Here is a 272500-nt window from a genome sequence, read left to right as displayed (position 1 = left end):
CTCCCTCACCCATTCCTTCCAATCTCTCTCTCTCCTCTCACCCATTCCTTCCAATCTCTCTCTCCTCTATCCCTCACCCATTCCTTCCAATCTCTCTCTCTCCTCTCTCCCTCACCCATTCCTTCCAATCTCTCTCTCCTCTCTCCCTCACCCATTCCTTCCAACCTCTCTCTCCTCTCTCCCTCGCCCATTCCTTCCAACCTCTCTCTCCTCTCTCCCTCGCCCATTCCTTCCAACCTCTCTCTCCTCTCTCCCTCGCCCATTCCTTCCAACCTCTCTCTCCTCTCTCCCTCGCCCATTCCTTCCAACCTCTCTCTCCTCTCTCCCTCGCCCATTCCTTCCAACCTCTCTCTCCTCTCTCCCTCGCCCATTCCTTCCAACCTCTCTCTCCTCTCTCCCTCGCCCATTCCTTCCAACCTCTCTCTCCTCTCTCCCTCACCCTCACCCATTCCTTCCAATCTCTCTCTCCTCTCTCCCTCGCCCTTTGATTTTCTTTCCACATTAACACCCAAACTGAACATTGCTAATACATTTTTGACGTACAGTATATGTGAATATGTTATCATTACTTAGCTTCATCCATCCCGTGTTAACAGAATAAAAGAGACAATACACTTCCTGTAATGATCTTCTAACTCCAAACCACAACAGAGTGGAATAACACTTCAAATATTCATACCCTGTCTGGGAGGGTAATCTAGAACATTCTAGTATTCTTCAATCTGCAACCTAGTGTCCTTCAATCTTGAACGTTCTAGGACATTCTATTAGGTTTTTCAATCTTGGGTCTGGAGTGATACACGATGGCCAGGCTTTTGTTCTTGTCCAGTACTAACACACCTAATTCAACTAATCTAATCCTCCTTTCCCCCACTCCCCCCACCCCTAACCCCTCAGATTTAACCAAATCCTAAATCCTGTGGATTCGTGCTGAGGTGGGTCCTAGGGTACACTCTGTTCGAGTGTGAAATGAATGGAAGTTGAGTCATTAATTAAATGTAATTACTGATGGATTAAAAAGGATTAAGACGACAAATAATGTGTTTAGGGAGAGGGCCAGGGATCTTGGGAGTTTGGATAAATGGAAAAATAACAAATGACACCCCAATGTAATGTGTGCACCTGTGTGAATGTTTGTACTCACCACTACAATGTAGCGTGGTCGGTACTGTATAGTGCCGAAGAAGCCGAGGATGACAATGATGATGTGGAAGAAGTTGGCCAGAATGGGCGCCCATTGGTATCCCAGGAAGTCAAAAACCTGCCTCTCCAACGCCACCATCTGCAGGGGGGGAGGGGGGAGGGTTAGGAAGACTGCATTTGGGGGATGAAGGTCAAGAACATCCTTTTTGGTCGCATTTGAACGTGCAAGGAAACTCAAAGGTACAGTATAGGCTAAGTGTATTACACAACCAACCACAATGTACAACAAGAGTATAAACCAAGGTGACACATCCATCCACATCTTAATGAAAGCATAAAGCAGTGTCATGGTCCATTCTGCATTTGATTAGTCTCCTTAACACACACAGACGCTTACATCTTCTTAACGAGGATTTTCTCATTAGCACACACAGATACTGACATCTTAACGAGGATTCTCTCATTACCACACACAGACACTGACATCTTAACGAGGATTCTCTCATTACCACACACAGACACTGACATCTTAACGAGGATTCTCTCATTACCACACACAGACACTGACATCTTAACGAGGATTCTCTCATTACCACACACAGACACTGACAACTTAAAGAGGATTCTCTCATTACCACACAAAGACACTGACATCTTAACGAGGATTCTCTCATTACCACACACAGACACTGACATCTTAACGAGGATTCTCTCATTACCACACACAGACACTGACATCTTAACGATGATTCTCTCATTAACACACAGACACTGACATCTTAACGAGGATTCTCTCATTACCACACACAGACACTGACATCTTAACGAGGATTCTCTCATTACCAGACACTGACATCTTAACGAGGATTCTCTCATTACCACGCACAGACACTGACATCTTCTTAACGAGGATTCTCTCATTACCACACACAGACACTGACATCTTCTTAACGAGGATTCTCTCATTACCACACACAGACACTGACATCTTCTTAACGAGGATTCTCTCATTACCACACACAGACACTGACATCTTAACGAGGATTCTCTCATTACCACACACAGACACTGACATCTTCTTAACGAGGATTCTCTCATTACCACACACAGACACTGACATCTTCTTAACGAGGATTCTCTCATTACCACACACAGACACTGACATCTTAACGAGGATTCTCTCATTACCACACACAGACACTTACATCTTCTTAATGAGGATTCTCTCATTACCACACACAGACATCTTCTTAACTAGGATTCTCTCATTACCATTACATTTACATTTAAGTCATTTAGCAGACGCTCTTATCCAGAGCGACTTACAAATTGGATTACCACACACAGACATCTTCTTAACGAGGATTCTCTCATTACCACACAGACACTTACATCTTAACGAGGATTCTCGCATTACCACACACAGACACTGACATCTTTTTAATGAGGATTCTCTCATTAACACAGACACTGACATCTTCTTAACGAGGCTTCTCTCATTACCACACACAGACACTTACATCTTAACGAGGATTCTCTCATTACCACACACAGACATCTTCTTAACAAGGATTCTCTCATTACCACACACTTACATCTTCTTAACGAGGATTCTCTCATTACCACACACAGACACGGACATCTTCTTAAAGAGGATTCTCTCATTAGCACAGACACTTACATCTTAACGAGGATTCTCTTATTACCACACACAGACACTGATATCTTCTTAATGAGGATTCTCTCATTACCACACACAGACACTGACATCTTAACGAGGATTCTCTCATTACCACACAGACACTGACATCTTCTTAACGAGGATTCTCTCATTACCACACACAGACACTGACATCTTAATGAGAATTCTCTCATTAACACAGCCACTGACATCTTCTTAACGAGGATTCTCTCATTACCACACACAGACACTGACATCTTAACGAGGATTCTCTCATTACCACACAGACACTGACATCTTAACGAGGATTCTCTCATTACCACACACAGACACTGACATCTTAACGATGATTCTCTCATTACCACACACAGACACTGACATCTTCTTAACGAGGATTCTCTCATTACCACACACAGACACTGACATCTTCTTAACGAGGATTCTCTCATTACCACACACAGACACTGACATCTTAACGAGGATTCTCTCATTACCACACACAGACACTTACATCTTCTTAATGAGGATTCTCTCATTACCACACACAGACATCTTCTTAACTAGGATTCTCTCATTACCATTACATTTACATTTAAGTCATTTAGCAGACGCTCTTATCCAGAGCGACTTACAAATTGGATTACCACACACAGACATCTTCTTAACGAGGATTCTCTCATTACCACACAGACACTTACATCTTAAGGAGGATTCTCGCATTACCACACACAGACACTGACATCTTTTTAATGAGGATTCTCTCATTAACACAGACACTGACATCTTAACGAGGCTTCTCTCATTACCACACAGACACTGACATCTTCTTAACGAGGATTCTCTCATTACCACACAGACACTGACATCTTCTTAACGAGGATTCTCTCATTACCACACACAGACACTTACATCCTAACGAGGATTCTCTCATTACCACACACAGACATCTTCTTAACAAGGATTCTCTCATTACCATACACAGACATCTTTTTAATGAGGATTCTCTCATTAACAACCACAGACACTTACATCTTCTTAACGAGGATTCTCTCATTACCACACACAGACACTGACATCTTAATGAGAATTCTCTCATTAACACAGACACTGACATCTTAACGAGGATTCTCTCATTACCACACACAGACACGGACATCTTCTTAAAGAGGATTCTCTCATTAGCACAGACACTTACATCTTAACGAGGATTCTCTTATTACCACACACAGACACTGATATCTTCTTAATGAGGATTCTCTCATTACCACACACAGACACTGACATCTTAACGAGGATTCTCTCATTACCACACAGACACTGACATCTTCTTAACGAGGATTCTCTCATTACCACACACAGACACTGACATCTTAATGAGAATTCTCTCATTAACACAGCCACTGACATCTTCTTAACGAGGATTCTCTCATTACCACACACAGACACTGACATCTTAACGAGGATTCTCTCATTACCACACAGACACTGACATCTTAACGAGGATTCTCTCATTACCACACACAGACACTGACATCTTAACGATGATTCTCTCATTACCACACACAGACACTGACATCTTAACGATGATTCTCTCATTACCACACACAGACACTGACATCTTAACGAGGATTCTCTCATTACCACACACAGACACTGACATCTTAACGAGGATTCTCTCATTACCACACACAGACACTGACATCTTCTTAACGAGGATTCTCTCATTACCACACACAGACACTGACATCTTCTTAACGAGGATTCTCTCATTACCACACACAGACACTGACATCTTAACGAGGATTCTCTCATTACCACACACAGACACTGACATCTTCTTAACGAGGATTCTCTCATTACCACACACAGACACTGACATCTTAACGAGGATTCTCTCATTACCACACACAGACACTTACATCTTCTTAATGAGGATTCTCTCATTACCACACACAGACATCTTCTTAACTAGGATTCTCTCATTACCATTACATTTACATTTAAGTCATTTAGCAGACGCTCTTATCCAGAGCGACTTACAAATTGGATTACCACACACAGACATCTTCTTAACGAGGATTCTCTCATTACCACACAGACACTTACATCTTAACGAGGATTCTCGCATTACCACACACAGACACTGACATCTTTTTAATGAGGATTCTCTCATTAACACAGACACTGACATCTTCTTAACGAGGCTTCTCTCATTACCACACACAGACACTTACATCTTAACGAGGATTCTCTCATTACCACACACAGACATCTTCTTAACAAGGATTCTCTCATTACCACACACTTACATCTTCTTAACGAGGATTCTCTCATTACCACACACAGACACCTTCTTAAAGAGGATTCTCTCATTAGCACAGACACTTACATCTTAACGAGGATTCTCTTATTACCACACACAGACACTGATATCTTCTTAATGAGGATTCTCTCATTACCACACACAGACACTGACATCTTAACGAGGATTCTCTCATTACCACACAGACACTGACATCTTCTTAACGAGGATTCTCTCATTACCACACACAGACACTGACATCTTAATGAGAATTCTCTCATTAACACAGCCACTGACATCTTCTTAACGAGGATTCTCTCATTACCACACACAGACACTGACATCTTAACGATGATTCTCTCATTACCACACACAGACACTGACATCTTCTTAACGAGGATTCTCTCATTACCACACACAGACACTGACATCTTCTTAACGAGGATTCTCTCATTACCACACACAGACACTGACATCTTAACGAGGATTCTCTCATTACCACACACAGACACTTACATCTTCTTAATGAGGATTCTCTCATTACCACACACAGACATCTTCTTAACTAGGATTCTCTCATTACCATTACATTTACATTTAAGTCATTTAGCAGACGCTCTTATCCAGAGCGACTTACAAATTGGATTACCACACACAGACATCTTCTTAACGAGGATTCTCTCATTACCACACAGACACTTACATCTTAACGAGGATTCTCGCATTACCACACACAGACACTGACATCTTTTTAATGAGGATTCTCTCATTAACACAGACACTGACATCTTAACGAGGCAGCTCTCATTACCACACAGACACTGACATCTTCTTAACGAGGATTCTCTCATTACCACACAGACACTTACATCTTAACGAGGATTCTCTCATTACCACACACAGACATCTTCTTAACAAGGATTCTCTCATTACCATACACAGACATCTTTTTAATGAGGATTCTCTCATTAACACACACAGACACTTACATCTTCTTAACGAGGATTCTCTCATTACCACACACAGACACTGACATCTTAATGAGAATTCTCTCATTAACACAGACACTGACATCTTAACGAGGATTCTCTCATTACCACACACAGACACGGACATCTTCTTAAAGAGGATTCTCTCATTAGCACAGACACTTACATCTTAACGAGGATTCTCTTATTACCACACACAGACACTGATATCTTCTTAATGAGGATTCTCTCATTACCACACACAGACACTGACATCTTAACGAGGATTCTCTCATTACCACACAGACACTGACATCTTCTTAACGAGGATTCTCTCATTACCACACACAGACACTGACATCTTAATGAGAATTCTCTCATTAACACAGCCACTGACATCTTCTTAACGAGGATTCTCTCATTACCACACACAGACACTGACATCTTAACGAGGATTCTCTCATTACCACACAGACACTGACATCTTAACGAGGATTCTCTCATTACCACACACAGACACTGACATCTTAACGATGATTCTCTCATTACCACACACAGACACTGACATCTTAACGATGATTCTCTCATTACCACACACAGACACTGACATCTTAACGAGGATTCTCTCATTACCACACACAGACACTGACATCTTAACGAGGATTCTCTCATTACCACACACAGACACTGACATCTTCTTAACGAGGATTCTCTCATTACCACACACAGACACTGACATCTTCTTAACGAGGATTCTCTCATTACCACACACAGACACTGACATCTTAACGAGGATTCTCTCATTACCACACACAGACACTTACATCTTCTTAATGAGGATTCTCTCATTACCACACACAGACACTTACATCTTCTTAATGAGGATTCTCTCATTACCACACACAGACATCTTCTTAACTAGGATTCTCTCATTACCATTACATTTACATTTAAGTCATTTAGCAGACGCTCTTATCCAGAGCGACTTACAAATTGGATTACCACACACAGACATCTTTTTAATGAGGATTCTCTCATTAACACAGACACTGACATCTTCTTAACGAGGCTTCTCTCATTACCACACAGACACTGACATCTTAACGAGGATTCTCTCATTACCACACAGACACTGACATCTTCTTAACGAGGATTCTCTCATTACCACACACAGACACTTACATCTTAACGAGGATTCTCTCATTACCACACACAGACATCTTCTTAACGAGGATTCTCTCATTACCATACACAGACATCTTTTTAATGAGGATTCTCTCATTAACACGCACAGACACTTACATCTTCTTAACGAGGATTCTCACATTACCACACACAGACATCTTAACGAGGATTCTCTCATTACCACACACAGACACTGACATCTTCTTAACGAGGATTCTCTCATTACCACACACAGACACTGACATCTTCTTAACGAGGATTCTCTCATTACCACACACAGACACTGACATCTTAACGAGGATTCTCTCATTACCACACACAGACACTTACATCTTCTTAATGAGGATTCTCTCATTACCACACACAGACATCTTCTTAACTAGGATTCTCTCATTACCATTACATTTACATTTAAGTCATTTAGCAGGCGCTCTTATCCAGAGCGACTTACAAATTGGATTACCACACACAGACATCTTCTTAACGAGGATTCTCTCATTACCACACAGACACTTACATCTTAACGAGGATTCTCGCATTACCACACACAGACACTGACATCTTTTTAATGAGGATTCTCTCATTAACACAGACACTGACATCTTCTTAACGAGGCTTCTCTCATTACCACACAGACACTGACATCTTCTTAACGAGGATTCTCTCATTACCACACAGACACTGACATCTTCTTAACGAGGATTCTCTCATTACCACACACAGACACTGACATCTTCTTAACGAGGATTCTCTCATTACCACACACAGACATCTTCTTAACAAGGATTCTCTCATTACCATACACAGACATCTTTTTAATGAGGATTCTCTCATTAACACACACAGACACTTACATCTTCTTAACAAGTATTCTCTCATTACCACACACAGACACTGACATCTTAATGAGAATTCTCTCATTAACACAGACACTGACATCTTAACGAGGATTCTCTCATTACCACACACAGACACGGACATCTTCTTAAAGAGGATTCTCTCATTAGCACAGACACTTACATCTTAACGAGGATTCTCTTATTACCACACACAGACACTGATATCTTCTTAATGAGGATTCTCTCATTACCACACACAGACACTGACATCTTAACGAGGATTCTCTCATTACCACACAGACACTGACATCTTCTTAACGAGGATTCTCTCATTACCACACACAGACACTGACATCTTAATGAGAATTCTCTCATTAACACAGCCACTGACATCTTCTTAACGAGGATTCTCTCATTACCACACACAGACACTGACATCTTAACGAGGATTCTATCATTACCACACAGACACTGACATCTTAACGAGGATTCTCTCATTACCACACACAGACACTGACATCTTAACGATGATTCTCTCATTACCACACACAGACACTGACATCTTAACGATGATTCTCTCATTACCACACACAGACACTGACATCTTAACGAGGATTCTCTCATTACCACACACAGACACTGACATCTTAACGAGGATTCTCTCATTACCACACACAGACACTGACATCTTCTTAACGAGGATTCTCTCATTACCACACACAGACACTGACATCTTCTTAACGAGGATTCTCTCATTACCACACACAGACACTGACATCTTAACGAGGATTCTCTCATTACCACACACAGACACTTACATCTTCTTAATGAGGATTCTCTCATTACCACACACAGACATCTTCTTAACTAGGATTCTCTCATTAACACAGACACTGACATCTTCTTAACGAGGCTTCTCTCATTACCACACAGACACTGACATCTTAACGAGGATTCTCTCATTACCACACAGACACTGACATCTTCTTAACGAGGATTCTCTCATTACCACACACAGACACTTACATCTTAACGAGGATTCTCTCATTACCACACACAGACATCTTCTTAACGAGGATTCTCTCATTACCATACACAGACATCTTTTTAATGAGGATTCTCTCATTAACACACACAGACATCTTCTTAACGAGGATTCTCTCATTACCACACACAGACACTGACATCTTAATGAGAATTCTCTCATTACCACACACAGACACGGACATCTTCTTAAAGAGGATTCTCTCATTAGCACAGACACTTACATCTTTTTAATGAGGATTCTCTCATTAACACACACAGACACTTACATCTTCTTAATGAGGATTCTCTCATTACCACACACAGACATCTTCTTAACTAGGATTCTCTCATTACCATTACATTTACATTTAAGTCATTTAGCAGACGCTCTTATCCAGAGCGACTTACAAATTGGATTACCACACACAGACATCTTTTTAATGAGGATTCTCTCATTAACACAGACACTGACATCTTCTTAACGAGGCTTCTCTCATTACCACACAGACACTGACATCTTAACGAGGATTCTCTCATTACCACACAGACACTGACATCTTCTTAACGAGGATTCTCTCATTACCACACACAGACACTTACATCTTAACGAGGATTCTCTCATTACCACACACAGACATCTTCTTAACGAGGATTCTCTCATTACCATACACAGACATCTTTTTAATGAGGATTCTCTCATTAACACACACAGACACTTACATCTTCTTAACGAGGATTCTCTCATTACCACACACAGACACTGACATCTTAATGAGAATTCTCTCATTACCACACACAGACACGGACATCTTCTTAAAGAGGATTCTCTCATTAGCACAGACACTTACATCTTAACGAGGATTCTCTTATTACCACACACAGACACGGACATCTTCTTAAAGAGGATTCTCTCATTAGCACAGACACTTACATCTTAACGAGGATTCTCTTATTACCACACACAGACACTGATATCTTCTTAATGAGGATTCTCTCATTACCACACACAGACACTGACATCTTAACGAGGATTCTCTCATTACCACACAGACACTGACATCTTCTTAACGAGGATTCTCTCATTACCACACACAGACACTGACATCTTAATGAGAATTCTCTCATTAACACAGCCACTGACATCTTAACGAGGATTCTCTCATTACCACACACAGACACTGACATCTTAACGAGGATTCTCTCATTACCACACAGACATCTTAACGAGGATTCTCTCATTACCACACACAGACACTGACATCTTAACGATGATTCTCTCATTACCACACACAGACACTGACATCTTAACGAGGATTCTCTCATTACCACACACAGACACTGACATCTTAACGAGGATTCTCTCATTACCACACACAGACACTGACATCTTCTTAACGAGGATTCTCTCATTAACACACAGACACTGACATCTTAATGAGGATTCTCTCATTACCACACACAGACACTGACATCTTCTTAACGAGGATTCTCTCATTACCACACACAGACACTGACATCTTCTTAACGAGGATTCTCTCATTACCACACACAGACACTGACATCTTCTTAACGAGGATTCTCTCATTAACACACAGACACTGACATCTTAACGAGGATTCTCTCATTACCACACACAGACACTGACATCTTCTTAACGAGGATTCTCTCATTACCACACACAGACACTGACATCTTAACGAGGATTCTCTCATTACCACACACAGACACTGACATCTTAACGAGGATTCTCTCATTACCACACAAAGACACTGACATCTTAACGAGGATTCTCTCATTACCACACACAGACACTGACATCTTAACGAGGATTCTCTCATTACCACACAAAGACACTGACATCTTAACGAGGATTCTCTCATTACCACACACAGACACTGACATCTTAACGAGGATTCTCTCATTACCACACACAGACACTGACATCTTAACGATGTTTCTCTCATTACCACACACAGACACTGACATCTTAACGATGATTCTCTCATTACCACACAGACACTGACATCTTAACGAGGATTCTCTCATTACCACACAAAGACACTGACATCTTAACGAGGATTCTCTCATTACCACACACAGACACTGACATGTTCTTAACGAGGATTCTCTCATTACCACACACAGACACTGACATGTTCTTAACGAGGATTCTCTCATTACCACACACAGACACTGACATGTTCTTAACGAGGATTCTCTCATTACCACACACAGACACTGACATCTTAACGAGGATTCTCTCATTACCACACACAGACACTGACATCTTAACGAGGATTCTCTCATTACCACACACAGACACTGACATCTTCTTAACGAGGATTCTCTCATTACCACACACACATCTTCTTAACGAGGATTCTCTCATTACCACGCACAGACACTGACATCTTCTTAACGAGGATTCTCTCATTACCACACACAGACACTGACATCTTAACGAGGATTCTCTCATTACCACACACAGACACTGACATCTTAACGAGGATTCTCTCATTACCACACACAGACACTGACATCTTAACGAGGATTATCTCATTACCACACACAGACACTGACATCTTAACGAGGATTCTCTCATTACCACACACAGACACTGACATCTTAACGAGGATTCTCTCATTACCAGACACTGACATCTTAACGAGGATTCTCTCATTACCACACACAGACACTGACATCTTAACGAGGATTCTCTCATTATCGCACACAGACACTGACATCTTAACGAGGATTCTCTCATTACCACACACAGACATCTTCTTAACTAGGATTCTCTCATTACCACACAGACACTGACATCTTCTTAACGAGGATTCTCTCATTACCACACACAGACACTGACATCTTCTTAACGAGGATTCTCTCATTACCACACACAGACACTGACATCTTAACGAGGATTCTCTCATTACCAGACACTGACATCTTAACGAGGATTCTCTCATTACCACACACAGACACTGACATCTTAACGAGGATTCTCTCATTATCGCACACAGACACTGACATCTTAACGAGGATTCTCTCATTACCATACACAGACACATCTTAACGAGGATTCTCTCATTACCATACACAGACATCTTTTTAATGAGGATTCTCTCATTACCACACAGACATCTTAACGAGGATTCTCTCATTACCACACACAGACACTTACATCTTCTTAACGAGGATTCTCTCATTACCACACACAGACACTGACATCTTAATGAGAATTCTCTCATTACCACACACAGACACGGACATCTTCTTAAAGAGGATTCTCTCATTAGCACAGACACTTACATCTTAACGAGGATTCTCTTATTACCACACACAGACACGGACATCTTCTTAAAGAGGATTCTCTCATTAGCACAGACACTTACATCTTAACGAGGATTCTCTTATTACCACACACAGACACTGATATCTTCTTAATGAGGATTCTCTCATTACCACACACAGACACTGACATCTTAACGAGGATTCTCTCATTACCACACAGACACTGACATCTTCTTAACGAGGATTCTCTCATTACCACACACAGACACTGACATCTTAATGAGAATTCTCTCATTAACACAGCCACTGACATCTTAACGAGGATTCTCTCATTACCACACACAGACACTGACATCTTAACGAGGATTCTCTCATTACCACACAGACACTGACATCTTAACGAGGATTCTCTCATTACCACACACAGACACTGACATCTTAACGATGATTCTCTCATTACCACACACAGACACTGACATCTTAACGAGGATTCTCTCATTACCACACACAGACACTGACATCTTAACGAGGATTCTCTCATTACCACACACAGACACTGACATCTTCTTAACGAGGATTCTCTCATTAACACACAGACACTGACATCTTAATGAGGATTCTCTCATTACCACACACAGACACTGACATCTTCTTAACGAGGATTCTCTCATTACCACACACAGACACTGACATCTTCTTAACGAGGATTCTCTCATTACCACACACAGACACTGACATCTTCTTAACGAGGATTCTCTCATTAACACACAGACACTGACATCTTAACGAGGATTCTCTCATTACCACACACAGACACTGACATCTTCTTAACGAGGATTCTCTCATTACCACACACAGACACTGACATCTTAACGAGGATTCTCTCATTACCACACACAGACACTGACATCTTAACGAGGATTCTCTCATTACCACACAAAGACACTGACATCTTAACGAGGATTCTCTCATTACCACACACAGACACTGACATCTTAACGAGGATTCTCTCATTACCACACAAAGACACTGACATCTTAACGAGGATTCTCTCATTACCACACACAGACACTGACATCTTAACGAGGATTCTCTCATTACCACACACAGACACTGACATCTTAACGATGTTTCTCTCATTACCACACACAGACACTGACATCTTAACGATGATTCTCTCATTACCACACAGACACTGACATCTTAACGAGGATTCTCTCATTACCACACAAAGACACTGACATCTTAACGAGGATTCTCTCATTACCACACACAGACACTGACATGTTCTTAACGAGGATTCTCTCATTACCACACACAGACACTGACATGTTCTTAACGAGGATTCTCTCATTACCACACACAGACACTGACATGTTCTTAACGAGGATTCTCTCATTACCACACACAGACACTGACATCTTAACGAGGATTCTCTCATTACCACACACAGACACTGACATCTTAACGAGGATTCTCTCATTACCACACACAGACACTGACATCTTCTTAACGAGGATTCTCTCATTACCACACACACATCTTCTTAACGAGGATTCTCTCATTACCACGCACAGACACTGACATCTTCTTAACGAGGATTCTCTCATTACCACACACAGACACTGACATCTTAACGAGGATTCTCTCATTACCACACACAGACACTGACATCTTAACGAGGATTCTCTCATTACCACACACAGACACTGACATCTTAACGAGGATTATCTCATTACCACACACAGACACTGACATCTTAACGAGGATTCTCTCATTACCACACACAGACACTGACATCTTAACGAGGATTCTCTCATTACCAGACACTGACATCTTAACGAGGATTCTCTCATTACCACACACAGACACTGACATCTTAACGAGGATTCTCTCATTATCGCACACAGACACTGACATCTTAACGAGGATTCTCTCATTACCACACACAGACATCTTCTTAACTAGGATTCTCTCATTACCACACAGACACTGACATCTTCTTAACGAGGATTCTCTCATTACCACACACAGACACTGACATCTTCTTAACGAGGATTCTCTCATTACCACACACAGACACTGACATCTTAACGAGGATTCTCTCATTACCAGACACTGACATCTTAACGAGGATTCTCTCATTACCACACACAGACACTGACATCTTAACGAGGATTCTCTCATTATCGCACACAGACACTGACATCTTAACGAGGATTCTCTCATTACCATACACAGACACATCTTAACGAGGATTCTCTCATTACCATACACAGACATCTTTTTAATGAGGATTCTCTCATTACCACACAGACATCTTAACGAGGATTCTCTCATTACCACACACAGACACTTACATCTTCTTAACGAGGATTCTCTCATTACCACACACAGACACTGACATCTTTTTAATGAGGATTCTCTCATTACCACACACAGACACTGACATCTTAACGAGGATTCTCTCATTACCACACAGACACTGACATCTTAACGAGGATTATTTCATTACCACACACAGACACTGACATCTTTTTCATGAGGATTCTCTCATTACCACACACAGACACTGACATCTTTTTCATGAGGATTCTCTCTTTACCACACACAGACACTGACATCTTAACGAGGATTGTCTCATTACCACAGAGACACTGACATCTTAACGAGGATTCTCTGATTACCACACACAGACACTTACATCTTCTTAACGAGGATTCTCTCATTACCACACACAGACACTGACATCTTTTTAATGAGGATTCTCTCATTACCACACACAGACACTGACATCTTAACGAGGATTCTCTCATTACCACACAGACACTGACATCTTAACGAGGATTATTTCATTACCACACAGACATCTTAATGAGGTGGAAATGTTTCGATGGGCCTCGTGAAGCAGGTGTGGGTTTGACAACAGGGATAGAGACAGAGAGAAGGATAGCTTTTTACATGGATGAATAACACTAACAGGGAGATAAACACTAAAAAAGGAGGGGAATAACAGACTGGGCTCAACATTATGTTAGAACCACAGACCAACACACAGGACCATAGAGGGAAAGGGGGGGTTCTCACAGACTACACTCTCTGCATCATGATGCATCAACACTCACCACCTTCCACCCTCATCCCTGGAGCTGGGTCTGCTTCTATCTGATCTGTCCCTCTCAGCATGGCACTGTAAGCTTCAGCCAGAGATACATCCAGCCTCACACACAAACACACACACAGCATGACACTGTAAGCTTCAGCCAGAGATACATCCAGCCTCACACACACACACACACACACACACAGAGCTGCGTCTAGGCATTAGCGACATAAGCAAGCACTTACAGGACAGAATTAAAAATACATTTTGGACTGACAAATGCAGATATTTTCAAATACATGGAACTTAAAGGTTTCATAGAATGAAATTTAGATTTTAAATCTTTTGGACATCAGAGCGAATTTGAGGGAATCTGATTTGAGTCAGAAAAGGATGTTCATATTGTCACGTTCTGACCTTAGTTATTTTGTTATGTCTTTGTTTTAGTATGGTCAAGGCGTGAGTTGGGTGGGTTGTCTATGTTCTTTTTCTATAATTTGGGATTTTCTGTGTTCGGCCTGGTATGGTGGTTCTCAATCAGAGGCAGCTGTCAATCGTTGTCCCTGATTGAGAATCATATTTAGGTAGCCTGGTTTCACTATTAGTTGTGGGTGTTTATTTTCTGTTTAGTGTGTGTTGCACCTGACGGAGGTGTTTCGTTTGTTCTCTTTTGTTACTTCGTACTTAGTGTTCAGTTCAGTTTAATAAAAGGATGAACACTTACCACGCTGCGCATTGGTCTGACATTTCTTACTCCTCATCAGAGGAGGACGAAGACAACCGTTACACATATGATAGGTAAAATATACAAAACCTTGCAGAGAGCCAATCCAACTGACAATCTCTTAGAGAAAAATATAAACTTAAAGACTTAAAAAGAACTGATATTGGCACAAGATGAAGGGCATGTTGGAACATAACTAACAAAATTATAGTTAAGGAAAATGTAATCCAGTAAAAACTCATGTTTATAATTTATTATACAAGAGAACATTTTTACAAATTCATGTCATGTCATAAATCCTCTTAGGGAAGCTGCGAAAATTTGCAGCTTTTTGTTAAAAATCGCGCAACATTTCAGCGCCCTGCTATTCATGCCAGGAATATAGTATATGCATATGATTAGTATGTGTGGATAGAAAACACTCAGACGTTTCTAAAACTGGTTAAATCACGGCTGTGACTATAACAGAACGTGCGTTTCATCGAAAAGTGCAGGAAAATCTGATCACTGAAAATGGAAAAAAATATCCATGCGCAACTTCCAAGGTTTGTTAAAGGTGAACCGGATTAAATGAGGTCGAGGTTGCAATACCTACAGCTTCCACACGATGTCAACAGTCTTGTCATTTGCCTACGATTTGTTTCTTGGTCAAACAAAGAAGAGACAAGACATTTCTTCAGGTATCCGACCTGATATTTTGGTTGAGATTTATCCGGACAGCATTTCCAGACGGACACCTATAGGATTGACATCGCCTCGTGATCAATTTTATCGCTTATTAACGTGTACTAATACCTAAAGTTGCATGAAAGTTTATCGTCGACTTTTTTAATTTAAAAAAATGATGTTACGTTATAAAACGCTATTTTTTTCCGTTGTTCACACAGTGTTCATAGATCGATATCTAGGCTATATATGGACCGATTTAATCGAAAAAAGACCCAAAATGATGTTTATGGGACATCTAGGAGTGCCAAGAAAGAAGCTCGTCAAAGGTAATGAATGTTTTATATTTTATTTCTGCGTTTTGAGTAGCCCCCGGCTATCGCAAAATCTGTCGTTAGGTGACGTTGAAGTATTTTGGGGGATACATGCTATCAGATAATAGCTTCTCATGCTTTCGCCGAAAAGCATTTTACAAATCTGACTTGGTGGATAGATTCACAACGAGTGTAGCTTTAATTCAGTACATTGTATGTGCATTTTAATGAAAGTTTGAGTTTTATCAAAAACTATACGTGGCGCACTTGAAATTTCCGCTGATTTATGTTCCCACCTCGGAACCACGGGCCTAACAAGTTTTAAGTGTAAAACTAACAATGACTCAATAACCCATGCCTTCTGGGAATGTTATGACGTCATAAAGTTATGGCCGGAATTATAAAGTTAACTGTCAGAAGTATTACAATGTAAAATGACTGCATATTTCGAGAAGTCATATGAGGGTGCAGTGAAATACCTGATGGGTTGGACGAACCCCGTTCGCCAATTACTTTGAGAAAAACGGATACTTAAATCAACCAATCCTCCATTGTTAAGACAATGGAAAAATCATATGCTTCATTATGTAAATGTTGAAAGACTGTGGGAGATGGAGAGGAACAAAATGGTGCAAACTAAAGACATGGAGGAGAGTAATGCCCTAGAGATAGGGGTGAGAGCAGGTGTGATGTCGTTGATGTTTTAAAGACATGGTGGAGAGTAATGCCCTAGAGATAGGGGTGAGAGCAGGTGTGATGTCGTTGATGTTTTAAAGACATGGTGGAGAGTAATGCCCTAGAGATAGGGGTGGGAGCAGGTGTGATGTCGTTGATGTTTTAAAGACATGGTGGAGAGTAATGCCCTAGAGATAGGGGTGAGAGCAGGGGTGATGTCGTTGATGTTTTAAAGACATGGCGGAGAGTAATGCCCTAGAGATAGGGGTGAGAGCAGGTGTGATGTCGTTGATGTTTTAAAGACAAGACATGGGGTGAGAGCAGGTGTGATGTCGTTGATGTTTTAAAGACATGGCGGAAATGCCCTAGAGATAGGGGTGAGAGCAGGTGTGATGTCATCGTTGATGTTTTAAAGACATGGCGGAGAGTAATGCCCTAGAGATAGGGGTGAGAGCAGGTGTGATGTCGTTGATGTTTTAAAGACATGGCGGAGAGTAATGCCCTAGAGATAGGGGTGAGAGCAGGTGTGATGTCGTTGATGTTTTAAAGACATGGCGGAGAGTAATGCCCTAGAGATAGGGGTGAGAGCAGGTGTGATGTCGTTGATGTTTTAAAGACATGGCGGAGAGTAATGCCCTAGAGATAGGGGTGAGAGCAGGTGTGATGTCGTTGATGTTTTAAAGACATGGCAGAGAGTAATGCCCTAGAGATAGGGGTGAGAGCAGGTGTGATGTCGTTGATGTTTTAAAGACATGGCGGAGAGTAATGCCCTAGAGATAGGGGTGAGAGCAGGTGTGATGTCGTTGATGTTTTAAAGACATGGCAGAGAGTAATGCCCTAGAGATAGGGGTGAGAGCAGGTGTGATGTCGTTGATGTTTTAAAGACATGGCGGAGAGTAATGCCCTAGAGATAGGGGTGAGAGCAGGTGTGATGTCGTTGATGTTTTAAAGACATGGCGGAGAGTAATGCCCTAGAGATAGGGGTGAGAGCAGGTGTGATGTCGTTGATGTTTTAAAGACATGGCAGAGAGTAATGCCCTAGAGATAGGGGTGAGAGCAGGTGTGATGTCGTTGATGTTTTAAAGACATGGCGGAGAGTAATGCCCTAGAGATAGGGGTGAGAGCAGGTGTGATGTCGTTGATGTTCTAAAGACATGGCAGAGAGTAATGCCCTAGAGATAGGGGTGAGAGCAGGTGTGATGTCGTTGATGTTTTAAAGACATGGCGGAGAGTAATGCCCTAGAGATAGGGGTGAGAGCAGGTGTGATGTCGTTGATGTTTTAAAGACATGGCGGAGAGTAATGCCCTAGAGATAGGGGTGAGAGCAGGTGTGATGTCGTTGATGTTTTAAAGACATGGTGGAGAGTAATGCCCTAGAGATAGGGGTGAGAGCAGGGGTGATGTCGTTGATGTTTTAAAGACATGGTGGAGAGTAATGCCCTAGAGATAGGGGTGAGAGCAGGTGTGATGTCGTTGATGTTTTAAAGACATGGTGGAGAGTAATGCCCTAGACATAGGGGTGAGAGCAGGTGTGATGTCGTTGATGTTTTAAAGACATGGCGGAGAGTAATGCCCTAGAGATAGGGGTGAGAGCAGGTGTGATGTCGTTGATGTTTTAAAGATATGGTGGAGAGTAATGCCCTAGAGATAGGGGTGAGAGCAGGTGTGATGTCGTTGATGTTCTAAAGATATGGTGGAGAGTAATGCAGGCCCTAGAGATAGGGGTGAGAGCAGGGGTGATGTCGTTGATGTTTTAAAGACCTGGTGGAGAGTAATGCCCTAGAGATAGGGGTGAGAGCAGGTGTGATGTCGTTGATGTTTTAAAGACATGGCGGAGAGTAATGCCCTAGAGATAGGGGTGAGAGCAGGTGTGATGTCGTTGATGTTTTAAAGACATGGTGGAGAGTAATGCCCTAGAGATAGGGGTGAGAGCAGGTGTGATGTCGTTGATGTTTTAAAGACATGGCGGAGAGTAATGCCCTAGAGATAGGGGTGAGAGCAGGTGTGATGTCGTTGATGTTCTAAAGATATGGTGGAGAGTAATGCAGGCCCTAGAGATAGGGGTGAGAGCAGGTGTGATGTCGTTGATGTTTTAAAGACATGGCGGAGAGTAATGCCCTAGAGATAGGGGTGAGAGCAGGTGTGATGTCGTTGATGTTTTAAAGACATGGCAGAGAGTAATGCCCTAGAGATAGGGGTGAGAGCAGGTGTGATGTCGTTGATGTTTTAAAGACATGGCGGAGAGTAATGCCCTAGAGATAGGGGTGAGAGCAGGTGTGATGTCGTTGATGTTCTAAAGACATGGCAGAGAGTAATGCCCTAGAGATAGGGGTGAGAGCAGGTGTGATGTCGTTGATGTTCTAAAGACATGGCAGAGAGTAATGCCCTAGAGATAGGGGTGAGAGCAGGTGTGATGTCGTTGATGTTTTAAAGACATGGTGGAGAGTAATGCCCTAGAGATAGGGGTGAGAGCAGGTGTGATGTCGTTGATGTTTTAAAGACATGGCGGAGAGTAATGCCCTAGAGATAGGGGTGAGAGCAGGTGTGATGTCGTTGATGTTTTAAAGACATGGCGGAGAGTAATGCCCTAGAGATAGGGGTGAGAGCAGGTGTGATGTCGTTTATGTTTTAAAGACATGGCGGAGAGTAATGCCCTAGAGATAGGGGTGAGAGCAGGTGTGATGTCGTTGATGTTTTAAAGACATGGTGGAGAGTAATGCCCTAGAGATAGGGGTGAGAGCAGGTGTGATGTCGTTGATGTTTTAAAGACATGGCGGAGAGTAATGCCCTAGAGATAGGGGTGAGAGCAGGTGTGATGTCGTTGATGTTCTAAAGATATGGTGGAGAGTAATGCAGGCCCTAGAGATAGGGGTGAGAGCAGGTGTGATGTCGTTGATGTTTTAAAGACATGGCGGAGAGTAATGCCCTAGAGATAGGGGTGAGAGCAGGTGTGATGTCGTTGATGTTTTAAAGACATGGCAGAGAGTAATGCCCTAGAGATAGGGGTGAGAGCAGGTGTGATGTCGTTGATGTCCTAAAGATATGGTGGAGAGTAATGCAGGCCCTAGAGATAGGGGTGAGAGCAGGGGTGATGTCGTTGATGTTTTAAAGACCTGGTGGAGAGTAATGCCCTAGAGATAGGGGTGAGAGCAGGTGTGATGTCGTTGATGTTTTAAAGACATGGCGGAGAGTAATGCCCTAGAGATAGGGGTGAGAGCAGGTGTGATGTCGTTGATGTTTTAAAGACATGGTGGAGAGTAATGCCCTAGAGATAGGGGTGAGAGCAGGTGTGATGTCGTTGATGTTTTAAAGACATGGCGGAGAGTAATGCCCTAGAGATAGGGGTGAGAGCAGGTGTGATGTCGTTGATGTTCTAAAGATATGGTGGAGAGTAATGCAGGCCCTAGAGATAGGGGTGAGAGCAGGTGTGATGTCGTTGATGTTTTAAAGACATGGCGGAGAGTAATGCCCTAGAGATAGGGGTGAGAGCAGGTGTGATGTCGTTGATGTTTTAAAGACATGGCGGAGAGTAATGCCCTAGAGATAGGGGTGAGAGCAGGTGTGATGTCGTTGATGTTTTAAAGACATGGCGGAGAGTAATGCCCTAGAGATAGGGGTGAGAGCAGGTGTGATGTCGTTGATGTTTTAAAGACATGGCGGAGAGTAATGCCCTAGAGATAGGGGTGAGAGCAGGTGTGATGTCGTTGATGTTTTAAAGACATGGCGGAGAGTAATGCCCTAGAGATAGGGGTGAGAGCAGGTGTGATGTCGTTGATGTTTTAAAGACATGGCAGAGAGTAATGCCCTAGAGATAGGGGTGAGAGCAGGTGTGATGTCGTTGATGTTTTAAAGACATGGCGGAGAGTAATGCCCTAGAGATAGGGGTGAGAGCAGGTGTGATGTCGTTGATATTCTAAAGACATGGCGGAGAGTAATGCCCTAGAGATAGGGGTGAGAGCAGGTGTGATGTCGTTGATGTTTTAAAGACATGGTGGAGAGTAATGCCCTAGAGATAGGGGTGAGAGCAGGGGTGATGTCGTTGATGTTTTAAAGACATGGTGGAGAGTAATGCCCTAGAGATAGGGGTGAGAGCAGGTGTGATGTCGTTGATGTTTTAAAGACATGGTGGAGAGTAATGCCCTAGAGATAGGGGTGAGAGCAGGGGTGATGTCGTTGATGTTTTAAAGACATGGTGGAGAGTAATGCCCTAGAGATAGGGGTGAGAGCAGGTGTGATGTCGTTGATGTTTTAAAGACATGGTGGAGAGTAATGCCCTAGAGATAGGGGTGAGAGCAGGGGTGATGTCGTTGATGTTTTAAAGACATGGTGGAGAGTAATGCCCTAGAGATAGGGGTGAGAGCAGGTGTGATGTCGTTGATGTTTTAAAGACATGGTGGAGAGTAATGCCCTAGAGATAGGGGTGAGAGCAGGTGTGATGTCATTGATGTTTTAAAGACATGGCGGAGAGTAATGCCCTAGAGATAGGGGTGAGAGCAGGTGTGATGTCGTTGATGTTTTAAAGATATGGTGGAGAGTAATGCCCTAGAGATAGGGGTGAGAGCAGGTGTGATGTCGTTGATGTTCTAAAGATATGGTGGAGAGTAATGCAGGCCCTAGAGATAGGGGTGAGAGCAGGGGTGATGTCGTTGATGTTTTAAAGAGCTGGTGGAGAGTAATGCCCTAGAGATAGGGGTGAGAGCAGGTGTGATGTCGTTGATGTTTTAAAGACATGGCGGAGAGTAATGCCCTAGAGATAGGGGTGAGAGCAGGTGTGATGTCGTTGATGTTTTAAAGACATGGTGGAGAGTAATGCCCTAGAGATAGGGGTGAGAGCAGGTGTGATGTCGTTGATGTTTTAAAGACATGGCGGAGAGTAATGCCCTAGAGATAGGGGTGAGAGCAGGTGTGATGTCGTTGATGTTCTAAAGATATGGTGGAGAGTAATGCAGGCCCTAGAGATAGGGGTGAGAGCAGGTGTGATGTCGTTGATGTTTTAAAGACATGGCGGAGAGTAATGCCCTAGAGATAGGGGTGAGAGCAGGTGTGATGTCGTTGATGTTTTAAAGACATGGAGGAGAGTAATGCCCTAGAGATAGGGGTGAGAGCAGGTGTGATGTCGTTGATGTTTTAAAGACATGGTGGAGAGTAATGCCCTAGAGATAGGGGTGAGAGCAGGTGTGATGTCATTGATGTTTTAAAGACATGGCGGAGAGTAATGCCCTAGAGATAGGGGTGAGAGCAGGTGTGATGTCGTTGATGTTTTAAAGATATGGTGGAGAGTAATGCCCTAGAGATAGGGGTGAGAGCAGGTGTGATGTCGTTGATGTTCTAAAGATATGGTGGAGAGTAATGCAGGCCCTAGAGATAGGGGTGAGAGCAGGTGTGATGTCGTTGATGTTTTAAAGACATGGCGAAGAGTAATGCCCTAGAGATAGGGGTGAGAGCAGGTGTGATGTTGTTGATGTTCTAAAGATATGGTGGAGAGTAATGCAGGCCCTAGAGATAGGGGTGAGAGCAGGTGTGATGTCGTTGATGTTTTAAAGACATGGCGAAGAGTAATGCCCTAGAGATAGGGGTGAGAGCAGGTGTGATGTCGTTGATGTTTTAAAGACATGGCGAAGAGTAATGCCCTAGAGATAGGGGTGAGAGCAGGTGTGATGTCGTTGATGTTTTAAAGACATGGCAGAGAGTAATGCCCTAGAGATAGGGGTGAGAGCAGGTGTGATGTCGTTGATGTTTTAAAGACATGGCGGAGAGTAATGCCCTAGAGATAGGGGTGAGAGCAGGTGTGATGTCGTTGATGTTTTAAAGACATGGAGGAGAGTAATGCCCTAGAGATAGGGGTGAGAGCAGGTGTGATGTCGTTGATGTTTTAAAGACATGGCGGAGAGTAATGCCCTAGAGATAGGGGTGAGAGCAGGTGTGATGTCGTTGATGTTTTAAAGACATGGTGGAGAGTAATGCCCTAGAGATAGGGGTGAGAGCAGGTGTGATGTCGTTGATGTTCTAAAGATATGGTGGAGAGTAATGCAGGCCCTAGAGATAGGGGTGAGAGCAGGTGTGATGTCGTTGATGTTTTAAAGACATGGCGAAGAGTAATGCCCTAGAGATAGGGGTGAGAGCAGGTGTGATGTCGTTGATGTTTTAAAGACATGGTGGAGAGTAATGCCCTAGAGATAGGGGTGAGAGCAGGTGTGATGTCGTTGATGTTTTAAAGACATGGTGGAGAGTAATGCAGGCCCTAGAGATAGGGGTGAGAGCAGGTGTGATGTCGTTGATGTTTTAAAGACATGGTGGAGAGTAATGCCCTAGAGATAGGGGTGAGAGCAAGTTTGATGTCGCTGATGTTCTAAAGAGTAGATCTGCTGTAAAGGAGCGGGACTCTAACCTGGAAGCTTAAAACAAATCCTGCTATGCCCTCTGACGAACCATGAAACAAGCAAATCGTCAATACAGGACTAAGATTGAATCATACTTCACCGGCTCCGACGCTCATCGGATGTGGCAGGGCTTGCAAACTATCACAGACTACAAAAGGGAAGCACAATCGTGAGCTGCCCAGTAACACGAGCCTACCAGATGAGCTAAATTAATAATGATAATAATGTAAACTTTCACTGCTATGCGGATGACACACAGCTGTACATTTCAATGAAACATGGTGAAGCCCCAAAATTGCCCTCGCTAGAAGCATGTGTTTCAGACATAAGGAAGTGGATGGCTGCAAACTTTCTACTATTAAACTCGGACAAAACAGAGATGCTTGTTCTAGGTCCCAAGAAACAAAGAGATCTTCTGTTGAATCTGACAATTAATCTTAATGGTTGTACAGTCGTCTCAAATAAAACTGTGAAGGACCTCGGCGTTACTCTGGACCCTGATCTCTCTTTTGAAGAACATATCAAGACCATTTCGAGGACAGCTTTTTTCCATCTACGTAACATTGCAAAAATCAGAAACTTTCTGTCCAAAAATGATGCAGAAAAATTAATCCATGCTTTTGTCACTTCTAGGTTAGACTACTGCAATGCTCTATTTTCCGGCTACCCGGATAAAGCACTAAATAAACTTCAGTTAGTGCTAAATACGGCTGCTAGAATCCTGACTAGAACCAAAAAATTTGATCATATTACTCCAGTGCTAGCCTCTCTACACTGGCTTCCTGTCAAAGCAAGGGCTGATTTCAAGGTTTTACTGCTAACCTACAAAGCATTACATGGGCTTGCTCCTACCTACCTCTCTGATTTGGTCCTGCCGTACATACCTACACGTACGCTACGGTCACAAGACGCAGGCCTCCTAATTGTCCCTAGAATTTCTAAGCAAACAGCTGGAGGCAGGGCTTTCTCCTATAGAGCTCCATTTTTATGGAACGGTCTGCCTACCCATGTCAGAGACGCAAACTCGGTCTCAACCTTTAAGTCTTTACTGAAGACTCATCTCTTCAGTGGGTCATATGATTGAGTGTAGTCTGGCCCAGGAGTGGGAAGGTGAACGGAAAGGCTCTGGAGCAACGAACCGCCCTTGCTGTCTCTGCCTGGCCGGTTCCCCTCTTTCCACTGGGATTCTCTGCCTCTAACCCTGTTACGGGGCTGAGTCACTGGCTTGCTGGGGCTCTCTCGTGCCGTCCCTGGGGGGTGCGTCACCTGGGTGGGTTGATTCACTGTTGTGGTCGGCCTGTCTGGGTTGCCCCCCCTTGGGTTGTACCGTGGCGGAGATCTTTGTGGGCTATACTCGGCCTTGTCTCAGGATGGTAAGTTGGTGGTTGAAGATATCCCTCTAGTGGTGTGGGGGATGTGCTTTGGCAAAGTGGGTGGGGTTATATCCTTCCTGTTTGGCCCTGTCCGGGGGTGTCCTCGGATGGGGCCACAGTGTCTCCTGACCCCTCCTGTCTCAGCCTCCAGTATTTATGCTGCAGTAGTTTATGTGTCGGGGGGCTAGGGTCAGTTTGTTATATCTGGAGTACTTCTCCTGTCCTATTCTGTGTCCTGTGTGAATCTAAGTGTGCGTTCTCTAATTCTCTCCTTCTCTCTTTCTTTCTCTCTCTCGGAGGACCTGAGCCCTAGGACCATGTCCCAGGACTACCTGACATGAGGACTCCTTGCTGTCCCCAGTCCACCTGGCCATGCTCCTGCTCCAGTTTCAACTGACCTGAGCCCTAGGACCGTGCCCCAGGACTACCTGACATGAAGGCTCCTTGCTGTCCCCAGTCCACCTGACTGTGCTGCTGCTCCAGTTTCAACTGTTCTGCCTTATTATTATTCGACCATGCTGGTCATTTATGAACATTTGAACATCTTGGTCATGTTCTGTTATAATCTCTACCCGGCACAGCCAGAAGAGGACTGGCCACCCCACATAGCCCGGTTCCTCTCTAGGTTTCTTCCTAGGTTTTGGCCTTTCTAGGGAGTTTTTCCTAGCCACCGTGCTTTTACACCTGCATTGTTTGCTGTTTGGGGTTTTAGGCTGGGTTTCTGTACAGCACTTTGAGATATCAGCTGATGTACGAAGGGCTATATAAATAAATTTGATTTGATTTGATTTAAATTACTTCCATGCTCACTTCGAGGCAAGTAAGACTGCAACATGCATGAGAGCTTCAGCTGTTCCGGACGACTGTGTGATCACGCTCTCTGTAGCCGATGTGAGTAAGACCTTTAAACAGGTCAACATTCACAAGGCTGCAGGGCCAGACGGATTACCAGGACGTGTACTCTGAGCATGCACTGACCGACTGGCAAGTGTCTTCACTGACATGTTCAACCTGTACCTGCCCGAGTCTGTAATACAAACATGTATCAAGCAGACCACCATAGTGCCTCTGGCCAAGAACACTAAGATAACCTGCCTAAATAATTACCGACCCGTTACACTCACTTCTGTAGCCATGAAGTGCTTTGAAAGGCTGGTCATGGCTCACATCAACACCATCTTCCCAGAAACCTTAGACCCACTCCAATTTGCATACCACCCCAACAGATCCACAGACGATGCAATCTCTATTGTACTCCACACGGCCTTTTCCTACCTGGACAAAAGGAACACCTATGTGATGCATGACTCCAACACCATCATTAAGTTGTCCGATGACACAACAGTGGTAGGCCTGATACAACGATGAGACAGCCTATAGGGAGGAGGTCAGAGACCTGGTAGTGTGGTGCCAGGACAACAACCTCTCCCTCAACGCGAACAAGACAAAGGAGATGATTGTGGACTACTACAGGAAAAGTAGAACCATGCACGCCCCCATTCTTATCGACGGGGCTGTAGTGGAGCATGTTGAGAAATTCAAGTTCCTTGGTGTCCACATTACCAACCAACTATCATGGTCAAGCACACCAATACAGTCATGAAGACTGTCGACAAAACCTATTCCCCCTCAGGAGACTGAAAAGAGTTGGCATGGATCATCAGATCCTCAAAAGGTTCTACAGCTACACCATTGAGAGCATCCTGACCGGTTGCATCACCGCCTGGTACGGTAACTGCATCTGACCGTAAGGCACTACAGAGGGTAGTGCGTACGGCCCAGTAAATCAGTGGGGCCAAGCTTCTTGCCATCCATGACCTCTACACCAGGCGGTGTCAGAGGATGGCCCTAAACACTGTCAAAGAATGTTCTCTCTGCTACCGCACGGCAAGCAGTACCGGAGTGCCAAGTCTAGGTCCAAAAGACTTCTTAACAGCTTCTACCCCCAAGCCATAAGACTCCTGAACAGCTAATCAAATGGCTACCCAGACTATTTGCATTGTGTCCCCCCCCACCCTCTTTTACGCTGCTGCTACTCTCTGGTTAGTATCTATGCATGATCACTTTAAATCTACCTACATGTACATATTACCTCAATTAGCCTCGACTAACCGGTGCCCCGCACATTGACTCAGTACCAGTACCCCCTGTATATAGCCTCCACACTGACTCTGTATTGGTACACCCTGTATATAGCCTCCATATTGACTCTGTATCGGTATCCCATGTATATAGCCTCCACATTGACTCTGTACCGGTACCCCCTGTATATAACCTCCACATTGACTCTGTACCGGTACCCCCTGTATATAGCCTCCACATTGACTCTGTACCAGTACCCCCTGTATATAGCCTCCACATTGACTCTGTACCGGTACCCCATGTATATAGCCTCCACATTGACTCTATACCGGTTGGTACTCCCTGTATATAGCCTCCACATTGACTCTGTACCGGTACTCCCTGTATTTAACCTCCACATTGACTCTGTACCGGTACTCCCTGTATATAACCTCCACATTGACTCTCTTTCTCCCATTCTTCTCTGCAGATCCTCTCAAGTTCTGTCTGGCTGGGCCACTCAAAGACATTCAGAGACTTGTCCCAAAGCCACTCCTGTGTTGTCTTGGTGGTGTACTTAGGGTCATTTTCCTATTGGAAGGTGAACCTTCATACCATTCTGAGGTCCTGAGCGCTCTGGAGTAGGTTTTCATCAAGGAACTCTCTGCACTTTGCTCTGTTCATCTTTGCCTCTATCCTGACTAGTCTCCCAGTCCCTGCCGCTGAAAAATACCACCACCAGCTTCGCCATAGGGATAGTGCCAGGTTTCCTCCAAACGTGGCACTTGGTATTCAGGCCAAAGAGTTCAAACTTAGTTTCATCAGACCAGATAATCTTGTTCTCATGGTCTGAGTGTCCTTTAGGTGCCTTTTGGCAAACTCCAAGAAGGCTGTCATGTGCCTTTTACCGAGGAGTGGTTTCGGTCTGGCCACACTACCATAAAGACCTGATTGGTGGAGTGCTTTTCATTTTTTATAACCCAACACTAATCTGTACTTCTCCACAACTTTTTCCCTGACCAGTTTGGAGAGCTCCTTGGTCTTTATGGTGCCCCTTGCTTAGTGGTGTTGCAGACTCTGGGGCCTTTCAGAACAAGTGTATATCTACTGAAATCATGTAACAGATTGTGACATTTAAATGAAGTCCACCGGTGTGCAATCTAACTAATTGTGTCTCCTGAAGGTATTTGGTTGCGCCAGATCTTATTCAGGGGCTTCATAGCAAAGGGGTGAATACATATGCACTCTCCACTTTTCCGTGTTTAGTTTATAAAAATTTAAAAAATGAAACAAGTCATTTTTTTTCATTTCACTTCTCCAATTTGGATGATTTTGTGTTTGTCCATTACATGAAATGCAAATAAAAATCTATTTCAATTACAAGTTGTAATGCAACAAAATAGGAAAATGCGAAGGGGGTGAATACGTTGACAAGACACTATATAGAGAGATGTTAGGATCCTCCTCATTTTAATAGAGGCCATCACTCCCAGCGTTGTTTGGTTCTGGAAGGTTCTCCCATCTCCACAGAGGGACTCTACAGCTCTGTCAAAGTGACCATCGGGTTCTTGGTCACCTCCCTGACCCAGGCCCTTCTCCCCCTATTGCTCAGTTTGGCCGGGCGGCCAGCTCTAAGAAGAGTCTTGGTGGTTCCAAACTTCTTCCATTTAAGAATGATGGAGGCCACTGTGTTCTTGGGGACCTTCAAAGCTGCAGACATTTTTGGTACGTTTCCCCAGATCTGTGCCTCGACACAATCCTGACTCTGAGCTCCACGGACTATTTTTTCGACCTCATGGCTTGATTTTGTTCTGACATGCACTGTCAACTGTGGGACCTTATATAGAAGTATTCCTGTTTTTACATTTTAATAAATCTGCAAATATTTCTAAAAACCTGTTTCCGCTTGGTCATTATGGGGTATTTTGTGTAGATCGCTGCAGATTATTATTTTTTTAATCAATTTTAGAATAAGGCTGTAATGTAACAAAATGTGGGTAAAGCCAAGTGGCCTGAATAGTTTCCAAAGGCACTGTACCTGTCTGATTATTGAAAACCTGTTGGGTAAAGAGGGGCAGCAGTGTGTGTGTAGGGGGTGACCTTTTTTATCTCTAGATAGTTTTATTGAGGTCAACGTTTGTAGAACCTGGTGTCCCAGGTATAAATCACCTGTTAGTATCAACAGAGGATACATGGGGACAGAGAGAGATCTTGGATTAATTCGACGGGTCATTCCTACAATGCGGTGCCTTTTCTGTCCCCAGGAAGTATCACTTCTTATTTAGTGTAAAATGAGGATACCAAAAGACTTTAAATGTCAGGTGTCCTTTACCTTTAAAAAAAAAGCATCTTGAAAAGGAACTTTGTGCATTTTCAACACTTTTCATCAGTGGATGTAGGCATTTTTGCCATGTCCCTTGGTGTTATTCATCAACTTCCACAAGAAAAATAATCCATAAATTAGTCAAATATTATGAACATTTATTTTAGGGTGTCTCTCATCAATAATGTTTTTTTATTAAACTCAACAGACCGAAGTCCAAACACACTATCATTTATCATTGCCAAAAGCGGCAAGCCAGTTTTAACAAACCTGATTCAGTTTATCAACCAGCTAATTATTGAATCAGATGTGCTAGATCAGGGTTGGAGTGAAAACCTAGCAGACGGTAGCTCTCCACGAAAAGGGTTGGACAGGCCCTGTCCTAGGCAATAGATGGCAAAGCAGGGCATCCCAGCTAAACTTTTGGAAATGGCAAGTTCACTTTCTCATCCATAAACACATCTCAAGTGCAAATATGGTTCAGCAGCTCAAATCAGCAGGATGGGGGTATTGATATTAATATCACACTTCATCAATTAAAATATGAATGGGGACACATACATCCAAGTGGCTACTTCTGGCTAACGTCTCTGTCCCAAAGCAAGCACCAGTTAGCCTGGAGCTAACCTCATGCAAGGCCCATCTCCCAGCTAGCTGAAGAGGTCCATCAGCCTCTCCTTGGGCTACAATACATATTTTGCCAATTGGCCTGGATCCTTTTACTGCCAACACGGAGCTTCACCAATCCATCACGACTGGTCTACTGACGTAATCCGCCCGAAAGGGTTTCAACAGGCACCTCCGTTGCGACGTCCCCTGAAGGCCCATCTGCTAGCCTGCTAGCCACTGCCTGCTATCTGTCTACAGCATATCGGACTGCTTTTTTTCTACCACTTCTCCAAATCTCCTCTGAACCTTTACACCGGATCATCGCAGCTAGCTAGCTGCTATCCGAGTGGCTACTCCTGGCTGAAGTCTCTGTCCCGAAGCAAGCACCAGTTAGCCTGTAGCTAGCCCCGAACTAGGCCCACCTGCCGGCTAGCTGTAGAGGTCCATCAGCCAATTTCTTTGGCAACAATACCTATTTTGCCAATTGATCTGAACCCTTTTTCTGCCGATATGATGCCCTGCCGATCCATCATGACTAGTCTGTCGACTTAACTATCTTAGGGGGCTTTAACAGACTCTTCCTTCGCGACATCTCCCTAAGGCCCTTCTGCTAGCCTGCTAGCCCCGGCCCGCTAGCTGTCTGAATCCCCGTGTCTCCAGCTACTCACTGGACCCTATATCACTCGGCTACACATGCTTCTCACTAATGTCAATATGCCTTGTCCATTGCTGTTTTGGTTCAAACCAGTTAAGGATAGGCAGAATACTGCCCCCTTTGGAGGAATTGCGTGCCCATAGTAAACTGAACAAAAATCTGTCCAAAATTGCTAATATATGGATATAATAATTATTATTGGATAGAAAACACTCTAAAGCTTCTAAAACCGTTTGAATTATGTCTGTAAGTATAGCTGAACTCACAGGGCAGGCAATCTCCCAAACTATTTTTGGAAGCCTCACACTTGGGGCAACTTTGACGTCATCGACCCCACCCTTCCCAACCAGCTATGGATCTGGAGACACTTTCTATGTCTTCCACTAGATGTGCTCAGTCAGTACAGCGTTTAATTGTGCAAATCCCACGTGGTTTGAGCCTTTAGTCGGGAAAAGACTGAGTGTCACGAGAAAATTCAAGGTTACGGGAGCGCGCTTCTTGAAGACACGTTCCTTTGTTCCAGATCGCCTGCGAATGAGCACGTTCGTCTGAGAGATTAGATAATAGTTTTGCACGTTTAGAACATCCTAAAGCTTGATTCTGCACTTAGTTTGACCAGTTTAGTCGACATATAATATGTAATTTTGAAGTTTTGATGCGCAACTGTTTGAGACCAGAGTTAATTTTGGTTGCATTTCAGCCGGAATTTGTCGCGTTCGCTAACACAAACACACACGACTTGAAACCAAACGCTGTTTTGGGTAAGTATGAGTCCTTCCACTACATTCTGATTGAAGACAATCAAAGGTAAGGGAATATTTATGTTGTAATTTTGTGTTTCTGTTGACTCCAACATTGCGGAGAAATATTGCTTACGTCTGAGCGCCGTCTCAGATGATTGAATAGTGAGCGATTTCTGTAACGTGAAAAATAAATGTGACAAAGCGATTGCATTAAGAAGCAGTGTATCTTTCTAACTATATGTAGAACATGTATATTTAGTCAAAGTTTATGATGTGTATTGCTGTTATCTGGCGTTATCTGGTGGAGTTATATATAATTTCTCCGTATATTTTTAAGCATTTTCTGAACATTGCGTCAATGTAAACGGTGATTTATGGATATAAATGGCATATTATTGAAAAAAACATAAATATACTGTGTAACATGTCCTATTACTGTCATCTGATGATGATTTTCAAAAGGTTAGTGAATTATTTTTCTTTTCATACTGCGTTTGTGATTGCATCTGTTGTTCCACAAAATGGCTGTATATCGGCTGTGTCTTTGGTGGTGGTTTGACATAAATATGTGCTATGTTTTCGCCGTAAAACATTTTAGAAATCTGAAACGCTGGCTAGATGAACAAGGTGTTTATCTTTCATTTTAGCTATTGGACTTGTTAATGTGTGGAGGTTAAATATTTCTAAGAATATTTTTGCATTCTGTGCACCATCTTTTGAGTTGAGCGTGGGGGGGTGCCCTTGGGGAACCTGGTAGCGTGATGTCGTTAATGATTGTCTTATTTCACAGTATTATCTCCAGCCCTGCTCAATATGCCTTAGCTAGCCCTGTTATTCCACCTCCCACACATGTGGTGACCTCACCTGGCTTAAATGGTGTCTATAGAGACAAAACCTCTTTCAACGTCACTCAATGCCTAGGTTCACCTCCACTGTATTCATATCCTACCATACCTTGTCTGTACAATATGCCTTGAATCTATTCTTCCACGCCCAGAAACCTGCTCCTTTTACTCTCTGTTCCTAACGTACTAGACGACTAGTTCTGTTAGCCTTTAGCTGTACCCTTATCCTACTCCTCCTCTGTTCCTCTAGCTATGTAGAGGTTAACCCAGGCCCTGCAGCACCAAGCTCCACTCCCATTCCCCAGGCACTCTCATTTGTTGACTTCTGTAACCGTAAAAGCCTTGGTTTCATGCATGTTAACATTAGAAGCCTCCCTAAGTTTGTTTTCTTCAAGTCTTTAGCACAGTCCGCATGTCCTAGCCATGTCTGAATCCTGGCTTGGGAAGGCCAGCAAAAATCCTGAAATTTCAATCTCTAACTAAAACACTTTCCGACAAGATAGAACTGCCAAAGTGGGCGAAGTTGCAATCTACTGCAGAGAGATAGCCTGCAGAATTCAGTCATAATATCCAGGTCTGTGCCCAAAAAATTCAAGCCTCTACTTTTAAAAATCCACCTTTCCAGAAACAAGTCTCTCACTGTTGCCGCTTGTTAAAGACCACCTTCAGCCCCCAGCTGTGCCCTGGACACCATATGTGAATTGATTGCCACCCAATCCATCTTCAGAGCTCGAACTGTTAGGTGACCTAAACTGGGACATGAACAACACACCGGCCGTCCTACAATCTAAGCTTTATGCCCTGAATCTCACACAAATTATTAAGGAACCTACCAGGTACAACTCTAAAAATGTAACCATGGACACCCTCTTAGATATCATCCTGACCAACTTGCCCTCTAAATACACATTTGCTGTCTTCAACCAGGATCTCAGTGATCATTGCCTCATTACGCAATGAGCTCAAACGGTCAAACGATCACCCCTCATCAATGACAATTGCTCCCTAAAACACTTCAGCGAGCAGGCCTTTCTAACCGACCTGGAAGGATATTGACCTCATTGACCTCATTCCGTCAGTAGAGGATGCCTGGTTGCTCTTCTAAAGTGCTTTCCTCTCCATCTTAAATAAGCATGCCCCGTTCAAAAAATGTAGAACTAAGAACAGATATAGCCCTTGGTTCACCCCAGTCTTGACTGCCATTGACCAGCAAAAAAATATCCTGTGACATTCTGCATTAGCATCGAATAGCACCCGCGATATGCAACTTTTCAGGGAAGTCAGGAACCAATATACTCAGTCAGTTAGGAAAGATAAGGCAAGCTTTTTAAAACAGAAATGTGCATTCTGTGGCAGTAATTCCAAAAAGTTTTGGGACACTGTAAAGTTCATGGAAAATAAGAGCACCTACTCCCAGCTGCCCACTGCACTGAGGATAGGAAACATTGTCACCACCGATAAATCTACGATAATTAATCATTTCAAAAAGCATTTTTCTACGGCTGGCCATGCTTTCCATCTGGCTACCCCTACCCCGGCTAACATCTCAGCATCCCCTGCAGAAACCTGCCCAAGCCCCCCCGCTTGTCCTTCACCCAAATCCAGACAGCTGATGTTCTGAAATAGCTAAAAAAATCTGGATCCCTACAGAACAGCTGGGCTAGACAATCTAGACCCTCTCTTTCTAAAATTATCCGCCGAAAATGTTGCAACCCCTTTTACTAGCCTATTCAACCTCTTTCGTATCATGTGAGATCCCCAAAGATTGGAAAGCTGCCATGGTCATCCCCCTCTTCAAAGTGGGAGACACTCTAGACCCAAACAGTTATAGACCTATATCCATCCTGCCCTGCCTTTCTAAAATCTTCGAAAGTCAAGTAAACAAACAGATCCCCGACCATTTTGAATCCCACCGTACTCCACCATGCAATCTGGTTTCCGAGCTGGCGAGGTGCACCTCAGCCACGCTCAAGATCCTAAACGATATCATAACCGCCATCGATAAAAGACAGTAATGTGCAGCCGTCTTCATTGATCTGGCCAAGGCTTGACTTTGTCAATCACTGCATTCTTATCGGCAGACTCAATAGCCGTGGCTACTCAAATGACTGTCTCGCCGAGCCTGGAGTTGTAGCGATGAGACAAGATAGTAATTACTAACAATTGGATACCACGAAGAGGGGGTCAATACTTCTCAGATAGAGTTCAGTGTGTCAAATCAGAGGGCCTGTTGTCCGGACCTCTGGCAGCCTCTATGGGCGTGCCACAGGGTTCGCTTCTCAGTCCGACACTTTTCTCTGGATGTATCAACGACATCGCTCTTGCTGCTGGTGATTCTCTGATCCACCTCTATGCAGACGACACCATTCTGTATACATCTGGCCCTTCTTTGGACACTGTGCTAACAAACCTCCAAACAAGCTTCTATGCCATACAACACTCCTTCCGAGGCCTCTAAATGCTTTTAAATGCAAGTAAAACTAAGTGCATGCTCTTCAACCGATTTCTGCCCACACCCTCCTGCCCGACTAGCATCACCACTCTGGACGGTTCTGACCTAGAATATGTGGACAACTACAAATACCTAGGTGTCTGGTTAGACTGTAAACTCTCCTTCCAGACTCACATTAAGCATCTAGAATCCAAAATTAAATCTAGAATTGGCTTCCTACTTCGCAACAAAGCCTCCTCCACTCATGCTGCCAATTATACCCTCATAAAATGTACTATCCTACCGATCCTTGACTTTGGCGATGTCATTTACAAAATAGCCTCCAACACTCTACTCAGCAAACTGGATGTAGTCTATTACAGTGCCACCCATTTTGTCACTAAAGCTCCATATACTACCCACCACTGTGACCTGTATGCTCTCGTTTGTCTGGCCCTCACTACATAGTCGTCGCCAAACCCACTGGCTCCAGGTCATCTATAAGTCTATGCTAAGTAAAGCCCCGCCTTATCTCAGCTCACTGGTCACCATAGCAACACCCACCTGTAGCACGTGCTCCAACAGGTATATTTCACTGGTTATCCCCAAAGCCAACACTTCCTTTGGCAGCAGAGAACTGGAAGGAAAGGCGGCCAATGACTGGAACAAATTTCAAAAATCACTAAAGCTGGAGTCACTGTACCTGTACACAGACAATCTGTAAATAGCACACCCAACTACCTCATCCCCATATTTTTTTATCCTCTTGCTCTTTTGCACCCCAGTATCTCTACTTGCACATCATCATCTGCGCATCCATCACTCCAGTGGCCAGGTGGTGCCAGAATTAGCTTACCGATCGCTGCAGTTGTACACATCCCATCTGTAAATAGCCCATCCAATCTACCTACCTCATCCCCATATTGTTTTTATTAACTTTTTTGCACCCCAGTATTCTCTACTTGCACATCATCTGCACATCTATCACTCCAGTGTTAATTCTAAATTGTAGATTTTTCATCATGGCCTATTTATTGCCTACCTCCGTAATCTTCTACATTCGCACACACTATGCATATATTTTTTCTGTTGTGTTTTTGACTGTACATGTGTTTATATGTAACTCTGTGTTGTTGTTTGTGTCGCACTGCTTTGCTTCATCTTGGCCAGGTCACAGTTGTAAATGAGAACTTATTCTCAACTAGCCTACCTGGTTAAATAAAGGTGGTTTTTTATATATATATATATATATATATATAAATATACACATACATACACATTTGGCAGCCAAGCATCAGTTATCAATGTAGCCTATTATCGTGTAGACATGATGTTAAAATATCTTCACCTGTCACGCCTTGGTCTTAGTAATTTGTGTTTTCTTTAATTATTTGTTCAGGCCAGGGTGTGACATGGGGTTATTGTATTGTTTATTGGGGTTTTTGTAGGCATTGTGTAGGCATTGTGGTTGATTAGGGGTGTGTGTTGTATGGGCTTGGCTGCCTGAGGCGGTTCTCAATCAGAGTCAGGTGATTATCGTTGTCTCTGATTGGGAACCGTATTTAGGTAGCCTGGGTTTCGCTTTGTATTTCGTGGGTGATTGTTCCTGTCTCTGTGTAGTTTCACCAGATAGGCTGTAATTAGATTTCACGTTCCGTTTGTTGTTTTGTATTTTGTAATAGTTATTTCATGTATCGCGATCCTTCATTAAAGATCATGAGTAACCACCACGCTGCATTTCGGTCCGACTCTCTTTTGACAAACGAAGAACGACGTTCCATCACCCTGAGAATAAAAACCCCCATCATCAAATAGACATCAAACAGCTTCCATCCTCAAATAGAGAAATACGGAGCAGTTTGGAAAAACAAATCCTGTTTGAATTGTCCTCTGGAATAACACACATGCTTGGATAATAATTACATTACCAACGTCTCTAGTAATACGCCTCTGAGTAGGTCTATAACATGGCAAAGAATAGGCTTATCAGCGTAGAGTGCATCCCTTACAACATGTTTTGGGAGTCTGGCAAGAGTCGACTCCTTCCACTCCAACCACAGAAGTCGGAGTCGACCAAGACTCCAAAAATCCTTGAGTCGTGCACCACTATCTCACCATCCAGTATCCGAACAACACATAGACTTCTGTTAACCTGTACTGTTGCAACCTCGGAAGCCCAATTCCCTATTCAACCACTGGCGAAATCACCTCACAATGATCTCAAACTGTGTTTTTAATACACAATTAAATTAAACACAGACTACCCGTTTCTAATCAGTAAACACTTGGGTATGTTGTAGTGGACTGTCAGTACAATTGCTTCCCAGGAACCTGGTAAAACTATCTTTGTAGTGTAGCTAGCCACTGAATTTCTGACTGAATTTACTGTCAGCGGGCCTCACGGGTGACACTGCATCGCAGCGCTAGCTGTGCTACCAGAGACTCTGGGTTCGCGCTCAGGTCCGTGGGCGACGCACAATTAGCATCGTCCGGGTTAGGGAGTGTTTGGCCGGTAGGGATATCTACCGTGTCTCATCGCGCACCAGCGACCCCTGTGGCGGGCCAGGCGCAGTGCACGCTAACCAAGGTAGCCAGGTGCACGGTGCTTCCTCCGACACATTGGTGAGGCTGGCTTCCGGGTTGGATGCTCGCTGTGTTAAGAAGCAGTGCGGCTTGGTTGGGTTGTGTTTCGGAGGACGCATGGCTTTCGACCATCATCTCTCCCGAGCCTGTAGTTGTAGCGATGAGACAAGATAGTAATTACTAACAATTATTAAAAATAATAATAATTTAATAAATAATTTACTGTCAGCATGCAGACAAAGCTATATCCACCTTTGGAGCTAACTAGTTCTTTCAAATCATATCATGCTTTAAGGAGCTGCTGTAGTGGGTTCTCAGTATTGGTATCCATTTGATCAAATTCCACCCCACTTCCAAATTAGCAATTTCCCAAGGACTAGCTTAGACCTACTCTGAGGTGTGTAATAATAATTTAGCAATTTCCCAAGGATTAGCTTAGACCTGTGTAATAATAATTTGGTGGGTGCTTACATTTTTCCTATTTCACACGTATGTATTATATGCATTTGTGGATTGGAAATTCGATTTTTGCAACTCCCCCGAGACAACCTCGGAGAGTATGATCACGGCCAAGTTCTGCCATTATCAAAAGCAACCATGGAGCAATTAGTTAAAGGCACATAAACAAATGTTTCCCCTTGTCGGCTTAGGATTCAAACTAGCAACCTTCCGGTTACTGGCTCAATGCTCTAAACGCTAGGCTACCTGCCGCCCTGTGTGTGTGTGTGTGTGTGTGTGTGTGTGTGTGTGTGTGTGTGTGTGTGTGCACTTTCAGATTGATTGCTGTCATCGGTGTGTGTGATTGACAGCTCCTTTTTCCTGCCCGTACTCTACACCACAGAGAGAGAGAGAGAACTGCACTGACAGGAAAACATTAGGGTATGTAGATCACATACATGTACGCACAAACACGGCTATGTATAAAACAGCAGTATTTACCCCCCATACATTGGAAGGGGCTGTCAGGCAAAAACTAGGGTGTTAAAACAAAGTGTTTGTAGTTGAGTTAGTCATGAGTCATGATGGCAGTCAAATTCCACATGACCGCTTAGTCACAGTAATTAGGCATCTCCAAGCTCTGATGCTGCTGATTGTCATTACAAGCCTACCAAGCATGATAACTGCCTGGTACTCAGCTCCTCTATTGTTCCGCTAATCACTGACATCAATGCAAATGTGAAAATCTTATCAAACATTTCATGAGAGCTCACGAGTTTGTTGCGCAACATTTCTATAGGCTATGCAATTGCGTGAGAAAAAAAGAGTGATGGCCTCTATAAAATGAGGAGGATCCTATCATCTCTCTATACAGTGGCTTGTGAACGTATTCACCCCCTTGGCATTTTCCTATTTTGTTGCATTAACTTGTAATTTCAATGGATTTTTTGTATTTCATGTAATGGACATACACAAAATCGTCCAAATAGGAGACTCTGCAACACCACTAAGGAAGGGGCACCAGTAAGCAAGTGGCACCATGAAGACCAAGGAGCTCTCCAAACTGGTCAGGGAAAAAGTTGTGGAGAAGTACAGATCAGGGTTGGGTTATGAAAAATATCAGAAACTTTGAACATCCCACAGAGCACCATTAAATCCATTTTTAAAAAATGGAAAGAATATGACACCACAACAAACCTGCCAAGAAAGGGCCGCCCACCAAAACTCACAGACCAGACAAGGAGAGCAAAGCGAGCAAAGATAACCCTGAAGGAGCTGCAAAGCTCCACAGCGGAGATTGGAGTATCTGTCCATTGGACCACTTTAAGCCGTACACTCTACAGAGCTGGGCTTTATGGAAGAGTGGCCAGAAAAAAAGACATTGCTTAAATAAAAAAAGAAGCAAATACGTTTAGTGTTCGCTAAAAGACATGTGGGAGACTCCCCAAACATATGGAAGAAGGTGCTCTGGTCAGATAAGACTAAAATGTAGCTTTTTGGCCACCAAGAAAAACGCTATGTCTGGCGCAAACCCAAAACGTCTCATCACCCCAAGAACACCACAATGTTTTTTATCGGCAGGAACTGGAAAACTAGTCAGAATTGAAGTAATGATGTACGGAGCTAAATACAGGGAAATTCTTGAGGGAAACCTGTTTCAGTCTTCCAGAGATTTGAGACTGGGACAGAGGTTCACCTTCCAGCAGGACAATGACCCTAAGCATACTGCTAATGCATGGCCTTGAATGGAACCCATCCAACTTTAAGGAGCTAGAGCAGTTTTTCCTTGAAGAATGGGCAAAAAATCAGTGGCTAGATGTGCCAAGCGTATAGAGACATACCACAAGAGATTTGCAGCTGTAATTGTTTCACAATAAAAAACATTTTGCCTATACAAAGATGTACAAATGTTATGTAAGTCAAATGACACAACCCAAACCCCAAACATCCATTTAAATTCCAGGTTGTAAGGCAACAAAATAGAAAAATGCCAAGGGAGGTTGTCAGGATGTGTATGAAGGCGAAGTCAGGTGCAGGAGAGTAGAGTATGAAAAATAAAGCACACTTTATTATAGTTCCAAACCCGGAGCACAACAAAACAAACACGCTCAAAAAACGGAACAATAAAGTAAAGCGCTTAACTAACATCGCTAGATATGAAAACAATTACACACAAAACATGATGGGAAACAGAGGGTTAAATACAAGTAGATTGATTGGGGAAATACAAGATGGATCGGCAATGGCTAGAAAGCAGGTGACGTCGATCGCCGAACGCCGCCCGAACAAGGAGAGAAGCCGACTTCGGCTTTTTGTGACTTCTTCTAATCATAGTCGCACACCTCTAGTCTAGCCCATAGTCCTATAAGTTTTGATAACAGGTGTATCACAACTAAAGTTGCCAAATAATGTAAAGCGTCTAGGTATAGCAGGTAAGGCGGAGTCAGGTGCAGGACACAGAGATGAGTAATTCACATAACTTTACTCAGAACAACAAATATTCCAAGAAGAAGGAAAATAATCAAGCTCACAAATACAAACCACCTTACAATCAACAAACACGCACAAAACCATGGGGGAACCAGAGGGTTAAATAAGGAACATATAATTATGGTAATGGCAACTAGGTGTGTACAATGAAGACAAAACAAATGGAAAATGTACAGTGGATCGGTCGTGGCTAGAAAACCGTTGAGGTCGACCGCCGAACGCCGCACGAACAAGGAGAGGGACCAACTTTGGCGGAAGTCGTGACAAATAACTTAAAATTAAGCACATTAATCCGCTTTACGATGGGTGTAGAGCCTAACTGGAATACATACTGTATGCAGCGTGTGAGTTTCAAGTTTGGAGAAGAAAATTTTCACCATAAAAATGCCCCTTTATAATAAAAGAATTACATGCATAATAGGCCATCATTGTAATTAAGAAATTGTTCTTAACTGACTTGCCTAGTTAAGTAAAGGATAAATAAAAAATCTAATTTATGGTCACTTTAGAGAATGGTGTTTTCCCGCTAGTGGAACATTCGTGCTTATAGCCTACTGCCATGTGCGCATTGATGCGCTTATAATGTGAATAAATAGCCTCATAGTTTATCAACATTTTAAGATAAACGGTCTGATCTGTTGTGTCAGCCTCATTGCTTAAAAAAAATGTTTTTGATGCTAGTGGTTGTATTAATTTGGGATCTATCGCATCCCACAACTGACTATGTTTCAAATATTTATTTCTCGCACAGAATAGGTCAACTTTTGTACTATGGTGATAGTAGATTGACGTATCCTATTGCTTTTGCTGTTCGTTAGGCCTACTCAACTTGTTGGCTGACAAAGTAAATGTGGACAGTTCTTCCAATATCTTCAAAATACACCTTGGAACTGGATAAGGAAGTGCGCAGTTGCGTCCCAGATGTGTCTGTCTTCACTTGTAGCCTGTGAGAAAGACCGGAAAAGACTGAGTGAGAGGTGCTTTGGAGCACTCAGGGAATAGGGGCCACTGGCCGCAAAAGGCATGTATTTTTTTTAGGGGGCATTACGGCCACACAAAGGGGATGCCACCGGGAAATTCAAGGCATTATTAAGTGTTTTTGAAATTGTGACTGAGAGACTGATGAGGTGTGTGCAGCCTGCACAAAACCAAAGCAGAGCTCATGCCTTTCATGCAACTTTTTTCAAATTATCATTAGAGTTACATCATGCAGCCAACGTTTGTAACTAAAGTTACATAAATAACTCTAAATTGAAGCACATAGGAGTTCCTGTTTCTTTGTTAACCTATCAACACAGAATGGACACCTCCTTCAAATCGTTTTATTCAGCTATTTTCAATTGTATTCTTCATACTATAAAATACTACAAAACAATGCCACGTAATTACAAGCAAATCTTGTCTGCTAAATGAACTACTGTAGACCCCAGCCATTTGGCATAGCCAGATCAGGCTGTAACAAGGACAACTCAGAGTATGCTATTATTTTCTTCTGAAATAGACTACATTTTCTTCATATCATGTTTCTTTAGACCTGTCTAAAATAAATAATGGATTAATTGTGATGGTGTCGGCTATATTACATGAATTTGTTAGACTTTTAAAATGTAGATGTTCCAAAGTTCTGCATCAGTGGCTTGTAGGCTGTGTGTGGAAACCAGTATAAGCTGAATGTGTTTGTTAATTAACAGTCAATTAACGTGAGACTGGACAATTAACGGACAATCACCGGCTGACAGAATGTCATGACCGCCACAGCCCTAGGTGGGAACACAGTAAAAGCTTGTCAATCTACTGTGTTATGGGTCCCTTATCTTGTTGTACTGATGCGTTAACCTGGGGAATGCTGCAGCCTCAAGGCCATTTCAACACTGTGTAGCTTCCTCTTGTTCCTGTCTCTTGACAGCCAACAGCCACTCACAGTAAATTACTTACAGTACAAGCAAGCTTTCAACAATGTGCATTTAAAATCTGTGTATAAAGTAAGTTACCCCTGAACCCGTGGCAAAATGTGTGTGTCCTCCCCTCCAATGTCAGAGATGCACTTACACCAGAACCAAATCTTCTCAATTTTTATGTTAAGGCTGTCACGAGATTACTTAACAAGCCATTCTAGCATTAAAATGATTTGCCTATTAATGCATGTGTGTATGGGTGCAGTGTGTGTGTGAGCGTCATTCCATCTCTCGACCACCCTTAATGGTGTTCCCTCTAGGACTATGTGTAATTTGCAGCGCTGGCTTAGCTCAGAGAATGGATGAATTCCATTAAAGAACCATATAACATGTTTATTACCAAAGGACCACCATTACTCCTACAGGCAGTAATTGTAGCTGAGAGTGTGAATGTTTCTTCACAATAATATATTTTACTCTCTAAGAACAGTTGGTGGTGAACTTCCAAGCACCCCCTAAATATTCTTTGAGGGAGTAGGCATAAATTATACTGCACACATGTATACACCTGTATACCTACCGTGCGCATGCCGGCAGTAACATGTGGTAGCAGGGGTGTGCAGATGTGGGTAGACATTTATTTTGATAAATCCATTGAGAATATACACCATCAAAACAACATCAAATATTAATTTGTTTAGGCAGGTCCCTAGAAAATAATAGCCTATTCTGAGTTTAATTAGGCCTATGTTACGGGTCTGTGCACCAATGACTGTGCAATACAAATTAAATCAATAGGTCGTTATTTTGTTCACACCTATCCGATCACAGTCAACACACAACACACAACACAGTAAAATACAAATCATATTTTTCCCACAAAACTTGTCAAGGGAATGTGTGGAACTGCTGACATAAGAAAGTGATATTTTTGTTCTCCATGTTTCAGCTCTTTCCTACACTCACTCCACTTTGTTAGGGAGCAGCCGTAGGGTCGTATCTTCATCATGATACCCATAGAAATAATAGCAATCCTATTTTCAAAAGCATGTGTGTCTCGTGTTCATGTTTCGCAACCTCCGCTGACTTTTGGAGTTGCCTATACGAGATCGGGGAACATAATAGGCCTACTCCTGATTTATGCTACATTATAGCATGCTAGATGTTTCTGATCAGTGATTTATGATACATTACAGCATGCTAGATGTTTCTGATCAGTGATTTATGCTACATTACAGCATGCTAGATGTTTCTGATCAGTGATTTATGCTACATTACAGCATGCTAGATGTTTCTGATCAGTGATTTATGCTACATTACAGCATGCTAGATGTTTCTGATCAGTGATTTATGCTACATTACAGCATGCTAGATGTTTCTGATCAGTGATTTATGCTACATTACAGCATGCTAGATGTTTCTGATCAGTGATTTATGCTACATTACAGCATGCTAGATGTTTCTGATCAGTGATTTATGCTACATTACAGCATGCTAGATGTTTCTGATCAGTGATTTATGCTACATTACAGCATGCTAGATGTTTCTGATCAGTGATTTATGCTACATTATAGCATGCTATATGTTTCTGACCAGTGATTTATGCTACATTACAGCATGCTAGATGTTTCTGATCAGTGATTTATGCTACATTACAGCATACTAAATGTTTCTCATCAGTGATTTATGCTACATTATAGAATGCTAGATGTTTCTGATCAGGGATAGATGAGCAAACTAACAGATGAGATATACCCCCTCCACTGATTGGCCCAGCCAGAAACCCTTAACCAAATAGCCTATACTGTACAGACTGAGATTCCATGAAACAAAATCACTGATTAATTATCAGGGAAGTCAGGGAAGTCACAGGCTTTTGGTTGGGAGTAGGTCTAGGCTACTAAGTGACTGGTAGGGAGTAGGCCTAGGCTACTAAGTGACTAGCAGGGAGTAGGCCTAGGCTACTAAGTGACTGGCAGGGAGTAGGCCTAGGCTACTAAGTGACTGGTAGGGAGTAGGCCTAGGCTGCTAAGTGACTGGTAGGGAGTAGGCCTAGACTAGTAAGTGACTGGTAGGGAGTAGGCCTAGGCTACTAAGTGACTGGTAGGGAGTAGGCCTAGGCTACTAAGTGACTGGTAGGGAGTAGGCCTAGGATACTAAGTGACTGATAGGGAGTAGGCCAAAGATACTATGTGACAGATAGGGAGTAGGCCTAGGATACTAAGTGACTGGTAGAGAGTAGGCCTAGGATACTAAGTGACTGATAGGGAGTAGGCCTAGGATACTAAGTGACTGGTAGAGAGTAGGCCTAGGATACTAAGTGACTGGTAGAGAGTAGGCCTAGGATACTAAGTGACTGATAGGGAGTAGGCCTAGGATACTAAGTGACTGGTAGAGAGTAGGCCTAGGATACTAAGTGACTGATAGGGAGTAGGCCTAGGATACTAAGTGACTGGTAGAGAGTAGGCCTAGGATACTAAGTGACTGGTAGAGAGTAGGCCTAGGATACTAAGTGACTGATAGGGAGTAGGCCTAGGATACTAAGTGACTGGTAGAGAGTAGGCCTAGGATACTAAGTGACTGATAGGGAGTAGGCCTAGGATACTAAGTGACTGGTAGAGAGTAGGCCTAGGATACTAAGTGACTGATAGGGAGTAGGCCTAGGATACTAAGTGACTGGTAGGGAGTAGGCCTAGGATACTAAGTGACTGATAGAGAGTAGGCCTAGGATACTAAGTGACTGATAGGGAGTAGGCATAGGATACTAAGCGACTGCGAGTGAAGAGTAAAGTGATCCACTTGTTAAACTACATAACATGCTGGCAAAATGTTGTAATAAATGAACCAACTAGACAAGATGATCATGAGCAGCACTCACCTCAACTTAGCTAACCTTTCCCCTGTCTAAGTGTAGCCAAAACAATATCTAAATGGAGATTCAGTGAGACCCCACGCTTGTGTAAGGGGTGCGTACTGGCGGCAGAGAAGTCAGGCGCAGGAGAGCAAAAACTGTTACAACGGCGCTGTTTAAAAAAGTTAATCAATACAATGCACTTACAATAAACACTTTCGGACAAGGACATGGGGGGACAGAGGGTTAAATACACAACATGTAATGATGGTATTGAAACCAGGTGTGTGGGAAGACAAGACAAAACAAATGGAAAATGAAAAGTGGATAAATGATGGCGAGAAGACCGGTGACGCCGACCGCCGAACGCCGCCCGAACAAGGAGAGGAACCAACTTCGGAGGATGTCGTGACAGCTTGTCTCAAAGCAGCACGATGACAATGTCCGAATTATCACCTAGTTGACCACACTATGCGTGGATTGGATGACTTTGGTAGTTTCACTACCAACAATTTGATACATGCCTTCAATTGAATTAGCCTACTTTATTCAAATATTTTGGTCATTCAGTGCTATTTATTCCCACAGGAATTCTTTATGAATCCATCCAGTTGTGGTTAAGAAAACAGTGCACACTTAGTTGTGGGCTATGTGAAGTGACATGCCTTGTAAAGTTTAGAACTGCCAAGGATGGTAAAACCTGCGGTGCCTAGCAACCATCAAGAGTAAGCGCGTAATGCTTGCCATTGCTAACTCAGCATTGCAGCTACGTTTGACACTAAGCCATAGGCAGAACTTTACCGAAATGATTACTAGGTTGTTTGGTGGAAATACAAGTTCAAATCAAATCACATTTTATTTGTCACATACACATGGTTAGCAGATGTTAATGCGAGTGTAGCGAAATGCTTGTGCTTCTAGTTCCGACAATGCAGTAATAACCAACAAGTAATCTAACCTAACAATTCCACAAATACTAACTTATACACACAAGTGTAAAGGAATGAAGAATATGTACATAAAAATATATGAATGAGTGATGGTTACATGCTTTTGGGGTTTTACATGCTATCAGATAATAGCTACTCATGCTTTCGCCGAAAAGCATTTTAAAAATCTGACTTGTTGCCTGGATTCACAACGAGTGTAGCTTTAATTCAGTACCCTGCATGTGTATTTTAATGAACGTTTGAGTTTTAACGAGTGCTATTAGCATTTAGCGTAGTGCATTTGCATTTCCAGATGTCTAGATGGGACGCCTGCGTGTCGGGTAGGAGCAAGAGGTTAAAGTGGCTAGTGATACATTTTTAACGTAAATTTCCATTATTAAAGTGAGCTGGAGCTGAGTCAGTATGGTGGCAGCAGCCACTTAATGTTAGTGGTGGCTGTTTAACAGTCTGATGTCCTTGATATAAGTGCTTTTTTTTTTATAGGTGCTTTTACACCTGCATTGTTTGCTGTTTGGGGTTTTAGGCTGGGTTTCTGTACAGCACTTTGAGATATCAGCTGATGTACGAAGGGCTATATAAATAAATTTGATTTGATTTTGATTTGATATAGCAGCTGTTTTTCAGTCTCTCGGTCCCTACTTTGATGCGCCTGTACTGACCTCGCCTTCTGGATGATAGCGGGTGAACATGTTTATTCCATGTGTAACTCTGTGTTGTTTTATGTGTCGAATTGCAACACTTTATCTTGGCCAGGTCACAGTTGCAAATGAGAACTTGTTCTCAACTAGCCTACCTGGTTAAATAATGGTGAAATCTATATTTTTTTAAATAAACAGGCAGTGGCTCGAGTGATTGTTGTCCTTGATGATCTTTATGACCTTCCTGTGACATCGGGTGGTGTAGGGGTCCTGGAGGGCAGGTAGTTTGCCCCCGGTGATGCGTTGTGCAGACCTCACAACCCTCTGGAGAGCCTTACGGTTGTGGGTGGGGCAGTTGCCGTACCAGGCGGGGATACAGCCCGACAGGATGCTCTTGATTGTGCATCTGTAGAAGTTTGTGAGTGCTTTTGGTGACAAGCCTAATTTCTTCAGCCTCCTGAAGTTGAAGAGGTGCTGCTGCTCCAACCAAATGGAGTCGTGGTCAGCTTTTCCAAAATGAGGGCGGGGGATGGCCTTATTTAAGTCGCGGAAGTTAGAATAACAATGATCCAGGGATTTACCAGCCCTTCGATATGCTGATAGAATTTAGGGAGTCTTGTTTTCAGATTAGCCTCGTTTCCAGTTTACATAGTCAAATAAAGTCCGTTAAGGGCCGTCGATGTGTCTGCTTGGGGGGGGGGGAATATATACGGCTGTGATTATAATCAAAGAGAATTCCCTTGGTAGATAATGCGGTCGACATTTGATTGTGAGGAATTCTAAGTCAGGTGAACAGAAGGACTTGAGTTCCTGTATGTTGTTACGATCACACCTGTCACGACTTCTACCGAAGGTAACTCCTCTCCCTGCTCGGGCGGTGCTCGGCGGTCAGCGTCACCGGGTTACTAGCCGCCACCGATCCTGGTTTCGGGGCGGCAGGGTAGCCTAGTGGTTAGAGCTTTGGACTAGTAACCGGAAGGTTACAAGTTCAAACCCCTGAGCTGACAAGGTACAAATCTGTTGTTCTGGCTCTGAACGGGCAGTTAACCCACTGTTCCTAGGCCATCATTGAAAATAAGAATTTGTTCTTAAATGACTTGCCTAGTTAAATAACGGTAAAGGTAAAATGTAAAAAATTGTGTTTATTTCTGTGTGTATATAGGGTACCTGTTGCCTGCCTTAGTTTGTGTGGGATTAGACTTGTGTGTGTATTGGGCTCGGTTGTATTTGATGTTTGTTGTTTTCTGTGATTATGCACATGTATGTAAAGTGTCGGAACTGTGTTTGTACAGTGCATTTGCACAAGTTTCTGAGTATCGAGAGCGTAGTTTTTTGTATTTCCGTCTCTGCAATTTTTGTAGTGGTGGACTATATGATTAAACACCCTTCTCAGACATCCCTGCTCTCCTGCGCCTGACTCCTACATCTCTCACCGAGACGCGCGTTATCACAACACCACGTCTTGTTAATCATAAGGCTTACCCACCCCCCGCCCCTCTTCTTACCAGAAATATGCTTGTCTCCGTCGGCGCGATGCGTGAAGAAACCAGCTGGCTGCACCGACTCCGATAGCATCTCTCGAGTGAGCCACGTTTCCGTGAAGCAAAGAACGTTACAGTTTCTGATGTCGCTCTGGAAAGCTACCCTTGCTCGGATTTCATCAATCTTGTTGTCAAGAGACTGGACATTGGCGAGTAGTATGCTAGGGAGTGGTGCGCGATGTGCCCGTCTCCGGAGCCTGACCAGAAGACCGATTCGTTTGCCCTTTTATTGTGACATTGTTTAGGTTCGCTGGCTGGGATCCGATCCATTGTCCTGGTTGGAAGGCAAAACACAGGATCCGCTTCGGGAAAGTCATATTCCTGGTAGTAAAGATGGTGAGTTGATGTTGCTCTTATATTCAGTAGTTCCTCCCGACTGTATGTAATCAAACCTAAGATTACCTGGGGTACCAAAGTAAGAAATAACACATAAAAAAACAGTAGGACAGTATGTTTGTCTTGTCCCGTCCCAAGTATATATATTTTTCTTTGAATATATTTCGCATATATTTTTAATATCCTTTTTCATCTCAATTTCCATCTACGGACTGAACATACTCTCCTGCAACCCGCCTCACCCAATGTGGTACGGATCTGTTATTTTTTAGACTTTAGAACAAGAACCCCCATCAGAAGCTAGCCAGCTAACTAGCTACTAGTCAGTTAGCCCCTGCAAGCAGTCATCACTGTTAACTCGGACATCAGCCTGGCTCAGCCTGGTCTATTCCTGCCAGTCTGCACAGCGCGATATCAACCCAGAGCATATTGGACTGCTTTTTCTCTACCACATCTCTGTATTCCTACCGCAAGCTCTGATACTCATTGCAGCTAGCTAGCTGCTATCCGAGTGGCTAGTCCTGGCTAACGTCTCTGTCCCGAAGCAAGCACCAGTTAGCCTGGAGCTAACCTGGAGCTAGGCCCATCTCCAGGCTAGCTGAAGACTCTTTTACTGCCGACACGTAGCCCTGCCGATCCATCATGACTTGTCTGCCGACGTAACCATCCGAGGGGGTTTCAACAGGCTCTTCCTTTGTGACGTCCCCCGAAAGCCCATACGCTAGCCTGCTAGCCCCGGCACGCTAGATATCTGAATCGCTGTATCTCCAGCTCGCCTAGCTACTCACTGGACCCTATGATCACTAAACTACACATGCATCTCCCTAGTGTAAATATGCCTTGTCTATTGCTGTTTTGGTTAGTGATTGTCTTGTGTCACTTTAGAACCTTCCAGCCCTGCTCAATATGCCTAAGTTAGCCCCTTTGTTCCAACCCCCACACATGCAGTGACCTCATCTGGCGTAAATGGTGCCTCCAGAGACAAAACCTCTCTCATCATCACTCAATGCCTAGGTTTACCTCCACCCTATTCACATCCTACCACACCCTTGTCTGTCTGTACATTATGCCTTGAATCTATTCTTCTGCGCCCAGAAATCTGCTACTTTTACTCTTTGTTCTGAATGCACTAGACGACCAGTTCTTATAGCCTTTAGCCGTACCCTTATTCTACTCCTCCTCTGCTCCTCTGGTGATGTAGAGGTCAGGCCCTGTAGCCCCTAGCTCCACCCTCATTCCCCAGGCGCTCTCATTTGTTGACTTCTGTAACCGTAAAAGCCTTGGTTTCATGCATGTTAACATTAGAAGCCTCCACCCTAAGTTTGATTCACTGCTTTAGCACATTCCGCCAACCCAGACCAGTGTCTGAATCCTGGCTTAGGATAATCCTAAAATTTCCATCCCTAACTATAACATTTTCCAACAAGATAGAACTGCCAAAGGGGGCGGAGTTGCAATCTACTGCAGAGATTGACAGAACTTTGCAGACTTACTTTCCAGGTCTATGCCAAAACAATTCCAGAATTTACTTGTTTCAGAACCAAGTCTCTCACCATTGCCTCTTGTTATAGACCCCTTTCAGGCCCCAGCTGTGCCCTGGACACCATATGTGAATCGATTGCCCCCCATCTATCTTCATAGTTCATACTGTTAGACAACCTAAACTGGGACACGTTAACACCACGGCAGTCCTACTAATCTTATCAAGTAACCTACCAGGTACAACCCTAAATCCGGAACCATGGTCAAACCTTTTAGATATCATCCGGACCAACTTGTACCCTCTAAATACACCTTTGCTGTCTTCAACCAGGATCTCAGTGAACATTGCCTCATTGTCTGTGTGCGTAATGGGTCCGCGGTCAAACGACCACCCTTCATCACTGTCAAACGCTCCCTAAAACACTTCAGCGAGCAGGCCTTTCTAATCGACCTGGTCCGGGTATCCTGGAAGGATATTGACCTCATCCTGTCAGTAGAGGATGCCTGGTTGCTCTTCAAAAGTGCTTTCCTCTCCATCTTAAATAAACATGCCCCTTGAGATATTGCCCTTGGTTCATCCCAGACTTGACTGCCCTTGACCAGCACAAAAACATTCTGTGGTGTTCTGCATTAGCATCGAATAGCCCCCACAATATCAACTTTTGAGGGAAGTCAGGAACCAATATACTCAGTCAGTTAGGAAAGATAAGGCAAGCTTTTTAAAACAGAAATGTGCATCCTGTGGCAGTAATTCCCCAAAGTTTTGGGACACTGTAAAGTCCACGGAGAATAAGAGCACCTCCTCCCAGCTCAGTCACTTTAACTATACATTCATGTACATACTATCTCAATTGGTCTGACCAACCAATGCTCCCACATATTGGCCTAACCGGGCAATCTGCATTGTGTCCCACCCACCACCTGTCAACCCCTATTTTACGCTTCTGCTACTCTCTGTTCATCATATATGCATAGTCACTTTAACCATGTCTACATACTACCTCAATCAGCCTGACTAAATGGTGTCTGTATGTAACCTCGCTACTTTTATAGCCTCGCTACAATATATATATGTTTTATTTCTTTATTTACCTATTGTTCACCTAATACATTTTTTGCACTATTGGTAAGAGCCTGTAAGTAAGCATTTCACTGTAAGGTCTACAGCGCACGTGATAAATAAACTTTGATTTGATTTGAGTGTTAATGCTAAATTGTAATTATTTCTCCTCCGTGGCCAATTTATTGCCTTACTCCCTACTCTTCACATTTACACACACTGTACATAGATTTTTTCTATTGTGTTATTGACTGTACGTTTGTTCATGTTTAACTCTGTGTTGTTGTTTTTGTCGCACTGCTTTGCTTTATCTTGGCCAGGTCGCAGTTGTAAATGAGAACTTGTGCTCAACTAGCCTGTCTGGTTAAATAAAGTGAAATAAAGTGAATAAAGGTGAAATAAAAATGTTTGTTTTTTTAAAGATCCCATGGTACTTATCGTAAGAGTAGGTGTGTTAACCCTGGTGTCCTGGCTAAATTCCCACTCTGGCCCCCATACCATCATGGCCACCTAATCATCCCCAGCTTCCAATTGGCTCCTTTCCCCTGTAACTATTCCACAGGTCTCCATATCTCTCCCTCCTCTCTCACGAACCCTCAGGTTCACCCTTTCCCTCCCCCTCTCCCCCAGTACGCCCAGTGACTGAGCCATGACTATGTTTTTCCCAATGATAGCAGATGACTGACTGGACCTCCCATCCCATGGCAGACACACTGGTGCCCAGCCACAGACCCATTACAATAACAACGAGCCTACATCAGAACCTTACACACACAGATACAGCCCAACATCACAAGCCAAAATAAATTCCAAAGATGACCCACATAGTCAGAGACAAGCAACTTCCTTCCTCTGACTTCCTATTCTGGATATTGGCATATTTTTCTCGTCTCTTCTTCTCTCTCTCTTCTCTCTCCTTTCCCAAATCCGAGTATCCTGGTCCATCATGGTCATCCTCATTATAAAGTTTGTCTAGAGTTGTGTTATTAGAGACCATTTCAGATTCTAACTCAACTGCATGGCTAAGATGGGAAGAATAGACTAGGTTTTCAAAGAGATTTCAAGACTAACAAGAGTAGAGGATTACGTTTCATCTTCTCTGGCACTTGTAGGCTTCTTCCCTGGTTCTATTGGAATCACACTCACAATTTAATCAGCTTCTCTGACATGGGAATGAGAAAATGCGCTCGAACACACACACACACACACACACACACACACACACACACACACACACACACACACACACACACACACACACACACACACACACACACACACACACACACACACACACACACACACACACACACACACACACACTGATTAATCAGAGAAGATGACAGAACAAAACCAGGCCGGCCAAGGAGAATGAGAGACAGGGGTTGCAATCCCTTTAAGTGAAAAAAGAACGACAGAAGGATGATGAAAGTGACAAAACAAGAGCAGCTTAAAATAACTCCTTCCTCCTTAAACAGTTTGGGTTTAACCCTAATTAGCGAGATGGTAATTCAGCAACTTCAGATGTAGCAAGAAGGAACACGTAAGCAGGAAGTAAGCCCTCCCCAAAAACTGTCAGCAGTTTTATATAACCCAATTCTCTTCTCCATAATTGACTCAGTACTCAGTACTCTTTTCCTCTCCATACTAGGGTTTACCAAGAAATTACTTCCCAGTATTCCCGCTCAAACCGGAAGCATATAATACCATGCTTAACATTGACAACATGGTCAGACTAGCCACATTATCCATATTGAGAATGTTGTCAGTGGTGGAACGTCACAACTCGGCAACTCGGGTAACAACTTTTTCTCCGTTTCCCACTTGTAAATCTGACTTGGAGGGTCATTCAATTGACATTTTCAACTGGGAATAAGGAACGTCCGATAACTCAAAACGTGAACACGGCAGTAACCTAGGTCATTTTAACAGGCCAATGAAGCACTGTTGGCCGACTGGTAAAATATAGTGAAAATGACAGTTGTTTTAACTTTGACTGAAATATGCAGCTTGGTCTTTTTCTCTTCCCTTGCACCTGGCTATTAGGGGAATTTGGGAAGGTTGTGGATTTTTGGCATATTGTGGTGATTTTGTCAAAGCGAACTTATCTGATTCTCAGCTACTCAAAGAGATAAGCTGTAGCAGAGATTCAGCACCATGAAAAGTGCTGTGGTTGATTTGCCTGCAAATCTAAAGATATATTGTTGAAGTCGGAAGTTTACATACACTTAGGTTGGAGTCATTAAAACTTGTTTTTCAACCACTCCACACATTTCTTATAATGATCTCAATTAGCTTATCAGAAGCTTCTAAAACCATTCAATCATTTTCTGGAATTTTCCAAGCTGGTCAAAGGCACAGTCAACTTAGTGTATGTAAACTTCTGACCCACTGGAATTGTGATACAGTGAATTATAAGTGAAATAACCTGTCTGTAAACTATTGTTGAAAACATTTATTGTGTCATGCGGAAAGTAGATGTCCGAGCCTACTTGCCAAAACTGTAGTTTGTTAACAAGAAACTTGTGGTTGAAAAACGAGTTTTAATGACTCCAACCTAAGTGTATGTAAACTTCCGACTTGAACTGTGTGTGTTTATATATACTGAGCAAAAATATAAACGTAACATGCAAAGTGTTGGTCCCATGTTTCATGAGCTGAAATAAAAGATCCCAGAAATGTTCCATGCACAAAAGGCGTATTTCTCTCAAATTTTGAGCACAAATTTGTTTATATCCCTGTTAGTGATTTCTCATTTGCCAAGATAATCCACCCACCCGACAAGTGTGGCATATCAAGAAGCTGATGAAACAGCATGATCATTCCACAGGTGCACCTTGTGCTGGGTCAATAAAAGGCCACCTTAAAATGTGCAGTTTTGTAATACAAAACAATGCCACAGATGTCTCAAGTTTTGAGGGAGCGTGCAATTGGCATGCTGCCCGCTGGAATGTCCACCAGAGCTGTTGCTAAAGAATTGAATTTTAATTTCTCTACCATAAGCCGCCTCCAACGTTGTTTTAGAGAAGTTAGCAATACGTCCAATTGGCCTCCCAACCGCAGACCACGTGTAACCATGCCAGCCCAGGACCTCCACATCTGGCTTCATACCTGCGGATCATCTGAGACCAGGCAGCTGATGAAACCGAGGAGTATTTCTGTCTGTAATAAAGCCCTTTTGTGGGAAAAAAAATATGTTGATTGGCTTGGCCTGGCCTGGCTTCCCAGTAGATAGGCCTGGCTCCCAGGCCCACCCGTGGCTGCGCCCCTGCCCAGTCATGTGAAATCCATAGATTAGGACCTAATGAATGTATTTCAATTGACTGATTTCCTATTATGAACTGTAACTCCGTTAAACTGTTGAAATTGTTGCATATTCCATTTATATTTTTGTTCAGTACACTGTTACATCTGCTCCTGCCATGCCTTCTACTGCTCATCCTGTGTCTCCTTGTCCTGCCGCCACTCCACCAGTGCTCTCTCCCTCTCCCCGCGTGTGTGATTCTGTGGGAGGAGACAGGTGTGCTGGACTCTAAGCAGATCCCCACCAGCTGCAACCTGTTCCATAATCAAGACCTCTACAAATACTCAGTCCTGCCACTTCCACACTGCCAGATCATAATCTCTGCTCAGTCAGTCCATGTTTCTAGCCATTTGGTAATATTTAGATCCTGTTATCTGGTTATTCCTGTTTTCCTTGCCTGACGCTGTTTTCCTCTCAGCTACAGTTCTGCCCGCTCTGACTCTGGTCCCTGCCTCCTGTCCCACGTCTGCTCATCCTGCTACTCTGTCCTGGATTCCCCTTGGACCTGCTTACCCTGTCCCAACACCTCTCGCCTCAGCCTCTGCACCTGGTTTCCTGCAACCCACCCAAGCTTCCCTGGCCTGCACTCCATCTTCCACCTGTGTTTCAATAAATACCTTGGTTACTTCATCCCAGTTTTCTCGTCTGAGTCTGCTCTTGGGTTTCCCTGTTCCACTCCGGGTAACATACAATATACTTGAAGTTCAATCCCCTTTTCCTAAATTAATGTGTGAAGACAAGTATGACGCAAAACGTTTATGGTTATTGTCCATAATTGTCAGTTACAAGATTATAAGATCATTGTGCCAGTCATACTATCTGCTATCCCCTACCCCTCCACACCATCCACTCTGTCCCCCCCCCCCCTGCACCCTTTCCCTGATGTCAGGTTATTGTTTTCTCCCTGCACTAAATCTTCTTTCTGTATATCTTAGAGTTGCCCAGGTAATGCCTGGCTAAACCAGGAGTGTCAGGGAGAGAGATTGGGGGGTAGGATAGAGAGGTTAGTTGGTTATTACCCTCTCCCTGACCTCTAACCTTGGACCAATTATGACTGTGACCGCATAGACCTGAGGTCTATATCTTCTCTAAAACATGCCCCACTTTCCTCTCTCTCTCTCTGTCATTTTCTTACACTCTCTCTCTTCAACTCTAATTCGCTCTCACTGTATAGCTCTCCCTCTATCTCTTTCTGCCTCTCTTCATCACCCCCCCCTCTCTCTATATATATCACTCTCTCGAGGCTTTGGCCCAAATGATAAATCAAGCGGTGATCAATAATTCAAACACTTTCAAGCTTTGTCTCCTCTACCTCTCACAGCGTAAAGGAGAGGGGGAAGGAATGAACGTTAGACTAGAGAGCGAGAGGGAGAGAGGCTCTGTTAAACCAGGCAGCTATCAATAATTCAAACACTTTCAAGCTTTGTCTCCTCTACCTCTCACAGCGTAAACGAGAGGGAGAGGGGGAAGGAATGATAGACTAGACAGAAACAACGAGAGAGAGAGAGGCTCTGTTAAACCAGGGATCTAACACAGAACAGCTAAACGAGACTTGAGTCCTCCTAAACAATGTAAGCAATGCTCTTCAACCATGAATACACTGGAAGCTCATCAGGTGAGAGAGAATGACACCATTATTTTCAGGTATGAAGATTCTGGCCTGCTCTTGTGGACTCGTAGGTTTCCTAGCTTCCTGAGACTGTTGGTCATTAAGGGTGGAAAGTCACCTTTCACCAGACCCCCTGAGTTAACATACACTGCTAGATTTCCCTCTCCTTTCATGTCCTGGGTCAGACAGAATCTTTCCCTTAAAATCATACAGCAGTGGGAACCATGACTTTAGTTTAAGATTTAAGTTGTTTCTGGTGATGAGAGGTAGGAGGGGTGCTGTACAAAACAAAGTAATCAGTGATTAGACCGTCTTGAACCAATCAGAGTATCAAAGCCAAAGTGTGATCTGGCAACCCATCGGTTTCTGGACCAATCACTGTGTTGGCATTCGGTGAAGGGTCAGGGAGGTACTCAGATCGACTCATTGTGGAGAAGAAACTAACGTCCGTGGGCAATGCATTTGGCCAGAGCAAGAAGTCTGGGTTACCAGGCAAACCACGGTCCTCCTGATGACCAAATATAGACCACTCTGTTGTGGCTGTTGACTGTTCCAGCATCTTCTCCCTTACCCTTCTATCTCCCCCTTTCACCGTTCTCTCTCTCTCAATGGGAGGTTATTTCCCTCTCTCTTTACACACACACACACACACACACACACACACACACACACACACACACACACACACACACACACACACTTTAAAACTCAAGGTACAAATTCACCTGATTTACCCAGCTGAAGGCATGACACTGTTATTAACCTAAACAAACACACACACACACAGGTCTGTAGGCAGGCTGTGCTGTGTTTTACCGCTGTGGCGTTCGCTCCAGCTGCAGTAATTATACCTAACGAGGCATTAATAATAAAGCTATGCCGAGGCACAGGACAGATTGTGTGTGTATGCGTGCGCGTGTGAATATGGGGGAGGGGTAGCCTGCAAATTGGGGCGACATTCAGCAACAAATAGCTCATGATTATTCATGATCAAATTTGAATGTTTAATACTCTGGCATGCACCAAATGAACCGGCAAGGTTCCGACACATCATTACTAAAAACCAGCCTTAAATCCTTTGTAATGTGTTGAAATAATGTGATACACGCCAAATACAGAAGTCCGTGTTTTGAGGATAAAAGAAGCAAGTCTTTAGTCCAAATATTCTAACAACCATAAAGCCTAGAAATTCTCTACAATATTTCACTCAGTTCTCAGGGGAACTTTACTGGAAATCTGTCATAAGGCCTATACATGAAAACACTGTGGTAACACTTATGTCAGGCTATATTCCTTAGAAACAATGCACTTGAGCACCAGTTTCTTTATGCGTTTTCATAATGCACTCATTCGACACACACCGACGCCAACACAGAGACACCTTTTCTAGAGGATGGGAATGAGATAATCACAGAACCATGACTCCTCCTCCTCTTCTCCTCCTTCCCTCTCTCTTTTCTTTCATAACAACAACTCACAGACACAGATGAATTAGAATTGCAGATAGTCTCCACTATCTCTGACTGTATCAGGGCTCTCGATCTGGCTGGTTGTTCTCCACCTCAGAGCTGGCTAGCCAACTCTCCTCCAAGCCAAGTACATTATTGCTGAGTAGGGTGTTGTGCTTTTGTTTTTCAAGGGTCATAGTTGAAGGGACTGATTTCCATCTGTGACCTCATACACTATGCAAGTGATGAGGCAAGTAGGTTTGTAGTTTTTAATGTTGTAGTCTTTTTCAATGAAAACCTAATGAAAGGCATCTGGCAGTGATAGGATTCAGAAAATATTCAATTAATATAGTACCCAACATCCAATTTGTACCAAACTTCTTCCTACCAGTGCCAATGAGTAAGACATGAGTAATAATTGTTTTGGGTGAAAAGTCACCCACAAGCCCTCCACACCCCAATCCCACCCTAACAACGAGAATACAGTATCAGTGTTCTACGATTTTAAAACAATCTTGAGATGGTGGATGTCTAGATTCTCCTTCTTGTGCTTTTTGACGTGGAACGACCATTATTTCTGGATGACTCTGTAATTATTATATTGTATTGATGAATGTGCTGTATTGTTGAGGGAGCATAAGCATTTCGCTGCACCTTTCAAACCCGCTGTAAACTATGTATGTGATTTTGTGCGCCTGTCTGCCTATGTGTCTGTTTCTCACGCTGGTGTGGCCTCATTTCACCACTTAAGACTCCACACAACAGGTCATCTTGAGAACAACAGACACTAAAAAACAAAACCGTAACTAAATGTTAGGTAAAACAACAATCGCAAAAACGTTTGATGACCAAACAAGTACAGCAGATGGAAGACTGGCAAACCAGCCATTACTCTGAGGCAGTGCTATACAGAGAGACATCCCATCTGTCCTGAAAGGTCAGTCAGTGTAGAGGAACAAGAGGATTCCCAATCAATAGAAACTCATTATCCGCCTTCAGAGGGAAATCACCATGCGCAACTCCCTGCCTGGCCACGATGCAGCGAACCACAAGTTAATTAGGGATGACAATGATGCCATTGTGGTTTGATCCAGAAAGACATTACAAAGCTACTTATTATCATCACATAGTCTGTGCCTATATCTGTTCTATTTTTAGCACAAATAACTGTTTATGGTGTGCTATTGATGGTGATTTACATAATGTTTGCTAATTTATTGAAACTGAAACTGAAACTGAAATATCACATTTACATAAGTATTCAGACCATTTACTCAGTACTTTTTTGAAGCACCTTTGGCAGCGATTACAGCCTCGAGTCTTCTTGGGTATGATGCTACAAGCTTGGCACATCTGTATTTGGGGAGTTTCTCCCATTCTTCTCTGCAGATCCTCTCAAGCTCTGTAAGGTTGGATGGGGAGTGTCGCTGCACAGATATTTTCAGGTCTCTCCAGAGATGTTTGATCGGGTTCAAGTCCGGGCTCTGGCTGGGCCACTCACGGACATTCAGACACTTGTCCTGAAGCCACTCCTGCGTTGTCTTGGTTGTGTGCTGTCATGACTGTCCTGATCAGGTCAGGTTACAGGAGACCACAACCCTACAGATTATCTCTCAACCCCAACAGAGGAGGAGAGATCTAGTGGTCTGAAGTTGTCGGGGTTTAATGACCCCTCACGCCCCTGGTAAATCTCAGGCCACAGACAAATTCCTTTGTCCTGTTACTATGGAGAACCAGCCTCAGAACATTAAACATTAAATAAAGGGACTTTGGAACAATGGTTTCCGTCAGCCACAATGGTGGTCATGACGATAGATGCTGTTACTGGATTCTTCTGTCGAAAGACAGGCGGACCAAAACGCAGCGTGGTTGAAGTTCATGGTTTTTTTAATAAGAAAAACTATACATGAACAAACTACAAAAACAAGAAACGTGTAAACTCGAAACAGTCCTAACTGGTGCAAAACACAGAGACAGGAGACAATCGCCCATGAAATACCCAAAGAATATGGCTGCCTAAATATGGTTCCCAATCAGAGACAACGATAAACACCTGCCTCTGATTGAGAACCACTCTAGGAAACCATGGACTTTCCTAGACAACTCTACTAAACACAACCCCATAAATCTAATAAACCCCTAGACAAGACAAGACACATAAATCACGCATGTCACACCCTGGCCTGACCAAAATAATAAAGAAAACACAAAATACTTAGGCCAGGGCGTGACAGATGGAATATGAAAATGTATGTCATTTTGTTATTGAAGGTTAATAGATGACGTTATTACGAAAACATTGTAACGTGAAGAGTTTTCATAGTATATGTTTGATGTTTATACATTGTACGTTGTGTGGAAAATGTCCAAATCAAAGGGAATGTTTTGGTAAAGATGATATGTGAAGTTAGTTGTCTAAAATTGGATTTGAGAAAACCTAGACCTTGCTCTTAACTTGGTACACCCAGAGAATTTCCCTAAAGGTGGTTACACCCACTTCTGACCCAAGGGTATAAAACCTGTGAGTAAAGAATTTACAGATAAGACTACGTGACCCAAGCTGCAGCCAAGGTCTAAAAAGTAAACGAACCCAGAACGCAACACAAGTTTGAAGTCTTTTTCTACCCAAGCTACGGATGAGTAGCTGTGTCTAAGCGGGTGAATTCAAGCCGGACCACCTAGCATCCAAACCCAGGGAATCGTGGTATCTAAACGGTTTCATTCCTATGCTGTGAGCTCTGAGCTACAGAGTTGTCTGTCCTCAGAAGACCCCTTCCAGAGCAAGGGTGAGGGAACAGACTCCTAAGCCAAAAGGACGCTGACATCGTGAGGAGGACCAGAAAGGTGCACCGGGCAAGTGCGTCATTGAGCAGCCTGAACGGTCCCCGCAGAGAATCCTCGGAGATCTTCCCCACATAATTACATCATTATATTCTGACCCATAAGAGCGGTAGTTTGGGGCAAGGCTAGGGTTAGAATAGCATAGCTGACAAATTCACCCAAATGTATATTTATCTTGTGTACTTTCTTTTTTCTCTTTCTTTGAAATCCCCATTTTGGGTAACACGCACCATAGCGTGTTGGCCCGTTATACTAAGTTCTAATCAATAGCCTAATGTGTTCTTTTTTATGTGTATCTTTTATCATCAATTTAGCTTTCTAGTGAATAAATATTCAACTAAGATTGGTGTGGTATGAACTCATTGGTGAGACCCGGGTCCGTGCAGATTCACGGACTATACGACGTTCAGAACGAGATTGTAGAGGTAACTGGTTAATTAGCGGCTGTTGTAAAATCGATATTCTGATATTGTTGGAGTTAATTTGGGAAATAGAAACTAGTTTTCCCATGGTGCCCCAGGTTAATGAGTTAATAATTGCTTGATACAGTTATTCACACAATTAGAAACTTTTAATCATTCGATGAACAACAGTCATCACATTAACTAATACAACGTCACGACAGTGCTTCGGGTTGTTGTCTTGTTGGAAGGTGAACCTTTGCCCCAGTCTGATGTCCTGAGCGCTCTGGAGCAGGTTTTCATCAAGGATCTCTCTGTACTTTGCTCCGTTCATCAATGCCTTGTTCCTGACAAGTCTCCCAATACCTGCCGATGAAAAACATCCACACAGCATGATGATGCCACCACCATGCTTTACTGTAGTGATGGTGCCAGGTTTCCTCCAGACTTGACACTTGGCATTCAGGCCAAAGAGTTCATTCCTGGTTTTATCAGACCAGAGAATCTTGTTTCTCATGGTCTGAGAGTCTTTAGGTGACTTTTGGCGGGCTGTCATGTGCCTTTTACTGAGGAGTGGCTTCTGTCTGGTCACTCTACCATAAAGGTCTGATTGTGGGGTGCTGCAGAGATGGTTGTCCTTCTGGAAGGCTCTCCTTTCTCCACAGAGGAACTCTAGAGATCTGCCAAGAGTGACCATCGGGTTCTTGGTCACCTCCCTGACCAAGACCCTTCTCCTCTGATTGCTCTGTTTGGCCAGGTGGCCATCTCTAGGAAGAGTCTTGATGGTTCCAAACTTCTTCCACTTAAGAATGATGGAGGCCACTGCGTTCTTGGGGACCTTCAATGCTGCAGACATTTTATATACCCTTCCCCAGATCTGTGCCTCGACACATTCCTGTCTCTGAAAAAACCTAAGTTACTGTGAGGGCCTGTATGGTCAGTGGTTTTTCCTGACCACACATGACCTAGCCTAAGCAGGAAAATCTCTGGGCCTTTACAGAGAGAACCCTTATAGTTGTGCCTTGGTTTTCATAGATCACTCCACTCCAAACCCTGAGCACTCCTCGTCCCTCCCTTTTCTACGGGCCAGATCAAACTAATCAAAACAGAGCGAGGAGGTGTGCCTGACCTAACCCAACACAGGAAGTGTTTGGGGCATTCAGAAATAGTGCTGGGTAGAATAAGGCTGTTCCAGTGGTCTTCAGGGACTCTTTAGGAAGGCTGTTGACAGCTTTATACACGTCTTAACAAATTCCTTTACCACTTATCTCTAATGAGGAAAAAAGGTCAGGGCAGGGGGGTGGAGAGAAACAGGTGTGTTACTCTGAGCAGGGGCGCGGGAGTGTGTGAGTGTGTTGTGTGTGTACATTTCTGTCTATGTGCATACGGGGAGGAAAGTACGTGTTGTCATAGCATTTCATAAATGTGTGATTAGTGTGTTGTATGTATGGAAGTAGGGGAGAGTATAGGGATATTGTTATCCACGTCGGCACCAACAATGTTAGGATGAACAAGTCAGACGTCACCAAGAGCAACATAGCTTCAGCGTGTAAATCGGCTAGAAAGATGTGTCGGCATCGAGTAATTGTCTCTGGCCCCCTCCCAGTTTAGGGGGAGTGATGAGCTCTACAGCTTGTTTGATACCCGTTTTCTGCCCCTCCCAAAATATATAATTTTTTGATAATTGGCCTTCTTTCTGGGACTCACCCACAAACAGGACCAAGCCTGGCCTGTTGAGGAGTGACGGACTCCATCCTAGCTGGAGGGGTGCTCTCATCTTATCTACCAACATAGACAATGAGATAGGGTGCAGGCCAGGAACCAGGCTTTTAGCCAGCCTGCCAGCTTAGTGGAGTCTGCCACTAGCACAGTCAGTGGAGTCAGCTCAGCTATCCCCATTGAGACCGTGTCTGTGCCTCGATCGAGGCTGGGCAAAACTAAACATGGCGGTGTTCGCCTTAGCAATCTCACTAGAATAAAGACCTCCTCCATTCCTGTCATTATTGAAAGAGATTGTGATATGTCACATCTCAAAATAGGGCTACTTAATGTTAGATCCCTCACTTCCAAGGCAATTATAGTCAATGAACTAATCACTGATCATAATCTTGATGTGATTGGCCTGACTGAACATGGCTTAAACCTGATGAATTTACTGTGTTAAATGAGACCTCTCCTCCTGGTTACACTAGTGACCATATCCCCCGCACATCCCGCAAAGGCATAGGTGGTGCTAACATTTCTGATAGCAAATTTCAATTTACAAAAAAAAATGACTGCGTTTTCGTCTTTTGAGCTTCTAGTCATGAAATGTATGCAGCCTACTCAATCAGTTTTTATAGCTACTGTTTACAGGTCTCCTGGGCCATATACAGCGTTCCTCAGTTCCCTGAATTCCTATCGGACCTTGTAGTCATTGCAGATAATATTAACATTTTTGGTGACATTAATATTCACATGGAAAAGTCCACAGACCCACTCCAAAAGGCTTTTGGATCCATCATCGACTCAGTGGGTTTTGTCCAACATGTCTCTGGACCTACTCACTGCCACAGTCATACTCTGGGCCTAGTTTTGCCCCATGGAATAAATGTTGTGGATGGTTTTTCCTCATAATCCTGGACTATCAGACCACCATTTTGTTACATTTGCAATCGCAACAAATCATTTGCTCAGACCCCAATCAAGGATCATCGAAAGCTGTGCTATAAATTCTCGGACAACCCAAAGATTCCTAGATGCCCTTCCAGACTCCCTCCACCTACCCAAGGACGTCAGAGTACAAAAATCAGTTAACCACCTAACTGAGTAACTACATTTAATCCTCAAGAGAGGATGGCTTTCACTTCAGCAGTGATAAATTCATGAACTTCTTTGACGAAAAGATCATGATCATTTGAAAGCAAATTACGATCTCCTCTTTAAATCTGTGTATTTCTCCAAAGCTCAGTAGTCCTGAGTCTGCACAACTCTGCCAGGACCTAGGATCAAGGAAGACACTAAGTTTCTTAATACTATATCTCTTGACATATTGATGAAAATAATCATGGCCTCTAAACCTTCAAGCTGCATACTGGACACTATTCCAACTAAACTACTGAAAGAGCTGCTTCGTGTGCTTGGCCCTCCTATGTTGAACATAATAAACGGCTCCCTATCTACAGGATGTGTACCAAACTCACTAAAAGTGGCAGTAATAAAGCCTCTTTTGAAAAAGCCAAACCTTGACCCAGAAAAGATTTTTATAACTATAAAAATTGTAGAAAAAACTGTTGCGCTGCAACTTACTGCCTTCCTGAAGACAATGTATACGAAATGCTTCAGTCTGGTTTTAGAACCCATCATAGCACTGAGACTGCACTCGTGAAGGTGGTTAATTACCTTTTAACGGCGTCAGAACAAGGCTCTGCATCTGTCCTCGTGCTCCTAGACCTTAGTGCTGCTTTTGATACCATCGATCACCACATTCTTTTGGGAAACCCAAATTGGTATACACGGACAGGTTCTAGCCTGGTTAAGATCTTAGCTGTCGGAAAGATATCAGTTTGTCTCTGTGGATGGTTTGTCCTCTGACAAATAAACTGTACATTTCGGTGTTCCTCAGTGTTCCGTTTTAAGACCACTTGTTTTCACTCTATATTTTACCTCTTGGCAATATCATTCAGAAACATGTCACTGCTATTAGGACGATACACAGTTGTACATTTCGATGAAACATGGTGAAGCCCCAAAACTCCCTGGAAGCCTGTGTTTAAGACATAAGGAAGATGGCGGCAAATGTTTTACTTTTAAACTTGAACAAAACAGAGATCCTTGTTCTAGGTCCCAAAAAACAGAGGCCTTCTTTTGGCTCTGAAAATTAATCTTGAAGGTTGTACAGTCATCTTGAATAAAACTGAAGGACCTCGGCGTTACTCTGGACCCTGATCTCACTTTTGATGAACATATCAAGAATATTTCATGGACAGCTTTTTCCATCTTCGTAACCTAGCAAAAATCTGAAACTTTCTGTCCAAAAATGATGCAAAAGTGTATCCATACGTTTGTCACTTCTAGACTAGACTACTGCAATGCTCTACTTTCCCGCTACCCAGATAAAGCATAAATAAACTTCAGTTAGTGCTAAACACGGCTGCTCACCTACAAAGCATTACATGGGCTTGCTCCTGCCCATCTTCCCGATTTGGTCCTGCCATACATACCCACACGTACGCAATGGTCACAAGACACAGGCCTCCTTACTGTCCCTAGAATTCTAAGCAAAGAGCTGGAGGCAGGGCTTTCTCCTATAGAGCAACATTTTTATGGAATGGTCTGCCTACCCACGCAGACTCGGTTTCGACCTTTAAGTCTTTATTGAATAATCATCACTTCAGTAGGTCTTATGGTTGGCCCAGGGGTGTGAAGGTGAACGGAAAGGCACTGGAGCGACAAACTACCCTTGCTGTCTCAGCCTGGCCGGATCCCCTCTCTCCACTGGGATTCTCTGCCTCTAACCTTATTACGGGGGCTGAGTCACTGGCTTACTGGTGCTCTTCCATGCCGTCCCTAGGACAGGTGCGTCACTTGAGTGGATTGAGTCACTGACATGATCGTCCTGTCCGGGTTGGCGCCCCCCTCGGGTTGGTGCTGTGGGGGAGAACTTTGTGGGCTATACTCGGCCTTATCTCAGGGTAGTAGGTTGTTGGTTTGAAGATATCCCTCTAGTGGTGTGGGGGCTGTGCTTTGACAAAGTGGGTGGGGTTATATCCTGCCTGTTTGGCCCTGTCCGGGGGTATCGTTGGACGGGGCCACAATGTCTCCGGACCCCTCCTGTCTCAGCCTCCAGTATTTATTTTGCAGTAGTTTATGTGTTGGAGGGGCTATGGTCAGTCTGTCATATCTGGAGCCCTGTGTGAATTTAAGTATGCTCCCTCTAATTCTCTCTCTTTTTTCTCTCTTACTCCCTCTCTCTCCTTCTCTCTCTCTCTCTCTTCTCTCAGAGGACCTGAGCCCTAGGAACATGCCTCAGGACTACCTGGCCTGATGACTCCCTGCTGTCCCCAGTCCACCTGGCCATGCTGCTGCTCCAGTTTCAACTGTTCTGCCTGCGGCCCTGACCTGTTCACTGGACGTGCTACCTTGTCCCAGACCTGCTGTTTTGGACTCTCTTTCTACCTCACCTGCTGTCTCTAACTCTGAATGATCGGCTATGAAAAGCCAACTGTCATTTACTCCTGAGGTTGTTGCACCCTCTACAACCACTGTGATTATTATTATCTGACCCTGCTGGTCATCTATGAACGTTTGAACATCTTGGCCATGTACTGTTATAATCTCCACCCAGCACAGCCAGAAGAGGACTGGCCACTCCTCAGCCTGGTTCCTCTCTAGGTTTCTTCCTAGGTTCTGGCCTTTCTAGGGAGTTTTTTCTATCCACCGTGCTTCTACACCTGCATTGCTTGCTGTTTGGGGTTTTAGGCTGGGTTTCTGTACAGCACTTTGGGGGCTATATAAATAAATGTGATTGATTTCTAACCCTCTCTCTCTCTGTCTCTTTCTCTCTGTCTCTTTCTAACCCTCTCTCTCGCTGTGTCTCTCTCTCCTCTCACGCTGTCTCTCTCTGTCTCTCTCTCTCTCTTTCTAACACCCCTCTCTCTCTCTCTCCCCCTCTCTCTCTCTCTTTCTAACCCTGAAATGTAGCTACATTTGAAGCACATGTTATGCTCTAGAAAGTAATATGTAACACTGTAAATACATTAGTTCATTATAAAAGTAGTGCTGGGAGATGTGTGTGTGTGTGTGTGTGTGTGTGTGTAGTGCTTTTTGAGGTCAGGTTTGGTTCAATTATAAAAAAAGGATCACCATTTTTTGATAACGGTTTAGATCATTTGTTAAGACAGTTAAATGCACTATGCATTATGTGGTTGAATGCTTTAACAACACAGAATAAAACAATTAATAAAAGTCCCATGATGGTAGGGACTGCCCATTACTGCTTATCACTAAATAACCATCATTTATTTACATTACTTTACTATAATAAAATATTTGATGACTTAATTATTTCATTTCAAGTCATCAGCTATTTTTGTAGTTCTTCAAAGTAAATAAGGCATACTTTTATGACTGCTGAATACCAACTATCAATCACTAAGTTAATGTATTTTCCCAGTAGAGTGTAAACAAATGGTTAAGGAAGCGCAAGTATTTTTTAGAATGGTCCACGACATGGTTTATGTGGTCCCAGCGATCCGCGGCTATAGGAAGATCAAAATGTTGCTCCGGTAATATGGGTCTTTTGTCCTGGTCTAGAACCAAGCCTCACTCGCCGTAGTGCAACCATGACGCTAATGGATCTGCACTCACTTGTTTCACTGAGGCACCCACCGTAGTAATGGTGCAACCATGACGCTAATGGATCTGCACTCACTTGTTTCACTGAGGCACCCACCGTAGTAATGGTGCAACCATGACGCTAATGGATCTGCACTCACTTGTTTCACTGAGGCACTCAGAAACAAGCCATATCATTATAGCAACAAACAAAAAATCTCACAGTCACACAGTGCTCCCAAAATAAAACTTCTGGTCACACAGCAAAATATTTCATTGCACTTTAGAGCCCTGCTTCCAGCTCTTCAGAAGAGGAGGAAGGAAGAGGGTGAGGGGGAGAGGAAGAGGGGTGGGACAGGTAGCTAGTTGTGAATGGCCAGAGGTGTCTTCTTGACGTAGAGAAAACCTCTTCTATCCTTTCCAATCCAGTGAGGTGTTAGCTTTCAACAGGATCAACGAGGATCAAGTCTTGCTGAGGAGAAATGAAAAGCCTCAGAAGTCTTCAATGTCACACAAACACACACACAAACCAGCCTAGCTCATATGAAAGACATTGATCTAATAATGTACATATAGACATTGGTGAGTCATTCATGAGGTAAATAGAAACAAGTAGAAGTTCTCAGGTGAAAAGGGCCCTAAAAACGGACCACATCATGTCTCTCTGTCTGCGTGCATGAGTTTGTGTGTATACATGTGCACACATGTATGTGTGTCACATTCCTGCCCTGGGGTGACAGTTACCAACAGCCCTGAAGCGCCCCTGTCACGTCGGAAGCAGAGAGCATTCTGGGAGGAGAGAGACAGATCTTCAGGAATCTCACAGCCAGCCAAGTAGATACCCCTGGGACATCGGGGGACAGATAGCAATGAGAGGAGTGAAGCACTCTGGGAGAGTGTAGAGAGTGCTGCTGGATGATGGGTGATGATAATATTATATTTCCATCATTCACACTCTGAGAGGAACTCTTTCCCACACAGCAATGGAGCTTTCTGGACTCCTGCTTAACTCAACAGTCTTGAGATTAGGCAATATATGAGAGAAGAAATGGAGAAGCATATTGTTTGGGACAAAGACATGGGTATGGGTCCCATTGTAACTGTACTACAACAGTTATCTATTTATACTGCACATGGATTGAGGTTGTGAATTGAAGGTTTTACATCACAATTACTTGAACCGCGTTGTCATCTACATTTTACACAACAGTGTCATCAACGCTAGTATAGTAGAAAGTCAAGTAGCAATCGTTGCTACAAAACTGTGTGACAAAAGTGCTCGGTTGCTCACAGCGATTGAGCAACCAGTTAATGGGAATAGGCAAGAGCCCAAGCACGATGACACATAGGATAACCAATCAATCTCAAGTGCCGAGAGGTAACTGTGACCTGATAGGACCTGGATGACATCACCATGGCCCCCGTGTGAGCTCTGACCACTATTCTGACCACGTCAATAGTCTAGAAATGGAATCATAGTTCTAACCACGGAATGGAAATTTATTCCACAAATTCTATGGTTCTCACAGACAACCCAGCATAATGTTGCAGGATCATCACACACTACCAACACAGTATTGTCTGTGTGAAAGAATGGTCTGGGCTGGACTGGCTGGCTGAGTAGACAAATGAGTTCAGGAAAGAAATCCCACGTGGTAATCTAGCTGGTCATTAGGAGAGGAAGAGACCCAATCATGATAAGGTCTCAATGGGTCAAAAGACCAATTAGTGGAACACATTTCCGAATATACACTACCGGTCAAAAGTTTTAGAACACCTACTCATTCAAGGGTTTTTCCTTTATTTTTACTATTTTTTACATTGTAGAATAATAGTGAAGACATCCAAACTATGAAATAACACCTATGGAATCATGTAGTAACCAAAACAGTGTTAAAAAAATATTCCTCAGCTAGCCACACTTTGCCTTGATGACAGCTTTGAACACTCTTGGCATTCTCTCAACCAGCTTCACCTGGAATGCTTTTCCAACAGTCTATAAGGAGTTCCCACGTATGCTGAACACTTGTTGGCTGCTTTTCCTTCACTCTGCGGTCCGACTCATCCCAAAACATCTCAATTTGGTTGAGGTCGGTTGATTGTGGAGGCCAGGTCATCTGATGCAGCAGTCCATCACCCTCCTTCTTGGTAAAAATAGATCTTACACAGCCTGGAGGTGTGTTGGGTCATTGTCCTGCTGAAAACAAATGATAGTCCACAAAAAGCCCAAACCAGATGAGATGGTGTATCGCTGCAGAATGCTGTGGTAGCCATGCTGGTTAAATGTGCATTGAATTCTAAATAAATCAAAGACAGTGACACCAGCAATGCACCCCCACACCACCACCACCACCTCCTCCATGCGTTACAGTGGAAAATACACATGCAGAGATCATCTGTTCACCCACACCGATATGGCGGTTGGAACCAAACATCTCGAATTTGGACTCAATATGACCAAAGGAAATATTTCTAATGTCCATTGCTTGTGTTTCTTGGCCCAAGCAAGTCTCTTCTTCTTATTGGTGTTCTTTAGTAGTGGTTTCTTTGCAGCAATTCAACCATGAAGGCCTGATTCACACAGTCTGCTCTGAACAGTTGATGTTGAGATGTGTCTGTTACTTGAACAGCAATTTCTGAGGCTGGTAACTCTAATGAACTTATCCTCTGCAGCAGAGGTAACTCTAGGTCTACCATTCCTGTGGTGGTCTTCATGAGAGCCAGTTTCATCATAGCACTTGATTGTTTTTCCGACTGCCCTTGAAGAAACTTTAAAAGTTATTGAGATGTTCCATATTTGACAGAGCATGTCTTAAAGTAATGATGGACTTTCATTTCTCTTTGCTTATTTGAGCTCTTCTTGCCATAATATGAATTTGGTCATTTACCAAATAGGGCTATTTAAGTGTTCTTCATTAAATATAAAAAGTATGTATTCTAATCACGCTGCGCTTTGGTCTCCTCCGTACGACGAACGTGACATTATTATAATAAGTAATATCATTAGTAGGCTTATTATAGCAGTCTTGTTTAACCACCATTGAGCTGTAGAGCGCATCCAGTTTAGTCTTAATACTGTATCTTATGTCTATATTTCAAAACTTAGAGTATATGCTACTGTATCAATCAATTATTTATACGTTAATGTCATCACACAGCATACGAGTCATTCATGATGCAATCAAGCATGTTCCTTTTAAAATAAAATAACAAAGCGATCACTGATAATTAGCGTAAACAATTTACCAGGCCTAAACCGTTCCATTTCGGGAAATTGCATTTTAGTCTTTGCTTTAATAAAGGCTTTACAAAAAAAAATCCAAAAATGTTACAACAGACTCTCTGGCACACTTATAATTTATCTAGTGTTGTTTACATTCTTCCAAATGGAATATTATATTTATATTGTATGATGTCATATTGGCATATTTTGCGTGTTTGGCACGCATAATATGCACACAGTGCTTGCTCCATAGCATATTTTTCTTGATCTCCAGTATTTTCCACAACTAGTCACATTTATTCGACACATCTGACTTCCCCTTTATTTCCTGAGCAACCAGTAAACATTCCCCCATTTTGAGTTTATTGTCATGTCTTCTGCATAGACACACTGTTGTTCTGTGGTGGTTGATGCAGCACAAAATCACTCGCTGTCTTTTTTTTAACAGAGCACAGCAACTCAGAGGCAGGCCCGGCACAATCAAAATCAATTACATGACACATGTATGCATTGAGTCATTTGTGTATCTTAATTATTTCATCAAATAGTTCGCTTTAAAAAAAAAATCAGACAAGCTCAGTGCATATACAGTGGGGCAAAAAAGTATTTAGTCAGCCACCAATTGTGCAAGTTCTCCCACTTAAAAAGATGAGAGAGGCCTGTAATTTTCATCATAGGTACACTTCAACTATGACGGCTGGTGTGTTTACTGGTGTGTTTACAGACATATTCAATCAATCCATATCCCAGTCTGCAGTTCCCAGATGTTTCTAGAGGGCCACCATTGTTCTTGTTCCCAAGAAAGCTAAGGTAACTGAGCTAAACGACTACCGCCCCATAGCACTCACTTCCGTCATCGTGAAGTGCTTTGAGAGACTAGTCAAGGACCATATCACCTCCACCCTACCTGACACCCTAGACCCACTCCAATTTGCTTACCGCCCAAATAGGTCCACAGACGATGCAATCTCAACCACACTGCCCTAACCCATCTGGACAAGAGGAATACCTATGTGAGAATGCTGTTCATCGACTAAAGCTCAGCATTTAACACCATAGTGCCCTCCAAGCTCGTCATCAAGCTCGAGACCCTGGGTCTCGACCCCGCCCTGTGCAACTGGGTACTGGACTTCCTGACGGGCCGCCCCCAGGTGGTGAGGGTAGGTAACAACAACTCCACCCCGCTGATCCTCAACACTGGGGCCCCACAAGGATGCGTTCTGAGCCCTCTCCTGTACTCCCTGTTCACCCACGACTGCGTAGCCACGCACGCCTCCAACTCAATCATCAAGTTTGCGGACGACACAACAGTGGTAGGCTTGATTACCAACAACGACGAGACGGCCTACAGGGAGGAGGTGATGGCCCTCGGAGTGTGGTGTCAGGAAAATAACCTCACACTCAACGTCAACAAAACTAAGGAGATGATTGTGGACTTCAGGAAACAGCAGAGGGAACACCCCCTATCCACATTGATGGAACAGTAGTGGACAGGGTAGTAAGTTTTAAGTTCCTCGGCGTACACATCACAGACAAACTGAATTGATCCACCCACACAGACAGCATCGTGAAGAAGGCGCAGCAGCGCCTCTTCAACCTCAGGAGGCTGAAGAAATTTGGCTTGTCACCAAAAGCACTCAAACTTCTACAGATGCACAATGGAGAGCATCCTGTCGGGCTGTATCACCGCCTGGTACGGCAACTGCTCCACCACAACCGTAAGGCTCTCCAGGACACCTACACCACCCGATGTCACAGGAAGGCCATAAAGATCATCAAGGACAACAACCACCCGAGCCACACCCGAGCCACTGTTCACCCCGCTATCATCCAGAAGGCGATCAGAAGGCGGTCAGTACAGGTGCATCAAAGCTGGGACCGAGAGACTGAAAAACAGCTTCTATCTCAAGGCCATCAGACTGTTAAACAGCCACCACTAACATTGAGTGGCTGCTGCCAACACACTGACTCAACTCCAGCCACTTTAATAATGGGAATTTATGTCAAATATATCACTAGCCACTTTAAACAATGCTACTTAATATAATGTTTACATACGTATATACTGTACTCTATATCATCTACCGCATCTTTATGTAATACATGTATCACTAGCCACTTTAAACTATGCCACTTTGTTTACATACTCATCTCATATGTATATACTGTACTCGATACCATCTACTGCATCTTGCCTATGCCGCTCTGTACCATCACTCATTCATATATCTTTATGTACATATTCTTTATCCCTTTACACTTGTGTGTATATCACATATCTATTGGGTGAAATACCACACTGTGCCATCACAGCAGCAAGACCTGTTGCCACAAGAAAAGGGAAACCAGTGAATTGCACATTGTTATAACACTATACATAGCCATAATATGACATTTGAAATGTATCTATTCTTTTGAAACTTTTGTGAGTGTAATGTTTACTGTTCATTTCTGATTGTTTGTTTATTTAACTTTTGTTTATAATCTATTTCACTTGCTTTGGTAATGTAAACATGTGTCCCATGCCAATAACGCCCTTTGAATTGATTTGAGATTGACAGCGAGAGAGAGAGAGAGAGAGAGAGAGAGAGAGAGAGAGAGAGAGAGAGAGAGAGAACAACATTCAGAATGGGGGGGGGGCACTAACAACAAGTTCACAGCTACTCTGTGTAAAATGTCACGTCTCACACTCCACTGATCACAACCAGGTAACAACCTCTTTCCAGCAGCTTTCAACTTGCTGATGCCCTTTTGCATTGTGGATCACAGGTTCCCATGGTGCTTCTGGGACAGATGGAAGCTTGCCTACAAAACTATCATGTTTATTTATTTTCACTGAGGTAGGATCACACACACTAACTCACTGTGTGAAAGTGGTTTGATGGATGTTCTCTGATCTGCCACACATGAATGACTTTAGCTGAGAAGACACAATGGTGCTGGTGTTGCACAAAACACCAATAGGCCACTGTGTCAATGGTCACCGCACAAATATTGGATCGCAGTACACACCTGTAGGCTCCAGTAAAATAAGCAGAGGTGTGTGAACATGTCTTTGTAAAAGTGCCTGGTGGCTGCCCACTATAGGACTAGGAGAACCACATACTGTAGCTTCTGGTTCAGGGCGTGCAGTGCGGAATGCTCGCACCACTCTTCCGTCTTACCATATGTCCCTCATAAATCGCAGAGGAGCCTATCCTCGTGTAACGGACAGGGTGAACGAACAAAACAGCGTGCTACAGGTGTAGGTTAGTTTGGGCACATAACACTTGACGCAAATAGTTACGTATATCCTCTATAAGTTAGCATTATAACTAGACTGATACATTCACACACGAAAGCACCGGTAGTAAAATTGGCCAGTGTTCCAAGAAAAATGACAAAAATGATTTCAAAGAAATGTGTGTTTCACCCAAAACCGATTTCCAATTTCTAAACAAACATAAGAAACAGGGCAAATGACACTTCTCGTATTAGGCTACAGAGGGAACGGGCCACCACTCACCAGCTGAATCGAGCAGAGAAAGATGAGCGTGCATCGGCCGCTGCAGCACCCCATTGTGCCAAAAACAAAAATCACTCGAGAAACAGCAAGGAAATGTCCGTAGAACGGTCTACACTGGGTCACTGGATATCCGGATACCTTTAAATACAAGGAATGGCTTCAAGCTCGGTCCACTTTGAAAACTGCGTAGGTACGCTGCAGGCTCCGGCACCCCATGCCTGTTATGTCCCCCAATAATTGCTTTGTGTATGAAAGGGTGGCTTGGGTTGATTCTACCGCTAGCTTCCGAGTTGAGTAGTTGGATTTCACGCCGGTGTGTGTGTGTGTGTGTGTAGAGTATAAAAAGGGGGAGGTGGAAGGGGCTAGTCAAGGGCGTCAACAAACTAACGGTGCCCTGTGGCACTAATCTGTGTTCTCACCTGGTCCCTTTTCCAGAGTTTAAAACACAATTTTCAATCATTGGAACTATTTTCATAACCTGTTGAACTGAGTACACAATTATGCCAAATATTTAGGATATTTTTTAAATAGAACCTACTACTTAACATTTGAAGAGCGGGATATTTTGCTTGAACCTTTTAAGGATTTATTTACCAAAATAATTATAAATTCTGGTATGGGTCAAACCTAAAAGTACAGTATTAGCAGTGTCAGCTACTGAATTGCACCTCTCTCGTGAGAGCAACTGGGAGATGAGACCAAAACCTTGATGACGGAACTTAGGCGCCACATGCTGGTCATTTGACACAATTACACACTCAGCAACAGCGCTGTGAACGCCTTCCATCATCTTCTTGTATTTCTTCTGATGAGCGCTAAGAAAATATTGTGCCTTGAATTATTCATCTTATTCTGTATTGTAAAGAAACTGCTGACTATTTACCAAATGTGTATAGGGTTAAACTCATGTGGGTTGATAAACAACTGACAAGTCACCCCACCCGAAAGGTAAATGCAATCAAATGCATCATAAAATATTCAGTGATGAATGAAGCTATATACATCCACTAGTAGAAGACTAAGTGGTAATAGACTGTATGACAATAGGCTCCATAGACTGTAAGACTCCATCATTGGTGTAAAGTACTTAAGAAAAATACTTTAAAGTAGTTTTGAGGGGTAGCTGTCCTTTACTTTACTATTTATATTGTTGACAACTTTTAGTTTTACTTCACTACATTCCTAAAGAAAATTATTTACGTTTTGCTCCATACATTTTCCTTGACACCCAAAAGTACTCATTACATTTATAATTCTTAGCAAAGACATTTCCGGAGACCTTCTCCCTTACCTCACCTCGCTCATCAACTCATCCCTGACCGCTGGCTACGTCCCTTCCGTCTTCAAGAGAGCGAGAGTTGCACCCCTTCTGAAAAAACCTACACTCGATCCCTCCGATGTCAACAACTACAGACCAGTATCCCTTCTTTCTTTTCTCTCCAAAACTCTTGAACGTGCCGTCCTTGGCCAGCTCTCCCGCTATCTCTCTCAGAATGACCTTCTTGATCCAAATCAGTCAGGTTTCAAGACTAGTCATTCAACTGAGACTGCTCTTCTCTGTATCACGGAGGCGCTCCGCACCGCTAAAGCTAACTCTCTCTCCTCTGCTCTCATCCTTCTAGACCTATCAGCTGCCTTCGATACTGTGAACCATCAGATCCTCCTCTCCACCCTCTCCGAGTTGGGCATCTCCGGCGCGGCCTACGCTTGGATTGCGTCCTACCTGACAGGTCGCTCCTACCAGGTGGCGTGGCGAGAATCTGTCTCCTCACCACGCGCTCTCACCACTGGTGTCCCCCAGGGCTCTGTTCTAGGCCCTCTCCTATTCTCGCTATACACCAAGTCACTTGGCTCTGTCATAACCTCACATGGTCTCTCCTATCATTGCTATGCAGACGACACACAACTAATCTTCTCCTTTCCCCCTTCTGATGACCAGGTGGCGAATCGCATCTCTGCATGTCTGGCAGACATATCAGTGTGGATGACGGATCACCACCTCAAGCTGGTGGTGGTCCTTCTGTAGCTCAGTTGGTAGAGCATGGCGCTTGTAACGCCAGGGTAGTGGGTTCGATCCCGGGACCACCCATACGTAGAATGTATGCACACATGACTGTAAGTCGCTTTGGATAAAAGCGTCTGCTAAATGGCATATTATTATTATATTATAAGCTGAACCTCGGCAAGACGGAGCTGCTCTTCCTCCCGGGGAAGGACTGCCCGTTCCATGATCTCGCCATCACGGTTGACAACTCCATTGTGTCCTCCTCCCAGAGCGCTAAGAACCTTGGCGTGATCCTGGACAACACCCTGTCGTTCTCAACTAACATCAAGGCGGTGGCCCGTTCCTGTAGGTTCATGCTCTACAACATCCGCAGAGTACGACCCTGCCTCACACAGGAAGCGGCGCAGGTCCTAATCCAGGCACTTGTCATCTCCCGTCTGGATTACTGCAACTCGCTGTTGGCTGGGCTCCCTGCCTGTGCCATTAAACCCCTACAACTCATCCAGAACGCCGCAGCCCGTCTGGTGTTCAACCTTCCCAAGTTCTCTCACGTCACCCCGCTCCTCCGCTCTCTCCACTGGCTTCCAGTTGAAGCTCGCATCCGCTACAAGACCATGGTGCTTGCCTACGGAGCTGTGAGGGGAATGGCACCTCAGTACCTCCAGGCTCTGATCAGGCCCTACACCCAAACAAGGGCACTGCGTTCATCCACCTCTGGCCTGCTCGCCTCCCTACCACTGAGGAAGTACAGTTCCCGCTCAGCCCAGTCAAAACTGTTCGCTGCTCTGGCTCCCCAATGGTGGAACACACTCCCTCACGACGCCAGGACAGCAGAGTCAATCACCACCTTCCGGAGACACCTGAAACCCCACCTCTTTAAGGAATACCTAGGATAGGATAAAGTAATCCTTCTCACCCACCCCCCTTAAAATATTTAGATGCACTATTGTAAAGTGGCTGTTCCACTGGATGTCATAAGGTGAATGCACCAATTTGTAAGTCGCTGTCTGCTAAATGACTTAAATGTAATGTAAACACATTCACATAGGCAATCAATTGGTGTACAGATCATATTAATCAACTCAACAACCATGTGTCTGCCACTGACAAACACAGTCATGGGTGGGTTTCTCTCACATTCACTTGAAAGGAATGCTGGGAAATATGCAAATACCGCTTTACAACCCACGATGTTACCCCCACCCCCCAAAAAATACCTTCACACTAAATTATTCCTTAATGTAAAAAAGTGGAATTTGCAACACCCATGGTGTTAGGGACCAACACTTTAGGGTTGTTAGTTTAGTGTTAGTTTAATACTGATTGTGGGTGACAAATCATTTTCATTTAACACTGTTGATGTGAAAATTCTGATCTCAAATTTGCTGTAATCATAGGGGAAATTGTGACTGACTGATTGATCAACAAATTAAATTGAGTAGTTATTTAAGATGCAAAGTGATTTTTAGATCAGTCAGTCTTGACTCGCCTTTAAAGTCGGCTGCAATTTTGAAAAACCCCAATGATAGCAGGTGTTACAGAATCCCCCTGCCAGGGCACGTTAGGACTAATTCAGCCAATCAGACTGTCCCCATGCACCCCACACTCTGCCGATGCACTGAGCATGCATCCTGTGATTGGTCAGACGCTCCTAGCTAGCCCAGCCCTGGCCAGTCAGGTCCATTGCATGCTCTCTCAAGCTGTAAGTATTAGCCTGGCCCGAAAAGTGTTTTTCCATTCTGAGAAAGTGGGTGGGATGCGTAAATAAAGTCTTATCATTGCAATATGTTATAGAATGGCAGTATTCTATGTAGTTCTCATTCCTGTTATTATTATGTTACTACTGATGTTGTCTGCAATGATTAGTCACTGTTTACTACTTCCTATGTCCTATATATTTAAATACAGTCCTTGCTCTTGTGAGTTGCTGTGCAATAGCCTACTATTTATATATACAGTCCTTGCCATTACTCATTATTCTGTGGCCGCAGCTACACTTGCAGGTGCATGTCCTTGTTCAACCCCACCAGCCTGTGAGAGGAAGCCCTGGAAACCTGGGAAGATAGGACAGCAGGGTATATAATACGAAGATATTTAATACGAAGATATTTAATTGAATGCTCCTGACCCTCCTCGCTGTCAGCAGCTGCCCGTCCTCCATCTGTTGGACAATAACAGGGGGCATAATCCGTGTGGGGAGGTGTCCTCAGTGCCAAAGAAACATAATCTAAAGGGTAATACTGCATAAAGGCTGAGATTAGTCTCCTGCTCTGGACCGCAGAAGGGCAAAAAGGCAAGCTCTGTGTGTACTCTCCAGAGGTTGCCATCACAGTGTCGGTAAACCACAAATCTGGCTCGAAGGACCACTTTGTGAGGGAATATCCTCCTATGTGACTGGTCTGTGACTCACTGAAAACCTTTGTCGGACAAAGAAATAAGAAATAACAACCTCACAGAGAGTTAACACTCAGAGCAAACTTCATTGCATAGCAGGGGTATGAACATGGAAATGGTGTGAAAGTACAGAAAAAGATAAATAATGAATAAATTATACATTAAATAACAGTAACTGTATAGAAAAGAACTGTCTAAATATAAAGAAAAATGTTACCTGAACATGTAATATAACCCAGTAATAACATACAGAGAGTACTAAGAGAAACTGCTACTAACAGTAATAGTAAACACATCTCAGCCATAACAGGAATAACCACTACTCACTTAGACCCACACACTCCATGAATGCACTGCTGTAAATCCACCTCTTATCTGCATTGAAGGCAACGGCCATCAGGAGTCCTGCTGTCCTCCTCCTCCTCCTCCTCCTCCTCCTCCTCCTCCTCCTCCTCCTCCTCCACCACCTTAACCCTGACCATTCTCCTTCCATTCTCAATCTATACCCTGCTGTCCTCCTCCTCCTCCTCCTCCTCCTCCTCCTCCTCCTCCTCCTCCTCCTCCTCCTCCTCCTCCTCCTCCTCCAACACCTTAACCCTGACCCTTCTCCTTCCATTCTCAATCTATACCCTGCTGTCCTCCTCCTCCTCCTCCTCCTCCTCCTCCTCCTCCTCCAACACCTTAACCCTGACCCTTCTCCTTCCATTCTCAATCTATACCCTGCTGTCATCCTCCTCCTCCTCCATCAGAACCCTGACCATCATCCTTCCATTCTCAATCTACAACCCTGCTGTCCTCCCCCTGCTCCTCCTCCTCCTCCTCCTCCTCCTCCTCCACCTTAACCCTGACCATCATCCTTCCATTCTCAATCTACAACCCTGCTGTCCTCCTCCTCCTCCTCCTCTTCCTCCTCCTCCTCCTCCTCCACCTTAACCCTGACCCTTCTCCTCCCATTCTCAATCTATACCCTGCTGTCCTCCTCCTCCTCCTTCTCCATCTTAACCCTGACCATCATCCTTCCATTCTCAATCTATACCCTACTGTCCTCCTCCTATTCCTCCTCCTCCTCCTCCTCCTCTTCCACCTTAACCCTGACCCTTATCCTTCCATTCTCAATCTATACCTTGCTGTCCTCTTCCTCCTCCTCCACCTTAACCCTGACCCTTATCCTTCCATTCTCAATCTATACCTGTCACGAGTCCGACCGAGGGTGTTTCCCCTTCCCGGGCGGGCGGCGCTCGGCGGTCGTCGTCACCGGCCTATTAGCTGCCACTGATTGTTTTTCCTCCCCCTCCTTGTATGTTTAGTGGTAGCACCTGTTCATGTTTAATTAGTTTGTCTTTATTAGACAGCCGGCCTGCCTGGTTGTTGTGCGGGATTATTTCAATGTAACCTTCGGCTCTGTTGTTGAGGTACGTGTTAGTGCCTGGTCGTGATTTTTTCCATTGTACCTTTTGATTCCCTGTGGTTGGGAACGTAACTTTTGTGAGCACCCTGTGGTGCGTTGGTGCTATTAAAAGACGCACAGCATTGAACTCTGTCTCCTGCATTTGACTCCACACCCACGACACCCGGACCATTACAGAATCCCGCACCCATCAAATTGAATGGAGTCAGCAGGAGCAGCAGCCAACCCTCTCCCATCGATGGAGGAACGGGTTCTCCACCACACCACCGTCCTCCATCGGATCGGATCTGTGATGGATCAAGTGATGGAGAGAATGGACAGATGGGAGAGGAGTGGTCTCCTCTCTCCACCTTCGGCACCCACGGTTCCGGACTCCCCATCTCCCGACTCCAGCACCCTCCGTCTGACGCTACCGAGGTCTTATGATGGAGCGGCGGCGGGTTGCCAGGGGTTTCTGCTTCAGCTGGAGATATACCTGGCCACCATCAGACCCACTCCCTCAGGAGCAGAGAGGGTGAGTGTCCTCATCTCCTGCCTCACGGGTCGTGCTCTGGAGTGGGCAAACGCAGTCTGGAATTGCCCAGACTCAGCTCGGGAGCACTACACAGAGTTTTCCTGCCGCTTCCGTGCCGTGTTTGATCACCTTCTAGACGGACGAGCGGTGGGAGAACGACTATTTCATCTCAGGCAGGAGAGGAGGAGCGCCCAGGATTACGCGCTGGAGTTCCGGACCTTGGCAGCCGGATCTGGGTGGAACGACAGGGCCCTTATGGACCACTACAGGTGTAGTCTCCGAGAGGACGTCCGCCGGGAGTTAGCGTGTCGGGACACCACTCTGTCACTGGATCAGCTGATTGACATGTCCATTCGACTGGATAATCTGCTGGCTGCCCGCGGGCGTTCAGAGAGGGTTCTGTGCGTTCCACCACCCAGCCCCTCCGCTCCCATTCCAATGGAGTTGGGAGGGGCTGCACCGAGGGGTACCGGAGGAGGAGGCCTTCCCTGCACCAACTGTGGTCGGAGCAGGATTACTATTGCAGCAACACATCATCAATAGGGTAAAACTAACCTGTCTCACGACGGTCTAAACCCAGCTCACGTTCCCTATTAGTGGGTGAACAATCCAACGCTTGGTGAATTCTGCTTCACAAAGATAGGAAGAGCCGACATCGAAGGATCAAAAAGCGACGTCGCTACCCGCTGTCCCAGGAGGAGACGTTGGCAATGGAGACATATGTCACAGAGTCGCTGGGACAGGGGTACATACGGCCCTCCATTTCACCCGTCTCCTCAAGTTTCTTTTTTGTGAGGAAAAAGGAGGGAGGTTTGCGTCCGTGTATCGATTATAGAGGTCTAAACGCCATCACAGTGGGGTATAGTTACCCTCCACCTCTCATCGCTACGGCGGTGGAATCGTTCCACGGAGCGCAGTTCTTCACAAAACTGGATCTCAGGAGCGCGTATAGTCTGGTGCGTATTCGGAAGGGAGACGAGTGGAAGACCGCATTTAGTACTACATCCAGTACTCCTCATGCTGTATGGGTTTAAAAAATGCTCCAGACGTTTTTCAATCTATTGTAGACGAGATTCTCAGGGACCTGTGCGGGCAGGGAGTGGTTGTTTATATCGATGACATTCTGATCTACTCGGCCACTTACACCGCGCATGTGTCTCTGGTGCGCAAGGTGCTTGGTAGACTGCTGGAGCATGACCTATACGTCAAGGCTGAGAAATGCGTGTTCTCTAAATGAGCCCTGTCTTTTCTGGGATATCGCATTTCCACCTCGGGGTAGTCGGAGGTTTATCCGGGGTTTTGGCCAGATAGCGGCTCCCATTACCTCACTGCTGAAGGGGGGGCCGGTGCGTTTGCAGTGGTCAGCAGAGGCGGACGGAGCATTCAACAAGTTGAAGGCGTTGTTCACTGATGCGCCCGTGTTGGCGCATCCGGACCCCTCTCTAGCATTCAAAGTGGAGGTGTACGCGTCCGAGGCTGGGGTGGGTGCCGTGCTATCACAGCGCTCGGGTACGCCACCGAAACTCCGCCCCTGCACTTTCTTCTCAAGGAAGCTCAGCCCAGCGGAGCGTAACTATGATGTGGGGGACCGGGAGTTGCTAGCGGTGGTTAGAGCTCTGAAGGTGTGGAGACACTGGCTTGAGGGGGCTAAGCACCCTTTTCTCATCTGGACTGACCACCAGAATCTGGAGTATATTCGGGCAGCTAGGAGACTTAACCCACGTCAGGCAAGGTGGGCCATGTTCTTCACCCGTTTCCGGTTTACTTGGTCTTATAGACCGGGCTCCCAGAACGTGAAGGCTGACGCACTGTCCCGCCTTTACGACACGAAGGATGGGTCCACCGAACCTACTCCTATCCTTCCCAGCTCAAAGCTGGTAGCCCCAGTGGTATGGGAGATGGACTCGGACATCGAGCGGGCGTTACGGGCTGAACCCGCGCCTCCTCAGTGTCCAGCGGGGCGAAGGTACGTGCCGCTTGGTGTTCGGGACAAACTGATTCGGTGGGCTCACGTCCTACCCTTCTCGGGTCACCCTGGGGTGACGAGGACAGTGGGGAGCCTTCAGGGGAGGTATTGGTGGCCTACGTTGGCTAAGGACGTTAAGGGTTATGTTTCCTCCTGTTCAGTGTGCGCTCAGAGTAAGGCTCCTAGGCACCTTCCTAGAGGGAAGCAACAACATTTACATTTACATTTAAGTCATTTAGCAGACGCTCTTATCCAGAGCGACTTACAAATTGGTGCATTCACCTTATGACATCCAGTGGAACAGCCACTTTACAATAGTGCATCTAAATCTTTTAAGGGGGGTGAGAAGGATTACTTTATCCTATCCTAGGTATTCCTTAAAGAGGTGGGGTTTCAGGTGTCTCCGGAAGGTGGTGATTGACTCCGCTGTCCTGGCGTCGTGAGGGAGTGTGTTCCACCATTGGGGAGCCAGAGCAGCGAACAGTTTTGACTGGGCTGAGCGGGAACTGTACTTCCTCAGTGGTAGGGAGGCGAGCAGGCCAGAGGTGGATGAACGCAGTGCCCTTGTTTGGGTGTAGGGACTGATCAGAGCCTGGAGGTACTGAGGTGCCGTTCCCCTCACAGCTCCGTAGGCAAGCACCATGGTCTTGTAGCGGATGCGAGCTTCAACTGGAAGCCAGTGGAGAGAGCGGAGGAGCGGGGTGACGTGAGAGAACTTGGGAAGGTTGAACACCAGACGGGCTGCGGCGTTCTGGATGAGTTGTAGGGGTTTAATGGCACAGGCAGGGAGCCCAGCCAACAGCGAGTTGCAGTAATCCAGACGGGAGATGACAAGTGCCTGGATTAGGACCTGCGCCGCTTCCTGTGTGAGGCAGGGTCGTACTCCCCGTTCCACAGCGGCCATGGTCACATCTGTCCATAGATTTCCTGACCGATCTTCCGCCGTCTCAGAGGAACACCACGGTTCTAGTGATTGTGGATCGGTTCTCTAACTCCTGCCGTCTCCTCCCGTTGCCCGGTATCCCTACAGCCCTACAGACTGCGGAGGCATTATTCACCCATGTCTTTCGGCACTACGGGTTGCCGGAGGACATCGTTTCTGATCGGGGCCCCCAATTCACGTCTCGGGTATGGAGAGCGTTCATGGAATGCTTGGGGGTCTCTGTCAGCCTGACCTCCGGTTATCACCCCGAGAGTAATGGGCAGGTGGAGAGAATGAACCAGGAGGTGGGTAGGTTTCTGCGGTCGTATTGCCAGGATCGGCCAGGGGAGTGGGCACGATACATTCCCTGGGCTGAAATGGCTCAGAACTCACTACTCCACTCCTCTACTAACGTGTCCCCTTTTCAGTGTGTGTTGGGGTACCAGCCGGTCCTGCCACCATGGCATCCGAGCCAGACCGAGGCTCCTGCGGTGGAGGAATGGGTACAGCGCTGTCCTCTTCCTCCTCTTCCTCCTCCTGCTCCATCTTAACTCTGATCATTATCCTTCCATTCTCAGTCTATACCCTGCTGTCCTCTTCCTCCTCCTCTTCCTCCTCCTCCTCCTCCTCCCTTATCCTTCCATTCTCAATAGAAAACCCTGCTGTCCTCTTCCTCCTCCTCTTCCTCCTCCTCCTCCCTTATCCTTCCATTCTCAATAGAAAACCCTGCTGTCCTCTTCCTCCTCCTCCTCCTCTTCCTCCTCCTCCTCCCTTATCCTTCCATCCTCAATAGAAAACCCTGCTGTCCTCTTCCTCCTCCTCTTCCTCCTCCTCCTCCTCCTCCTCCCTTATCCTTCCATTCTCAATAGAAAACCCTGCTGTCCTCTTCCTCCTTCTCCTCCACCTTGACATTCTGTCCTGCTCTGTCTGGTTGTGGTCTGACCCATAATAGAACATCTTTTAAGAGCAGTCTCTTTCAGAGGCCCTGCTGGCTGGTTCTGTTTGCCATGGCAGGTTCCCACCTTGCCTCTGCACAAGAGTGATAAATATTTTACACCTCTGCCCACTGAGCAAAGGAATATTTCACTTCTCATTTCATCACACACTCATTCCCTCAAAAGCTCTCTCTCTCTCTCTCTCTCTCTCTCTCTCTCTCTCTCTCTCTCTCTCTATCCCTTCGTCACTTGGCCCAGTAGCCTGCCTGTCTCTACAACTAATATATATGGTTGGTATTTTGGGGGCAGTGGGTGTTTTGTCAGTGTTTTCAGAATACTGAACAATCAACACAATGAGTCAATACAATGACTACAAACATACATCACAATCCAGAACTCTGCTCATGTGCTTTTGTAGTGTAACAATAACCGAATGCACAGTAATGTGTTTTTAGAACACATGTTAAGTTAAAAACAAGGATGTGAAGCGTGTGATTCTTTAAAAAGTGTTTCTTTAAAAGAAGGCCTGTTGCGTGTGTGGTACTGGCTGCTGAGCCCAGCCTAGCATGGGTAGCGTCAGGAAATTAAAGGGGCAGTGCAGTTAAAAATGGGATTTCCTGTTGTTTTTTTCATGATACTTCCACAACATGAAGTCAAAATAACACTGAAATTGTGAAAATGAGAATAATGCCCTTTTCGAGTAAGAGCTGTTTGAAAGAAATGCCTGGAATTTCAGCCTATTCAGGTGGGATGGAACTTTTGGCCCACATCTGATTATAATAGACCAATAACGGTTCATCTGTGTGTGGGTGTGGGCTCTACACCATCCTATCAGTCAATCTGGCTTTAAGACAACTAATAGAGCCTCTCTTCCTATTATTCCTTTCAACATCTCACTCTAGGATTTATCAGGATATCTAAGTAGCTCGAAGGACCAATCATACTCGTCTGTCTGAGACAGACAGGTCGAGTGGTGAATGATGAAGCCCCTCCCCTCATACCAAAGAGCCATTCACCTGCCCTCTGATCATTCTCCTTCTCTTCCTCACAGTTCTACTCAGCTCTCCTCAGCAACTTCATCTGTTTTCCTGTTTACCTGTTCGTATCACAGATGTGCTGTTGAGGTTACGACGCTGAGCGCAGGGTTATCAGCTCTTGTCTGTGTTGGGTGACTTTACCGAAAGGAAAATGTTTTGCTTCGGGTAAGAATTTGCTTCACACTTTTCTTGATTCATCTCCTGTTGTAGCTAGCTGCAGAGACTTGCCTATCTTGGCTGCGCGGCTTAGCTAACCTGGCTAGTTCGCCGCAAGGCTAGCTATCCTACTGACTACTTTTACTACCTGGAAGGTTAGAATTACTAGTTTGTGCTCCCGTTTAGTTCAACCCTGTACAGGCTTGACTAGACTGACCGGCCCCTGGTCATGCATACATTGTGTTGTTTTTTGCTGCTAACACCATCCACTAGAGAGTGCACAGAGCATCCCAAAGTGGTTTGTCTCCCATTCTTAACTCATGGGCTAACATCATGGATGGCTACCCGAGGACCTTCACTCACTTTTCCAGGGCTTGGCCCCGGAGAAGGGGGAAAGGGAAGGGGACCTCGTCATTGACGAGGACGATGCAATGGTTTGAACGACCTCATCCAGGCAGCGGAGAAGGAAGATGACAAGGAAGTGCAAGCCCCTTGGCCCTCTTCAGCCCTTAGCGGGGCATCAATGGCAGATCACAGATATTCGATCATTAATGTCTGCAACTCCTCCCAGCTGTTCCAGCTTGCGTGGCGGAAGCCAGACGCAATTGGGATAAACCTTTGACTGGCAAGGTCCAAACCAGACTTTTTGTCAACACGAATTCCAAGGACACGGAGGGCCTCGACAAGCCACCAGTGGTCGAGCTGTTACTGGCCAACCATCTCAACATCAAAGTCTTGTCATGTCAGGGAGAGGGCAATTCACTGGCACCAGGGCTTTCCACTTGAAGCCCCCAGCGACACTGCAGGCATCGAAATCACAGAGCCCTAATAAGGGCTGACAGTGGAGGAAACGGTCCTAGATCTAGGACATGGTCATCATAGGTCATCTAGATCTAGGTCATGGTCATCATAGGTCATCTAGATCTAGGTCATGGTCATCTAGATCTAGGTCATGGTCATCTTAGGTCATCTAGATCTAGGTCATGGTCATCATAGGTCATCTAGATCTAGGTCATGGTCATCATAGGTCATCTAGATCTAGGTCATGGTCATCATAGGTCATCTAGATCTAGATCATGGTCATCTAGATCTAGATCATGGTCATCTAGATCTAGTTCATGGTCATCATAGGTCATCTAGATCTAGGTCATGGTCATCATAGGTCATCTAGATCTAGGACATGGTCATCATAGGTCATCTAGATCTAGGTCATGGTCATCATAGGTCATCTAGATCTAGGTCATGGTCATCATAGGTCATCTAGATCTAGGCCCGTTTGATTCCCCTGCAAGGAAGAAGGGGTGACCGACCTAGGGGCCCACTGCGGCAGGGAGGGGCAGTCAACAGTTCACCACGTGTTCTGGCCTGCCTCCCTTGGGTAGAGCACAACCCCCCACAACTGTCGGGGAGAGGCACATCTGTTCTCCAAAAAACCTTCCCTTTGTGCAGCAACCCACTTTCATGCGTTCGCTCTTATGGAAAACAGAGGGAATCCACTCTACCGTCGAGGGTCATGGCTCTCCCCCCAGTTCTAGTTCAAGCAGCCGGACGGGCAGGAAGACTAATTGTCAGTCACCATGAAGCAATGTCCCCATGTTCCAGTGGTGCAACACTGCCCTTTTCAATAAAAAAGCCCCATGCTAAGGACTGAGAGTAAAAATACAATTAAAAGGAGACTCGCTCCATCACCACCAGACGGCGCTATGGTGCCTCTAGTGAGCAAGAGTCTATCAATCTGCGACTCTATCGACTCGCCAGCAGAGTAGGGAACAGGCGCGCATCCACAGTATCGAAGGGGTACAGACTGAAGATCGCTCTAAAATCACCCGTTTTAAACTGAACTTTGGAATCATTAGCAACTGGCAACTTGATATGCATACTAGAGCAGGAAATTTCCTCTCTGTTAAGCAAAGGGGTTATCAGGGTGATACCAGCGGCAGAGGCACCTCGGCTTCTACTCCCGGTATTTCCTGGTTCCCCAAAAAAGGGGGAGAGGTTCGCTCCATTCTGGCCCTATTGGTCCTCACCTTCACAAAGTTCACGTTCATATGCTTACATTCAACAGGCTGTCTCGCTCTCTTCGTCAAGGCCACTGGTTCACCTCAATCAACCTGCAGGATGCTTATTTTCACATAAGCATCCTGCCGCCACACAGGAGGTTTCTGAGGTTTGCTTTTCAAGGCACAGCCTATGAATACCTCGCTGTCTCATTTGGGCTTCAGCTGCCCGAACCTCCAGCAAGTGTGTAGTGCCAGCTCTAACACCACTGAGAAACTACGAGCTGAGAGTCTCTGCCCACATAGACAATTACCTGCTTTGCTCTCCATCCCAGTAGCAAGCGGTAGGAGACACAACTTCCCTTGTAACCCACCTCTCCGAGCTAGGGTTCAATCTCAATCAGAAAAAGAGCTGTTTGGTGCCCAACAGGGAAAATAGAATACCTAGAGGTGTAATGCTGGATTTTCTCTCTCTAATCAAGCAACCCTTTTGGGAAGACTGTGCCTCTCCCTGTTCCACAGGGCACGCTCGGTCAATTTCAAGACGTGCCTCCGAGTGCGGGGGTTGATGGCGTCCACCATCTCAGTACCTCTCAGCCTACTGAGGATGAGAGACTTCCAGCATGTCACGGCGTGTGTATAGGTGGCAGGGAAGTCGGGCGCAGGAGAATCGAACTTGGTAAGAATGGAGTAGTTTAATAACTTAACTAAACACTACTCGTAAACCATCTTACATAAATAAGAGCAAAGTGGGTACGAGGACCCGTCTCGCACCAATACAAATAACACGAGCATGAAAACAAACAATCTCTGACAAGGACATGAGGGGAAACAGAGGGTTAAATACACAACAGGAAATCGATGGGATTGGAACCAGGTGTGTAGGGAAGACAAGACAAAACCAATGTAAAATGAAAAATGGATCAATGATGGCTAGAAGACCGGTGAGGTCGACCGCCGAGCACCGCCCGAACAAGGAGAGGCATCGACTTCGGCAGAAGTCGTGACACAGAACTGGATTTTTTTGCACAACGTCTGTGTAAACGGCATCACCTTAATTGCCAGATAATTGCCTAAATTGCCGCTTTCAATCGGGTCTCCATCACTGGAAGATCCCCTCTATCTTTATTTCTGGCTCTAGTGACCAAGGAAAGATGGGCCACTCACAGGCTGGGGCGCAGTTCACGAGGGAGATGCAATAAACGGCTCTAGTGGCGTACATCAACCGACCAGGGTGGCACTCGCTTCCTGCTCTTACACCGATTATCTGTCAGGATTATTCTGTGGAGCAGAGAAAACCTACTGACCCGGGGCGTATTGAATGTAGGAGCTGGCTTATGGTTCAGAGGGAATCCCCATCAAGGGGACAGGAGACTCCTTCCCCAGGTGACGGAACAGAACTGGGAGAGATACGGTCATTGCAAGAAAACACGTACTGTCTGTTGTTCTTCATGCTAGCAGGAGAAGCACCACTGAAGGTTGACTCCCTGGCCGAGGGTGTTGCTTTACGTTTTTCCTTCCCTCAGCCTCATACTCTCCACCCTGGCCTCATCTTGGTAGCCCGTCCATGGCAAGGCAAGCTCTGGATATTGGAGATCTTTCTTGCAATGTGATGTGTTGGCTTGCAAAATGATGTGTAATTCTTATTGGAATCCAGCCAGAGTTAGGATATCAAAGAGTTGACATTTTCGTTCACCTGCAACCTGCATTCATAGTGATTGCCAGGGTTAGTAACAGTGTGAGGAGACGACCTAAGCCATTTAAACTGGAACAACCACTTCAATAATGGGTGCAAAAAAATCGAACTAAATGATTTGATTCGTTTAGAAAAATGTATGTTCTTTATCTTTGTGTAGCATAAAATTTATCAATCAATCAATCACTCAATGTACATGCAAAAATACAGATATGAAAAACAATTAATTTGTTAGCATAACTTAAAACAATAGAGTTGGTGACATCTCATTTAGTTTTGAGTCAGTACCACAAACATTTGAAGTTATAATGACTTTTCATTGACTTACTTCAACTTACTAGAAGTATTTGAAATGGCTTGGGGTTTACGGTACTGTCCTCAGTGTCAGGGCTTCTGAGGGTTGATTTGAGACTGCTTGGCTTCAGAGAGCATGTGCGTTATGGGAGATGTGAGATGTCTAAACAAATAAGTGAAAGACAACTGAATGTAACTTGTGTAACCCCAGTTCTCTAACACCACAGAGTGTGAGGAAGTTTGGCATGAGAATGATCAGAGGGCAGGTGAGTCAATCTTTTTTAGTATGATGGGAGGGCCTCCCTCATTCACCACTCGACCTGTCTGTCTCCTTCAAGCTACTTTGAGATTCTGGTGAATTCCGCTGTGAGATATCTCACTCACAATATCAGAGAACCGGGGTCACAGCTCTATCGGTTGACACCTTCTAGTAGCCACAGTATACTTGTGTGACTGGCTGTTGTGTGTCCAGTCTGGCCCTATAGGCCCTGGGGGACTGTCGCTCCCACATCTCCACAGACACTAACAAAAAGTGACAGGCCAGTCAGGACCATGGTGCTCTGAGGAGACCTGCATTGTAGCAGAAACCCAAGAGTTCGCAGCCAAAAACAACACAAAGAGCTCTGAAAAGCAGAATGGGATGAGGCTTTTCTCTCCTTAAGAGTCTCTCTTTCTCGTTCTTTCTTTCTTTCTTCCGCGCGCTGTCGCTTTCTCTCGCACGCACGCAATCACGCACGCACGCACACACACACACACACACACACACACACACACACACACACACACACACACACACACACACACACACACACACACACACACACACACACACAGGCACATTTACCTAAACACAAACACATACTCATACATGCATGCACGGATCACTGACAACCAATTCATCATGTGACTGTGAGGCCATACAAGCTTCAAGAGCAGCATATATTTCATGTGTTAACAGTCTTCATGCACCAGGGTTTTTCCAACTGTCCTCTACATCACTGTTTTGCCGATCAACAGTTATATTGAGCTATATTGTGTGCATGTTTGTCCTTGTTGATGCATGCTTCAATTTATTTATTTTATTTTATTCACCTTTATTTAACCAGGTAGGCCAGTTGAGAACAAGTTCTCATTTACAACAGCGACCTGGCCAAGATAAAGCAAAGCAGTGTGACACAAACAACAACACAGAGTTACACAATGACTGAACTGAGCCTTCAGATGAATTATTTGTTTTCCATATAGGACAGCATGCAATACTCTGTCCCTCCTCTCTTATGTTAGATATCTGGTTTAACAGAGATAGGCACAAGCTCTCTCTCTTCCTCTCTGTCCCTTCATCTATATCTCTACCGCTCTCGCTATCTATCTTTCTCTCTCTTTCTCTCACTGCACATCCCCCATAAAGGCCCAGTATAAAGGGAAAGGGAAACTACCAGTAACTTGCTGAGGGCTACAAGCAATGTGAATGGTTTCCTTATATAGACCTACGCTCATAAATGTTTCACATCATGCACTTTTATGTATTATGTAGCCCAGGCAGCAGTGCCTCTCTTATGGCTATTACTCCAATGTTTTACAATTATAATATTCTAGACTAAATAGAGGCTATTATGGTGAGTATATTCATCAAGAAATACGTGTCCCCATATCCTCGATATGATTTATTTAGATCTCTTCTTGTTATTTCTTAGGCTGTCCGTTGGTGGGCGCTAAGTGGAGGAGGCCGTTGGAGCGAATGGATAGGACGCCTGCCTCCATCACATGGTCCAGCGTAACCGAGAAACCTCGAGCACAGATGGAGCAGGACGGGAAACCGAGAGACGAGCCCCAGTGGAAGCGGCGAGAAGCATCCTCTGAAATAGAAACATAAGCTGCCCCCTTCTGCAGCAGAAACGGAAAAACGGACGCAAGAAAAAAAGCAACAACAAAACCGACAGTTTTGCACAGTGTCATGCTGCTTTCGCGTTTAATAAAATCACGGAAGAGTCAGGGAAGGTTGTGAGTGAGTGGGGGGGTGGATCTTTGCAGATAATGAAATCCAAGGCGCTTGTTGTCCCAAGTGAATTGATTTGAAGAGCTTGCAGAGACACAGAGCGACCGGGATGCCGCCCAACATCGCTCCTCCTATTCATCCGCGAGGTTAAGTGAGTATAATTGTTGGGGGGGGTATACTTTTATACCGTTTGACACCTCTTCCATTTGTGGTCTACTTTTGATCAACATTGTTTGTGTTCCGTCAGTGATGTGACGGGCCACTATGAGAGCGGTCAGAGTATTCTAGGCGATTCCACCTGTCTGATCAATGATTCATACTCAGCAAAGTGCTCTAGACAATCAGTCAGTGATGTGAGGAACTTGTTTCTTTCCTTTGGGAATTGCGCGCGTCCCCGATAATGGTCGAAATGTAATGTGTTAACACTTCATTAATTCATACACAGTGCACAATAATTCTGATTTAGAGGTCAGGCCAGTGCAGTTTGAACTTTTGAACATGTGTCGTAGGCTACTTAACAATTACAATCAGAAAGATGAATGAATAGATGCCCACGGTTAGTGGAGCGTCATCATCAGTTCTGAAGCACACAATTAATGGTCTGACAGACAGCAGGGGAGAGAGGTGCAGATCAAGATGTTATTCATTAATGGTCTGAAAGACAGCAGGGGAGAGAGGTGCAGATCAAGATGTTATTAATTAATGGTCTGAAAGACAGCAGGGGAGAGAGGTGCAGATCAAGATGTTATTAATTAATGGTCTGAAAGACAGCAGGGGAGAGAGGTGCAGATCAAGATGTTATTAATTAATGGTCTGAAAGACAGCAGGGGAGAGAGGTGCAGATCAAGATGTTATTAATTAATGGTCTGAAAGACAGCAGGGGAGAGAGGTGCAGATCAAGATGTTATTAATTAATGGTCTGAAAGACAGCAGGGAGAGAGGTGCAGATCAAGATGTTATTAATTAATGGTCTGAAAGACAGCAGGGGAGAGAGGTGCAGATCAAGATGTTATTAATTAATGGTCTGAAAGACAGCAGGGAGAGAGGTGCAGATCAAGATGTTATTAATTAATGGTCTGAAAGACAGTTCAGGGGAGAGGTGCAGAAGACCTGTGGTCAGACAGCAGGGAGGGACTGGGTCTCCCTCAAGATGTTATTAATTAATGGGAGAGAGGTGCAGATCAAGATGTTATTAATTAATGGTCTGAAAGACAGCAGGGGAGAGAGGTGCAGATCAATATGTTTTTATTTAAGTCATGACCTCATTATCCTGTCCAGGCTTGATGCAGCCTGTCTGTTCTAGATGTAGATGAAGACCTGTGTTTAGTAGATTGGCTTGAAGAGGGTGTGAAGGGACTGGGTCTCCCTTTTAAAACATAATGGACAAATTATGCATATTTATAGTCATCAACGGGAGAGAATTGATTCCCAGCTATTCTCAGAGTAATGTTGTGTGTGTGTGTGTGTGTGTGTGTGTGTGTGTGTGTGTGTGTGTGTGTGTGTGTGTGTGTGTGTGTGTGTGTGTGTGTGTGTGTGTGTGTGTGTGTGTGTGTGTGTGTGTGTGTGTGTGTGTGTGTGTGTGTGGGAGGGAGGGAGGGAGGGATGCACAGCGGGTTTCACGGTGCATATAGATGAATGGATTCCTCTTACTATGCAGCAGGGGTTCCCAGCTTGTCGTGTGTGTGTGTGTGTGTGTGTGTGTGTGTGTGTGTGTGTGTGTGTGTGTGTGTGTGTGTGCTTCACCCCATTACACTCATTGTGTTGATTTAAGCAGGAGAGTCACCCCAGAGAGCTGTGCTCCTGTTTCTCTCATTATGAAGTGATGCCCAGAATCACTTTTACACTGACAATCACACCAGGAGGAAGTTGGTTGAGAGCAGAGCTATACTCAGCAACATTACCAACTGAAACAAATGCAGTCTTCTTTCCAGACAGGAGGTTGTTTGGGGCGGGGGGTCAAATAATTAGTTACCTTGTCTGATGCATGAGGAGTCACAGAGACACTTAGACTTTATTTCAAAGTCCTAATTTGGTCTTAAATCCTGCATACAACACAGGTTCTATCTCCAGGCTATTATCTCCACCCACGTAATGTCATGCACCGACACACACACACACACACACACACACACACACACACACACACACACACACACACACACACACACACACACACACACACACACACACACACACACACACACACACACACACACACACACACACACACACACACACACACACACTAAGATGTACTGATCTACTGCATACTTACACTGTAGAATTTCTAAGAACTGACAAACCTCTCTTGGTTCCATAGCATGTCTCTCCAGAGCCCTTCTCCAGGCATGATATCTTAAAGATTAAGCCTTTCTCTCCTGCAGGCGGAACGAGGGTCCTCTCTACGGGGTGACAGAACAGTCAGCCAGACCCAGCTGGGCCTGGGGACAATTTCAGAGACCGCAGAACATCTCTCTGTCTCTCTTTTTTTAGATTGGATTGGCACCCTGGCAAATTAAAGTGTGTGTGTGTGTGACAGGACTCCAGACTAACATTTTCCCCTGGTGGCCCTAGTGACAGAAACTTTTTCAGTTGGTGGCACCAGCCCATGATTTGTTCGCACAATCATTTTATAAAGTCATTCACAGTGCTTTATTAGGAGGTGTAACTGAGATGGTATTCAATAAATACGTTGTTTCATCTAACATGTCCATGCAGGAATGGACGATTCAAGATATTTTGATGGGCAACCTAATCCAGTGATCGCCACAAACTTTGGCCAGACATTAGGCTATTGTTTTCATATTTTACTGTTTAAATAGGGCTCCAGAATTTTCTGAATTTTCTTTTGTTCAATAGAGATGAATTTGTCCATTTATTTGGGAAAGATTCACTACCTGAGTAAGTGGAAACTCTAAAGACAGCTACATCGCTAACTCAAAACATAATACCCACTGCTGGTAGCCATGTACAATATTCATCTAATAGTAAGTTCAATGTCCTAAAAAAAAACGTTGCAGTTGTAGCCTAGGCTACTACCCATTGAAGCCTGCACTCACAATGGCTGATGCAAATTTTGCTTCGTATCTCAAAGCCAGGAGTTGTTGTTTCCAAAGCACCTTTTTTTCTTCCCGCAATTAGATTCTGAAATATTACAGCCTACAATCAGATGTAAAAAATAATGATCCCGGAGGGGAGGAGTGAGTGGCTCGCTCATCACAGGGCCCAGCGAAACAGGCACAGGGACAGGGCAGAAACTTTAATAACCTGAATCATGAGGATAATGAACATTACTGTTTCACAAAATCATGGTTTTAGTAGGCAACAAAAAAAAACCCTCTTGTTCGGAGTGAGGTGAGCATGTTGAATGTGTTGCTCATACCGATGTGACCAATTAAAAGTGTAACTCACAGATCCAAGGCAAAAGGATCGCAAAATGTGACTAAAAGTGACTCGTTTCAGGAAACTAGGCATATGTTACGCGTCACTACTTCACAGGAGAGGCATTTGTAAAGATGTATTTTTTTATCAAAATGCGTTTTTGGGCAGAAATGCCTTCTGGAACATGTGAATTTTCATGTGCCTTAATAACAAACTTGTAAATACACATACAATTGTCTAGTTGGTTTAGCCATGGAAAAAGTCAGGAACCTTCCCGCTAGCCATGATTGGCTGACATAGGTGGGCTGGACATGCCAAGAGATGAGTTTGGATTGGTCTGCCGTGTAGCATGCTTCTGTCTATAATATGAGCTGGTCAGTATGTGTAGGTAATCCTTTCTATAGTGGCTTTTTTGAAAGATGATCCACTTTCTGGAGGACCGAGTTTTGACATCAATGGAATGTCCAGTGGAAGCAGAGTATGATAGCTAAGGAGATGGAGAAAATTCTGCCGCTTGATTGCAAATATGTGGAGGGTGTCACGGCTTTCGTCGGAAGAAGAAGAGGAGTCGTTGGACCAAAATGCAGCGGGGTATGTGTTCATCTTTATTAGCTTCACTGACTGAACACTGAATACAAAATAACAAAAAGAATAGCCGAAACAGTTCTGCAAGGTGCAAACAAACACTAAACAGAAAATAACCACCCACAACTAACAGTGGGAAAACAGGCTACCTAAGTATGGTTCTCAATCAGAGACAACGAAAGACAGCTGCCCCTGATTGAGAACCATACCTGTCCAAAACATAGAAATATAAGACCTAGACATACAAAGATAGACATACAAACATTCTAATGCCAAAAAATAGAAACATACAAAGCAATCTACGGTCAGGGCGTGACAGAGGGAGTCAAAAAGAGAACACACAACGCTGCTTTATAAAATATCTGTCTCCGGATTATATCTTCAAACTAAGGGCAACCATGGCATCTGTAACAGAGAGGGGAATGGTCCATCCATGTATTCGCGTAAGAGAGTCTAGCTAGCTACATTTTCAGGAATTATACGTTCATACTTTTGTCAGAAAGTCGTTTTCATTGCAAATGACTGTGTACTTTTAGCTAGCTAGCTAACGTTAACTGGCTGTCTCACTAGCTAAGTGTATGATCTGTTTAATAATATTATTCGTATCTCAGAGCCATTTGCATTGCTAGTTATAGCTTAATGATAGCTAGCTAACATTGAACCTAGTTGGTTAGTTTCAGCTACCAGCAGATTCATGCAGGGTAGTAATTTAGGAGTTGGGATTATGTTTAGTGATTGCTAGCTAGCTTACAGGTCTAAACAAAAGACTCCACTATGCAAGTAACCATTTCACTGTAGCATTTTTATTTAACTAGGCACGTCAGTTCAGAAGAAATTCTTATTTACAATAACGGCATAGGAAGAGTGAGTTAACTGCCTTGTTCAGGAGTAGAAGGACAGATTTCTACCTTGTCAGCTCGGGGATTTGATCTAGCAACCTTTTGGTTACTGGCCCAACACTCTAACCACTAGGCTACCTGCAGCCCCATTTAGACCTTCTGTATCCTGTGCATATGACAAATAAACGTTGATTGTATTGAATGTTGTGTGTGAGGAACAACATGACCTGCACCAAAGTCAAATTAGGATATAACGTGACAGTGTCTAAGTTCTAAAATTCTCCAATAGAATGTCCTGTTTTATTTTGTCACACCCACAACCGTACACTATTTTCTGCTTGCCATTAATTTGACTTATTTTCCTGTAATAATGAATACAAATGAGCTAAAGTTAAGACATTGTCAGCTATATGATATGGCCATCATTTGTACTGGCTAGCCTGCTAACTTAACTTCTTAAGGATAGGGGGCAGTATTTCCCCTTTGGATGAATTGCGTGCCCATGGTGAACTGCATCAAAATCTGTCCTAAATTGCTAATATATGCATATTATTATTATTATTGGATAGAAAACACTCTGAAGCTTCTAAAACCGTTTGAATTATGTCTGTGAGTATAACAGAACTCACAGGGCAGGCAATCTTCAAAACTAGTTTTGGAATCCTGAAAGTTGGGGCAACTTTGGCACAAAAAAACAGTGTTTATTGGTGTTAAAATACACCAGTTATGTTATTTTGGATCTGCTGATGTCATGCAGCCTGTCGTTTTTGTGTTTATACTTTTCCATAATGACAACAACAAGTTTGATGCCGGACAACAATAGAATGTCTACAGAAATAGTATAAACCAGCCTTTAGTTTTGACATTTTTGGTTGTTTAGTACACCACCGTATTCACTCTGTTTAGCACATGGTCTCACATGATTCCTTAAAGAGATGGGTGGGGCTAAGGCTTAAGAGGGTGTGAACGATGCTGAATGGTTGTAGACAAAGAAGTGCTCTTCAGTAGGTGTACCAAAACATTCTAGGGCCATTTTCTCAAAAATGGGGTTACAAGTTTATCAACTTTCAAAGCATAATTACTTTCCCATTGTTCCTCAACTGTAGTGTATGATATAACATTTTCTAGCTCTGAGTCTCTACTTTTATCCAATGTAAAAAACACAATTTCACATTTTGCTACATAAGACCGAATGGAGCCAGGCCGTCACAAATGATTGGAGTCTGGAGCCCTGGACTGTGGTGTGTGTGTATGTGTGTGTGTCTGTCTATTTGCACATGCATGCATGCTTGTGTGTGTGTGTGTGTCTGTCTATTTGCACATGCGTGTGTGTGTGTGTGTGTGTGTGTGTGTGTGTGTGTGTGTGTGTGTGTGTGTGTGTGTGTGTGTGTGTGTGTGTGTGTGTGTGTGTGTGTGTGTGTGTGTGTGTGTGTGTGTGTGTGTGTGTGTGTGTGTGTGTGTGTGTGTGTGTGTGTGTGTGTGTGTGTGTGTGCGTGCGGATGGATGGATGGATGGATGGTCGGTGGGCGTAGATTGGCCAGTTATCCAGACAAATTAGTCCTGGCCTGGGCAGAGAGACCAGGACCTCAGCCTGCCATCCGTCATTAGTACCACAGATCCATGACTGGGAGGTTCAGGGCACCAAAACCCACTGACTGTATAAATCCTCTTAAATTATGAATTCTTTGCATAGGGCAAGACAAGGTTCACAGGCCGAGTGGAGTAGGGGAGGAAAGGAAGAGAGAAGAAGGATGGAGAGTAGGGGAGATGACAGTTTGACTTATACCCTGGGGCTGGATGGAGAGTAGGGGAGATGACAGTTTGACTTATCCCCTGGGGCTGGATGGAGAGTAGGGGAGATGACAGTTTGACTTATCCCCTGGGGCTGGATGGAGAGTAGGGGAGATGACAGTTTGACTTATCCCCTGGGGCTGGATGGAGAGTAGGGGAGATGACAGATTGACCTATCCCCTGGGGCTGGATGGAGAGTAGGGGAGATGACAGATTGACTTATCCCCTGGGGCTGGATGGAGAGTAGGGGAGATGACAGATTGACTTATCCCCTGGGGCTGGATGGAGAGTAGGGGAGATGACAGTTTGACTTATCCCCTGGGGCTGGATGGAGAGTAGGGGAGATGACAGTTTGACTTATCCCCTGGGGCTGGATGGAGAGTAGGGGAGATGACAGATTGACCTATCCCCTGGGGCTGGATGGAGAGTAGGGGAGATGACAGATTGACTTATCCCCTGGGGCTGGGTGGAGAGTAGGGGAGATGACAGATTGACTTATCCCCTGGGGCTGGGTGGAGAGTAGGGGAGATGACAGTTTGACTTATCCCCTGGGGCTGGATGGAGAGTAGGGGAGATGACAGTTTGACTTATCCCCTGGGGCTGGATGGAGAGTAGGGGAGATGACAGATTGACTTATCCCCTGGGGCTGGATGGAGAGTAGGGGAGATGACAGATTGACTTATCCCCTGGGGCTGGATGGAGAGTAGGGGAGATGATATGATGAGATAAGAGGGGAGGAGAAGAAGGATGGAGAGTAGGGGAGATGACAGTTTGACTTATCCCCTGGGGCTGGATGGAGAGTAGGGGAGATGACAGTTTGACTTATCCCCTGGGGCTGGATGGAGAGTAGGGGAGATGACAGTTTGATTTATCCCCTGGGGCTGGATGGAGAGTAGGGGAGATGAAATGATGAGATAAGAGGGAAGGAGAATAAGGATGGAGAATAGGGGAGATGACAGATTGACTTCTCCCCTGGGGCTGGATGGAGAGTAGGGGAGATGACAGATTGACTTATCCCCTGGGGCTGGATGGAGAGTAGGGGAGATGATATGATGAGATAAGAGGGAAGGAGAATAAGGATGGAGAATAGGGGAGATGACAGATTGACTTATCCCCTGGGGCTGGATGGAGAGTAGGGGAGATGATAGTTTGACTTATCCCCTGGGGCTGGATTGGAGAGTAGGGGAGATGACAGTTTGATTTATCCCCTGGGGCTATACACTGTAGCAAAATTAAGATTAAGGGATTGAAAATTATCTTTTAACTCCTGGAGACACATCTCTAAAGAAGCCTTGCAACTGAAACATCGTTTGACAATGTAGCATCTCCCTTCTACTGTATCCCTATGCCTATCCCTATCTATGTAACAGCACAGTGGGCGACACAGAGTGCGATTCACATTGGTTCTCACCTATAATTTAGCGGTAGGTCACGTGCACACTCTGTCTTTTCAAGCATTTATCATCATCATCACATGCTCTGGAGAAGATTAGAGCATGGTGCACTTAGGGGTGTTCCCCTGCTGCTTATCATATGATATGATATCCTATGCATCAGAAGAACGAGGAGAACTAATCCATAACACTGTAATGATTCATGTCCAACATGGGAGACTCAGATCCTGACACTGGCATGGTAATGTCGGCCTCTTTATGATAGTGTAGTTGAGTAAAAGAGGAGAGGAACCCACAACTCATTAAGCACGTCTTTTAGATAGAAATGGAAATGTGATGGTTTTCTATTCGACACGATAGACCTAGTTGTGTCCATTCTTTCATAACATTTCTATAAGTGACGCTGTGAATATTTTCCAAAAAGGCGAAACAGACTAGCATCCATGCTTGTGCACGTCGTGCCTCGTTGAACATTATCATCCTGAGAGATTGACACACATTTCAGCAAGCAAGTAAAAATGTAAAGAGTATTTAGTTGTTTATTACAGTGCTAATTATCCTGAAGGGCAAAAGGTTGAATTATTAGGTGTTAGTAAATTGTGTGGAAGGGAATATCCCTTTACTGGCCTATTTTGTGACACCCGTAATCTGGATATAATCAATGTTTTCATCTGTTGAGATTGGGTTAATTTGGTAATAGGTTCAGAGATCCAGAGAGTGACATATTTACAGGTCTGGTGTCAGTCCCGTGGCAGTCATAGGATTAGAAAATATTTAATTATGTGATTCAATGCTGTATGGAAACAATCTGACTTTGTTTGTGCATGTGTATCAGGTGGCAGGTAGCCTAGTGGTTAGAGTGTTGGGCCAGTAATCAAAAGGTTGCTGGATCGAATCCCCGAGCTGACAAGGTACAAATCTGTCGTTCTTCCCCTGAACAACCCACTGTTCCTGGGCTATCATTGTAAATATGAATGTGTTCTTAACTGACTTGCCTGGATGAATAAATATGGTTATGGATGTTTTAAATTGTATCATAATGTGTAAATACGAAGTCCCACGTTGTTTCCACGTCATCTCAATGAAAGTATGTTGAATTGATGTCGGTGCCCAGTGGGCTATCACTATAACATAAACCTCCCCCCCCCCCCACACACACACAGACAGAGCGAGATGATAGTGAGTTATTCAGAGTGTGTGGATGTTTATTTATTTATGAAAATGTTACTGTTCTCCCGTCTTTTCTAGTTGCTGGATATCATAAGGTTTGGGACAAAAAAGTAATTGAGTATTGAAAGACATTAGTCTTTAGTTCCCTTTCCCTTTAGAATGGACCATTCTCCTCAGTAAATTTCATCAAAATAAAAATGGTAAAACATTTAAAAAAAGTGTTACTTTTATTAGAAAACTATACTAAATATAATCATGTCAACAAATTATTGATTAAAACACTATTTTGCATTGACGGTCTACAGTAGCCTCCACTGCACTCTGTAAGGTAGCACCATGGTGTAGCCTGAAGACAGCTAGCATCTGTCATCCTGCATTCTCTTTAACTGATCGCTGCCCGCACCTGCCCGCCCTTCTAGCATCACTACTCTGGACAGTTCTGACTTAGAATATGTGGACAACTACAAATACCTAGGTGTCTGGTTAGACTGTAAACTCTCCTTCCAGACTCACATTAAGCATCTCCAATCCAAAATTAAATCTAGAATCGGCTTCCTATTTCGCAAACAAAGCCCCCTTCATTCATGCTGCCAAACATACCCTCGTAAAACTGACTATCCTACCGATCCTTAACTTCAGTGATGTAATTTACAAAATAGCCTCCAACACTCTACTCAGCAAATTGGATGCAGTCTATCACAGTGCCATCCATTTTGTCACCAAAGCCCCATATACTACCCATCACTGCGACCTGTATGCTCTTGTTGGCCCTCGCTTCATATTCATCGCCAGACCCACTGGCTCCAGGTCATCTATAAGTATCTGCTAGGTAAAGTACCCCCTTATCTCAGTTCACTGGTCATCATAGCAGCACCCACCCATAGCACATGCTCCAGAAGGTATATTTCACTGGTCACCCACAAAGCCAACTCCTCCATTTGGACACCTCTCCTTCCAGTTCTCTGCTAATGACTGGAATGAATATTAAAAAATTACTGAAGCTGGAGACTCATATTTCCCTCAGTAACTTTAAGCATCAGCTGTCAGAGTAGCTCACAGATCATTGCACCTGTACATAGCCCATCTGTAAATAGCTCACCCAACTACCTCATCCCCATAATGTTTTTTTTGCTCCTTTGCACCCCAGTATCTCTACTTGCACATTCATCTTCTGCACATCTATTCACTCCAGTGTTTAATTACTAAATTGTAACTACTTTGCCACTGTGGCCTATTTATTGCCTTACCTCCTTAATCTTACTTCATTTGCATACACTGTACATAGACTTTTTCTATTGACTGTACATTTGTTTATTCCATGAGTAACTCCGTGTTGTTTGTGTCGCACTGCATTGCTTAATTTTGGCCAGGTCCCAGTTGTAAATGGTCCCCACCTTCTTCCATAGACTTACACAGTAATTATGACAACTTCCGAAGAATGTCCTCCAACCTATCAGAGCTCTTGCAGCATGAACTGACATATTGTTCACCCAATCAAAGGATCAGAGAATTAATCTAGTACTGAAAGCATAAGCTTCAGCTAGCTATCACTGCACTGTAGACAGGTTTTATTCCAAAAGAAGGAGAAGCAAGAGAGAGATTTCATATTCAGTTTCACTTACTTATTAGCTAGCAAATGCAGAATACTAGTTTAGCCTACTAAAACAACCTGTTCAAACAGATCAATGCTATGTTAGCTAGCTGGCTATGACTATCCAACACAACACTGGAACTCTTCCAAGTCAAGGTCAACTATGGGTTTTACTAATTTATTGCCACCGGGGCCTGCTGGTGTAAGTGATAAATTACTTACTGACTGCACACTAGGGCTGTCCACGACTAAAAAAAATCTTGGTCGACCAAAAGTCGTCTTTTCTGACCAATCAAAATGTTTCAACGTGTATTTTTCCATATGTAGACACACCCCATGTGTTTTAATAAAGTCAACTATGTACATTGAGCTTACGGTTTTATGAAATAAGACAAATGCCTCCAGAAAAAAAACATAACCCGACCCAAGTATTCTCCTCCCGCTCTTGCTGGCTTTGGCAGATTCTGCCGTTACTCTTCTGAAGTTGCCGGTGATAGGCTACATTAGGAGTCTACAACCATTCTCATGTGAATGCCAATTTATCTGACCATTTCTACTGATCTGCGTGCCAGTTGTGGTTTTCATATGCACATTTTCGCAAACAGTTTAATTGAATTTATAATGAAGTCTTCATATCTCAAAATCATCGTCAGGTGGATAATGAAAAGTCTATCCAAATCAATATTAAAATGATTCAAACCTAAAAAGCAACTTCTATTGCCAACCATGTAAAAATAACCTACATAAGGCCAACAAATAAACATTGCAGCCTGTAGGAAGAAAATATCCTGATAAAAATAAATATCCTATAAATCACATAGGCATGGCCTGTCTGCCACGAACTTGAAACATTGTATCAACTATTAACTTGGCTCTGCCTGAAGCTTGCTCTAGCGAACTTTGTATAAAACTTGGGTCCGCCTGAAGCTTGCTCTAGCGATCTTTGTATAAAACATGGTCCGCCTGAAGCTTGCTCTGGCGAACTTTGTATAAAACTTGGGTCTGCCTGAAGCTTGCTCTCGAGGACTTTGCATAAAACTTGGGTCCGCCTGAAGCTTGCTCTAGCAAACTTTGTATAAAACTTGGGTCTGCCTGAAGCTTGCTCTAGCAAACTTTGTATAAAACTTGGGTCTGCCTGAAGCTTGCTCTAGCAAACTTTGTATAAAACTTGGGTCCGCCTGAAGCTTGCTCTAGCAAACTTTGTATAAAACTTGGGTCTGCCTGAAGCTTGCTCTCGAGGACTTTGTATAAAACTTGGGTCCGCCTGAAGCTTGCTCTAGCAAACTTTGTATAAAACTTGGGTCTGCCTGAAGCTTGCTCTAGCGAACTTGGTTTAAAACTTGGGTCCGCCTGAAGCTTGCTCTAGCGAACTTTGTATAAAACTTGGGTCTGCCTGAAGCTTGCTCTCGAGGACTTTGTATAAAACTTGGGTCCGCCTGAAGCTTGCTCTAGCAAACTTTGTATAAAACTTGGGTCTGCCTGAAGCTTGCTCTAGCGAACTTGGTTTAAAACTTGGGTCCGCCTGAAGCTTGCTCTGGCGAACTTTGTATAAAACTTGGGTCCGCCTGAAGCTTGCTCTAGCGAACTTTGTATAAAACTTGGGTCTGCCTGAAGCTTGCTCTAGCGAACTTTGTATAAAACTTGGGCCGCCTGAAGCTTGCTTTAGCGAACTTTGCAACATTGTATAAAATATACTGGGAACTCAGTTTCCCTTTCCAGTGAGCTTGGGACACACACAGCTGTAGGCTATTTGCGCAAGGGATAAGAAGCAGTGCTTGACTTGGGCTGGAGCTCACCGGAGCTGAGTACCGGCACCTCCATGTTTCTACTGCTTGAGCTCCTGTTCCTCTTATAGAATATAGAGGAGCTCCTGCACCTAACAGTACCGGAACCTATTTCAGTCCAAGTCAAGCACTGATAAAATGTAATCAGGTAGGCCTACGTGTGCTCCCTCTCCGGCCTCTAGATCATCAGGCTGCTCATTATGGAGCACACCTATCAACATCGTTATGTGCACCTGTGCATTATCAGACTCACCTGGACTCCATCACTTCCCTGATTACCTTCCCTATATATGTCATTTGGTTCCTTCCCCAGTCATTATTGTTTCTGTTTCAGTTTCCTGTCTGTGTGCTGTTCGTGTTTCTTATTTTGTTATTTTTTTTAAATTAAATTGCCTCCCAGCACAATCGTTACACCTATTTTATGACGTTTCCACGAGATGAGCGCATAACATTTTTCCCTTTCACGCTGAGTGGTTATCGAAAGGGAGAGAGCTAGAAAGATTTGTCAAATACATTGAGGAACTATTGTAATTATCAATGGATGTGAAAAAAACAGACTTTGTTTACTTCCTGTTTGAGGTGAAGAAAACATTACTATGAGAAGCTCACCAGGTCATTAGTGGTGGTGCGTTAAGCCAATCAGAAATACTTTCAGATCCCCAAATGGGCACATGTATATGCCTACATTTACACTACGGGTCAAAAGTTTTAGAACACCTACTCATTCATGGGTTTTTCTTTATTTTACTATTTTCTACATTGTAGAGTGATAGTGAAGACATCAAAACTAGGAAATATCACATTTTGAACCCTGTAGTAACCAAAAAAGTGTTAAACAAATCAAAATGTATTTTTTATAGCCACCCTTTGCTTTGATGACAGCTTTGCACACTCTTGGCATTCTCTCAACCAGCTTCACCTAGACTGCTTTTCCAACAGTATTGCAGGAGTTCCCACATATGCTGAGCACTTGTTGGCTGCTTTTCTTTCACTCTGTGGTCCGACTCATCCCAAACCATCTCAATTTGGTTGAGGTTGGGGGATTGTGGAGGCCAGGTCATCCGATGCAGCACTCCATCACTCTCCTTCTTGGTAAAAATAGATCTTACACAGCCTGGAGGTGTGTTGTGTCATTGTCCTGCTGAAAACAAATGATAGTCCCACTAAGCATAAACCAGGTGGGATGGCAGATCGCTGCAGAATGCTGTAGTAGCCATGCTGGTTAAGGTGTGCCTTGAATTCTAAATAAATGACTGACAGTGTCACCAGCAATGTACCATCACACCTCCTCCTCCATGCTTCACGGTGGGAAATACACATGCAGAGATCATCCGTTCAGCAACAAAGATATGGCGGTTGGAACCAAAAATTTCCAATTTGGACTCATCTGACCAAAGGACACATATCCACCGGTCTAATGTCCATTGCTTGTGTTTCTTGGCCCAAGCAACTCTCTTCTTCTTATTGATGTCCTTTAGTAGTGGTTTCTTTGCAGCATTTCGACCATGAAGACCTTATTCACACAGTCTCCTCTGAACAGTTGATGTTGAAATGTGTCTATTACTTGAATTTTCTGGAGCATCTATTTGGGCAGCAATTTCTGAGGCTGGTAACTAATGAACTTATCCTCTTCAGCAGAGGTAACTCTTGGTCTTCCATTCCTGTGGCGGTCCTCTTGGGAGCCAGTTTCATCATAGTGCTTGATAGTTTCTACGTCTGCACTTGAATAACATTTTCAGTATTGACTGACCTTCATTGATTAAAGTAATGATGGACTGTTGTTTCTCTTTTCTTATTTGAGCTTTTCTTGCTATAATATGGACTTGGTCTTTTACCAAACATGGCTATCTTCTGTGTAAACCCCCTTCCTTGTTACAACACAACTGATTGGATCAAACGCATTAAGAAGGAAATAAATTCCACAAATGAACTTTTAAGAAGGCACACCGATTAATTTAAATGTGTTCCAGGTGACTTCTTCATGAAGCTGGTTGAGAGAATGCCACGACTGTGCAAGCTGTCATCAAGGCAAAAGGTGTCTACTTGAAGACTCTCAAATATAAAATATATTGTTTAACACTTTTTTGGTTCTACATGATTCCATATGTGTCATTTCATAGTTTGATGTCTTCACTATTATTCTACAATGTAGAAAATAGTAAAATAAAGAAAAACCCTTGAATGAGTGGGTGTTCTAAAACTTTTGACCGGTAGTGTATGGGCAGGCCAGCGAGCCTATTGGCTTACTTCTAGTAGTGTATGGGCAGGCCAGCTAGCCTACTGGTTACTTCTAGTAGTGTATGGGCAGGCCAGCTAGCCTATTGGCTTACTTCTAGTAGTGTATGGGCAGGCCAGCTAGCCTATTGGCTTACTTCTAGTAGTGTATGGGCAGGCCAGCTAGCCTATTGGCTTACTTCTAGTAGTGTATGGGCAGGCCAGCTAGCCTATTGGTTACTTCTAGTAGTGTATGGGCAGGCCAGCTAGCCCATTGGCTTACTTCTAGTAGTGTATGGGCAGGCCAGCTAGCCTATTGGCTTACTTATAGTAGTGTATGGGCAGGCCAGCTAGCCCATTGGCTTACTTCTAGTAGTGTATGTGCAGGCCAGCTAGCCTATTGGTTACTTCTAGTAGTGTATGGGCAGGCCAGCTAGCCTATTGGCTTACTTCTAGTAGTGTATGGGCAGGCCAGCTAGCCTATTGGCTTACTTCTAGTAGTGTATGGGCAGGCCAGCTAGCCTATTGGCTTACTTCTAGTAGTGTATGGGCAGGCCAGCTAGCCTATTGGTTACTTCTAGTAGTGTATGGGCAGGCCAGCTAGCCTATTGGCATACTTCTAGTAGTGTATGGGCAGGCCAGCTAGCCTATTGGCTTACTTCTAGTAGTGTATGGGCAGGCCAGCTAGCCTATTGGCTTACTTCTAGTAGTGTATGGGCAGGCCAGCTAGCCTATTGGCTTACTTATAGTAGTGTATGGGCAGGCCAGCTAGCCCATTGGCTTACTTCTAGTAGTGTATGTGCAGGCCAGCTAGCCCATTGGCTTACTTCTAGTAGTGTATGGGCAGGCCAGCTAGCCTATTGGCTTACTTATAGTAGTGTATGGGCAGGCCAGCTAGCCCATTGGCTTACTTCTAGTAGTGTATGTGCAGGCCAGCTAGCCTATTGGTTACTTCTAGTAGTGTATGGGCAGGCCAGCTAGCCTATTGGTTACTTCTAGTAGTGTATGGGCAGGCCAGCTAGCCCATTGGCTTACTTCTAGTAGTGTATGGGCAGGCCAGCTAGCCTATTGGCTTACTTCTAGTAGTGTATGGGCAGGCCAGCTAGCCTATTGGTTACTTCTAGTAGTGTATGGGCAGGCCAGCTAGCCTATTGGCTTACTTCTAGTAGTGTATGGGCAGGCCAGCTAGCCTATTGGCTTACTTCTAGTAGTGTATGGGCAGGCCAGCTAGCCTATTGGCTTACTTCTAGTAGTGTATGGGCAGGCCAGCTAGCCTATTGGTTACTTCTAGTAGTGTATGGGCAGGCCAGCTAGCCCATTGGCTTACTTCTAGTAGTGTATGGGCAGGCCAGCTAGCCTATTGGCTTACTTATAGTAGTGTATGGGCAGGCCAGCTAGCCCATTGGCTTACTTCTAGTAGTGTATGTGCAGGCCAGCTAGCCTATTGGTTACTTCTAGTAGTGTATGGGCAGGCCAGCTAGCCTATTGGCTTACTTCTAGTAGTGTATGGGCAGGCCAGCTAGCCTATTGGCTTACTTCTAGTAGTGTATGGGCAGGCCAGCTAGCCTATTGGCTTACTTCTAGTAGTGTATGGGCAGGCCAGCTAGCCTATTGGTTACTTCTAGTAGTGTATGGGCAGGCCAGCTAGCCTATTGGCATACTTCTAGTAGTTTATGGGCAGGCCAGCTAGCCTATTGGCTTACTTCTAGTAGTGTATGGGCAGGCCAGCTAGCCTATTGGCTTACTTATAGTAGTGTATGGGCAGGCCAGCTAGCCCATTGGCTTACTTCTAGTAGTGTATGTGCAGGCCAGCTAGCCCATTGGCTTACTTCTAGTAGTGTATGGGCAGGCCAGCTAGCCTATTGGCTTACTTATAGTAGTGTATGGGCAGGCCAGCTAGCCCATTGGCTTACTTCTAGTAGTGTATGTGCAGGCCAGCTAGCCTATTGGTTACTTCTAGTAGTGTATGGGCAGGCCAGCTAGCCTATTGGCTTACTTCTAGTAGTGTATGGGCAGGCCAGCTAGCCTATTGGCATACTTCTAGTAGTGTATGGGCAGGCCAGCTAGCCTATTGGCTTACTTCTAGTAGTGTATGGGCAGGCCAGCTAGCCTATTGGTTACTTCTAGTAGTGTATGGGCAGGCCAGCTAGCCTATTGGCATACTTCTAGTAGTGTATGGGCAGGCCAGCTAGCCTATTGGCTTACTTCTAGTAGTGTATGGGCAGGCCAGCTAGCCTATTGGCTTACTTCTAGTAGTGTATGGGCAGGCCAGCTAGCCTATTGGTTACTTCTAGTAGTGTATGGGCAGGCCAGCTAGCCCATTGGCTTACTTCTAGTAGTGTATGGGCAGGCCAGCTAGCCTATTGGCTTACTTCTAGTAGTGTATGGGCAGGCCAGCTAGCCCATTGGCTTACTTCTAGTAGTGTATGTGCAGGCCAGCTAGCCTATTGGTTACTTCTAGTAGTGTATGGGCAGGCCAGCTAGCCTATTGGCTTACTTCTAGTAGTGTATGGGCAGGCCAGCTAGCCTATTGGCATACTTCTAGTAGTGTATGGGCAGGCCAGCTAGCCTATTGGCATACTTCTAGTAGTGTATGGGCAGGCCAGCTAGCCTATTGGCTTACTTCTATGCGTGCGAATCCTTACTTAACATTGACAGGAGCGCTCCAAACAAAAGACGATGACTGAATTGACAAAACTCGTAAATGGAATGAAATAAACAAAATCTTGTTTCTAGTGTAGCATAGGTTGTGCACTTTGCAAACAATGTGTCCACTCCGACAATGATAATGGGAAGACAGCAATAATAATATTGAATGCATTAACAGAAATTACAGTAACCAAAGTAACACACATTGAAGATGAACTGCTTTGCTTTATCTTGGCCAGGTCGCAGTTGTAAATGAGAACTTGTTCTCAACTAGCCTACCTGGTTAAATTTAAGGTCAAATTAAAATAAAATTAAAATAAATAAAAAATAATTGCCCCCAGTTAAATAATTGAAACACAGAGAGGCAGAACTCAGACTGAATTTAAAGACAAGGAGAGGGGGAAAGAGAGAGAAAGACAGACAGTGAGAGAGTGGTATACTCTGAGGGTTAGTGGGAGTCAGATGTAGTGTTGGTTGGTTGTATAAGTGAATCCATTGTTTTTGCGTAAGTATTCTGCTCCCCGAGTCAATACATGTTAGAAACTCCTTTGACAGTGATTAAAGTGATTTTTTATTTTTTATTTTTTATGTATATTTTTTTCCTACTGTGTTATTGACTTGTTAATTGTTTACTCCATGTGTAACTCTGTGTTGTCTGCTCACACTGCTATGCTTTATCTTGGCCAGGTCGCAGTTGCAAATGAGAACTTGTTCTCAACTAGCCTACCTGGTTAAATAAAGGTGAAATAAAAAAATTAAAAAGCTGTGATTCTTCTTGGGTAAGTCTCTATGAGCTTTACACACCTGGATCGTTATTATTTTCAGAATTATTCTCTGTCAAGATGTTGGGGATCATGGCTTGACTGCAATTTTCATGTCTCGCCATAGTTTTTCAAGCAGATTTAAGTCAAAACTTTAACTTGTCCACTCAGGAACATTCACGGTCTTCTCGGTAAGCAACTCCAGTGTAGATTTGGCCTTGTGTTTTAGGTTATTGTCCTGCTGAAAGGTGAATTCCTCTCAATGTCTGGTGTAAAGCAGACTGAATCAGATTTCCCTCTAGGATTTTGCCTGTGCTTAGCTCCATCCCGTTTCTTTTTATCCGGGAAGATTGAGGAGAGTATATTTATAGTATACTTAAGATATACTAGAAAAGTACATCTTGTGTTTGAAGTATTGTATATTATGTATTTTTTGTATATTTAAGTATACTTAGGATTTTTGTGCTGGATGATAACCTTTCAGTTTCTAACATTTAAAGTCGAAGTAACGCCAACACATTCTAAATCCCGGAGATGTGGGAGAAGTAACGCCAAAACATTCTGAATCCGGGAGATGTGGGAGAAGTAATGCCAACACATTCTGAATCCCGGAGATGTGGGAGAAGTAACGCCAAAACATTCTGAATCCGGGAGATGTGGGAGAAGTAACGGCAACACATTCTGAAACCAGGAGATGTGGGAGAAGTAACGCCAACACATTCTGAATCTGGGAGAAGTAACGGCAACACATTCTGAATCCGGGAGATGTGGGAGAAGTAACACCAACACATTCTGAATCCAGGAGATGTGGGAGAAGTAACACCAACACATTCTGAATCCAGGAGATGTGGGAGAAGTAACACCAACACATTCTGAATCCAGGAGATGTGGGAGAAGTAACACCAACACATTCTGAATCCAGGATATGTGGGAGAAGTAACACCAACACATTCTGAATCCAGGAGATGTGGGAGAAGTAACGGCAACACATTCTGAATCCAGGAGATGTGGGAGAAGTAACACCAACACATTCTGAATCCAGGAGATGTGGGAGAAGTAACGGCAACACATTCTGAATCCAGGAGATGTGGGAGAAGTAACACCAACACATTCTGAATCCAGGAGATGTGGGAGAAGTAATGCCAACACATTCTGAATATGGGAGATGTGGGAGAAGTAACACCAACACATTCTGAATCCGGGAGATGTGGGAGAAGTAACGCCAACACATTCTGAATCTGAGAGATGTGGGAGAAGTAACGCGAACACATTCTGAATCTGGGAGAAGTAACGCCAACACATTCTGAATCCGGGAGATGTGGGAGAAGTAACGCCAACACATTCTGAATCCAGGAGATGTGGGAGAAGTAATGCCAACACATTCTGAATCCAGGAGATGTGGGAGAAGTAACACCAACACATTCTGAATCCAGGAGATGTGGGAGAAGTAACACCAACACATTCTGAATCCAGGAGATGTGGGAGAAGTAACACCAACACATTCTGAATCCAGGAGATGTGGGAGAAGTAATGGCAACACATTCTGAATCCAGGAGATGTGGGAGAAGTAACACCAACACATTCTGAATCCAGGAGATGTGGGAGAAGTAACGGCAACACATTCTGAATCCAGGAGATGTGGGAGAAGTAACACCAACACATTCTGAATCCAGGAGATGTGGGAGAAGTAACGCCAACACATTCTGAATATGGGAGATGTGGGAGAAGTAACACCAACACATTCTGAATCCGGGAGATGTGGGAGAAGTAACGCCAACACATTCTGAATCCAGGAGATGTGGGAGAAGTAACGCCAACACATTCTGAATATGGGAGATGTGGGAGAAGTAACACCAACACATTCTGAATATGGGAGATGTGGGAGAAGTAACACCAACACATTCTGAATCCGGGAGATGTGGGAGAAGTAACGCCAACACATTCTGAATATGGGAGATGTGGGAGAAGTAACACCAACACATTCTGAATCCGGGAGAAGTAACACCAACACATTCTGAATCCAGGAGATGTGGGAGAAGTAACGCCAACACATTCTGAATATGGGAGATGTGGGAGAAGTAACACCAACACATTCTGAATATGGGAGATGTGGGAGAAGTAACGCCAACACATTCTGAATCTGGGAGAAGTAACGCCAACACATTCTGAATATGGGAGATGTGGGAGAAGTAACGCCAACACATTCTGAATCCGGGAGATGTGGGAGAAGTAACGCCAACACATTCTGAATCTGGGAGATGTGGGAGAAGTAACGCCAACACATTCTGAATCTGGGAGATGTGGGAGAAGTAACGCCAACACATTCTGAATCCAGGAGATGTGGGAGAAGTAACGCCAACACATTCTGAATCTGGGAGAAGTAACGCCAACACATTCTGAATATGGGAGATGTGGGAGAAGTAACGCCAACACATTCTGAATCCGGGAGATGTGGGAGAAGTAACGCCAACACATTCTGAATCTGGGAGATGTGGGAGAAGTAACGCCAACACATTCTGAATCCGGGAGATGTGGGAGAAGTAACGCCAACACATTCTGAATCTGGGAGAAGTAACGCCAACACATTCTGAATATGGGAGATGTGGGAGAAGTAACGCCAACACATTCTGAATCCGGGAGATGTGGGAGAAGTAACGCCAACACATTCTGAATCTGGGAGATGTGGGAGAAGTAACGCCAACACATTCTGAATCCGGGAGATGTGGGAGAAGTAACGCCAACACATTCTGAATCTGGGAGAAGTAACGCCAACACATTCTGAATCTGGGAGAAGTAACGCCAACACATTCTGAATCCAGGAGATGTGGGAGACGAGGTTGTTTATTTTGCTTCATAGCTTCTTTTCAATTTCCATTTTGCTTCATCTCATTCCACTTTGTGTTTGTGCTTGCGTGCATGTGTGTGTGTGTGTGTGTGTTTGTGTGATGCAGAGTTTTTTTTAGTTTTTTACTGACGTGTGTGCTCCTTGTAGCGAGTACCTGTCTATCTGGGTCTTGATCAATTCAAGAGCAGCAACTCTGAGAAACAGCTATTTCTGGAGCCAGGGTGTGAAATGCAGAGTAAAGAGGTGACATAACCACATGTTACGGTTTTCTAATGGTGAAGGAGAGTCGGACCAAACTGCAGCGTGTCGATTGCGATCCATGTTTATTTAAACAAACGTAAAACACGACTAAACACGAACACTACAAAACAATAAACGAAACGAAAACCAAAACAGCCTATACATGTGTCAACTGTCAACTAACATCTACCAAGGACATCAAGACACTCAGGACAATCACCCACAATACAACCAAAGAATATGGCTGCCTAAATATGGTTCCCAATCAGAGACAATGATAAACACCTGCCTCTGATTGAGAACCACTTCAGACAGCCATAGACTTTCCTAGAACACCCCACTAAGCTACAACCCCACTAAGCTATACACCACATACAAAAACCCATGTCACACCCTGGCCTGACCAAATACATGAAGAAAAACACAAAATACTTCGACCAGGGCGTGACACCACAGTTGTGATTTAGCAGCATGGAAACACGACAGGACATCATATTCAGTTGGGCTCTTGTCAAGTTTATCCTCTGGAAATGTGTGTTATTACCAGTAGTCAGGGTTGTAAAAAGCTCTAGAGTTGATGTCTGTCCCCCTGGTGAGCTGATGTTGTGTTGGGTATCAGAAACCTGGGTGGAAGTGCGTATAGTATGGAGGGATGGAAAAAGAGTTTATTGTCCTTTCCCCCTGGTGTGCTGATGCTGTGTTGGGTATCAGAAACCTGGGTGGAAGTGCTTATAGTATGGGGGGATGGAAAAATAGTTTATTGTCCTTTCCCCCTGGTGTGCTGATGCTGTGTTGGGTATCAGAAACCTGGGTGGAAGTGCGTATAGTATGGAGGGATGGAAAAAGTACCCTGGTGTGCTGATGTTGTGTTGGGTATCAGAAACCTGGGTATCAGTGCGTATAGTATGGGGGATGGAAAAAGTACCCTGGTGTGCTGATGTTGTGTTGGGTATCAGAAACCTGGGTATCAGTGCTTATAGTATGGGGGGATGGAAAAAGTACCCTGGTGTGCTGATGTTGTGTTGGGTATCAGAAACCTGGGTGTAAGTGCGTATAGTATGGGGGGTGGAAAAAGTACCCTGGTGTGCTGATGTTGTGTTGGGTATCAGAAACCTGGGTGGAAGTGCGTATAGTATGGGGGGATGGAAAAAGTACCCTGGTGTGCTGATGTTGTGTTGGGTATCAGAAACCTGGGTGGAAGTGCGTATAGTATGGGGGGGGTGGAAAAAGTACCTGGTGTGCTGATGTTGTGTTGGGTATCAGAAACCTGGGTGGAAGTGCGTATGGTATGGGGGGATGGAAAAAGTACCTTGGTGTGCTGATGTTGTGTTGGGTATCAGAAACCTGGGTGGAAGTGCGTATAGTATGGGGGGATGGAAAAAGTACCCTTGTGTGCTGGTGTTGGGTATCAGAAACCTGGGTGGAAGTGTGTATAGTATGGGGGATGGAAAATGTACCCTGGTGTGGTGATGTTGTGTTGGGTATCAGAAACCTGGGTGGAAGTGTGTATAGAATGGGGGATGGAAAATGTACCCTGGTGTGGTGATGTTGTGTTGGGTATCAGAAACCTGGGTGGAAGTGCGTATAGTATGGGGGATGGAAAAAGAGTTGATTGTCATTTCCCCCTGGTGTGGTGATGTTGTGTTGGGTATCAGAAACCTGGGTGTAAGTGCGAATAGTATGGGGGATGGGAAAAGTACCCTGGTGTGGTGATGTTGTGTTGGGTATCAGAAACCTGGGTGGAAGTGCGTATAGTATGGGGGATGGAAAAAGTACCCTGGTGTGCTGATGTTGTGTTGGGTATCAGAAACCTGGGTGGAAGTGCGTATAGTATGGGGGATGGAAAAATAGTTTATTGTCCTTTCCCCCTGGTGTGGTGATGTTGTGTTGGGTATCAGAAACCTGGGTATCAGTGCGTATAGTATGGGGGATGGAAAAAGTACCCTGGTGTGCTGATGTTGTGTTGGGTATCAGAAACCTGGGTGTAAGTGCATATAGTATGGAGGGATGGATGGAAAAAGTACCCTGGTGTGCTGATGTTGTGTTGGGTATCAGAAACCTGGGTGGAAGTGCGTATAGTATGGGGGAATGGAAAAAGTACCCTGGTGTGCTGATGTTGTGTTGGGTATCAGAAACCTGGGTGGAAGTGCGTATAGTAAGGGGGATGGAAAAGTACCCTGGTGTGCTGATGTTGTGTTGGGTATCAGAAACCTGGGTGGAAGTGCGTATAGTATGGGGGGATGGAAAAAGTACCTGGTGTGCTGATGTTGTGTTGGGTATCAGAAACCTGGGTGGAAGTGCGTATAGTATGGGGGATGGAAAAAGTACCTGGTGTGCTGATGTTGTGTTGGGTATCAGAAACCTGGGTGGAAGTGCGTATAGTATGGGGGATGGAAAAAGTACCCTAGTGTGCTGATGTTGTGTTGGGTATCAGAAACCTGGGTGGAAGTGTGTATAGTATGGGGGATGGAAAATGTACCCTGGTGTGGTGATGTTGTGTTGGGTATCAGAAACCTGGGTGGAAGTGCGTATAGTATGGGGGATGGAAAAAGTACCCTGGTGTGCTGATGTTGTGTTGGGTATCAGAAACCTGGGTGGAAGTGCGTATAGTATGGGGGATGGAAAAATAGTTTATTGTCCTTTCCCCTGGTGTGGTGATGTTGTGTTGGGTATCAGAAACCTGGGTATCAGTGCTTATAGTATGGGGGATGGAAAAAGTACCCTGGTGTGCTGATGTTGTGTTGGGTATCAGAAACCTGGGTGTAAGTGCATATAGTATGGAGGGATGGATGGAAAAAGTACCCTGGTGTGCTGATGTTGGGTATCAGAATCCTGGGTGTAAGTGCATATAGTATGGAGGGATGGAAATAGTACCCTGGTGTGGTGATGTTGTGTTGGGTTTCAGAAACCTGGATGGAAGTGCATATAGTATGGGGGATGGAAAAAGTACCTGGTGTGGTGATTTTGTGTTGGGTATCAGTGCGTATAGTATGGGGGAATGGAAAAAGTACCCTGGTGTGGTGATGTTGTGTTGGGTATCAGAAACCTGGGTGGAAGTGCGTATTGTGTGGAGGGATGGAAAAAGTACCCTGGTGTGCTGATGTTGTGTTGGGTATCAGAAACCTGGGTGTAAGTGCGTATTGTATGGAGGGATGGAAAAAGTACCCTGGTGTGCTGATGTTGTGTTGGGTATCAGAAACCTGGGTATCAGTGCGTATAGTATGGGGGATGGAAAAAGTACCCTGGTGTGCTGATGTTGTGTTTGCTATCAGAAACCTGGGTGTAAGTGCGTATTGTATGGAGGGATGGAAAAAGTACCTGGTGTGCTGATGTTGTGTTGGGTATCAGAAACCTGGGTGTAAGTGCGTATAGTATGGAGGGGATGGAAAAAGTACCCTGGTGTGCTGATGTTGTGTTGGGTATCAGAAACCTGGGTGGAAGTGCGTATGGTATGGGGGGATGGAAAAAGTACCTTGGTGTGCTGATGTTGTGTTGGGTATCAGAAACCTGGGTGGAAGTGCGTATAGTATGGGGGGATGGAAAAAGTACCCTTGTGTGCTGGTGTTGGGTATCAGAAACCTGGGTGGAAGTGTGTATAGTATGGGGGGATGGAAAATGTACCCTGGTGTGGTGATGTTGTGTTGGGTATCAGAAACCTGGGTGGAAGTGCGTATAGTATGGGGGGATGGAAAAAGAGTTGATTGTCATTTCCCCCTGGTGTGGTGATGTTGTGTTGGGTATCAGAAACCTGGGTGTAAGTGCGAATAGTATGGGGGGATGGGAAAAGTACCCTGGTGTGGTGATGTTGTGTTGGGTATCAGAAACCTGGGTGGAAGTGCGTATAGTATGGGGGGATGGGAAAAGTACCCTGGTGTGGTGATGTTGTGTTGGGTATCAGAAACCTGGGTGGAAGTGCGTATAGTATGGGGGGATGGAAAAAGTACCCTGGTGTGCTGATGTTGTGTTGGGTATCAGAAACCTGGGTGGAAGTGCGTATAGTATGGGGGAATGGAAAAAGTACCCTGGTGTGCTGATGTTGTGTTGGGTATCAGAAACCTGGGTGGAAGTGCGTATAGTAAGGGGGATGGAAAAAGTACCCTGGTGTGCTGATGTTGTGTTGGGTATCAGAAACCTGGGTGGAAGTGCGTATAGTATGGGGGATGGAAAAAGTACCCTGGTGTGCTGATGTTGTGTTGGGTATCAGAAACCTGGGTGGAAGTGCGTATAGTATGGGGGGATGGAAAAAAACCTGTACCCTGGTGTGCTGATGTTGTGTTGGGTATCAGAAACCTGGGTGGAAGTGCGTATAGTATGGGGGGATGGAAAAAGTACCCTAGTGTGCTGATGTTGTGTTGGGTATCAGAAACCTGGGTGGAAGTGTGTATAGTATGGGGGGATGGAAAATGTACCCTGGTGTGGTGATGTTGTGTTGGGTATCAGAAACCTGGGTGGAAGTGCGTATAGTATGGGGGGATGGAAAAAGTACCCTGGTGTGCTGATGTTGTGTTGGGTATCAGAAACCTGGGTGGAAGTGCGTATAGTATGGGGGGATGGAAAAATAGTTTATTGTCCTTTCCCCCTGGTGTGGTGATGTTGTGTTGGGTATCAGAAACCTGGGTATCAGTGCGTATAGTATGGGGGGATGGAAAAAGTACCCTGGTGTGCTGATGTTGTGTTGGGTATCAGAAACCTGGGTGTAAGTGCATATAGTATGGAGGGATGGATGGAAAAAGTACCCTGGTGTGCTGATGTTGGGTATCAGAATCCTGGGTGTAAGTGCATATAGTATGGAGGGATGGAAATAGTACCCTGGTGTGGTGATGTTGTGTTGGGTTTCAGAAACCTGGATGGAAGTGCATATAGTATGGGGGGATAGAAAAAGTACCCCGGTGTGGTGATGTTGTGTTGGGTATCAGAAACCTGGGTGGAAGTGCGTATAGTATGGGGGGATGGAAAAAGTACCCTGGTGTGGTGATTTTGTGTTGGGTATCAGAAACCTGGGTGGAAGTGCGTATTGTGTGGAGGGATGGAAAAAGTACCCTGGTGTGCTGATGTTGTGTTGGGTATCAGAAACCTGGGTGTAAGTGCGTATTGTATGGAGGGATGGAAAAAGTACCCTGGTGTGCTGATGTTGTGTTGGGTATCAGAAACCTGGGTATCAGTGCGTATAGTATGGGGGATGGAAAAAGTACCCTGGTGTGCTGATGTTGTGTTTGCTATCAGAAACCTGGGTGTAAGTGCGTATTGTATGGAGGGATGGAAAAGTACCCTGGTGTGCTGATGTTGTGTTGGGTATCAGAAACCTGGGTGTAAGTGCGTATAGTATGGAGGGATGGAAAAAGTACCCTGGTGTGCTGATGTTGTGTTGGGTATCAGAAACCTGGGTGGAAGTGCGTATGGTATGGGGGATGGAAAAAGTACCTTGGTGTGCTGATGTTGTGTTGGGTATCAGAAACCTGGGTGGAAGTGCGTATAGTATGGGGGATGGAAAAAGTACCCTTGTGTGCTGGTGTTGGGTATCAGAAACCTGGGTGGAAGTGTGTATAGTATGGGGGATGGAAAATGTACCCTGGTGTGGTGATGTTGTGTTGGGTATCAGAAACCTGGGTGGAAGTGCGTATAGTATGGGGGATGGAAAAAGAGTTGATTGTCATTTCCCCTGGTGTGGTGATGTTGTGTTGGGTATCAGAAACCTGGGTGTAAGTGCGAATAGTATGGGGGGATGGGAAAAGTACCCTGGTGTGGTGATGTTGTGTTGGGTATCAGAAACCTGGGTGGAAGTGCGTATAGTATGGGGGATGGGAAAAGTACCCTGGTGTGGTGATGTTGTGTTGGGTATCAGAAACCTGGGTGGAAGTGCGTATAGTATGGGGGGATGGAAAAAGTACCCTGGTGTGCTGATGTTGTGTTGGGTATCAGAAACCTGGGTGGAAGTGCGTATAGTATGGGGGGATGGAAAAATAGTTTATTGTCCTTTCCCCCTGGTGTGGTGATGTTGTGTTGGGTATCAGAAACCTGGGTATCAGTGCGTATAGTATGGGGGGATGGAAAAAGTACCCTGGTGTGCTGATGTTGTGTTGGGTATCAGAAACCTGGGTGTAAGTGCGTATAGTATGGAGGGATGGAAAAAGTACCCTGGCGTGGTGATGTTGTGTTGGGTATCAGAAACCTGGGTATCAGTGCGTATAGTATGGGGGATGGGAAAAGTACCCTATTGTGGTGATGTTGTGTTGGGTATTAGAAACCTGGGTGGAAGTGCGTATAGTATGGGGGGATGGAAAAAGTACCCTGGTGTGCTGATGTTGTGTTGGGTATCAGAAACCTGGGTGGAAGTGCGTATAGTATGGGGGATGGAAAAATAGTTTATTGTCCTTTCCCCCTGGTGTGGTGATGTTGTGTTGGGTATCAGAAACCTGGGTATCAGTGCGTATAGTATCGGGGGATGGAAAAAGTACCCTGGTGTGCTGATGTTGTGTTGGGTATCAGAAACCTGGGTGTAAGTGCGTATAGTATGGAGGGATGGAAAAAGTACCCTGGCGTGGTGATGTTGTGTTGGGTATCAGAAACCTGGGTATCAGTGCGTATAGTATGGGGGATGGAAAAAGTACCCTGGTGTGCTGATGTTGTGTTGGGTATCAGAAACCTGGGTGTAAGTGCATATAGTATGGAGGGATGGATGGAAAAAGTACCCTGGTGTGCTGATGTTGTGTTGGGTATCAGAAACCTGGGTGGAAGTGCGTATAGTATGGGGGGATGGAAAAAGTACCCTGGTGTGCTGATGTTGTGTTGGGTATCAGAAACCTGGGTGGAAGTGCGTATAGTAAGGGGGGATGGAAAAAGTACCCTGGTGTGCTGATGTTGTGTTGGGTATCAGAAACCTGGGTGGAAGTGCGTATAGTATGGGGGGATGGAAAAAGTACCCTGGTGTGCTGATGTTGTGTTGGGTATCAGAAACCTGGGTGGAAGTGCGTATAGTATGGGGGGATGGAAAAAGTACCCTGGTGTGCTGATGTTGTGTTGGGTATCAGAAACCTGGGTGGAAGTGCGTATAGTATGGGGGATGGAAAAAGTACCTAGTGTGCTGATGTTGTGTTGGGTATCAGAAACCTGGGTGGAAGTGTGTATAGTATGGGGGATGGAAAATGTACCCTGGTGTGGTGATGTTGTGTTGGGTATCAGAAACCTGGGTGGAAGTGCGTATAGTATGGGGGATGGAAAAAGTACCTGGTGTGCTGATGTTGTGTTGGGTATCAGAAACCTGGGTGGAAGTGCGTATAGTATGGGGGATGGAAAAATAGTTTATTGTCCTTTCCCCCTGGTGTGGTGATGTTGTGTTGGGTATCAGAAACCTGGGTATCAGTGCGTATAGTATGGGGGATGGAAAAAGTACCCTGGTGTGCTGATGTTGTGTTGGGTATCAGAAACCTGGGTGTAAGTGCATATAGTATGGAGGGATGGATGGAAAAAGTACCCTGGTGTGCTGATGTTGGGTATCAGAATCCTGGGTGTAAGTGCATATAGTATGGAGGGATGGAAATAGTACCCTGGTGTGGTGATGTTGTGTTGGGTTTCAGAAACCTGGATGGAAGTGCATATAGTATGGGGGGATAGAAAAAGTACCCCGGTGTGGTGATGTTGTGTTGGGTATCAGAAACCTGGGTGGAAGTGCGTATAGTATGGGGGGATGGAAAAAGTACCCTGGTGTGGTGATTTTGTGTTGGGTATCAGAAACCTGGGTGGAAGTGCGTATTGTGTGGAGGGATGGAAAAAGTACCCTGGTGTGCTGATGTTGTGTTGGGTATCAGAAACCTGGGTGTAAGTGCGTATTGTATGGAGGGATGGAAAAAGTACCCTGGTGTGCTGATGTTGTGTTGGGTATCAGAAACCTGGGTATCAGTGCGTATAGTATGGGGGGATGGAAAAAGTACCCTGGTGTGCTGATGTTGTGTTTGCTATCAGAAACCTGGGTGTAAGTGCGTATTGTATGGAGGGATGGAAAAAGTACCCTGGTGTGCTGATGTTGTGTTGGGTATCAGAAACCTGGGTGTAAGTGCGTATAGTATGGAGGGATGGAAAAAGTACCCTGGTGTGCTGATGTTCTGTTGGGTATCAGAAACCTGGGTGTAAGTGCGTATAGTATGGAGGGATGGAAAAAGTACCCTGGTGAGCTGATGTTCTGTTGGGTATCAGAAACCTGGGTGGAAGTGCGTATAGTATGGAGGGATGGAAAAAGTACCCAATTGTCATACCTGGGTAAAAGTAAAGATACATTCAGAGAAAATGACTCAAGCAAAAGTTAACATTACCCAGTATAATATTACTTGAGTAAAAGTCTCAACGTTTTTGGTTTTGAATGTACTTAAGTATCAAAAGTAAATGGAATTGCTAAATGCTAAAGTAGAAATCATTTCAAATTCCTTATATTCAACAAACCAAACGACACCATTTTCTTTATTTTTCCTTATGGATAGCCAGGGGCACCTTCCAACACTCAGGCATAATTTACAAACGAAGCATGTGTGTTTACTAGTGAGTCCTCCAGATCAGAGGCAGTAGGGATGACCAGGGATGTTCACTGTTTAGTGAGTCCTCCAGATCAGAAGCAGTAGGGATGACCAGGGATGTTCTCTGTTTAGTGAGTCCTCCAGATCAGAGGCAGTAGGGATGACCAGGGATGTTCTCTGTTTAGTGAGTCCTCCAGATCAGAGGCAGTAGGGATGACCAGGGATGTTCTCTGTTTAGTGAGTCCTCCAGATCAGAGGCAGTAGGGATGACCAGGGATGTTCTCTGTTTAGTGAGTCCAGATCAGAGGCAGTAGGGATGACCAGAGATGTTCTCTGTTTAGTGAGTCCAGATCAGAGGCAGTAGGGATGACCAGGGATGTTCTCTGTTTAGTGAGTCCTCCAGATCAGAGGCAGTAGGGATGACCAGGGATGTTCTCTGTTTAGTGAGTCCTCTAGATCAGAGGCAGTAGGGATGACCAGGGATGTTCTCTGTTTAGTGAGTCCACCAGATCAGAGGCAGTAGGGATGACCAGTGATGTTCTCTGTTTAGTGAGTCCTCCAGATCAGAGGCAGTAGGGATGACCAGGGATGTTATCTGTTTAGTGAGTCCTCCAGATCAGAGGCAGTAGGGATGACCAGGGATGTTCTCTGTTTAGTGAGTCCTCCAGATCAGAGGCAGTATGATGATCAGAGATGTTCTCTGTTTAGTGAGTCCTCCAGATCAGAGGCAGTAGGGATGACCAGGGATGTTCTCTGTTTAGTGAGTCCTCTAGATCAGAGGCAGTAGGGATGACCAGGGATGTTCTCTGTTTAGTGAGTCCACCAGATCAGAGGCAGTAGGGATGACCAGTGATGTTCTCTGTTTAGTGAGTCCTCCAGATCAGAGGCAGTAGGGATGACCAGGGATGTTATCTGTTTAGTGAGTCCTCCAGATCAGAGGCAGTAGGGATGACCAGGGATGTTCTCTGTTTAGTGAGTCCTCCAGATCAGAGGCAGTATGATGATCAGAGATGTTCTCTGTTTAGTGAGTCCTCCAGATCAGAGGCAGTCGGGATGACCAGGGATGTTCTCTGTTTAGTGAGTCCTATAGATCAGAGGCAGTCGGGATGACCAGTGATGTTCTCTTGATAAGTGTTTGAATTAGACCATTTTCTTGTCCTGCTAACCATTCAAAATATAACGAGTACTTTTGGGTGTCAGGGAAAATGTATGGAGTTAAAATTATTATTTTCTTCAGGAATGTAGTGAAGTAAAAGTGAAAGTTGTCAAAACTATAAATAGTAAAGTACAGATACCTAAAAAAAAACTACTTAAGTAGTACTTTAAAGGATTTTTACTTCAATACTTTACACCATCGATACTATATAGGGATGGGCTGGGACTATTTTGGTCTCTTTTGGAGCAATTGATGCAGTTATTTATTTATACCTCCACATGAAAGAAAGACTGGGTCCCATGCGGTGTTCTCATAGCAAAGAGAGATGGAAAACACAACTCTTCCTCTTTCTCCCTCCCTTCCTCTCGCCTCTCTCTCTTTTACTGCCATCTCCGATGCCTTCCTCGTCTACTTTCTCTCTCTCCTCCTTTCACTTATCTCCTGTCGTTTTCTCTTTTCCATCACTCTTAATTATTCCTTATTACTCTGCTGTCGCTCCCCCCACTCTCTCTCCCTCTCTCTCTCTTTTACTGCCATCTTCGATGCCTTCCTCGTCTACTTTCTCTCTCTCCTCCTTTCACTTATCTCCTGTCGTTTTCTCTTTCCCCATCACTCTTAATGATTCCCTATTGCTCCACTCTCTCGCCCGCTGTCCCTTCCCCCTCTCTTCCCCTCTCTGATGTGCTAGTTCCTGTGTAATCCGTGTGTGTGTGTGTGTGTGTGTGTGTGTGTGTGTGTGTGTGTGTGTGTGTGTGTGTGTGTGTGTGTGTGTGTGTGTGTGTGTGTGTGTGTGTGTGTGTGTGTGTGTGTGTGTGTGTGTGTGTGTGTGTGTGTGTGTGTGTTTAATGAAAGTACCTGCTGTGTGCCCTCCATACATCCGTCTGGTCGATAGAGCCAGAGTGTAGGAATCCACATGGTCACGGAATCTCTGATAACACAATGTCAGGCCAGATCACACAACCCTACAATGATTCATCTGGCCTACAGTGAAAACAAACACTTTAGTTTGCCCTTCACCAACATAGACAACAGGTCATTTGCATGCATTTGCGGTTTACATCATGTACAGGATGTGATTTGCATGATCTCGTCAAGCTCCTCAATGTGGGGCGGCAGCGTAGCCTAGTGGTTAGAGCGTTGGACTAGTAACCGGAAGGTTGTGAGTTCAAAACCCCGACCTGACAAGGTACAAATCTGTCGTTCTGCCCCTGAACAGGCAGTTCACCCACTGTTCCCAGGCCGTCATTGACGTGCCTGGTTAAATAAAGGTAAAATTAAAAAATAAAAAATGTCAGGGGCTATGTCAATAGTCTATGACCAGGCATAACAAGGCCTAACAGCTTATTACCCCTGTCTAATAAGTGTGTAGGTGTGTTGGAGAGAGCAGAGCAACCCCAGAGGAATGGTCTAAATCAAACCGACTGTCCTGCATAGTATACTGTACTGACCCATAGACTGGTCCGATTGAGTAGCAGCCCAATCCAGTGGAACCCCAGAGGAATGGTCTAAATCACACCAACACAAACCGACTGTCCTGCATAGTATACTGTACTGACCCATAGACTGGTCCGATTGAGTAGCAGCCCAATCCAGTGGAACCCCAGAGGAATGGTCTAAATCACACCAACACAAACCGACTGTCCTGCATAGTATACTGTACTGACCCATAGACTGGTCCGATTGAGTAGCAGCCCAATCCAGTGGAACCCCAGAGGAATGGTCTAAATCACACCAACACAAACCGACTGTCCTGCATAGTATACTGTACTGACCCATAGACTGGTCCGATTGAGTAGCTGCCCAATCCAGTGGAACCCCAGAGGAATGGTCTAAATCACACCAACACACACCGACTGTCCTGCATAGTATACTGTACTGACCCATAGACTGGTCCGATTGAGTAGCTGCCCAATCCAGTGGAACCCCAGAGGAATGGTCTAAATCACACCAACACACACCGACTGTCCTGCATAGTATACTGTACTGACCCATAGACTGGTCCGATTGAGTAGCTGCCCAATCCAGTGGAACCCCAGAGGAATGGTCTAAATCACACCAACACACACCGACTGTCCTGCGTAGTATACTGTACTGACCCATAGACTGGTCCGATTGAGTAGCTGCCCAATCCAGTGGAACCCCAGAGGAATGGTCTAAATCACACCAACACACACCGACTGTCCTGCAGATTAACATGGAAGCCCAAGTAGCACATAGTGTTCTGAGAACCATATGAGAGGTTGTTCTATGGTTATTATGCATACAACCTTCCATCAATGTTCTGGTGCAGGACACCCAGATAACACATGTTCTCAGAACATTAAAAACACTTTCCATAAAAACCACAAGGAAACTTGAGTAACATTCAAAGAATGTTGTAAGAATGTTATTTAAAACCAAATACGTTCTTTTCTCAACATCAATAAAACTCTCTCTGTCCTCTGTCTTTTTGAGTGTGTTCAGGTGTGTTGGCCACACCTGATCTTAATGAGTGCTTGTTTGCTTTGCAGCGGGGTCTGTTTGGCTATAGACTAAAATGAACAACTTGTATTAAAAACTTTGAGTTAAAAAGCATAACTTCATCCTGGTGGTGCAGTGGACTAATTCCATGGATAGAAAGCAACATATCAGCAGACCAGGGCAGAGCATGCGCAGACCAGCTGGCCGGTGTGTTTACGGACATATTCAATCAATCCCTATACCAGTCTGCTGTTCCCACATGCTTCAAGAGGGCCACCATTGTTCCTGTTCCCAAGAAAGCTAAGGTAACTGAGCTAAACGACTACCGCCCCGTAGCACTCACTTCCGTCATCATGAAGTGCTTTGAGAGACTAGTCAAGGACCATATCACCTCCACCCTACCTGACACCCTAGACCCACTCCAATTTGCTTACCGCCCAAATAGGTCCACAGACGACGCAATCTCAACCACACTGCACACTGCCCTAACCCACCTGGACAAGAGGAATACCTATGTGAGAATGCTGTTCATCGACTACAGCTAGGCATTCAACAAGATAGTACCCTCCAAGCTCATCATCAAGCTCTGGGTCTCGACCCCGTCCTGTGCAACTGGGTACTGGACTTCCTGACGGGCCGCCCCCAGGTGGTGAGGGTAGGCAACAACATCTCCTCCCCGCTGATCCTCAACACGGGGGCCCCACAAGGGTGCGTTCTGAGCCCTCTCCTGTACTCCCTGTTCAACCACGACTGCGTGGCCACGCACGCCTCCAACTCAATCATCAAGTTTGCGGACGACACAACAGTGGTAGGCTTGATTACCAACAACGACGAGACGGCCTACAGGGAGGAGGTGAGGGCCCTCGGAGTGTGGTGTCAGGAAAATAACCTCACACTCGACGTCAACAAAACTAAGGAGATGATTGTGGACTTCAGGAAACAGCAGAGGGAACACCCCCCTATCCACATCGATGGAACAGTAGTGGAGAGGGTAGCAAGTTTTAAGTTCCTCGGCATACACATCACAGACAAACTGAATTGGTCCACTCACACTGACAGAGTCGTGAAGAAGGCGCAGCAGCGCCTCTTCAACCTCAGGAGGCTGAAGAAATTTGGCTTGTCACCAAAAGCACTCACAAACTTCTACAGATGCACAATCGAGAGCATCCTGGCGGGCTGTATCACCGCCTGGTACGGCAACTGCTCCGCCCTCAACCGTAAGGCTCTCCAGAGGGTAGTGAGGTCTGCACAACGCATCACCGGGGGCAAACTACCTGCCCTCCAGGACACCTACACCACCCGATGTTACAGGAAGGCCATAAAGATCATCAAGGACATCAACCACCCGAGCCACTGCCTGTTCAGGTGCATCAAAGCTGGGACCGAGAGACTGAAAAACAGCTTCTATCTCAAGGCCATCAGACTGTTAAACAGCCACCACTAACATTGAGTGGCTGCTGCCAACACACTGTCATTGACACTGACCCAACTCCAGCCACTTTAATAATGGGAATTGATGGGAAATGATGTAAATATATCACTAGCCACTTTAAACAATGCTACCTTATATAATGTTACTTACCCTACATTATTCATCTCATATGCATACGTATATACTGTACTCTATATCATCGACTGCATCCTTATGTAATACATGTATCACTAGCCACTTTAACTATGCCACTTTGTTTACTTTGTCTACATACTCATCTCATATGTATATACTGTACTCGATACCATCTACTGTATGCTGCCCTGTACCATCACTCATTCATATATCCTTGAAGGCAGTACATAATGGCATTATGATATAAATGTCTTGTTGCTGCCTGGAGGTGAGGGCAGACTTGAAGGCAGTACATAATGGCATTATGATATAAATGTCTTGTTGCTGCTTGGAGGTGAGGGCAGACTTGAAGGCAGTACATAATGGCATTATGATATAAATGTCTTGTTGCTGCTTGGAGGTGAGGGCAGACTTGAAGGCAGTACATAATGGCATTATGATATAAATGTCTTGTTGCTGCCTGGAGGTGAGGGCAGACTTGAAGGCAGTACATAATGGCATTATGATATAAATGTCTTGTTGCTGCCTGGAGGTGAGGGCAGACTTGAAGGCAGTACATAATGGCATTATGATATAAATGTCTTGTTGCTGCTTGGAGGTGAGGGCAGACTTGAAGGCAGTACATAATGGCATTATGATATAAATGTCTTGTTGCTGCTTGGAGGTGAGGGCAGACTTGAAGGCAGTACATAATGGCATTATGATATAAATGTCTTGTTGCTGCTTGGAGGTGAGGGCAGACTTGAAGGCAGTACATAATGGCATTATGATGTAAATGTCTTGTTGCTGCTTGGAGGTGAGGGCAGACTTGAAGGCAGTACATAATGGCATTATGATGTAAATGTCTTGTTGCTGCTTGGAGGTGAGAGCAGACTTGAAGGCAGTACATAATGGCATTATGATATAAATGTCTTGTTGCTGCCTGGAGGTGAGGGCAGACTTGAAGGCAGTACATAATGGCATTATGATATAAATGTCTTGTTGCTGCCTGGAGGTGAGGGCAGACTTGAAGGCAGTACATAATGGCATTATGATATAAATGTCTTGTTGCTGCTTGGAGGTGAGGGCAGACTTGAAGGCAGTACATAATGGCATTATGATATAAATGTCTTGTTGCTGCTTGGAGGTGAGGGCAGACTTGAAGGCAGTACATAATGGCATTATGATATAAATGTCTTGTTGCTGCTTGGAGGTGAGGGCAGACTTGAAGGCAGTACATAATGGCATTATGATGTAAATGTCTTGTTGCTGCTTGGAGGTGAGGGCAGACTTGAAGGCAGTACATAATGGCATTATGATATAAATGTCTTGTTGCTGCTTGGAGGTGAGGGCAAACTTGAAGGCAGTACATAATGGCATTATGATATAAATGTCTTGTTGCTGCTTGGAGGTGAGGGCAGACTTGAAGGCAGTACATAATGGCATTATGATATAAATGTCTTGTTGCTGCTTGGAGGTGAGGGCAGACTTGAAGGCAGTACATAATGGCATTATGATATAAATGTCTTGTTGCTGCCTGGAGGTGAGGGCAGACTTGAAGGCAGTACATAATGGCATTATGATGTAAATGTCTTGTTGCTGCTTGGAGGTGAGGGCAGACTTGAAGGCAGTACATAATGGCATTATGATATAAATGTCTTGTTGCTGCCTGGAGGTGAGGGCAGACTTGAAGGCAGTACATAATGGCATTATGATATAAATGTCTTGTTGCTGCCTGGAGGTGAGGGCAGACTTGAAGGCAGTACATAATGGCATTATGATGTAAATGTCTTGTTGCTGCTTGGAGGTGAGGGCAGACTTGAAGGCAGTACATAATGGCATTATGATATAAATGTCTTGTTGCTGCTTGGAGGTGAGGGCAGACTTGAAGGCAGTACATAATGGCATTATGATGTAAATGTCTTGTTGTTGCTTGGAGGTGAGGGCAGACTTGAAGGCAGTACATAATGGCATTATGATATAAATGTCTTGTTGCTGCCTGGAGGTGAGGGCAGACTTGAAGGCAGTACATAATGGCATTATGATATAAATGTCTTGTTGCTGCCTGGAGGTGAGGGCAGACTTGAAGGCAGTACATAATGGCATTATGATATAAATGTCTTGTTGCTGCCTGGAGGTGAGGGCAGACTTGAAGGCAGTACATAATGGCATTATGATATAAATGTCTTGTTGCTGCCTGGAGGTGAGGGCAGACTTGAAGGCAGTACATAATGGCATTATGATGTAAATGTCTTGTTGCTGCCTGGAGGTGAGGGCAGACTTGAAGGCAGTACATAATGGCATTATGATATAAATGTCTTGTTGCTGCCTGGAGGTGAGGGCAGACTTGAAGGCAGTACATAATGGCATTATGATATAAATGTCTTGTTGCTGCTTGGAGGTGAGGGCAGACTTGAAGGCAGTACATAATGGCATTATGATATAAATGTCTTGTTGCTGCTTGGAGGTGAGGGCAGACTTGAAGGCAGTACATAATGGCATTATGATATAAATGTCTTGTTGCTGCCTGGCGGTGAGGGCAGACTTGAAGGCAGTACATAATGGCATTATGATATAAATGTCTTGTTGCTGCTTGGAGGTGAGGGCAGACTTGAAGGCAGTACATAATGGCATTATGATATAAATGTCTTGTTGCTGCTTGGAGGTGAGGGCAGACTTGAAGGCAGTACATAATGGCATTATGATATAAATGTCTTGTTGCTGCCTGGAGGTGAGGGCAGACTTGAAGGCAGTACATAATGGCATTATGATATAAATGTCTTGTTGCTGCTTGGAGGTGAGGGCAGACTTGAAGGCAGTACATAATGGCATTATGATATAAATGTCTTGTTGCTGCCTGGAGGTGAGGGCAGACTTGAAGGCAGTACATAATGGCATTATGATATAAATGTCTTGTTGCTGCTTGGAGGTGAGGGCAGACTTGAAGGCAGTACATAATGGCATTATGATATAAATGTCTTGTTGCTGCCTGGAGGTGAGGGCAGACTTGAAGGCAGTACATAATGGCATTATGATGTAAATGTCTTGTTGCTGCCTGGAGGTGAGGGCAGACTTGAAGGCAGTACATAATGGCATTATGATGTAAATGTCTTGTTGCTGCTTGGAGGTGAGGGCAGACTTGAAGGCAGTACATAATGGCATTATGATATAAATGTCTTGTTGCTGCTTGGAGGTGAGGGCAGACTTGAAGGCAGTACATAATGGCATTATGATGTAAATGTCTTGTTGTTGCTTGGAGGTGAGGGCAGACTTGAAGGCAGTACATAATGGCATTATGATATAAATGTCTTGTTGCTGCTTGGAGGTGAGGGCAGACTTGAAGGCAGTACATAATGGCATTATGATGTAAATGTCTTGTTGCTGCTTGGAGGTGAGGGCAGACTTGAAGGCAGTACATAATGGCATTATGATATAAATGTCTTGTTGCTGCTTGGAGGTGAGGGCAGACTTGAAGGCAGTACATAATGGCATTATGATATAAATGTCTTGTTGCTGCTTGGAGGTGAGGGCAGACTTGAAGGCAGTACATAATGGCATTATGATGTAAATGTCTTGTTGCTGCTTGGAGGTGAGAGCAGACTTGAAGGCAGTACATAATGGCATTATGATGTAAATGTCTTGTTGCTGCTTGGAGGTGAGAGCAGACTTGAAGGCAGTACATAATGGCATTATGATGTAAATGTCTTGTTGCTCTCTCACATACAGTGATTACTTACTACAAGTACATTTGTATATGGCCCATAAGACCAACTGTGTCAGACATTCAAATAAATATACCATCAAAGGATCAGCAGAACCAAAGTAGATCTTTGCTCCCAATGACAGAAGGGGATCGAAAAGATGGAGGAAGCTATACGTGCATCCTCTCCATCCTCTCGTCTCCGGTGCATCCTCTCCTCCCTCCACATATAGTCATGTGCCAGCAGCTCTCTCCTGTTCTCCTTTAAGCCTCCTCTCCATCCTCTCCTCCCTCCACGTATAGTCATGTGCCAGCAGCTCTCTCCTGTTCTCCTTTATGCCTCCTCTCCTTCCCTCCACGTATAGTCATGTGCCAGCAGCTCTCTCCTGTTCTCCTTTAAGCCTCCTCTCCTTCCCTCCTTCCCTCCACGTATAGTCACGTGCCAGCAGCTCTCTCCTGATCTCCTTTATGCCTCCTCTCCTTCCCTCCTTCCCTCCACATATAGTCACGTGCCAGCAGCTCTCTCCTGATCTCCTTTATGCCTCCTCTCCTCCTCTCCTTCCCTCCACGTATAGTCACGTGCCAGCAGCTCTCTCCTGATCTCCTTTATGCCTCCTCTCCTCCTCTCCTTCCCTCCACGTATAGTCACGTGCCAGCAGCTCTCTCCTGTTCTCCGTTATGCCTCCTCTCCTTTTCTCCTCCTCTCCTCCTCTCCACATATAGTCACGTGCCAGCAGCTCTCTCCTGTTCTCCTTTATGCCTCCTCTCCTTCCCTCCTTCCCTCGACGTATAGTCATGTGCCAGCAGCTCTCTCTTGATCTCCTTTATGCCTCCTCTCCTTTTCTCCTCCTCTCCTCCTCACCACGTATAGTCATGTGCCAGAAGCTCTCTCCTGTTCTCCGTTATGCCTCCTCTCCTTTTCTCCTCCTCTCCTCCTCTCCACGTATAGTCATGTGCCAGAAGCTCTCTCCTGTTCTCCGTTATGCCTCCTCTCCTTTTCTCCTCCTCTCCTCCTCTCCACATATAGTCACGAGCCAGCAGCTCTCTCCTGTTCTCCTTTATGCCTCCTCTCCTTCCCTCCTTCCCTCCACGTATAGTCACGTGCCAGCAGCTCTCTCCTGATCTCCTTTATGCCTCCTCTCCTCCTCTCCTCCTCTCCACATATAGTCACGTGCCAGCAGCTCTCTCCTGATCTCCTTTATGCCTCCTCTCCTCCTCTCCTTCCCTCCACGTATAGTCACGTGCCAGCAGCTCTCTCCTGATCTCCTTTATGCCTCCTCTCCTCCTCTCCTCCTCTCCACATATAGTCACGTGCCAGCAGCTCTCTCCTGATCTCCTTTATGCCTCCTCTCCTCCTCTCCTTCCCTCCACGTATAGTCACGTGCCAGCAGCTCTCTCCTGTTCTCCGTTATGCCTCCTCTCCTTTTCTCCTCCTCTCCTCCTCTCCACATATAGTCACGAGCCAGCAGCTCTCTCCTGTTCTCCTTTATGCCTCCTCTCCTTCCCTCCTTCCCTCTCACGTATAGTCACGTGCCAGCAGCTCTCTCCTGATCTCCTTTTCTCCTCCTCTCCTCCTCTCCACATATAGTCACGAGCCAGCAGCTCTCTCCTGTTCTCCTTTATGCCTCCTCTCCTTCCCTCCACGTATAGTCATGTGCCAGCAGCTCTCTCCTGTTCTCCTTTAAGCCTCCTCTCCTTCCCTCCTTCCCTCCACGTATAGTCACGTGCCAGCAGCTCTCTCCTGATCTCCTTTATGCCTCCTCTCCTTCCCTCCTTCCCTCCACGTATAGTCATGTGCCAGCAGCTCTCTCCTGATCTCCTTTATGCCTCCTCTCCTTCCCTCCTTCCCTCCACATATAGTCACGTGCCAGCAGCTCTCTCCTGTTCTCCTTTATGCCTCCTCTCCTTCCCTCCACGTATAGTCACGTGCCAGCAGCTCTCTCCTGATCTCCTTTATGCCTCCTCTCCTCCTCTCCACGTATAGTCACGTGCCAGCAGCTCTCTCCTGATCTCCTTTATGCCTCCTCTCCTCCTCTCCTTCCCTCCACGTATAGTCACGTGCCAGCAGCTCTCTCCTGTTCTCCGTTATGCCTCCTCTCCTTTTCTCCTCCTCTCCTCCTCTCCACATATAGTCACGAGCCAGCAGCTCTCTCCTGTTCTCCTTTATGCCTCCTCTCCTTCCCTCCTTCCCTCGACGTATAGTCATGTGCCAGCAGCTCTCTCCTGATCTCCTTTATGCCTCCTCTCCTCCTCTCCTTCCCTCCACGTATAGTCACGTGCCAGAAGCTCTCTCCTGTTCTCCGTTATGCCTCCTCTCCTTTTCTCCTCCTCTCCTCCTCTCCACATATAGTCACGAGCCAGCAGCTCTCTCCTGTTCTCCTTTATGCCTCCTCTCCTTCCCTCCTTCCCTCCACGTATAGTCACGTGCCAGCAGCTCTCTCCTGATCTCCTTTATGCCTCCTCTCCTCCTCTCCTCCTCTCCACATATAGTCACGTGCCAGCAGCTCTCTCCTGATCTCCTTTATGCCTCCTCTCCTCCTCTCCTTCCCTCCACGTATAGTCACGTGCCAGCAGCTCTCTCCTGTTCTCCTTTATGCCTCCTCTCCTCCTCTCCTTCCCTCCACGTATAGTCACGTGCCAGCAGCTCTCTCCTGATCTCCTTTATGCCTCCTCTCCTCCTCTCCTTCCCTCCACGTATAGTCACGTGCCAGCAGCTCTCTCCTGTTCTCCGTTATGCCTCCTCTCCTTTTCTCCTCCTCTCCTCCTCTCCACATATAGTCACGAGCCAGCAGCTCTCTCCTGTTCTCCTTTATGCCTCCTCTCCTCCTATCCCTCCCTCCACATATATTTACGTGCCAGCAGCTCTCTCCTGATCTCATTTATGCCTCCTCTCCTCCTCTCCTTCCCTCCACGTATAGTCACGTGCCAGCAGCTCTCTCCTGTTCTCCGTTATGCCTCCTCTCCTTTTCTCCTCCTCTCCTCCTCTCCACATATAGTCACGAGCCAGCAGCTCTCTCCTGTTCTCCTTTATGCCTCCTCTCCTCCTCTCCTTCCCTCCACGTATAGTCATGTGCCAGCAGCTCTCTCCTGATCTCCTTTATGCCTCCTCTCCTTCCCTCCTTCCCTCCACGTATAGTCACGTGCCAGCAGCTCTCTCCTGATCTCCTTTATGCCTCCTCTCCTTCCCTCCTTCCCTCCACGTATAGTCATGTGCCAGCAGCTCTCTCCTGATCTCCTTTATGCCTCCTCTCCTTCCCTCCTTCCCTCCACGTATAGTCACGTGCCAGCAGCTCTCTCCTGTTCTCCTTTATGCCTCCTCTCCTTCCCTCCACGTATAGTCACGTGCCAGCAGCTCTCTCCTGATCTCCTTTATGCCTCCTCTCCTCCTCTCCACGTATAGTCACGTGCCAGCAGCTCTCTCCTGATCTCCTTTATGCCTCCTCTCCTCCTCTCCTTCCCTCCACGTATAGTCACGTGCCAGCAGCTCTCTCCTGTTCTCCGTTATGCCTCCTCTCCTTTTCTCCTCCTCTCCTCCTCTCCACATATAGTCACGAGCCAGCAGCTCTCTCCTGTTCTCCTTTATGCCTCCTCTCCTTCCCTCCACATATAGTCACGTGCCAGCAGCTCTCTCCTGATCTCCTTTATGCCTCCTCTCCTCCTCTCCTTCCCTCCACGTATAGTCACGTGCCAGAAGCTCTCTCCTGTTCTCCGTTATGCCTCCTCTCCTTTTCTCCTCCTCTCCTCCTCTCCACATATAGTCACGTGCCAGAAGCTCTCTCCTGTTCTCCGTTATGCCTCCTCTCCTTTTCTCCTCCTCTCCTCCTCTCCACATATAGTCACGTGCCAGCAGCTCTCTCCTGTTCTCCTTTATGCCTCCTCTCCTTCTCTCCTTCCCTCCACGTATAGTCACGTGCCAGCAGCTCTCTCCTGTTCTCCTTTATGCCTCCTCTCCTTCCCTCCTTCCCTCCACATATAGTCACGTGCCAGCAGCTCTCTCCTGTTCTCCGTTATGCCTCCTCTCCTTTTCTCCTCCTCTCCACATATAGTCACGTGCCAGCAGCTCTCTCCTGTTCTCCGTTATGCCTCCTCTCCTTTTCTCCTCCTCTCCTCCTCTCCACATATAGTCACGTGCCAGCAGCTCTCTCCTGATCTCCTTTATGCCTCCTCTCCTCCTCTCCTTCCCTCCACATATAGTCACGTGCCAGCAGCTCTCTCCTGATCTCCTTTATGCCTCCTCTCCTCCTCTCCTTCCCTCCACATATAGTCACGTGCCAGCAGCTCTCTCCTGATCTCCTTTATGCCTCCTCTCCTTCCCTCCTTCCCTCCACATATAGTCACGTGCCAGCAGCTCTCTCCTGATCTCCTTTATGCCTCCTCTCCTTCCCTCTACGTATAGTCACGTGCCAGCAGCTCTCTCCTGTTCTCCTTTATGCCTCCTTTTCTCCTTTATGTCTCCTCTCCTTCTCTCCACGTATAGTCACGTGCCAGCAGCTCTCTCCTGATCTCCTTTATGCCTCCTCTCCTCCTCTCCACGTATAGTCACGTGCCAGCAGCTCTCTCTTGATCTCCTTTATGCCTCCTCTCCTCCTCTCCTTCCCTCCACATATAGTCACGTGCCAGCAGCTCTCTCCTGATCTCCTTTAGGCTGGGTTTCTGTACAGCACTTTGAGATATCAGCTGATGTACGAAGGGCTATATAAATAAATTTGATTTGACTTTATGCCTCCTCTCCTCCTCTCCATGTATAGTCACGTGCCAGCAGCTCTCTCCTGATCTCCTTTAGGCTGGGTTTCTGTACAGCACTTTGAGATATCAGCTGATGTACGAAGGGCTATATAAATAAATTTGATTTGACTTTATGCCTCCTCTCCTCCTCTCCTCCTCTCCACATATAGTCACGTGCCAGCAGCTCTCTCCTGTTCTCCGTTATGCCTCCTCTCCTTTTCTCCTCCTCTCCTCCTCTCCACATATAGTCACGTGCCAGAAGCTCTCTCCTGTTCTCCTTTATGCCTCCTCTCCTCATATAGTCACGTGCCAGCAGCTCTCTCCTGATCTCCTTTATGCCTCCTCTCCTCCTCTCCTTCCCTCCATGTATAGTCACGTGCCAGAAGCTCTCTCCTGTTCTCCGTTATGCCTCCTCTCCTTTTCTCCTCCTCTCCTCCTCTCCACATATAGTCACGTGCCAGAAGCTCTCTCCTGTTCTCCTTTATGCCTCCTCTCCTCATATAGTCACGTGCCAGAAGCTCTCTCCTGTTCTCCTTTATGCCTCCTCTCCTCATATAGTCACGTGCCAGCAGCTCTCTCCTGATCTCCTTTATGCCTCCTCTCCTTCCCTCCACATATAGTCACGTGCCAGCAGCTCTCTCCTGATCTCCTTTATGCCTCCTCTCCTCTCCTCCACGTATAGTCATGTGCCAGCAGCTCTCTCCTGTTCTTAGAGGTCCATGCCCATACACACTGTCTCTCTCTCACACACACACACAGCTCTTAGCGATCCTGTGAGTGTAGCAGGCACAGGCAGCCATTATGAATTATTGAGTCATCTGGCTTTAAGCAGAAATAGACATCTCCCTGCATAAGTGTGAAAACATCACTCACCACCTGAGACCTGGGATATGGCACCACCATGCATGTCTGTGTGTGTGTGTGTGTGTGTATACCACATGACTGTGTTTGTCATTGTGTTCTATAGTTTATCCCAGATCCTTTCAGAACACCTGTCACGGGATACTAGGAGTGGTGGGTGGAATCAGGCGCAGAGAGCAGGGTTCAGTAGATCATCAATTTATTCTCCGACGCACAAAACGGTCACGCCAACACACAGGGCGCATACAATTGACCAGCCCAAACACAGGACCAAATAGTCCGGAGAATACACATACGAAAACCACCATACGACAGAGTAACAAAAAACAATCCCGCACAAAACAAGGGCGGGACAACCTACTATATATATAAGGACACTAATTAAACTAAAATACACACAGGTGAAACTAATAAGACAAAACCAACAGACAAATGAAAAAGGGATCGGTAGTGGCTAGTAGGACGGTGACGACGACCGCCGAGCACCGCCCGAACAGGCAGGGGAGCCAACTTCGGTTGAAGTCGTGACAACACCTGACTCGGTCAACTTGCCCATAGTGAAAGCTGACAGGATCATGTGGACCTGCAGGATCTACCACCCAGTTCATATTAGTGATACATCCCCCAACTAACTGACTAAGGTCAAACCTGACAGCTGATTGCTTTGAGCAACTTCACAGTTGGATATAGAGAGAACTTAATGGCTGTTCTTTTCACAACATGCTCATTCAGGGGACATTGTTTACATTTTACAGTGCAACTTTTTAAAAAATGTCGTTAATTCTGGTGCAGTGTGTGCCATTCATCATTATCATACAGTTTGTGTCATTGGTGGTATTGTACAATGTGTGTGATTGGGATTGGGCAGTGTCAGTAAAATAGAGTACAGTGCTCTGTGTTTATTGGGATTGGGTCAATGTTAGTACAGTACAGTGCGTTACTCTGTGTGTTTCTAGGTCAGAATTATAATGTACAGTCGAGCGCTGTGTGTGTGTGATTGGCATTAGCTCATCCAGCCGTTGAATGAGTCTGGAGCAGGACAGCGCAGGACAGCGCAGGGCAGAGGCTCTCAGCTGTACGGGACACACACAGATTAACCAGAAATCCCACTGATCGCAGCCTACGCCCTGCCCCCTCACACACACCAGGACAAGAGGCTCTGACCACTAGTCTATCACAGCCTGTGGTTAAAATGCCTTGGTCGAACCAAGCTGTCAGAAGAGGTGAGAAGGAATGAGGAGGCTAGTGTGTGTGTACGTGTGTGCGTGTGAATGACAAGCTTTAACTAAGAGTGTAAATCTGGTTCAGGTTATAGCAACATGTTAAATAGTGTGTGTTGGATTGGTATATTGTGTGTGATGATGAAATCATGGATTTTGGCAGTGCAGTGTGTGTTTAGCTGTGTGTGAGACCTAGTAGAAAGTTGTTAGTTGGCTAGTTGAAGTAGACAGAGTCATCAGATGAGACACTGTGAGGTGTGATTCTATAATGTATGTAACAGAGGAAGCCGAGGGGTTGAGTTGGGTCTGGGTCAGCTCTGCCCGCTCCTCATTGTCCCTTTCCTGTGTCCTCTCCGTGAGTTAAGGCTCTTTATCAGACAATAAGCAGTCAAACCATCATTCATCTGCTCACAGCCCACCCAGTGTTAGCTAGCTGTGGAGGGGAAGAGAGGAATCTCCCTGGATCGCTCTGTAATCCTGTTTGGATGTTTCAGTACATTGCAGCCGGAGTATTGCAGATAGCTGGGCTGAGCCTTTCTCTGTCTCCCCAATTGGGAGGGCTTTTCAAATCTGCACAGGAATGAATTATGCATTTAAAGCAGGGCTGAACTTCCTGATTTGGCTTTGTTTTTTAGCTGGTTTATTAAGAAACGCTCGCGGCCCTGACTGAAGCCAAAACGAGAGCTGTCTTGGGGGTGGGGTGTTGGTAGTTCTTGGATGTGTCTTTCAATCACAACAAACAAGGTTAGTAGTGGGAATACAGCGAGGTAAAGTTAAAGTAAACTCGCTTTGTTATTGAGAGAACAATGTTTTGAAGTTCAGGACTTCTCCTTTCACGACTGACTCGCCTCAAGATGGTCAGCTAATTCAGATCTATGTTTAGGCTGAAGCACTGCCCTTGTGGCCGAGCTGAGCAGCTAGCGAGCGTAACTTGGTGATAGCTGCATCTGGCTAATGGCTTGCCTATCTATCACCTATTTCTCTGTGAACTCACAGTTAGGCAAAGACAGCAATATCCAGTGTCTGGAATGTGTTTCATGAAACACTCGTTCTTCAACACCTTGCTCCAAAAGTAGCGTGCACCTTACATGCTGACCACCCCGCTCATGTCTCATGCGCGAGCATTGCACAATAAATGTACACATACATGTTATTCAATCATTGTTATTCAATCACTGCTCACACGCGTCAAGAGCATCTGCGTAGCCAGTCGCTAAAATAGAATTTGGTTCTGTTTGTGACCCTTGACGTGTCCCGCCTCTCCCATGTCCTCATTGGTTGTTAGGAGCATATACGCACATGGGTGATTGAAAGATGGCTGAGGTCCACACTCCAGTCCAGTTGGTGGTGGTAATAACACCTTAAAGTTGGTGGCCAACCGCCACATAAAGTCCAAAGAAGAAGAAGCCTGAAGGAGGAGAGATCACTGGAAACAAACGTTTACCCTCTTATCCTTTTATCTATTAACCCAATGTTTATATCCCAGGAGGAATTAGCTAGCAGCAGCAAGCAAGCTAGCTAAATTGCCATAAATGTTTAATGCTTTCGACCTGTCCCCAAATGAATATAATTGGTTCAGAGTTCGTTCTGATATTTCAACCTGCGTATCCTGATCGCATCTTGTGTGGGTGGATAAAATCAACATGTGCGCAATGGCGCATGCGGACGCATGAGCGATCTGATCAGCATAGTTAGTTTCAAAGTTTCATAATGTCATGTAAAGACATGTTACCGTGGAAAGGGTATTAACCTGCGAGTTGAATGTCTGGTCTTCAGTCAGCTGTCCGACAACACAATATTCTATAGCTAACAGTAGCAGTGTGGGGGTAAAATCACTGGGCAAGCCAAGCCAGAAAAAACTCATTAATTCCTACCCACCGTGATAGGCAGAGACAACAGGAAGACAACAGTCACGAAGTGTCAGAATACATTTTCAGACTGCCAGTGGCGTGTCCAGAGCTTTTTTTCCCCCTGAGGTCTTGGCTGATTTATCTTGATTTTCCCATGATGTCAAGCAAAGAGGCACTGAGTTTGAAGGTAGGCCTTGAAATGCATCCACAGGTACACCTCCAATTGACTCAAATGATGTCAATTTGCCTATCAGAAGCTTCTAAAGCCATGACATCATTTTCTGGAATTTTCCAAGCTGTTTAAAGGCACAGTCAACTTGGTGTATGTAAACATCTGACCCACTGGAAATGTGATACAGTAAATTATAAGTTAAGTAATCTGTCTGTAAACAATTTTTGGAAAAATTACTTGTGTCATACACAAAGTCAATGTCCTAACCGACTTGCCAAAACGATAGTTTGTTAACAAGACATTTGTAGAGTGGTTGAAAAACAAGTTTTAATGACTCCAACCTAAGTGTATGTAAACTTCCGACTTCAACTGTATGTAGAGAGACTGGAAAAACACCCCAAATAGTGTCTAGCAGTGAAGTTTCCCATTAGCCTACGAGATCTAGCTGCATATTGAACTTCTATCTTCTCAGGTCAATTCATGGTTGGATCAGAATTGTCATTATAATCGTTGGCCAGCACTGGGAATTAAAGATGCACTTTGCAGAACCTTCTCCGCCATTTCCTGGTTGATAAAATTTGAAAAGTTTGCCTAAATTCACTTTATGTGACAAAACAATGAAGTATAGTTTAGAGAAACATTGTACCATCTAAATCGCTGTGAAATATAATTACCAAAAGTATTGCCTTTTCAGATGTATGAAGCCGATGTTTATTTATTATTTGACCTTTATTTAACCAGGCAAGTCAGTTAAGAACAAATTCTTATTTTCAATGACGGCCTAGGAACAGTTAACTGCCTGTTCAGGGGCAGAACAGATTTGTACCTTGTCAGCTCGGGGATTTGAACTTGCAACCTTTCGGTTACTAGTACAACACTCTAACCACTAGGCTACCCTGCCGGTGTACAAAAGCTAAAGTAAAAGACAAAAAAAATGAAACTTTAAAACACACGTAGAACAGATCTACCACTTCTTAGACTTGCTTTCAATGAGAATGACAGATCTATAACTCATATTTCTTTGGGAATTTGGTCGGGTCACAAAGCACAATCCAAATCCCCATGGCTAATCTCCATCCATGGCTAATTTAGGAAAGGGACAGTTTCAGCTAGCCACCAGAGGACAATGGCACAACGAGTTGCAACAATTCACCTCTATTTCTGTCAATTGTGGTCAGGTGCCACAAAAAAGGACTTAGGAAAATTGTAATTGATTCATAACAGAGCAGCACGGCTGGCCCTTCGATGTACATGAGAGCCCATGTGTTTTCTTTGTATTATCTTTCACCAGATCTAATGTGTTATAAACTCAGCAGAAAAAGATACGTCCTCTCACTGTCAACTGTGTTTATTTTCAACGAACTTAACATGTGTAAATATTTGTATAACAAGATTCAACAACTGAGAAATGAGCTGAACAAATTCCACAGACATGTGACTAACAGAAATATAATAGTGTGTCCCTGAACAAAGGGGGGTCAAAATCAAAAGTAACAGTCAGTATCTGGTGTGGCCACCAGCTGCATTTAGTACTGCAGTGCATCTCCTCATGGACTGCACCTGATTTGCCTGTGAGATGTTACCCCACTCTTCCACCAAGGCACCTGCCAGTTCCCAGACGTTTCTGGGAGGAATGGTCCTAGCCCTCACCCTCCGATCTAACAGGTCCCAGACGTGCTCAATGGGATTGAGATCCTGGCTCTTCGCTGGTCATGGCAGAACACTGACATTTCTGTCTTGCAGGAAATCATGCACAGAATGAGCAGTATGGCTGGTGGCATTGTCATGCTGGAGGGTCATGTCAGGATGAGCCTGCAGGAAGGGTACCACATGACGGAGGAGGATGTCTTCCCTGTAATGCACAGCGTTGAGGTTGCCTGCAATGACGACAAGCTAATTCCGATGATGCTGTGACACACCTCCCCAGATCATGACAGACCCTCCACCTCCAAATCAATCCCGCTCCAGAGTACAGGCCTCGGTGTAACACTCATTCCTTTGACGATAAACGTGAATCTGACCATCACCCCTGGTGAGACAAAACCGCAACTCGTCAGTTACAGTCCTGCTGTAACTCAGGCAGTTGTTGTTGCATCCTGTACCTGTCCAGCAGGTGTGATGTTCAGATGTACCGATCCTGTGCAGGTGCTGTTACACGTGGTCTGCCACTGCGAGGACGATCAGCTGTCCGTCCTGTCTCCCTGTTGCGTTGTCTTAGGCATCTCACAGTACGGACATAGCAATTTGTTGCCCTGGCCACATCTTCAGTCCTTAGGCCTCCTTGCAGCATGCCAAAAGCACGTTCACGCAGATGAGCAGGGACCCTGGGCATCTTTCTTTTGGTGTTTTTCAGAGTCAGTAGAAAGGCCTCTTTAGTGTCCTAAGTTTTCATAACTGTGACCTTACTTGGCTACCGTCTGTAAGCTGTTGGTGTCTTAACCTCCCTGCGCACGGAACCCGCTAGCTAGCGGGCTGAAATTCCACAACATACGGTGATCGCTACATAAATAGTCATATTAAACATTCATGAAAATACAAGTGTCTCACATGTATCAAAAGCCTAGAATCTTGCTAATCCAACTGCGTTGTCAGATTTAAAAAAGGATTTACTGCGAAAGAATACGATGTGATTATCTGAGCATAGAGCCCCATAAAAAACAACCATTTTAACCAGCACAGGCGTAACATAATCACAAACTGCATTAAAATAAAGCGTTTACCTTTGACGATCTTCGCCTGTTTGCAATTCCAATGCTCATTGTTACACAATGAATGATCTTTTGTTTGATAAAATCCGTTTTCATAGCTAACGACCGTTCCACAGGTGCATGTTCATTAATTGTTTATGGTTCATTGAACCAAGCATGGGAAACAGTGTTTAAACCCTTTACAATGAAGATCTGTGAAGTTATTTGGATTTTTATTAATTATCTTTGAAAGACAGGGTTTTGAAAAAGGGACTTTTCTTTTTTTGCTGACTTTATTCTCCGACATTAATTGCACATTTCCGCAAACGCCAAAGTGTTTCCTTTCAAATGGTATCAAGAATATGCATATCCTTGCATTAGGTCCTGAGCAACAGGCAGTTAGATTTGGGTATGTAATTTTAGGGTCAATCTCTCCTGGCTCAAAGTGGAGGAGAGATTGACTTCATCACAACTTGTATTTATGAGAGGTATTGACATATTGAATGCACTGAGCTGTCTGTTTGAACTACTGGCACACAGCTCAGACACCCTGACTACCCCACAAGACATGCTACCGGAGGTCTCTTCACAGTCCCCAAGTCCAGAACAGACAATGGGAGGCGCACAGTACTATATAGAGCCACGACAACATGGAACTCTATTCCACATCAGGTAACTGATGCAGCAGTACAATTTGATTAAAAAAGCAGATAAAAACACCTTATGGAACAGCGGGGACTGTGAAGCAACACAAGCATAGGCACAGACACATGCACATACACACCCACACGATAACATACGCACTATACATACACAAACACATGGATTTAGTACTGCATATATGTGGTAGTGGTGGAGTAGGGGCCTGAGAATGTGAATGTATTGTAATGTTTCTAAATGTTTCTAAATATTTATTATGGGGATCCATAATAAATACACATACAGATACTGAGACAGGAGGGCGCTGTTTCACTCAGACCCTTTCTCTGGTCATATACATTCAGCCACTCAGAGTGCTTTCTCTGGTCATATACATTCAGCCACTCAGACCCTTTCTCTGGTCATATACATTCAGCCACTCAGAGTACTTTCTCTGGTCATATACATTCAGCCACTCAAACCCTTTCTCTGGTCATATACATTCAGCCACTCAAACCCTTTCTCTGGTCATATACATTCAGCCACTCAGACCCTTTCTCTGGTCATATACATTCAGCCACTCAGAGTACTTTCTCTGGTCATATACATTCAGCCACTCAGAGTACTTTCTCTGGTCATATACATTCAGCCACTCAAACCCTTTCTCTGGTCATATACATTCAGCCACTCAAACCCTTTCTCTGGTCATATACATTCAGCCACTCAAACCCTTTCTCTGGTCATATACATTCAGCCACTCAAACCCTTTCTCTGGTCATATACATTCAGCCACTCAAACCCTTTCTCTGGTCATATACATTCAGCCACTCAAACCCTTTCTCTGGTCATATACATTCAGCCACTCAAACCCTTTCTCTGGTCATATACATTCAGCCACTCAGAGTACTTTCTCTGGTCATATACATTCAGCCACTCAGAGTGCTTTCTCTGGTCATATACATTCAGCCACTCAAACCCTTTCTCTGGTCATATACATTCAGCCACTCAAACCCTTTCTCTGGTCATATACATTCAGCCACTCAGAGTACTTTCTCTGGTCATATACATTCAGCCACTCAAACCCTTTCTCTGGTCATATACATTCAGCCACTCAAACCCTTTCTCTGGTCATATACATTCAGCCACTCAGAGTACTTTCTCTGGTCATATACATTCAGCCACTCAGAGTACTTTCTCTGGTCATATACATTCAGCCACTCAAACCCTTTCTCTGGTCATATACATTTAACCAATCAGAGTGCTTTCTCTGGTCATATACATTCACCCACTCAGAGCCTTTCTCTGGTCATATACATTCAGCCACTCAGACCCTTTCTCTGGTCATATACATTCAGCCACTCAGAGTGCTTTCTCTGGTCATATACATTCAGCCACTCAGAGTGCTTTCTCTGGTCATATACATTCAGCAACTCAAACCCTTTCTCTGGTCATATACATTCAGCCACTCAGAGTGCTTTCTCTGGTCATATACATTCAGCAACTCAAACCCTTTCTCTGGTCATATACATTCAGCCACTCAAACCCGTTCTCTGGTCATATACATTCAGCCACTCAGAGTGCTTTCTCTGGTCATATACATTCAGCCACTCAGAGTGCTTTCTCTGGTCATATACATTTAGCCACTCAAACCCTTTCTCTGGTCATATACATTCAGCCCCTCAGAGTGCTTTCTCTGGTCATATACATTCAGCCACTCAGAGTGCTTTCTCTGGTCATATACATTCAGCCACTCAGAGTGCTTTCTCTGGTCATATACATTTAGCCACTCAAACCCTTTCTCTGGTCATATACATTCAGCCACTCAGACCCTTTCTCTGGTCATATACATTCAGCCACTCAGAGTGCTTTCTCTGGTCATATACATTCAGCCACTCAGAGTGCTTTCTCTGGTCATATACATTTAGCCACTCAAACCCTTTCTCTGGTCATATACATTCAGCCACTCAGACCCTTTCTCTGGTCATATACATTCAGCCACTCAGAGTGCTTTCTCTGGTCATATACATTCAGCCACTCAAACCCTTTCTCTGGTCATATACATTCAGCCACTCAACCCCTTTCTCTGGTCATATACATTCAGCCACTCAGAGTGCTTTCTCTGGTCATATACATTCAGCCACTCAAACCCTTTCTCTGGTCATATACATTCAGCCACTCAACCCCTTTCTCTGGTCATATACATTCAGCCACTCAAACCCTTTCTCTGGTCATATACATTCAGCCACTCAAACCCTTTCTCTGGTCATATACATTCAGCCACTCAAACCCTTTCTCTGGTCATATACATTCAGCCACTCAAACCCTTTCTCTGGTCATATACATTCAGCCACTCAACCCCTTTCTCTGGTCATATACATTCAGCCACTCAAACCCTTTCTCTGGTCATATACATTCAGCCACTCAAACCCTTTCTCTGGTCATATACATTCAGCCACTCAGACCCTTTCTCTGGTCATATACATTCAGCCACTCAAACCCTTTCTCTGGTCATATACATTCAGCCACTCAAACCCTTTCTCTGGTCATGTACATTCAGCCACTCAGACCCTTTCTCTGGTCATATACATTCAGCCACTCAGACCCTTTCTCTGGTCATATACATTCAGCCACTCGGAGTGCTTTCTCTGGTCATATACATTCAGCCACTCAGACCCTTTCTCTGGTCATATACATTCAGCCACTCAGAGTGCTTTCTCATTTACACTTACATTTAAGTCATTTAGCAGACGCTCTTATCCAGAGCGACTTACAAATTGGTGCATACACCTTATGACATCCAGTGGAGCAGCCACTTACAATAGTGCATCTAAATCTTTTTAGGGGGGTGAGAAGGATTACTTACCCTATCCTAGGTATTCCTTGAAGAGGTGGGGTTTCAGGTGTCTCCGGAAGGTGGTGATTGACTCCGCTGTCCTGGCGTCGTGAGGGAGTTTGTTCCACCATTGGGGGCCAGAGCAGCGAACAGTTTTGACTGGGCTGAGCGGGAACTGTACTTCCTCAGTGGTAGGGAGGCGAGCAGGCCAGAGGTGGATGAACGCAGTGCCCTTGTTTGGGTGTAGGGCTTGATCAGAGCCTGGAGGTACTGAGGTGCCATTCCCCTCACAGCTCCTTTCTCTGGTCATATACATTCAGCCACTCAGACCCTTTCTCTGGTCATATACATTCAGCCACTCAAACCCTTTCTCTGGTCATATACATTCAGCCACTCAGAGTGCTTTCTCTGGTCATATACATTCAGCCACTCAAACCCTTTCTCTTGTCATATACATTCAGCCACTCAGAGTGCTTTCTCTGGTCATATACATTCAGCCACTCAAACCCGTTCTCTGGTCATATACATTCAGCCACTCAGACCCTTTCTCTGGTCATATACATTCAGCCACTCAGAGTGCTTTCTCTGGTCATATACATTCAGCCACTCAGACCCTTTCTCTGGTCATATACATTCAGCCACTCGGAGTGCTTTCTCTGGTCATATACATTCAGCCACTCAGACCCTTTCTCTGGTCATATACATTCAGCAACTCAGAGTGCTTTCTCTGGTCATATACATTCAGCCACTCAAACCCTTTCTCTGGTCATATACATTCAGCCACTCAGACCCTTTCTCTGGTCATATACATTCAGCCACTCAAACCGTTTCTCTGGTCATATACATTCAGCCACTCAAACCCTTTCTCTGGTCATATACATTCAGCCAATCAGAGTGCTTTCTCTGGTCATATACATTCAGCCACTCAGACCCTTTCTCTGGTCATATACATTCAGCCTCTCAGAGTGCTTTCTCTGGTCATATACATTCAGCCACTCAGACCCTTTCTCTGGTCATATACATTCAGCCACTCAAACCCTTTCTCTGGTCATATACATTCAGCCCCTCAAACCCTTTCTCTGGTCATATATTGTAAGTCGCTCTGGATAAGAGCGTCTGCTAAATGACTTAAATGTAAATGTATATACATTCAGCCACTCAGAGTGCTTTCTCTGGTCATATACATTCAGCCACTCAAACCCGTTCTCTGGTCATATACATTCAGCCACTCAGAGTGCTTTCTCTGGTCATATACATTCAGCCACTCAGAGTGCTTTCTCTGGTCATATACATTCAGCCACTCAAACCCTTTCTCTGGTCATATACATTCAGCCACTCAGAGTGCTTTCTCTGGTCATATACATTCAGCCACTCAGACCCTTTCTCTGGTCATATACATTCAGCCATTCAAACCCGTTCTCTGGTCATATACATTCAGCCACTCAGACCCTTTCTCTGGTCATATACATTCAGCCACTCAGAGTGCTTTCTCTGGTCATATACATTCAGCAACTCAAACCCTTTCTCTGGTCATATACATTCAGCCACTCAGAGTGCTTTCTCTGGTCATATACATTCAGCCACTCAGACCCTTTCTCTGGTCATATACATTCAGCCACTCAAACCCTTTCTCTGGTCATATACATTCAGCCACTCAAACCCTTTCTCTGGTCATATACATTCAGCCACTCAAACCCTTTCTCTGGTCATATACATTCAGCCACTCAGACCCTTTCTCTGGTCATATACATTCAGCCACTCAGACCCTTTCTCTGGTCATATACATTCAGCCACTCAGAGTGCTTTCTCTGGTCATATACATTCAGCCACTCAGACCCTTTCTCTGGTCATATACATTCAGCCACTCAGACCCTTTCTCTGGTCATATACATTCAGCCACTCAAACCCTTTCTCTGATCATATATATTCAGCCACTCAGAGTGCTTTCTCTGGTCATATACATTCAGCCACTCAGACCCTTTCTCTGGTCATATACATTCAGCCACTCAAACCCTTTCTCTGGTCATATACATTCAGCCACTCAGAGTGCTTTCTCTGGTCATATACATTCAGCCCCTCAAACCCTTTCTCTGGTCATATACATTCAGCCACTCAGAGTGCTTTCTCTGGTCATATACATTCAGCCACTCAGACCCTTTCTCTGGTCATATACATTCAGCCACTCAAACCCGTTCTCTGGTCATATACATTCAGCCACTCAGAGTGCTTTCTCTGGTCATATACATTCAGCCACTCAGACCCTTTCTCTGGTCATATACATTCAGCCACTCAAACCCGTTCTCTGGTCATATACATTCAGCCACTCAGAGTGCTTTCTCTGGTCATATACATTCAACCACTCAGACCCTTTCTCTGGTCATATACATTCAGCCACTCAAACCCTTTCTCTGGTCATATACATTCAGCCACTCAGACCCTTTCTCTGGTCATATACATTCAGCCACTCAAACCCTTTCTCTGGTCATATACATTCAGCCACTCAAACCCTTTCTCTGGTCATATACATTCAGCCACTCAGACCCTTTCTCTGGTCATATACATTCAGCCACTCAGAGTGCTTTCTCTGGTCATATACATTCAGCCACTCAGACCCTTTCTCTGGTCATATACATTCAGCCACTCAGACCCTTTCTCTGGTCATATACATTCAGCCACTCAGAGTGCTTTCTCTGGTCATATACATTCAGCCACTCAGACCCTTTCTCTGGTCATATATATTCAGCCACTCAAACCCTTTCTCTGGTCATATACATTCAGCCACTCAGAGTGCTTTCTCTGGTCATATACATTCAGCCACTCAGACCCTTTCTCTGGTCATATACATTCAGCCACTCAAACCCTTTCTCTGGTCATATACATTCAGCCACTCAAACCCTTTCTCTGGTCATATACATTCAGCCACTCAAACCCTTTTTCTGTTCATATACATTCAGCCACTCAGACCCTTTCTCTGGTCATATACATTCAGCCTCTCAGAGTGCTTTCTCTGGTCATATACATTCAGCCACTCAGACCCTTTCTCTGGTCATATACATTCAGCCACTCAGACCCTTTCTCTGGTCATATACATTCAGCCACTCAGACCCTTTCTCTGGTCATATACATTCAGCCACTCAAACCCTTTCTCTGATCATATACATTCAGCCACTCAGACCCTTTCTCTGGTCATATACATTCAGCCACTCAAACCCTTTCTCTGGTCATATACATTCAGCCACTCAAACCCTTTTTCTGTTCATATACATTCAGCCACTCAAACCCTTTCTCTGGTCATATACATTCAGCCACTCAGACCCTTTCTCTGGTCATATACATTCAGCCTCTCAGAGTGCTTTCTCTGGTCATATACATTCAGCCACTCAGACCCTTTCTCTGGTCATATACATTCAGCCACTCAAACCGTTTCTCTGGTCATATACATTCAGCCACTCAAACCCTTTCTCTGGTCATATACATTCAGCCACTCAGAGTGCTTTCTCTGGTCATATACATTCAGCCACTCAGAGTGCTTTCTCTGGTCATATACATTCAGCCACTCAAACCCTTTCTCTGGTCATATACATTCAGCCACTCAGAGTGCTTTCTCTGGTCATATACATTCAGCCACTCAGACCCTTTCTCTGGTCATATACATTCAGCCATTCAAACCCGTTCTCTGGTCATATACATTCAGCCACTCAGACCCTTTCTCTGGTCATATACATTCAGCCACTCAGAGTGCTTTCTCTGGTCATATACATTCAGCCCCTCAAACCCTTTCTCTGGTCATATACATTCAGCCACTCAGAGTGCTTTCTCTGGTCATATACATTCAGCCACTCAGACCCTTTCTCTGGTCATATACATTCAGCCACTCAAACCCGTTCTCTGGTCATATACATTCAGCCACTCAGAGTGCTTTCTCTGGTCATATACATTCAACCACTCAGACCCTTTCTCTGGTCATATACATTCAGCCACTCAGAGTGCTTTCTCTGGTCATATACATTCAGCCACTCAGACCCTTTCTCTGGTCATATACATTCAGCCACTCAAACCCTTTCTCTGGTCATATACATTCAGCCACTCAGACCCTTTCTCTGGTCATATACATTCAGCCACTCAAACCCTTTCTCTGGTCATATACATTCAGCCACTCAAACCCTTTCTCTGGTCATATACATTCAGCCACTCAGACCCTTTCTCTGGTCATATACATTCAGCCACTCAGAGTGCTTTCTCTGGTCATATACATTCAGCCACTCAGACCCTTTCTCTGGTCATATACATTCAGCCACTCAGAGTGCTTTCTCTGGTCATATACATTCAGCTACTCAGACCCTTTCTCTGGTCATATATATTCAGCCACTCAAACCCTTTCTCTGGTCATATACATTCAGCCACTCAGAGTGCTTTCTCTGGTCATATACATTCAGCCACTCAGACCCTTTCTCTGGTCATATACATTCAGCCACTCAAACCCTTTCTCTGGTCATATACATTCAGCCACTCAAACCCTTTTTCTGTTCATATACATTCAGCCACTCAGACCCTTTCTCTGGTCATATACATTCAGCCTCTCAGAGTGCTTTCTCTGGTCATATACATTCAGCCACTCAGACCCTTTCTCTGGTCATATACATTCAGCCACTCAGAGTGCTTTCTCTGGTCATATACATTCAGCCACTCAGACCCTTTCTCTGGTCATATACATTCAGCCACTCAGAGTGCTTTCTCTGGTCATATACATTCAGCCACTCAAACCCTTTCTCTGGTCATATACATTCAGCCACTCAAACCCTTTCTCTGGTCATATACATTCAGCCACTCAGAGTGCTTTCTCTGGTCATATACATTCAGCCACTCAAACCCTTTCTCTGGTCATATACATTCAGCCACTCAAACCCTTTCTCTGGTCATATACATTCAGCCACTCAAACCCTTTCTCTGGTCATATACATTCAGCCACTCAAACCCTTTCTCTGGTCATATACATTCAGCCACTCAAACCCTTTCTCTGGTCATATACATTCAGCCACTCAGACCCTTTCTCTGGTCATATACATTCAGCCACTCAGAGTGCTTTCTCTGGTCATATACATTCAGCCACTCAGACCCTTTCTCTGGTCATATACATTCAGCCACTCAGAGTGCTTTCTCTGGTCATATACATTCAGCTACTCAGACCCTTTCTCTGGTCATATATATTCAGCCACTCAAACCCTTTCTCTGGTCATATACATTCAGCCACTCAGAGTGCTTTCTCTGGTCATATACATTCAGCCACTCAGACCCTTTCTCTGGTCATATACATTCAGCCACTCAAACCCTTTCTCTGGTCATATACATTCAGCCACTCAAACCCTTTTTCTGTTCATATACATTCAGCCACTCAGACCCTTTCTCTGGTCATATACATTCAGCCTCTCAGAGTGCTTTCTCTGGTCATATACATTCAGCCACTCAGACCCTTTCTCTGGTCATATACATTCAGCCACTCAGAGTGCTTTCTCTGGTCATATACATTCAGCCACTCAGACCCTTTCTCTGGTCATATACATTCAGCCACTCAGAGTGCTTTCTCTGGTCATATACATTCAGCCACTCAGACCCTTTCTCTGGTCATATACATTCAGCCACTCAGACCCTTTCTCTGGTCATATACATTCAGCCACTCAGACCCTTTCTCTGGTCATATACATTCAGCCACTCAGACCCTTTCTCTGGTCATATACATTCAGCCACTCAAACCCTTTCTCTGGTCATATACATTCAGCCACTCAAACCCTTTCTCTGGTCATATACATTCAGCCACTCAGAGTGCTTTCTCTGGTCATATACATTCAGCCACTCAGAGTGCTTTCTCTGGTCATATACATTCAGCCACTCAGACCCTTTCTCTGGTCATATACATTCAGCCACTCAAACCCTTTCTCTGGTCATATACATTCAGCCACTCAAACCCTTTCTCTGGTCATATACATTCAGCCACTCAAACCCTTTCTCTGGTCATATACATTCAGCCACTCAAACCCTTTCTCTGGTCATATACATTCAGCCACTCAGAGTGCTTTCTCTGGTCATATACATTCAGCCACTCAGAGTGCTTTCTCTGGTCATATACATTCAGCCACTCAGACCCTTTCTCTGGTCATATACATTCAGCCACTCAAACCCTTTCTCTGGTCATATACATTCAGCCACTCAAACCCTTTCTCTGGTCATATACATTCAGCCACTCAGAGTGCTTTCTCTGGTCATATACATTCAGCCACTCAGACCCTTTCTCTGGTCATATACATTCAGCCACTCAAACCCTTTCTCTGGTCATATACATTCAGCCACTCAAACCCTTTCTCTGGTCATATACATTCAGCCACTCAAACCCTTTCTCTGGTCATATACATTCAGCCACTCAAACCCTTTCTCTGGTCATATACATTCAGCCACTCAGAGTGCTTTCTCTGGTCATATACATTCAGCCACTCAGACCCTTTCTCTGGTCATATACATTCAGCCACTCAAACCCTTTCTCTGGTCATATACATTCAGCCACTCAAACCCTTTCTCTGGTCATATACATTCCAGGAGAGAAGAATGCAATGTGTCCAGGAGAGAATAATGCAATGTGTCCTCCAGGAGAGAAGAATGCAATGTGTCCTCCAGGAGAGAAGAATGCAATGTGTCCTCCAGGAGAGAAGAATGCAATGTGTCCTCCAGGAGAGAAGAATGCAATGTGTCCTCCAGGAGAGAAGAATGCAATGTGTCCTCCAGAAAAGAAGAATGCAATGTGTCCTCCAGGAGAGAAGAATGCAATGTGTCCGGGAGAGAATAATGCAATGTGTCCTCCAGGAGAGAAGAATACAATGTGTCCTCCGGGAGAGAAGAATACAATGTGTCCTCCGGGAGAGAAGAATGCAATGTGTCCTCCAGGAGAGAATAATGCAATGTGTCCTCCAGGAGAGAAGAATGCAATGTGTCCTCTAGGAGAGAAGAATGCAATGTGTCCTCCAGGAGAGAAGAATGCAATGTGTCCTCCATGAGAGAAGAATGCAATGTGTCCTTGTGTCCTCCAGGAGAGAAGAATGCAATGTGTCCTCCAGGAGAGAAGAATACAATGTGTCCTCCAGGAGAGAAGAATACAATGTGTCCTCCAGGAGAGAAGAATGCAATGTGTCCTCCAGAAGAGAAGAATGCAATGTGTCCTCCAGGAGAGAAGAATGCAATGTGTCCTCCAGGAGAGAAGAATGCAATGTGTCCTCCAGGAGAGAAGAATACAATGTGTCCTCCAGGAGAGAAGAATGCAATGTGTCCTCCAGAAGAGAAGAATGCAATGTGTCCTCCAGGAGAGAAGAATGCAATGTGTCCTCCAGGAGAGAAGAATACAATGTGTCCTCCAGGAGAGAAGAATGCAATGTGTCCTCCAGGAGAGAAGAATGCAATGTGTCCTCCAGGAGAGAAGAATGCAAAGTGTCCTCCAGGAGAGAAGAATACAATGTGTCCTCCAGGAGAGAAGAATGCAATGTGTCCTCCAGGAGAGAAGAATGCAATGTGTCCTCCAGGAGAGAAGAATGCAATGTGTCCTCCAGGAGAGAAGAATGCAATGTGTCCTCCAGGAGAGAAGAATGCAATGTGTCCTCCAGGAGAGAAGAATGCAATGTGTCCTCCAGAAGAGAAGAATGCAATGTGTCCTCCAGGAGAGAAGAATGCAATGTGTCCTTGTGTCCTCCAGGAGAGAAGAATGCAATGTGTCCTCCAGGAGAGAAGAATACAATGTGTCCTCCAGGAGAGAAGAATACAATGTGTCCTCCAGGAGTGAAGAATACAATGTGTCCTCCAGGAGAGAAGAATACAATGTGTCCTCCAGGAGAGAAGAATACAATGTGTCCTCCAGGAGAGAAGAATGCAATGTGTCCTCCAGGAGAGAATAATACAATGTGTCCTCCAGGAGAGAAGAATACAATGTGTCCTCCAGGAGAGAAGAATACAATGTGTCCTCCAGGAGAGAAGAATACAATGTGTCCTCCAGGAGAGAATAATACAATGTGTCCTCCAGGAGAGAAGAATACAATGTGTCCTCCAGGAGAGAAGAATACAATGTGTCCTCCAGGAGAGAAGAATACAAAGTGTCCTCCAGGAGAGAAGAAAGCAATGTGTCCTCCGGGAGAGAAGAATGCAATGTGTCCTCCAGGAGAGAATAATACAATGTGTCCTCCAGGAGAGAAGAATACAATGTGTCCTCCAGGAGAGAAGAATACAATGTGTCCTCCAGGAGAGAAGAATACAATGTGTCCTCCAGGAGAGAATAATACAATGTGTCCTCCAGGAGAGAAGAATACAATGTGTCCTCCAGGAGAGAAGAATGCAATGTGTCCTCCAGGAGAGAAGAATACAAAGTGTCCTCCAGGAGAGAAGAATGCAATGTGTCCTCCGGGAGAGAAGAATGCAATGTGTCCTCCAGGAGAGAAGAATGCAATGTGTCCTCCGGGAGAGAAGAATGCAATGTGTCCGGGAGAGAATAATGCAATGTGTCCTCCAGGAGAGAAGAATGCAATGTGTCTTCCAGGAGAGAAGAATGCAATGTGTCTTCCAGGAGAGAAGAATGCAATTGCTGAACTTATGTAGATATTCTAATCAAAGTGTTTTGATCACTTTCAAGTGTAAACCATCCATAATACTGTAAAGCAGTGTTCTACTAATATAACAATGTACAAATATTACACTTGCCTTTCATCTTCTGTTGCCATTCACAGCAGATACCGTACATCATTTTGTCCTGTGCATGCTGGGGCTACCTTACCAAACATGTCAGTCGTCATTCCTTCCTGTATGGTGTCCCATATAAAGCAGTTCCCTGACATGTCCCACCCACCCTTGATAGCACCATTTGATAATAAGAAAAGTCAATAAAAAGTTATAGATGTGTCCTGTATAATTCTAGTGCTGAGTGCAATGTCTCTCCCAATTCAGACAGTCTCTCTCCTGTCCTCTATCTGTAGGAAATAAGTAGAGATGTTGAGTGACACATATTGATAGACTGCTATTACCTTGTCTGTATATTCTGTTTGTGGCAGCACCATTTCACAAAGTCAAATTCCTGTACATGCAAATGTATTTGGCGAATATTACTGAACACTTGTGATGTACTGTCTTATTAGTAATCACCTATTGTCCCTTCTGAGGTGTTTGCCAGTGCCAGTAGATCAGCTCCAGGCCCCTCTCGTCCAAATTCCTGCCCCGTACTGACCCTAAATGCCAATGAGCTACCGTTTAACTGTTGTTATCAAGGTAGCTAGCTAGCTAACGTGAGCTATGCACATCTTCCTAAGACATGCAACATCACATTACACGTTAGCTTGATGTATTTAGCTAGCTCGAGTATCATTCCCCTTCCGACAACATGTCCACATGACAGCTGGGGACAGAGAGCCATGTTGTCTCTGGATTCATATGCAGACTGGACAACATGTCCACATGACAGCTGGGGACAGAGAGCCATGTTGTCTCTGGATTCATATGCAGACTGGACAACATGTCCACATGACAGCTGGGGACAGAGAGCCATGTTGTCTCTGGATTCATATGCAGACTGGACAACATGTCCACATGACAGCTGGGGACAGAGAGCCATGTTGTCTCTGGATTCATATGCAGACTGGACAACATGTCCACATGACAGCTGGGGACAGAGAGCCATGTTGTCTCTGGATTCATATGCAGACTGGACAACATGTCCACATGACAGCTGGGGACAGAGAGCCATGTTGTCTCTGGATTCATATGTAGACTGGACAACATGTCCACATGACAGCTGGGGACAGAGAGCCATGTTGTCTCTGGATTCATATGTAGACTGGACAACATGTCCACATGACAGCTGGGGACAGAGAGCCATGTTGTCTCTGGATTCATATGCAGACTGGACAACATGTCCACATGACAGCTGGGGACAGAGAGCCATGTTGTCTCTGGATTCATATGCAGACTGGACAACATGTCCACATGACAGCTGGGGACAGAGAGCCATGTTGTCTCTGGATTCATATGCAGACTGGACAACATGTCCACATGACAGCTGGGGACAGAGAGCCATGTTGTCTCTGGATTCATATGTAGACTGGACAACATGTAAAATCAAATCAAATCAAATCAAATTGTATTTGTCACATACACATGGTTAGCAGATGTTAATGCGAGTGTAGCGAAATGCTTGTGCTTCTAGTTCCGACAATGCAGTGATAACCAACAAGTAATCTAACTAACAATTCCAAAACTACTGTATTATACACAGTGTAAGGGGATAAAGAATATGTACATTAGGAAATATGAATGAGTGATGGTACAGAGCAGCATACAGTAGATGGTATCGAGTACAGTATATACATATGAGATGAGTATGTAGACAAAGTAAACAAAGTGGCATAGTTAAAGTGGCTAGTGATACATGTATTACATAAGGATGCAGTCGATGATGTAGAGTACAGTATATACGTATGCATATGAGATGAATAATGTAGGGTAAGTAACATTATATAAGGTAGCATTGTTTAAAGTGGCTAGTGATATATTTCCATCATTTCCCATCAATTCCCATTATTAAAGTGGCTGGAGTTGGGTCAGTGTCAATGACAGTGTGTTGGCAGCAGCCACTCAATGTTAGTGGTGGCTGTTTAACAGTCTGATGGCCTTGAGATAGAAGCTGTTTTTCAGTCTCTCGGTCCCAGCTTTAATGCACCTGTACTGACCTCGCCTTCTGGATGATAGCGGGCTGAACAGGCAGTGGTTCGGGTGGTTGATGTCCTTGATGATCTTTATGGCCTTCCTGTAACATCGGGTGGTGTAGGTGTCCTGGAGGGCAGGTAGTTTGCCCCCGGTGATGCGTTGTGCAGACCTCACTACCCTCTGGAGAGCCTTACGGTTGAGGGCGGAGCAGTTGCCGTACCAGGCGGTGATACAGCCCGCCAGGATGCTCTCGATTGTGCATCTGTAGAAGTTTGTGAGTGCTTTTGGTGACAAGCCAAATTTCTTCAGCCTCCTGAGGTTGAAGAGGCGCTGCTGCGCCTTCTTCACGACGCTGTCAGTGTGAGTGGACCAATTCAGTTTGTCTGTGATGTGTATGCCGAGGAACTTAAAACTTGCTACCCTCTCCACTACTGTTCCATCGATGTGGATAGGGGGGTGTTCCCTCTGCTGTTTCCTGAAGTCCACAATCATCTCCTTAGTTTTGTTGACGTTGAGTGTGAGGTTATTTTCCTGACACCACACTCCGAGGGCCCTCACCTCCTCCCTGTAGGCCGTCTCGTCGTTATTGGTAATCAAGCCTACCACTGTTGTGTCGTCCGCAAACTTGATGATTGAGTTGGAGGCGTGCGTGGCCACGCAGTCGTGGGTGAACAGGGAGTACAGGAGAGGGCTCAGAACGCACCCTTGTGGGGCCCCCGTGTTGAGGATCAGCGGGGAGGAGATGTTGTTGCCTACCCTCACCACCTGGGGGCGGCCCGTCAGGAAGGTCTATCTTGTACTATCTTGTTGAATGCCGAGCTGTAGTCGATGAACAGCATTCTAACATAGGTATTCCTCTTGTCCAGGTGGGTTAGGGCAGTGTGCAGTGTGGTTGAGATTGCATCGTCTGTGGACCTATTTGGGCGGTAAGCAAATTGGAGTGGGTCTAGGGTGTCAGGTAGGGTGGAGGTGATATGGTCCTTGACTAGTCTCTCAAAGCACTTCATGATGACGGAAGTGAGTGCTACGGGGCGGTAGTCGTTTAGCTCAGTTACCTTAGCTTTCTTGGGAACAGGAACAATGGTGGCCCTCTTGAAGCATGTGGGAACAGCAGACTGGTATAGGGATTGATTGAATATGTCCGTAAACACACCGGCCAGCTGGTCTGCGCATGCTCTGAGGGCGCGGCTGGGGATGCCGTCTGGGCCTGCAGCCTTGCGAGGGTTAACACGTTTAAATGTCTTACTCACCTCGGCTGCAGTGAAGGAGAGACCGCATGTTTTCGTGGCAGGCCGTGTCAGTGGCACTGTATTGTCCTCAAAGCGGGCAAAAAGTTATTTAGTCTGCCTGGGAGCAAGACATCCTGGTCCGTGACTGGGCTGGGTTTCTTCTTGTAGTCCATGATTGACTGTAGACCCTGCCACATGCCTCTTGTGTCTGAGCCATTGAATTGAGATTCCACTTTGTCTCTGTACTGACGCTTAGCTTGTTTAATAGCCTTGCGGAGGGAATAGCTGCATTGTTTATATTCGGACATGTTACCAGACACCTTGCCCTGATTAAAAGCAGTGGTTCGCGCTTTCAGTTTCACGCGAATGCTGCCATCAATCCACGGTTTCTGGTTAGGGAATGTTTTTATCGTTGCTATGGGAACGACATCTTCGACGCACGTTCTAATGAACTCGCACACCGAATCAGCGTATTCGTCAATATTTTTATCTGACGCAAAACGAAACATGTCCCAGTCCACGTGACAGAGAGCCATGTTATCTCTGGACAGTTGTACATCATTGACAGAAGTGGGCGTGTAAGTTACCAATCCCAACCCTCAGAAGACTGTGGCCTTAAATCTGGTCTTTTTTATCATCTCTGTTTTGTACGAGACTGACTTTATAACAAAATGATCCTTTTTACACTTTGCAGTAAGGTTTGACACAAGAAGATATCAATCTGACTAATATTGATGCCACAGAGGCCATTTTCTACCAGAGAAGTTGTTTATTGCCTTCAGTTGCTCTTTAAACCATATGCATAGAGAGAAAGACAGACTGAGAGGAAGGGCTGGGGAGGAATATCTGTGTCTTTTAGGCTCTGTCAAAGGCAGGTGGGGGGCTGGTACTTGAGATGAGTGAACAGAGAGATGTTTCCTGTCAAGCGAGTTTGATGAGGTTTCAGAAGGTCCAGCTGTTATACATAGTGTTCTGAAAGAGATACACACGCATGTGGACACAAGATTACACCTACCTATTTGAGTTGACCAGCAGTGTTGCACATTATGCAAATTACTTTCTGTAGTATTTGTACGAAGCTGCGATACACAAAAGATGCTATCTAGAAACAAAAAGGGTTCTTCGGCGGACCCCATAGGGGAACTCTTTGAAGAGCCGTGTTTTTTCCCAGGTAAAACCCTTTTGAGTTCCAAGTAGAACCTTTTCCACCAAAAAGGGTTCTACCTGGAACCAAAAGGGTTCTCCTATGGAGACAGCTGAAGAACCCTTTCCACCAAAAAGGGTTCTACCTGGAACCAAAACAGGTTCTACTATGGTGACAGCTGAAGAACCCTTTAGGAACCTTTTTTTCTACGAGTGTATGAAAAGACTAAACTTACTTAAAAAGTGGAAAACATTTTCTCGTAAACGGTTTGTCAAGGGACCAATTATTGAACATAATGAGACTGAAAAGGTAGACAACTGTTTCGAAGACTCTCTCCCCGACATGGGTTGGAAATGTAGAGTTGCTTGTTGTTTTGATACCACAAGAATTTGCTACTGTCAGCTTGTTGATGATCCACTAGCTACACTTTGGGTTTTCCGTTCAGTTCCCAAACTGCTCTGCCTGTTGTTGAAAGTGAACTGCATGGGTGAGCAGAAAACTTCCTTTACCAGCATCATTAAAATAATGAGGAACTATTGGACTGAAATGAGCTGAAGGAGAGAGAGCGAGAGAGAGCAGATATGAGAGAAAGAGCAGGCAAGAGAGCGAAAGATTCACAATCCCCGTGAGACTATCTAAATCTAAAAATTGAAATGTTTGCATCTGACGCAGACTGGTTAATTAAGCCTAAGCTAAGAGAGGGGCTTGCCTTGCCTTGCCGAGTCTCTGGGATCTGTTACGATAACTAGGAGTGGTGGGTGGAATCAGGCGCAGAGAGCAGGGTTCAGTCGTTTGTCAAATTTATTCACCAGCGCAACAAAAACGGTCACGCCAACACACGGGGTGTATACAAGTTGCCAGTCCAAACAACAGGACAGAAATAGTCCGGCGAATAAGGATACGAACAAAATAACACCATCCAACACAGAGTAACAAGAAACAAGCCCGCACAAATACCCAGCGGGCCTAGTGCCCTTAATTAACCTATAAACAAACAATAAGAAAAAAAAGGTGTACCCAATTACCCAATAACCAAAAACAAACGGAAAGGGAATCGATGGTAGCTAATAGGCCGGCGACGACGACCGCCGAGCACCGCCCGAACAGGAAGAGGCACCATCTTTGGCGACGTTCGTGACAGGATCAGCATGGTTTAGTATTTCAGCTTCACTCAGCCTCCCATTGGCATTGGACCATCCACACTACTTAAGTAGTGGAAAATGGAGATACACTGTCAAGTGAATCAACTGTCATATTGTGAAAGGCGATATCTTAGCAGTGGTATATTTGGGACCAGGCCATGATAAGGATTTTAATCTTACACCGCTTCTCTGTGCCTGGTCATAGATCTGTGTGGAATTTTAGACAAATCTAGTCACTTCCGTCGACCAGAGGAGGTGGATAAAACACAAACAGATCTGGGACCAGGCTATGGCACAACAAGAAATAAACAAAGAAGGTCATTCAGCAGATGCTTTTAACCAAAGTAGTAGTAGTTACTTATTATCTAAACATCCCCTGGTACTTCATGTGATTTACATAGTAGATAACTGGGATAAACACATTCATTCACAAGTTGGTAGTAAGCTACGCTCATCATGATGGTACAGTATATTTATAGTTATTTCCTTCTTTAGTAAATACACAGAACCCATTTACTGTATCTCCCCTCCCTCCCACCTTAAACTGAACAAAAGATAACAACAGCTAGGTGACATCATAGCCGGCGCACGTCAGTGATAGTAGCTACAGTATGTATAGTATGTACATATACAAGTGCAGATATACAGTTGCTTAATGGTTGTAAATAATGAGTTAGACAGAGTCACAGTGCAACCTTGTACAGAATATTGCAGTGTTAATTAGATGACATTAGGACGTGTGTGTGTCTGTTTATACTGTGGATTAGAGACGGACATAGCATCCCCCCCTTCTCTTCTCGCTCTGTGTTGTTATGGTGGTGTCTCACGGGGGCAGAGATTGCTGAGGACATAATGTGATTTCTCCTCCGCTGTAATGTGTAATGTGATGCTCTGGGGTGCAAGGCCTCTGTTGAACCAAGCCCACTATGCTGTGATGTTTCCTGGCTTCCCCTCTTTCTCTCTCTCTCTGTCTCTGTCTCTCTCCCTCCTCTCTATATCCTTCCTCTCTCTCTCTCTCTCTCTTTCTGTCTCTGTCTCTGTCTCTCTCCCTCCTCTCTATATCCTCCCACTCTCTCTCTCTCTCACTCTCACTCTTTATTCCTCCTCTCCCATCTCTCTCTCTCTCTCTCTCTCTCTCTCTCTCTCTCTCTCTCTCTCTCTCTCTCTCTCTCTCTCTCTCTCTCTCTCTCTCTCTCTCTCTCTCTCTCTCTCTGTCTCTCTCTCTCCCTCCTCTATATCCTCTCTCTCTCTCTCTCCCTCTCTCTCTCTCTCTCTCTCTCTCTCTCTGTCTCTGTCTCTCTCCCTCCTCTCTATATCCTTCCTCTCTCTCTCTCTCTTTCTGTCTCTGTCTCTGTCTCTCTCCCTCCTCTCTATATCCTCCCACTCTCTCTCTCTCTCTCTCTCACTCTTTATTCCTCCTCTCCCATCTCTCTCTCTCTCTCTCTCTCTCTCTCTCTCTGTCTCTGTCTCTCTCTCTCCCTCCTCTATATCCTCTCTCTCTCTCTCTCTCTCTCTCTCTCTCTCTCTCTCTCTCTCTCTCTCTCTCTCTCTCTCTCTCTCTCTCTTTCTCTCTCTCCCTGTCTCTGTCTCTCCCTCCTCTCTATATCCTCCCATTCTCTCTCTCTCTCTCCACCGCTCTCTCACTCTTTAATCCTCCTCTCCCATCTCTCTCTGTCTCTCTCCATCTTGCTCTCTCCCACAATCTATCTTTCCCCCTCTTCCTTTCACCCATACTCCCTCTCCCCCTTCTCTCTCCTTTCTCCCCCCCTTCCGTTTCTATGATCTGTCATAGATTATGTCACTAACCAATCTCCAAACACCTTGATTACAGGTTGATTTAGAGGTTGAACGTTTAAGAATGAACTACGATGCGGTTCTCATTTGAGACTGAAGGGGGCGCTACACAAACACACACACACACACACACACACACACACACACACACACACACACACACACACACACACACACACACACACACTGATGCTCTATGCCGATGTTCTGCTAGAATAATCACTTAGTGTGATGTGTGCTGATGCGTTGACAGAGTTGAGCAGTCGAAGAGGACAGGGTAGCCTACACATCTCCACCCTGCCTTTGAAGCTCTGGCAACAATTAGGAAAATTGCGTCGGTGGGCATTTGACCCCTTAATCCAACAGAGAGGGAAAAAGGGCTTTTGGGGAGTTTGCAGAGACCATGAAAGCATAACAAGAGGCTGTGTGGCTGGGCTGGGCTATGGTAGACAGCGGGCTGGGGTGGTGGAGGTGGGGCTGAAACCCTCCCTCCCGTTTCCAGGGGTGAGCACAGAGCCCAACAGAAACATTGATAATCCTGCTCTATGACAAGAATGCGGATGATGTAAAATGTTTTTTTTTACAGGTACTCACAGGAATCACAAGTGAAGATTCAGACCGTTGTGTTACAAAGTTCATTCCCATTGACCTCAGATAATACAGCTTCACTTTGAAGGTCTGGACGGACGAAATCATTTTGTATGGAGAAGTACTACACACCTAGGCTGTCACTCTCCTTAAACTCTCCCCTGCTGTTTTAAAGTGGTCATTGACCTGGCAACATCACAGGTGCATTTAGAACATGGCTGTCAAACTCATTCCATGGAGGGCCGAGTGTCTGCTGATTTTGGGGTTTTCCTTTCAATGAAGACCTAGACAACCAGGTGAGGGGACTCCTTACAAATCAGTGACCTTAATTCATCCAGTTCAAGTGTGGAGCAAAAACCCGCAGACACTCACCCTCCGTGGAATGAGTTTGACACGTGGTTCAGGTCCTCGGACACGGCTGTGGACATTACAGAATAACACCTGAAAATATGCTCAACACTCATCACTGTCCTGTCCGATAAGAACTACACAGAGACAATAACTTCCGACAGGACTAAGAGGCCATTCATACAGGTGTCATAAGGCTCTGTGTGTTATCTTGAGTGGTGTCTTGCTCTGCTCTTGTTGGTCTGTTGTTTGTCTAAGGAAGCTCAGAGAGGAAGCCCTGACTTCTAACTGTGGTTGTTCTGCTATATTGCCTCTCTCTCTCTCTCTCTCTCTCTCTCTCTCTCTCTCTCTCTCTCTCTCTCTCTCTCTCTCTCTCTCTCTCTCTCTCTCTCTCTCTCTCTCTCTCTCTCTCTCTCTCTCTCTCTCTCTCTCTCTCTCTCTCTCTCTCAATTCAATTCAATTCAATTCAATTCAATTCAATTCAAGGGCTTTATTGGCATGGGAAACACGTGTTAACATTGCCAAAGCAAGTGAGGTGGACAACATACAAAGTGAATATATAAAGTGAAAAACAACAAAAATTAACAGTAAACATTACACATACAGAAGTTTACCTATGTTAACATTGTCAAAGCAAGTGAAATAGATAATAAACAAAAGTGAAATTAATAATAAAAATGAACAGTAAACATTACACTCAGAAGTTCCAAAAGAGTAGACATTTCAAATGTCATATATATACAGTGTTGTAACGATGTGTGCAAATGGTTAAAGTACAAAAGGCTAAATAAATAAGCATACATGTGGGTTGTATTCACAATGGTGTTTGTTCTTCACTGGTTGCCCTTTTCTTGTGGCAACAGGCCACAAATCTTGCTGCTGTGATGTCACACTGTGGTATTTCACCCAGTAGATATGGGAGTTTATCAAAATTGGATTTGTTTTCGAATTCTTTGTGAATCTGTGTAATCTGAGGGAAATATGTGACTCTAATATAGTCATACATTTGTCAGGAGGTAAAAAAGTGCAGCTCAGTTTCCACCTCATCTTGTGGGCAGTGAGCACATAACCTGCCTTCTCTTGAGAGCCATGTCTGCCTACGGCGGCCTTTCTCAATAGCAAGGCTATGCTCACTGAGTCTGTACATAGTCAAAGCTTTCCTTAAGTTTGGGTCAGTCACAGTGGTCAGGTATTCTGCCACTGTGTACTCGCTGTTCAGGGTAAAAAAGCATTCTAGTTTGCTCTGTTTTTTTGTTAATTCTTTCCGATGTGTCAAGTAATTCTTTTTTCTTTCTTGTGATTTGGTTGGGTCTAATTGTGTTCTCTCTCTCACACATCTCAGTCCTTATCTCTCTGTATCACATCTCTGCTCTCTGCTTTTGCATTTCTGCTGAGTTTCCAGAGAAACGCTTCCTCTCAAGGTGTTATCAGCACTAGGTCTGAGTCATAATCATCATCATTATCATCACCACCATCATCTGCAGTGACAGAAGCATAGTTTTTATCATCTTCACAATTATCCTCTTCCTCCCCTCCTCTTCCACCTAATCATAATCATTGTGTTAAAGCTAAATATTAATGACATGTTTAAATGTAGTGTGTGCTTAGCATGTGGAAACATACAAGAGGTGCTTTGTGTAGTTCAAATGAACGCTCTCGCGGGGAAGCTGAAATGATATCTGTGTTTCTCCATTGAATTTTTGGAGGAGGAGGAAGAGGAGACAGGGGGAAACAGTCTGCCAATGACCTCTCTCTCCCCTCATCTCTCCTCCCTCTCTGCCACCCTGTCTGGCAATTTCCCTCGAATCTCACTCCCTGCCTTCTTCTTCTTCTACATCTCCCTCTTTATCTCCCCCATATACCCCCCCATATCTCCCTATCTCTCTCGATAGCTGTTGTCAGCAGCTTATCCGGCATTGGGCCTGTCTGTCTGTCTGTCTGCGTCTGTCTGTTCCATAGGGGGCTGTCTGTCTGTTCCATACACAGCAAATATGGGTGCTAATTAATTTGCTGTGGATCACCCCACATCTCTGCATGGCAGAAAGAGAGGGAGAGAGAGAGAATTTCTCTCTCTCAATTCAAGTTCAATTGCTTTATTGCTTTATTGGAATGACATAATACTCTGCATTAGAGTTCGACCGATTAATCGTAATGGTCGATTAATTAGGGCCGATTTCAAGATGATTTTTTTTTTACTCCTTTATTTAATTTTTATTTAACTTAGGCAAGTCAGTTAAGAATACATTCTTATTTTCAATGACGGCCTAGGAACGGTGTGCTAACTGCCTCGTTCAGCTCGGGGGATCCAATCTTGTAAACTTACAGTTAACTAGTCCAACGCTCTAACCACCTGATTACATTGCACTCCACGAGGAGCCTGCCTGTTACGCAAATGCAGTAAGCCAAGGTAAGTTGCTAGCGAGCATTAAACTTATCTTATAAAAACAATCAATCATAATCACTAGTTAACTACCCATTGTTGATGATCTTACTAGATATTATCTAGCGTGTCCTGCGCTGCGTATAATCTGACTGATCATACAAGCATACAAGTATCTAAGTATCTGACTGAGCGGTGGTAGCCAGAAGCAGGCGCCTAAACATTCATTCAAACAGCACTTTCATGCATTTTGCCAGCAGCTCTTCGTTGTGCTTCAAGCATTGCACTGTTTATGACTTCAAACCTATCAACTCCCGATATGTGGCTGGTGTAACCGATGTGAAATGGCTGGCTAGTTAGCTTGCACTAATAGCGTTTCAAACGTCACTCGCTCTGAGCCTTGGGGTGGTTGTTTCCCTTGCTCTGCATGGGTAACGCTTCGATGTGGTGGCTGTTGTCGTTGTGTTGCTGGTTCGAGCCCAGGGAGGAGCGAGGAGAGGGACGGAAGCTATACTGTTACACTGGCAATACTAAAGTGCCTATAAGAACATCCAATAGTCAAAGGTTAATGAAATACAAATGGTATAGAGAGAAATAGTCCTATAATAACTACAACCTAAAACTTCTTACCTGGGAATATTGAAGACTCATGTTAAAAGAAACCACCAGCTTTCATATGTTCTCTTGTTCTGAGCAAGGAACTGAAACGTTAGCTTTCTTACATAGCACATATTGCACTTTTACTTTCTTCTCCAACACTTTGTTTTTGCATTATTTAAACCAAATTGTTTCATTATCTACTTGAGGATAAATTGATTTTATTGATGTATTATATTTGAAAGTGTTAATTCAGTATTGTTGTAATTGTCATTATTACAAATAAAAAAATAAATATTTTTTTTTTTCCAAAAATCTACCGATTTAATCGGTATCGGTTTTCTTGGTCCTCCAATAATCGGTATCGGTGTTGAAAAATCATAATCGGTCGAACTCTACTGTGCATATTGCCAAAGCATACTTTGGAAATGTACATCTCTCTCTTTCTGTCTCTGTCTCTCTCTCTTTCTCTTTCTTTCTCCCTGACCTCATTTTGCTGACTGCTCTTTTTCATGTCCCTTGTGTTCAGTTTTCCTAATAATCCAGTGGATTGGTCACATCACTTTCACTGACTGTGTGTGAGCTTGTGTGTGTGTGTGCGTACGTGTGTGTGCGTACGTGTGTGCGTACGTGTGTGTGCATGTGCTGAAAACAGCATAAGTTATGGACATGAAAAAGGCAAGCTTTGCATGGGGTTTAATTTCATCTGGGAATAGGGCAATACTGCCACAACACCCTCCCTGTCCAAGGTGTATCAGGATTACATCTCGTTTTCATTTACATTTGGTTTGTCAATTAACGTCAATTCTACGTGAAATCAACAACAAAAAAATCCTACTATTTCATTGGATTTGTTGTAGGTTAAAAGTTGATCGAACGTCATCACATTTATTTTACAATGGGAAAACTACTGATTACAGAAGATGTCTCTCTCTCTCTCTGTGTGTGTGTGTGTGTGTGTGTGTGTGTGTGTGTGTGTGTGTGTGTGTGTGTGTGTGTGTGTGTGTGTGTGTGTGTGTGTGTGTGTGTGTGTGTGTGTGTGTGTGTGTGTGTGTGTGTGTCAAATCAAATGTTATTGGTCACATACATGTTTGGCAGATGTTACTGCGGGTGTAGTGAAATGCTTGTGTTCCTAGCTCCAACAGTGCAGTAATATCTAACACAACAATACACACAAAAAGTAGTAGAATGGAATTAAGAAATATATAAATATTAGGACGATCAATGTCGGAGTCTGGAGTATAAATATAAATATCACTGCTCTAGAGGAGATCTGCATAGAATGGGCCAAAATACCAGCAACAGTGTGTGAAAACCTTGTGAAGACTTACAGAAAACATTTGACCTTTGCCAACAAAGGGTATATAACAAAGTATTGAGATAAACTTTTGTTATTGTCCAAATACTTATTTCCACCATAATTTGCTAATAAATAAATAAAAAATCCTACAATGTAATTTTCTGGATTTTTTTTTCTCATTTTGTCTGTCATAGTTGAAGTGTACATATGATGAAAATTACAGGCCTCTCTTATCTTTTTAAGTGGGAGAACTTGCACAATTGGTGGCTGACTGAATACTTTTTTGCCCCACTGTACATATGAAATGTGTTAAACATTATGTAAACATGATTCAAGGTCCATTACTAAAGTGACCAGTGTTCCATGTCTATGTACATAGGACAGCAGCCTCTAAGGTGCAGAGATGAGTAACCAGGTGTTAGCCGGCTAGTGACTGAGGGCAGGGTACTGTGTGGAGGTCGCCTAGTGATGGCTGTTTAACAGTCTGAGGGTCTTGAGATAGAAGCTGTTTTTTAGTCTCTCTGTCCCAGCTTTGAGGCACCTGTACTGACCTGGATGACAGCGGGGTGACCAGGCAGTGGCACGAGTAGCTGAGATCCTTGATACTCTTCTTGGCCTTCCTTTGACACTGGGTGCTGTAGATGTCCTGGAGGGCAGGTAGTGTCCTTCCAGGGATGCGTTGGGCAGATTGCACCACCCTCTGCTGTAGTTGTCCTGGAGGGCAGGTAGTGTCCTCCCAGGGATGCGTTGGGCAGACCGCACCACCCTCTGCTGTAGATGTCCTGGAGGGCAGGTAGTGTCCTCCCAGGGATGCGTTGGGCAGACCGCACCACCCTCTGCTGTAGATGTCCTGGAGGGCAGGTAGTGTCCTCCCAGGGATGCGTTGGGCAGACCGCACCACCCTCTGCTGTAGATGTCCTGGAGGGCAGGTAGTGTCCTCCCAGGGATGCGTTGGGCAGACCGCACCACCCTCTGCTGTAGATGTCCTGGAGGGCAGGTAGTGTCCTCCCAGTGATACGTTGTGCAGATTGCACCACCCTCTGCTGTAGATGTCCTGGAGGGCAGGTAGTGTCCTCCCAGTGATACGTTGTTCAGATTGCACCACCCTCTGCTGTAGTTGTCCTGGAGGGCAGGTAGTGTCCTCCCAGGGATGCGTTGGGCAGACCGCACCACCCTCTGCTGTAGATGTCCTGGAGGGCAGGTAGTGTCCTCCCAGGGATGCGTTGGGCAGACCGCACCACCCTCTGCTGTAGATGTCCTGGAGGGCAGGTAGTGTCCTCCTAGTGATACGTTGTGCAGATTGCACCACCCTCTGCTGTAGATGTCCTGGATGGCAGGTAGTGTCCTCCCAGTGATACGTTGTGCAGATTGCACCACCCTCTGCTGTAGATGTCCTGGAGGGCAGGTAGTGTCCTCCCAGTGATACGTTGTTCAGATTGCACCACCCTCTGCTGTAGATGTCCTGGAGGGCAGGTAGTGTCCTCCCAGTGATACGTTGTGCAGATTGCACCACCCTCTGCTGTAGATGTCCTGGAGGGCAGGTAGTGTCCTCCCAGTGATACGTTGTTCAGATTGCACCACCCTCTGCTGTAGATGTCCTGGAGGGCAGGTAGTGTCCTCCCAGTGATACGTTGTGCAGATTGCACCACCCTCCGGAGATCCCTGAGATTGTGGACGGTGCAATCTGCACAAAGCATCACTGGGAGGACAATTGCCGTTCCAGGCGGTGATACAGCCTGATAGGAAGCTCTCATTTGCACATCTGTAAAGGTCTGTGAGGGTCTTAGGTGACAAGACAAATTTCTTCAACTTCCTGAGGTTGAAGAGACGCTGTTCTGCCTTCTTCACCACACTGTCTGTGTGGGTGGACCATTTCAGATGTTCAGTGATGTGTACACCGAGGAACTTGAAGCTTTTCACCTTCTCCACTGCGGCCCGTTGATGTGGATAGGGGGGTGCTCCCTCTACTGTCCCGTCGATGTGGATAGGGGGGTGATCCCTCTGCTGACTCCTGAAGTCCACGATCATCTCCTTTGTTTTGTTGACGTTGAGTGAGAGGTTATGTTCCTGGCACCACACTCCCAGAGCCCTGACCTCCTTCCTGTAGGCTGTCTCATCGTTGTTGTTACCACTGTTGTGTCGTCTGCAAACTTGATGATTGAGTTGGAGGTGTGCATGGCCACACAGTCATGGGTGAACAGGGAGTACAGGAGGGGTCTGAGTGCCCTGTGTTGAGGATCAGCGTAGTGGAGGTGTTGTTTCCTACCTTCACCACCTGAGAGCGGCCGGTCAGGAAGTCCAGGACCCAGTTGCACAGGGTGGGGTTCAGACCCAGGGCCCCGAGCTTAATTGATGAGCTTGGAGGGCACTATTGGAATGAAGGCTAAACTGTAGTCAATGAACAGCATTCATACCTAGGTTTTCCTCTTGTCCAAATGGGATAGAACAGTGTGATGGCGATTGCATTATCCGTGCATCTATTGATGCGGATTGCAAATTGAAGTGGGTCTCATGTGTCAGGTGTCAAGTAAGGTGGAGAGATATGATCCTTAATTAACCTCTCAAAGCACTTCGTGATGACAGAAGTGAGTGCATGAGTGTGTGTTTCTGTATGAACGTGTAGTGCAGTCTAGTGCAGCGTGCGTGTGTGTACTTGTATGTGTGTGTTTGTTGTTACGTGTGTTTATAGTGTGTGCATCATATATAAGTATTTGATTAAATGGGCTTGTCAAGATATAGGCCACTTAATCAGAACATTGCATAGTAATCACTTCCCTTCTTATTGAGAAGGAAAGCAAACATATTGTGGCAGGAACTTAAATGAAGCTGATGGCCAGAAAGATTTGTTTTGATGCTGGACCGAGATTGTTGCGAGCAAAACCGAAGGTAAGTGAGGAGTCAAACGCAGGAGAGCAGAAATGTCAGTGTAGCGTGTAACTTTTAATCAGGTCCAAAACAAACACAGTCCAGTACAAATACCCAAAACCCAATGGGAAACTAACAGTTCTCCCATAAGGCGTAGAACCACAACGCATCTTACTAAAATCACTACACGCGAAAAAATACACTGCTTGTGGAGGAAAGCCTCCGCCGAGCGCCGCCTGAACAGGGAGGAGAACCGCTTTCGGTGGAAGTCGTGACAGACAGACTCAACACATATCTGTGGGATGTTAGCTGGCTTAATGTATGCACTTTGGATTATCGAGAGAGGGAGTGTAGTGTGATGAGAATATGTCATTTCAGAAAATATGTTATCTTCATGTAGCGTACAACCCAGCATGCTTCTCCGTTTTCTTTTGTGCTACATGTGGTAACAAGCCCAAAATAGAACCTTAGATAGATGCTCAAGCACACACACCCCTCTGCTCACCTAATGTCGCTCTTTGCATTAACCCCTCCCCCCTCCCCTCTGTTTCCGTGCACCACTGTAGATCCAGTAGTACTCTCCAACTCTCTTAGTGGTGTACACTATCTTATCACACTTTAAAAAACCTTAAACCCTGTCAAAAATAAAATGCTGAAAACAAAGTTGATCCTAACCATCTTATTTTGTTAATTTTTTTAACTCCTCTGCAGGTTTTCCTGATCACCCTCCTTCTGTGTGAGTGTGTGTCTGAGTGTGTGTCTGAGTGTGTGTCTGAGTGTGTTATGGCGTCTGTGATGGACGATTCCTACCGTAAGGTGCTGTTGCTTGGGGCCATCGCTGCAGCGTCAGCCTTTGTGGTCACCATCGTCATCGTGGTGGTTTGTGTGGGCTGCCAAAGGTGAGGTCACAGCCAACACATTTGACACTTTCTCTACCTTTCTCTCTCTCTCTCTCTCTCTCAATTCAATTTCATTAATAGATAATAATATGAATAGATAAAACAAAAGTGAAATAAATCATTAAAAAAATTAAGCGTAAACATTACACTCACAAAAGTTCCAAAAGAATAAAGACATTTCAAATGTCATATTATGTGCAAATAGTTCAAGTACAAAAGGGAAAATAAATAAACATAAATATGGGTTATATTTTCAATGGTATTTTTTCTTCACTGATTGCCCTTTTCTTGTTGCTGATGTCACACACATCACAGCAACAAGTCTCTCTCTCTCTCTCTCTCTCTCTCTCTCTCTCTCTCTCTCTCTCTCTGTCTCTCTGTCTCTCTCTCTCTCTCTCTCTCCCTCTCTCTCTCTCTCTCTCTCTCTCTCTGTCTCTCTCTCTGTCTCTCTCTCCCTCTCTCTCTCTCTCTCTCTCTCTCTCTGTCTCTCTCTCTCTCTCTGTCTCTCTCTCTCTCTGTCTCTCTCTCTCTGTCTCTCTCTCTCTCTCTCTCTCTGTCTCTCTTTCTGTCTCTCTCTCCCTGTCCCTCTCTCTCTCTCTCTGTATCTCTCTCTCTCTGTCTCTCTCTCTCTCTCTCTGTCTCTCTCTCTGTCTCTCTCTCCCTGTCCCTCTCTCTCTCTCTCTCTGTCTCTCTCTCTCTCTCTCTCTCTCTCTCTCTCTCTCTCTCTCTCTCTCTCTCTCTCTCTCTCTCTCTCTCTCTGTCTCTCTCTCTCTCTCTCTCTCCCTGTCCCTCTCTCTCTCTCTCTCTCTCTCTCTCTCTCTCTCTCTCTCTCTCTCTCTCTCTCTCTCTCTCTCTCTCTCTCTCTCTCTATCTCTGTCTCTCTCTCTGTCTCTCTCTGTCTCTCTCTCTGTCTCTCTCTCCCTGTCCCTCTCTCTCTCTCTCTCTGTCTCTCTCTCTCTCTGTCTCTCTCTCTCTCTCTCTCTCTCTCTCTCTCTCTCTCTCTCTCTCTCTCTCTCTCTGTCTCTCTCTCTGTTTTAACGAGGTAAGTTTACTGACAACACATTCTCATTTACAGCAGAGTGGGATTTAGCCAGGATGCCAGGGTAAACACTCTAAACACACTTTAGTGACTACAGAGTCAGGACATCTGTTTAATGTCTCATCCAAAAGATGACAGCCTACACAGGGCAATGTCCCCAATCACTGCCCTGGGTTATTGGAATATTTTTTTTTATACCATAGGAAACTTCCAACACCACTTCCAGCAGCATCTGGTCTCCCATCCAGAACCAACTGTGCTAAGCTTCAGAGGAAAGCCAGCAGTGGGATGCAGGGTGGTATGCTGCTGGCCTAAAACAAACCAACGTGTTTTCTGTCATTTATTTACCCTGCATAGAGTAACTAGCTTATAGATCAGGATTCTCAGTAGACAAAAGCAATAGAACACAGTATGCTCTGGTTCTTACAGAACCCTCAGGGACCAATCAGACTCAACCCTCAGTGGCTTCGTTGCATTTGGTATCCTCTTCAAACAGACATAGAGATGTACTGTAACTTAAAGTAAAGCTTCATATAATCCTCTTTAACCAGACATAGAGATGTAATGTAACTTAAAGTAAAGCTTCATGTAATCCCCTTTAACCAGACATAGAGATGTAATGTAACTTAAAGTAAAGCTTCATGTAATCCTCTTTAACCAGACATAGAGATGTAATGTAACTTAAAGTAAAGCTTCATATAATCCTCTTTAACCAGACATAGAGATGTACTGTAACTTAAAGTAAAGCTTCATATAATCCTCTTTAACCAGACATAGAGATGTAATGTATCTTAAAGTAAAGCTTCATATAATCCTCTTTAACCAGACATAGAGATGTAATGTAACTTAAAGTAAAGCTTCATATAATCCTCTTTAACCAGACATAGAGATGTAATGTAACTTAAAGTAAAGCTTCATGTAATCCTCTTTAACCAGAGATGTACTGTATCTTAAAGTAAAGCTTCATGTAATCCTCTTTAACCAGAGATGTACTGTAACTTAAAGTAAAGCTTCATATAATCCTCTTTAACCAGAGATGTAATGTAACTTAAAGTAAAGCTTCATATAATCCTCTTTAACCAGAGATGTAATGTAACTTAAAGTAAAGCTTCATATAATCCTCTTTAACCAGAGATGTAATGTATCTTAAAGTAAAGCTTCATATAATCCTCTTTAACCAGACATAGAGATGTAATGTAACTTAAAGTAAAGCTTCATATAATCCTCTTTAACCAGACATAGAGATGTAATGTAACTTAAAGTAAAGCTTCATGTAATCCTCTTTAACCAGACATAGAGATGTAATGTAACTTAAAGTAAAGCTTCATATAATCCTCTTTAACCAGACATAGAGATGTAATGTAACTTAAAGTAAAGCTTCATATAATCCTCTTTAACCAGACATAGAGATGTAATGTAACTTAAAGTAAAGCTTCATATAATCCTCTTTAACCAGACATAGAGATGTAATGTAACTTAAAGTAAAGCTTCATATAATCCTCTTTAACCAGACATAGAGATGTAATGTATCTTAAAGTAAAGCTTCATATAATCCTCTTTAACCAGACATAGATATGTACCGTAACTTAAAGTAAAGCTTCATATAATCCTCTTTAACCAGACATGGATATGTACCGTAACTTAAAGTAAAGCTTCATATAATCCTCTTTAACCAGACATGGATATGTACCGTAACTTAAAGTAAAGCTTCATATAATCCTCTTTAACCAGACATGGATATGTACCGTAACTTAAAGTAAAGCTTCATATAATCCTCTTTAACCAGACATGGATATGTACCGTAACTTAAAGTAAAGCTTCATATAATCCTCTTTAACCAGACATGGATATGTACCGTAACTTAAAGTAAAGCTTCATGTAATCCTCTTTAACCAGAGATGTACTGTATCTTAAAGTAAAGCTTCATATAATCCTCTTTAACCAGAGATGTACTGTATCTTAAAGTAAAGCTTCATATAATCCTCTTTAACCAGAGATGTAATGTAACTTAAAGTAAAGCTTCATGTAATCCTCTTTAACCAGAGATGTAATGTAACTTAAAGTAAAGCTTCATATAATCCTCTTTAACCAGAGATGTAATGTAACTTAAAGTAAAGCTTCATGTAAAGGCATCTGTAAATGGAACCAATAAAGAACAAATACATTGATGTTGCCACAAAATGTATGAAAAAAAAGGCTTCTCTTTAGTTTGGTAAGCCATGAATTTTTCTGGTGCTGAATTCCTGCCTCCAGTGTGTTGTTATGATGTGACAGTCCTGTGGGATGTGGATGCTTAGACACCTGCTCATGGCTCCCCAGGGGCAGACAGAGCCGAGAGGTGCATAGAGAGCTGTGTCCTGGGCTGGAGAGAGAGACATAGTCCCTGGAGCATCTCAATGGTACTAAGTGGCCTCTGTGCGTGTGTAGGTGCACAGATGCATCTCTTCTCCTTTATCTTCACTGAACTGAAAAACACAGGCGAGGTGAAAGCAACATGTATGGATGGCCTCAGGGAATCTACTTTCATATGTCTATTTAGATCCGATCGGTGCAGGTCTAGAGCAGTAGATGAGGAGAGGAAGACACATATGAGTATTGAGATCAGATCGGTGCAGGTCTAGAGCAGTAGATGAGGAGAGGAAGCCACACATGAGTATTGTTATCAGATCAGTGCAGGTGAAGAGCAGTAGATGAGGAGAGGAAGCCACATATGAGTATTGAGATCAGATCGGTGCAGGTCTAGAGCAGTAGATGAGGAGAGGAAGCCACACATGAGTATTGAGATCAGATCGGTGCAGGTCTAGAGCAGTAGATGAGGAGAGGAAGCCACACATGAGTATTGAGATCAGATCGGTGCAGGTCTAGAGCAGTAGATGAGGAGAGGAAGCCACACATGAGTATTGAGATCAGATCGGTGCAGGTCTAGAGCAGTAGATGAGGAGAGGAAGCCACATATGAGTATTGTTATCAGATCGGTGCAGGTTAAGAGCAGTAGATGAGGAGAGGAAGCCACATATGAGTATTGAGATCTGTTTCACCTATAGTCACCTACTGCTGTCTTCAGCACACCTGCATCACACGGCTCGCCCTATCAACAGTCCCCCATGGATACAACGTTCCCAAGGGGCCCCTAGTGACGTGTGGAAATGTTAGCAACCATGGAGGAATATTTACTTCTCTCTTGAGTGAAACTCAACAGCGACAGAGTTAATAATAACTGCTCCTTCATGTGTCCTCAGGAAAAACAAGACCAAGCATCCTCCGGCCAATGGAGAGAAGGGCTCCTCAGTAGACCTGGTGAGTTATTTATATTAGCCCCTTGTTTATACACATTTTATTCTTTATGTTGTATATCATCCATGGCATCCCATCCACCATCCCTTTACCGTCATTTGTTATCGGCCCACCCAATAAATTGCCTAGTACTACCTTACACAAGACTTCCACCGCCTGGGCATGAATCTACTATATTATCCCCTCATTTATAGCAGCAGAAATGTCAAACATATCGACACTCTTACAAAAAAGGTGCTATCTAAACCCTAAAAGGGTTCGTTGGCTGTCCCCGTAGGAGAACCCTTGAAGAACCCTTTTTGGTTCCATGTAGAACCCTTTCTATAGAGGCCCTTACAAGCATTTCGCTACACCCGCAATAACATCTGCTAAACATGTGTATGTGACCAATACAATTTGATTTGAAGGGTTCTACCTGGAACCAAAAAGGGTTCTACCCGGGAAACAAACAGGGTTCTCCTATGGGGTCAGCCGAAGAACCCTTTTGGAAGCCTTTTTCCTAAGAGTTCAGCACCACCCAGTGACTGTACATCAGACTGAGCAGTATATATGCTCTCTGTATAGGGTGCTCTCCATCAGCCCAAGAACAGCTCCATCAGTAAATCTGACACTAGGCTGCATGAGATCAACCGCTTGCCCCGCAACGGCAACAGTGAGTAACAATACCAACAACCAATAGACTGCCAACAACTAGAAAACAAACGGTACATTGGTGAAATGGAAACCATGTAACAATGACCTGATAATAAAAGTCTCCCTCCTCTCTCTCTCAAGGTGGGGGTAAGAACCGTCCTGCCAGTATGGACCTTCTCCTCCTCCACAGCCATCGCTCCACCTCTGACCTCCGCCCCCCCCTTGTCCGCCAGCTCCCCCAGATCCCCACCAGCCCCGAGGGGGAGGGAGACATCCAGAGGGGAGGAGAAGAGGGGGTCAGAGACCCCACCTACACTGAGGTGGGGATCCGGAACTCACCCGTCCGCTGCTTTGACAATGGGCTGTACGAGAGTGTAGGGGTTAGAGAGGTTGACACGGTGCCCCCAGCTCCCCCACCCACATCAGCCAACACCCCAGCAACACCGAGGACCTCACAGAGCCCCAACGGGACCCGCACTGACGATGTCCTCAATGGGAGCAGAAACACGAATGGGAATGTGCGTATTTATGCTATGAAAGCAATGCAATAGAAGTGTTGACATCGCGTCATCATTGACTTTATATTGTGACCGCCGACCCGTAAAAATGTTAGTTGTTCATTTTGTTATTCTGCTTTTCTTTTGTTGGCCCAATGGAAGGACAAGTACCTTCCAACTGCGTGTTTGTGTGTCTGTATCCCTCAGGGAAATGCCAGAGGAGCTGTTAATGGGAGCAGCAGAGGAGGGAAGGGGCCCAACGGTGCTAACGGATCGGCCCTGCCCTCCCTGGCCCCCCAGGACCCCGTAACGGCAGAGTACGCCTCCATACGGAAGGTCAAGAAGGTAAACAGTGTTTTTACAACTGCTTTCCAATGGAGTCATGGAACAGCATTATACTGTTTGAATTCGTACTCTAATGAAATACAATTGATTAAGGTGGACGAGGCAACCAAGAAGGAGAACGGGAATGCAGAGTCAGATGGCCAATCAAGTGTGGGAGAGTCACCCTCTGCCCCGCCCCCTCCACTGCCCCGCAGCCAGGAGTTTCTACAGAAACAGCTGGGTCCATTCCACCTGCACGTCTTCCCAAAGGTACGCCCCCTGTAGGACACTCATGGACAGAGACTACGGATTGATGTAATTCTTCACCAGCTTGTGTACGCTGCTAACCCCACACTGTAAACGCCAATGCATTTTTACATAAATACTTCCAGTTAGTTGAACTCAAAGTCAATGAAAAGTCATTATTATTATTATTAAGGTTTATGTGGTACTGACTCAAAACGAAACAGGGCAGCCGTGAATGATGCAGCGCCAATTGAGATATCATGATATTATTACGTGACTAACACATTTCAGTTAAATACTACAAGCCTTGGACCAATCAATATCATTTTGTAAATGCCGGATCTCTATGGCATTCACCCAAGTTTTCGTCAAAATTGGGCTAGTGCTGTCTGAGATATTGCATGTGAAGACCATACAAACAAAGACAGATCCACAGTCCCTTCCTTGTGTATTGTGGGGCACAATAAAATACACGAGAGCTATATACAGGTAAAGGGAGTACCCGTATCAAATCAATGTGAAGGAGTATGAGGTATTTGAGGTACAACTGAAGTTGGAAGTTCACATACACCTTGGCCAAATACATTTAAACTCAGTTTTTCACAATTCCTGACATTTAATTCCTTGTCTTAGGTCAGTAAGGATCACCACTTTATTTTAAGAATGTGAAATGTCAGAATAACAGTAGAGAGAATCATTTATTTCAGCTGTTATTACTTTCATCACATTCACAGTGGGTCAGAAGTTTACATACACTCAATTAGTAATCGGTACCATTGCCTTTAAATTGTTTAACTTGAGTCAAACGTTTCGGGTAGCCTTCCACAATCTTCCCACAATAAGTTGGGTGAATTTTGGTCCATTCCTCCTGACAGAGCTGGTGTAACAGAGTCAGGTTTGTAGGCCTCCTTGCTCGTACACGCTTTTTCCGTTCTGCCCACAAATCTTCTATAGGATTGAGGTCAAGGCTTTGTGATGGCCACTCCAATACCTTGACCTTGTTGTCCTTAACCATTTTGTCAGCCTTAAGTGATTGTCCATTTGGAAGACTCATTTGTTGACCAAGCTTTAACTTCCTGACTGATGTCTTGAGATGCTGCTTCAATATATCCACATCATTTTCCTTCCTCATGATGCCATCTATTTTGTGAAGTGCACCAGTCCCTCCTGCAGCAAAGCACCCCCACAACATGATGCTGCTACACCCGTGCTTCATGATTGGGATGGTGTTCTTCAGCTTGCAAGCCTCCCCCTTTTCATGCAAACATAACAATGGTCATTATGATCAAGCAGTTCTATTTTTGGTTCATCAGACCAGAGGGCATTTCTCAAAAAAGTACAATCTTTGTCCCCATGTGCAGTTGCAAACCGTAGTCTGGCTTTTTTATGCCAGTTTTGGAGCAGTAGCTTCTTCCTTGCTGAGTGGCCTTTCAGGTTATGTCGATTATAGGACTCATTTTATTCTGGATTTTTATTCTGGATATAGATACTTTTGTAGCTGTTTCCTCCAGCATCTTCACAAGGTCCTTTGCTGTTGTTCTGGGATTGATTTGCACTTTTCGCACCAAAGTACGTTCATATCTAGGACACAGAACACGTCTCCTTCCTGAGCGGTATGATGGCTGCATTGTCCCATGGTGTTTATACTTGCATACTATTGTTTGTACAGGTGAATTTGGTACCTTCAGGCATTTGGAAATTGCTCCCAAGGATGAACCAGACTTGTGGATATCTACAATTTTATTTCTGAGGTCTTGGCTGATTTCTTTTGATTTTCACATGATGTCAAGCAAAATGGCACTGAGTTTGAAAGTAGGCCTTGAAATGTATCCACAGTACACCTCCAATTGACTCAAATGTTGTCAATTAGAAGCTTCTAAAGCCATGACATAATTTTCTGGAATATTCCAAGCTGTTCAAAGGCACAGTCAACTCACTGGAATTGTGATACAGTGAATTATAAGTGAAATAATCTGTCTGTAAACAATTGTTGGAAAAATTACTTGTGTCATGCACAAAGTAGATGTCCTAACCGATTTTCCAAAACTATAGTTTGTTAACAAGAAATGTGTGGAGTGGTTGAAAAAGGAGTTTTAATGACTACAACCTAAGTGTATGTAAACCTCCGACTTCAACTGCTGATATGTACATGAAGGGTGATTGTACATGAAGGGTGATTGTACATGAAGGGTGATTGTACATGAAGGGTGATTGTACATGAAGGGTGATTGTACATGAAGGGTGATTAGGCATAGATAGATAATAATGAGAGTTAAAAAAGGCAACAGTAAACATGAATGATGCAGCACCACCCTTGGGCCAATCAATGTCATTTTGTTAATTGACGGATCTCTGTAGCATGACACATCTTTCACCCAAGTTTTGTCTACATCGGGCCAGTGGTGTCTGAGATATCGCGTGGGTTAGCTAGACTCATATACCTGAGCATGTGTGCCAAATTTCAGAGATTAAAAGAGATAAAAATATGTGCCCATTATAGCGCCACCGTGTGGCTGGAATGAATTGTCTTGCATATGTTGATTCTTGACTGCGTTTGCAACATGTGAACCAAATTTCAGAGATTAAAAGAGATAAAAAAAATATGTGCCCGAGCTTCTACACCTGCATTGCTTGCTGTTTGGGGTTTTAGGCTGGGTTTCTGTACAGCACTTTGAGATATCAGCTGATGTACGAAGGGCTATATAAATACATTTGATTTTATTTTATTTTGATTTGATTTGATTTGACAGCGTTTGCAAAATGTGTACCAAATGAATATCCTTGACTGATTTACATGCATTTTTGAGCCAGACCACGCCCACATGAATGTTTATTGGTCAATAGCATCCATGTAGATTTAGGTACTAATCTCGACTGTATTGGTTAGTGACAGGGACATGGTTGTTGAATTTATTCATTTTCAGTCCCTGTGGCCTTCAACAAGTGAGCTCCTAGGAAAATGTAATCATTATTAAACTCTTTATGACAATACATTACATATCTCCTAAATTCTTATTTTGAGGCTTCATCCTAATACAATGGCCAGAACTCATGGTTTACAGGCCACATTATGTCTATAAGTAGGCCTGTATGTTATTTATCTTTGTGTAGCATAACATTGGTAAATCAGTCACTCATGCAAAATTAGCGATATTATAAACAATTACAAAATAATTAACCTGCAGTGGCGCATACTGGGAAAAAAGTTTATTTGTTGTCATAACTTCAAAAATAGAGTTGATTTGACTTCTCATTTAGTTCTGAGTCGGTATCACATACACATTTGAAGTAATAATGACTTTTCATTGACTTGTGTGTTTATTTTACTAGAAGTTTTTGAGTTAAATTTGCCTTGGGGTTTACGGTGTACATGCTGTGTGGCAGAAATATTAACCTGTCAGTTCCTTCATTTACCCACCAGAGGGAACTATTCCTTCTGCTCAGTGCTCAGTGTTTGATGTCGGAGGAAGAGTAGATCTGTAACGCTCCGGGTTGAAGTCCCTCCTTAAACATCAGATCACACTCACCTCAATACTAATCTTAACCATTGAAACTGATCTTAGATCAGTGTGTAGGGAGCAATTCGAGCCTGATCTTTATCACTATTTCCAGCCCCATGTGCTCTACTGACCTTACCTGTCCACATGAATAGAAGGCTTATTATGTGCCCTGTGTCTGATACCATTTTGTAACCAGATGTAAATAGTGTGTATAGTGTGGGCAGCACTGATAGAGGGTAATGGAGGGACAATGATAAAGATCAACCTTTCCTGTGTGTTTGGCAGTCCTACCTGTTTTCTCTTACTGTGTGTGTGCGCATTTTGTGCCTGTCTGTGTGTGTGTGTGTGTGTGTGTGTGTGTGTGTGTGTGTGTGTGTGTGTGTGTGTGTGTGTGTGTGTGTGTGTGTGTGTGTGTGTGTGTGTGTGTGTGTGTGTGTGTGTGTGTGTGTGTCTGCGTGCTCACGCGCATTTGCACAGCACAAACAGGGTGATTGTAATCTGCTTGGTCACAGGTTTGGTAGATTGACAGAGCTGTGTAAAGTATTTTATTTATTTATTTTTATTTAACTGTTATTTATCTAGTCAGTTCAAACTTCTTAAGGCTAGGGAGCAGTATTTTCACATCCGGATACTCAGGCCCAGAAGCTAGGATATGCATATATTAGTAGATTTGGATGGAAAACACTCTTTCTCAAACTGTTTCTCAAACTGTTTGAATGATGTCTATGAGTATAACATAACTTATTTGGCAAGCGAAACCCCTTGGACAAACCATCCAGGAATATTTATTTTTGAGGTCACTTTCTTTTCAATGGGATTTCACTGAGAATCTAGAATTCAGGCAGTTGCTTGCAGTTCCTATCTAGATGTCAACAGTCTTTAGAAATTGGTTGATGTTTTTCCTGTGTAATGAAGAAGTAGGGCAGTTCAGAACGAGGGTCGGGTGAAGTGTACTGTTTGTTAGAGGCGTGCGACCTGAAAGCACGCTCCACTTTGTTTTCATCCGGTATTGAACACAGTTTATCCCGTCTTAAATTTGATAGATTATTTACGTAAAAAAATACCTAAAGTTGTATTAGGAAAGTTGTTTGAAATGTTTGGAACAAGTTTACAGGTAACTTTGCGCGAGTTGGAACCAGTATTTTTCTGGATCAAACGCGCTAAATAAATGGACATTTTGGATATATAACGACAAATTTATCGAACAAAAGGACCGTTTGTGATGTTTATATATTGGAGTGCCAACAAAATAAGATCTTCAAAGGTAAGGCATGAATTATATCATTATTTCTGAGTTTTGTGTTGCGCCCGGCGGGTTGAAATATGAATGTCATGTATTTGTTTGGTGGGGTGCTATCCTCAGATCATCGCATGGTTTGCTTTTGCCATAAAGCCTTTTTGAAATCTGACACGTTGGCTGGATTACAAGTGTAGCATTAATTTGGTGTATTGCATGTGTGATTTCATAAAACTTTAATATTTATAGTAATTTAATTTGAATTTGACGCTCTGCCATTTCACCGGATGTTGTCAAATCGATTTAATTAAGAACAAATTGTTATTTACAATGACAGCAAAGGCAAGAGGCCTCCTGCGGGGACGAAGGCTGGGATTAAAAATTAATTAAAAATATAGGACAAAACACACATCACGACAAGAGACACCACAACACTACATAAAGAGAGACCTAAGACAACAACATAGCATGGCAGCAACACATGGCAACACAGCATGGTAGCAACACAACATGACAACAACATGGTAGCAACACAACATAGGAGCAGCACAACACATGGTACAAACATTATTGGGCCCAGACAACAAGACAAGGGCAAGAAGATAGAGACAACAATACATCACGCGAAGCAGCCACAACTGTCAGTAAGAGTGTCCATGGTTGAGTCTTTGAATGAAGAGATGGAGATAAAAACTATCCAGTTTGAGTGTTTTTTGTGGATCATTCCATTCGCTAGCTGCAGCGAACTGAAAAGACGAGCGACCCAGGGATCTGTGTGCTTTGGGGACCTTTAACAGAATGTGACTGGCAGAATGGGTGCTGCATGTGGAGGATGAGGGCTGCAATAGGTATCTCAGATAGGGGGTAGTGAGGCCTAAGAGGGTTTTATAAATAAGCATCAACTGTGGGTCTTGCGACGGGTATACAGAGATGACCAATTTACAGAGGAGTATAGAGTGCAGTGATGTGTCCTATAAGAAGCATTGGTGGCCAATCTGATGGCCGAATGGTAAAGAACATCAAGCCGCTCGAGAGCACCCTTTCCTAGCGATCTATAAATTACATCTCCGTAATCTAGCATGGGTGGGATGGTCATCTGAATCAGGGTTAGTTTGGCAGCTGCGGTGAAAGAGGAGTGATTACGATAGAGAAACCAAGTCTAGATTTAACCTGCAGCTTTGATAAGTGCTGAGAGAAACAGAAGGAAGAAGGCAGACAGAGATGGTAGCACTCACTGTCATCATGAAGGGCTTTGAGAGACTAGTCAAGGATCATATCACCTCCACCCTCCCTACCTGATACCTAGACCCACTGCAATTTACTTACCACCCCAATAGGTCCACAGACGATGCAATCGCCATCACACTGCCCTATCCCATCTGGACAAGAAAAATACCTATGTAAGAATGCTGTTCATTGACTACAGCTAAGCATTAAACACCATGGTACCTTCTAAACTCATCATTAAGCTTGAGACCCTGGGTCTCCACCCAGCCCTGTGCAACTGGGTCCTGGACTTTCTGATGGGTCTCCCCCAGGTGGTGAAGGTAGGAAACAACATCTCCACCCCCGCTGATCCTCAACACTCGGGCCCCACAAGGGTGCGTTCTGGGCCCTCTCCTGTACTCCCTGTTCACCCACGACTGCATGGCCACGCACGCCTCCAACTCAATCATCAAGTTTGCTGACGACACTACAGTGCCAGGCTTGATTACCAACAACGATGAGACAGCCTGCAAGGAGGAGGTGAGGGCCCTCAGAATATGGTGTCAGGAAAATAACCTCTCACTCAACGTCAACAAAACAAAGGAGATGATCGTGGACTTCAGGAAACAGGATTTGTGTGTATCAGGAAGTTGTTGTCAATTTTTGGGATGACTTGTTAGATATTACTGCACTGTCAGAACTAGAAGCACAAGCATTTCGCTACACTCGCATTAACATCTGCTAACCATGTGTATGTGACTAATAAAATGTGATTTGATTGATTTGAGAATACCAGTGTACCTTCTAGCCCTAGTCCCAAGTACTTGTATGAGATGACCACCTCAAGCTCTAAACCCTCAGAGGGAGTAATCACACCGGTGGGGAGAGGGGCATTCTTCTTACCAAACCACATGACCTTTGTTTTGGACGTGTTCAGAACAAGGTTAAGGGTAGAGAAAGCTTGTTGGACGCTAAAGAAAGCTTTGTTGTAAGAGCATTTAACACAAAATTCAGGAGGGGGCCAGCTGAGTATATGACTGTATCATCGGCATATAAATGGATAGAGAGAGCTTCCTGCTGCCTGAGCTATGTTGTTGATGTAAATTGAGAAGAGCGTGGGGCCTAGGTTCGAGCCTTGGGGTAAACCCTTGGTGACAGCAGATGTTCTGGCTTTACACACTGCACTCTTTGAGAGAGGTAGTTAGCAAACCAGGCCAAAGGCCCTTCAGAGACACCAATACTCCTTAGCCGGCCCACGAGAATGGAATGGTCTACTGTATCAAAAGCTTTGGCCAAGTCAACAACAATAGCATCACAACATTGCTTAGAATCAAGGGCAATTGTGACATAATTTAAGACTTTTAAGGTTGCAGTGACACATCATAACCTGAGCAGAAACCAGATTGCATACACGAGAGAATACTATAGACATCAAGAAAGCCAGTCAGTTGATTTTTGACATGTTTTTCCACCACTTTTGATAAACAGGGCAAAATAGAGAGAGGCCTATAACAGTTAGGATCAGCTAATCTCCTCCTTTAAATAAAGGACGAACAGTGGCTGCCTTCCAAGCAATGGGAACCTCCCCAGAGAGGAGAGACAGGTTAAAAAAACTAACTTTAAAGAAGAAAGGGTCTAAACCATCTGACCCAGATGTTTTTTGGACTAAGTAACCAATGTTTTCTTTGCAGTGGGTGTGTGTCTGTGTTGTATATACTTATTTTCTACTGTATGTATGTGTTTGAGTACACTGTATTTTAACAGAATGTGTATAATAGTGAGTGTTTGTGAATGTATGTGGATGTGAGCATATGCACTATTTATGTGAATTAAATACAAGTGTGTGTGTGTGTGTGTGTGTGTGTGTGTGTGTGTGTGTGTGTGTGTGTGTGTATGTGTCATGTCATCCTGAGGGGTATCCTAAGAAAAATGGTTTAAGGAGTTAGCTAAGTAACTTTGGTCAACTCTAAATTTAACCTATCATACAAAAGTGGCTCACCGTTTTAGCCAGGTAAATTTCCTTCGGAACTATTCTGCTACTATTCTGCTCCAGGGCAGGCTAACTCAACTGAATGAAATGTCTGAGCCACGAGTTGAAGACCAATGAAATCAGATTCCCTCCCTCTTGCAAAGATCGCATTATCACCCCCTTCATCTGAGGAAGACAACTGATTAAATGTTTTATTGATGACATGTTTTTTTTATCTTTAATATCTTTAAAAATATCATATTACACATTTAGTAATGACAGAATGCATTTTAAACTTCACACAATGTAACACTTTTGTATGACTTAATTAAATAATATATAGATGGGAGTGAGGAACATTTGTGCATTGATAAGCACACCAAAGACGGCATTAACGATGAGCAATAAAATAAAGACGGAACTTCTAAAATAATATTTCACACTATAGTCTGCTGAATTTGAAAGATATATTTTCATTCATTTTGATTTAGGCACAAAAGAAAATGTGGCACTGACCCACCCATGGATTGATGTTTCAGTGTCATCTCAATAAAGAGTTCTGCATTCGACATGTGTGACAAGCCTGCTCGAGTTAGCGGAAGGAGGACAGGCAATATCCACCATCGTAGTACAGATGAAGCCTGACCTGGAATGTGAAGCTTACTGAAGCTGGCTAGCTTTAGAAAACGTTGAGTGGATCTAGCTTGCTTCGTAGGATACCCCTCAGGGCTACAGGCCCCCAATCCCCCAAAAATGTAAACATTTCATTTTATTTTCATTATTTTTTTAGGAACTCGAGGTCTCAACTTACTGCTAAGAGTTAGAATACTAGAATCAACAAGGTGCAACTTCTAAATTTGGTAAAGCGTCAGTAGTTTTTCTCTTGTAATGTCAGTCACTGACAGTCACTCAATTAGACCATGTCACCTAAAGATGTTTTAATTGGTAAGTTAGTCTAGCCAGCTATCTACACCTTGTAGTAATCATTACCGGCACTGACCTCCAGGGGGCCCCCATTATTTTGTTGGTCACTCTCACTCAGATATCACATGAGCATGGCATAAGTCATGGGATATTTTAGAATTAGCTTTCAAATTGCAAAATGTTCTCTCGGCCCCATGGAAAAATGAATAGAATTGCATGAAATGAGTTTTAAAAACTGCAAAATGTTCTGTCCTCCCCAAGGCAAAATGTGTAGAATTGCAGGAAATTTGCTTTGAAACGGCAAAATGTTCTGTCCGCCCCAAGGCAAAATGTTCTGTCTGCCCCAAGGCTAAATGTTCTGTCTGCCCCAAGGCAAAATGTTCTGTCCGCCCCAAGGCAAAATGTTCTGTCTGCCCCAAGGCTAAATGTTCTGTCTGCCCCAAGGCTAAATGTTCTGTCTGCCCCAAGGCTAAATGTTCTGTCTGCCCCAAGGCTAAATGTTCTGTCTGCCCCAAGGCAAAATGTTCTGTCCGCCCCAAGGCAAAATGTTCTGTCTGCCCCAAGGCTAAATGTTCTGTCTGCCCCAAGGCTAAATGTTCTGTCTGCCCCAAGGCAAAATGTTCTGTCCGCCGCAAGGCACAATGAGTATAATTGCAGGAAATAACTCTCCGCTGTCAAGAGGGGGACCACTACATCTTTTTTACCGCGAGGTGGGGGGCCACCAAACTAGGAATGGGCATTTGAAATGATTTCACTATTTAAATAATATCAATAATAAAGAATTGGGAAATTTAAATGGGCACTTTCTCGAGTGAGACAGAGAGTCGGTGCGCTGCACTCTGCTTGTTTCAGCAGAAGGGTGGAGGAATGTTGAGAGAGGAGCAGTGGCCGGTGTGTGTGACAGTCTATGTGTGGCATGGAGGGAAAGAGAGAGAGGGAAAATAGCCATACCGACTCACACTAGTTAGACAAACTTGTTGCTACCATAGGTTATCTATCATACCATCTGATATTGCCTGTATTGACTGCATTAAATCATTGTAAATAAGCTAGCTAGCTAGCTACAGTAGCCAGCTAAGTAAGCCAGCTAGCTAGCTAAAGTAGCAAGGCTAATTGAGGCTATTTTGCTGCACTTCCCGTCCTTGTCTACAACAACTGTAATGAAACAACAGCCTACCTGTTGGTTGATCATTGTAGCCTACTCCTCATTTAGCCAACTGAACTACGGAATGTTGATTACATTTTGCATCAGGTAGAAATCTCCCACTTCAGATGCTACACATGGAGCCTCTAACTGTTGCACTGCTTTGATTGCCTGACAATAACAAAAAGCTACACGTGTGGAAAGTGTATCGGCTACCAGTGTGTCTTTTGTATAGGGTGCACTCATAAAAACTGTCATTAAAATGTTGAATGTATCCATGTAGGCTTTGCAGCAATGCCATATAGATCATTTTATTACATTTTGTAAAAAATGGATACTCTCCCAAGTAATCCAATACTAACGTCCATTTGGATATTTGAATATTCAAATGAACGTGCCCATACCCCAGGCCAAATCTCTCTTAGGGTCCCCAAAAAACTAGGGCCGCCCCTGGTGTCATGCTCTCAGCTTCTCTAGTGTGTCCTTGAGAGAGAGCTTGTTTTTGTCTGTTTAGTATGTGTGTTTTAGAGACAGCGTTGTCTCTTGTTTGTAGCTGAATGACAGGGCGAAATGTTGATTTCCGCCTAAATAGATATACCCAACCGTAATTATTTTTCATGGTAATGTTGCATAGTTTTAGAAAGATCTGTAAGTCACCTATCTGGAAAAACTATTGCTAATGTGTGCTCATTCTGATTGCTGAGGTGTCCTCATTCTGATTGCTGAGGTGTCCTCATTCTGATTGCTGAGGTGTCCTCATTCTGATTGCTGAGGTGTCCTCATTCTGATTGCTGATGTGTGCTCATTCTGATTGCTGAGGTGTACTCATTCTGATTGCTGAGGTGTCCTCATTCTGATTGCTGAGGTGTCCTCATTCTGATTGCTGAGGTGTGCTCATTCTGATTGCTGAGGTGTGCTCATTCTGATTGCTGAGGTGTCCTCATTCTGATTGCTGAGGTGTCCTCATTCTGATTGCTGAGGTGTGCTCATTCTGATTGCTGAGGTGTACTCATTCTGATTGCTGAGGTGTCCTCATTCTGATTGCTGAGGTGTCCTCATTCTGATTGCTGAGGTGTCCTCATTCTGATTGCTGAGGTGTGCTCATTCTGATTGCTGAGGTGTACTCATTCTGATTGCTGAGGTGTCCTCATTCTGATTGCTGAGGTGTCCTCATTCTGATTGCTGATGTGTGCTCATTCTGATTGCTGAGGTGTACTCATTCTGATTGCTGAGGTGTCCTCATTCTGATTTCTGAGGTGTCCTCATTCTGATTGCTGATGTGTGCTCATTCTGATTGCTGAGGTGTACTCATTCTGATTGCTGAGGTGTCCTCATTCTGATTGCTGAGGTGTACTCATTCTGATTGCTGAGGTGTCCTCATTCTGATTGCTGAGGTGTCCTCATTCTGATTGCTGAGGTGTACTCATTCTGATTGCTGAGGTGTCCTCATTCTGATTGCTGAGGTGTACTCATTCTGATTGCTGAGGTGTACTCATTCTGATTGCTGAGGTGTCTTCATTCTGATTGCTGAGGTGTCCTCATTCTGATTGCTGAGGTGTACTCATTCTGATTGCTGAGGTGTCCTCATTCTGATTGCTGAGGTGTACTCATTCTGATTGCTGAGGTGTACTCATTCTGATTGCTGAGGTGTCCTCATTCTGATTGCTGAGGTGTCCTCATTCTGATTGCTGAGGTGTCCTCATTCTGATTGCTGAGGTGTCCTCATTTTGATTGCTGAGGTGTCCTCATTCTGATTGCTGAGGTGTCCTCATTCTGATTGCTGAGGTGTCCTCATTCTGATTGCTGAGGTGTCCTCATTCTGATTGCTGAGGTGTCCTCATTCTGATTGCTGAGATGTCCTCATTCTGATTGTTGAGGTGTTCTCATTCTGATTGCTGAGGTGTCCTCATTCTGATTGCTGAGGTGTCCTCATTCTGATTGCTGAGGTGTCCTCATTCTGATTGCTGAGGTGTCCTCATTCTGATTGCTGAGATGTCCTCATTCTGATTGCTGAGGTGTCCTCATTCTGATTGCTGAGGTGTCCTCATTCTGATTGCTGAGGTGTCCTCATTCTGATTGCTGAGGTGTCCTCATTCAGAGGACACGAGCTCAAATACCTAGTACTAATGTTATGAAAATATGACAAATCATATAAGATTTCTTTCATATTCAACAAAAGTGGGGTATTAGGGCTTGAAATGATATAGTAACTATCAAATTATAAATGACGTACTATAAGATTTCACATTTCATATAACTTTTAAATAAGTATGATCATACTTAGCGACAGTACAATATTGGCACTCTAACGTTGACAGATAATTTCTCCTTAACGTCCACTGAGCGTGCAGAGACACCATGTGTGTTACGGCTGTCGTCGAAATGAGACCAAGGTGCAGCGTGGTAGGCATTTTGAATTTATTTAATGAACACCAAAAAAACAAGAAAGATAAACGACACATAAAGTAATGTAAGGCTAAACCAGCAACTGACAAAAACAAGATCCCACAACAGAAAGTGGGAAAAGGGCTGCCCAAGTATGATCCCCAATCAGAGACAACGATAGACAGCTGCCTCTGATTGGGAACAATACTCGGCCAACAAAGAAATAGACAACATAGAATGCCCACCCCACATCACACCCTGACCTAACCAAATAGAGAAATAAAATGGCTCTAAGGTCAGTGGGTGACAGTGTGCAGACTCTTTACAACTTCAGCTTTAAGCACAGTGATTTTGTCCGTCTGTGACCAAGAAAAAGTGGTCTTGGTTCAATTCTATGAAATTATTTTGTAGTTTCTCATGTTGAGAGCTCTAAATCCGTCTGAGAATATCACACACAGCGAGATGAAACTAGCATGAAACCGCTCAAAGTACCCCAAAAAAGGGCTCTTACCATCTAAAAAGATATTATGTTTATTTTATTTTATTTTATTTATTTATTTCACCTTTATTTAACCAGGTAGGCTAGTTGAGAACAAGTTCTCATTTGCAACTGCGACCTGGCCAAGATAAAGCATAGCAGTGTGAACAGACAACACAGAGTTACATATGGAGTAAACAATTAACAAGTCAATAACACAGTAGAAAAAAGGGGGAGTCTATATACAATGTGTGCAAAAGGCATGAGGAGGTAGGCGAATAATTACAATTTTGCAGATAAGCACTGGAGTGATAAATGATCAGATGGTCATGTACAGGTAGAGATATTGGTGTGCAAAAGAGCAGAAAAGTAAATAAATAAAAACAGTATAAAAACAGTATGGGAATGAGGTAGGTGAAAATGGGTGGGCTATTTACCAATAGACTATGTACAGCTGCAGCGATCGGTTAGCTGCTCAGATAGCTGATGTTTGAAGTTGGTGAGGGAGATAAAAGTCTCCAACTTCAGCGATTTTTGCAGTTCGTCCCAGTCACAGGCAGCAGAGTACTGGAATGAAAGGCGGCCAAATGAGGTGTTGGCTTTAGGGATGATCAGTGAGATACTGGAGCGCGTGCTACGGATGGGTGTTGCCATCGTGACCAGTGAACTGAGATAAGGCGGAGCTTTACCTAGCATGGACTTGTAGATGACCTGGAGCCAGTGGGTCTGGCGACGAATATGTAGCGAGGGCCAGCCGACTAGAGCATACAAGTCGCAGTGGTGGGTGGTATAAGGTGCTTTAGTGACAAAACGGAGGGCACTGTGATAGACTGCATCCAGTTTGCTGAGTAGAGTGTTGGAAGCCATTTTGTAGATGACATCGCCGAAGTCGAGGATCGGTAGGATAGTCAGTTTTACTAGGGTAAGCTTGGCGGCGTGAGTGAAGGAGGCTTTGTTGCGGAATAGAAAGCCGACTCTTGATTTGATTTTCGATTGGAGATGTTTGATATGAGTCTGGAAGGAGAGTTTGCAGTCTAACCAGACACCTAGGTACTTATAGATGTCCACATATTCAAGGTCGGAACCATATGCGTGTGTACTGTAGCCTATATGTGTGTATGTGCTTCATAGTGTGTGTGTGTTTGTGAGCCTGCGTCCCCGCCCTTCTCCTGCTCTGTGGAGCACATGTTGTGTGCTTGGCCAGCGGAGCGGAGGGGACGATTATGCAAGAGCCTGTATGGCTGCCAAGCCGTGTGTGAGTGAGTGTGTGTGAGTGTGTGCGCTTGCGTGTGTGTTGAGGGACGAAACAGCAAAACAGGTAGCCGTCCAGCCAGAGGAATAAATAGAACATCACTGGCTCTGGAGAGTGCATCTTAATTTACAAAACATGAACTATTGGGCTTTGTTATTATTGAGTTTGATCTTTGTTAGAAAGTGAATTAAAGCTGTAACTATGAGATTGTATATACAGGACAATCAACAAACTACTCCTGAACTTTAATTAACTTTAATTGCATTTACTAATGTCGCTCATAAAACATTCATAATCACTCACACAATAGATGATGGATATGTATGAGATTCAGTAAAGAAATCCCCTGGGAGTCTTCTCCTGCAGTGGTTCTGTAGTGTAGATTTGATGGTGGGGACAATGGAGGGTCTCTGTGTGTGATAGAGAGTAATACACATGTATTAAGATCCACCGATGAAGAAGAACATCTCATTTGATGGCAGCATCTGATTCTGTTCATGATTGCTGTCTGATTTCTGGGCGGCTGTGCACTGACTGGGCTGTCTTTTGACACACACACACACACACACACACACACACACACACACACACACACACACACACACACACACACACACACACACACACACACACACACACACACACACACACACACACACACACACACACACACACACGAACACACGAACACACGAACACACACGAACACACGAACACATCTTTGATCTGGGGGCCGTGTATATGCAACACAACACACGTGAATCTTTAACTATTGAAATGTCCTCAAAAACATTTTACCCTCGATCTGACAGTACTGTTTTGTTCAGTTATATTTCATATGAAGAAAAAACCAAAAGGACAAGAGACAGCAGTATGGTGGAGGGGAGACGGTGGAGGGGAGACGGTGGAGGGCAGCCGGTGCAGGGGAGACGGTGGAGGGGAGACGGTGGAGGGGAGACGGTGGAGGGCAGACGGTGCAGGGGAGACGGTGGAGGGGACGGTGGAGGGGAGACGGTGGAGGGCAGACGGTGCAGGGGAGACGGTACAGGGGAGACGGTGGAGGGGAGACGGTGCAGGGGAGACGGTACAGGGGAGACGGTGGAGGGGAGACGGTGGAGGGCAGACGGTGCAGGGGAGACGGTGGAGGGGAGTCGGTGGAGGGGAGACGGTGGAGGGCAGACGGTGCAGGGGAGACGGTGGAGGGGAGACGGTGGAGGGCAGACGGTGCAGGGGAGACTGTACAGGGGAGACGGTGCAGGGCAGACGGTGCAGGGGAGACGGTGGAGGGGAGACGGTGCAGGGGAGACGGTGGAGGGGAGACGGTGGAGGGGAGACGGTGCAGGGCAGACGGTGCAGGGGAGACAGTGCAGGGGAGACGGTGGAGGGGAGACGGTGCAGGGGAGACGGTGGAGGGGAGACGGTGGAGGGGAGACGGTGGAGGGCAGATGGTGCAGGGGAGACGGTGGAGGGGAGACGGTGGAGGGCAGACGGTGCAGGGCAGACGGTGCAGGGCAGACGGTGGAGGGGAGACGGTGGAGGGGAGACGGTGGAGGGCAGATGGTGCAGGGGAGACGGTGGAGGGGAGACGGTGGAGGGCAGACGGTGCAGGGGAGACGGTGCAGGGGAGACGGTGCAAGGCAGACGGTGGAGGGGAGACGGTGGAGGGCAGACGGTACAGGGGAGACGGTGGAGGGGAGACGGTGGAGGGCAGACGGTGGAGGGGAGACGGTACAGGGGAGACGGTGGAGGGGAGACGGTGCAGGGCAGACGGTGCAGGGCAGACGGTGGAGGGGAGACGGTGGAGGGGAGACGGTGGAGGGCAGACGGTGCAGGGGAGACGGTGGAGGGGAGACGGTGGAGGGCAGACGGTGCAGGGGAGACGGTGGAGGGGAGACGGTGGAGGGGAGACGGTGGAGGGCAGACAATGGAGGGGAGACGGTACAGGGGAGACAGTGCAGGGGAGACGGTGGAGGGGAGACGGTGGAGGGCAGAAGGTGCAGGGGAGACGGTACAGGGGAGACGGTGGAGGGCAGATGGTGCAGGGGAGACGGTGGAGGGGAGACGGTGGAGGGCAGACGGTGCAGGGGAGACGGTGCAGGGGAGACGGTGCAAGGCAGACGGTGGAGGGGAGACGGTGGAGGGCAGACGGTACAGGGGAGACGGTGGAGGGGAGACGGTGGAGGGCAGACGGTGGAGGGGAGACGGTACAGGGGAGATGGTGGAGGGGAGACGGTGCAGGGCAGACGGTGCAGGGCAGACGGTGGAGGGGAGACGGTGGAGGGGAGACGGTGGAGGGCAGATGGTGCAGGGGAGACGGTGGAGGGGAGACGGTGGAGGGCAGACGGTGCAGGGGAGACGGTGGAGGGGAGACGGTGGAGGGGAGACGGTGGAGGGCAGACGATGGAGGGGAGACGGTACAGGGGAGACGGTGCAGGGGAGACGGTGGAGGGGAGACGGTGGAGGGCAGAAGGTGCAGGGGAGACGGTACAGGGGAGACGGTGGAGGGGAGACGTGGAGGGGAGACGGTGGAGGAGAGACGGTGGAGGGGAGACGGTGGAGGGCAGACGGTGGAGGGGAGACGGTGCAGGGCAGACGGTGGAGGGGAGACGGTGCAGGGCAGACGGTGGAGGGGAGACGGTGGAGGGGAGACGGTGGAGGGCAGACGGTGCAGGGGAGACGGTGGAGGGGAGACGGTGGAGGGCAGACGGTGCAGGGGAGACTGTACAGGGGAGACGGTGGAGGGGAGACGGTGGAGGGCAGACGGTGCAGGGGAGACTGTACAGGGGAGACGGTGGAGGGGAGACGGTGCAGGGGAGACGGTACAGGGGAGACGGTACAGGGAGACGGTGGAGGGGAGACGTGGAGGGGAGACGGTGGAGGCGAGACGGTGGAGGGCAGACGGTGGAGGGGAGACGGTGGAGGGGAGACGGTGGAGGGGAGACGGTGGAGGGGAGACGTGGAGGGTAGACAGTGGAGGGTAGACGGTGGAGGGGAGACGGTGGAGGGGAGACGGTGGAGGGGAGACGGTGGAGGGGAGACGGTGGAGGGGAGACGGTGGAGGGAGACGGTGGAGGGGAGACGGTGGAGGGGAGACGGTGGAGGGGAGACGGTGGAGGGGAGACGGTGGAGGGTAGACGGTGGAGGGGAGACGGTGGAGGGGAGACGGTGGAGGGGAGACGGTGGAGGGGAGACGGTGGAGGGTAGACGGTGGAGGGTAGACGGTGGAGGGGAGACGGTGGAGGGGAGACGGTGGAGGGGAGACGGTGGAGGGGAGACGGTGGAGGGCAGACGGTGGAGGGGAGACGGTGGAGGAGAGACGGTGGAGGGTAGACGGTGGAGGGCAGACGGTGGAGGGGAGACGGTGCAGGGCAGACGGTGGAGGGCAGACGGTGGAGGGCAGACGGTGGAGGGGAGACGGTGGAGGGGAGACGGTGGAGGGGAGACGGTGCAGGGCAGACGGTGCAGGGCAGACGGTGGAGGGCAGACGGTGCAGGGCAGACGGTGCAGGGCAGACGGTGGAGGGGAGACGGTGCAGGGCAGACGGTGGAGGGGAGACGGTGCAGGGCAGACGGTGGAGGGGAGACGGTGCAGGGCAGACGGTGGAGGGCAGACGGTGGAGGGGAGACGGTGCAGGGCAGACGGTGCAGGGCAGACGGTGCAGGGCAGACGGTGCAGGGCAGACGGTGGAGGGAGACTGTACAGGGAGACACTTGGAGGGGAGACGGTGCAGGGCAGACGGTGGAGGGAGACGGTGCAGGGGGGACGGTGGAGGGGAGACGGTGCAGGGCAGACGGTGCAGGGCAGACGGTGGAGGGGAGACGGTGCAGGGGGACGGTGGAGGGCAGACGGTGGAGGGCAGACGGTGGAGGGGAGACGGTGCAGGAGAGACGTTCATTGAACCTGACAGCATAGTGAAGCTGCATACAGATGATTTGCTGTAGAGATATTTAATAGCACTACAGAATGTACACTTACAAATGTGTGAACAGACATGATCTGATGCCAGAATATTATTTAATCCATATGCACAACCATGCGAAACCATTTCAACAACCATGTCATTTCTCAATGCAAACACTCCCCCCCACATACACACACACACACACACTACATAACATATGGTTTGTATGTACAGTATATTGGGGAGATTTGGGTATTGTCTACATAACATATGGTTTGTATGTACAGTATATTGGGGAGATTTGGGTATTGTCTACATAACATATGGTTTGTATGTACAGTATATTGAGGAGATTTGGGTATTGTCTACATAATATATGGTTTGTATGTACAGTATATTGGGGAGATTTGGGTATTGTCTACATAACAGAAGGTTTGTATGTACAGTATATTGGGGAGATTTGGGTATTGTCTACATAACAGATGGTTTGTATGTACAGTATATTGGGGAGATTTGGGTATTGTCTACATAACAGAAGGTTTGTATGTACAGTATATTGGGGAGATTTGGGTATTGTCTACATAACAGAAGGTTTGTATGTACAGTATATTGGGGAGATTTGGGTATTGTCTACATAACAGATGGTTTGTATGTACAGTATATTGGGGAGATTTGGGTATTGTCTACATAACATATGGTTTGTATGTACAGTATATTGGGGAGATTTGGGTATTGTCTACATAACAGATGGTTTGTATGTACAGTATATTGGGGAGATTTGGGTATTGTCTACATAACATATGGTTTGTATGTACAGTATATTGGGGAGATTTGGGTATTGTCTACATAACAGATGGTTTGTATGTACAGTATATTGGGGAGATTTGGGTATTGTCTACATAACAGATGGTTTGTATGTACAGTATATTGGGGAGATTTGGGTATTGTCTACATAACATATGGTTTGTATGTACAGTATATTGGGGAGATGTGGGTATTGTCTACATAACATATGGTTTGTATGTACAGTATTTGTGAGGGTTTATTATTGTTGCTTTTTTGTTTGTTTTGTTGAGCAAAACCTTTTGTGGAAGGTACTACCCCCCCTGCAGTCAATGTCGCTGAGATAACAGTTTCGTTGGAGGCGGGGAAACTGTGGAGCTGGACAGACTATTGCATGTTTCTGTTTGTGATTCTTTTATTAAAGAATGTGAAACGATGTTGTCTTTTTGCAGATTTTCTTTGTCATGCAGAGCTGTTCTTTTTGGGGCCTAAAATACATGTGTTCATATGGGCAGAATATTATCTGTAGGCAAAAATATATTTTTCTGGTACAAGACTGACGTTTGGACATTTCAGTTAAAACATACTGAAATGAAAACGTAGTTGTTTCAGAGACACTAAGTAACAACAGGATTCTCTTACTACTGGGCTCTTACCATTACTAGCACAATTACCATTCACATTCAGTCAGCTTTGGTGTTGACATCAGTGAGCCTTCTGAATGAGGAGAGACACATTGGTAGGCCTACCTTCCCCGGTACTTCACAGCTTCCCCCGGAAACTTAACGTATTGTAGCCTCACGTGGATGAAAGAGTAGCGGAGGAAGCCTTCTGCTGCAGTGTTGGCCTTAATATATTACGTGTTGCGGTGGTGCTTCGAGTAGTGATTATAGGCCCTGGCTACCAGGCTGACAGCAGAGCCCTGTTCTCTGTGTGTCCACCAGGAGGCAGTGTTCATGGGAAACGGGGAGCAGTACATTTGGAAGCCCCCAGAGGACAATGACATCATCACCTTGCACCCAGCGCCTATACCCCCGGGGGAGAATGGACAGGGATACACACCCACAGCCATGGAGGTGAGGGATATGTCTGTGTGTCTATGTATGTGGGTGGTGGAGTGGGCGGGATGAGGTAAGTGTGTCATGGGGAGATTTGTGTATTGCTTATGTAACATATGGTTTGTATGTACAGTAAATTTGTGTTAACTTAATGGTCAAATTGTGAAAGAGAGGTCCTGTTTACCCAGAGAGCTCCTCTTTGATTGGCTTTGCCGCCATAACACAGGCCTTCCTGAGTCAAACTTGGTCCGGGGCCTGGTTTCTGGTTACACTGCTGGGTGGGATTACAGCCATGTGGAACCGCAACATGTGGGTGGAGCTGAGCCCTTAACTCTGACACGTCAGTCACACTATGGGACAAAGTGACATCCCATTTATCATGTAGTGCACTACTTCTGGAGAGTTTCACTGTTGGCTCGGTTGCAGAAAAACAGGTTTGAGCCCCTGGCTCCTTTTGCTGTGTGGCTGTGAGCAGAGCTTAAGGGGTTAAGTCTCTGCTGTTTGGCTCCTCATTTAGAATGTAGAGATCAGACGACTACACAGATTTCTCTCCCTCCCTCTTTTTCTGTCTTTCTCTCCCGCTCTCTCAATCACTCATTCTTTCACTCTCTTTGTCTTACTAACAATCTCCTCTTTCTCTTCTCTTCCCCCTTAATCCCTCTTCCTCTTTATGATTTTATCTTTCTCTCTTTCTGAGCTCCTAGTATACTCTGGAGTGTGTCAGTTGCACCCGTCAAAATGTGTTCCACTCCTCTCCTCCTCCGTCCCTCTCTTCTCGTCCACTCCTTACTTGCCTTTTGTAGGCGCTGGCCTGCTCTCAGCCAATCAGATCTCCCAAACCGGGTCTTACCCACTAACGTACATAATGCACACAAACCATTCTAAATTCACTACTTATTTTCTGATATCTACAAAATAACAGAAATAAGATTTTGATGCCAAGTTTATAATCCTGTCACACACAGAGAGCAGAAATATGAACGGTACTGTATCTTAGAGTAGACGAGGAGAAGGAGAAGAGGAGAATGAAAATATATATATATATACAGTACAGGCTTCTTCAACAGCTGCAGTTTTGAAACCCCCATAGTCTTGTGACTTCCTTCCTCTGCTGCAAACACACTCACACACACACAAATACACACACACACAGACACGTAATGGCTGCACAGATCACACACAGCGCAGGGCATGGTCTTTGTTTATTAAAAAAGATCATCACAGATTTGTGGGGGCAGGGTTTAAGTGTTGCTAGAGATCTGTTAGGAAGAGAGAGACACAGAGAGAGAGAGAGAGAGAGAGGGGGGGTCATTGTTGAATCTCTAGTATCTCTAGAGTATAAAATATATACTTTGTAGATAGATACTCAGTGTCAGTTCCACCCCAACGGTTACCCCCTAAAGACCATTGTGCTTTTTTTTTTAACTCTGAAAATCCCTTGGGGTCTGAGAGAGATAGTGACAGATGGAGTGACAGAAAGAGAGAGACCGAGAGCGACATGGAGAATGATAGATAAAGAGAGCTATTTGCTCATGAAGCATTTCTCAGGAGCAGGAGATCAGAGGTGCAGTCCGGGTGTGAACACGGAAGACAAACATGACCGTATCCCACAATCCTTTTGTGCACCTCTCTATGACCTATGAAACAGAAATGCCACAGAGGTCACAATGTCGCTTAGATGGAATGCCTCTGCAAGATTTCCACAAGCCATTTGGTTGTAAGTAGAGAGTTTGCACACACACGTTAGTATTTCTAATTGTTGTTGCCTTGTCCAGAAGGGCCCTGTAAGTAAGTATTTGGTTGGATGTGTATACCATGTGTATCCTGTAGTAAAACATGGAACTAGATATGGTCCAGTAGTACTTGCCATGTGTATCCTGTAGTACTAATAAAACATGGAACTAGATATGGTCCATTAATACTTACCATGTGTATCCTGTAGTAAAACGTGGAACTAGATATGGTCCATTAATACTTTCCAGGTGTATCCTGTAGTACTAATAAAACATGGAACTAGATATGGTCCATTAATACTTGCCATGTGTATCCTGTAGTACTAATAAAACATGGACTACATATGGTCCATTAATACTTGCCATGTGTATCCTGTAGTACTAATAAAACATGGAACTAGATATGGTCCATTAATACTTGCCATGTGTATCCTGTAGTACTAATAAAACATGGAACTAGATATGGTCCATTAATACTTGCCATGTGTATCCTGTAGTACTAATAAAACATGGACTACATATGGTCCATTAATACTTGCCATGTGTATCCTGTAGTACTAATAAAACATGGAACTAGATATGGTCCATTTTTACTTGCCATGTGTATCCTGTAGTAAAACGTGGAACTAGATATGGTCCATTAATACTTTCCAGGTGTATCCTGTAGTACTAATAAAACATGGAACTAGATATGGTCCATTAATACTTGCCATGTGTATCCTGTAGTACTAATAAAACATGGACTACATATGGTCCATTAATACTTGCCATGTGTATCCTGTAGTACTAATAAAACATGGAACTAGATATGGTCCATTTTTACTTGCCATGTGTATCCTGTAGTAAAACATGGAACTAGATATGGTCCATTAATACGTCCATGTGTATCCTGTAGTAAAACATGGAACTAGATATGGTCCATTAATACTTCCATGTGTATCCTGTAGTAAAACATGGAACTAGATATGGTCCATTAATACTTGCCATGTGTATCCTGTAGTACTAATAAAACATGGAACTAGATATGGTCCATTAGTACTTGCCATGTGTATCCTGTAGTAAAACATGGAACTAGATATGGTCCATTAATACTTGCCATGTGTATCCTGTAGTACTAATAAAACATGGAACTAGATATGGTCCATTAGTACTTGCCATGTGTATCCTGTAGTAAAACATGGAACTAGATATGGTCCATTAATACTTGCCATGTGTATCCTGTAGTACTAATAAAACATGGAACTAGATATGGTCCATTAATACTTGCCATGTGTATCCTGTAGTAAAACATGGAACTAGATATGGTCCATTAATACTTGCCATGTGTATCCTGTAGTACTAATAAAACATGGAACTAGATATGGTCCATTAATACTTGCCATGTGTATCCTGTAGTAAAATGTGGAACTAGATATGGTCCATTAATACTTTCCATGTGTATCCTGTAGTACTAATAAAACATGGAACTAGATATGGTCCATTTTTACTTGCCATGTGTATCCTGTAGTAAAATGTGGAACTAGATATGGTCCATTAATACTTGCCATGTGTATCCTGTAGTACTAATAAAACATGGAACTAGATATGGTCCATTAATACTTGCCATGTGTATCCTGTAGTACTAATAAAACATGGAACTAGATATGGTCCATTAGTACTTGCCATGTGTATCCTGTAGTAAAACATGGAACTAGATATGGTCCATTAATACTTCCATGTGTATCCTGTAGTAAAAAAACATGGAACTAGATATGGTCCATTAATACTTCCATGTGTATCCTGTAGTAAAACATGGAACTAGATATGGTCCATTAATACTTGCCATGTGTATCCTGTAGTACTAATAAAACATGGACCTAGATATGGTCCATTAGTACTTGCCATGTGTATCCTGTAGTAAAACATGGAACTAGATATGGTCCATTAATACTTGCCATGTGTATCCTGTAGTACTAATAAAACATGGAACTAGATATGGTCCATTAGTACTTGCCATGTGTATCCTGTAGTAAAACATGGAACTAGATATGGTCCATTAATACTTGCCATGTGTATCCTGTAGTACTAATAAAACATGGAACTAGATATGGTCCATTAGTACTTGCCATGTGTATCCTGTAGTAAAACATGGAACTAGATATGGTCCATTAATACTTGCCATGTGTATCCTGTAGTACTAATAAAACATGGAACTAGATATGGTCCATTAATACTTGCCATGTGTATCCTGTAGTAAAATGTGGAACTAGATATGGTCCATTAATACTTTCCATGTGTATCCTGTAGTACTAATAAAACATGGAACTAGATATGGTCCATTTTTACTTGCCATGTGTATCCTGTAGTAAAATGTGGAACTAGATATGGTCCATTAATACTTGCCATGTGTATCCTGTAGTACTAATAAAACATGGACTACATATGGTCCATTAATACTTGCCATGTGTATCCTGTAGTACTAATAAAACATGGAACTAGATATGGTCCATTAATACTTGCCATGTGTATCCTGTAGTACTAATAAAACATGGAACTAGATATGGTCCATTAATACTTGCCATGTGTATCCTGTAGTACTAATAAAACATGGAACTAGATATGGTCCATTAATACTTGCCATGTGTATCCTGTAGTACTAATAAAACATGGAACTAGATATGGTCCATTAATACTTGCCATGTGTATCCTGTAGTAAAACATGGAACTAGATATGGTCCATTAATACTTTCCATGTGTATCCTGTAGTAAAAAAACATGGAACTAAAATTAATACATGGAACTAGATATGGTCCATTTTTACTTGCCATGTGTATCCTGTAGTAAAACATGGAACTAGATATGGTCCATTAATACGTCCATGTGTATCCTGTAGTAAAACATGGAACTAGATATGGTCCATTAATACTTCCATGTGTATCCTGTAGTAAAACATGGAACTAGATATGGTCCATTAATACTTGCCATGTGTATCCTGTACTACTAATAAAACATGGAACTAGATATGGTCCATTAGTACTTGCCATGTGTATCCTGTAGTAAAACATGGAACTAGATTTGGTCCATTAATACTTGCCATGTGTATCCTGTAGTACTAATAAAACATGGAACTAGATATGGTCCATTAGTACTTGCCATGTGTATCCTGTAGTAAAACATGGAACTAGATATGGTCCATTAATACTTGCCATGTGTATCCTGTAGTAAAACATGGAACTAGATATGGTCCATTAATACTTGCCATGTGTATCCTGTAGTACTAATAAAACATGGAACTAGATATGGTCCATTAATACTTGCCATGTGTATCCTGTACTACTAATAAAACATGGAACTAGATATGGTCCATTTTTACTTGCCATGTGTATCCTGTCGTAAAATGTGGAACTAGATATGGTCCATTAATACTTGCCATGTGCATCCTGTAGTACTAATAAAACATGGAACTAGATATGGTCCATTTTTACTTGCCATGTGTATCCTGTCGTAAAATGTGGAACTAGATATGGTCCATTAATACTTGCCATGTGTATCCTGTAGTACTAATAAAACATTGACTACATATGGTCCATTAATACTTGCCATGTGTATCCTGTAGTACTAATAAAACATGGTACTAGATATGGTCCATTTTTACTTGCCATGTGTATCCTGTAGTAAAACATGGAACTAGATATGGTCAATTAATACTTGCCATGTGTATCCTGTAGTACTAATACAAAAAATGGAGCTAGATATGGTCCATTAATACTTGCCACGTGTATCCTGTAGTAAAACATGGAACTAGATATGGTCCATTAATACTTCCATGTGTATCCTGTAGTAAAACATGGAACTAGATATGGTCCATTAATACTTGCCATGTGTATCCTGTAGTACTAATAAAACATGCAACTAGATATGGTCCATTAGTGCTTGCCATGTGTATCCTGTAGTAAAACATAGAACTAGATATGGTCCATTAATACTTGCCATGTGTATCCTGTAGTACCAATAAAACATGGAACTAGATATGGTCCATTAATACTTGCCATGTGTATCCTGTAGTACTATTAAAACATGGAACTAGATATGGTCCATTAGTACTTGCCATGTGTATCCTGTAGTACTAATAAAACATGGAACTAGATATGGTCCATTAGTACTTGCCATGTGTATCCTGTAGTAAAACATAGAACTAGATATGGTCCATTAATACTTGCCATGTGTATCCTGTAGTACTAATAAAACATGGAACTAGATATGGTCCATTAATACTTGCCATGTGTATCCTGTAGTACTAATAAAACATGGACTAGATATGGTCCATTAGTACTTGCCATGTGTATCCTGTAGTAAAACATGGAACTAGATATGGTCCATTAATACTTGTCATGTGTATCCTGTAGTACTAATAAAACATGGAACTAGATATGGTCCATTAATACTTGCCATGTGTATCCTGTAGTACTAATAAAACATGGACTAGATATGGTCCATTAGTACTTGCCATGTGTATCCTGTAGTAAAACATGGAACTAGATATGGTCCATTAATACTTGTCATGTGTATCCTGTAGTACTAATAAAACATGGAACTAGATATGGTCCATTAATACTTGCCATGTGTATCCTGTAGTACTAATAAAACATGTAACTAGATATGGTCCATTAATACTTGCCATGTGTATCCTGTAGTACTAATAAAACATGGAACTAGATATGGTCCATTAATACTTGCCATGTGTATCCTGCAGTACTAATAAAACATGGAACTAGATATGGCCCATTAATACTTGCCATGTGTATCCTGTAGTAAAACATGGAACTAGATATGGTCCATTAATACTTGCCATGTGTATCCTGCAGTACTAATAAAACATGGAACTAGATATGGCCCATTAATACTTGCCATGTGTATCCTGTAGTAAAATGTGGAACTAGATATGGTCCATTAATACTTGCCATGTGTATCCTGTAGTAAAATGTGGAACTAGATATGGTCCATTAATACTTGCCATGTGTATCCTGTAGTAAAATGTGGAACTAGATATGGTCCATTAATACTTGCCATGTGTATCCTGTAGTAAAATGTGGAACTAGATATGGTCCATTAATACTTGCCATGTGTATCCTGTAGTACTAATAAAACATGGAACTAGATATGGTCCATTAATACTTGCCATGTGTATCCTGTAGTAAAACATAGAACTAGATATGGTCCATTAATACTTGCCATGTGTATCCTGTAGTAAAACATAGAACTAGATATGGTCCATTAATACTTGCCATGTGTATCCTGCAGTACTAATAAAACATGGAACTAGATATGGCCCATTAATACTTGCCATGTGTATCCTGTAGTAAAATGTGGAACTAGATATGGTCCATTAATACTTGCCATGTGTATCCTAGATATGGTATTAATATGTGGAATCCTAGTAAAATAACTAGATATGGTCCATTAATACTTGCCATGTGTATCCTGTAGTAAAATGTGGAACTAGATATGGTCCATTAATACTTGCCATGTGTATCCTGTAGTAAAATGTGGAACTAGATATGGTCCATTAATACTTGCCATGTGTATCCTGTAGTACTAATAAAACATGGAACTAGATATGGTCCATTAATACTTGCCATGTGTATCCTGTAGTAAAACATAGAACTAGATATGGTCCATTAATACTTGCCATGTGTATCCTGTAGTACTAATAAAACATGGAACTAGATATGGTCCATTAATACTTGCCATGTGTATCCTGTAGTAAAACATAGAACTAGATATGGTCCATTAATACTTGCCATGTGTATCCTGTAGTACTAATAAAACATGGAACTAGATATGGTCCATTAATACTTGCCATGTGTATCCTGTAGTAAAACATAGAACTAGATATGGTCCATTAATACTTGCCATGTGTATCCTGTAGTACTAATAAAACATGGAACTATATATGGTCCATTAATACTTGCCATGTGTATCCTGTAGTAAAACATAGAACTAGATATGGTCCATTAATACTTGCCATGTGTATCCTGTAGTACTAATAAAACATGGAACTAGATATGGTCCATTAATACTTGCCATGTGTATCCTGTAGTAATAAAACATGGAACTAATAAAACATGGAACTAGATATGGTCCATTAATACTCTGCCATGTGTATCCTGCAGTACTGCCATGTGTATCCTGCAGTACTAATAAAACATGGAACTAGATATGGTCCATTAATACTTGCCATGTGTATCCTGCAGTACTAATAAAACATGGAACTAGATATGGTCCATTAATACTTGCCATGTGTATCCTGTAGTACTAATAAAACATGGTACTAGATATGGTCCATTAATACTTGCCATGTGTATCCTGTAGTAAAACATGGAACTAGATATGGTCCATTAATACTTGCCATGTGAAAATCATTTTTTACACACATGTTCCTTCTTGAAAATCTGATGTTTCATAATTTCAACGAAAAACATGGTTTGGCCTCCCGGGTGGCGCAGTTCCACCAGAGACTCTGGGTTCATGCCCAGGCTCTGTCGTAACCGGCCGCGACCGGGAGGTCCGTGGGGCGACGCACAATTGGCCTAGCGTCGTCCGGGTTAGGGAGGGTTTGGCCGGTAGGGATGTCCTTGTCTCATCGCGCACCAGCGACTCCTGTGGCGGGCCGGGTGCAGTTCACGCTAACCAAGGTTGCCAGGTGCACGGTGTTTCCTCCGACACATTGGTGCGGCTGGCTTCCGGGTTGGATGGCGCTGTGTTAAGAAGCAGTGCGGCTTGGTTGGGTTGTGTATCGGAGGACGCATGACTTTCAACCTTCGTCTCTCCCGAGCCCATACGGGAGTTGTAGCGATGAGACAAGATAGTAGCTACTAAACAATGTGGATACCACGGAATTGGGGAGAAAAAGGGGTCACATTCAAAACAAAAAAACAAACAAAAAAACAAACATGGTTTCGTGGTTTGGCTGTTATCCCTGACACACACCATTCTATTTTCTCCACTACTTGTTTGTGCTGACTGTGGTGAAATGTAACTGGTTTATCCAGTGGTTAGGTAACTCTGCCACATAGCCCAGCCAGAGCACACAGCAGGCTGATAACACAGTTTACTCTGCCTGAGCAAAATGGGTCAGGTTACTGCACTGTTTCAACACACACACACACACACACACACACACACACACACACACACACACACACACACACACACACACACACACACACACACACACACACACACAAAATACTTTACACAGCTCTGTCAATCTACCAAACCTGTGACCAAGCAGATTACAATCACCCTGTTTGTGCTGTGCAAAGCTCTGTGAGCACACAAACACACACACACACACACACACACACACACACACACACACACACACACACACACACACACACACACACACACACACACACACACACACACACACAGTTCAATGTTTGCACATACACATACTGTACACAGACACTCTTACATACTGTATGTGCAGGCTGACACAGAGACTGTTCTTGACATATGCTACAGTACATATACTGTAATATAAATATAAATAAAGTACTGTGTCATAACACATTACAATACCATAACATTGACTTATACTGTAAAAAAGCAAATGCTCCTGTAAATGGAATTAATTTATAAATGAATGGATGAATGAATGGATGAATGAATACAATTTGTTTTCACAGTATTTTTACTTCAATTTCAAGGGATTGCCTGCTATGTAAAGTGTTTACAAACATTAAAGCATATTAATGAATATTTTGTGTTTTATACACTATATGTACTTAAAAGAATGTTTGACACCCCTTCAAATTCGTGGATTCAGCTATTTCAGCCAAACCCGTTGCTGACAGGTGTATACAATAGAGCACACAACCTTGCAATCTCCAAAGATAAGCATTGGCCTTACTGAAGAGCTCAGTGACTTTTAATGTGAACCGTCATGGAATGTCACCTTTCCAACAAGTCAGTTCATCAAATTTCTGCACTACTAGAGCTGCCCCGGTCAACTGTTAGAGCTGCCCCGGTCAACTGTTAGAGCTGCCCCGGTCAACTGTTAGAGCTGCCCCGGTCAACTGTTAGAGCTGCCCCGGTCAACTGTTAGAGCTGCCCCGTCAACTGCTAGAGCTGCCCCGGTCAACTGCTAGAGCTGCCCCGTCAACTGCTAGAGCTGCCCCGGTCAACTGCTAGAGCTGCCCCGGTCAACTGTTAGAGCTGCCCCTGTCAACTTCTGGAGCTGCCACGGACAACTGTTACAACTCAACAAACGTAAAGCTAGGAGTGTAACACATGCAACACACAAAGACTAGATCCCACAACAGAAGGTGCGAAAAACGGCTGCCTAAGTATGATCCCCAATCAGAGGCAACGATAGACAGCTGCCTCTGATTGGGAACCATACTCGACCAACAAAGAAATATAAAATAGATTTCCCACCCTAGTCACACCCTGACCTACCAAATAGAGAATTTAAAGAATCTCTAAGGTCAGGGCATGACAGTACACCCCACCCAAAGGTGCGGACTCCAGGCCACGAACCTGAACCAATAGGGGAGGGTCCGGGTGAGCATCTACCCTCGGTGGTGGCTCCGGTTCGGGACGTAGCCCCTGCTCCCTACGCTGATCCCTCTGCTTCTGTGGAACCGGAACTGTGGATCGTCGCCGGAGACTCCGGACTGTGAATCGTTGCCGGAGGAGCCGGACCATGGATCATCGCCGGAGGCTCTGAACTGGGAACCACCGCTGGAGGCCCTGGACTGTAGATCGTCGCCGGAGGCTCCGGACTGGGTACCCCCGCTGGAGGCTCTGGACTGCGGATCATCGCTGGAAGCTCTGGACTGCGGACCGCCGTTGGAGACTCCGGACTGCGGACCGCCGCTGGAGACTCCGGACTGGGGACCGCCGCTGGAGAATCCGGACTGGGGACCGCCGCTGGAGACTCCGGACTGGGGACCGCCGCTGGAGACTCCGGACTGGGGACCGCCGCTGGAGACTCCGGACTGGGGACCGCCGCTGGAGACTGCCGGGGACCGCCGCTGGAGACTCCGGACTGGGGACCGTCGCTGGAGACTCCGGACTGGGGACCGCCGCTGGAGACTCCGGGCTGGGGACCGCCGCTGGAGACTCCGGACTGGGGACCGTCGCTGGAGACTCCGGACTGGGGACCGTCGCTGGAGACTCCGGACTGGGGACCGTCGCTGGAGACTCCGGACTGGGGACCGCCGCTGGAGACTGGACTGGGGACCGCGCTGGAGACTCCGGACTGGGGACCGTCGCTGGAGACTCCCGGACTGGGGACTGGGAGACTCCGGACTGGGGACGCGCTGGAGACTCCGGACTGGGGACCGTCGCTGGAGACTCCGGACTGGGGACCGTCGCTGGAGACTCCGGACTGGGGACCGTCGCTGGAGACTCCGGACTGGGGACCGTCGCTGGAGACTCCGGACTGGGGACCGTCGCTGGAGACTCCGGACTGGGGACCGTCGCTGGAGACTCCGGACTGGGGACCGTCGCTGGAGACTCCGGACTGGGGACCGTCGCTGGAGACTCCGGACTGGGGACCGTCGCTGGAGACTCCGGACTGGGGACCGTCGCTGGAGACTCCGGACTGGGGACCGTCGCTGGAGACTCCGGACTGGGGACCGTCGCTGGAGACTCCGGACTGGGACCGTCGCTGGAGACTCCTGACTGGGGACCGTCGCTGGAGACTCCGGACTGGGAAACATCGCTGCAGGCTCCTTGCCATGGATCATCAATACAGGCTCCGGGCCATGGATCATCACTGGAGGCTTCGTACCATGGATCATCACTGGAGGCTTCGAACCATGGATCATCACTGGAGGCTTCGTGCCATGGATCATCACTGGAGGCTTCGTGCCATGGATCATCACTGGAGGCTTCGTGCCATGGATCATCATGGATCAGGTGCAGGATCTGCTGGGCCGTGGAGGCGCACTGGAGGTCTGGAGCGTAGAGCTGGCACAACGCATCCTGGCTGAATCCCCCCGTAGCACGGCAAGTGCGGGGAGCTGGCACAGGCCGAACTGGGTTGTGCTGGCGAACTGGAGATACCGTGTGTAAAGGTGGCGCAGGATATCCTGGGCCGAAGAGACGCACCAGAGGCCAGGAGCGCTGAGCCGGCACAATCAGTCCTGGCTGAATGCCCACTCTAGCATGGCAACTGCGGGGAGTTTGCACAGAGCGCACCGGGCTGTGGTTCCGTTTTCGCTGCCTCTATCTCCTCCTTCGGACGGCGATACTCCCCAGCCCTTGTCCAGGGTCCTGCTCCCTCCAGGATTTCCCCCAGGTCCAGTTCTCCTAACCACGCTGCTTGGTCAGTTGGTGGTGGGATCTTCTGTAACGTCCATCGGTAAATGAAGACCAAGGTGTAGCGTGGTAGCACGCTACACCTTGTAACATTTTCTTTTCATTTGAAATGTTCCACCAAAAACAACAACTCAACGAACGTAAAGCTAGGAGTGCAAACACATGCAGCACACAAAGAAAAGATCCCACAACAGAAGGTGGGAAAAAGGGCTGCCTAAGTATGATCCTCAATCAGAGACAACAATAGACAGCTGCCTCTGATTGGGAACCATACTAGGCCAACAAAGAAATATAAACATAGATTTCCAACCCTAGTCACACCCTGACCTACCAAATAGAGAATTTAAAGGATCTCTAAGGTCAGGGAGTGACACCATAAGGATATGCCAAAAATCTCAAACATTTATGTAATGAACACGAGGGAGACAGAGAGCTGGTTTCAAGCGCAAGGCACAGCAGGTGTTTAATGTAACAGACCACAGGAGGAGGCAGATAGCTGGGTACAGCCTTCAACTGTACAGGCAGGGATAAGGCTAGTAATGTCGTCCGGGAGATCAGGCAATGGGTTGATAACAGGAAATCCGATAGGTTAAGGTACAGACAGGGAATAGGCAAAAGGCGTCATTAGTGAGGCAGGCATACACGGGAGGAGTAAATTACAGGAAAATCAGAGCTTCAATTAGAAGTGTAAAACCAAACAATACCTGCAAAGAACTGAACTAAATAGTGTGTGATAATGACATGCGGGTGTGTGAAAAGGAGGTCGTAGAGTTCATTGATTCGTTCCTCCTGTCGGGCTAGACGTAGCTGCAGCTCCGCTGAATCCATCTGTTGTTTTTGGGTGAGGTATTCTGTAATGAACACGAGGGACACAGAGAGCTGGTTTCAAGCGCAAGGCGCAGCAGGTGTTTAATGAAGAGGACCACAGGAGGTAGGTAGCTGGGTCCAGGGGCAGGCAGCAGGTCATACACAGGGGGTCCAAAAAGGCAACAGTACAGCCAGAGAAAGGGCTAGTAACGTCATCTGGGAGATCAGGCAATAGGTTGATAACAGGAAATCCGACAGGGTAAGGTACAGGCAGAGAATAGGCAAAAAGCATCGTTAGTGAGGTAGGCAAAAACGATCATACACAGGAGGAGTACATTACGGAAGAACCAGAGCTCTGAATAGAAGTGTGTCAAAAACAAACAATACCTCACAGTGATGGGGTGCAAAGAACTGGTGTGAACAGGTGATCAGAATTCAGGTGACTCAGATCTGGAGAGTGAGCTGGTTCATGGGATCTATGTGTTTGAGAGTGTGAGCTGCATTCAGGGGATCTACGAGTATGAGAGTGTGAGTTGGAAGCAGATGATACAATTTAAGGTTTATGGTCAATCTATTTGGTTTTTAAAAATTAATTACAGTTTAAAATGTTCAGTAAGTTCAAATTCAGTCCATCATTAATTTAAAATTCCAAGTAATAAACTAGTCAAATTTGGCAAAACAAATGGTCATCCAAAAAAACAAAAACAAAGCAATCAATCAATCAAAATAATGAGAAAAAATCTATCAGTCCATTTAATCATTCAATCTGTCCACAATGTGTCTGTGTCTTTGTGTTGGGGGAGGGGAAGGGTGGCGTCTGAGTTGGCAGTTGCTGAAGGGAATTGGCAGTTGGGGTTGGTCGGTGCTGTGTCCAGGTTTAGTGCTGGTGTTGGGGCCAGGACTGGAAAAGCCTCGGTTTATACTGGTGTTGGGGCCAGGACTGGGAAAGCCTCGGTTTATACTGGTGTTGGGGCCAGGACTGGGAAACCCTCGGTTTATACTGGTGTTGGGGCCAGGACTGGGAGAGCCTCGGTTTATACTGGTGTTGGGGCCAGGACTGGGAAATCCTCGGTTTATACTGGTGTTGGGGCCAGGACTGGGAGAGCCTCGGTTTATACTGGTGTTGGGGCCAGGACTGGGAAAGCCTCGGTTTATACTGGTGTTGGGGCCAGGACTGGGAAACCCTCGGTTTATACTGGTGTTGGGGCCAGGACTGGGAGAGCCTCGGTTTATACTGGTGTTGGGGCCAGGACTGGGAAACCCTCGGTTTATACTGGTGTTGGGGCCAGGACTGGGAGAGCCTCGGTTTATACTGGTGTTGGGGCCAGGACTGGGAAATCCTCGGTTTATACTGGTGTTGGGGCCAGGACTGGGAGAGCCTCGGTTTATACTGGTGTTGGGGCCAGGACTGGGAAATCCTCGTTTTATACTGGTGTTGGGGCCAGGACTGGAAAAGCCTCGGTTTATACTGGTGTTGGGGCCAGGACTGGGAAAGCCTCGGTTTATACTGGTGTTGGGGCCAGGACTGGGAAAGCCTCGGTTTATACTGGTGTTGGGGCCAGGACTGGGAAAGCCTCGGTTTATACTGGTGTTGGGGCCAGGACTGGGAAAGCCTCGGTTTATACTGGTGTTGGGGCCAGGACTGGAAAAGCCTTGGTTTATACTGGTGTTGGGGCCAGGACTGGGAAAGCCTCGGTTTATACTGGTGTTGGGTCCAGGACTGGGAAAGCATCGGTTTATACTGGTGTTGGGGCCAAGACTGGAAAAGCCTCGGTTTATACTGGTGTTGGGGCCAGGACTGGGAAAGCCTCGGTTTATACTGGTGTTGGGGCCAGGACTGGGAAAGCCTCGGTTTATACTGGTGTTGGGGCCAGGACTGGGAAAGCCTCGGTCTATACTGGTGTTGGGGCCAGGACTGGGAAAGCCTTGGTTTATACTGGTGTTGGGGCCAGGACTGGGAAAGCCTCGGTTTATACTGGTGTTGGGGCCAGGACTGGAAAAGCCTCGGTTTATACTGGTGTTGGGGCCAGGACTGGGAAAACCTCGGTTTATACTGGTGTTGGGGCCAGGACTGGATGTCATGCTTGGACCGGGACTGGTGCTGGGTCTGATGCTGGAGACTGGAGAAAAAACAGGAACCAGGAGCTGTGGCTGCTGCAGGTGCTGGGTCTGGTGCTGGAGACTGGGGAAAAAACAGGAACCAGGAGCTGTGGCTGCTGCAGGTGCTGGGTCGGGATCTGGGTCTGTAGCACGGAGGAAGGACAACCTGACGAGCAGACACACTGGGAGCCCTAGACCAGAGGTCAATGGTGGTACTTCCATGTGGTCCGCTCGCACCAACCTGAAGGTTTGCTGTTTGGTCCCTCCTCCACCCTTCTTCTGGTGTTCTGGTGCTGTGACTGCGTCTGGTGCTGGATCTGCAGAGGGGAAGAAGGACAACCTGAGGAGCAAGCAGACACACCTGGGAGCACAAAATCCGGAGGTCAGGGATGATACTCCCTTGTGGCCTGCTCGCTCCGGGCATAGGTCTAGCGCTTTGATGGATGCTTCCTGGTTCTGGTCTGGTTCTGTGAGAGGGATAAGTATAGAGAGAGGAAGGGGTTTAGGGATGGAAAGGGTGCAAGGGATTAGGTGTGGTGAAGGTTGATGTCCATCGGCCTGGGCTGGTGTTGGAGGAGGAGCGATGCGGCAGCAAGGTTGGACACTGGAGGCTGGACGAGAGAGGGAGAAAACCCAGCCCAGACCCACCTTGCCACGGAGCAGTTGGTAGGTGTGTTCAATTCGAGTGCCACCGTGTGGGCAGCTCTCTGTATGTATCTTGTGATATGGTACTGTACTGTATACTGTGGGGTGTAATAACAGAACCATTCAAAATGCAGTTCTTTCCCCGCCCACAACAATATCCCACAATGCCAGACCATAATGTACTGTATGCTGCAGTTAAAGGTTTCCAAGTATTTCACTGTTGATAAAAAAAAGGAATTACCGTATAATTTACAGTTTTTTGTTACAGTGTACCATGTAAAATACAGGTGTTAAATTGAGCATTATGTATAATAAAAATACAATTTAGTACAACACATTTTTACTAGACCAAAATCATTGTGGTCAAATATTGTAATATTTTGTAATCCTTTATTTCCATGTACAGTAAGTCATATTCTCATGTGTTATAACCTTCTCACCATTGAACAAAAGACTGCATGTAAAAGATGTGTGTAACCACCGTTGTACTGTATGTGGCTCTGAAAGCACAGTGTTTCAGTGTGTCTTCTCCTTCTCTCTGTCTTGACTTCAGATTTCTGACACCTACTCCACTGTGTGTAAAACCCAGAAGAAGAAACCTCCCCCGGACAACAATGGAGCCAATACCCTCCCCCAAAACCAGTGCTCTGTGGAGGAGAATGGAGGAGGTGGGGGAGGAGGAGGAGGAGGAGGGAATGGGGCGTGGGTCGGTTCCGGGGGAGGGGTGAGGGGTCGTGGCCGGGGGATCCAGGGTGGTCAGGCCCGATCCCACGAGGAGCCCTGCTACGCGCCAGTTGGCGACAGGACCTGGCCCGCCTGTGTGGTAGCCAAGTCTGCCCCGGCGTACGCCACTATAGACTCCCACCGAAAACGTGAGCCTGCAGGTACCAATATTGGTGTAATGGGGTCAAACGCCACACTGAAGCTCAAGAAGAAGCCTCCTCAGCAGGAATCGCCGTCTCCAGGGGCCCCGGGCCCCCAGGGACCTCCAGCAGGTCCCCCGGCTCCTCTAACCAAGGCCCTGCCTGGGGGGGAGAACTTCTATGAGACCATAAGTGATGTGAAACAGGGTGCTAACACAGCCAGCACCACCACCATCTTCACCTTCAACGACGGGATGGAGATGTACGTCACTGGCCTGTAGCTGAGAGACACTGGCTCACACACTGTGGGGATCAGACCTGTTTGGGTTCTTCTGACCCTGTCTACACCTGGTATGAGCTATGAAAGGGACTGGCAACAATGTATATAGCAATGAGACCCACTGGTGAAACCAAGCATCGGAAGTCACTTCCATAATACAATGTCTCCAGTGATATGATTGTGGCCACATCCAGTGACAAAAGAAGAAGACGATGTTTGGAGGTGGATGTGGAGGCATTCACCAGGTTTAGACAAGGTCTCTGACCCAGGGGCAGACACCAGACCCAACCAGTAGTGGAAATAGACTTTTTGGTTCACTGACTGGGGGATTCCAGATAGGGTTTCCAGTGCCAGTCGTAGCTTTGAAATGAACCCAGTTCCAGGGGTTCCTCCTCATTTACACCACTGGACCAACAGAACCAGAACTACTCTACGTCTTTGAGATGTATCACAGAGCCAGTCTGGCTAACCCAATCTGGCTAAACCGAGCCTGAATCATTCGAGCCAGGCTCAAACAACTGGTCCAACAAGACCAGACTGAGCATCACGTTTTGCACTGGATAACAGTGTCACTATTCCCTTTACCTTACCTTACACACCCATTTGTGTGACATTTTACATATATATTTATTTTTGTATAAAGATGGTACCCTTAATAAAGCATGCCCTGTACAGAGCGCACAACATGATAACACGCAATCACAGATACATGTGCAAACACACACACACACACACACACTGTAGGAAAACATTGTTGTGCATGAAAACACACATTCTCACAAAGATGACAGAGGAAAAAAGTGTGGAGACACCCTTCACTTAGAAGTCCCCACCCCCTGATGACATTGTCAGGCATATGTGTATAGGTGGCAGGGAAGTCAGGCGCAGGAGAGTCAAACGGAGTGTAAAATTGAGTCTTTTAATAAAGTCCTAGTAACATGCTCCATAACACTAAACAGGAAAAGAACATAAACAAAATATGGGTACGAAGACCCGACGCGCACCTATACAACACTACACTGACAATAAACAATCTCTGACAAAGACATGAGGGGAAACAGAAGGTTAAATACACAACAGGTAATGAATGGGATTGAAAACAGGTGTGTGGGAAGACGAGACAAAACCAATGGAAAATGAAAAAAGGATCAATGATGGCTAGAAGACCGGTGACGTCGAACGCCGAGCACCGCCCGAACAAGGAGAGGCAACGACTTCGGCAGAAGTCGTGACAGACATGATATATATTTTTTGTTAATAATTATTATTAAATACATTTCGATTGATCAGGTAGCACCCCTACTTCACGCGGCTATGTTTATATTGTTCCTTTCTGTTCCTGTTTAAATATATATATTTTCTTTACATTTAGCTCAACATTAAATTACTTCAGTGCGGATCGAATCAGTGCGGATCGAGCAGATTGCTATGGAGCGGGCAAGCTATTTACATGCATTGGACAGACGAGTGTTGAGCACAATATGCGACTGAAATTTGGCCAGTGGGGAGTGAGCGAGAGAGGGTGAAGAAGGCTTGGCTTGATGCGCTGGGCATCTTGTTGTTATGATATGCATTATCGGAATTAGGGCCACAAAATTATACCTACGGAGGAGTGGCTTGAAGGAACTTAGAATGTCTTTGAGCTTCAGAGAGTTGGCTTAATGTTGGACCAGCTAGCTAGCTAGCTAACTAACAAGCTTCTGTGTGCAGAGCGGCACCAGAATGAAAAGACGAACATGTCTTACCTTTTTGTGGTTAATAAATGTGAAAAGTGATAATTATAGTATCCTTAACTAGCATTGAAAAGGTTAATCTATTCTTCTCTAATAAAAACATCTCTCTCTAATTTCTGAATCACGCTTTTAACATCAGTAGACTACTAGACTATACTTCGGAGGGGGAAGGACAGGTTGCCTACACATGCACACACACTGGCAAAGATTTTCAGCTGGCAGAAAGACGTTTCGGAGTGACATAGTGAGGGCTTTGCATAGGCGCTTTGTTGCGTTTTTTTGTGGGAATGTAAAAGAAATGCCCGGAACGTAAGATAACATTATTAACCAGTTCCCATGCTTTTAAAATAACAGTTCTGTTCCGGAATAGTATATATTAGTTTAATTTGCAGTTGTGATTCTGTACATCTAAATGTTTAGTTATTTTACAGGTTTTTGGTTCTGTTCTCTGAACCGTTTCCAACCCCTGACGGTAACATACTCTAACCTGGACGAGGCGCTCTAGTCTCAAACCCAACACTCTCCTGTACAACTTTTCCTGTTTGGTGTTCAAGGTAGAAATTGCCCCTAACCACAGATCTACAGCCCATACATACAGTACGCTGAAGATGTCTTGTAGCTGTACGTGGCTTTGGATGAAAACGGTATGGTGGTAAGGGAGTATACTGTATACGTACGTCTACATAGAGCAATCATTCACTATACATCTGAAATACATCTATCAGACTTACATGCAGGGATTTTGAGCAACTTTATTTTAATCTTGGGTAAAATGGCCACCGTTGTTCTTGTTGTCAGTGGTGACACAGTTCAAGCGAAGCAGTGGTCCACCTCAAGTTGCCTCACGCTGTTAATTCCATCCGGAACTATTGAGCTTTGACCACAGTGACTGACCACAGAGCAACAACTGACAAACGTATTGGGATAGTTCAACCCCACACCTATGTCCTCCCTTTTCACATCTCAAAAGTGGTCTAATGTTGAGTTGAATTCATATACCACAAGGTCTGTGGTGTAGAGCCTTGTAGAGAAATTCGCAGGACTTATGTTACAGACACACAGAGAAATCGGATTGCCGATAGGTACTTAGCACAGTAGAAGGCTGCAGTGGTGTGTCTAGAACATGTTGAATGGGTGGACAAGGTGGGGCACAGACCCAGTTTAGACGGGAATAACATTTACAACCTTAATCGATGTGCTTGCTCGTGCTCAAACATTTTTGGTGGGCTTCATAGTAAAGACACTGTGCACCCGTCATTTGAAAGGGAAAGGGACATTTACAAACACCAGAAGTGTAATGACATTCGGCCTACAAGTAGTGTGTATTCATGGATGCCAAAAGAAGCCAGGCTTATAGGACCTTTCCCGGTGTGGTCCTCCACCTTTTCATCAGAATTGTCCTAGCTAAAAGAATAGAGCTGCAAAATGCATATATTTTTTTCTTGAGCAATCTTGACATCTTTTATGTCTAGGAGTATTGTGCTTGAAGAAAGATTTTTAGTTGGGTTCAGTTTGATAATGTGCACCTGCTCAATAGTTAGCTAGCTAGCTAACATTAGCTTGCTAACTGAGCCAGGCAGTCACACACACTTCATCACTGTCAATCGTGAATGATAATTCTTCCTGATTTACCAGTGAAATGTCCAAACTGCATGCCAATCATTTGATCTCAATCAGTTTCATGGGAATATCCATTAAGATCTCCTTGAATTACTGTTTTGTGACTAAATTACAGCTGATGGTGTTAACAAACTATTAGCCTGCCTGTATTGTGAGTTTTGGACACATTATCTTTAGTTTTTTACCATTCAGCTGACCTAAAATCTCAGAAGAAATTAGATGGTGTTTTTGGTGTAACAATAACATTATGATATTATATCTGGGTCTGTTATGTAAAATACAAATGATCATTATGTGATCTTTGATCTATCTTTACTACAGAGCCAGCGCCAGAACTAATCAGTTGTTCGGGCATTTGATTGCCATATGGGAGGGCATGTTTTTTCACAGGAACTATGTGCTTTTTTTTAATGGGTTTTATAGTAGAGACATGTAATTGAACTGCATTTTTTTTAACCTTTTAATGTTCAACACAACTTGTCTTCATCTGATTGTCAAACAAATCACTTCAAAAAGTAGGTTACCTTCACACGTTCATCCAAAATCACTGGTGTAAAGTACTTCAGTAAAAATACTTGAAAGTACTACTGCTTTTAAATGCTAGTAAAACTATGTGCATGATCCTCAACCGATTGCTGCCCGCACCCTCCCGCCCGACTAGCATCACTACTCTGGACGGTTCTGACCTAGAATATGTGGACAACTACAAATACCTAGGTATCTGGTTAGACTGTAAACTCTCCTTCCAGACTCACATTAAGCATCTCCAATCAAAAATTAAATCTAGAATCGGCTTCCTATTTCACAACAAAGCATCCTTCACTCATGCCGCCAAACATACCCTCGTTAAACTGCCTATCCTACCGATCCTTGACTTCGGTGATGTCATTTACAAAATAGCCCCCAACACTCTACTCAGCAAACTGGATGCAGTCTATCACAGTGCCATCCATTTTATCACCAAAGCCCCATATTACTACCCACCACTGGGACCTATATGCTCTCGTTGGATGGCCCTCACTACATATCCGTCGTCAAACCCACTGGCTCCAGGTCATCTACAAGTCTTTGCTAGGTAAGGTCCCCCCTTATCTCAGCTCACTGGTCACCATAGCAACACCCACCCATAGCACGCGCTCCAGCAGGTATTTTGCACTGGTCATCCCCCAACGCCAACACTTACTTTGGCTGCCTTTCCTTCCAGTTCTCTGCTGCCAATGACTGGAACGAATTGCAAAAATCTCTGAGGCTGGAGTCTTATATCTCCCTCTCTAACTTTAAGTATCATCTGTCAGAGCAGCTTATCGATCACTGTACCTGTACACAGCCCATCTGTAAATAGCCCACCCAACTACCTCATCCCCATATTGTTATTTATCTGCTTGCTCTTTTTCACCCCAGTATCTCTACTTGCACATCATCTTCTGCACATCTATCACTCTAATATTAATGCTAATTTGTAATTATTTTCACCTCTAGGGCCTATTTATTGCTTTACTTCCCTACTCTTCTACATTTGCACACACTTTACATCGATTTTTCTATTTTTCTTTTCTTTTGTGTTATTGACTGTATGTTTGTTTCTGTGTAACCATGTGTTGTTGTTTTTTTGCTTTATCTTGGTCACCACACCCTTATGATACTGTATACTGTATATACTTTAATAAGCTCAATGTGACTGCAAGAGACAGGTTGGAATGTCTGACTGAAATGCGGAAGAAATCAACCTTTTTTATCAATTAGGGGTGTTTGAATTTGTTGAACAATTTCGGGACATGATTGTTTGGTTGCGGAATGCGGAACAAAGCCAAAGGGCAAAAATGTGGGACTGTCCCACACAATCCGGGACGTGTGGTAACCCAGCACAATGCACACAGCACTAAATGCTTTACCAAGCTAGCTATCTATAACTGAATTCCCAAATCAAAGGTAAAACTTTTCTGGGAAAACGCAAAACGTTAACTGCAGACACTCTGCTAAGTACCTATCAGCAGTCCGATTTCTCTGTGTTTCTGACCCTTCAGTCTCAAATTAATGGGGATAACTAAGTAAGCACCGACTAAGTATATTTTGGGGTAAGCTGTCCCTAAGAGTGCCCTTTTGGCTATACGTTAGACAGGTTTTATTTCTTGTAGATTTTTATCCAAGTTCATTGTTTGCAAAACTCCTCGAGCTAGACACAATGTTCTTTGCATGGCAACATACACACACACTCTCGGCAAAGCCATCAGGTCGGGGAAACGGCGTGGGATGGGTAGATATTTCACAGAACAACAGATGTCACAATCTCTACGCTGAACCTTTTGTTAGCTTGTCCATGAGAGATAGAAAGAAAGAAAGAAAGGTATGAGATGCATCAGCATTGGCAGTTAATGTGTCATTTCTATTGGCCGTTTTTAACATGACATTTTATGGCCAGGATAATGGAGTATTGGAGGGCTGCAGGGCTATTGGCTGTATTGTGCAGTAAGTGTAGTGAAGGGCGTTTGTGATTCGCTCCCCAGGCAGAAGTCAATGCCAGGACTCTACTGCTGCTTTCTAATCTGCAGTCTGTCAGTTGGAACAGTATAAAATGACCAGTGAGCGTCTTTTGGAAATCCCCCCTCTCTAGCCTGTGCTGAAAGTTGTGTTCTATAGTAAACCATCTCTTTCCCATGTAGCTCTTTGGGAAATGTGATAGCTTAGAAAGAAGAACTGTGACACTAGGGGTTTAATAGGGGGGTGTAATCAAGTCAAGAGGTAAAGAGGGACACAAACTGCTCAGGGACCGAGAGACGTAGATATATGAGGGATGAATAGTATGTGTTATAACAAGCCCTCTAAAGTTAGGAGAGTGTGTGGAAAATGGAGTTCTACAATGGGAAAACGTTAAGTTAGCGTGTATAGGTTTACTATAAAATACATCTTATGAAATGCACTCTGTATTTTCTTAATGCATTGTTTATGTTCGGTTTTTACCTATTGACCATGATACGTGTTTAAATAGCGGATGCCACTGCCATGAAGACGGCAGATGTTTCTTTAATACTGTTGGTGCATTTTCTTTCTGCTTGAAACAAAATGCATGTTTTTGACCAGATGAAAATGAAAAAAGTAACAAAATATTGTGCTACCTAATTTATTTCCTGATGTTTGTTTTTTGTTTTCCTGACTTGTAATGGGGGGGGTATATATAACCTTTGACGTTGCTTCTTCTGAGGGACTCATGGAGAGATATGGGGTTGGAGCAGAACAGGGGCTGGGGGTAATGCCGACCCTGCATGCTTTCAACATCAATAGTGCAGCATATGTGTGATATGACCAATGACTAACAGCTGAGATGATTTGAGCAGCTTTTGGGCACAGATCTAGCATCATCTAGCACTGCCACTGCTAGTCGCCTGAGGAAATTCACTGACCTTTCATTCAACCCATTTAGCACAGACTGAATCTACAAAGACATGGCAGGACCAAGACCAAATAAAGGCTAAACAGTACTTGCTGAGACATCTTTCGCAACTGCATATTTCTGGCAAATAATGTACTGTTACTGTCAATTTATATTTCCTGTTACCTTTCAGTTTAGCACAAACATAACTGACGAAGACGTGTTGAGGCAAATGGTGCAATGTGTAATATTATTGTTGTGATGTTATACATAACTATTTGACTTGTTGTTGGTGGTATGCCGAAAGACTTGGTGTTGGTGGAAATATGAATGGTTATCACAGATGTGGCTTTACATTGGAGCAAAGATAGGGTAGCTTACTTATCTCCTAAATGTGAAGGCACAATGGCTTGTCATTGCCAGCTTCCGTGGTCTAGGATGTTTTAATGTGACACAGGGTTTTAACGTGGAAAAAATGTCCAAAAGATTGTAAATGTTTTAAAATAATTAATAAAATATCAGTCTCAAGTTTTTACTTTTATAATAAAGTAGCACCTTTATAACATGTCTATGTGCGCATGACAATGTTTTCTTTCATGGTGTTTCATGTTTCTTCCTTTTTACCTCATCTTTTTCTGGGCTGGTTGACGGTTATGGATTTTCACCAATGACTGATTTCACCTGTATTCCTACACTTTGGACTTCAAAGTAAATCTCAGCTTTGTATAATACACTCAATAAAAACGATTATATTTATCATGGTGATTCGGGAGTAACATTAAAACAGAACAATATGCCCCGTCATCATTAGACAAATATACAAGAAAACCCTCAAAATGCTGAAGGAGGGAACATTTGATCAATGATGAGAAAAGATTAAGGGATAACTAAAATGACACTATTTTGCTAAGTGCAGAGCTGTACTATAATGTAATGAATGTGTAGGGGACTTTTGATAATGCGGCAGATCAGCATGCCCCAAATCCCAGGTGGGGTCATATTGAAACGTTACTACTGAAGTAATCATGCCAAGTGTATTCACATGGTCTATGATTAAACATATACACACAGCATACCACTTACCTTAAACCCCCCATACCATTTAATGACTTCACTTACAATTTTATTTAAAAATGTTCACCTGAAAACAGAAGAGACACGAGTTCAGTTGTTCACATGTGAAAGCATATGTATTCAATTAGAGTTCGCATTGTAATGCCACCTTTTCATGTGAGGGGAATTGCAATAACTCTCACGTGTTGAATTTGTGTTGTTTCATGGTAGGCCTATCAGATGTTGAAATGTTGCATCCCACGTTGTCGCATTCATTTCACATGTGCTCAAAATGTTGTCACGTGCAGCTCCATATTATTGTTTTGCGGAGAAAGAAGATAGTATGGAAGGAGCGTGTTGCCTTTACGTGTCACGTCACATGTTATCGCTTTAACTTCACATGAGGAGATCTTAAGCCTGTGTCACACAAAGCAATTTGGATGCAATTTCTGTTGCAGATGCAAGTTGCAAATGATATCTTCTCAAGCAACTTTGTCGATACACAAAGCAATTGAAATGGCAACATCCTGTCATATATCACAACATGGTTCCATGATCCACATAAAAATATCGATTCAGCCAAAATCCTCGATGTACAATTTACCTAGCGAGCCAAACTGTTGCATATTTCCATGTTTTACCAAGCCAACTAGCTAACCAAGCAAGCGACAAGCTTGACAAGCGACAAGTGCAGTTCATGTTGGACAATGCTGCAGTAGCATACCACCCTGCATCCCACTACTGGCTTGCCTCTGAAGCTAAGTGGGGTTAGGTCCTAGTTGTTCCCTGGATGGAAGACCAGATGCTGCTGGAAGTGATTTTGGAAGGCCAGTAGAAGGCAAGTCTTCCCTCCAGTCTAAAAAAAATATCCCAATGCCCCAGGGCTGTGATTGGGGACATTGCCTTGTGTAGGGTGCCGTCTTTTGGATGGGACGTTAAATGGGTGTCTTGACTCTCTGTGCTAAAGATCCCATGGTGTGATTAGGTGTGATAACACTGGTGTCCTGACTAAATTCCTAATCTGGCCACCTAATCATCTCCAGTGTCCTATTGGCTCATTCCTCTCCCCTGTCAATATTCCCCAGGTTGTTATTGTAAAAGAGAATTGGTTTTCAGTCAACTTAGCTGGTTAAATTAAGAATGTAGACACACGGAGCAACTTTGTTACAAGCAATGTAAATTGAGTCCAGATTTCTACATGTGACATTGGCTTTATATGTGAGATAATATCAGACAGTTAACATGACCTTTAACCCTTGTGTGGTGTTCGGGTGTCCGGGACCCATTTTCAATGTTTACTAAAAGAAAAATCATACAATCATACAATTGATTATTTTTTCAACTTGAGACTCATTGACATTTTCTGCGAAGAACATGTAAAATAACACATTTTCATGTGGTGTTCTCTCGGGTCCACTGTACCCGAGGGTAATAAAAGTTTGAAAAAGTGTCTGTCAAATCAAATAACATTTTATTTGTCACATACACGTGTTTAGCAGATGTTATTGCAGGTGTAGCGAAATGCTTGTGTTCCTTGCTCCAACCGTAAAAACAAGTTCAAATGAAACAGAAAAGTTTGCTGTGAGTCTTCACTCTGTCTTCCTCCTCCCTGGGCCTGCTGTTTCAACACCAAGAACCTGTCTGTCTCCCTGCCTGTCTGTCTGTAGTGTATGAAACTATACCATATCTTGCAGGAACCTGCACAATGTAATTACAATATATTATTTTGATACAATATTTGGACACATTGTAAAAAATTCAGTTTTTCCCCGCACTCTAGCCCAGCCAGGTGCAAATTGGAGGAGGGACACAAATAAATAGCTTTGCATTTGTGGCTCCTTACCTCAATCAATCTCTATGGCAAAAATAATCTGTGCTCAGAGTGCCTTAGAATTGTTTTTTTTGCAGAGAGAGAAACTAGTGTGGAAGGAACGTCGTCCACTTTGGAAGATGAAGAATTTTCAGAATATGAGGATCATGTCTGTCAATTCGGGGTCTGACGGTGAGTTGGAAGAAGAGGATGAGATTGACCCTCAGCCAACCCCAGGACCAGCCCATCAGCAGCCAGCCACATGTTTTTGGAAGGAGATGGACCAAACTCATTAACATGCATACTTTGGGGTTCTTATCCTTGCTGGTGTTTTCAGATCCAATGGGGAATCCACAGAATCTCTGTGGGATGCAGAAACTGGCAGAGAACTTTTCAGTGCAACAATGTCTCTGGAAAACATCCACATTACTTCCAGGGTTATCCGCTTTGATAACAGAGACACAAAACCAGCTCGGCGGCAGAGAGACAAGCTAGCGGCAATCAGGACAGTGTGGGACAAGTGGGTGGACCTCCTTCCCCTGTTTTACAACCTTGGGCCCAACGTTACTGTTAATGAGCAGCTTATGCCATTTTAGGGGCCGCTGCCCCTTCAGGCAGTACATACCGTCTAAATCCGCAAAATATGGAATCAAGATCTGGGCGACCTGTGATGCGGATTCATCATATGCGTTGAACTTGCAATACAGGGAAGCCAGATGGAGGAGCCCCTGAGAAGAACCAAGGGATGTGGGTTGTCTTGGAAGTGACACAGGGACTCCATGGCCATAACATCACATGTGCTAACTTTTCTATTTTGCACAAGCTGGGACAGGAGCTCCTCAGGAATGAGTTACCTCTGGTTTGTTCAGTCAGATTTTTTGGGATAAACGCCGAAAATAAAGTCTGAGATTAACACAGGTTTAGGAAATCTTATACATTTTGTTCTGTGACGTAATATATCAGTCAGTCAACAGGACCTTTATAAATTATGAAGCATTTATGTGCTTGTTTTGATTAAATAAATGCTTCAAAATTCCCAAAAACCTATATGTAATGTGGTGCATGTTGCTGGCAGGGAAGTCAGGCGCAGGAGAATGAACTTGGTATAAACAGAGCAGTTTAATAAAAATTCAAAAACTCAGAAAACCAAAATATACAACATAAAATAAGAGGGTGCAAAACCCGTCACACACCAGAACATAACTAGCACCAATATATACAACAAGCAATCACCGACCAGGACATGAGGGGAAACAGAGGGTAAATACACAACATGTAATTGATGGGAACCAGGTGTGAAGGAAGACAAGACAAAACCAATGGAAAATGAAAAATGGATCAGTGATGGCTAGAAGGTCGGTGATGTCGACCACCGAACACCGCCCGATCAAGGAGAGGAACCAACTTCGGCGGAAGTCGTGACAGTATATTAGTTTATGTAGGTTATCTCATAGAACAAAACATTAAACCTGTGTTTACCACAGACCTTATTTTTGGTGTTTATCTGGCCAACGAGCCATAACAGAGTTACGGTGCGTTTTCCATTGCAGGACCGTGCCGTGAATATCTGGTATATTCAGCCTCGTTTGATATCTGGTACTGACCTCGCACCAAGTAGGTGGGTGGGATTACAAATGGCCGTACTCAATGATTGATCTAGTCTCTCACAGTGATGTCACAGTGGTGTCGCGTATGTTATGAATACTCATGCGCGAGTCACTTTTGCCATTTTTATAAGAGAAGGTAAATCTGACTGTGAAGGGTACAGCTACAGTAACGAATAACGCTAAAGCTGAAAACAAATAACGGAAGCTATAAATTGGTCAGTTGGAGAAAAACACATTTGAGCATCTGGGCAGACTCCAGCATCCAAAGACAATTTGGTTCTTCCACCAGGAATGACAAGGTCTTACAAAACATATTGGATATTATCTGAAATGGAAGCCATTGGTCAGTAAAACACTGCAGTTAAAAAGTTAAGAAGCTTAAACAAGAATATAAAAAGATAACAGGCCACAATAACAAAAGTGGATCAGAGATATTTGAAGCCATGATGACGACGAGCAGCAAGGACCAGCACGGTAATACATTGTTTTTAGTCAAATTATTATCTAGCTAGCTACCAAAGATCTTCAGTGTAACTAGCTGTAGGGTGTGCGAGTGAGAACTGTGAAGAGACCCCTGGTGGAATGTCCTGTGGGGTATGTACACAACAACTTTTTCAATATGACTTGACCATGATAATTGACCATCCATTATACCTAGGAGTTTAGCATCCTCAACATGCTTAAAGGTCACACCCTTTATGTACATCTCCAGTTGAGGTTTAGGTGTTTTACAATGCACGTAGTTTTAGATGTGTTTAAGACCGGTTTATTATTAATCACCCATTCAAAGCTGACTGTGGATCCTTCTTTAGAATTTCAGTGAGCTCACTGGCTTTGGGTGCTTGCTGGCATGTAGAGTGTGGAATCGTCTGCATGCATAGTCATTCTATCTTTGTGTAATGTACCACTGGCAAATAATTTGTAAAAATAGAGACGAATAACAGCCCAAGGCAACTGCCCTGAGGGACACCGCACTGTACATATCTGATGTTAGAGAAGCTTCAATTGAAGAGCACTGTCTGGGTTCTATTGGATAAACTCTCCAACCATGTGATTTCATAGCAGGTGATGTAAAGCCATAGCAAGTGTGTTTTTTCAATGACAATAATTTGATCAAGAACATCAAAGGCTGCACTGACATCTAACAATACAGCACCAACTATCATATTTTTATCCATTTATTTTAACCAACATCCGTCATCTGAGTCAGTGCAGTACAAGTTGAGTGGCCTTCTCTAACTGCATGCTGAAAGTCAGTAGGTAATTTGTTCTCTGAAAAATAGCATCGTATTTGGTCAAACACAATCCTCTCCATCAGTTTACAAAAACATGCAGCAAACTACATTGGGCATCTGTTAGAGCCAGCAAAGGGTGCTTTACTATTCTTAGGCAATGGAATAACATTAGCTTTACATGAGCTTTCTTCCACGCCTGTGGACACACACTTAGGCTTTGATTAAAGATACTAGGGGTGGCAGTACAGTCTACTACCATTGTCAATAGTTTCCCATCAAGTTTGTCTATACCTGGTAGCTTGTCATTATTGATGTATAACAAAAAAAAATGCAACCTCTCCCACACTAACTTGACCAAATTCAAAACAGCAATCCTCGTCTTTCATTATTAGATATTTTATAGAAAAACCTGATGGTTCACTGTTCAATGTTGTAATTTCACTTCTGAGTTTTCCCACTTTATTAGTGAAATATTCATTGAAATTATTGCCAATACTGAAAGGTTTTGTTATAAATGACCCATCAACTTTAATGAACAATGGAGATGAATTGGGTTTTATGCCCATGATATCAAGGTAATCCAAAGTCTTTTCCCATTGTGTTTTATGTCATTTATCTTTGTTTGGTAATATCATTTATTTTTGTTAAGTTTAGTCACAACATTTCTCAATTTACAGGCTGAAGTTTGCCAACTCTTTTGCATAATTTATTTTAACCATACAATTTTTAAATTCATCATTAATCCAGGGGGATTTACCAGTTCTCACAGTTAGTTTCTTAACAGTACATGTACATAAGTATATGTAATGATTTCTGCCCGTATATTTTCCCAAGGAAGGGAAAACACACTGCGAGCATAACCAGTAAATACCTGAATGAGAGGGCCTCATACCTGGAGACACTTGAGGCCCAGCATAAGCAGTAGGATCAGCACTTTAATCCACTGTGAGAAGAGGAAGCAGCAGCCTTCCTAGCCCTCCTGGTTTTTGACCCTTGCCTGTCCTGATGCCGAATCCGCCTGCCTGACCACTCTGCCTGTTCTGACCTCGAACCTCCCTATCCCCTTGTACTGTTTGGACTCGAACCTGCCTATCTCCTTGTACTGTTTGGACTCGAACCTGCCTATCCCCTTGTACTGTTTGGACTCGAACCTGCCTATCCCCTTGTACTGTTTGGACTCGAACCTGCCTATCCCCTTGTACTGTTTGGACTCGAACCTGCCTATCCCCTTGTACTGTTTGGACTCGAACCTGCCTATCCCCTTGTACTGTTTGGACTCGAACCTGCCTATCCCCTTGTACTGTTTGGACTCGAACCTGCCTATCCCCTTGTACTGTTTGGACTCGAACCTGCCTATCCCCTTGTACTGTTTGGACTCGAACCTGCCTATCCCCTTGTACTGTTTGGACTCGAACCTGCCTATCCCCTTGTACTGTTTGGACTCGAACCTGCCTATCCCCTTGTACTGTTTGGACTCGAACCTGCCTATCTCCTTGTACTGTTTGGACTCGAACCTGCCTATCTCCTTGTACTGTTTGGACTCGAACCTGCCTATCCCCTTGTACTGTTTGGACTCGAACCTGCCTATCTCCTTGTACTGTTTGGACTCGAACCTGCCTATCTCCTTGTACTGTTTGGACTCGAACCTGCCTATCTCCTTGTACTGTTTGGACTCGAACCTGCCTATCCCCTTGTACTGTTTGGACTCGAACCTGCCTATCTCCTTGTACTGTTTGGACTCGGACCTGCCTATCTCCTTGTACTGTTTGGACTCGAACCTGCCTATCCCCTTGTACTGTTTGGACTCGAACCTGCCTATCTCCTTGTACTGTTTGGACTCGAACCTGCCTATCTCCTTGTACTGTTTGGACTCGAACCTGCCTATCTCCTTGTACTGTTTGGACTCGGACCTGCCTATCTCCTTGTACTGTTTGGACTCGGACCTGTTCACTGAAGCCCTGCCTATTTCCTCGTACTGTTTGGACTTGGACCTGCTCACTGAACCCCTGCCTATCCTGACCTCGAGCCTGCCTATTGCCTGGTACTGTTTAGACTCTGACCTGGTTTATGAACTCTCACCCCGATCTGCCTTTTTCCTACCCCTTTTGGTATAATAAATATCAGAGCTCAACCATCTGCCTCCTGTGTCTGCATTTGGGTCTCGCCTTGTGCCCTTTTACTACTGTTCAAAAGTTTTTATGTCTATTAAAATAACATCAAATTGATCAGAAATACAGCGTGGACATTGTTAATGTTGTAAATTACTATTGTAGCTGGAAACGGCTGATTTTTTTTATGGAATATCTACATAGGTGTGCAGAGGCCCATTATCAGCAACCATCACTCCTGTGTTCCAATGGCACGTTGTGTTAGCTAATCCAAGTGTATAATTTTAAAAGGCTAATTGATCATTAGAAAACCCTTTTACAATTATGTTAGCATAGCTGAAAACTGTTGTTCTGATTAAAGAAGCAATACAACTGGCCTTAGACTAGTTGAGTATCTGGAGCATCAGCATTTGTGGGTTTGATTACAGGCTCAAAATGGCCAGAAACAAAAATTTCTTCTGAAATTCATCAGTCTTGTTCTGAGAAATGAAGGCTATTCTATGTGAGAAATTGGCAAGAAACTGAAGATCTCGTACAACGCTGTGTACTACTCCCTTCACATAATAGGCTCTAACTAAGAGGAGTGGGAGGCCCCGGTGCACAACTGAGCAAGAGGACTAGTACATTGGAGTGTCTAGTTTGAGAAACAGACACCTCAGTAATCCTCAACTGGCAGCTTCATTAATAAATAGTACCCGCAAAACCCAAGTCTCAACATTAACAGTGAAGAGATGACTCCAGGATGCTGGCCTTACAGGCAGAGTTCCTCTGTTCAGTGTCTGTGTTCTTTTGCCCATCTTATTATTTTCTGATCAATTTGATGTTATTTTAATGGACAAAAAAATGAGCTTTTCTTTAAAAACAAAAAGGACATTTCTAAGTGACCCCAAACTTTTGAACGGTAGTGCAAGTATAGGGAGTATATTATTATTATTTATTATTATTATTATTATATTATTATTGTATAGTAGTACTTAAAATCATGTGACAGCCAGTATAGTGAAAAAAGGGAGCGAAACACTGAGCTAAGGAACTAGCCTTGGCCTCTCATTCCAAAATCATCGGCATTAATATGGCTTTTGTCCCCCTTTGCTTTTATACCAGCCTCCACTCTTCTGGGAAGGCTGCAGTTCAATGGGGTTAAGTGCAGGCTCTGTGCAGGCCAGTCAAGTTCTTGCACGCCGATCTCGACAAACCATTTCTGTATGGACCTCACTTTATTTTTTATTTTATTTTATTACCTTTATTTAACCAGGCAAGTCAGTTCTTATTTTCAATGACGGCCTGGGAACAGTGGGTTAACTGCCTGTTCAGGGGCAGAATGACAGATTTGTACCTTGTCAGCTGGGGGGTTTGAACTCACAACCTTCCGGTTACTAGTCCAACGCTCTAACCACTAGGCTACCCTGCCGCCCCAGCTTTGTCATGTGGAAACAGGAAAGGGCCTTCCCCAAACTGTTGCCATGGAGTTGGAAGCACAGCATCGTCTAGAATGTTATTGTATGCTGTAGCGTTAAGATGTCCTTTCACTGGAACTAAGGGGCCTAGCCCGAACCATGAAAACAGCCCCAGACCATTAAACCCATTAAAATACTACATTAGTAAAAGTACATAAGTATTTGCTTTTAAATATACTTAAGTGTCAAAAGTAAATGCAATTGCAAAAATATACTTTAAGTTTTAAAAGTAAAACTATAAATAATTTCAAATTGCTTATATTAACCAAACTGCACAAATCTTTTCAGTTTTTGTTTATTTACGGACAGCCAGGGGCACACTCCAAAACTCAGAAATAATTTGCAAATGAAGCGTGTGTGTTTAGTGAGTCCTCCAGATCAGAGGCAGTAGGGATGACCAGGGATGTTCGCTTGACAGGTGAGTACAGCTACGACTGGAAGTGACTTTCCGGAGCAATTTTCAAACAATTCACCAACTTGGGTGAAAGCAGTGTGCAACATAGTAAATTGGTGGTGGAAAATTGTGTTTTATTAAGACAGTACACATATTTTTCATTTTTTTTTCACCATTATAGCTGGTTAAGGAGGAAAATTATGCTTTTGCAGCCTGCATGGAGGATGCTTTATGCACGAGCTGTCCATGTATTACCTGGAATGCACATCAATCCTAGATAGTGCAGATTTAGCACCAACTATCGGCGGAACCACTTAGAAGTTAAATGATGTTGGAAATGTTTATTTTACCCACTGAGCGAAAAATATACTTGAGTTACATTGTTTTTTTTTTCTGGGGTGGATTATCCCTTTAATGTAAACACAGGCACTTAGGCTACGGAAACACTGATACAATGGCATAGGCTCATTTTTGTTATTATCCGGTGTTAAAACGAGTGATTAATTCCCCGCTTTGGGATACTCTTTCAAGTTGTGAATAGGCTGATACACTTGATCTCCACAGACATAAGGCTACTGTTTCGACTTCAACCAAGTCTTGGCCTACTTGTTGTTTTCATTTCTCCCCTTTCCAACGGCCGCCCGGTAAAGGGCAGGCTGGAGCGACACACCCCCACAATCTTCGCTGATAAGAAGTGACAAAGTCCAAACAAGCCAATGGGCTGCTGGCATCCGACGGCTGCGTGCCGAACTGGAGTGTTTATGTATTCTGAGGACCAATGAGAGTGAACTGAAGGCGGTGCCCTGTGAAGCTCACCAGGCTGCACCAGTGGTCTGGACACGCAGGGGAGTGGAGGCGTGGTATTTTATTTGACTAAATAACTAAACAATCTTTAACTGTACCGTAGAACAGCGGTAACAGACGGAGATCGATTCCAGGCAATCCCGATAAATGTATTTTATTACAGATATCTGCACTAAAATCTATAGAAAGCGGGTCATCTTTCTCTAGTCCAATGATGAATTCTAAACGTCTGCTTGACATGTCCGCTGTTGGAATACGTCTCGGGGGCGCTTCGAAACAAGCCGGTATTGATCAGCATGCAGAGGGGTTCAAGGGACGCAAAATTACTGTCGCCGCCACTGCGGACAGCGATGTCATTCTGGCGTGCAAGAATGGTCCCGCAACGGGAGCAGTTTTCTACAAATTCGTGTTGGATGATGGATCTTTAAGAGAATGTACAAGACAGGACACCGTCCTCAATGCGAATGACCTGTCATCAGGGAGAGAAAAATACCACCTGAATAAAGTAGGTTCTAGTCCATATTTGTTGGTCTAACAGTGAGTTGGTTAGTTATTCATTTCCACCCTATTAAATTATTCACATGATGTCTCATTGTTGCCGAAAAGCCTACTTTTGCAGTCACCCGCAATACAGAACCAGTTCGCTCTGACTTCTCTGTAGCCTCTTCACTCCGGAAGACCCACACATTGTGCGCCCAATATGGTTACAGGGCTCCCGGTGCGAAGAGGCTAACTCTGCTGACGACGTGACCCGGTTATGTTCTCAAGTGAAAATATAGGTCAGGCATGCGACTAACCCGAGTTAGTTAGCCTATTAATTACAACTAGTAGCCTATATATGACGGATTTCATCTGTTAAGATGGCGGCCCATTGCATGTGCAAAGTTTAAATGTTCAGTCAAAATCATGTTTTCGTGAAATTGGGTCATATGGATGAAACCATATCAATGTAGGACGACCAAAGTATGAACATATCTGTTGCTTCCACATTGATAAAGTTTGATCATAAATGTACTGGTCCCCTCCATGTCAAACACTTATTCAGGAGGTGGGATGGAGGCAGGATTATTAAAAAAGCCTAATTTACAAAATGCCACATTTGGTAATGTTTTATTCTCTTACCTAATTCAAAATTCAGCCTTTTAACCAACAAACCAGAGGGTGTTTGCAGAGGGGCGTAGTTTACATGGCTAGGTAGCTCGTCCCCTGGTGCCAAAATTTGACTGCAGCACGTCAACAAATATAATAAGAGCTTTCACCGACTCGTCTAAGACACTTAACCCTTTTCATCTGTGTCTGGTGTTCGCTATTAACTGGCTGACGAGGTCTTCAGCCAGCATGGAACAAACGCGGGGGAAGGGTTGCCCAAAACTGCTACAGTTGTCATATCATTACATCGAGACATGCCAAATGGACAATTCATAGAAACGTTTTGATAAAATCTATGATCCCTTTTTTGATGTCACTTGTTAAATTCACTTTAATCAGTCTAGGTAGGTGAAGGGGAGCAGACGGGTTAAACAAGGATTTGTAAGCCCTGAGGCAATTGAGACATGGACTGTGTATGTTTGCCATTCAGAAGGTGAATGGGCAAGACAAAATATTGAAGTGCCTTTTGAAAGGAGTATGGTAGTAGCACTGGTTTGTGTCAAGAACTGCAACGCTGCTGGGTTTTTCAGGCTTCCCGTGTGAATCAAGAATGGTCCACCACCCAAAGGACACCCAGCCAACTTGACACAACTGTGGGAAGCATTGGTGTCAACATGGGCCAGCATCCCTGTGGAACGCTTTCGACACCTTGTAGAGCCCATGCCCTGACCAATTGAGGCTGTTCTCTGGGGAAAAAGGGGGTGAAACTCAATATTAGGAAGGTTAAAGATGCACTATGCAGAAACTGCTTCGCCATTTGCTGATTGCAATTTTTTTTAATAGTTCGCCTAATTTCAATTTGTGACAAAACAAGCAAGTATAGTGTAGGGAATCATTGTACCATCTAAACCGCTGTGACATATTTTTCCATAACCAAAAACATTGTATTTTCAGCAGTTTGTAGCTGGTGTACAAAACCCAAAGTAAAAGATGCAAAAACTAAACTCAAGAGCGGGAAGCATAGAAATAGCGGACATAGAACAGGCTTGCTTTCAATGCGAATGACAGATCTATAAAACACATTTCTATATGAATTTGGTCGGGTCACCCAAATATTATGTTGATTTTGGCCTTCAGCATCAGATGCGATCAGGACACGCAGGTTGACATGTCAAAACAAACTGAACCAACTGTATTATTTTGGGGACAGGTCAAAACACACAAAATATTCATGGACATTTAGCTAGCTAGCTTGCTGCTGCTAGCTAATTTCTCCTGGGATATAAACATTGTGTTGTTTTTTTTTTAACCTGAAATGTAAAGGGTCCTCTTTTTTTTGCTGGATCGTTGTAGAATCTCGACTCATTTTCAGTCACACAATATCATGTGTCCTCTACTCCAACAATGAATCCACAGATAAAAGAGGAAACTAGTAACGTCTTCTCCTTCTGTGGATTATATATGGCGGTCCCTTTTTTGCCTTCAAGTTGACTATTTTTCAAAAATGGAATCTATGGCATTATTTAGGATGCTTAAGACCGAAGTTTTATACTATAAATATTTGAACAACAGTGCAGAGAGCGTGGTTCACATTTATTTTTTTGACATAGTGTGCCTTCAACGGGATTCGACCTCATACCCACACATCCCTGAATGTTCAGTCTTGTGTTTTACAACACACGGTTTGAAAAGGCACGTGATCAAACAAAGCTTTCGGCATCATTCATGACGCACTTTGATAAAGTGATACACGCATCGGCACACTGCTTCGAAGATAGCTGCTTAGCGATTTAGCCTCGGAGCTCTGGTATCAAACGTAATATCACTACTGTAATTCTTCAACTGAAATTGTCCAAGATGAACGAGCTAGCTAGCTTGATATACAGTGCTGATAATTCCATTTGGGCATGCTAGATAAATTATACAGTCAACATTTTGTTTATATTGACGCTGTTACAATAATCAAACAGTTGGAATAACAAATAATTTATAAAACATACATGACAGGATTGATTTTTCAGTGTTTGTTACTTTGTGTATCAGCAAATTTGCTTGAAATAATCTCACTGGAACACTGCTCACTGCATGTTGCTTGACAAAAGCGGTTTCAATGAATCCCCAGTCAAGGTGCGCTCCCTGTCCACTCAGCCTACTAGCTCCCTGTCCACTCAGCCTACTAGCTCCCTGTCCACTCAGCCTACTAGCTCCCTGTCCACTCAGCCTACTAGCTCCCTGTCCACTCAGCCTACTAGCTCCCTGTCCACTCAGCCTACTAGCTCCCTGTCCACTCACCCTACTAGCTCCCTGTCCACTCACCCTACTAGCTCCCTGTCCACTCAGCCTACTAGCTCTGTCCACTCAGCCTACTAGCTCTGTCCACTCAGCCTACTAGCTCTGTCCACTCAGCCTACTAGCTCTGTCCACTCAGCCTACTAGCTCCCTGTCCACTCAGCCTACTAGCTCCCTGTCCACTCAGCCTACTAGCTCTGTCCACTCAGCCTACTAGCTCTGTCCACTCAGCCTACTAGCTCTGTCCACTCAGCCTACTAGCTCTGTCCACTCAGCCTACTAGCTCTGTCCACTCACCCTACTAGCTCCCTGTCCACTCAGCCTACTAGCTCTGTCCACTCAGCCTACTAGCTCTGTCCACTCAGCCTACTAGCTCTGTCCACTCAGCCTACTAGCTCTGTCCACTCAGCCTACTAGCTCTGTCCACTCAGCCTACTAGCTCCCTGTCCACTCAGCCTACTAGCTCTGTCCACTCAGCCTACTAGCTCTGTCCACTCGGCCTACTAGCTCTGTCCACTCAGCCTACTAGCTCTGTCCACTCAGCCTACTAGCTCTGTCCACTCAGCCTACTAGCTCTGTCCACTCAGCCTACTAGCTCTGTCCACTCAGCCTACTAGCTCCCTGTCCACTCAGCCTACTAGCTCCCTGTCCACTCAGCCTACTAGCTCCCTGTCCACTCAGCCTACTAGCTCCCTGTCCACTCAGCCTACTAGCTCTGTCCACTCAGCCTACTAGCTCTGTCCACTCAGCCTACTAGCTCTGTCCACTCAGCCTACTAGCTCTGTCCACTCAGCCTACTAGCTCCCTGTCCACTCAGCCTACTAGCTCCCTGTCCACTCAGCCTACTAGCTCTGTCCACTCAGCCTACTAGCTCTGTCCACTCAGCCTACTAGCTCTGTCCACTCAGCCTACTAGCTCTGTCCACTCAGCCTACTAGCTCCCTGTCCACTCAGCCTACTAGCTCTGTCCACTCAGCCTACTAGCTCTGTCCACTCAGCCTACTAGCTCCCTGTCCACTCAGCCTACTAGCTCCCTGTCCACTCAGCCTACTAGCTCCCTGTCCACTCAGCCTACTAGCTCTGTCCACTCAGCCTACTAGCTCTGTCCACTCAGCCTACTAGCTCTGTCCACTCAGCCTACTAGCTCTGTCCACTCAGCCTACTAGCTCTGTCCACTCAGCCTACTAGCTCTGTCCACTCAGCCTACTAGCTCCCTGTCCACTCAGCCTACTAGCTCCCTGTCCACTCAGCCTACTAGCTCTGTCCACTCAGCCTACTAGCTCTGTCCACTCAGCCTACTAGCTCTGTCCACTCAGCCTACTAGCTCCCTGTCCACTCAGCCTACTAGCTCTGTCCACTCAGCCTACTAGCTCTGTCCACTCAGCCTACTAGCTCTGTCCACTCAGCCTACTAGCTCTGTCCACTCAGCCTACTAGCTCTGTCCACTCAGCCTACTAGCTCCCTGTCCACTCAGCCTACTAGCTCCCTGTCCACTCAGCCTACTAGCTCCCTGTCCACTCAGCCTACTAGCTCCCTGTCCACTCAGCCTACTAGCTCCCTGTCCACTCAGCCTACTAGCTCCCTGTCCACTCAGTCTACTAGCTCCCTGTCCACTCAGTCTACTAGCTCCCTGTCCACTCAGCCTACTCGGTCCCTGTCCACTCAGCCTACTCGGTCCATGTCCACTCAGCCTACTCGGTCCCTGTCCACTCAGCCTACTCGGTCCCTGTCCACTCAGCCTACTAGCTCCCTGTCCACTCAGCCTACTAGCTCCCTGTCCACTCAGCCTACTAGCTCCCTGTCCACTCAGCCTACTAGCTCCCTGTCCACTCAGCCTACTAGCTCCCCGTCCACTCTGTCTACTAGCTCCCTGCCCACTCAGCTCCCTGTCTACTAGCTCCCCGCCCACTCAGCCTACTAGCTCCCCGCCCACTCAGCCTACTAGCTCCCCGCCCACTCAGCCTACAAGCTCCCCGCCCAGTCAGCCTACAAGCTCCCCGCCCAGTCAGCCTACAAGCTCCCCGCCCAGTCAGCCTACAAGCTCCCCGCCCACTCAGCCTACAAGCTCCCCGCCCACTCAGCCTACAAGCTCCCCGCCCACTCAGCCTACAAGCTCCCCGCCCACTCAGCCTACTAACTCCCCGCCCACTCAGTCTATACTGAACAAAAATATCAAACGCAACATGCAACAATTTCAAAGATTTTACTGAGTTACAGTTCATATAAAGAAATCTGTCAATTTAAAGAAATTCATTCGGCCCGAATCGATGGATTTCACATGACTGGGAATACAGATGTGCATCTGTTGGTCATAGACACCTTAAGAACAAGGTAGGGTCGTGGATCAGAACCAGTCAGTATCTGGTGTGACCACCATTTGCCTCATGCAGCCTGACACATCTCCTTTGCATAGAGCTGATCAGGCTGTTGATTGTGGAATGTTGTCCCACTCCTCTTCAATGGCTGTGCGAAGTTGCTGGATATTGGCGGGAATTGTAACACGCTGTCGTACACAGCCATCCAGAGAATCCCAAATATGCTCAATGGGTGACAGGTCTGGTGAGTATGCAGGCCATGGAAGAACTGGGACATTTTCAGCTTCCAGGTCTGTTGCGTACAGATCTTTGTGACATGGGGCCTTGCATTATCATGCTGAAACATGAGGTGATTACTCTCTAAAATGACGTTGGAGGTGGTTTTTGGTCATTTAATGTGAACTTCTTTATCTGGCAACAACTCCAACTCTGGTGGACATCCCTGCAGTTAGCATGACAATTGCACGCTTCCTCAAAACTTGTGTGCATTGTGTTGTGTGACAAAACTGCACATTTTAGAGTGGCCTTTTATTGTCCCCAGCTCAAGGTGCACCTGTGTCATGATCATTCTGTTTAATCAGCTTCTTGGTGCCACACCTGTCAGGTGGATGGATTATCTTGGAAAAGGAGAAATGCTCACCAACAGGGATGTAAATAAATGTATGCACAACGTTTGAGAGAAATAAGCTTTTTGTGCCTATGGAACATTTCTGAGATCTTTTATTTCAGCTCATGAAACATGGGACCAACATGTTTTGTTCAGTTTAGTCTGTCTTTTCAGACTTCCTGGTCAATTTTTATCAGGATACATTTTCTGGTTGATGGTTTAGTCACACTAGATGCTGCTTTACATGGGAATCAGAATGACTGTTCAGGACAAAACAGACCAAAAGGACATGGAGAAATACTTGTATAAGACTTGGTGCCACTCCAATCTATCCATATCTATCCATCTATACATGTTTAGTTCTTGGGGCACTATAACCACATTGGAGTTAAATTGGTACAGCATTCTCACTCATGGGTGCAACAAAATATAGCCTCTTTCAGAGCACGCCTCAAACTGTGTTAATGTGCGAGAAACAACAATACCATACACCCACTAGTGGTCTAAAGGTTTTTGGCAATCCAAAGATACGGTACTGTACTAGAGCATTACATTACAGCGGTTTTAAGGTCTCTGCTGCCTGTGAGTTTTAGAATTCATTTTAAGATTATTCTATTGGTTTTTAAATAAATCCTCGATTGTGCACCCCAATACATGTCAGACATGCTTTATGTATCCAGTAGGTTCCTCAGGTCCTCGGGCACTGGCCTTTTAACTATCCCAAAGCCTAGGACCAAAAACCACGGAGAGGCAGTTACTAGCCTCTGGAACAGCCTGCCAGAGAACCTGAGGGGGCCAAAACTGTGGCCATTTTTTAAAAGAGATCTTAAAACACACCTTTTTGACTTTTTTCTTTTTAGTCATTCAGATTCAGTGACACAGCTTCTATATTTCCTTACAAACAAAATCTCCAGCACATGTCCCCTTCCCAACCATGTAGCCAAAAACACGTATTAAATGGTGCCTAAAACTATCATGCGGACTATGTAATTAACTTTATATTATCTATTTTTACCACAAGCTTTGGAAGCAAAAAGCACTAACATCAGTTCTGAGACTCCAACATTTCGATCATTTCTCTGTGTGTTCTTCATCCTTCAGGCAGGTTGTGGCGGGGAGGCAGATGAAAGAAACAGTGGTCTGACTGGGATCCTTACTAACGGCAGTCCCACACACTCCCTGATCCGGAAAGGGCAGAAGGCGGACAAACACATGCACTCGGAGGCGAGGGACCCGCTGGTGCCCAGCGGTTGCCAGGCAACAAATGGACAGCAAGTTCCACCTGAGGAGAGAGACCCTCATCCCTCCTCCCAAATACCTGTCCCCCGACGCAGGTAGGGACCACATGGCTAATAACTGTTATTACCTAGTAAGGCATGGAATACGTTATGGTTATTACCTGTAGCATGGTTGCTGCCTTACCCATAGTTGGGTCTATACCATTCCAGGTCCAGATGATGCAGTCATTGAACAAGGCATAGAATTTCAGAAAGTTAAAATAGCTCTAAGAATTGGCATAGCATTTCGAAAAGTGAAAACAGAATTGGGTGTTTTCACCTCAAATCCCAAAACAAATCCCAAAACAGTCCTGAATAAACTAGAGTTTAAATGGAATTGACTCGAGCCTTGTAGTGGTTCAAGCTATCCTATGGTTTGGGTATAAATGTTGTGGGGGGAGGCTTGGTCAGATGACCGCTGTTGGATTCTTAGAATGCTTTTCAGTGTTCCAGAATCAGAATAGTTCTGGAATATTCTCAAGACTTTAGAAAATAACTCGGTGTCAAAGTTCATAAGATGCATAAAGTCAAGATTGCCCAATCATGTGAGGAAAAATGGGAAAAAATGATGGTCATGTTGCTGTTGACTGATAAGCCTAAACCAATACTGCTCTTACTGTGATAGTGCCAATGAACCAATTGCTAGATTAGTCAATGCACAAATCAATGCACAAGATGTCAATGGCTTGTGTCACTGCCTTGCACACCATGGCCAACCACACAAATGTTTTCTTTTTTTTTACCTTAACATTGAGATTCAAGTATCTCACACATTTAGCGCTACAGAAGAATACCCATGTTCCACCTTGTTGAGATCTTTCATAGTAGATGACATTGTGTTGAAGCTGTCATGGATTGGACATGCAATGCTGTGGAATTATCCACTCCCTAAAATCCCCACCCCTTTCTAATCTGAAAAATCATTATTATGTCCAGGCGAGATTGACTCCTGCGACCTAATCCATGTCTCATATTCAGATGAAAGTGTTAATGCTTTCCCTTCTCTTTCTATAATCGCTGTGTCTATCCAGACTCGGTATCATTAAGCGTGTGTCTGTGTTTGTTTCTATGTTATTCTGTGAGTAGTTTGTACTGTTGTGTGTGACTCAGTGGCTGGCAGAGCGAGAGAAGCTCAAGGCTGTTTTCCCTGTGAATCACACACACACACACACACACACACGCGTGCACTGGTGTGTTGTGCAGGGCACTCTCTCTGACAGGGATCGACTGAAGAAGCACACACACAGCGGCCCAGACACAGGCAGCAGTCAGAGGGAGAGAGAGATGTGTCTGTCCAGGGACATGGCCAGCCAGGCTTTAATAGATAACTCTGTTACATAACAGACAGGAGGTCTGGGAACGTCAGACGCTACTTAAGCCTTTTTATTCACCATTTTTTTACAACCATTGATAGGTTGGAACAACTGTCTCTGTGTGAGGGGGAACTCTGTGTCTGTGTGTCTCTGTCTCTGTGTGAGGGGTGACTCTGTCTGTGTGTCTGTCTCTGTGTGAGGGGGAACTCTGTGTCCCTGTCTCTGTGTGAGGGGTGACTGTGTGTCTCTGTGTGAGGGGGGACTCTGTCTGTGTGTCTCTGTCTCTGTGTGAGGGGGAACTCTGTCTGTGTGTCTCTGTGTATGTGTCTCTGTGTGAGGGGGAACTCTGTGTCTGTGTGAGGGGGGGAACTCTGTGTCTCTGTGTATGTGTGAGGGGTGTCTGTGTGTCTCTGTGTGTGTGTCTCTGTGTGAGGGGAACTCTGTGTCTGTGTGTCTCTGTCTCTGTGTGAGGGGGAACTCTGTGTCTGTGTGTCTGTCTCTGTGTGAGTGGTGACTCTGTGTCTGTGTGTCTCTGTGTATGTGTCTCTGTGTGAGGGGGAACTCTGTGTCTGTGTGAGGGGGGGAACTCTGTGTCTCTGTGTGAGTGGTCTCTGTGTATGTGTCTCTGTGTGAGGGGGAACTCTGTGTCTGTGTGAGGGGGGAACTCTGTGTCTCTGTGTGAGGGGTGACTCTGTGTCTCTGTGTATGTGTCTCTGTGTGAGGGGGAACTCTGTGTCTGTGTCTCTGTCTCTGTGTGAGGGGGAACTCTGTGTCTGTGTGAGGGGGAACTCTGTCTCTGTGTGAGTGGTGACTCTGTGTCTGTGTGTCTCTGTGTATGTGTCTCTGTGTGAGGGGGAACTCTGTGTCTGTGTGAGGGGGGAACTCTGTGTCTCTGTGTGAGGGGGCACTCTGTGTCTCTGTGTGTGTCTCTGTGTGAGGGGGAAGTCTGTGTCTCTGTCTCTGTGTGAGGGGGAACTCTGTGTCTGTGTCTCTGTCTCTGTGTGAGGGGGAAATCTGTCTGTGTGTCTCTGTGTATGTGTCTCTGTGTGAGGGGGAACTCTGTGTCTGTGTGTCTCTGTGTGAGTGGTGACTCTGTCTGTGTGTCTCTGTGTATGTGTCTCTGTGTGAGGGGGCACTCTGTCTCTGTGTATGTGTATCTGTGTGAGGGGGGAACTCTGTGTCTGTGTGTCTCTGTCTCTGTGTGAGGGGGAAGTCTGTGTCTCTGTCTCTGTGTGACGGGGGGTCTGTGTCTCTGTCTCTGTGTGAGGCGGAAATCTGTCTGTGTGTCTCTGTGTATGTGTATCTGTGTGAGGGGGAACTCTGTGTCTGTGTGTCTCTGTCTCTGTGTGATGGGGAACTCTGTCTGTGTGAGGGGGAACTCTGTGTCTCTGTGAGGTGGGAACTCTGTGTCTGTGTGTCTCTGTCTCTGTGTGAGGGGAACTCTGTGTCTGTGTGAGGGGGGAACTCTGTGTCTCTGTGTGAGGGGGAACTCTGTGTATGTGTGTCTCTGTCTCTGTGTGAGGGGGAACTCTGTGTCTCTCTCTGTGTGAGTAGGAACTATTTGTCTGTGTGTATGTGTCTGAGTGAAGTGGAATTATGTGTCTCTCTGTAAGGGGGGGGAACTCTGTGTCTGTGTGTCTCTGTGTATGTGTGTTCTTGTGTGAGGAGGGAACTCTGTGTGTCTCTGTCTCTGTGTGAGGGGGCACTCTGTGTCTCTGTGTATGTCTCTGTGTGAGGGGGAACGCTGTGTCTGTGTGTCTGTGTGTGAGGGGGAACTCTGTGTCTGTGTGAGGGGGTAACTGTGTGTGAGGGGGGAACTCTGTGTCTGTGTGTGAGGGGGAACTCTGTGTCTGTGTGTGAGGGGGTAACTCTGTGTGAGGGGGGAACTCTGTGTCTGTGTGAGGGGGTAACTGTGTGTGAGGGGGAACTCTGTGTCTCTGTGTGAGGGGGAACTCTGTGTCTGTGTGTGCGAGCGGTAGGAGTTGCAATGTGGTTATACATTAACAAAGTTCCCTGCGGTAGTAGAGTTGCAATGAGGTCTTGATAAAATCCAATATGGTGGATCAATGAAGAACCATGACCTGATGAATGTGTTGTTGGTTTAAAATCACTGTTCTCTTATATCAGGATCATGTGAAGTTCATGTGCAGGAAATCATGTGTGATGAAAGTGTCCTCCCGGGGAGCATGCAGCAAGATTGAGCTTGCTTTCCAAAGTACGGACACTTTCTGTGTGTGTGTCACTGGGTGAGTAAGTATGTGGGTGAGAAATTCATTTCAGTGCGTGTGTGTGTGCGCAGCGCGCATGTGTTTGCAAGAGCCAGCCAACACAACAGCTGCTATGCTCACCTTTCACCTATGACTTGAAATGCCTTTTCTCCCCCAGTCTGGGTTGATGACTCCCTTACTGTCCTGCTCGATCCTCCAGCATATTAAACACACTGGCCAGGGCTGCTAACAGACTTTGTATAACGTTACATGGTCATATTTGTCGAGGCCCTTGTGGCTACATTAAACGTTTGGATTAGCTCCTCGTCTCACCCTGCTCCCCTTCAAATGAGCGTCTGCTCTATGTGGGCGTCTGTAAGCCAGTTTCTCTTAGCAGGAGAATAAGGATCAGTTACAGTCAAATAGATTCTGTCATTTATCTGCAATAAGAAGGCATTGGATATTGGTTGTTTGTATGGCTGTATTCATTCCGTGATGAAAAGGTAAAAATAAGCACAGAAAATACATAGTGGTTCATTCCACTAGTGTCCATCTGTCCCACAGTTCAATGCTACAGTCTGTTGTATAGTTTTATGGTCTGACTATAGACAGTTTCTTGTTGTAAGCTACTTCTTCACAGTGTAATTGAGCATTTGCCTTGTTTCACCTCTCAGCTGTCACACTTGTGTACGTGTGTGTTTGTTTCACCTCTCACACCCTAGCCAGGCACTCTTTAAGAGGCAGTGGTTTGTAGAGTTGGGCAATGTGTTCAGTTCAGGCCTTTATCACTGTGTTACTGTTTGTCCTGCAGACAAGCCCAGACAAGCTTCTCTGCAACTAAAAGAGGAGGGACTTGGGTGGGGGCAGCTTTTTGGTAGCCCGAGTACCAGTCTCTTTAGCTAATCCACTCCCTGTACTTCCTGTCATGTGACTAAGAGACTGGCCTTTCTGCTATCTTCAAATCAGTCACAATACGATGCAGAGTTCGATTTGGCAGCTTCTCTTCTAAAACCATTGACAACTGTGCTGTTTTCAAGGGATTGTTAGATACATTTTATATCACCTCTTGACGAGCATAATCAGAACTGCACATGTCCAATTATTCCACATGTATCTCTATCATCAGAGTCATGCAGCGAGTAACTGCATGTTTTTCATGATCAGTAAACCTCAATTAAGCATGCATTTTCAAATATGTGAGGGTAGGCTATCCATTGGGCATGTGAGCAAACAACAGGGCATTTAGCTTGCTTCATCAGAGATTAGGCTTTTGGAAAGAGCTTGACATTCGCAAGTCCTCTTGGTGGTAAAGTTGTCAGTCGGACCACTGTCATCTCTATAGATTGCAAGCAAATCAACCAATATTTGGATATATCCATCTAGTTTATCCAGTTAGTTTGTTAACTAGCCATATTTGGATATATCCATCTAGTTTATCCAGTTAACTAGGCAAGTCAACCAATATTTGGATATATCCATCTAGTTTATCTAGTTAGTTGAGAGATATCATGTCTACCCTCACGTATCTCAAAATGCAAAAGGCACTGGCACATCTGAGCTATCTTTGTTGCAGGTGCATGGTAACAATTGAATAACATGAGAGAGAGAAATGAAGAAACCAGTGTGCGGGTTTCTACTTTCTACCCTCGCGTATCTGAAATGACATGATCAACTGATGTTTACTGGTCATGAAAAACATGCACTTACTTGTTGTAGCCTATAACTTTGATTATGATAAGAGCTAAATGTGCGCAATTGTTTTGCATGGAATATTTGGACATTTGTAGTTCGGAATATGCTCTTCAAGAGGTCATGATGTTACAACCGAATAGACGCCCACATGTCAATGGTTTTAGTGGACCTGCGGGTCTCCTTGCCCCTCAGCAGAAAAATCGAACGCTCTGTACCTTATTGTGACATTTTATTGTTAATTACCTACATGAACATTGTATCATTAAGGACCTTGAGAAAAACAGAGGATCAGATCCTGATTCGATCACCCTAACAGCCATCCTCAAATCACAATGATTATGCAAATATTGGAACTTTGTTTCTCCACAGAACACGTTGGTATCTGCTTGCTAAGCAACCATTTTTTGTTTGTCCAGATATTATCAGTCTGTCAAAAGTTGCTAGCTCATGTCTAAATTCTCAAACTAAATACATACTGCAATTTGAACCACAGAACAGTTTGTTTTAATTTAAAGCCTCAGATACAACAACTTGCCTAGCTAACAGCTAAATGTTTGTTTTTGACTTTGTTATAAATTCTGATTCTATTTTTGATGCGCCACATGTTTTCCTGGAAAACATTCATGTTTTTTCCAACAACCAATGAGCAACTCTGCCGTAAATCCAGCATTTATTGAACTTTGAGATTACCGAAATGCCAGTCTCTTTGGCAATGACTCAGTCTAGTTTTTTGGCTGGTTTGTTGTGAAATGCTTTGTTTTCTTTACTCTTCTCCTGTAGGTTTTGGCTCGGAGGCAGTTGTGAATGGAAATACTGCCCCAGCCTGCTTGTACAAGGCCAATGCGACCTAATTTCTCTATGTCAACGCTGTGAGAGATTGCCACTGATAGGTCCGTCAGTCTATCTTTAGGCAAAAAAACGTATTTAGTCAGCCGCCAAGTTCTCCCACTTAAAAAGATGAGAGAGGCCTGTAATTTTCATCATAGGTACACTTCAACTATGACAGACAAAATGAGAAAAAAAATCCAGAAAATCACATTGTAGAATTTTTTAAATGAATTTATTTGCAAATTATGGTGGAAAATAAGTATTTGGTCACCTACAAACAAGCAAGATTTCTGGCTCTCACAGACCTGTAACTTCTTCTTTAAGAGGCTCCTCTGTCCTCCACTCGTTACCTGTATTAATGGCACTTGTTTGAACTTGTTATCAGTATAAAAGACACCTGTCCACAACCTCAAACAGTCACACTCCAAACTCCAATATGGCCAAGAAACAAAATTGTAGACCTGCCCAAGGCTGGGAAGACTGAATCTGCAATAGGTAAGCAGCTTGGTTTGAAGAAATCAACTGTGGGAGCAATTATTAGGAAATGGAAGACATACAAGACCACTGATAATCTCCCTCGATCTGGGGCTCCACGCAAGAGCTCACCCCTTGGGGTCAAAATGATCACAAGAACGGTGAGCAAAAATCCCAGAACCACACGGGGGGCACCTAGTGAATGACCTGCAGAGAGCTGGGACCAGACGTGTGCCAGACGTGTCCCCCTGCTTAAGCCAGTACATGTCCAGGCCCGTCTGAAGTTTGCTAGAGAGCATTTGGATGATCCAGAAGAAGATTGGGAGAATGTCATATGGTCAGATGAAACCAAAATATAACTTTTTGGTAAAAACTCAACACGTCATGTTTGGAGGACAAAGAATGCTGAGTTGCATCCAAAGAACACCATACCTACTGTGAAGCATGGGGGTGGAAACATCATGCTTTGGGGCTGTTCTTCTGCATTGAAGCTCGTCTGGAGGTTAGTTAACATAGTGTCCAAAGAAGGGCCAGAAGTATACAGAATGGTGTCATCTGCGTAGAGGTGGATTAGAGAATCACCAGCAGCAAGAGCGACATCATTGATGTATACAGAGAAGAGAGTTAGCCCGGACAACAGGCCCTCCGAATTGACACACTGAGCTCTATCAGAGAAGTAGTTGGTAAACCAGGCGAGGCAATCATTTGAGAAACCAAGGCTGTTGAGTCTGACAATAAGAATGGTGATTGACAGAGTCCTTGCTGAGTGGCCTTTCAGGTTATGTCGATATAGGACTCGTTTTTACTGTGGATATAGATACTTTTGTACCTGTTTCCTCTAGCATCTTCACAAGGTCTTTTGCTGTTGTTCTGGGATTGATTTGCATTTTTTGCACCAAAATACGTTCATCTCTAGGAGACAGAACGCGTCTCCTTCCTGAGCGGTATGACGGCTGTGTGGTCCCATGATATTTATTCTTGCATACCATTGTTTGTACAGATGAACGTGGTACCGTCAGGCATTTGGAAATTGCTCCCAAGGATGAACCAGACTTGTTGAGGTCTACAATATAATTTTTCTGAGGTCGACAAGACAGCCTACAGGGAGGAGGTGATCATCTCCACCCCGCTGATCATCTACACTGGGGCCAGACTAGGGTGCGTGCTCAGCCCTCTCCTGTACTCCCTGTTCACCCATGACTGCGTGGCCATGCACGCCTCCAACTCAATCATCAAATTTGCAGACGAAACTACAGTGGTCGGCTTGATTACCAACAACGACGAGACGGCCTACAGGGAGGAGGTGAGGGCCCTCGGAGTGTGGTGTCAGGAAAATAACCTCACACTCAACGTCAACAAAACAAAGGAGATGATCGTGGACTTCAGGAAACAGCAGAGGGAGCATCCCCTTATCCACATTGATGGGACGGTAGTGGAGAGGGTAGTAAGTGTCTTAAGTTCCTCGACGTACACATCACGGACAAACTGAAATGGTCCACCCACACACACAGCGTGGTGAAGAAGGCGCAACAGCCCATCCATATATTTTTATGTACATTTTCTTATTCATTCCTTTACACTTGTGTGTAAAAGGTAGTTGTTGTAAAATTGTTAGATTACTCGTTGGTTATTACTGCATGGTCGGAACCAGAAGCACAAGCATTTCGCTACACTCGCATTAACATCTGTTAACCATGTGTATGTGACCAATAAAACGTGATTTATTTTGGCTGATTTCTTTTGATTTTCCCATGGTGTCAAGCAAAGAGGCACTGAGTTTGAAGGTAGGCCTTGAAATACATCCACAGGTACACCTCCAATTGACTCAAATTATGTCAATTAGCCTATCAGAAGCTTCTAAAGCCATGACATAATTTTCTAGAATTTTCCAAGCTGTTTAAAGGCACAGTCAACTTAGTCAGTCAACCCGTCTGACCCACTGGAATTGTGATACAGTGAATTATAATTGAAATAATCTGTCTGTAAACAATTGTTGGAAAAATGACTTGTGTCATGCACAAAGTAGATGTCCAAATCGACTTGCCAAAACTATAGCTTGTTAACAAGAAATGTGTGTAGTGGTTGAAAAACGAGTTTTAATGACTCCAACCTAAGTTTATGTAAACTTCCGACTTCAACTGTAGGTACGTAGTTTGATGAGGAAAACAAATATTGAATAGATTTTTGAAAAAGGCTGTAAATATAACAAATGGTGGAAAAAGGCTGTAAATATAACAAATGGTGGAAAAAGTGAAGGGGTCTGAATGCAAACACACACACACCCTTGCAGAGTCGTCATCTGTCTTCAGAAGTGAAGTTTGCTCTGTGTGAGTGAAGGTCAAAGCAACAACCTGCCTGGTCTCTGTCTCAGTCTGGATCTCATTGAGACTGGAAGGTGAACCTCCAACCCTCTCTCCCCCAACCTCTTCTCCCTAGTCCTATATACAGGCCCTTTCATAAAGGGCTGTCGTGTCTTGACTATCATTGTGTTTGACTGTTATTTTATAAAATAATTACATACCACTATTACGCAATTAAATTAATCATATAACAATTAATTAAGTAGTAATCGGGGGCACCACGGGAAAAATGATTTAACAAGTTACTATCTCCAGACTAAACTCTAAGATATAAATTTCACTTTTATTAGTAATTTCGTTAATTCTTATTTACCTTATCAGTCTTATTCTGACCTTCGTAATATCCTATACATCTTCACAAACCCTAGTCTCCATGATGAATCATATATGAGTCATATACAAATTGGGTTAACCGTCCTGCTGTGCTCCGGTTGAATTGGACCGACAAATGTAGTAAAACATTTAATTGAATCGGATTGTCATAAGGTTCCATGACTTTGTCCACACCGGGCATCTGAACACACAAAATACATTTTGATGAGTTTCATAACATTTCGGGTATTTTATTTAACGGTTGGCACCTGAGGTGTTCCCGGTCAAAAATGGCAGGTCATTTGAAATTAATGGGTGAGACTACAATTACTGTATAAAATTGAGTTCCAGCATATGTCCATTCATCAGATGGACACACTTCCTCTCCCAGACCCTCACATGCATATGTGTTTGAGCACACACACACACACACACACACACACACACACACACACACACACACACACACACACACACACACTCACTCACTCCCCATCTTGGCTTCCATGGCAACCCCCACAGGAACCTTTCCCCAATAGATTCTTTCCCCCACGGGGACCACACCTGTTGGCATTCTCACAAACCAATCGCAACATTGTTTCATAATATATATAACTTTTCTCGCAGCTCTGGTATATAAAGCTTTTTTGAGGTCTTGCTCACAATTCATTCTGTGGCAGCACAATGACCAAACAATATACTGTATGTTAGGCTCTTGATCATATCATTGATCATGACACTTGTGAGTGAGTTGTATGAGCTCAGGTGAATGAGGCCTACAGGCCATAAATAGCAAATAGAAGTTCAAAACTTGTAATGTACACAATAACTTAAGTTGATAAAAAGATCTAACACAACATTAGGTGATAATAAATGTATTATTATGGATTTATAATCAGCTACAATGGGGCAGTCATTTTGGAATGCGAACACAGAATTAATTAACATGAAAATAACTAACATTAAACGAACAACAGGAGGGTTAATGATTGATTTACTAACTAACTAATCATGCATAATTACATAAACAGGACAACTTACACATTGATTACTACACAATGCAATGAAAGGTCCCTAGTGGACTAAACCGATTTGACGGCTTGTTACACAAAATGACCGATTCAAAAGAGAGGGAAAGGGAGAGCCAAAGGAATTACACTATCGTACAGACAGTTGAGAACTATGCTCATGGAAATGCGAATACTTCGCACATGAACGGTCGCTCATTCGATATAATTGCATTGCACATATTTACGGAGAGTAATTCGACAGAAAGTCTCTGGTTGTGTAAGTAGAATGGATCTTTCAAAGTACTGACTGACTCACTCACTCACTCACTCACTCACTCCGTCTCATGCTACCACTAGTGTGAAAGCACCGCCAGCATTCAAAAGTGACCAAAACATCAGCCAGGAAGCATAGGAACTGAGAAGTAGTCTGTGGTCACCACCTGTAGAACCACTCCTTTATTGGGGGTGTCTTGCTAATTGCCTATAATTTCCACCTGTTGTCTATTCCATTTGCACAGCATTTATTGTCAATCAGTTTTGCTTCCTAAGTGGACAGTTTGATTTCACAGAAGTATGATTGACTTGGAGTTACATTGTGTTGTTTAAGTGTTCCCTTTATTTTTTTTAGCAGTGTATTTTGCCTGTTCTGAATTATTTTGACCGGCAGGTGCCACTTGTCTTGTCTTGATCAAAGCCTTGAGTAATGAATCTATTTTCAACCAAATTGTCTGTAAATGGTTAATGCTTCAGGAAGCTTAGTTTCCCCATCACTAGCTGTAATCACTTTATCAAGCAGCCAAACTGCTTGCACCAATCCCTTGTAATTAAAGTAAAATATTGTGAAATACAAATGCCTCCTCAATAAATGTAATTCATCCATCCATTTATTCCTTCCGATTACTGTAGCATTTACTTTTTTACAGTATAATATCGTACATTTTACAACAACAAAAAATTTGCCAAATGAAATACAGACCTTTGCTCGCCACCAAGCTAGCTGCCTGTAAGATACTGTCAAATTCATGGCAACAAGACCTGATCACCATGGCAACCCCTTTGCACAATAATACACTTACATAAGACCTGATCACAACCACCACAGTTCTCTCTCTTTCTCTCTGTCCTCCCACCCCTTCTCAGACCAGATGCAGCTGCTCCCCCTTTCCCTGTTTTGTCTGTCTCTACGGTCTCCGTCTGTCTCAGCAGAAGAAAAAGAAAGGGCAGTAAGAGAGTTGTTTGGCTGATATAGAAGGATATTTCATGGTTAAAATCTGCTCCAAACCCTCTTCATGTCCTTTATCTTTCCCATCTTTCTTTCTCCCTTTCCATCTCTGTGACCTCTCCCCTTCCCATTAACCCTTCCCCCTCTCTCCAAGTCACAGATCACAGCTGACCGGTTGGAGTGACTCTACTTGTTTCACCTTTGATTTCAATATGCTGCCACATATGACCCATCCAGTGGCAATGCATGTGTGATCAACTGTCGACCCCGTCCAGATTGTACAAGCTGCTGTACAAATCAAGGGCCCAGGTCTGAGTTTAGAAACCCTGCTATAACGGAACATAGTGCCGCGGTCACAGTTCATTTAACATAGATGTTTAGCTTATTTTCTCCCCACTGTTGTTAGGCAACATGTGCTGAGGTATTTCTAAACCCGCTGAATCAGGCTCAACTTTCCACGTTCAACATGGATGGTTTCCTAGTCTCTTCCAACGATGTCACTAAAACTATTCTGGACATAGTGAGAGGGGGGCACTAAATGTGATACATCCTACACTGTGTTTACTCAACCATTACCTTGGCTTCTGTGGAGAGAGAGGGGGTTAACTCCTGCACTTCTGTGAAGATAATATGGAGCTTTCTGGCAGAAGGACGGTCACAAAGGTCAGCTGGTGTGTTCTAGTACCAACACACCAGAGCAAACCACAAGGACCTGAGTGAGTGTGTCCCGTCAGTGCAGAGAGAGAGGACTGAGCTGTCCTATCAAAGCCCTGTCGTCCTCTCACTAGTCAGGGACCTCACGATAGGTTGTTATCATTATTTTCATGATACTTAGGTGCCGAAATGATATGTATTGTGATTCTCACAGTAGCCCAGTGGGCCAGTAACCAAAAGGTCACTGGTTCGAATCCCAGTGCCAACTATGTTAAACATCTGTCGATGTGCCCTTGCGCAAGGCACTTAACCCTAACTGCTCATGTAAGTTGACCTCGATAAGAACATCTGATAAATGACTAAAATGAACAGTATATGTATTGCGAGCTGATGTTCCACACATATTGCTCACTACATGTCTTCTGCAGAGAGACAAGAGAGAGCAGGACAAAATGAGTTCTGATCAGTCAGGGAAATAAAAGTGATGAAAACATGTTGGTTCACTATTTAAAAAGAAGATTTAAAGATTTTTTTGATCTCAAATTGATACTCAAACATAAAATAAGATTGTCAAATATTGATATAATTTTGTTAAAAAATAATATTGCGATGTGTTAGTGAATTCCCCCCATCGCTAATGATACCACCATGGCAATACTTGAAAATGAAAATGCCCCAGGGTGGATGATATATCTCATTGAAGCTGATAGTGTACGTGCGTGCATATGCTTGTGCTGTGTCGGCGTGTCTTACCTAATTCCTCCGACTGCTTACCAATCCACCCCCACATCTTAATAATTATTTCTCTTCCACCACCTTTTTTCTCAGCTCAGCGACCCCCCCCCCCTCTATCTACTGTCTACACAGCAGGGAGGAGGAACACCACCAAACGTTTCAGTCTACATTTGACAGAATCCTCCGGAAAAGCTTATTTCACCACCAGGCTTTTCTTCGGTCTCCTTTTTCAACCGGTTGGTTTGGGTCTGTCCTGAATGTACAATAAACAATAGGAGCCAGCGACTCTAGCCCACCACATATTCTGCCCCTGAGGCCTGGCTAGTTTGTGGTTAAGGAAAAGGCATCCATCTAAAAACACTGTGGCTGGAAAAAAGTATATCCAGGTTTGCCCACTGTTCAGATGTTCACTTTTTTCTGCTCTCCAAAAAGTATTTGGTAACACTTCACTTGGAACAACTTCTTATGAAGTGTTATATTGTTATATTATAAACGTCAGAGTTCGGTGTGTGTGCCTGTGTGTATGTTTGTGCAGCTAAGGAGAGGTTGGAGTTCTTCTTTTTTACAGGCATGGTTACCAGCTGTGACTTTCTCTGGTTTCACTTCAACTTGTGATGGAGCTCTGCTTTGCTGGGACTCTGTGTCATCCCTGGTCTATATGGCACCGTACCCGAACCGGCCGCGCGCGCCATCGTGCGCAAATGGATTTTGTCCCCCCACACCAAACGCGATCACGACACACAGGTTGAAATATCAAAACAAACTCTGAACCAATTTATATTAGTTTGGGGACAGGTCGAAAAGCATTAAACACTTATGGCAATTTATCTAGCTAGCTTGCAGTTGCTAACTAATTTGTTAACTATTTAGCTAGCTTGCTGTTGCTAGCTAATTTGTCCTGGGATATAAACGTTGAGTTGTTGTTTTACCCGAAATGCACAAAATCCTCTACTCCAACAATTAATCCACACATAAAATGGTCAACCGATGGCACGTGGTTATATGCTTCTATAAACCAATGAGGAGATGGGAGAGACTTGCACCACCTTCAGTGTCACAAATAGAACTGACTTCTACTTTAGCGCTTGGCAATGCAGACGCTCGTTGGTGTGCGCGAGTAGTGTGGGTGCAATGATTGAATAACATGGATGTTTACATTTATTTTGCAACGGATGCGAGTGGTGTGGTTTAGATTTACAGCACAACATCACCTTCAACGCTGTTATCAGACTAGTGTGTGTGTGTGTGTGTGTGTGTGTGTGTTGCATTTGTGTGGTACATTGCACATCACTGTGTGTGTGTGAGTTATTGTGTGCATGTCATAGTACCAGTCAAAAGTTTGGACACAACTACTCATTCCAGGGTTTTCCTTTATTTTACATTGTAGAATAATAGTGAAGACATCAAACCTATGAAATGTAGTAACCAAAAAAGTGTTAAACAAATGTAAATATACAGTACCTTGCGAAAGTATTCGGCCCCCTTGAACTTTGCGACCTTTTGCCACATTTCAGGCTTCAAACATAAAGATATAAAACTGTATTTTTTTGTGAAGAATCAACAAGAAGTGGGACACAATCATGAAGTGCAACGACATTTATTGGATATTTCAAACTTTTTTTAACAAATCAAAAACTGAAAAATTGGGCGTGCAAAATTATTCAGCCCCTTTACTTTCAGTGCAGCAAACTCTCTCCAGAAGTTCAGTGGGGACCTCTGAATGATCCAATGTTGACCTAAATGACTGGTGATAAATACAATCCACCTGTGTGTAATCAAGTCTCCGTATAAATGCACCTGCACTGTGATAGTCTCAGACGTCCGTTAAAAGCGCAGAGAGCATCATGAAGAACAAGGAACACACCAGGCAGGTCCGAGATACTGTTGTGAAGAAGTTTAAAGCCGGATTTGGATACAAAAATATTTCCCAAGCTTTAAACATCCCAAGGAGCACTGTGCAAGCGATAATATTGAAATGGAAGGAGTATCAGACCACTGCAAATCTACCAAGACCTGGCCGTCCCTCTAAACTTTCAGCTCATACAAGGAGAAGACTGATCAGAGATGCAGCCAATAGGCCCATGATCACTCTGGATGAACTGCAGAGATCTACAGCTGAGGTGGGAGACTCTGTCCATAGGACAACAATGAGTTGTATATTGCACAAATCTGGCCTTTATGGAAGAGTGGCAAGAAGAAAGCCATTTCTTAAAGATATCCATAAAAAGTGTTGTTTAAAGTTTGCCACAAGCCACCTGGGAGACACACCAAACATGTGGAAGAAGGTGCTCTGGTCAGATGAAACCAAAATTGAACTTTTTGGCAACAATGCAAAACGTTATGTTTGGCGTAAAAGCAACACAGCTCATCACCCTGAACACACCATCCCCACTGTCAAACATGGTGGTGGCAGCATCATGGTTTGGGCCTGCTTTTCTTCAGCAGGGACAGGGAAGATGGTTAAAATTGATGGGAAGATGGATGGAGCCAAATACAGGACCATTCTGGAAGAAAACCTGATGGAGTCTGCAAAAGACCTGAGACTGGGACGGAGATTTGTCTTCCAACAAGACAATGATCCAAAACATAAAGCAAAATCTACAATGGAATGGTTCAAAAATAAACATATCCAGGTGTTAGAATGGCCAAGTCAAAGTCCAGACCTGAATCCAATCGAGAATCTGTGGAAAGAACTGGAAACTGCTGTTCACAGATGCTCTCCATCCAACCTCACTGAGCTCGAGCTGTTTTGCAAGGAGGAATGGTAAAAAAATCAGTCTCTCGATGTGCAAAACTGATAGAGACATACCCCAAGCGACTTACAGCTGTAATCGCAGCAAAAGGTGGCGCTACAAAGTATTAACTTAAGGGGGCTGAATAATTTTGCACGCCCAATTTTTCAGTTTTTGATTTGTTAAAAAAGTTTGAAATATCCAATAAATGTCGTTCCACTTCATGATTGTGTCCCACTTGTTGTTGATTCTTCACAAAAAAATACAGTTTTATATCTTTATGTTTGAAGCCTGAAATGTGGCAAAAGGTCGCAAAGTTCAAGGGGGCCGAATACTTTCGCAAGGCACAAGTCCATATTATGGCAAGAACAGCTCAAATAAGCAAAGAGAAACGACAGTTCATCATTACTTAAAACCTCTTAGAGCTATCCCCCTACTTTTTAAAATTTCCGCCTGAAGACATACCCAAATCTAACAGCCTGTAGCTCAGGCACAGAACCAAGGATATGCATATTCTTGGTACCATTTGAAAGAAAACACTGTGCTGTTAAATGTGGAAACATGGGCATTTCTGACTCCTAGATGTGACTGTGGAGAGGCCTGTGCTGTTAAATGGGGAAACATTGGCATTTCTGACTCCTAGATTTGACTGGAGAGTCCTGTGCTGTTAGATGGGGAAACATTGGCATTTCTGACTCCTAGATGTGACTGTGGAGAGGCCTGTGCTGTTAGATGGAGATCATGGGCATTTCTGACTCCTAGATGTGACTGTGGAGAGGCCTGTGCAGTTAGATGGGGATCATGGGCATTTCTGACTCCTAGATGTGACTGTGGAGAGGCCTGTGCTGTTAAATGTGGAAACATGGGCATTTCTGACTCCTAGATTTGACTGGAGAGTCCTGTGCTGTTAGATGGGGAAACATTGGCATTTCTGACTCCTAGATGTGACTGTGGAGAGGCCTGTGCTGTTAGATGGAGATCATGGGCATTTCTGACTCCTAGATGTGACTGTGGAGAGGCCTGTGCAGTTAGATGGGGATCATGGGCATTTCTGACTCCTAGATGTGACTGTGGAGAGGCCTGTGCTGTTAAATGGGGAAACATTGGCATTTCTGACTCCTAGATGTGACTGGAGAGGCCTGTGCTATTAAATGGGGAAACAGGTTGTTAGCTCTCTGACTCTCACTTTCTCTATGTTCTCAATGTGTATAACTATGTCATATTTATGTCTCTAAGTACTTTTATTCTGTTTCTGAATGTATTTGTCTTTATTGGTTGTAGTTGTCTCTCTCTCTGTGAGTGAGTGAGAGTGCTGACTGCCGAGGGTTCACAGTGCTCTACTGACGCCTTGGTTGTAGTTGTCTCTCTCTCTGTGAGTGAGTGAGAGTGCTGACTGCCGAGGGTTCACAGTGCTCTACTGACACCTTGGTTGTAGTTGTCTCTCTCTCTGTGAGTGAGTGAGAGTGCTGACTGCCGAGGGTTCACAGTGCTCTACTGACGCCTTGGTTGTAGTTGTCTCTCTCTCTGTGAGTGAGTGAGAGTGCTGACTGCCGAGGGTTCACAGTGCTCTACTGACGCCTTGGTTGTTGGATTTCTTTCAGCTGTTTCGCTTCACATGTTTCCATCGCTATTTCTTGCAGCTGCGTGTTTACACTATGGGGCTCTACGCTGGAGCCTCGTAAGAGTTCCTACTAATACACACATACTGGCAAGCTCGGTCACACATGTACGCATGCACACACACTGGCTCAGGCCCCAGTAGGCCGCTTGTTGTTGAGAGAGAGAGATCCCTCAACCCTAAGGCGTGTGGGTGATGGGCCATGCCTGCACTCACCACAAATGTGGCTGCTATCCCTCTTTTGCTCGCTGTTTCTCTCTCTCTTTATCTCTAACTCGCTCTCTCTTCTCCCCCATCATCTAGCTTGCCTTTTGAGTTTTCTCCCTCTCTCAGTCTTTCTTATGAAAAGTTAATAATCAGCATTTTCTGGGCCTGTGTGTGTCTTTCTCTTTGCCCTGCAGATACTTTGCTTCATGAAGTGAAAGTTCAGAGTTGGTTTGGAGGAGAGGTTTGGTTCCATGTGTTTTTGTTTCAAGACACCCTCTCCTCCTCCAGCCCTGTGTGTTGTGATCCTAGACTCTTTCTCCTGCTCCAGGGTTTTTCGTTGTCTCAATCTATTTCCCTTCCTTCTTGTACTCCTCCATCTCCCCAGTCAGAGTAGTACTGTACACAGGACCGCCCTCTTCGTTAACGACATGCACACTGAGTTGTCTATGAGGTTTTCTTCAACATCGAGAGAACAGAAAACGTCAATTATTCATCAGCCCTTTGAAATGACTTAACATCTCGGTGAGGTCTGAAACACCTCAAGGCTCCAATGGTTTTGGTTATGTAAATGGATTTGAATATGATTTGAATGAATGTCAGAGGCTTTTCAAGCAGAGTAGAACAACTGTTTCCGCCTGGTGGAGTTTTGTTGCCTGATGCCTTGCTAAATATGGCAACAACATATGGAACCTACAACGTCAACCAAATAAACTGAAGTGTTATTTGCTGTGTGTGTGTGTGTGTGTGTGTGTGTGTGTGTGTGTGTGTGTGTGTGTGTGTGTGTGTGTGTGTGTGTGTGTGTGTGTGTGTGTGTGTGTGTGTGTGTGTGTGTGTGTGTGTGTGTGTGTGCGCGCGCGCACAGGATATTCTCCAGTGTTACCTAGTGATGATTTTTCAGTGCAACAGTTTTTTTTGTGTTGATTCAGGAGATAGTTTTACTCAGTGGAGAGTAAAACATTCCCATCAAAACACCGCCCCTGCAGGTTAAAATGTTTACTATTGTTTTTAATATCTTTGTTTTTGCATGTACATTGATTGATTGATTGATTGATTGATTGATTCATCTTGTGCTTCACAAAGTTGAATAATAATGTTTTTTAGAAACTAATCCAATCAGTTTGGATTTATTGCACCTGTTACTGGAAAAGTTGTTTCAGTGATTTAGGTAGTCTCCTCACAGTGTTTAACCCTGACATTCTGAATGAAGGTTGTTTCAGTGATTTAGGTAGTCTCCTCACAGTGTTTAACCCTGACATTCTGAATGAAGGTTGTTTCAGTGATTTAGGTAGTCTCCTCACAGTGTTTAACCCTGACATTCTGAATGAAGGTTGTTTCAGTGATTTAGGTAGTCTCCTCACAGTGTTTAACCCTGACATTCTGAATGAAGGTTGTTTCAGTGATTTAGGTCGTCTCCTCAGTGTTTAACCCTGACATTCTGAATGAAGGTTGTTTCAGTGATTTAGGTCGTCTACTCACAGTGTTTAACCCTGACATTCTGAATGAAGGTTGTTTCAGTGATTTAGGTCGTCTACTCACAGTGTTTAACCCTGACATTCTGAATGAAGGTTGTTTCAGTGATTTAGGTAGTCTCCTCACAGTGTTTAACCCTGACATTCTGAATGAAGGTTGTTTCAGTGATTTAGGTCGTCTACTCACAGTGTTTAACCCTGACATTCTGAATGAAGGTTGTTTCAGTGATTTAGGTAGTCTCCTCACAGTGTTTAACCCTGACATTCTGAATGAAGGTTGTTTCAGTGATTTGGGTAGTCTCCTCACAGTGTTTAACCCTGACATTCTGAATGAAGGTTGTTTCAGTGATTTAGGTCGTCTCCTCACAGTGTTTAACCCTGACATTCTGAATGAAGGTTGTTTCAGTGATTTAGGTAGTCTCCTCACAGTGTTTAACCCTGACATTCTGAATGAAGGTTGTTTCAGTGATTTAGGTAGTCTCCTCACAGTGTTTAACCCTGACATTCTGAATGAAGGTTGTTTCAGTGATTTAGGTAGTCTCCTCACAGTGTTTAACCCTGACATTCTGAATGAAGGTTGTTTCAGTGATTTAGGTAGTCTCCTCACAGTGTTTAACCCTGACATTCTGAATGAAGGTTGTTTCAGTGATTTAGGTAGTCTCCTCACAGTGTTTAACCCTGACATTCTGAATGAAGGTTGTTTCAGTGATTTAGGTAGTCTCCTCACAGTGTTTAACCCTGACATTCTGAATGAAGGTTGTTTCAGTGATTTAGGTAGTCTCCTCAGTGTTTAACCCTGACATTCTGAAGGAAGGTTGTTTCAGTGATTATATTATGCATATTTTAAGCATATATTTTTCTTTTCAGTCTCCTCCATCTCCACTGTAATAATATTAATAATTATTATATAAAATGAACAAATTCATTGAAAGACATGTGTGAAGGCCAACTTACAGAGGAGGAACTTTGAGGCAATTCAATGTTTTCAGTCTGGAAAAACACCAGGGCTTGATAGTAATATCCAGAAGAGGTATATCAGACCTTTTTTGATGTACTCAAACATCCATTATTAGCAGGAGGAGTAAAACAAGGCTGTCCGTTGTCTCCATATCATTTAGTATAGCCATTGAAATGCTAGCTATTAAAATTAGATCCAACAAGAACATCAAAGGGTTTAGAAATCCAAGGGATAAAAACTAAAGTGCCAATGACTCTTCTTTTTTCTTCTTCAATCTGGATCCCTGCACAGTGTCATTGAAGATCTTGATCACTTTTCTTTCCTCTCTGGACTAAAATCTAATTAGGACAAGTGTACCATATTACGTATTGGATTGTTAAAAGACAAAGTGTTTACCTTGTAGTTTACCAATAAATGGGCGGAAGGTGAAGTAGACTTACTTGGTATTCATATCTCAAACAATATAAATGAACTTCAATAGAATGTTTGCAAAAACAGATACGATTCTGCAACCATGGAGAGGTAAATACATGTCTATTTATGGAAAAACTCTTTGGTCCTATCACAGTTTACTTACTAATGGCGTTGCCTACTCCAGACAACTAATGTCTTTAATCATATGAGTAAAACATATTTCATTTGATTTAGAATGCTAAGCCAGACAAAATTAAACGTGCTTATTTATATAATGATTATGAGTTTGGGGGGGGGAGGGGGGCTAAAATTATGAAATATTAAATATTTAAACGTCTCACTAAAAGCTTCACTCATACATACTGTACCCAAAATGGTTCTCCAGTAGATAATTAAGAAGGGTACATCCTTTGTTCGAAAATTGCCTTTTGCCTTTTATACAGACTACAATTTCTCATTTCTGACTTATTGAAAATGAAATGTTGTTTTAAAGTATCACCCATTCCTAAACAAGACATACAAAGCTGGTTACAATTTAAGTTTTATCCTCCAGAAAATATAGATAAAGACATTTACACAAACACTGATATTTAACCCTTTCTCGTATGCTGAGTCTCCTCCTACACATCTGAACAGCCAATGCATCCCTGCTGCGAGACAGAACCTTAGTGAGATCTGTTCTTCCTCACTTCATCTGACCTGACCTCTACCCCAAAGTGCTCACTCCTCCCCAACTTACAGCTGTCATGGTGACTGGTATCAGACTGTGTCTCTTCTCCCAGAGGATCCTTCCCAGAGGATCCCTGATGGCTAACAATAACATATCCTGACATAATGTAAACATTATACATTACTCTGTCTCCCTCAGTGACATAAGTATATTTCATATTCACAGAACCCAACAGGAGACTGCGTGAATCAGGCCTTCATGGTTGAATTGCTGCAAATAAATAACTACTAAAGAACAGCAATAAGAAGAAGAGACTTGCTTGGGTCAAGAAACATGAGCAATGGACATTAGACCGGTGGATATCTGTCCGTTGGTCTGGAGTCCAAATTTGAGATTTTTGTTTCCAATCGCCGTTTCTTTGTGAGACGCATCGTAGGTGAACGGATGAACTCCGCATGTGTGGTTCCCACCGTGAAGCATGGAGGAGGAGGAGGTGTGGGGGTGCTTTGCTGGTGACACTGTTTGTGATTTATTTAGAATTCAAGGCACACTTAACCAGCATGGCTACCACAGCATTCTGCAACGATACACCATCCCATCTGGTTTGTGCTTAGTTGGACTATCATTTGTTTTTTTAACAGGACAATGAGCCAACACACCTCCAATAGGGGTCGACCAATTCTGATTTTCAATGCCGATACCGATTATTGAAGGACCAAAAAAAGCAGATACCAATTCATCGGCCGATTTTGTATATACAGTTGAAGTCTGAAGTTTACATACACTTATGTTGGAGTCATTCAAATTTGTTTTTCAACCACTCCACAAATTTCTTGTTAACAAACTATAGTTTTGGGAAGTCAGGTAGGACATCTACTTTGTGCATGACACAAGTAATTTTTCCAACAATTGTTTACAGACAGATTATTTAACTTATAATTCACTGTATCACAATTCCATTGGGTCAGAAGTTGACATACACTAAGTTCACTGTGCCTTTAAACAACTTGGAAAATTCCAGAAAATGATGTCATGGCTTTAGAAGCTTCTGATAGGCTAATTGACATCATTTGAGTCAATTGGAGGTGTACCTGTGGATGTATATCAAATCCTACTGTCAAACTCAGTGCTTCTTTGCTTGACATCATTGGAAAATCAAAATAAATCAGCCAAGACCTCAGAGAAATAATTGTAGACCTCCACAAGTCTGGTTCATCCTTGGGAGCGATTTCCAAATGCCTGACGGTACCACGTTCATCTGTACAAACAATAGTATTGTCGTGTCTTTGGCAATGCTGGATTATTTGATATGACATGCTATTCTATAAAATAATAATTTCTCCGTAATTAATATCACCTGATTGAGCTAATCATGTAAATGTAATTAACTAGAGAGTCAGGCACCATGAAATAATATTTATAGAGCTGTTATCTTCCGAATAAACTCTTAAAGACCTAGTAATATTTTACATCAATAGCAGTCAATATTAATCTTCATCTTAATTCAGTCTCATCTGAAAGTGGTAAATTCTTGGTTATCTGCACGAACCCTGGCTAACAATTTGAATCAGAAATACAAAATTGGGTTTAATTATTTATTTACTAAACACCTAACTAATCACACAGAATTACACATACACACAATTAAATCACATAATTAAATCATAACTTGATTACAAATTACGTCATAAAGGAAAACGTTCCTAGCGGGCGGAACAGATATGACAGCTTGTTACACAAAAGAAAGGGTCTGGGTTTGAGTGAAAGAGCGGGAAGACTGAGGAACAAAAGGGAGAAGCTGTGCTATCGTAAATGTAGTATCTTATGCATTCTAAATTACCGCCCATTTGGAAAAGGAAAATGCAATAAATATTTACTCTGAGCTGCACTTCGGTAGATGGTGGTAGATGGAAGTGTTGCCCAAACGAGTCCTTTGAAGAATATTTCTGGTTGTCAATTGAATACGTCGTAGTGACGTCGTTGGGTGATAGACGGGATACTGTGTCTGTTCCTTCCTAACCCTTGTTGCATCCTCTGTTGCTAACTCAACGGCTAGGAAGTATCAATTCTGTAGTGAATAAGAGTTCAAAGTTCATACCATTTGCTACCAAAGCTCACGCTGATGTTGGCTTCGTTCTGTAGTTATTATCTGAACCATTCTGACATAGGATCAGGAAGTTATATTTTCGTCAAGGGCTTATATAAGAAGGGAGAGGCGTGTTTGAAAAGTTTTATAGCCCATGTCCCTTCACAGGGGCGGGCCACTAATTGAGCAGAGCCCTACCTTATGAAAACCCAAATCTCACATTTTAGAAGCTAAAATCACATTTCATCCCATCACGAATAATTTCCTATTCAAACATTTTTAAATTGAACAACAATTCCATGTGAATCCGATAACTCTGATGGGTAGACTTTCCACTGTAGAGTTTGTCATCTTATCATTGATGAGAATGTCTCAGATGACAACCAAACTGACATCATATTCATTAAGTACCACCGCATATGTTCAATTTCTTCAGATTACTAGAATATAGTTCATTTCCCCCCACCTACTGATGTTCCCAGAATCTCTGTTAACCAAGGGTTTTGCAAATGTAACCTCAGTAGGGTAGAGAGAGGAAAAGGGGAACGAGGTATTTCAGACTGTCATAAACCTACCCCCAGGCCAACATCATGACTGTATGCAAGTTTAAACACCACGGGACCATGCAGCCGTCATACCGCTCAGGAAGGAGACACGTTCTGTCTCCTAGAGATGAACGTACTTTGGTGCGAAAAGTGCAAATCAATCCCAGAACAACAGCAAAGGACCCTGTGAAGATGCTGGAGGAAAGAGGTACAAAATGATCTATATCCACTGTAAAACGAGTCCTATATTGACATAACCTGAAAGGCCACTCAGCAAGGATGAAGCCACTGCTTTAAAACCGCCATAAAAAAGCCAGACTACGTTTTGCAACTGCACATGGGGACAAAGATTGTACTTTTTGGAGAAATGTCCTCTGGTCTGATGAAACAAAAATAGAACTGTTTGGCCATAATGACCATCGTTATGTTTGGAGGAAAAATGTGGAGGCTTGCAAGCCGAAAAACACCATCCCAACCGTGAAGCACGGGGGTGGCAGCATCATGTTGTGGGGGTGGTTTTCTGCAGGAGGGACTGGTGCACTTCACAAAATAGATGGCGTCATGATGGAGGAAAATTATGTGGATATATTGAAGCAACATCTCAAGACATCAGTCAGGAAGTTAAAGCTTGGTTGCAAATGGGTCTTCCAAATGGACAATGACCCCAAGCACACTTGTGGCAAAATGGCTTAAGGACAAGGTATTGGAGTGGCCATCACAAAGCCCTGACCTCAATCCTCAATCCAATATAACTGAAAAGGCGTGTGCGAGCAAGGAGGCCTACCAACCTGACTCAGTTACACCAGCTCTGTCAGGAGGAATTGTCCAAAATTCACACAACTTACTGTGTGAAGCTTGTGGAAGGCCTTCCAAAACATTTGACCCAAGTTAAACAATGTAAAGGCAATGCACCCAAATACTAATTGATTGTATGTAAACTTCTGACCCACTGGGAATTATTCTGACATAAACACATTCTTAAAATTAAGTGGTGATCCTAACTGACCTAAAACAGGGAATTTTTATGAGGATTAAATGTCAGAAATGATGAAAAACTGAGTTTAAATGTATTTGGCTAATGTTTATATTAACTTCCGACTTCAACTGTACATTTGTGCAACGATTGTGCCTTTTTCACGATTGTGCATTTGTTAAATCATTACCCATTTGGTGAAGTTGAAGTAGGCTCTAATTCAATGATAAATTAACAGGCACCGCAATGATTATACGCAACGCAGGACAAGCTAGTTAACTACATATGGTTGATGATTGTTTTTTTTATTTATAAGATATACGTTTAATGCTAGCTAGCAACTTACCATGGCTCCTTGCAGCCACAATGTCTTTCTGATGCTGCACTCGATTAACAGGTGGTCAGCCTGCTACACATTCTCCTCGTTGATTGCAATGTAATCGGCCATAATCGGCATCCAAAAAGCCTGATTACCGATTTGTTATGAACAATTGAAATCAGCCCTAATTAATCGGCCACACCACATTAATTAAACCGACAACAACAGCTGAATTGCTATTTGTGTAACTCTTGCCGTCTGTCTCTTCAAGATTTGCAACCCTGTTTTAATATTACAATTTCGATCTCCAGCTGTCCCATAGTAATGACGTTGTCGGGATGACACAGACAGGCAGCTTTTCTCAGTCGGTCGAAATCATGAATCATCATTTGTATGGATGTATACAAAGAACTATCAATAGAAAACAGGTAAAACTAAATTAAGTGCAATTAGTTTGAAGTCTTTCCAGCTTCAATTTGATATGATTGTGTTGGCTGTGTTGGCTAGCTCTCGAAGAACAGTGTCCTGACGAGAGAGCACATTTTTTTATGCTCATTGTAATGGATGTATCCAAATAAATGTCACTAGAAAACAGCTTAAGCAAATGCAGCTACGTTGTTATTCTGGCTGCACTGTTTGTGACTGTAAGTTAGCCATAGTTGGCTGGCTAGCTAGCTAGCAAGGAATAAGAACGTTGCCAGCCAATATGGCAATGGAACATTAGGAACGAACGACTAGGTCGCATGCATAGATACAGAACAAAAAGACTGAGACTGGGTCGCCTCTCTGGCACCCAAACAACCAGCCGGCTTGGGTAGCAACCCTAGCTCACACCCTCTTAAGTTTTAGCCCCACTCATCTCCTTGCGTTCAGAGCGCACACTTGACGCTCTGGCCGATGATTTGTTTACCTCTGGATAACATGAAAATATCCTAACCAGCTCTGCTGGCAACAATTACATTATGCTTTTTTGCCGACGTGTTCTGACACATTCTTTTTTAAAATGTTTTTTTTTGTTTTCTCCCCTTTTTCTCCCCAATTTAGTGGTATCCAATTGGTAGTTACAGCGAAGGTCGTGAGCCGTGCGTCCTCCAAAACACAACCCGACCAAGCCGCACTGCTTCTTGACACAATGCCCACTTAACCCGGAAGCCAGCCGCACCAATGTGTCGGAGGAAACGCTGTACACTCGGCGACCATGTCGGCGTGCACGGCGCCCAGCCCGCCACAGGAGTCGCTAGTGCGCGATGGGACAAGGACATCCCTGCCGGCCAAACCCTCCCCTAACCCGGGCGATGCTGGGCCAATTGTGCGCCGCCCTATGGGTCTCCCGGTCTCGGCCGGCTGCGACAGAGCCTGGTTTTGAATCCAGAATCTTTAGTGGCACAGCTAGCACTGCAATGCAGTGCCTTACATCCCTGCGTCACTGGGAAAGGCCCCCCTCACTGGCCATATTCAACAGTTGTACACTTTAGCTTAAGACATGTAGCTAGTTAGCCTAGCTAGCTAAACAACATGTAGGATCGCACACGTCACGTTAGCTAACGAGCCAGCCACCTAACGTTAGTTAGAGAGCCAGCCAGCTAACGCTAGCTAACAGTACTCTTTAGCTTGAAATTAAACCCCTTTCTGTTAAAATTAGAAATGTATAATATCAGAAAATGTAGCTAGCTAGCCTAGCTTACCCGAATACATAATCATACATGATGGACACGTCTCCCTGTCAGGAATGCCATGGCATGTGGTTGCCATTAGTTTGAAGATGTAATCCGGAGACAGGTGTCTTCTCCATCTCTTTAGCTATTATACTCTAATTCCACTGCTTTCAAAACTTGATCCTCCAGAAAGTGGAGAGCAACACTTATGCAGCTACATTTTTTTTTTTTTTTATAGCCGCGTTCGACAGGATTACCAACACAGACTGACCAGCTCAATAGACAAAAGCCTTCTTTTGAAAATGTTATCATATTTATCTTTGTGTAGCATAAAGATGAATCAATCAATGTACATGCAAAAAAACACATTAAAAATAAGTATTTTAAATAAATCTATCTGCAGTAGAGCATGCTGGGAAATATGATGGGCATAGTTTTAAATTGATGTGTATGAGTTTCAGGCCCCTATGTTAGGGTACAGCTAAGCCCACAGTGTGACCGTGGGGCGATGAATCACTGTTTGCCAGAACAGGGTTTCTGAAACCCTGGGTGCACGTTATCACATTATTATGAAACTGCAAATGTGATTTTCACATGTAAATGTTTTTCACATGTAAAATTACAATTTCTCATGTAAAATTGCAATTCCACATGTAAAAGTGAGATTTTCACATGGTGTTTTCTTACATGTGAACCTGCAAATTAGACTTTTACGTGATTACATTTCACATGTGAACGTGCAATTCCTCATGTGAATGTTTTTCACCTGTGAAAGTGCATATCACCTGTTGAAAACATGATATTCTCCTCATGTGAGAATGTGATGTTAACATGTGAACTCTTAAGTTTAAGTTGTGAAAATATGGTTTCACGTTTACATGTGAAACTGCATATTCGATTCAAAACATTTTTTGTAAGGTATGTGTGTGTGTGTCGGGGAGTTTGAGACCGCAGGGGAATAAGCTCTTATGTCTCACACACACACACACACACACACACACACACACACACACACACACACACACACACACACACACACCAGTTTTCTGGCCATACAAAACGTAAACTCAGCAACATGACGTAGATGCAGAACGTAAAGAGCATATTTGGTCAATTTCCGCTAAGAACATTGAATCGAACCAGATACTGTGGGAGAGCTAAGTCTTCCATCTTACTCATCTCACCATCTGTGGTGCTGCTCGTGGCAACGCCATTATGCTTAGTCTACCTTTAAGTTGTTATTGTGCTGGGCCCTGAGCCTATTAAGGGCTCTCTACGATTGAAAGGGAGGCTTTTTGTCTGGGGACTGAATAGCCATTACAGTCATGGTTCACATTAAAGAAAGAACTCAGCTCTGCATCTCTTTACACAGTTCTGACTTACTACTTTCTCTCTGTACAACTCAACATGTTCTCTGTCTGCACCATACCATTTGTATGGTGCTTATATAACAGCAAGAGATTGTGAGGCTGCAATATGTTTAAACAGTATGTTCTGACAGCGCTCCAGACTGCGGCCATTTACTCTCATTTTTCAAACCTTTGCAAGCTTCTCATTCTACATGGTCACCTCACTCAAAACGTCATATTTTTTCAGAGGATAATACCATGATTTAGTCCAACAGTAAAGTACATGACCCTCATCGTGATTCCTGTACTGAAAGTCTCCCTGCCTCTGTACCTGTTTCTCTGGGGCCTGCTGCTGTGTCGAGCTCGACAGGAAAAAAGCTCCGGAAGGAAAGAAAGTGTTTGATTGCGTGACGTTTAAAAATCCAATTGTGAGGAAAACACAGCTGTCACGAAGAGAGGAGGTTCTCAGCTTTCTGTTGGCAGCTATAATTTATTTCTCAACTTTCTCAACAATTTCAATAGCAACTATTTTAAAAACCAAGATATTTGATATGTCTTTGAGATGCGGAGTGTGCATAATGTGAAATTGCAATTGCATAGGCCTCATTGAGCGGTAGGCTACAACTGCAACATCTTTCTGGACATAACATTTACTGTTAGATTAGCACATGATTACTAGCAACGAGTGTCATATTTACACTCTTAAAAAGTGCTGAGTTAAAAACAACCCAGCGCTGGGTAAATAGGACAGAACACATGTTGGGTCACTTAGATTTGTCTAGTTTTTCTTTTATTGGAGGCGTGGCTCACTAGGGGTGTGGCTTTCAGATAGGTATTTTTGGCCACCCGCGAGAGTAAATGTCACCCCAGTTCGTCTGTTTTGTTGTAATGTCACCACTTGTTGAAAGTCATAAACAGAAAATCTGATGATATTTGGGTGAAACCACAGCTAAGTATGATAAATTACAGTTGCTTCTAAACTGACAAAGCTTGATCAAGAAGTTAGTGCTCCCATGATTATTAAGGGAATAGGTGACGTCACCCTAACGCCCCTTTTTAATACACGAATGGTAACATGATATTCTCTATCCTAATTGAAATAAGCACCGCCTTGTAACCGGCATCGGAGAAGGTGTGGTTTATATCGCTAATCTACTGTTGCCAAATTGTGACTGTAGGGCGTCAGCAATTATAATTACGTTGTGTGTCACCATATTTGCTTGAGATGATTTGCAACATTGCTCACTGCATCCACGTTTCTTGACGTAGGCATTTCAAAGAGCTGTCAGTCAAGGCAAGCTCATGAATATAGACTCCCTGCCCACTCAGTCTTTCCAACTTCCTGGTAGTTAGCCATGAGAGAAAGAGTACTTTTTCTCCGATCTTTAGCATTTCTATCCTCATTATGATTTAGTCACTCAATGAATCCCAATGTTGGGATAGTAACCCCCTTTGTTCTAATATTTAAATAGTCATGTCATTACATTTATATTAAAACATGTAATGCGCAAAAAATATATATTTTTAAACTTTGCAGTCTACACACCCTTTGGATTCGAATAGAATGATAGAATACTGCTGTAGATGTCATTTTCAAGGGAAAGCTCATTCTCTCACATTTCAAACAAACTGCTAAAAAACAAATGACAATTACAAGTGAACTTTTTAAAGAGCACAACCTCTTTTAATAGGACAGCACATTGATGTCAATAGGAATAACACGCATTGTTGTCGTCCACTCTCACTATCAAAAACGATTAGCACTCAACACTACAAAAGAATCCTAGAGTATTTCAATTGTAGTGAATTTGACAATAGGACAATATTCAGAAAGTATTACAAATCCCACACAACGTAGGCTATTTGATTGACAACGATTCTTACTTCTGTAAACTATTCAGAGGCTATTTCAGATTGTAAGTAACCTCTCTCAATAAGATTAAGTACAGACCAGGCCTGACACAAAATATAGAAATGGTAGCCTACTTTGACCAACATTCAGTGAATGCAACAAGTATTAGATTGGTAAAGAGAGAAGATACAAAACACAACAACTGTTCAGAGACAATACAAGATCTGTAGGACAAATTCATATTTCACCCTGTCATTTTTAGTGTTTGCATTTAGCCTACAACATCTGGAAGCGTGGCCCCATCCTGCATCCTGCAAAGTGGACTCTGAGCACCCAAAGGAGTTTTTTTACACATCTCTCCTCTTTGCCCTGCGTCCACTCCAGATGCACACCATTCAAACTTCACCTGCTTTCAGATCAGTTACAGGGTCCACATGCCCTGATGCCACAGTCTTGTCTCCCTCTTCCTGCTACTGTAGCCACGTCACAAAGTGAATGCACAAGCTGCATTTTGAAGGCCTTCAGGGGCCCGTGCCTGTGGTTTCTGGGAAGGGGCGTTTACAAGGTCCCCCACAGAATGTATGCATTTATAATGGAAATGTTGCGCATTCCCCAATACACATACAGCCACCATTTTCTGCCTGTGCATCCAACAATGTAATAGCTCCTCAGTTGGTCAAGAGGATCAATCCTGCCCGTTTTCTTGTTGTCATCCTTTACAAGCTCTCCAAAACCCCTGCAACTGTTACTTTAGGCCCAGGTTGTGTGGTACAAGGGGGAATGGTGGGACTAGGAGCAGACACACTCAGGTGTGCTCTCCCTCTTCCTCCTCCTATCCCTTTTCTTCGTCCTGTCCGTCCTCTTCTCCCTCCTCCTCTCCCTCTGCTTCGCCCTCTGTCCTCTTCTTCCTCCTCTCCCCCTTCCCTCCATGTTCTTCTCGTCTCCTTCACTCTTACTCCACTCCTCCCTCCTCGCTCTCTTCTCTAACTCCTCTTCCTCCCTACCTTCTGCTGCTGCACCTTGACTCTCCACATCACTTCCACTGACCAGGAACAGAGTAACAGAGGGAGAGGAGCAACAAATAGTATACAATTGGTGTTCAGGAACATAATCTCTCCCTCTCACACGGTCTCTCTCCCTCTTTCTCAACCATACACGTACACTCTTCCTAATAAGATTCCACACACAGTCTCTCGCTCCGTCTCTTTCTCTCTTTCTCTCTCTGGGTCTCTCGTTCTTGCACTCACACTCCTCCAATCAACTCTTGCTTTCTTGCCTGACAGACTAACTACAGAGTTCTCCAAAGTTAGCTGATTAGTAACCAAGCCTTGACAGTTTCCAAATGAATTGCATCGGTAGAAATGGGATAATAACCCCAAAACCCAACTGAGTGACTTAACTGGCTGGGTCAAAATTGTTCGGACCAATATTGTTTTTATCCCAGTATTTTTTTTTGCGTTAGCGCTCTGGCTAATGTGTTTTGAGTTTTCACTTACTCAAGTGGTGAATTAGCCCCAAATAAATTAGCCTATGATATAGTGCACATAAAGATGCAACAAATTAATCTCTATTAAACAAAATAAAATAAAAATCTGGAGACTTATTGCAGTAAAATATAACAAAAATAGCCTGATTGTCATGTATGTTGGGTTGACAATCACTGGATTAGGTTGAACATTGAAATATTTAGAATGAAAAATATATTTAGTTGAATACCATTTCAGTAGTCTGTTACACTTTTGAATAAAGCACTCTGAATTATTTTACAAGATGCTGACATGGGAATGAACAACTTGGTTTGACAAATTCATGGGCTGGTGCCACTAATACCACCAGGGGGAGCCCTGTTTTAATGCTATGCATGTAACAGTTGTCTGATAGAGAGATATTCATTCAATAGAGAATACCAGATGGGAGTGGGAGAAGTAAGGAGATGAGTGTATATCACTGCTGTAAACTGCTGCTCACGTCCCACTGTTTAAAGAGAAAGGGAGAGATAGAGAGGAGGCAGGGGCCATTACGTAACGTGACAGAGGAAAGCCAGGATGGGTGGAGCACAGATGGGGGAGGAGAAAGGGGCGGGACCGAGGGTTACTATTATAAGGGGAGAGAGAAATAGACTGCTGACACAGACCACAAGCCAGTGTTGTCCAAATTTCAGAGGAGTAACCCTACTGTCCCTCCAGTCTGTCCCGCTACAGAGAACTGGACCAATATCAAAACACACCTGTGACAAATATGTGGGTGGGAAGTGTGTGTAGGAGGGGTGAGTCGGGTAAAGCTGGAGATGGAACATGTGGCGCAGCGGTCTAAGGCACTGCTAGAGGCGTCACTACAGACCCTGGTTTGATTCCAGGCTGTATCACAGCGGTCTAAGGCACTGCTAGAGGCGTCACTACAGACCCTGGTTTGATTCCAGGCTGTATCACAGCGGTCTAGGGCACTGCTAGAGACGTCACTACAGACCCTGGTTTGATTCCAGGCTGTATCACAGCGGTCTAAGGCACTGCTAGAGGCGTCACTACAGACCCTGGTTTGATTCCAGGCTGTATCACAGCGGTCTAGTGCACTGCTAGAGGCGTCACTACAGACCCTGGTTTGATTCCAGGCTGTATCACAGCGGTCTAAGGCACTGCTAGAGGCGTCACTACAGACCCTGGTTTGATTCCAGGCTGTATCACAGCGGTCTAGTGCACTGCTAGAGGCGTCACTACAGACCCTGGTTTGATTCCAGGCTGTATCACAGCGGTCTAAGGCACTGCTAGAGGCGTCACTACAGACCCTGGTTTGATTCCAGGCTGTATCACAGCGGTCTAGGGCACTGCTAGAGGCGTCATTACAGACCCTGGTTTTATTCCAGGCTGTATCACAGCGGTCTAGGGCACTGCTAGAGGCGTCACATCAAACCCTGGTTTGATTCCAGGCTGTATCACAGCGGTCTAGGGCACTGCTAGAGGCGTCACTACAGACCCTGGTTTGATTCCAGGCTGTATCACAGCGGTCTAGGGCACTGCTAGAGGCGTCACATCAAACCCTGGTTTGATTCCAGGCTGTATCACAACCGGCCGTGATTGGGAGTCCCATAGGGTGGTGCACAATTAGCCCAGCGTGGTCCAGGTTAGGTTCGGGGTAGGCTGTCATTGTAAATCAGAATTTGTTCTTAACTGACTTGCCTGGTTAAAGGTTTTATTAGTAAATAAAAGGCTCTGCCCAGGGCAGTGTTACTGTGTGTTCTCTATGGACAAGGTGATGTTGTTCACCCCCTTTCCTCACACAGCCAAGGTCACAAGAGATTTCATGTCAGTCTGAACAAGAGGCTGCAGCACAGCCAAGGTCACAAGAGATTTCATGTCAGTCTGAACAAGAGGCTGTATGTAGCACTGCCAAGGTCACAAGAGATTTCATGTCAGTCTGAACAAGAGGCTGCAGCACAGCCAAGGTCACAAGAGATTTCATGTCAGTCTGAACAAGAGGCTGTATGTAGCACTGCCAAGGTCACAAGAGATTTCATGTCAGTCTGAACAAGAGGCTGCAGCACAGCCAAGGTCACAAGACATTTCATGTCAGTCTGAACAAGAGGCTGCAGCACAGCCAAGGGAGGATAGACACAATCACTGAATCCAGTAGTTTCATGACAGAGTTTCATGTTAAGTACCCACGTTGTGGATCGGACGAAATGACGGATGGATAGATAGATGGATGCTATTTATAAAGCCTATTTATATCAGTGTGATTTGTGATCATGGAGCATCATTGACTCCGTGTCCAGTGTCTGTGTAAGCCCACTGTGTTAACCCACTGTGTTAACCCACTGTGTAAACCCACTGTGTAAACCCACTGTGTTAACCCACTGTGTTAACCCACTGTGTAAGCCCACTGTGTAAGCCCACTGTGTAAACCCACTGTGTAAGCCCACTGTGTTAACCCACTGTGTTAACCCACTGTGTAAACCCACTGTGTCAGCCCACTGTGTCAGCCCACTGTGTCAGCCCACTGTGTCAGCCCACTGTGTCAGCCCACTGTGTCAGCCCACTGTGTCAGCCCACTGTGTCAGCCCACTGTGTCAGCCCACTGTGTAAGCCCCTTATAGATAAGCCAAAGAAAGGCTAAGTTACTAAAACAACATTCTGGTCAACTTCTGGTAATAGCACCTGGGTTTCCTGGATGATACACACACATTTTATTTTAGATGTGAATAAATCTACTTTCAGTAGATGTCTTAAATGATCCTCAGTTAATTTGGAACTCATAAAAAATGGAGAGTAGAATGTCTGCCTTGTTGTATATCCTAATCCACAAGTGACATTGTTTCAATCCCTGTTGAATGTTCATCAGATTATACACACACATCTGATAGTACCTCATGTGTGTATATGAATGTGACTGTATGTGTGACCTTGTGAGTGTGTTTTATTATCTCTGTGGATTGGTTTTATAAGTAGCTCGGCTGCTAGTCATGTGTAGATGTGTGTATATGAATGTGACTGTATGTGTGACCTTGTGAGTGTGTTTATTATCTCTGTGGATTGGTTTTATAAGTAGCTCGGCTGCTAGTCATGTGTAGATGTGTGTATATGAATGTGACTGTATGTGTGACCTTGTGAGTGTGTTTATTATCTCTGTGGATTGGTTTTATAAGTAGCTCGGCTGCTAGTCATGTGTAGATGTGTGTATATGAATGTGACTGTATGTGTGACCTTGTGAGTGTGTTTATTATCTCTGTGGATTGGTTTTATAAGTAGCTCGGCTGCTAGTCATGTGTAGATGTGTGTATATGAATGTGACTGTATGTGTGACCTTGTGAGTGTGTTTATTATCTCTGTGGATTGGTTTTATAAGTAGCTCGGCTGCTAGTCATGTGTAGGCCATCTGTATTTTTCTGTTCTCTTGTGTAAGCATTGATATAAAGTTATCTGATGAACAACAGTAGGTTGACCATAGAGGGAGTTGCACTGAAGGGTAAAGTCTCACACACACACACACACACACCACACAACATATTTTCAGATGTTTGACTTGGTCAAACACGAGGTTTGCCTGAGCAACAGCGAAAAAAAGTCTCTGTTGCCCTCTACTCTTCTCTGTGTTGTTGTTTTGGTCTGTTATAAAGAGGGAGTGTTAGATGCATTCCTTTCAGATCTGCATCCCATCCAGTACGGTTTCTCTCTCATGTTTGGAAACCAGTTAGAAGAGAGACGCAGGAGAAGTTTTGGTTGTGTGTTTACTTAAGGCAGACATTTTGGTGGCGTGTTTGTGGTGGAGCTTTGCCAGGGTTTAGGGCTTGGCTGAGAGCAC

General features: G+C 44.3%; 3 protein-coding genes across 16 annotated transcripts in view; 2 read left to right on the top strand and 1 right to left on the bottom strand.

Moving 5' to 3' along the window:
- The window catches only part of LOC118395239 (sodium/potassium-transporting ATPase subunit beta-1-interacting protein 3-like), a 152177-nt gene extending 77563 nt beyond the window's left edge, over positions 1–74614 (bottom strand). For 2 of the 4 annotated variants that reach the window (XM_052463976.1, XM_052463975.1), the window contains exons 1-2: positions 74251–74610; positions 1145–1282 (exon numbers count right to left, since the gene is read on the bottom strand). In XM_052463976.1, the coding sequence (XP_052319936.1) occupies positions 1145–1282; positions 74251–74304 (192 nt within the window). In that variant the 5' untranslated portion in view covers positions 74305–74610. Of the gene's footprint in view, positions 1–1144; positions 1283–74250 lie in introns of all 4 variants that reach the window. The other 2 variants (XM_052463973.1, XM_052463974.1) reach the window with 2 other exon arrangements.
- A 16611-nt stretch (positions 74615–91225) lies between these two features.
- Positions 91226–214633, top strand: LOC118372350 (uncharacterized). The gene is made up of 9 exons (XM_052463972.1): positions 91226–91721; positions 169988–170175; positions 174454–174511; positions 175073–175160; positions 175283–175659; positions 175846–175983; positions 176077–176232; positions 195932–196063; positions 212198–214633. Exons 2-9 carry the CDS (start codon positions 170060–170062, stop codon positions 212786–212788), a joined length of 1656 nt encoding a protein of 551 aa, XP_052319932.1. The 5' UTR covers positions 91226–91721; positions 169988–170059; the 3' UTR covers positions 212789–214633.
- A 15349-nt stretch (positions 214634–229982) lies between these two features.
- Positions 229983–272500, top strand: part of LOC118372348 (zinc finger protein 704-like) — a 97919-nt gene continuing 55401 nt past the window's right edge. For 10 of the 11 annotated variants that reach the window (XR_008065319.1, XR_008065312.1, XR_008065321.1 and 7 more), the window contains exons 1-2: positions 229983–230480; positions 237376–237608. Coding sequence is in view for 2 of the 11 variants with exons in the window: in XM_035758200.2 (XP_035614093.1) it covers positions 230187–230480; positions 237376–237608 (527 nt within the window). In the remaining 9 variants the exon portion in view is untranslated. The remainder of the gene's footprint in view (positions 230481–237375; positions 237609–272500) is intronic. The other variant, XM_035758201.2, reaches the window with a different exon arrangement.

This window comes from Oncorhynchus keta, chromosome 15 (genome assembly GCF_023373465.1).
Source record: "Oncorhynchus keta strain PuntledgeMale-10-30-2019 chromosome 15, Oket_V2, whole genome shotgun sequence".
NCBI lineage: Eukaryota > Metazoa > Chordata > Actinopteri > Salmoniformes > Salmonidae > Oncorhynchus > Oncorhynchus keta.
The sequence above is the reverse complement of the archived record's forward strand: the minus strand, read 5'-3'. Positions and strand labels throughout refer to the sequence as shown.

Coding starts and splice junctions, on each gene's coding strand:
- LOC118372350 (XM_052463972.1), top strand. CDS start 170,060: ATGGCGTCTGTGATGGACGATTCCTACCGTAAGGTGCTGTTGCTTGGG. Junction 174,512..175,072: donor AGGGCTCCTCAGTAGACCTG/GTGAGTTATTTA, acceptor CTCTCTGTATAG/GGTGCTCTCCATCAGCCCAA. Junction 175,660..175,845: donor GCAGAAACACGAATGGGAAT/GTGCGTATTTAT, acceptor TGTATCCCTCAG/GGAAATGCCAGAGGAGCTGT.